Source organism: Oncorhynchus clarkii, chromosome 5 (genome assembly GCF_045791955.1).
Source record: "Oncorhynchus clarkii lewisi isolate Uvic-CL-2024 chromosome 5, UVic_Ocla_1.0, whole genome shotgun sequence".
In the NCBI taxonomy this organism is placed as follows: domain Eukaryota; kingdom Metazoa; phylum Chordata; class Actinopteri; order Salmoniformes; family Salmonidae; genus Oncorhynchus; species Oncorhynchus clarkii.
The window spans coordinates 42290411-42558000 of record NC_092151.1 but is presented as its reverse complement, the minus strand read 5'-3'; the positions used below and the strand labels follow the sequence as shown (position 1 = coordinate 42558000).

The following is a 267590-nucleotide window of genomic DNA, read 5'->3' as shown; positions in this document are numbered from 1 at the left end:
TTAATATGATTTTTGAATGACCACCTCATCTCTGTACCCCACACATACAACTATTTACTAGTTCCCTCATTCGAGCAGTGAATTTCAAACACAGATTCACCACAAAGACCAGGGAGGTTTTCAGATGCCTCGCAAAGAAGGGCACCTACTGGTGGATGGGTAGAAAGGAAAAAAAGGCAGACGTTGAATATCCCTTTGAGCATGGTAAAGTTATTAATTACACTTTGGATGGTGTATCAATAAACCCAGTAACTAGAAAGAGACAGTCCTTCCTAACTCAGTTGCCGTAGAGGAAGGAAACTGTTCAGGGATTTCACCATGAGGCCAACGGTGTTACGGCTCTCGTTTGTGGTAGGAAGAGGGGACCAAGACGCAGCGTGGAAAGTATTCATGATTTTAATATTCAAAAAGCACTCAAACAAAATAACAAATGTGAAAACGAAAGCGAACAGTTCTGTCAGGCAAAAAACATTAATCAGAAAACAAGATCCCACAAAACCTAAAAGGAAAATTACAACTTAGATATGATCCCCAATCAGAGACAACGATAGACAACTGCCTCTGATTGGGAAACACACATGGCCAAAACCAAAGAAATAGAAAACATAGACTTTCCCATCCGAGTCACACCCTGACCTAACCAAACATAGAAAATAATAAGGAACTCTAAGGTTGGGGCGTGATAAACGGTGACTTTAAAACAGTTACAGAGTTTAATGGCTGTGATGGGAGAAAACTGAGGATGGATCAACAACATTGTAGTTACTCCACAATACTAATCTAATTGACAAAGTGAAAAGACGGAAGCATGCACAGAATATAAATATTGCAAAACATGCATCCTGTTTACAATAATGCACTTAAAAAAAAAAAAAAATGATGTCCTGAATACAAAGCATTATGTTTGGGGCAAATCCAACACAACACATCACTGAGTACCACTCTTCATATTTTCAAACATGGTGGTGGCTGCATCATGTTATGGGTATGCTTGTCATCGGCAAGGACTAGGTTTTTTTATTTTTATTAAAATAAACGAAATAAGGCTAAGCACAGACACAATCCTTGAGGAAAAGACTGGGAGACAAATTTACCTTTCAGTAGGACAATAATTTATAACACAAGGCCAAATATACACTGGAGTTGCTTACCAACACGACATTGAATGTTCCTGACAGTGCTGGAAATTGTACTAATTTGTCATACTTGAGTAAAAGTAAAAATGCCTTAATAAATAATGACTCAAGTAAAAGTGAAAGTCACCAAGTAAAATATTATGAGTAACCGTTTAAAAGTATGGTTTTAAATATACTTAAGTGTCAAAAGTAAAAGTGTAAAAATGTCAAATTCCTTATATTAAGCAAACCAGATGGATAGCCAGGGGCACACTTCAACACCCCCGACAAATGAAGCATGTGTGTTTAGTGAGTCCGCCAGATCAAAGGCAGTAGGAATGACCAGGGATGTTCTCTTGATAATTGAGTTATTTGACCATTTTCCTGTCCTGCTAAGCATTCCAAATGTAATGAGAACATATTGGGTGTCAGGGTATATGTATGGAGTAAAAAGTAAGTTGTCAAATATATAAATAGTAAAGTACAGATACCCCCCAAAACACTACTTAAGTAGGACTTTAAAGAAGTTTTACTTAAATATTTTACACCACTGGTTCCCGAGTAGCCTATTTACAGTTTGACTTAAATTGGCTTAAAAATCTATGGCAAGACTTGAAATTGGCTGTCTAGACAATGATCAACAACCAACTTGACAGAGCTTGAAGAATAAAAGATAAAAAAATGTGCAATATTGTAAAATCTAGGTGTGCAAAGCTCTTAGAAACTCACCCAGAAATACTCACAGCTCTGCCAAAGGTGATTCTAACATGTACTGTATTGACTCAGGGGTGTGAATACTTATGTAGCCTAAATGAGATGTTTCTTTATTTAATTTTCAATACATTTGAAAACATTTCTAAATTTGAAACATGTTTTAATTTTGTCATTATGGGGTATTGTGTGTAGATGGGTGAGAAATATAATCTCTAAGAGAAAAACTGTGTGTCTGATACACACAAGAGGGTTGCTATCAAGCAAATGAGCGAATTCACTTCCCTTTTTAGCAAATTCAAGAGGAAACACCCATAACCTGAATGAACAATTGCTTGCACTTTGCTAGTGAAAACAAAATGTAGGAACAGCATACCCAGAATCTAATCTAATCATCTCAACCTTTTTAATTTCCACATGTAGGAAGCTTTTGTGTTTTGTGATTTACAATAATCTACATTGGTAGTAGGTGAGTCAGAGACAATAGGCCTATCATTGTCATGCATCTAATTGGCCTATTGCTCAACGGAAGGAGACAGCCTGCCCCAGCCTACTTACTTAATTGGCAATCAAGTTCAAAAAAGTAAGTTGAATCAGCAGGTCGAACTCGGATACAGAGAGTGGGATGGATAAACAAAAGGCAGGACCAAGTGATGCACAAAAACAGGCTTCAGAATGCAGAGGAACATTTTACAGTGTCTGTGTTCAATGCTACTTTGATATTGCAACCACACATCTCAAACGCCGGTTCACCAGTATGAATGAAATCACAACCCTCTTTCTTTGATTGAGCCGTCAAGAACTGTTGTCCGCTAAAGATTATAATCTGTTTGCATCTGCCAGTTTATTGGCTGCCCAATATCCAGCCGACTTGTACCCAGAGCTTCCTATACAGTTAATATCTTTCCGTAACGTGTTGAGGCTGGAAATTAAGGAGAATATGAGATGAAGCACCAATCCCTTCTGCCAAGTTTCCCTGACGTTGCTACTGCAATCCAACTATTTTTAACAATCCCTGCAACTGTCACTTCTGCAGAGAGATCGTTCTCTAAACTAAAACTCATAATGAACAACCTCAGAAGCACAACGTCTCAGGAAAGACTGTCTGCGTTGTCAATACTCAGTACAGAAAACAATTGGGCCCGCAACCTGGACCTACAAGCTGTGGTGAAAAAATTTGCACACAAAACTGCAAGGCGATGCATTCTGATACTGTAGCAATAGGCCTCTAAATTGATTTTTTTTTTGTTGAGAATCACAGACCCAAAGAGATACTTTTTTCTAAAATAAGGAAATGGTGAAAAAAACAACAACTTATAAATACTCTTAAGGATCCGCCACCTTTTTTCAATTTTCACCTAAAATGACATACCCAAATCAAACTGCCTGTAGCTCAGGCCCTGAAGCAAGGATATGCATATTCTTGGTACCATTTGAAAGGAAACACTTTGAAGTTTGTGGAAATGTGAAAGGGATGTAGGAGAATATACCACAATAGATCTGGTAAAAGATAATACAAAGACAAAACCAATCGTTCTTTTGTATTTCTTTTGTACCATCATCTTTGAAATGCAATAGAAAATCCATAATGTATTATTCCAGCCCATGTGAAATTTAGATGTTGGCCCCTAGATGGCAGCAGAGTGTGTACAAAATTTTAGACTGATCCAATGAACCATTGCATTTTTGTTCAACATTTTGTATCAAGACTGCCCAAATGTGCCCAATTTGTTTATTATTATCTTTCATGTTCAAAAATCTGCATTCTCCTCAAACAATTGCATGGAATTCTTTCACTGTAATAGCTACTGTAAATTGGACAGTGCAGTTAGATTAACAAGACTTTAAGCTTTCTGCCAATATCAGATATGTCTATGTCCTGGGAATTGTTTTTGTTACTTAAAACCTCATGCTAATCACATTAGCCTACGTTAGCTTGACGGTCCCGTGGACGGGACACCGATCCCCCCAAAAATAAACAATAATAATAAAAAATTGGATTTAATTATACTGAACAAAAATATAAATGGTATAAAATGGTATAAAAATATAAAATATAAATCCAACAATTTCATTGATTTTACTGAATAACAGTTCATGTGAGGAAATCAGTTAATTGAAATAAATTCATTAGGCCCTAACCTATGGATTTCACATGACTGGGAATACAGATCTGTTGGTCACAGATACCTTAAAAAAATGGGCCTCAGGATCTCATCACAGTATTTTTGTGCATTCAAATTGCCATGGATAAAATGCAATTGTGTTCGTTGTCCGTAGCTTATGTCTGCCCATACCATGAGAGTAAATACAGACTGATGTATTGATAAAAGTCCTCTTGTCTTAGAGAGATTATCAAAACGTCACTCTAGGGTAAGCCTACATGAAACACAGCCCTTATTTGAGCTGTTTCTAAAATCCCATATGGGAAAATTAATGGTGGAAAAAAAGATTGGAACCATTTCCCTGTTCGACCTCTAGGTTTTATGGGTATTATGACTCATACTGTGGTGCTCTGTTTGTGTAGGCTATTAGCTAATTTTTCCAGTTGTCTTGAACTCACTGAAGTCTGAGATTTCCCAGTTCCGAGTTCCAGTTGTTTTGAATGCAACAGAAGTCATGATGGATTGACAGTATAGACAATGTATTCAACCTTTTCTGGCCCATGGTGTTGCGTGTGAATGTTTATCCTTTTAAGCTTGGACAAGAGGCCCTTAAATCCAGACTTGGACCACACACCCTCTCCATTGAATATCAGGCAGGGCAAGCAAAATAGTGGTTACTTTGTAATGCTTGCAGTTAGTCACTGATTCCTTCCAAACCACTCATTGTTGTCAATTTCCAACTTGTTGTGTAATGTTTATGTCCATTGGCCAATGAGCACCAATACATTTTATCTATCATTTGTCTTCATATGACAATGATTGAAAAGGATTTGCCAGTAGTTTGTCGGCGTGATTGGTAATGATGACTGCTTGTCTAGCTTGCTAGCTAAGATTTTGAAAGTACGATGTTGACATGATCAGTCCAATCAAAGCTACGGTAGACACAACGTGATTTGACATAATTTTATCTGTGACCAATGCCCTTGAGCCTTATTGGATGGGCACTTCTAATGTAAATCTATGGCAGCACCCAAGGAGGCTTGACTGCCAGAGTTATTTAACAGTACATTTAGTGAATGAGCAAGCTAGGGACGTTGATATGTCATAATATTAGGAAAGTGTTTATTTCCAGTTAGTGTATTTGATGGGTTACGGTTTTGTAGCTAGCTTGGCTGGCTAGCCACATTGGTAACTACTGGCTGGCTAGCTAGCTATGACCAAAGAGATGACAGAACATTTTTCTGACTGGAGCACATATCTTCTGACAGTGACACAGGGACCCCTTGTTGACTGAAGCGGAACTTCAGTAAAACATTATTTTTGACCCTTTTTAAAATTAGCAATAGTGGTAGAACTGACCAAATGAAATTAATCATAGAGAAATTAATCATATAACCTATTACATTCTACAGGTCAACATGCTTGCTCCTGTCAGTTATTTCATTATAAGTTATGCAAGTGTTTGTAAAAAAAAACAACATATTATTAAAATGGTAAAATGATTGTCTCTCACAATGAAATCAGGGAGGGGACTGTTGATCGGTCTTCGTCTCCCTGGCCGTCCTTCCTTCTTTCTGTTAGTCACGTGCAACATCTCAGGAAGCACTGGCCTGATTTTGATGAATGATGCGTCTTGCCATAGAGATCCGACATTTACAAGATTACATTGACTGGCCCAAGGCGCGAGCTATAGTAATTAACTGAAATTTGTGAGTCACACCAGAGAAGAAGAGGCCAAGAGAGAGGGATAACTAAAATCTGTCTTCTCCAGCAGGTGGCAATTTTTCTTTGGCACGTGAAAGAGATACCCAGGCTTACTGCCTTCCATTTTTTTAGACATTTATTTTCATTGTTAGAGCAGCCACTTGAATAATCTGTGTTGCGTAATCGATAACTGAAATGTGTTAGTCACACACACAATAACTCAGTTAGCCCAAGGGATGGGGGATGGGGACGGGGGGCATGTTAACTATGCCTTATTTTATTGAGCTTTTATATTTACTTGGGGCCCGATTCCGACACCAGTTAAGCGTGCATAAATGGAACTTAATTCCCTCTTTATGCACTTTTCTCTTGAACCTTGAACTGAAGCATGAGAATAGCAGGTAATTGGGGTATAGCCTACTATTGTACACTATTCTTCCTCTTCTAATTGTATGTACACTAATCTCCCAACATTACCAAGGGTTGAAGAACTGAATGTGGCAATTTTCTGAATTAATCAAACCACCTTTTTATTTTTTTTCGAGAATAAAGGCTCTCCAAACCAGTTTTTTATGATTCATAATTACTTTCCTAAACCTAAATAATTTACAAGATCAGAGTATTTACCAATTGGTGCAGAAACGGAGGCAAATATGTATGTATTTAGATGGATTTCTTTCATTGTTCCCTAATATCCTGAACCCATTCTCTCATGTCTGTCCACAAAATTATAACTAAAGTGGACACCATATTCAAAGGGATGGCTTAAATGTACTGAAAACCATATTGAATGAAAACTCCAAGTGAAAATATTTAGGCCAGTAAGTGGGAGGGTTTTCAGGGGTCGAATTACATTCATTCAGCATGCACAACGGAACCATGCCTGCAAAGCCTGTTATAGGCACCTTCATAAGGTAAGTCTGAATACCAACTACTGGGAAGTGCGCAGTAAAGGCGTGCGTAAGAAAGGCATCATTTCCTAAGTCGGAATTGGGCCCTTAGCTACTTACTTTTTCTGTTGTTGCATTGTCAAGAGGTTAAGTTATCTGTCCTCAAATGTTATGTATTCTCAAAATCTCACATTAGCCGGTAGAACTGAAGACATTTTAAAAAATCATAAAGGTCTTATTCCATTCTACAGGTAGATTTTTTTTAAATCGCATGTTTCTTTATAGCCTCGGGGCTTTGTAGCGTTTTATTTGTCATGTTTGGAGTTGTGTTGCTCTGTTATGTTGAATTTTTCTTCACTGTTGCGTTGCCCTGGTCGTGTCAGTACACAGTAATTGTAATTGCCACTAAAAACTTTTCATTTATAAAACAGACTATGTGGCATTGATATGAGTCAGAAACACACTGTCAAAATTGACTACAAAGTGTAAATAGGACAATTTTCGTCATAAAGTCAGTCTTGTCCAAAACTTTTTGGTGAGTTTTGTGAGACTTATGGTCATGACTGCATCACAATGTAAATGAAGGTTGGATTTGTTTCAATCCTGCCCACAGCTGGCAGCACACAAGTAATCATCAATTAAGAATAGGGCAGTGGTGGTCATTAAATTATTGTCATGCAAAAGACTGCCGGTCTCATGGTAATTTACCTTTAGTTAACATTAACACTTGTGCTCTGTTCCTTGCCTCAGGCTGCACAGCTGTTCTCTCATAATTTTTTACCCATCAAACTATTCTCAATTTCATCTTGTCTTAACTAGTATGTCAAATAAATTTAGATTTAGAATGGCCCATTATCAAATGAGCAGGAACAGAGGCAGGGGAAAAAATACATGTCACCTGTATGCACTCGAATAGGGAATGAATGGGGAATGGGGAATGAATGGGGAATAAATGAGGATAAGGGAATGAATGGGGAATGAGGAATGAATGGGGAATAGGGAAGGAATGGGGAATAAATGAGGAATAGGGAATGAATGGGGAATGGGGAATGAATAAATGAGGAATAGGGAATGAATGGGGAATGGGGAATGGGGAATGAATGAGGAATAGGGAATGAATGGGGAATGGGGAATGAATGGGGAATAAATGAGGAATAGGGAATGAATGGGGAATAGGGAATGAATGGGGAATAGGGAAGGAATGGGGAATGGGGAATGAATGAGGAATAGGGAATAGGGAATGAATGGGGAATGAATGAGGAATAGGGAATGGAGACCGCTTGCTTTCCACCAGCCCGTTTTTCAATGATGCCAGGTAGGCTACTTCGATTTTATAGCGGAGCATGTGCTTAATATGAGCAGCTGATAAATAAATATGAGAGCACTTATTTCACTCCAAGCATCAACCACTGTTTGAGGAGCACATAATAATACAGTCCACACTCAAAGACAATTACTCAAAATGGTTTAATTTTGGAGTATAGGCTAGACCAATTATGTGCCAAAGACATCTAAAATCAGTTTTGTTTGATGTTTTTCTGCCATGCTTAATATGCGGTAGGCTATGTATTGTATAATGGCACAATCGTAATTTGAATGAATGATTTTTTTTACAGGCTTGGGTTCATATGCCTATGCATATTTGTAAGCTCCAAATGAATCATCACGTTAAAAAGCTGTACAAGGCCATTAGGACCAAAGCATGCCCAGCGTGCATAACAGGAGATGACCATGATTAAACTGTCCCATGAAATTTACTGCAGTCTCATGATGTCACGTCCTGACCTTAGTTCCTTTTTTATGTCTCTATTTTAGTTTGGTCAGGGCGTGAGTTGGGGTGGGCATTCTATGTTTTTGTTCTATGTTTTGTATTTCTGCTTTTGGCCTGGTATGGTTCCCAATCAGAGGCAGCTGTCAATCGTTGTCTCTGAGAACCATACTTAGGTAGCCTGTGTTCCCATTATGATTTGTGGGTAGTTGTTTTCTGTCTCTATGTCTGCACCAGACAGAACTGTTTCGTTTTCGTTCGTTCTCTTGTTATTTTGTTTTCATGTTCAGTTTAAATAAATATTAACATGGACACGTACCACGCTGCATATTGGTCCGATCCTTCCTACTCCTCCTCAGAAGAGTAGGAAAACCGTTACAGAACTACCCACCACCAACTGACCAAGCAGCATGGTAACCAGGAGCAGAGGGTTCTGGACTCCTGGACTTGGGAAGAGATATTGGACAGCAAGGGACCCTGGGCACAGGCTGGGGAATATCGCCGCCCCAAAGAAGAACTGGAGGCAGCGAAAGCTGAGCGGCGGCGATATGAGGTAAGGCGCGCAGCGCAACAGGCACGAGAGGCAACCCCAAAAATGTTTTTTGGGGGGCACACGGGGAGATTGGAAAAGTCAGGTAGGAGACCTGAGCCAACTCCCCGTGCTTATCGTGGCGAGAGAGTGACCGGGCAGGCACCGTGTTATGCGGTGAAGCGCACGGTGTCCCCAGTGCGCATGCATAGCCCGGTGCGCTACATCGCAGCCCCCCGCAAGTGCCATGTGAGAGTGGGCATCCAGCCAGGGCGTGTTGTGCCGGCCCAGCGTGTTTGGTCTCCGGTACGTCGTTTTGGCCCAGAGTATCCTGTGCCGGCTCTGCGTGCTGTGTCTCCGGGGCGCTGGGAGGGTGCAGTTCGCCCTATGCCTGCGCTCCGCCCGTGCCAGGCGAATGTGGGCATTGAGCCTGGAGGAGTGGTGCCAAGGCTGCGCACCAGAGCTCCAGTGCTCCCCCACAGCCCGGTTCAACCTGTGCCTCTTCCACGCACCAGGCCTCCTGTAGGTCTCCCCAGCCTGGTGGGTCCTGTGGCAGCCCCACGCACCAGGCTGTCTCTCCGTCTCCTCCCTCCAGGTTCTCCCGTCTGTCCGGAGCTGCCAGAGCCGCCCTCCTGTCCGGAGCTGCCAGAGCCGACCGTCAGTCAGGAGCTGCCAGAGCCGCCCGTCAGTCAGGAGCTGCCAGAGCGGCCCGTCAGTCAGGAGCTGCCAGAGCCGCCCTCCTGTCAGGAGCTGCCAGAGCTGCCCGTCAGTCAGGAGTTGCTAGAGCCGCCCGTCAGTCAGGAGCTGCCAGAGCCGCCCGTCACTCCGACGCTGCCAGTCGCCCTTCTCTCCAGCGCTGCCAGAGTCGCCCTTCACTCCGGCTCTTCCAGAGTCGCCCTTCACTCCGGCGCTGCCAGAGTCGCCCTTCACTCCGGCGCTGCCAGAGACTCCCGCCTGTCCGGCGCTGCCGGAGTCTCCCGTCTATTCGGGGCCCGCTGCAAGGGTTCCCAGTTCGAGGTCAGCGGCGAGGGTCGCCGCTCCAAAGGCGCCACTTCAGTGGGCCAAGACTATGGTGGAGTGGGGTCCACGTCCCGCGCCAGAGCCGCCACCGCAGACAGGTGCCCACCCAGACCCTCCCCTATGGGTTTAGGTTTTGCGGCCGGAGTCCACACCTTTAGGGGAGGGTACTGTCACGTCCTGACCTTAGTTCCTTTTTTATGTCTCTATTTTAGTTTGGTCAGGGGGTGAGTTGGTGTGGGCATTCTATGTTTTTGTTCTATGTTTTGTATTTCTGCTTTTGGCCTGGTATGGTTCCCAATCAGAGGCAGCTGTCAATCGTTGTCTCTGAGAACCATACTTAGGTAGCCTGTGTTCCCACTATGATTTGTGGGTAGTTGTTTTCTGTCTCTATGTCTGCACCAGACAGAACTGTTTCGTTTTCGTTCGTCCTCTTGTTATTTTGTTTTTGTGTTCAGTTTAAATAAATATTAACATGGACACGTACCACGCTGCATATTGGTCCGATCCTTCCTACTCCTCCTCAGAAGCGGAGGAAAACCGTTACACATCACTGCCTGTGTGGCGGTAATGCGGTAAATTTGGGTTGGCTTTGGATATCGCTATGGGGCTAGTTTGGGACCATCAGTAAATTACACAATGTGCATCGAATAATATGTTAAAATCCCAATAGTCCCAAATTTCAATGACTTAAAAATCTCAAACCAACTATAAATTGTAGAAATTCATGTACAAATATTGAAAGCATTTAATGAGAAATCTAAAAGGTGTGCAACATGAAGAAATTGTCTCATTTACATTTTATGTAATTTATTGATGTTCCCTAATTAGGCCCAGAGAGAGGCTATCCAAAGTCAACGTCAGGTCGCACACCACCCACCTAAAGCTAAATGTCGAACATTTTTTATTAACTCTTCCCACCTAAAAACACACACACGAGACATCTAACCACACCCCGAAACCAACTCACGTTTGAATTCAGTCATGGCCGCAAGCATTTCTTAATTAACCAAATCTAAAATGAGGCCAAATCAGGAAGTGCAGTCCCCCTTTACAACTAACTAATGACATGTTGACCCGCTACCTTGCTACCTTTCAGATGAGCCAAGGAGGAAGACAGATAAGAACAGCAGCAGCCAGGGGCAAATGGTAGGGAAGAGGATGATCACCCAGACACAGGCCCAAAACAAGTTAAGCTACCCAAGTATCCCCTTGACCGTTTTGGATTGCAAAACTAGAGACACACCAGACACAGAGGCAGCAACAGCAGGGTAAATGATGGAGAGAGACACCAGACAAGACACAGAGACAGCAACAGAAGAGTAGGATCTGATGGAGAGAGACATACCAGACAAGACACAGAGACAGCAACAGAAGAATAGGTGATGGAGAGACACACCAGACAAGACACAGAGACAGCAACAGAAGAATAGGGGATGGAGTGAAACACACCAGACAAGACACAGCAACTGTAACGGTTTTCCTCCTCTTCTGACGAGGAGTATGAAGGATCGGACCAATGCGCAGCGTGGTAAGTGTTCATGTTATATTTATTAAACTGAATACAAAAATAACAAAGGAGAAACCACGACAAAAACTAAACAGTCCTATTCGGTGACAAAACAGGAAACAACTACCCACAACCCATAGTGGGAAAACAGGTTCTCAATCAGAAACAACGATAAACAGCTGCCTCTGATTGGGAACCATACCAGGCCAAACACAGAAATACAAAAACATAGAACAACACATAGAATGCCCACCCCAACTCACGCCCTGACCACACTAAAATAGAGACATAAAAAATGAACTAAGGTCAGGACGTGACAGCCACAGAATAATCTAATATGATGGAGAGAGACACCAGAAGAACAGAACAGGTCATAAAAGAAGAGTATAGACAAATGCGACAGTAAAAAAAACAAGAATCAGAGACAGCAACAGATAAGACAGACAGCAACAGACGAGACACAGTGAAAGTGACTGAAGAGGGCAGATGGAGAGTGAACAGAGGTGGCTTGAGTACACAGTAGACTGTATCAATTCAAGCTTCTCCATAGATTCTAATTAGTTGTATTTATTGCACAAATTATAACAGTAGAAATATAGACAGTAAAAGAGTAAAACATGGTTTACAAAGAATTTGCAGGTGAGGTGAAAAAGCCTATTCATATTAAAACATTTGTTTATTTTTTACACTTTTTACAAGCAGGACAGGATGTGAGAGAGTAAACAACAGAGACATCAACAGACGAGGGCAGACAAGAGAGACAGAAATAGACAACACAGAGAAAGCAATGGACAGAGACAGAGGACAGGTGAGCACACAGCAGACTGTATCGTTGATATGTCCCTGGTTGAAACAAGAACAAACAAAAGGGGGGATGAGAGACACATATTTAGGCTCATTTCAAGTGATATGACAATGGTTATGTCATCAAGTAGTAGTGATATATTGATTACAATGACCACCTTATCAAACTGTTTTTGGATGTGTTTGTAATGGCATGACTGGTATCAGTAGAATTGACAATGTCTTGTCTAAAGAGAAATTACTCACTGGGAAAAGCAGGCTTTGCTATGCTATTTAGATTGCATTGTTCTTACCCAATACCCAATAATCTGTTCCCCCTCCCCATCTACAGACCCTGATAACTTTGACATTTTTAAGAAAGACCTTGAAACCTTTTTAGCCGTACTTTTACTTAGGTTGCTTTTAGTCATACTTTAACGTGTACTCTAATAATCGGGAAGCAAGTACAGGGAGTGAATTTAATAAATTAACAAACATGGAACAACACAAGTAGCGTACAGACATGAAACATACAAACAAAAACAAAAACACCTGGGGAAAGAACCAAAGGGAGTGACAGATATAGGGGAGGTAACGAGGAAGGTGATGGAGTCCAGGTGAGTCTCATGAGGTGATGGTGGCAGGTGTGCGTAATAATGAGTAAATTGGCTACAACGAGCGCCAGAGAGGGGGAGCGGGAATAGACATGCTATCTATTTTAGTCTCTCACATCCACTGTTATTTTATTATTGTTTTACTATTTTAATTTGTCTCATGTACGTTTTATTCATGTATTTATTTTTCTCACCTTTTATCATTTTATTTGTGAAGCCCTTTCAAATGCATCCCCTGTAAGAAATGTGCTCTATAAATAAAGTTGGGTTTTGATTTGAAACAGACATGCATTGCAATGCTGTAAAATCCTTGAGATAAGATAATATGACAGATCTTATCGCAAGGTAGGGTAAGTAAGTAACTCATAAACCTAATTTGCATGGCAAGATCAACAACAACACGTTGATAACAGGGCCCCTATTTGAATACTGTCATCATTGCACATTTGTGATACATGCTGATGACTACTGGAGGCATTGTCCAGACAGGCCTACTTTCTGCTGGGTCAGTGCTATCTGGTATCCTTGGGACGTCCCTACCCTAACCCTAACCCTAGCCTTAACCATACCCCTTACCTTAACCATTTTACATTTCAACTATGGGCTAGGGACGTCCCAAGTTGTCCAGGATAGAGTGGACCCTTTCTGCTGGTCTGGCTTTTCAAAAGCATTGTGACTCCTCTTTGCTTGTCACGGGATATTGTTTCTGCTATTTCAGCTTCAAACACATAGAGATCCTATTAAATTACTATTCCGATTCCTAATTCTATGTTCAAACATGTCAATCAGATATCTAATAATCATACTACAGAGAACACAAGAGAGCACACGCTGTCCCGAAAGCTGTCTTTCTGCTCTTTTACCGTGTCATGGTTCCACTTCACTGATTATTAAGGTTTTGTTCTTTTACTTTCCCAGACTCAGGGCTGTACAGCCCCGTCACCGAGGCCTCAGGATGATGCCTTTTGGCTTGGGTCAGATGGAGCTTGTAGCATTTAGTGTGAGGTGGGTGTTATATTGTGTAATCTAGAATCATGTGTCAAGCCTTGTCATGGCAAGCGACTTCCACTTCTGGTTTTAGTCAAATTTATTTGTTTTTCTATTTTTGCCATTGGTCATCTTAGCTGAAAATATGGTTATAACGTGCAACGTAGAGAAATTATGCACAATTCTAAACAGATTAACATGATTGACAATGACATATTGTACATAGCTTTGGCATGTTGGTTACCAGAGTACTCTACTAAATATTTTTTCTTTGGCACCCATGTCAAATGAGTATTGGATAACACTTTTAAGGGGTCCTTATTACAGTGTAACTACATTGTAATTACACTGTACCAAGCATTGTAGTTAACTGTAACAACTCATAGTTACAATGTAATAGCAACATGTACCTGGTAGTAATTGCGGTATCTAATTACAGAAGTGTAGCAACAAATGCTTGTTATAAATGGGCAGGTTTCCACTAAATTCACCAACTTAGTGCTTCGCTTCTTCTCAGCTGCATTCGATGTTGTGGCTAGCACTTGCCCCCAAAATAAAGCGTACCATCTTGGTAAACTTGGTTGAGCTGACAAAAAAAAAACAGATCTAAAACGAGTGTCATCTCTGACGAGGAATAAGACAGTATTTTCAAAGCGTAGTACATATCATGTAAAGTACAATGACATTTCGGGTTGTTTGCCAGGATTTAGCTAGTTAAAATGACGTGCAACACTTAGTAATTACATTGTACAAATATTACACGTACTCTGTAGTGTACTAGTGAGTTTATTCTCCCACTTCTAGAATTTCTAGAAGCTTTAAATTGAGAGTCAGGTTGTCAGGATGGGTAATGTACTATGTAAGTAGCAAGTGCTCCTCAAGATACACTTAATGATAACTAGCTAAATCCTGTGTAACACTTAGTAATTACAATGTACTCATGCACATCTGTACATCTGTGATGTACTAGTGTGTTTATTTCTCACTTGGATGGCGCTTTCAGAAGCTAACGATTAGATCATCACGATGTGTAACATACTTCGTAGGTACACTATAATTACAAGTAAGTATCCTTCAATATACATTTCATTTTACCTAGTTAAATCCCGTGTAACACATATGCTGATCTACACAGGCATCCCAATTCTGATCTTTTTTTCACTAATTGGTCTTTTGACCTATCAGATCAGCCCTCAAAAATATCTGATGTGATTGATCAAGAGACCAAATAGGGGAAAAAATATCAGAATTGGGATGCCTGTGTAAATGCAGCCTTTGCAATTTTATTAAACTTATACAGATAATACATGTACTCTGTGGTGTGCAAGTGTGTTTATTCTCTCATTTGGATCTCGCTTCCAGAAGCTTTAAATTGAGGGCTAGGTTGTCAGGATGCATAATGCACTGTAAAAAGAACACATTCATCAAATCAAATCAAACTTTGTCACCTGCGCCTAATACAACATGTGTAGACCTTACTGTGAAATGCTTACTTACAAGCCCTTAACCAACAGTGCAGTTCAAAAAAGAATTAAGAAAATATTTTAAATAACAATAACGAGGCTATATACAGTGGGTACCGGTACAGAGTCAATGTGTGGGGGGGTACAGGCTAATCGAGGTAATTTGTACATGTAGGTAGGGGTGAATTGACTATGCATAGATAATATACAGCGAGTAGTAGCAGTGTAAAAAAAACGGGGGGTGTCAACGTAAATAATCCGGTGGCCATTTGATTAATTGTTGAGCAGTCTTATGGCTTGGGGGTGGAAACCGTTAAGGAGCCTTTTGGTCCTAGACTTGGTGCTCCGGTACTGCTTGCCATGCGGTAGCAGAGAAAACAGTCTATGACTTGGGTGACTGGAGTCTTTGACAATTTTTGGGGCTTTCCTCTGACACCTCCTAGTATATAGGTCCTGGATGGCAAGAATCTTGGCCCCAGTGATGTACTTGGCCATACGCATTACCCTCTGTAGCGCCTTACGGTCAGATGCTGAGCAGTTACCATACCAGGCAGTGATGCAACCGGTCAGGATGCTCTCGATGGTGCAGCTGCAGAACTTTTTGAGGATCTGGGGACTCATGCCAAGTGAGTCTCCTGAGTGGTAAAAGGTGTTGGCGTGTCCTTTTCACAACTGTCTTGGTGATGTGGACACCAAGGAATTTGAAACTCTCGAACTCGCTCCACTACAGCCCTGTCGATGGTAATGGTTGCCTGTTCAGCCTGCCTTTGCCTGTAGTTCACAATCAGCTCTTTGTATTGCTCACATTAAGGGAGAGGTTGTTGTCCTGGCTCCACATTGCCAGGTCTCTGACCTCCTCTCTATAGGTTGTCTCATCGTTGTTGGTGTTCAGGCCTACCACTGTTGTCAGCAAACTAAATGGTGTTGGAGTCGTGTTTGGCCATGCAGTCGTGGGTGAACAGGGAATACAGGAGGGGACAAAGCACACAATCCAGAGGGGCCTCTGTGTTGCGGATCAGCGTAGCAGACGTGTTGTTGCCTACCCTTACCAACTGGGGGTGGCCCGTCAGGAAGTCTAGGATCCAGTTGCAGAGGCAGGTGTTTAGTCCCAGGGTCCATAGCTTGGTGATGAGCTTTGTGGGCACTATTTTGTTGAACGCTGAGCTGTAGTCAATGAACAGCATTCTCATAGAGGTTTTCCTTTTGTCCAGGTGGGAAAGGGCAGTGTGGAGTGCGATTGAGATTGTGTCATCTGTGGATCTGTTGGGCCGGTATGCAAATTGGGTCTAGGGTATCCAGGACGATGCTGTTGATGTGAGCCATGACCAGCCTTTCAAAGCACTTCATGGCTACCGATGTGAGTGCTACGGTGCGGTAATCATTTAGGCAGGTTAGCTTCGCGTCCTTGGGCACAGGGACTATGGTGGTCTGCTTGAAACATACAGGTATTTCAGACTTGGTCAGGGAGAGGTTGAAAATGTCAGTGAATGTGAAAAAGGTGGCGCTACAAAGTATTAACTTAAGGGGGCTGAATAATTTTGCACGCCCAATTTTTCAGTTTTTGATTTGTTAAAAAAGTTTGAAATATCCAATAAATGTCGTTCCACTTCATGATTGTGTCCCACTTGTTGATTCTTCACAAAAAAATACAGTTTTATATCTTTATGTTTGAAGCCTGAAATGTGGCAAAAGGTCGCAAAGTTCAAGGGGGCCGAATACTTTCGCAAGGCACTGTATATATGTTTTTCTTCGCATATCTTTTAAAAATATTTTCCTAAACCTCAACTTCTAAATACTCTCCTGCAACCCACCTCACCCAATGTGGCGTGGATCTGTTTTTTTTTCCTAAAGTATTTCTATTTACTTCGGATCTGGAATCCCTCAACTGAAGCTAGCCAGCTAACTAGCCAACAGCTATCAGTCAGCAAACCACTGCTAGCGGTCATCAGCTAACCTTTAGCTCGGAAAGCTCTTGCCAGTTCGTACAACGTGACTCAAACCAGAGCATAACGGACCTATTTTTCTCTCCAAATCCCCGGATTCCTATCACAAACTCTGAACCTTTTCATCTGGATCTTCGCAACTAGCTAACCGCAATCCCTGGTGACTACTCCTGGCTAGCGTTTCCATCCCGGAGCAAGCAGCCTGCTAGCTTTCTAGAACTACTTGGAACCCTACTAATCCTCGACTGGTCTATCGACATCACTGCACGAGGAGGCAAAAACAGACTTTCCTCCATCACGACGTCCCCCAACGGCCCTTCTGCTAACTTGATAGCCCGGGTCTGCTAACTGCTAGCTTGCTAGCTCTGGTCTGCAAACTGATAGCTTGCTAGCTCCGGTCTGCTAACTGCTTTCTTGCTAACCCTGGTCTGCTAACTGATAGCTTGTTATCTCCGGCCTACTAACTGCTACCTTGTTAGCCTCGGCCTGCTAACTGTCTGAATCGCCGTGTCACCAGCCAGCCCAACCACTCACTGGACCCATATGATCACTTGGCTACGCATGCCTCTCTCTAATATCAATATGCCTCGTCCTGTCCTGGTTAGTGATTACTGTCTTATTTCAATGTAGAGCCTCTAGCCCTGCTCAATATGCCTTAACCAACCATGTTGTTCCACCTCCTACATATGCGATGACATCACCAGGTTTAAACGTCTCTAGAGACTATATCTCTCTCATCATTACTCAATGCCTAGGTTTACCTCCAATGTACTCACATCCTACCTTACCTTTGTCTGTACACTATGCCTTGAATCTATGCTATCATGCTCAGAAACCTGCTCCTTTTACACTCTGTTCCGAACGTGCTAGACAGCCAGTTCGTATAGCCTTTAGCCGTACCCTTATCCTACTTCTCCTCTGTTCCTCTGGTGATGTAGAGGTTAATCCAGGTCCTGCAGTGCCTAGCTCCACTCCCACTCCCCAGGTGCTCTCATTTGTTAACTTCTGTAACCGTAAAAGCCTTGGTTTTCATGCATGTTAACATTAGAAGCCTACTCCCTAAATTTGTTTTACTCACTGCTTTAGCACACTCTGCAAACCCGGATGTCTTAGCCGTGTCTGAATCCTGGCTTAGGAAAACCACCAAACCCCTGAAATCTCCATCCCTAACTACACAATTTTCCACCAAGATAGAACTGCCAAAGGGGGCAGTGTTGCAATCTACTGCAAAGATAGCTTACAGAGTTCTGTCTTACTATACAGGTCTGTACTTAAACAATTCGAGCTTTTACTTCTAAAAATGCACCTTTCCAGAAACAAGTCTCTCACCGTTGCCGCTTGCTATAGACCACCCTCTGCCCCCAGCTGTGCCCTCGACACCATATGTGAATTGATTGCCCGCATCTATCTTCTGAGCTCGTCCTACTAGGTGACCTAAACTGGGACATGCTTAACACCCCGGCTATCCTACAATCTAAGCTTGATGCCCTCAATCTCACATAAATGATCAATGAACCAGGTACAACCCCAAATCCGTAAACACAGGCACCCTCATAGATATCATTCTAACTAACTAATAGACCTGTTTTCAATCAAGATCTTAGCATTCACTGCCTGCATCCGTAATGAGTCTGCGATCAAACGACCACCCCTCATCACTGTCAAACGCTCCCTAAAACACTTCTGCGAGCAGGCCTTTCTAATCGACCTGGCCAGGGTATCCTGGAATGACATTGACCTCATCTCGTCAGTAGACGATGCCTGGTTATTCTTTAAAAAGTGCCTTCCTCACCATCTTAAACAGGCATGCTCCATTCAAAAAAATGTAGAACCAGGAATAGATATGGTCCTTGGTTCACTCCTGACCTGTCTGCCCTTGACCAGCACAAAAACATCCTGTGGCATTCTGCATTAGCATCGAATAGCCCCAGTGATATGCACATTTTCAGGGAAGTTAGGAACAAATATACACAGGCAGTTAGGAAAGCTAAGGCTAGATTTTTCAAACAGAAATTTGCATCCTGTAGTACAAACTCAAAAACGTTCTGGGACACTGTAAAGTCCATGGAGAATAAGAGCACCTCCTCCCAGCTGCCTACTGCTCTGAGGCCATTGTTACCACCGATAAATCCACTATAATTGAGAATTTCAATAAGCATTTCTCTACGGCTGGCCATGCTTTCCACCTGGCTACCCCTACCCCGGTCAACTGCCTGGTACCCGCCACAGCAACCCGCCCAAGCCCCCACAATTTCTCCTTCACCCAAATCCAGACAGTTGATGTTCTGAAAGAGCTGCAAAATCTGGACCCCTACAAATCAGCCGGGCTAGACAATCTGGACCCTCTCTTTCCAAAATTATCTGCCAAAATTGTTGCAACCCCTATTACTAGCCTGTTCAACCTCTCTTTCAAATCATCTGAGATTCCCAAAGATTGGAAAGCTGCCATGGTCATTCCCCTCTTCAAAGGGGGTGAACACTCTAGACCCAAATTGCTACAGACCTATATCTATCCTACCCTGTCTTTCTGAGGTCTTCGAAAGCGAAGTTAACAAACAGATTACTGACCATTTCGAATCCCACTGTACCTTCTCCGCTATGCAATCTGGTTTCTGAGCTGGTCAAGGGTGCACCTCAGCCACGCTCAAGGTCCTAAACGATATCATAACCGCCATCAATAAGAGACAGTACTGTGCAGCCCTATTCATCGACCTGGCCAAGGCTTTCGACTCTGTCAATCACCACATTCTTATTGGCAGACTCGACAGCCTTGATTTCTCAAATGACTGCCTCGTCTGGTTTACTAACTACTTCTCTGATAGAGTTCAGTGTGTCAAATCGGAGAGTCTGTTGTCCGGACCTCTGGCAGTCTCTATGGGGTGCCACAGGGTTCAATTCTCGGGCCGACTCTCTTCTCTGTATACATCAATGATGTCGCTCTTGCTGCTGGTGATTCTCTGATCCACCTCTACGCAGACGACACCATTCTGTATACTTCAGGCCCCTCTTTGGACACTGTGTTAACTAACCTCCAGATGAGCTTCAATGCCATACAACTCTCCTTCCATGGCCTCCAACTGCTCTTAAATGCAAGTAAAACTAAATGCATGCCATTCAATCGATCACTGCCCGCACCTGCCCGCCCATCTAGCATCACTACTCTGGACGGCTCTGATTTAGAATAGGTGGACAACTACAAATATCTAGGTTTCTGGTTAGACAGTAAACTCTCCTTCCAGACTCACATTAAGCATCTCCAATCCAAAATTCAATCAAGAATCGGCTTCCTATATCTCAACAAAGAATCCTTCACTCATGCTGCCAAACATATCCTCGACTTCGACGATGTCATCTATAAAATAGCCTCCAACACTCTACTCAATAAATTGGATGCAGTCTATCACAGTGCCATCCATTTAGCCACCAATGCCCCATACACTACCCACCACTGTGACCTGTACGCTTTCGTTGTTTGGCCCTCGCTTCATACTCGTCACCAAAACCCACTGCCTACAAGTTATCTACAAGTCTCTGCTAGGTAAAGCCCCACCTTATCTCAGCTCACTGGTCACCATAGCAGCACCCACTTGTAGCACACACTTCAGCAGGTACATCTCACTGGTCACCCCCAAAGCCAATTCCTCCTTTGGTCGCCGTTCCTTCCAGTTCTCTGCTGCCAATGACTGGAACCAACTTCAAAAATCACTGAAGCTGGAGACTCATATCTCCCTCACTAGCTTAAAGCACCAGCTGTCACAGATCACTGCACCTGTACATAGCCCATCTGTAAACAGCCCATCTATCTACCTCATCCCCATACTGTATTTATTTATTTATCTTGCTCCGTTGCATCCCAGTATCTCTACTTGCACATTCATCTTCTGCACATCTACCATTCCAGTGTTTAATTGCTATATTGTAATTACTTCGCCACCATGGCCTATTTATTGCCTTAACTCCCTTATCTTACCTAATTTGCACTCACTGTATATAGACTTTTTGTGTTATTTTTTTTCTACTGTATTATTGACTATGTTTTGTTTATTCCATGTGTGTTGTTGTATGTGTCAAATTGCTATTCTTTATCTTGGCCAGGTCGCAGTTGCAAATGAGAACTTGTTCTCAACTAGCCTACATGGTTAAATAAAGGTGAAATAAAAGTAAATAAATAAAATGTAAAAATCTTGCTAGCTGTCACTCAAATTGCTAGGTGGCTGTCCCATGTGGGGGGAACATGCAGGGGAAATGGTGCAGCACTGCTTCCAGAAAAACAGTTGCTTTCAAACTAGGAGCTTTGTGGCTAATTGAGGTAAAACAGTAATTCTGATCATAGATTATGCATGTATGATCTACACATTGACACATCCAGCCCAAAGCAGGAGGCTTAATAGCAGTGTAGAACCTATATTTCTCAATGCCGGAAACACATACAGTATACTAGTAACTTAGAAAACATACCCAAATTACTAACTCTTAAATCAACTGTTATAATGCCGTTCTAAAACTTTGGAAACAGTTCCACAACGCCCCGCAGTCAGAGTCACACGATGAATGAAAAACTTTGTAAAAAGTGGGATACATTTGTAAGAATGAGGCGGGAAAATTGGGCATCTACTCGTCAATCTGCGGGGCACATTTCAACCCTGAAAACTTCCACGGCTATCAACAATGGAAAGAGGGCATCAGCAAGAAGTTGCTTCTAAAAGTGGATGCTCTCCCTACGATCAATGTGGCTTCTAAGCATCTCAAACAGCCAGCAGAGACCGTGAGAATGGAAGTGAACCGGTAAGTGAAAGCTATAGCGCATTTAGCTCACCTCTTCCATCTAAATAACACTAATAAACGTTTCTCATGGTTTGACACACTGTATTGAGCTAGGCCACTGAAGGAGTAACACCTCCCCCTGCTGGTGAGTTAGAAACACGACATGGACAACAAGCGGAGGGTTTTATTCAAAACATCCTTCAGGTCAACCAGTGCAAATGACACAACAACCCTCCATTAGGAGTTGGAGGCTTATATTTGGTCTATGAGGGGGTTGGTCCCTCAGTTTAGTGATCCAAATGAATCTTGGTTCACTGTAAGACACGTGGGATGCATCATAATAATTTAAACAGGCTTCCTCCCCTCTCTCACCCACCTCCGACCTTGTCAGATGAAAGTAGGAGAGGAAAAGAGAAGCGAAAGCCACTTCAGACTACTGAGATGAACCCTAGGATCTGACTGACTGACTTCCCCTATACTCTTTCCCCCTCCAGTGTCTTTGGTCCCAGACCTGTTTGGTCAGATGGTCAGATTTGTGGAGATAAAATACTACTCTGCTTGTTCACAAGGATCAGCTGGAGGAAAGCGCTGCACTGATTATCTAATCAACAAATCACCTCAACTTCTAAACAACTGGGTATGATATATTCCGTTAAATAAATACAGTACCAGTCAAAGGTTGACCCACCCTACTCATTCTAGGGTTTAACTTTATTTTTACTATTTTCTACATTGTAGAATAGTGAAGTCATCAAAACTATGAAATAACAAACAAGAAAGTACTAAACTAATCAAAATATATTTTATATAGTATGATGACAACTTTGCACACTCTTGGCATTCTCTCAACCAGCATCATGAGATAGTCACCTGGAATGCATTTCAATTAACAGGTCTGCCTTGTAAAAAGTTAATTTTTGGAATTTATTTCCTTCTTAATGCATTTGAGCCAATCGGTTGTGTTGTGACAAGGTATACAGAAGGTAGCCCTATTTGATAAAAGACCTAGTCCATATTATGGCAAAAACATCTCAAATAAGCAAAGAGAAACAACAGTCCAGCATTACTTTAAGACATGAAGGTCAGTCAATCAGGAAAATTTCAAGAACTTTTAAAGTTTCTTCAAGTGCAGTCGCAAAAAGTCATCAAGCACTATGATGAAACTGGCTCTCATGAGGACCGCCACAGGAAAGGAAGACCCAGAGTTACCTCTGCTGCTGAGAGAATGCCAAGAGTGTGCAAAGCTGTCATCAAGGCAAAGGGTGGCTACTTTGAAGAATCAAAAAAATATTTTGATTGGTTTCTCTTTTTTGGTTACTACATGATTCCATATTTGTTATTTCATAGTTTTGACATCTTCACTATTATTCTACAATGTAGAAAATAGAAGAAAAACATCTAGATAAACACTTGAATGAGTAGGTGTCCAAACGTTTGACTTGTACAGTATATCCACAGCTCCATCCATATGATGCAAAGATTACTAGCTTATGGTCAGGGTCAAAGGTCGACCCTCGTGGACAAGCAGGTCATGATGGATCCAGAGAAGGTTCCAGCGCTGTCTCACATGCGTGTCTTCTTGTAGATGGCGATGTACTCCTGGACGTCTTCAGGGGAGCCCAGGACCACAGGAACCCGCTGGTGGATGTTCTCTGGCTGGATGTCCAGCACGTTCATCTCCCCCGTGGTGGCCATGCCTCCAGCCTGCTCGATGATAAATGACATGGGGTTGCACTCGTACAGCAGCCTCAGCTACATAGGGTGGGGTGGAAGAGAGACAGGTGGTTAGTCACGTCAATGTACTCAGAAAAGGCCTCGTTCATCCTACACTTGAATAAACTTGTCTCATTGATCGTTACATTGCCCATCTCTCTTGGACACAGTCAGCCCTCTTTTGGTCACTTGTATGTAAACAAATTATAATAATAAAAAAAGTTTAGTATATATTTTTTTAGAGTAGATATTTATTTATATGAACTGGAGCGCTCTGCCTGATTCACCTTGCCCTTGGGGCTCTTGACATTGGCAGGGTATAAGAAGATGCCTCCGTACACCAGAGTCCTGTGCACATCAGCCACCATGGAGCCAACATAACGCCCACCATAGGGGGCACTGCCATCCTGGAAACAAAAAGCAATATAAAGTTAGAGATCATTAAATAACTGAAGTAAACACTTCAGTTTTAGTCACAGATATTCTGTCATTTTATATTTTCTTTATTTAGCCAACGCTCTTTTTTTTAGTGCGACTTACAACAGGGGCATTTAAAAAGTAGGTAAGACATATCAGGCATATTTCAGTCATTTTATTGGTCACTTAATAGTTCCCAAAGAGTTAATGGTTCAGAATTACAGTGTAAAACTTATGCCCTCTGCCCTTTCAGGTTTATAGTTAATGAATTACCTCTGGGTATTTCTTTTTCTTCAGGTACTCTGTGACGTCTGGGTAGAAGTGCTGAGCATAGCCTTCGTTTAGACTGTAGATCTTTCCTCTCTTCTTGATCTTCACGTCCTTGTCTGTTAGGATGAACTCCCCGATGGACTAAACAGACGGAGCAAGGACTGAGCAGCAATGACTGAGCAACTTCAGGGACATGTGTTTTCATGTTCTTTTAGTGCTGTTTTACTGTAGTGTGTTGCTATTTTAAAATGCACTTTTAAACATTAAAGTTGACCCAAAATCCAGAAACTCCCAAGTGATTCCATACATTGAAACTCGTTCAGTGAAGTCGTCTCAGTTCAGCATTCCTGGGACAGAGAGGGGGAGAGGGCAAACTCCATTGAACTAGTTTCAATGTATGGAATCATTTGGGAGTTTCTGGATTTTGGGTAAACTTGTCCTTTAATTTGGATTTGGAACTTACAGGGTCCAGCATGAAGCAGTTGACCCCTTGTCCTGTAGAGAGTACCATCATGGTGGCACTGCCGTAGAGGGCGTAACCGGCGGCAACAATGTGACGTCCAGACTGCAGTGCGTCCTTCTCATTGGGCTCATCGTCTGTCGTCTGGGAGACAAACATGAGGATAGTTATTACCAAAAATAACAGAAGAACAGTGAAACAGCCTAACTACAGTAGAAATTGGCACTATGGTGTGACTGAGACAAACAACGTGTCTGAGAATGAAACAGAATGTCTGGGAATGTTAGAAAATGTCTGAGGCTAAAACAGAATGTATGTTTGGGCCATAGAGGAATCATAGAAAAACCACCAGAAACAAAACAAACACCAACCTTTCTGTAGATGGCAAAAATTGTTCCAATTGATACAAGACAGTCAATGTTTGATGAGCCATCAAGTGGGTCGAAGCACACAATATATTTTCCCTGCGAGAGAAATAAAAAGGACATTGTCACATTGACGTCACAAGAAGATCCCAACTTCAATCTGGGCCACACACACACACACACATGCACTCCCCCGTCCCTCCACACGCACCTGTTTCTCTGGTTCCACGATGAGGGCCCTCTCGTCCTCCTCTGACACCAGGACACAGGAGGTGAAGGAGGACTTAATCATGTTGATGACCAGGTCGTTGGACAGAACATCTAGCTTCTTTACCTGGTCACCTGTCACGTTGGTGCTCCCAGCAATGCCATAGCTGGAGGGAGGAACAGAGGGAGAGATGGACAGGTGAGGGAGAGAAGGAGAGAGGGGGTGAGGGCATTGAGAGAGGAACAGGGGGCAGACGTGTGAGAGCAGTAACATCACTAGGCCCATCTCTGTCATACAGTTGAGGGGAGGAAGGGAGGGGCAAGGACAGGGCGTAGTGTATTTATATAATCAAATCACATTGCCCCCAAATACAACAGGTGTAGTAGACCTTACCGTAAAATGCTTACTTACAAGATCTTAACCAACAATGCAGTTCAAGAAATAGAGTTAAGAGATTTACCAAATAAAGTTACAAAAAATAATTTAAAAAAGTAACAATTAAATAACAATAAAGAGGTTATATAGAAGGGGGTACTGGTACCGAGGCAGGTTAGTCGAGGTAACTTGTAGGTGTAACTTAGGTAAACTCTTTTCGGTCATAAGAGATGGCAGCAACAACATTATGTACAAAATAAGTTACAAACAATGAGGGACAAAACCCACAAAATAGCACAGTTGGTTAGAAACCCATAAAAACGTCTGCCATCCCCTCCAGGTGGCATTGAAGTGGCCACTGCTTTGTGTCAGTGTGGAATGCAGTCTCTATATGGTCTCTACTTCCTCCTAATGAAGACAATAGGCATGTCTCACGATGAAAATCATGCATGAATTGTGAGTAGCCTACCTTATTCCAATAGCCTTGGCTTGCATGAAAATAACAACATTTCGTGTGGACATTGACCTGAGTCGAGGTTGACAACGGTATTAGGGCCAACAGATTAGATGGACAATGTAAATATTTTATTTTAGTCTCTCTGGCCCGGTGCATGGTCTGTTGTAGTAACTCACAAATACAGCAAAATCACTGTTGATCAGTTATGAAATACTTCAAATTAAATTTTATTCGTCACAGTGTGTGGACTAACAGTGAAATGCTTACTTATCGTCCTCCGCTCAGTTGATAAATGTGGCATTTAGACTATGAACGAACACAACCACTGACACTATCACTTGTTGCATGCAGCAACACTTACAGGTTGGCAATCCCAGCTTTCCTGACGGCGGTGGAGATGGCTTTGACAGCTGTGCAGATGGAGTTGAGGAGGGTTGTCAGTTCTCCCGTTCCCTTCGCCTTCCTTCCCTCCTCCAGCACGAATCTCGTGAGGGTAACGACATTAGTGTCGAATGAGCCCCGGTCAGACATGGCGATTTAGAAGGCTGTAGAGGCTCTTGAGAGGGGACCAGGACAGGTGAGTTCCTCAATGTATCACCCTAAAGTTAAAATATAACTAAAGAGCCGCGAGTGCGGGAGAGACTGGGGTGTGCAGTTGTTTGAACCAATCACAGTTGGCCGTTCAAAGGGAGGGACGAAGTTGAGAACACATGTTGCTGAGCAGGTTAGTGAGGGCAAAGTTCACAGATAATAAACAGGTTCTCACAAATGCTCCAGTGATGTTGGCCCGGTTCCAACCAGTTACTTTACCCCCCTCACTCTTACCCGTTTCTGTGATTTCACAGATCTGAAAGGACTGGTAAATGGTGCTGGCTGAAATAGAACCAGGCCCTAAACTAGTTTTGAAAAGCACTGTCCCCAAAACATCTGCTCTCCACATGATATGTAGGACATCTATTGGGTGCCTTATCAATAAATAGATTACACGGAGAATGCCGATAGTGTGCAGTTAGATCACTATTCATTTTGAATGAGAGAACTACATTTAGTGCAAACCATGAAATGTAATAATGTGTGAACATGTACTAGTCTGTAGGCCATTGAAGTAACACAAATAATTGTGACATTTGGAGTGAAACAAGGATGATGAGTTATGAGAGAAACGATTCTGCAGCTGGTTTTAGATATTTAGAATCTCTGGTGGTCTCTTATATGTCCTTTAGTGTCGGGAAATCAGTCTGACAAGGAATGAAAGATACCAGAGAGAAACCAGTTGCTAAATCATGTAGCCAAAAAATGGAAAGGTGATAGCATCTCCCATAAAGACCACTACAACATGTTTTTTCAATGCATGGTAGGCTACACTTATTTTTAAAAATAAATCAATTTGTGAAATCTGTTGTGGGGAAATTACATAGCGGTCAGCACATTGGTTTAACAGCCTAGATTATCATGAATACTAATAAATGCATGTTCTTTTAACTCTTTTATGAGCTTCTGACTATCAGCCCTTTAAGGTAAGCATGATTTATGTACATGTTCCTGAGAATAGCTGAGTCTAAAGTGCAGTTCATAGTTCAATCCATTGGGTTCTGTTTGTTGCTCTACTTTAAAGATGGCTTTCTGTGTGTCTGAAATGACACCCTAATCCCTACATAGTGCATTACTTTTGACCAGATCCCTATGGGCCTGGTCAAAAGTAGTGGACTATATAGGAAATAGGATGCCATTTTATGCAAACATTGTGTGCAAAAACAATGACAAAAGCTAATGACGAACACAGTTAGGTAAGATGAGTTCATTGGGCCGGGTTTACATGATTTTGTTACGCAACTTTGGACAAAATGTCTGACGGGGGTTTCACAACAAGATGCTGATTTAAACTTTGAACTTTGAAATGGAGCCACAGGTGACCACTGAGAGCCAATGGTTTGCAAGAATCAAAAGCCAGATTCTAGGGGCATATCTGAACTGTTTTCAAACTTGCTTTGGGTTGCTTCTTCAGTTTGTTGATATGATAGAGCCTTCAGAATAATTGAAAGAGTGGCAAGTAGCCTAGTGGGTAAGCATGTTGGGCCACTAACCAAAAGGTTGCTGGTTCAATTCCCCAAGCTGACTAGGTGAAAAATCTGTTCATGTGCCCTTGAGCAAAGCACTTAACCCTAGTTGCTCTGGATAAGAGTGTCTACTAAAATGTAAGAAATATATATTCTTATGTGGTTTTGAGTCTTATCTAAAAGGCTTATAAGGCTACAGCAAGAGTAAGATTGTAAGAGCAGCAGTGATGGAATGAGAAAAAATGTAAATTATATAAAGTTAATCTATTATTCTCACTTTACTGAATAGTTAGAGTAGTTTTTTAAGGTCAGAATGTTGGGCTCCTACTTGTTATGTTGGGCACCTACTGACCGAACAATATGTTATGATTTTTTCCCCCCTCAATGACGTATTGCTAAATAAAAAGGTTTCCGGAAATACAGGCAGGGATTAGTGTGTTGTGTGAAGAATCCAATACTTTAAAATGTATGCGGTACAAATCACATTATTGTGGGAGTACCTTCTCTAAGTGTATGAATTAGGCTATTTGAGAATGTTTGAATCCTAAGCAACCTGCATACACATTGTTTGAAGTACAATACATTGGAAATAGTATAATAGTGCTGGAAAACCTTGGAAGAGCATAGGTGGAGTAGGCATTGTGGTGCTCATGTGAATTTCCTTTTTCGGCTTAAGACCAATACCTACAGTTGAAGTCGGAAGTTTACATACACCTCAGCCAAGTACATTTAAACTCAGTTGTTCACAATTCCTGACATTTAATCCTAGTAAAAAAACCTTTCTTAGTTAGGTCAGTTAGGATCACCACTTTATTTTAAGAATGTGAAATTTCAGAATAATAGTAGAGAGAATTATTTATTTCAGGTTTAATTTCTTTCATCACTTTCCCAGTAGGTCAGAAGTTTACATACTCAATTAGTATTTGGTAACGTTGCCTTTAAATCGTTTAACTTGTGTCAAGCATTTTGTGTAGCCTTCCACAATCTTCCCACAATAAGTTGGGTGAATTTTGGCCCATTCCTCCTGACAGAGCTGGTGTAACTGAGTCAGGTTTGTAGGCCTCCTTGCTCGCACACGCTTTTTCAGTTCTGTCCACACATTTTCTATGGGATTGAGGTCAGGGCTTTGTGATGGCCACTCCGATACCTTGAATTTGTTGTCCTTAAGCCATTTTGCCTCAACTTTGGAAGTATGCTTCGGGTAATTGTCCATTTGGAAGAACTGTTTGCGACCAAGCTTTAACTTCTTGACTGATGTCTTGAGATGTTGCTTCAATATTTCCACATAACTTTCCTACCTCATGATGCCATCTATTTTGTGAAGTGCACCACTCCCTCCTGCAGCAAAACACCCCCACAACATGATGCTGCCACCCCTGTGCTTCGCGGTTGGGATGGTGTTCTTCGGCTTCCAAGCCTCCCCCTTTTTCCTCCAAACATGATGATGGTCATTATGGCCAAACAGTTCCATTTTATTTCATCATACCAGAGGACATTTCTCCAAAAAGTATGATATTTGTCCCCATGTGCAGTTCCAAACCGTAGTCTGGCTTGTTTTATGGCGGATTTAGAGCAGTGGCTTCTTCCTTGCTGAGCGGCCTTTCAGGTTATGTCAATTATAGGACTAATTTTACTGTGGCTATAGATACTTTTGTACCTGTTTCCTCCAGCATCTTCACAAGGTCCTTTGCTGTTGTTCTGGGATTGATTTGCACTTTTCGCACCAAAGTACGTTCATCTCTAGGAGACAGAACACGTCTCCTTCCTGAGCGGTATGACGGCTGCGTGGTCCCATGGTGTTTAAGAACAAATTCTTATTTACAATGACGGCCTACCCCGGCCAAACCTGGACGATGCTGGGCAGATTGCACAGCCCTATGGGACTCCCAATCACGGCTGGATGTGATACAGCCTGGAATTGAACCTGGGACTGTAGTGACCCCTCTTGCACTGAGATGCAGTGCCTTAGACCGCTGCGCCACTCGGGAGCCCCCGAGTGGCACAGTGGGAGGGTTGTCGGCGGTTTAATTACATTTATTCAGCGCACGCAAAGGAACCATGCCTGCAAAACCTGTTACGCACCTGTGTAAGCTAAGTCTGAATACGAACTACTGAGAAGTGTGTAGGAAAGGTGTCAATTTCCTAAGTCTGAATTGGGCCCAAAGTGTTTAACCAAATTACAGTGAGTGTCACACCCTGATCTGTTTCACCTGTCATTGTGCTTGTCTCCACCCCCCTCCAGGTCGACCAATTTATGATTTTTCAATACCGGTTATTAGAGGACCAAAAAAAGCCGATGCCGATTAATCTGTCGATTTTAACATTTTATTTGTAATAATGACAATTACAACAATACTGAATGAACACTTATTTTAACTTAATATAATACATAAATAAAATCAATTTAGCCTCAAATAAATACTGAAACATGTTCAATTTGGTTTAAATAACGCAAAAACAAAGTGTTGGATAAGAAAGCTGGAAAAAAAGCTGGTGGTTCCTTTTAACATGAGTCTTCAATATTCCCAGGTAAGAAGTTTTAGGTTGTAGTTATTATAGGAATTATGGGACTATTTCTCTATATACCATTTGTATTTCATTAACCTTTGACCTTTGGATGTTCTTATAGGCACTTTAATATTGCCAGTGTCACAGTATAGCTTCCGTCCCTCTCCTCGCTCCTACCTGGGCTCGAACAAGGAACACATTGACAACAGCCACCCTCGAAGCAGCGTTACCCATGCAGAGCAAGGGAAACAACCACTCCAAGTCTCAGAGCGAGTGACGTTTGAAACGCTATTAGCGCGCACCCCGCTAACTAGCTAGCCATTTCACATCGGTTACACCAGCCTAATCTCTGGAGTTGATAGACATGAAGTCATAAACAGCTCAATGCTTGAAGCATTGCGAAGACCTGCTGTCAAACGCACCAAAGTGCTGTTTGAATGAATGCTTACGAGCTTGCTGGTGCCTACCACCGCTCAGTCAGACTGCTCTATCAGATCATAGACTTAATTATAACATAATAAAATACAGAAATACAAGCCGTAGGTCATTATTATGGTCGAATCTGGAAACTATCATCTCGAAAACAAGACGTTTATTCTTTCAGTGAAATACGGAACCGTTCTGTATTTTATCTAACGGGTGGCATCCATCCATAAGTCTAAATATTCCTGTTACGTTGCACAACCTTCAATGTTAGGTCATAATTACGTAAAATTCTGGCAAATTAGGCGGCCCAAACTGTTGCTTATACACTGACTCTGCGTGCAATGAACGCAAGAGAAGTGACACAATTTCACCTGGTTAATATTGCCTGCTAACCTGGATTTCTTTTAGCTAAATATGCAGGTTTTAAAAATATATAATTGTGTGTATTGATTTTAAGAAAGGCATTGATGTTTATGGTTAAGTACACATTGGAGCAATGACAGTCCTTTTTCGCGAATACGCACAGCATCGATTATATGCAACGCAGGACACGCTAGATAACTAGTATGTGTAGTTAACTAGTGTTTATGATTGATTGATTGTTTTTTATAAGATAAGTTTAATGCTAGCTAGCAACTTACTTACTGCATTCGCGTAACAGGCAGGCTCCTCGTGGAGTGCAATGTAATCGCGTTGGACTAGTTAACTGTAAGGTTGCAAGATTGAATCCCCGAGCTGACAAGGTAAAAATCTGTCATTCTGCCCCTGAACGAGGCAGTTAACCCATCGTTTCTAGGCCGTCATTGAAAATAAGAATGTGTTCTTAACTGACGTGCCCAGTTAAATAAAGATTAAATAAAAGTGTAATAAAAAAAAAAATTCAATAAAAAAATCAGCCAAATCGGTGTCAAAAAAACCTTGAAATCGGCCCTAATTAATCGGCCATTCCGATTAATCGGTCAACCTCTAATTTATACCTGTGTTTTCTGTCTGTCTGTTGCCAGTTCATCTTGTTTGTTCAAGCCTACGAGCATTTTGTCTCAGCTCCTGTTGTTCCCTAGTGGCTCTTTTTGTCGTCCTCCTGGTTTTTGACCCGCCCGCCTGACCACTGCCTGTCTCTGACCCTGGCTTCCGTCCTGAACTTTGGCCTCTGCTCTGGATAATCAACCCCTACCTGCCTTGACCTGTCGTTTGCCTTGCCCCTGTGGTTACGATCAACATTGCTACTTCACACAGTCTGCACTTGGGTCTTACCTTGATTCCTGATAGTGAAGAAGTATAGGCCTACACCACCATCTTTGGTTAAGGCAAGGGGGTTTTGCTGACCATGTGACCTGTGGGGCTGATTTTATAAATGTGGTGAATTGACTTCTTTTGGTAGTGATGATTTTTTCTTTTAGGTAATACAAAAATAAATCTTAAGGCACTCGCACATCTGAGCTATCTTTGTTTCAGGTGCAGTTGAATAAAATGAGAAAAGAAACCCGCACACTGCTCTTGCTAGTATCACTGCCCTTTATTAAGCTTTAGGTATCGGCCTCAAGGCCTTCGTCAGAGCTTTTGGGAGCATTTACAATTTGCACCCCTATTTAGACATTGCTCCACCCACATCTGTTCAATGCATCGAATGGGGTTGGAGTCGTGGCATTAATTCATGTTCACATTTACAAAATAAAATGCATGGGTATTTCTTCATTAAGACCTTTTTTGGGAATAATGTCTGGACGGTGAAAATCCCAAAACATTTTCTTTTACTCAGAGTATTATTTCACCTCCCCTGTCTGATATCTTAACTTTCTCTATGCCACACAATCTAAAAAAGGTAGAAATGTCATGTTTTAGGTCATTAAAATGTGCTGCGACTGGATAATCCCTGTCGTTTCACCTGATTGAACCTTTCTGTTCACTCATTCTCTGTTTGAGAGAACGAGAGGTTTTGACTACGTAACACAGCCCACATGAACATTTAATCATGTGGAACCATTTTCCTTTTCACCCTCCAGACATGACTCCCAAAAGGTCTTAATGACGAAATGCCCATGCATGTTATGTTGTAAATGTGAATATTGAATTAACGCCAACACTTCACATTACAATGACGATTTTTTTTCTTGCACTATACCCAATGATTGACGAAAACTTACTTGATAGAAAGGCACGTTGTTATATTTGGTAACACTTGCTTACTTTCCCTCGACTCCAAACCCCATTCGATGCATTGAACGGATGTGGGTGGAGAAATGTCTACATAGGGGAGCAAATTGTGAACACTCCCAAAAGCTCTGACGAAGGCCTTGAGGCCGATACCTAAAGCTTAATATAAAAGCAGTGATACTAGCAAGAGCAGTGTGCAGGTTTCTTCTTTCTTCTCAGGTACTGTAATTTATTAAACAAAAACCTTGACTTACTCATTGGCATGACTTACCACGAAAATCGTAATAGTATTATGTTTTTACTGATTAACCCTCAAGCTACCAACATATTTTACATACATCAATTACCAGAAACTATGGGGGAAAAACAACAATTATAGCAAAAAATCGTCTTATTTCTTTATCAAAACATCATTATACTTGTAGTTACAGTTATCTGAAACAATTTTTTTTCTCCAAAACAGTTATTTTAGCAAACATACTGCAGCTTTTTTCCAAAGTACAATCCACGTTAGTACTAAAAAGCTAAATTACCATCATTTGATTCAAGTATCATTTCATTTTCAGAATTCTGATGTAAATACAGAGCATTCGGAAAATACTCAGACCCACTCATTTTTTTCACATTTTGTTACGTTACAGCCTTATTCTAAAATGACTTACATACATTTTTTTCCCTCATCAATCCACACACAATATCACATAATGACAAAGTGAAAACAGGTCTTTTGAAAAAACATCTCAAGGGTGATCAATGGATACAAGATGCGCCTGAGCTCAATTTTGAGTCTCATAGTAAAGGGTTTGAATGTAAATATGATATTTCAGTTTTTTATTTTGAATACATTTGCAAAATGTCAAAAAATCTGTTTTTGCTCCATCATTATGGGGTATTGTGTGAAAATTGATAATAATATATTTTTTTAATCCATTTTAGAGTAAGGTTGTTTAACGTGGAAAAGTGACAGGGTCTGAATATTTTCCGAAAGCACTATACACATTTTGTCATATTTATGGGGTAAAGATGAATGCCAAGTGATCCTGAGAGACATAAACCAAAATATGGATTAATTTCCTTTATTTACTTATCCCAGAGACAGCGTTATCATTGCTACTAGTGAAACAATTGGAGTATAGGGCCTATGGCAGGCTGCTTCAAAAATCATGCCCTTATCCTCTAAATCACTTCAAACCAATGGTATAGCACCCAAAATACAGTATCATAACAAATTGCACATATAATGCATTGGAGGATATTATAGGAATTCTGGTATTCATATACAATTTTCAGTATAATAACTATTTAATTGGAGAATACACACGATACAGCACAATGTGTACATTTAGAGGGTAGCTGTTACTGTATTACAGTTGTATTACAGTTCTACAAAGTATTCATACAACTGACATACTTTTATGAGCTGTTTTTACAGAAACAAAGCATATATCTAGGGTAATACCCCCTGTATATAGCCTTGCTATTGTTATTTTACTGCTCTTTAATCAAAATGACCCCAGTCGGTAGCTTGAGGGTTAAGCCCTCTAGTTAAAAAAAAAGATATATATATAAGCAGACTTTATGTATGCCCGTGTCACATGGTCACCCCTAATAATAATAGGTTAACAGGTCAAGTCTTGTTTCCTCACTTCTGTAAATTTACAATTTGACCACATGAACTGTGAGATTGGCTGATTAAATTCTTGAGAAACAAATGGAATCTGTTCTTACAATAAGGCAAGACAAAAAATGATGCAATGTCTCTTAATTTTTTTTAATGTGGAATTCTCTTGTCGATAACCTTATAATTTAGAAAATAATCAACATGAATTTCAAACATATAAACACCTATGTCTAAGATTGAAACCAGACAAAGGAGTAGATTTGATTTGAGAATCATTTAAATATATAAAGCATCGCTTTCCATTGGTCTCCAGAGAGTTGCGTCAAGGAGCCGTGATAAGCAATGATAACCAAACTCTTGGTTAAGACTAGGCCTCGGGTGAGGGTTGAGGGTCAGAGTTACAAGACAGTTAGCCTGGTCCCAGATCTGTTTGTGTTGTCTTTCCAAAATTGCAAGATAGCACAAACAGATCTGGGACCAGGGTACAAGAAAATGGACTATGCCCAGGCATGGCCAAGTCACCATGGTCTGACTCCTCTCTTGTGTTCCCGTTCATGTCCATGTCGTGTGAATACATTGTGCAGAGTGTGGGGCTGGTATATCACGCTGGGAATAAATGCTGCTCTGACAGAGAAGGAAGCTTATATCAATGGCTGATGATTGTGTATGTGGATGATAACGCAAAATGAGCTCAAAGAATAAAGAAAATCTAGAGTTTGAATTGTAATATGCACGAAATGTAATGATAAATATCATTTTATTTTACTCTAGTAGTCCTCATTCAGAGCACCGAGGACACTGATTTTAATACTCAGGAAGACAAGTTGATTAAAAAAAAAAATGAGGGGAGGTGGCATAGACATAAACAGAAAACATACAGTACATACAGTATTGCCACTGTGTACAAACACGTGGAGAAACGGTCTTTCTTTCAGACTCTGTAGGATTAGAGACTGTCGTTGACGCCGTGCTGCGTGCTGAACTGGAAGTCCTCAGGGATGGTGTCTTTAGAGGTTAGAGGTCAGAGGTTAAGGGTCAGGGTCAATTTCTACTGAGGGTCAGTTAAATCAAGGATGGCAATGTGACAAATTTGAGATAAAAACAAACAGCTTGAATATTGTCATAAATGTACAAATAAACTCAGTAAAGAAAAAAGAGCATCTCAAATGGCCAGTTTCAACTAGCCTCTTACTTACCATTGCAGCGGTACTTTAGGTTGGACCAGATGATGTTTTCCTGAGAGAAACAGAAAACGCCCAGTCTCCCTCCTCTCATGGTGGTGTCAATGGTCACACCAGAGTCAGCCACCAGTTCTGTACCTTCATAGAAACGGGCCCTGTCCAAAAACCCAACAGACAGTCATTCTTGTTAGAAAACTAGAGTATTAGATGGAGAGATCACATCTGACTCACTCACTCACTCACTCACTCACTCACTCACTCACTCTCACTCTCAGAAGCCATCCTGTGTGCATCATATCAGCTGTCTCACCTGATGTATCCAACCTGGGGCCGGTGCTGCAGGTACCAGCGGTAGGAAACCTTGTCCTTCCAGCCCACGTTCCTGGGGTCCTTCCACAACAGACGCACCTGGTCGTTGGTGTCCCCTGTGTGCCAAAGGGAGTTCCTCAGGTGCTCACCTGGACCCGACTTAGACTTCACAGCCTGGGAGATAGCGAGGGAGAAGTAAATACAAAAATAAAAATACAGATTTCATTGTACGATTCAATGCACATACAGTGCCTTGCGAAAGTATTCGGCCCCCTTGAACTTTGCGACCTTTTGCCACATTTCAGGCTTCAAACATAAAGATATAAAACTGTATTTTTTTGTGAAGAATCAACAACAAGTGGGACACAATCATGAAGTGGAACGACATTTATTGGATATTTCACACTTTTTTAACAAATCAAAAACTGAAAAATTGGGCGTGCAAAATCATTCAGCCCCTTTACTTTCAGTGAAGTAAACTCTCTCCAGAAGTTCAGTGAGGATCTCTGAATGATCCAATGTTGACCTAAATGACTAATGATGATAAATACAATCCACCTGTGTGTAATCAAGTCTCCGTATAAATGCACCTGCACTGTGATAGTCTCAGAGGTCCGTCAAAAGCGCAGAGAGCATCATGAAGAACAAGGAACACACCAGGCAGGTCCGAGATACTGTTGTGAAGAAGTTTAAAGCCGGATTTGGGTACAAAAAGATTTCCCAAGCTTTAAACATCCCAAGGAGCACTGTGCAAGCGATAATATTGAAATGGAAGGAGTATCAGACCACTGCAAATCTACCAAGACCTGGCCGTCCCTCTAAACTTTCAGCTCATACAAGGAGAAGACTGATCAGAGATGCAGCCAAGAGGCCCATGATCACTCTGGATGAACTGCAGAGATCTACAGCTGAGGTGGGAGACTCTGTCCATAGGACAACAATCAGTCGTATATTGCGCAAATCTGGCCTTTATGGAAGAGTGGCAAGAAGAAAGCCATTTCTTAAAGATATCCATAAAAAGTGTTGTTTAAAGTTTGCCACAAGCCACCTGGGAGACACAAACATGTGGAAGAAGGTGCTCTGGTCAGATGAAACCAAAATTGAACTTTTTGGCAACAATGCAAACGTTATGTTTGGCGTAAAAGCAACACAGCCCATCACCCTGAACACACCATCCCCACTGTCAAACATGGTGGTGGCAGCATCATGGTTTGGGCCTGCTTTTCTTCAGCAGGGACAGGGAAGATGGTTAAAATTGATGGGAAGATGGATGGAGCCAAATACAGGACCATTCTGGAAGAAAACCTGATGGTGTCTGCAAAAGACCTGAGACTGGGACAGAGATTTGTCTTCCAACAAGACAATGATCCAAAACATAAAGCAAAATCTACAATGGAATGGTTCAAAAATAAACATATCCAGGTGTTAGAATGGCCAAGTCAAAGTCCAGACCTGAATCCAATCGAGAATCTGTGGAAAGAACTGAAAACTGCTGTTCACAAATGCTCTCCATCCAATCTCACTGAGCTCGAGCTGTTTTGCAAGGAGGAATGGGAAAAAATTTCAGTCTCTCGATGTGCAAAACTGATAGAGACATACCCCAAGCGACTTACAGCTGTAATCGCAGCAAAAGGTGGCGCTACAAAGTATTAACTTAAGGGGGCTGAATAATTTTGCACGCCCAATTTTTCAGTTTTTGATTTGTTAAAAAAGTTTGAAATATCCAATAAATGTCGTTCCACTTCATGATTGTGTCCCACTTGTTGTTGATTCTTCACAAAAAAATACAGTTTTATATCTTTATGTTTGAAGCCTGAAATGTGGCAAAAGGTCGCAAAGTTCAAGGGGGCCGAATACTTTCGCAAGGCACTGTACACACACACACACACACACACACCTTGAGCTGGATGCCAGGCTCGGCCACTGCTCTGAAGGGTGTGGCCTGCCAGTAGGTCTGCTCAGTCTGTTTCCACATGACCACGTAGAAGGAGGAGGAGTCCTGGTAGCCAAAGATGAAGCCTGCGTAGTCATCGTCCGTCACTGTGTTTACATGGAACGTCCCCTCAAAGTCCACCCCACTGAACGCAGTGTAACCTAGGGAACAAAACAAAGAGGTTACGACGAAATAGAATACGAGTTGATACAATACGATATATATGATACTTGATAATGATTTGGAAGTCTTTCTTACCCACAGCCAGTCCAGGGTCACTGTTCATGGTCTGCACAATCTCCATTCCCTGTTTGAGAGATAAAATGTCAGTCCTGTTGTCAAATTCAAAGCATTTGAAAATATTTAGCTTATTATTTCCTGTAGTCCTGTAAATGGCCATCACACCTGATTGAGGACAACCCAGTTGGGGTCAATCTGGGCGTCGCCCTCGGGGTCCAGCACCACCGTCTGATAGGCTCTGAAGTCTGTCAGAGTGACCTCAGCGTTCTCTGGACAGTTGTCTATTCTGTCAATCACCTTGTCCTGGTCAAAGTCTGACTCACACACATCCCCAACACCGTCATCTGGGAGGAGAGAATACACAAAAGCTTAGAAATGATGGCCAATAAGGTTCTAAGCATAGGCAATACACTAGTAAAGCAGAGAGTTTAAGGTTTGTTGGTTGATTGGTTGAAGATCAATGGTGACTGAGTATACGTTGTTTGAAGGACAGTATTAGATCAGTGAAGCTACAGTTCTTTTGCAGGTGTCAAAGCTGAATGTGATGGAAAACCTTGTCAGTCCATAGGCACTTCACTTCCTCAAGTTTTACCTTCAGTTACAAAATGTGTATACTCATATTGTGTGTGTAGTCAAGTCTCCTATTGTTGTCACACCATTTACAGCACATTTGGCAGGACACAAACTTACACTGAAAAGGGTTGGTCGAAGCCCAAACAGACTGAAACACTAGGCTATAGCTTTTAGGTGATAACTCAATAATTCAGATTCGGATTTAGTAAAGTGTTATTTCCCATTGCTGGGCAATTTGGTCACAAATTGTAAATGTAAATTTAAAAAGTGTGAAAGACAGATTACTACTGACTGTTCTCATCCAGCTGGTCGGGGTTGGGCACCAGTCTGCAGTTGTCGGGTCCTGGTGGCAGGAAGTCAGGGATGCTGTCGTTGTCATCGTCATCGTCACACTCATCCCCCAGGCCGTCTTTGTCTGTGTCCAGCTGGGAGCTGTTGATCACGTTGGGACAGTTGTCCTTGGTGTCCTGGTGACCGTCACCATCACTACAGACCAGGCAGGTAACACATAAGGAGAAGGGACAGAAAAGATAGGTCTTCTCACAAATTTTGTAAACCATTTTTGGGCATCCCTGTTAGTGAACATTTCTCCTTTGCCAAGATAATCAATACACCTGACAGGTGTGGCATATCAAGAAGCTGATTAAACAACATGATCACTACACAGGTGCACCTTGTGCTGGGGACAATAAAAGGCCACTCTAAAATGTGCAGTTTTGTCACACAACACAGTATTTTTGTTCAGTATATATACTGTAGTTGAATATTCATAAAAATAAAGGGATGAATTGACTACTGGAATCATGCATTGACTAAATCAATTAAATCATGAAGTGGATATTTTAAGAGAATACTTTTTCTAATGTCAGATACTTTAAAATATGTTTTCTTTTACCTGTCTTGGTTTGTGTCACAAGAATCCCCAACCAGGTCATCATCGATGTCGGACTGAAATCAGAGCACAGATTTGTTAAAACACTTTTTGACCTCACACAGGAGACGACATCTCAGTCGCTCCATATTCCAGTATATATCTGTAAACTGAACAGGTCTCAGAACCTTCAATGGAGGCCTGTGGAGGCAGTCTGACCTGGTTAGGATTAGGAATATCGGGGCAGCTGTCACAGGCGTCTCCCACTCCATCTCCATCCCGGTCCAACTGGTCCCGGTTCACCACCATCTGGCAGTTATCCAGGAAGTTCTTCAAGCCTGGAGACCAATTAAATTACAGAGTTTGAGATTGTAAAGTTATCTGACCAATAGTATCCCACCACTCTGCAGACGTGTTAGGGAAATACATGACAGTGCTTAAGTAAAGTAGTCTCTTTCAGGATTACTGCTTTGTGATGTAGGCACACCAGGGATAGCTGTTCTAGATATTTGAAGAACATCTGCGAAAGTGTCAAAAAAAGTGTAAGTATGGCCCATGAGAAAAATCATAAAGCGTGATTTATGTGATTTGAAGGCTTACTCACTGATGTTGAATCAATGCATTATTATTTAAAAGCAAACTGCACGGGGTTGATGCTCTTTACGTTGATATTCTGTTTCTAATAGTTCACTAGTTGTGCCACAGGCAGGCGCTGTTGCATTTGTCATCTGAGTAAAGTGTTTGTGCAGAAGGCCCTAGGTGTGTCATTTCTCATTTATCTCAGGGAAGCAACAGTACTGTGATCATTGCATAAAGGTCAAGTGGTCTGTAGACAGAGTCTGTAAAAAGAAACCCAGACAGTCATGTACTGTATCAAAGCGTGAGGAGGACAAAGGCATACTGTGTGTTTGTGTGTGTTTAGTAATGGGATCAGGGTAGGGTTGGTGTTTTGGTGTTTTCTAGTCAAACGGCTGTTGTATCAGACTACTGTGACGCTAGTTAGGTGGTAGGGATGTGTCGCTGTACGCACCGTCTCCATCCATGTCATCATCGCAGGCGTCTCCTTTCCTGTCACCGTCAGTGTCCCTCTGATCGGGGTTCTCCACCGTACGACAGTTGTCACAAGCATCACCGTGGTTGTCCTTGTCACTATTCCTCTGGTCCACGTTAGGCTTCAGCCAACAGTTATCCTGCATGGGAGAGGGACACAGGGGGAGCAGAGAGTTTGAGGGAGGGAGCTGTACTGTGTGTGTGTGTGTGTGTGTGTGTGTGTGTGTGTGTGTGTGTGTGTGTGTGTGTGTGTGTGTGTGTGTGTGTGTCTACCTGTTCATTCAGAATACCGTCTCCATCAGCGTCAGCGTCACAAGCGTCCCCTTGTCCGTCCTCGTCAGCATCTTCTTGGCCAGAGTTGGGAACACGCATGCAGTTATCCTGACAACCAACAGATTGATTTCGACACCCTGTTAACCCTTTAACAGACACAACGTCAAAATAAGATGGGGGGAGGGGAAAGGGGAGAGAGGGGGAATGAGGGAGTGAGAAAGGGGGAGAGGGAGAGATGGTGATACAGGAAGAGCGAAAGAGAGAGAGAGAGAGTTAAAAGCGAGAGAGATGGGGAGGCACGGAAAGAGAGATCACATGTGATGTTTATTCCAGGATAGTTGTATTTGTTCAGTTGTCATGGTTACCTTTTTACAGACCATATCCTTGCACTTGAGTTTCTCATCAGGGTATCCATCAATGTCTGTGTCCTTCCCACATAGGTAGCCATTACCAGCCCAGCCAATCCCACACTGACAGGGAAAATAAGAGAAAACACTTGAGGCAGTGTGTGTGTGTGTGTGTGTGTGTGTGTGTGTGTGTGTGTGTGTGTGTGTGTGTGTGTGTGTGTGTGCGTAAGGCAGTCAGTAAAAGGTTGGCCTAGTTTTATAGAGTGACGAGTGTGTATGTGTGTGTGTGTGTTATTCTGCGTCTCTATGTGTGTGTGTGTGCATGCGTGTGTGAGTGAGAGCGAGTTCTGTCAACGGAGGCTAGTTTGTGATCTATAGGACCCCACCTGACAGGTGATGGAGCCGTCTCTTTCTTGGATACACTGGGCGTTGACATCACAGGGGTTGGTCCGACTGTTACCACAGCTCCTCTCTGGCTTACAGCCCTTCACCTGGCCCCCTATGTAGCCTGTTTTACAGCCCCCACAGACGTATGAACCCTACAGGGATAATACAGGGTAACAGGCAATGAACAATATATCATACATGTAGTACTTGTACTTGGGTCAGATATTTAGCTTGGAATCCTTTTAACACACGTGGTTCCCTTGTCCTATTGTTTAAAATGGAGCGATATTCTATTTGGATTCCAGATACTAGCCCGGTCCCCAGATCTGCTTGTGCTTCAAGTAGTTTCTGTTGTGTGATAGCGAAGGTCAGGAGTTGGCCGAAGCAAAAAGATGTGGCGACCACCGGGCTATCAGACAGACACTCAGTCCTTACCGCAGAGTTGTGACAGAGAGAGTCAGCAGTGCACCCTCCGTTGTTGGGTCCTTTGCACTCATCAATGTCGTCACAGACCTAAGAGATATCCAGTTAAAAAAAACGAAGTTGAGCATAAAAATACAAATTATGATATATAGCTTGAAAAGATGTTACAAGATGAGTTATCCTAGTAACAATGTCACCGGGTGGGGGGTCGATTTCATTTCAATTCATCTTCTTGAATTGACCAAGGTGAAATGGAGGACGGCAGCTTGCTGTCGAAACGTTGGTGAGTAAAGGATTTTATTAGAGCTACTAGAGTGTAGCTTTTCCTTTTCATTTTTTTCATTAGACCTTGACTCCATTTGGTGATGTAGACTGACCTGTTTGTTTGTCTGTGCGTAGACCACTCCCACCCCCTCCACAGCCAGACCAGTGTAGCCCAGAGGACATGTGTCACAGCGAAACCCTGGAGCTGTGTTCACACACTTTACCCCGGCGAAGCAAGGGTTAAACTGACACTAGAGAGAGAGAGAGAGAGAGAGAGAGAGAGAGAGAGAGAGAGAGAGAGAGAGAGAGAGAGAGAGAGAGAGAGAGAGAGAGAGAGAGAGAGAGAGAGAGAGAGAGAGAGAGAGAGAGAGAGAGAGAGAGAGAGAGAGAGTAGAAGACGCTTGGTTAGTATTTTAGAATGATTACAACCACATAAATACACACCGTTAACACACAGACACACGCACTCTACCTCATCCACATCATCACAGCTGAAGCCATCCCCTGTGTATCCATCAGGACAGGGTCCACACTCAACACCCTCCTCCGTCTCAATACACATGTCGTCACGGAAACAAACACCAGGGGCACACTTTGGCTCAATGACCTCGCTTCCACCCAGTCCTTCAAAGACACCCAGAGGAAATATATTTTTATGACACTAATTTTCACAATATCAGTGGCTTCTCATGTATTAGTTATGAATGTGTCATAAGCGAACATGCTTCAAGTAAAACTGGGGTCTAGGGATTTTCCTTGTTAGGTCTCATGGTCAGGAAAAAAATCTTGGCCCAATCCATAAACAACATATGACATGAATGCAGAACACATAATACAGAATAAATAATTTGTAATATAATGGTGGTATTGGATGTTCTCACCACAAGCCTGGCACTCAGAGATGGTGTTTCTGAGAAAAGATGTCTCTTTGACCTTTAGAAAGCAGCAGAAACATTTTTATTATATCTTGATTTACAGCCCCCACAGACGTATGAACCCTACATGGATAATACAGGGTAACAGGCAATGAACAGTTAAGAACAAATTCTTATTTTCAATGACGTCCTAGGAACATTGGGTTAACTGCCTTGTTCAGGGGTAGAACGACAGACTTGTACCTTGTCAGCTCGGGGATTCAATCTTGCAACCTTTCGGTTACTAGTCCAACGCTCTAACCACTAGGCTACCTGCCGCCCCAGGTAGCATGTTTGTAAATGGACTCAGTGGGTCAGGAGGTGCAGTTTAAGAGTTCCAAGAGGAGCTTGACCATTATAGTTACCTGCTGAATAAGGACATCTTTCAGCTCATTTATCACCTGGGTGAGCTCAAGCATTTGATTGGAGAGTTGCTTTGTGTTAACCCCTGCAAATCAAATCAAATGTATTTATATAGCCCTTCGTACATCAGCTGATATCTCAAAGTGCTGTACAGAAACCCAGCCTAAAACCCCAAACAGCAAGCAATGCAGGTGTAGAAGCATGATGGCTAGAAAAACTCCCTAGAAAGGGAGAATGGGGGAAGAACATGGGTCATACCAAAACACTTGAGTTGGGGTTCTTGTTTGAGCTACCCTCAACGTACAGTAACAGGGTGAATTAGACAGTATATCTATGTATGTAGTGCCAGTCAAAAGTTTGGACACCTACTCATTCAAGGGTTTTTCTTTATTTTGACTATTTTCTACATTGTAGAATAATAGTGAAGACAGCAAAACTATGAAATAACACACATGGAATCATGTAGTAACCAAAAATGTGTTAAACAAATCAAAATATATTTGAGATTCTTCAAAGTAGCCACCCTTTGCTTTGATGACCTCTTGGCATTCTCTCAACCAGCTTCACGAGGTAGTCACCTGGAATTCATTTCAATTAACAGGTCTGGTTGTTAAAAGTTATTTTGTGGAATTTCTTTCCTTCTTAATGCGTTTGAGCCAATCAGTTGGTATACAGAAGATAGTCCTATTTGGTAAAAGACCAAGTCCATATTATCGTAAGAACATCTCAAATATGCAAGGAGAAATGACAGTCCAACATAACTTTAACTTCTTATGGCTGGGGGCAGTATTGAGTATAATAATATATAGTATTGAGTATAATAATGAATAAGGTGCCCAGAGAAAACTGCCTGCTACTCAGGCCCAGTTGCTAATATGTGCATATTATTATTAGATTTGGATAGAAAACAGTTTCTAAAACTGTTTGAATGATGTCTGTGAGTATAACAGAACTCATATGGCAGGGAAAAACCTGAGAAAAAATCCAACCAGGAAGTGGGAAATCTGAGGTTTGTAGTTTTTCAACTCTTTGCCTATCGCATATACAGTGTCTATGGGGTCAAATTGCACTTCCTAAGGCTTCCACTAGATGTCAACAGTCTATATAACCTTGTTTGATGCTTCTACTGTGAAGGAGGGGGGAATGGCAGAGTGGCATGAGCTGGTCACGCGCGTTCACGTGAGAGTTAGCTCTCGTTACATTGCATTTCTGAAGACAAAGGAATTCTCCGGTTGGAACATTATTGAAGATTTATGTTATAAACATCCTAAAGATTGATTCTATACTTCATTTGACATGTTTCTATGGAACTTTTTGATTTTTCGTCTGGCCTGCACGTCATGAATTTGGATTACTGAGCTAAACGCGCAAACAAAAAGGATGTATTTGGACATAAATGGACTTTATGGACTTTATCGAACAAATCAAACATTATTGTGGAACTGGGATTCCTGGGAGCGCATTCTAATGAAGATCATCAAAGGTAAGTGAATATTTATAATGTTATTTCTGACTTCTGTTGACTCCACAACATGGCAGATATCTGTATGGCTTGATTTATTGTCTGAGCGCTGTACTCAGATTATTGCATGGTGTGCTTTTTCGGTAAAGTTATTTTGAAATCTGACACAGCGGCTGCATTAAGGAGAAGTGTATCTATAAATCCATGCATAATAGTTGTATCTTTTATCAATGTTTATTATGAGTATTTCTGTAAATTGATGTGGCTCTCTGCAAAATCACTGGATGTTTTGGAACTACTACTCCATAACGCGCCAATGTAAACTCATATTTTTGTATATGAACTTTATCGAACAAAACATACATGTATTGTGTAACATGAAGTGCTATTATTGTCATCTGATGAAGATCATCAAAGGTTAGTGATTCATTTTATCTCTATTTCTGCTTTTTGTGACTCCTCTCTTTGGCTGGAAAAATGGCTGTGTTTTTCCATGACTAGGTGCAGACCTAACATAATCGTTTGGTGTGCTTTCGTCGTAAAGCCTTTTTGAAATCGGACACTGTGATCGAATTAACAACAAGTTTATCTTTAAAATGGTGTAAAATACTTCTATGTTTGAGGAATTTTAATTATGAGATTTCTGTTGTTTTGAATTTGGCGGCCTGCACTTTAACTGGCTGTTGTTATATCGATCCTGTTAGCGGGATTCAAGGTCAAGAACTTTTAAAGTTTCAAGTACAGTTGCAAAAACCATCAAGCGCTATTATGAAACTGTCTCTCATGAGGACCGCCACAGGAAAGGAAGACCCAGAGTTACCTCTGCTGCAGAGGATAAGTTAATTAGAGTTAACGGCACCTCAGATTGCATCCCAAATAAATGCTTAACAGAGTTCAAGTAACAGACACATCTCAACATCAACTGTTCAGAGGACTTTGTGAATCAGGCCTTCATGGTTGAATTGCTGCAAAGAAACCACTACTAAAGGACACCAATAAGGAGAAGATACTTGCTTGGGCCAAGAAACACGAGCAATGGATATTAGACCGTTAGAAATCTGTCCTTTGGTCTGATGAATCCAAATTTGAGATTTTTGGTTACAACCGCTGTGTCTTTGTGAGACGCAGAGTAGGTGAATGGAGGATTTCCGTATGAGTGGTTCCCACCGTGAAGCATGGAGGAGGAGGTGTGAAGGTGTAGGGGTGCATTGCTGGTTACACTGTCAGTGATTTATTTAGAATTCCATGCACACTTAACCAGCATGGCTACCACAGCATTCTGCAGCAATACGCCATTAATTTGCGCTTAGTGGAACTATCATGACTCAAAACACAGCTCCAGGCTGTGTAAGGGCTATTTGACCAAGGAGAGTGATGGAGTGCTGCATCAGATGATCTGGCCTCCACAATAACCCAACCTCAACCCAATTGAGATGGTTTGGGATGAGTTGGACCACATAGTGAAGGAAAAGTAGTCAGCAAGTGCTCAGCATTCGTGGGAACTCCTTCAAGACTGTTGGAAAAGCATTCCTCATGAAGCTGGTTGAGAGAATTCCAAGATTGTGCAAAGCTGTCATCAATGCAAAGGGTGGCTACTTTGAAGAATCTCTAATAGAAAATATATTTTGATTTGTTTAACACTTTTTTGGTTACTACATGATTCCATATGTGTTATTTCATAGTTTTGATGTCTTCACTTTTATTCTTCAATGTAGAAAATAGTCAAAATAAAGAAATACCCTTGAATAAGTAGATGTTTCGAAAATATTTGACCGGTAGTGTACATATGAGCATTCTATCACCATTTAGCTACTTTCATGAAAAGTGATTGGGTGACGTACAAGAAAAGGCCTTTCCTCAAAAAAATGTGTCTGTCTAAACTAGACAGTAGAGACTAAATTAACAGTTTAGGGAAAACACAGGAAAATGAGCTGGTTTGTTTATTTGTCATAAACTCTTACCCAGAGTCTGCACCGAGTCTCCTTGTTGGTGGCAGTTTTGTAGAGAGGCTACGTTCTCGAACGTGTCTCCCACCACCAGTTTCAATTCCTCCAGCTCCTCCTGTTTGTGAAGAAGTCCAACAACAGGGATCCATCAGTTGGAGTCCGTGCTGATGGATGGGCTTGATAAGGACAGGTTGCCAGGTTTGTTTTCTGGTTGCCAGATTTGTTCCTGCTTTAGCCAACTCTAAATTGCTTGACAAATGCTACATTTTTGATAGACAAGGATTTGGCAACATCTTGCATCCAGGCTAGGGTTAGGGTCATTTGAATTTGGAAGGAAGATATATGAGTAAATAAATGACGTCCCTGAGTACAACGGCCACAAAGGTAATGGTTTGGGATGGGTAACAGAAACATCTATGGTTCTATGAGTAAACAAGACAACAGTAAACATGTTGTTCCCAAAGGGAAAATTATTGATCGCCCCCATTCGGCCAATCAGTGTAATTTAGTCAATTCCAGATCTCTATGGCAAGATACATCATTCACCCAAGTTTCCTCAAAATCGTGCCAATCAGTCTAATTATGTAAATGCTGGATCGCTATGGCAAAATGTTCGTCAAAATGGGTCAGTGGGGTCTGAGATATTGTGTGTGAACAGACAGAGACAGATCTATAGTCCCCCTCCCGATTTCATTGGTGGGGCACAATAATGATTGCATCGCATATGACGTGCTTAATTTGAATAACATCCAACCTGACAATGGTCCAACGTAGTGCACTATATAATGTTAATTGAGATGAGTACAATAGGTTGCCATTTGAGACAAATACCATAACATCACCTCTGCTTTGCCCTGCATGCTTTTCAGCTCCACCACGCCGTAGCCTGCAGGCAGGCCCTGAAACACGGAGGGGAGATCCCTGACCGTCTCCACCAGTCTGCAGTCCAGGTGCAGCTCCACCGCCCCTGGGCCCTGCTGCATCCCCTTCAGGTGGAAGAGGAGGCGGTGGCGCTGACCGTCCGCCAGTTGGATGTTGTTGAAGGTCACAGAGCTCATCCTCCGATCACTCCTCAGGTAACGCAGCACAGCTGGGAGTGAGGGAGTGAGGGAGTGAGGGGAGAGGGGGTGAGGTTAGAGAGGGAAAGGGACAAGAAGAAAAAGGCCATAGAGTGTAAAATTGCATGAGATGGAGAGTGAATCACAGCAAATGCGTCAATGAATTGAATACATGAATAATGCAGAAAAAGAAAGGCGAAAGTAATGATTTTTAAACACAAATGAAATGGAAAGAGAGAGAGAACTTTTCAATACCACATTTTACAGAAAAGTGCAGTATATCATGCATCCCTTGTCCTCTGAGCCGTTGTGCATCTAATTCTTTGAGGCTGCACTGATGGCCAAATTCGATATCTTTGAATTAATAATGCGTAAAATACAACAATAGCTGTTGTATAATAAAACAATAATATCTGTTGTGTAATAAAACATTATCTTCTATATCTTCAGTGTACAAGTAGATAAATCCCCTCAGTTGGGCATTAAGTCCCTAGCCTCTCCTTCCTAGCCATTACCTCTGTTGAGTTTCCCCAGCACGGTGAACTCAAAGTACTTGCTGTTGTCCCGGGGGTTGTACAGACCAAACACGGTGGTGCCAGTCTTGGGCTGCAGTTTAAAGGTGGTGAGGATGAACGCCTCATTCACCCCCTGCTCCACCAGGCCGCCCTGCAGTAGGTCTGGCAGACAGTCCGGGGAGTTTAGGAGATCATAGACTGCAGAGGTAAAAAATAAAGTAAAGTTACACACATGGTAGGAAATGATGAATATTCATTATTCAAATTATTCACACTGTCTGTGGCTCAGTAGAGCGAGAATAAACAAACCTAAATAGATGGATGGGATGGTTATTGAGCAAGGTGTTTTGGATGTACCGTGGGGAATGTCCACGTCAATACTTTATAGACTAGACTAGGCTGGAACATCACAGTGAGTTTGGGTAGCTGGTGGGAAATGTTAAATTGCCTTCTCAGCAGCAGAATCCATTTCTTCACTTTTTCCTGAATGCTGATGATTTCTGAGCTAGAGGTTTTGATGTGCTGTGAAGAAACTGGTGGTCAAGAGAGAGTACAGATGTAGGATAGTAATTTGATGCACACCAGGAAATGCAAATTTGTAGTGTATTCAATGTTTAAAAATGTAACTAAAGTATGTCATTTCCACTTGAAAATGTCATACTTCATTTGCCCTAACGAATAATTTATCAACCCCTACAAAAAAAATGTCCATTCATTATAATCCACATACAGGGCCGGATTAACATATCATTATAATATATTTATTTAAGAACTCAGTAGGGGTCTCAACTTCCTGTGGTTATGTCAGTCACTGACAGTCACTCAATTAGCCATGTCAGCTAACAATTTTTAGATTGGTAAATTAGTCAAACATGGCCAAATACCAAATGGGCACACAGGGCAAGTGCCCAGGGGCCCTAACCTCCAGGAGGCCTGAATCCCACTCAGATATCATTAACTTAGCATCATTACAAAATATGTAGAATTGTAGGTAACTTGCTTTAAAATTTCAACATTTTCTCTACGCCCCATGACAAAATGTGTAGAATTGCAGGAAATGTACTTTCTCCCTGCCATATACAGTGGGGCAAAAAAGTATTTAGTCAGCCACCAATTGTGCAAGTTCTCCCACTTAAGAAGATGAGAGAGGCCTGTAATTTTCATCATAGGTACACTTCAACTATGACAGACAAAATGAGAAATAAAATCCAGAAAATCACATTGTAGGATTTTTAATGAATTTATTTGCAAATTATGGTGGAAAATGAGTATTTGGTCCCCTACAAACAAGCAAGATTTCTGGCTCTCACAGACCTGTAACTTCTTCTTTAACAGGCTCCTCTGTCCTCCACTCGTTACCTGTATTAATGGCACCTGTTTGAACTTGTTGTCAGTATAAAAGACACCTGTCCACAACTTCAAACAGTCACACTCCAAACTCCACTATGGCCAAGACCAAAGAGCTGTCAAAGGACACCAGAAACAAAATTGTAGACCTGCACCAGGCTGGGAAGACTGAATCTGCAATAAGTAAGCAGCTTGTTTTGAAGAAATCAACTGCGGGAGCAAGTATTAGGAAATTGAAGATATACAAGACCACTGATAATCTCCCTCGATCTGGGGCTCCACGTAAGATCTCACCCTGTGGGGTCAAAATGAACGGTGAGCAAAAATCCCAGAACCACACATCAGACCTAGTGAATGACCTGCACAGAGCTGGGACCAAAGTAACAAAGCCTACCATCAGTAACACACTACGCCGCCAGGGACTCAAATCCTGCAGTGCCAGACGTGTCCCCCTGCTTAAGCTAGTACATGTCCAAGCCCGTCTGAAGTTTAGTAGAGAGCATTTGGATGATCCAGAAGAAGATTGGGAGAATGTCATATGGTCAGATGAAACCAAAATATAACTTTTTGGTAAAAACTCAACTTGTCGTGTTTGGAGGACAAAGGATGCTGAGTTGCATCCAAAGAACACCATACCTACTGTGAAGCATGGGGGTGGAAACATCATGCTTTGGGGCTGTTTTTCTGCAAAGGGACCAGGACGACTGATCTGTGTAAAGGAAAGAATGAATGGGGCCATGTATCGTGAGATTTTGAGTGAAAACCTCCTTCCATCAGCAAGGGCATTGAAGATGAAACGTGGCTGGGTCTTTCAGCATGACAATGATCCCAAACACACCGCCCGGGCAACGAAGGGGCTTCATAAGAAGCATTTCAAGGTCCTGGAGTGGCCTAGCCAGTCTCCAGATCTCAACCACATAGAAAATCTTTGGAGGGAGTTGAAAGTCCGTGTTGCCCAGCAACAGTCCCAAAACATCACTGCTCTAGAGGAGATCTGCATGGAGGAATGGGCCAAAATACCAGCAACAGTGTGTGAAAACCTTGTGAAGACTTACAGAAAACGTTTGACCTCTGTCATTGCCAACAAATGGTATATAACAAAATATTGAGATAATCTTTTTTTTAATTGACCAAATACTTATTTTCCACCATAATTTGCAAATAAATTCATAAAAAATCCTACAATGTGATTTTCTGGATTTAGTTGAAGTGTACCTATGATAAATTACAGGCCTCTCATCTTTTTAAGTGGGAGAACTTGCACAATTGGTGGCTGACTAAATACTTTTTTGCCCCACTGTAAGTGTTTTTCCTCTCTGCCATCAGTTACCCAATCAAGACAGGGCCCCGCAGTTACCTACGTGGGCCCCATACCTCCTCTCCTCCACCCATCTGATTATTAGTAGAGTCCTCCTGTGGTTGTCGGTTGCAGTAAAAAATAAAATATATAGTTGAAGTCAGAAGTTTACATACACTTAGATTGGAGGCATTAAAACTCGTTTAACCACTCCACAAATGTCTTGTTAACAAACTATAGATTTGGCAAGTCAGTTGGGACATCTACTTTGTGCATGACACAAGTAATTCTTCCAACAATTGTTTACAGACAGATTATTTCACTATCATAATTCCAGTTTGTCAAAAGTTTACATACACTAAGTTGACTGTGTATTTAAACACCTTGGAAAATTCCAGAAAATGATGGCTTTAGAACACATATGTCAGAGTCAAGGCCCGCGGGCCACATCCGGCCCGCAAGAAGGTTTTTTACGGCCCCTGGGATGATCTTGATTTATTATTAGAACCGGCCCGCAGCAAGCCGGCAGCCCGCAGATCTTTTACACGCACCAATACTACATTTCCCACAATGCAAAGGTGACGCACCGAGCAGTAGGCTGCTTCATTTCAATATTTATTGGCACAGCAGTCGTCAGCATCACAGTAAAATTAACTTTCAGATACCCATCAAAAATGGCAAAACGGAAGGTGGATACTGAGAACCGGGGGTTTCAAACAAGGTGGGAGTCGGAGTATATGTTCACGAAGGTAGCTGGAAAACCTGTGTGTCTTCTGTGTGGAGAAAGTGTGGCGGTACTGAAAGAGTATAATCTGAGACGACATTATGAAACGAAACACGCGGACACACACGCGGACGCAACTGTCAAGGCCAGTTTTATTTTGGCAGAAGAGATCGCTAAATCAGCCCGGCCATTTACGGAGGGGGATTTCATCAAAAACTGCATGATTAAAGTTTGTGACGAAGTTTGCCCAGAAAAAAGGCAACTCTTTTTAAATGTGAGTCTGAGCAGAAACACCATTGCCGAGAGAGTAGACCAGTTGTCCATCAATCTAAAAGAGCAGCTTGTGAAAAAGGGAAAAGATTTTATTGCATATTCCTTGGCTGTGGATGAGAGCACCGACATTTCTGACATTGCCCAGTTGTCAATTTTCATCCGCGGAGTGGACTCCAACCTAAGCGTGACAGAGGAGTTTTTGGCTTTACGTCCTATGCATGGCACAACTACGGGGCATGATTTGTATGAAGAGGTGTCAAGATGTGTAAATGAGATGGAGCTGCCTTGGGAAAAACTCGTGGGTTTGACAACCGACGGAGCACCTGCGATGTGTGGACACAGGAGCGGACTGGTGGCGAAGATACGGGAAAAGATGCAAGAGGAAAACGCGACAGGTGAGCTGACAGCTTATCATTGTATCATACACCAGGAAGCGTTGTGCGGTAAAGCCTTGAAAATGGAGCATGTAATGAGCATCATCACGCGCACAGTTAACTTTATCAGAGCCAAAGGTTTGAATCACCGCCAGTTCAAGGCATTTCTGACGGAGTTAGAAACGGAGCATGGTGATTTGCCTTATCACACAGAGGTGCGATGGCTAAGCCAGGGAAAGGTGCTTCAAAGATGTAGCTTCGTGAGGAGATTTGTCCTTGGACAGCAAAGGGAAAGACACAACACAACTCCGAGACGAAATGTTTCTGCTTTTCTGTGTGACATTACGAGTCATCTGAATGCAATAAACTTGCAGCTGCAGGGTCGGGATCGTGTCATCTCTGATATGTACAGTACAGTGAAGGCATTTAAAACCAAACTGACTCTGTGGGAGACGCAGATGCGGAAAGAAAATTTGAGCCACTTTCCCAGCTGCCAGACCATCTCTCTAAGTGCGTTCCCGAGCACACAGTTGGCTGATGGTATGCTTGCCGCTGACTTTCGACGCCGATTTGCTGACTTTGAAGCACAAAAAAGCAGGTTGGAACTGCTCGGTAACCCATTTGCTGTTGACGTGGAAAGCTCACCACCAAACCTCCAAATGGAGTTGATTGACCTCCAATGCAATGATGCACTGAGGGCAAAATATGCGGCAGTGGGTGCCGTTTTTCCTCCCCGGCACAATGCCCCAGCTGCGCATCCAGGCTGCTCAAACGTTGTCTATGTTTGGCAGCACATACCTGTGTGAACAACTGTTTTCTTTGATGAACCTGAACAAAACATCACACAGAAGTCGACTTACTGCTGAACACCTCCACTCAATTCTGAGGATTTCTTCAGCTCAGAGCCTTACCCCGAACATTGATGAACTTGTGGAAAAGATGGGACACCACCAAGTATCACCCTCAACCTCAAACAAGTGAACATTACTGTGCAATCACATATTTAGAGTTTTTACTCAGTTCAAGTTTAAAAGTTAAAATTTAATATTTGTTTTCACTGCATGTTACTTCTGATAGGCTATTTGACATCATTTTAGTCAATTGGAGGTGGACCTTTGCTTGACATCATGGAAAATCAAAAATAAATCAGCCAAGAGCTCAGAACAAAATGGTAGACCTCCACAATTCTGGTTCATATAAACACCATGGGACCAGGCAGCCGTCACACCGCTCAGGAAGGAGATGCGTTCTGTCTCCTAGAGATGAACGTACTGTGGTGCAAAACGTGCAAATCAATCCCAAAACAACAGCAAAGGACCATGTGAAGATGCTGGAGGAAACAGGTAGAAAAGTATCTATATCCACAGTAAAACGAGTCCTATATCGACATAACCTGAAAGGCCGCTCAGCAAGGAAGAAGCCACTGTTCCAAAACGATCATAAAAAAGCCAGACTACGGTTTGCAACTGCACATGGTGTTACAGGATTCTTCCATCGAAGGAGAGGCGGACCAAAATGCAGCGTGGTTATTATTCATGGTCTTTAATAAAGAAACTACACATGAACAAACTAACAAAACAAGAAACGCGAAAACCCAAAACAGCCCTATCTGGTGCACACAGAGACAGGAACAATCACCCACGAAACACTCAAAGAATATGGCTGCCTAAATATGGTTCCCAATCAGAGACAACGATAAACACCTGCCTCTGATTGAGAACCACTTCAGGCAACCATAGACTTTTCTAGATAACCCCACTATACCACAATCCCAATACCTACAAAAAAAACCAAGACAAAACACACCACATAATTAACCCATGTCACACCCTGGCCTGACCAAAATAATAAAGAAAGAAAACACAAAATACTAAGACCAGAGCATGACAGAACCCCCCCCCAAGGTGCGGACTCCCGGCCGCACACCTAAATCCATAGGGGAGGGTCCGGGTGGGCGTCTGTCCACGATGGCAGCTCCGGCGCGGGACGTGGACCCCACTCCAACAAAGTCTTAGTCCACTTGCATCGCGTCCTTTGATTGGCGACCCTCGCCGCCGACCTTTGCCTAGTAACCCTCACCAAGGGCCCCACTGGACTGAGGGGCAGCTCGGGACTGAGGGGTAGCTCGGGACTGAGGGGTAGCTCGGGACTGAGGGGTAGCTCGGGACTGAGGGGTAGCTCGGGACTGAGGGGTAGCTCGGGACTGAGAGGAAGCTCAGCACTGAGAGGTAGCTCAGCACTGAGAGGAAGCTCAGGACTGATAGGAAGCTCAGGCAGGTTAATGGCACTGGCAGATCCAGGCTGACTGGTGGTTCTGGCAGATCCTGGCTGACTGGCGGCTCTGGCAGATCCTGGCTGACTGACGGCTCTGGCAGATCCTGGCTGACTGACGGCTCTGGCTGCGCCATGCTGACTGGCGGCTCTGGCTGCTCCATGCTGACTGGCGGCTCTGGCTGCTCCATGCTGACTGGCGGCTCTGGCTGCTCCATGCTGACTGGCGGCTCTGGCGGCTCCATGCAGACTGCCAGCTCTGGCGGCTCCTTGCAGACTGGCTGCTCCTTGCAGACTGGCTACTCCTTGCAGACTGGCTGCTCTTTGCAGACTGGCTGCTCCTTGCAGACTGGCACTGGAGACACCGTGCGCACCACAGCATAACACGGTGCCTGCCCGGTCTCTCTAGCCCCCCGGTAAGCACAGGAAGTTGGCGCAGGTCTCCTACCTGACGTCACCATACTCCCTGTGTGCCTCCCCCCCAATCCATTTTTGGGGCTGACTCTCGGGCTTCCATCCGCGTCACCGTGCTGCCTCCTCATACCAGCGCCTCTCCGCTTTCGCCGCCTCCAGTTCTTCTTTGGGGCAGCGATATTCTCCAGGCTGAGCCCAGGGTCCTTTACCATCCAATATCTCCTCCCATGTCCAGAAATCTGGATTTCGTTGCTCCTGCTGCCGCTGCCTGTCACCACGCCGCTTGGTCCTGTTGTGGTGGGTGATTCTGTTAAGGTATTCTTCCGTCGAAGGAGAGGCGGACCAAAATGCAGCGTGGTTATTATTCATGGTTTTTAATAAAGAAACTACACATGAACAAACTAACAAAACAAGAAACGTGAAAACCCAAAACAGCCCTATCTGGTGCACACAGAGACAGGAACAATCACCCACGAAACACTCAAAGAATATGGCTGCCTAAATATGGTTCCCAATCAGAGACAACGATAAATACCTGCCTCTGATTGAGAACCACTTCAGGCAACCATAGACTTTTCTAGATAACCCCACTATACCACAATCCCAATACCTACAAAAAAACCAAGACAAAACACACCACATAATTAACCCATGTCACACCCTGGCCTGACCAAAATAATAAAGAAAACACAAAATACTAAGACCAGAGCATGACACATGGGGACAAAGATCATACTTTTTGGAGAAATGTCCTCTGGTATGATGAAACAAAAACAGAACTGTTTGGACATAATGACCATCATTATGTTTGGAGGAAAAAGGGGGAGGCTTGCAAGCCGAAGAACACCATCCCAACCGTGAAGCACGGGGGTGGCAGCATCATGTTGTCGGGGTGCATTGCTGCAGAAGGCACTGGTGCACTTCACAAAATAGATGGCATCATGAGGCAGGACAATTATAAGGATATATTGAAGGAACATCTCAAGACATCAGTCAGGAAGTTAAAGCTTGGTCGCAAATGGGTCTTCCAAATGGACATTGACTCCAAGCATACTTCCAAAGTTGTGCCAAATTGGCTTAAGGAAAACAAAGTCAAGGTATTGGAGTGGCCATCACAAAGCCCTGACCACAATCCTATAGAAAATGTGTGGGCAGAAATGAAAAAGCGTGTGCGAGCAAGGAGGCCTACAAACCTGACTCAGTTACACCAGCTCTGTCAGGAGGAATGGGCCCAAATTCACCCAAATCAATGGGAAGCTTGTGGAAGGCTACCCAAGACGTTTGACCCAAGTTAAACAATTTAAAGGTAATGCTACCAAATACTAATTGATTGTATGTGAAATTCTGACCCACTGGGAATGTGGTGAAAGAAATAAAAGCTGAAATAAATAATTCTCTCTACTACTCTTCTGACATTTCACATTCTTAAAATAAAGTGGTGATTCTAACTGACCTAAAACAGGGAATTTTAACTAGGATTAAATGTCAGGAATTGTGAAAAACTGAGTTCAAATGTAGTTGGCTAAGGTTTATGTAAACTTCCGACTTCAACTGTATAATACATATACAGTTGATATATACTGTATATATAATATACTGTATACTTGATATATTTCCTTTGTTTATTTTGCTTCTTGGGCCACCCAGGGGCTTCATTTTCCTGCTGTAGCAAACTGTCTCAAATTCAGATCCTACATCTGTAGGCTAGTTGATGAGTCAGATGTGGCAGAAAATGATGCTGATGATTGCTGAGAACAAGGGCAGACTGGGACCAGGAATCAACCCTGGCATTTTCAACACACCGGCCAAGTTTTTTACTTGAGGCCTCCACACCTGCCCATTTTTCCCATCTGCACCCCATTTTTTTGCCAGATGATAATCATTTTGCACAAAAATCCAAGTTAAAAATGAACCTGACGATTTGACATTTGCCTGAAATGCGAAATGGCCAGTCCGCCCCTGGCTGAGAAGATACTGGTGGTCAAGAGAGAGTAGGTTGGTTGATGAGTTTTGGGTAAAACATTTGTACTTTTATCAGAATGTATGGTATTTTGGTTATTCTTTAGCTAGTGGTTTTTATGTACAGAAGGGATACTTTACATAGACTAGAATTGGCTGGAAGATCAAGCCCAGGCTAAGTTAGATAAATATGGGTAAACTGCACTGTACTCAATGCACATGGAGTGGAATGTAGAAGTCAGTGAAGAGGTAAGCCCACGATTACAATTCTAGTTGAATAAAGTCACCCTGGGTCACAGCAGGCCTCAGGAGCATGTGCCTTGAATCCCTCCCCACCAGTCTGAGACCCTACATGAATACACAAGTACCCTAGCAGCTGTCTTTAAGGCACACTATCGTGAGGGCAACAAATTGCTCCCAAATGTTTCCAGAAAATTGCCCTCATATCCCCCCCCCCCTATTCTCAGCCAAGATTGCAGAGTGTGATCCTCAGACAAGATATTGTGTGTGTGTATTCAGCTTCAGACATCTTTGTTATTTTCTCTTGTCCACAGTCTTTACTCCGGTTCCAACTGCCTGGTCTCAGTCTGTTCCAGTTCATCGGGGAGCAGCACGGGGCTTTTAAAGGCGTGTGGTTAAACGTAACTCGAGCCACGATAACAGGCTTCCTTTTCATGCCGTTTCCTGCGCTCAATTTCACCTTTATAAGCACAGACAGACCTGGTTTGTGAAAGGCTTCAGCTTCGCTATTGTCCCCCTCGCCTGTGGAGGGAGGTTAAGCAAACATCGTGACTTGGCCTCAACGTGACTTGGCCTGCAAACTGGGACTGGGGGTGCACCAACAAAACAATTTGAACAAACCCACTCTTATTCTATTCTCATCCATCTGTTTAGACGCACTATGCACACACACTTGCTCCCATCTGTGTTTTAGACTCAGGGCCATGTGTGGGTCAGGATCTCCATGAGAAAGGATCAGCTTTCATCCACACAGCCACCACTTGTCCTCTCAAGATCCATCAAGCTACACAAAACCATGTCCTTCAAATCCACCTAAATCCACATCTTAACCATAAAATAAACCGCCGACAGCCCACACATAAAGTATCACTACCACAGTTTGTCACACGTCTAGGAGCAACAACGTCTCAGCCTCTAAGTGGTAGGCCACACAAGCTCACAGAACGTGACCGCCGAATGCTGATGCATGTAGTGCAGAAAAATCATCTGTCCTCGGTTGCAACACTCACTACCGAGTTTCAAACTGGCTCTGGAAGCAACATCAGCACAATAACTTCGTTAGGAGCTTCATTAAATGGGTTTCCATGGCCGAACACACAAGCCTAAGTTCACCATGCGCAATGCCATGCCATCGACTCTGGAGCAGTGGAAACGCGTTCTCTGGAGTGTTGAATCACGCTTCACCATCTTGTATTCCGACGGACTAATCTGGGTGTGGCAGATGCCAGTAGAACGCTACCTCCCCGAATGCATAGTGCTAACTGTAAAGTTTGGTGGGAGAGGAATAATGTCTGGGACTGTTTTTCATGGTTCGGGCTAGGCCTCTTAGTTCCAGTGAAGGGAAATCTTAACGCTACAGCATACAATGACATTCTAGATGATTATGTGCTTCCAACTTTGTGGCAATAGTGTGGGGAAGGCCTAGCACAAAACAAGGTCCATACAGAAATGGTTTGTTGAGATCAGTGTGGAAGAACTTGACTGGCCTGCACAGAGCCCTGACCTCAACCCCATTGAACACCTTTGGGATTAATTGGAACGCCGATTGCGAGTCAGGCCTAATCGCCCAACATCAGTGCTCGACCTCACTAATGCTCTTGTGGCTGAATGGAAGAAAGTCCCGCAGCAATGTTCCAACGACTAGTGGAAAGCCTTCCCAGAATAGTGGAGGTTGTTATAGCAGCAAAGGGGGTACAAACTCCATATTAATGCCCATGATTTTGGAATGAGATGTCCGACAAGCATTTGTCCACATATTTTTGGTCATGTAGTGTACATATTTGTATATTTAGTCTTAGAGAAAATGTGCATATTTTCTAAATGTCTCTATTGATCAAAACATCTGCCCCCATCGCTGTGAACGTCTCACATAGCTGTAGCTTCCTGAACTTGTTGGGAACTCGCCTTCCATCTCATATTAATATTGTCCATCTATGACAAACAGAAAGTGGGTTATGTTTAAAATCTATGAGTTAGTTAGTTTACATTACTGCCCTATAAATCAATCACTGAATGTGCTACAGCAACAACAAAAAACTCTCTCCTGTTTTATTACGATGTAAGAATTCTAGGCATATGTTAGTGTCTGTGTCTGTGACGTAGGGTTCAGCCAGGAGTTGATGGACAGTCGGAAGAGCGAATGAAATGGTAGGAGGGACATCCCAGCTTCAGTTGGTGTCAGATTTCCCATCCTGCTTCGCACAGGCAGAAGAGACATACTCCTGTGTCAGTGAGAATCAGGGCTATCACGCAATGCAAGCCATGTAGGTCTATGTTGGCCACATATCAATATATAAGCAAAAATGTTGGTCGGAATGGGTACCAGAACTACCAAAACAGGGGACTTGACATCTAAGAGGATATTATTAAGTGAAATCCCATGCAGTTATTACCAATAATTGCTATTTGTATAAATGACCAATGACTAAAAGTTTCACTACATATCAACTGAGACAACTGTGCTGTAAAAGTATTTTAAAAGAATATCTCTCAAAGTTGTCAACAGTTCTCAAAACCCTTTGTGTGTGTTTTTGGGTGTGTGTGTGTGTGTGTGTGTGTGTGCGCGCGTGTGTGCGTGCATGCTCAGACTCCAGTATTGCATACAGACCATTAGTGATTACTCCCATGTGTGTGATTAAGTTGGGACTTTGTTTAAATCAGAGCCAGACTGCAGACCCCCCCCCCCCCCCCCCCCCCCCCCCCCCCCCCCACACACACACACACACACACACACACACACAGTCACACCTCAGTCATCAGTACACAGCACCCTTCTGACCGATGTATTTTCAATCTTCTCACCAGAAATGCTATAGAGGAATATTGATCACAACAGAGTATCAAATGCCATGTGTAGCCCTTTGTGTAATTGGATGGTGAAGGAATGAACGTTCTATTCTCAATCACAGTGTCTGTTTGATCAATCATTACCTCAGAGCTTCATGGTCCTCTATTGGAATCCTGTGGGGTAGAGTGCTGAGAGCTTTATTACACTGATAGAGTCATTTGAAGATGACATCACAGTCTCTCTGTATGTCAAATTAAACTGTCTGTCTCTGACTACCATCAAATTGTCAAATCAAAACTTTTAGCTGTAGTATCCTGTAATTGCCTCTTCAATTACCTTTTTAATCCAACAGCACCCTTCCCAAAGACAAAAATGAAATATCACTATTGCCTTTCTTTGCACTAACACTCACCCTTGTCTTGCTTTACTTTGCTGATAGCTACTTTATTGAGGAAAAATGTACTTGCTATGACTGTGATATGCGATTGTCTCACCTAGCTATCTTAAGATGGAAGCACTAACTGTAAGTCGTTCTGGAGAAGAGCGTCTGCTAAATGACTGCAATGTAAATATAAAAGCAATAACTTCAAAGTACTTTGTTGTGCAATTGCATTGTTTCAATAGACTTTACTGGCCACATCAAGATCACATTGGCATCACATTCAGTAATAATAAAGAAACACATCTCAGCTACACTCACCTGATCCCTGGGCTCCGTCTGAGCACAGGTTTAAGATCAGCTGCGAAGCCACGATCAGCATCGTCCACAGCCCCATTCTTTTCCTCTCACTGTTCTCAGACCTGTTTCTCTGGAATGACTGATCCCTATCGGACAGAGTGGTGCTCCTCCTGTGCTGTTGACTGGTATGTGTGTGTGTTTGTAGAGACAGAGGTGAGGCTAGGCTGTCATAGTGAGGCAGGGAACAGCTGCTGTGTGTGTGGCAGCCTGGGGAGGACGGGAGGCTGACTAAGGGGAGGAACAGGGCTGGAGATGATTTAAGCTTTCCTTAGACGGCCACATGCAGAGAAGGAGTGACCAAGACACCCTCCACCGTATTGGCTGCCGTGGGTGGATGTGGTGTGTGTGTGTGTGTGTGTGAGTTAGGATAAGGTGTGTGTGGGATGTGTTGGTGGTGTGTGTTTTGTGTGTGTGATTGTGTGCACGTGCACATGTATGCATGAAGGGCTTCCTCCATGGTTCAGGAACTCCTTGGGCCCGTGAACATGCCTTACTCATAGCAAGCCAGGCAAAAAAAATGCTTGACTTTTTTGATCTATGCCACTTTTCAGATCAACAGTCTGACTCCTGAGAGTCAAAAGGCATTTCTTTTGCCACACACCACCTCTTCCCAAACACTGTTAGGTATTCCTTAAGGTTTTCAGTGGTTCAGATGCAACACATTTCCCCTGCATCCTGTTTTCCCCTTCATCCCCAAGCTTTGGACAGGAAATGAGCGATCTGGAAAATCAAATTCAAACCACTTAATTCGTTTTTCAGGACAACGGATGCCCCACCACTTGGTTGCGCTATAAAGCTGAGGGATGGGGCTGGAGAAATGCAATGAGCTATATTGATGCAAGGACTAAGGACTAAGTTTTAGAAGCATATTTGGAAGCTAAACATTGTTATTTTACAAAGACATTGTTACAAACAATGGAGTAAAACAACCATATATTGTGGGATGTGATAGGAAAAGGCGGTTTTACTGAGCTCATTAAGCATTAAAAAGTGTTTTATTTAAGAATCAATGTATACATTCATTGAAATGACCATTGAATCGATGCCCAGATCCCAGACTGTAATTAATAAGCCCAGCACAGTCACCGGGGTCAACACAGCGTTAGACAAGCCAGAACACACGGCCGGAGATCGCCAACATGTCTGGCACCAAACTACTCGTCACATTTGGCAGAGATGAACAAACAGGAGGCTTAATAATGTTTGTTTTTCGTTCTTTTATTCGTTTTTGTGCCCTTTAAGAGCATGGAGGCTTGCTCCATTTGGAGATCTCAAGGCATTTGTGGTTTCAAAATATTTAGCTATTCCAGACTACCTCAGTGAGCAGCTAGCTACTGGCATAGAAGATGGATGACATTCTCTGCCCTGTACAGCACCTTCGGGCTTAACTCAAGTAAGTTCATTTCTATTCTCACCAGGACTGCCCTAGAAGATCATTCTAGAAACATGAGGGGGGAAAGGGGGGGGGGGAGTATTAAAATGTATGCACTCACTCTTGTAAGTCCGTCTGGATAAGAGCATCTGATAAATGACTAAAATGTAAAGTCTCTGGAAGTCTCACTGTATCCATCGCATCTTACCAAATTGGCTCATATGTTTGCAGACAAATACAGTCCCACAGGCGGTGTGGGTGATTATTAAGCCTATGGCTTTACCGTTGAGTCTAATGACAAAGAGATGCCCAATGTGGAGGCTGTAATTTGGGGTTTGGAGTTCCCTTCCTGCCACTGGAACAGCCTGAGCTCTGATAAATGACTTGGTCTAATTAGAAGTTGACTAAACCCTCCCCACTGCTACTAAGTAGAGTTGTGCAACTTCATTCACTTGAGCACATCCCCATCACACCACAGCACAGGGTAATAACAGTACGTGTGTGTGTGTGTGTGTGTGTGTGTGTGTGTGTGTGTGTGTGTGTGTGTGTGTGTGTGTGTGTGTGTGTGTGTGTGTGTGTGTGTGTGTGTGTGTGTGTGTGTGTGTGTGTGTGTGTGTATGCAGGCATGTGTATGTGCTCACATGGGTGTGTGTATAGGCTACCTCTTGATAAAAAGGGGTATAGGGATAAGAAAACCTGAGCTGCACAATTACACATTTGTCTCCAGTCCAAGAAAAGCAGCCAGAGTCTGTTTTGGGGGCTGGGGGTTGGGGCTAATACAAACCCAGTTACAGGGTTCAGTCTGAGCTCACCGACCACAGTATGACGTGACTCAGTCGAGGGTCTCAAGCAAACTGATGTGGGTTGTCCAAGTATTAATGATATGCTAAGCCAATCACAGCGTTTTTCACTGATCCAGAACCTCACTTCTGTGGAAGGTCTTTGTGATAACTCAACCAATCAAAGGAGAGTTTGGTCTGTGGGTGTCCTACAGTATCTCTGTTAACTACTTGGACTGAGTTCACACCAGAAAACACCAAAATACCGAAAAGACATCCAAACAGTGATGTATTGGGGTTGAGTCGCAGAGCATCATGGTCCTCCTATGTGTTGGAGATGATCACATTCATATAAATAGTTTAACTTAATTCCTGTCTCCCGTCTCATCATTATTTAATTTTTACAATGACGTGGTCATGAAGCCCACAAGTCATAACAAAAGAGACCACTCAGAACACCTGTGGTGTCTGGGTACAGACACTAGGACTCCCTCTCTCAACACTTTTTGTTGATGTAGTTCTAGCTAGATCCTGTTTGTCCATTTAAGGAGCAGATTTGCACTGCAGCCATCTTGTGTAGACTTCAGTTAGACTGAATCAATGAAGAATGCACTCCTAACCAAAACATCTAGCTGCCTGGTACAACTCAGCAGCAATACAACCAAAGACTTCTTATAGATACACTACCGTTCAAAAGTTTGGGGTCACTTCCAAATGTCCTTGTTTAAAAAAAAATAAAAAATAATTGTCCATTAAAATTACATCAAATTGATCAGAAATACAGTGTAGACATTGTTAATGTTGTAAATTACTATTGTAGCTGGAAATGGCAGATTTTTTATGGGATATCTACATAGGTGTACAGAGGCCCATTATCAGCAACCATCACTCCTGTATTCCAATGGTAAGTCTACACTGTATTTAGGGCGGCGACATTAGCATCTCATCATATACAGATCTCTGTTTGCAGTCACATTCCGCTTTTGACAAGATATATATCAAAAGGATGTGGTACTGGTAATGTTAAACACTTCTCCAATTGTTGTTGACATCTGTTAATTAAACTGCACAGCGCGACGTAGGCCAATGTAATATCTTCAACCAATCACATTTGTCAAATACTTTCAGTCTAAATTCCAGCTACATTTGGAGAGAACATTTAACTACTACAAAAAGCAGGCTTCTGATGAAGATCTACAAAAATTAAGTAGATAGCCGTATTAGACTGAAAATATATAAGGTGATTCGACTGAAAAGATATAAGGTGATTTCGTCAAACTTGTGAGGCTCGCAATGCTCGTTCAACATATTTGTTTCTACTTCACTCAATCCCGTTTTAGAAGTCTCCCGTCCTAACTGTTTTAGAAATGTGTCATAGATTTTTTTTATTTGATTATTTAACCCTTAAGTTAAGTTGACTGAGAACACATTCTCATTTACAGCAACAACCTGGGGAATAAGTTATAGGGGAGAGGAGGGGGATGAATGAGACAATTGAAAGCTGGAGATGATTAGCTGGCCATTATGGTATGAGGGCCAGATGGGGAATTTAGCAAGGACACTGGGGTTAACACCCATGCTCTTAAAATAAGTGCCATGGGATCTTTAGTGACCTTTAGTCAGGACACCCGTTTAACGTTCCATACGAAAGACGGCACCTTACACAGGGCAATGCCCCCAACCACTGCCCTGGGGCATTGAAATCGTTTTTTAGACCAGAGGAAAGAGTGCCTCCTACTGGCCCTCCAACACCACTTCCAGCAGCATCTGGTCTCCCATCCAAGAACCGACCAGGACCAACCCTGCATAGCTTCAGAGGCAAGCCAGCAGTGGGATGCAGGGTGGCTAAGTATTTACAGATTTTCATAAAACAGCCACATATTTGGTCTCTCATTTTCACATGACCAAATTTTGCACGAGGCAAAAGAGTAGTAGCCTAAAGGCACACTTCAGTTAGCTCGTTTGGTGCAGCGGGAAGGGGGGTTTTGTGAGGGGGAGGGAGGGGGTGCTGCCCAAAAAATATTACTCATGTAGGCTACACTGTCCTGTGAATGTTCACGCAAAATCGTCCCTTTGTTCCACATTTAGGTATTTTAGATGTGGTCACTTTGACTTTCCGGCTGTTCTGCTCTCCTCTCCACCTCATTCACTGCTGCCGCATCCTGCTTAACCTGCATGCTTTTTTCCCTCCATATTTGCTCTGTGCTATGCTGCAGACTCTGACCAATCACAGCAGGCACCACATCACTCCAGGGTCTTCTTGCAATGCATGGTACTGCCTAACGCATAATATTGTATTGTTGATTTGTGTCAGTAAATCTATTATTTTATTAAATACTGCATAGCGCAAGTGAAGTGTGGAAACTCATATCAGACTAAAATGTGTTTTTTTTTTACCATCAAAAGGTTAGGGTTGTACCAAAATATCCAGGGCTATAGCCCCGGAAGCCCAGGCCTAATGCCGCCACTGGGTAACGCCAGGGGTGGAATTGGGGGGAAAAGTACTTCTGGGAACTCCTAGATTGTAGTGAAGTCCTAGAAGTCAGCTAGGAGCTCTCTTTGGGGACAACAGCATGTGTGTCCCACACTTCCACCCTAATTCCAACCCAACACACAATGAAAGCACTACTACACACACTATGAAACACTGTCCTGAATCCTGATTCAGAAATCAAACAGAATATGGTCTACTCAGGCAGACAACCAACATCCTAACTGATGTCAGCATTCAGCACACTGGTGGATGCCCTGACAACACAACACAACATTGTGCTTCTCAGACTCACATCAATAACAGCCTTTCCCCACACCTTTTTCTAGCTTTCTTTTGATCACAGCAGCGTCTGCGCCCAGTCAGATGAACATAAGGATGAAAGAGATTCCTTCGTGTTGCTACTGGTTTGTTTTGGTGTGTTTCCCCCACGACAGATTGTAGACCAACTAACCAGCGTAATAAAGGTGTGTGTGTGTGTGTGTCTGCATCTGTGTGTGTTTCAGGGCCAGATTGTGGAACCGACTAACCAACATCATAATAGTTTCCATGTGCCGTCTCCTTTCTCCTCCTAATTCCGCTCTCTTTCCAGAAGTAGCCAGTCATATGCCCTGTGGAACAAGTCCCCCAGTGTGCTACTCACTGTTAGTGATGCACGGGTTGACTCATAAGCCGCAGTCCCTGTGGTTATATCCATGGGGCGGGCGGATGTGTGGTGGGCAGGTTAAATAAAGAGAAACAGTACCTTTAAAAAAAATCCACAAATGTATTGTTCTTGTGCAATTTATATTTATAGGCAACATTGAGCTTTTTCTTTCATTATTGTTAGGCTATCTGGCGTTAGTGAGTAAGACTAAGCTTTAGAGTCTATCTGTTCGGACGCCAAATGAGCTACACATCAATTGCTCTCGGGAATGGGCAGAAAAAGTTAGCATCCATCCACGGTGTCAAAAAGAAGATTGTCGGAGTTTAATTCAATAAGAGAAAAGCTGTGGAATAGAGAGTTGAAAATAAAGAGAAAGGAGGGTCAGAGAAGTAATGTTTGGGATTTGTAGAAGTGGTAAAAGAGGATGACAGCAGTGCTGGCTGTGTTATGCTGCTGCCACCTCTAACAGTCTCACGTCAGAAACAGACATTCATCCGTGTGTTTATCAAACGCCAAACGTCGAAGTGTTTAAAGTTAAGTTTAGGCATTAACTCTGAATTTTTAAGGTTAGGGTTAAATGCAGGCGTTAACTCCAAATTCTTAAGGTTAGGCATTAACTCCTCATGGTTAAGGTAAGGGTTTGGGATAGGCTTAAAACTCAAATATGAAAAACAACTTTCTATTGCTGGATTTGAACTTGCAACCAGAGGCAGATGCTTACACCCATCCGCCATTCCCATCCACGACACTTGCAAAACCAAAACCTACTTGAAGTTAACAGCGCTAACTCTTGCCCCTAGTGGCCGGTTTCCATGCCAAGTCAAATACTGACTTGTATCATGGGTGACATGGCTGGTGTTATGTTTGATGATTGTGAAGCGCTATACAAATTCGACAGTCACAAGATGGGGACTTCAAATAGGCCTGTGGTACGTCAAGCATTTCTTGCAGTAAAATTATACACCAAATGTAGGCTACATTTTGAAATACGATTTCTTTCCTTAAGCATCTTGAAAGAATGTGAATGGGCAGTTAGATACCTGAAAGATAGATACCTATAAAGATAGAGGTGATAATTTGATCAGCATAATAAAAGCTGATAGTATTTCAACCACATAAAATATGCATCCAAGCCGAACATAAATCTTATCAGGAACATGTTGGGTCGTTTTTCACAGGTTTCTATTTCCTTATCAAACTGAAGTCATCTGGATATTTTGCACAACAATCATTCCATTTTTTATCATTATTGTTTTTTTGCATTTCCTCCCTGATCCGTATGATTATTTTCTACGCAAAAGAAGGAGCGATGACAGAGAGAACTTTACCGCTGTCATCTAGATTCTGGTGAGCAAGGGTTAATCTAGTCTTCTAGGGTTTATCTAGTCTTCTAGGGTTTATCTAGTCTTCTAGGGTTAATCTAGTCTTCTAGGGTTTATCTAGCCTTCGGAAGTATTCAGACACCTTGATTTTTTTCACATATTGTCATGTTACAGCTTTATTCTAAAATTGATTTAATAGGTTTTTTCCCTCATCTATCTACACAAAAAAAACATAATGACCAAGCAAAAACAGGTTTTAGACATTTTAGCTCTTGAAAAAAACCCGGAAATATCACATTTACATATGTATTCAGATCCTTTACTCACTACGTTGTTGAAGCACCTTTGGCAGCGATTACAGCTTAGAGTGTTCTTGGATATGATGCTACAAGTTTGGCACACCTGTATCTGGGGAGTTTTTCCCATTCTTTTCAGAACATCATTTCAATCTTTGTCAGGTTGGATGGGGAGCGTTGCTGCACAGCTATTTTCAGGTCTCTCCAGAGATGTTAGATCGGGTTCAAGTCCGGGCTCTGGCTGGGCCACTCAAGGACATTCAGAGACTTGTCCCGAAGCCACTTCTGCGTTGTCTTGGCTGTGTGTTTAGGGTCATTGTTCTGTTGGAAGGTGAACATTCGCCCCAGTCTGAGGTCCTGAGTGCTCTGGAGCAGGTTTTCATCAAGGATCTCTCTGTACATTGCTCTGTTCATCTTTCCTTTGATCCTGACTAGTCTCCCAGTCTCTCCCACTGAAAAACACCCCCTCAGCATGATGCTGCTACCACCATGCTTCACCGTAGGGATGGTTCCAGGCTTCCTCCAAACGTGACGCTTGGCATTCAGGCCAAAGAGTTCAATCTTGGTTTTGTCAGACCAGAGAATCTTGTTTCTCATGGTCTGAGAGTGTTTATGTGCCTTTTGGCAAACTCCAAGCGAGTATGTCATGTGCTGAGGAGTGGCTTCCATATGGCCACTCTACCATAAAGGCCTGTGCTGAGGAGTGGCTTCCATCTGGCCACTCTACCATAAAGGCCTGATTTAATTTTTTAGGATTTATTTTAGTCCTCATTTGCACTAATCTTCCAAGAGTCCTAAAACATGAAAATACAATTTATAATACGATCTCATTTTCACATATAACACACTATTACAAACAGACATAATACACTAAGATTTTGACCAGATAAATACTCTAACATTCTAAATAGAGCGATTGATTCTTAATCTACCATAGTCCAGCACAACTTAGCTAAAGGAAAAAAGGAAGAGAAGAGAGGAAAGGAATGTACTGTATGAACTAAGTCTAAATTTATGTTATGAGTTGCAACAAGGCACAACTTTATGTTAAAATGTAGCTAAGGGTTTGCCAAAAATGTACTATTAACATTTGAAAATAAATGAAACATTCAAAGCAATTAAAATGCATTGATCATTTTGTATTTGTATTTATTATGGATCCCCATTTGCCAATGCAGCAGCTACTCTTCCTGGGTTCCAGCAAAATTATGGCAGTTCTACATTTTTTAAAACATTACAATACATTCACAACCGATTTCACAGCATATTAAGTGTGTGCCCTCAGGCTCCTCCTCTACTACCACATATCTACAACACAAAATCCATGTGTACGTGTGTGTATAATGCGTATGTTATTGTGTGTTTCTATGCATGTGTCTGTGCCTATGTTTGTGTTGTTCCATAAGGTGTAATTTGTATCTGTTTTTTAAACCAAATTGTACTTCTTGCATGAGAAACTTGATGTGGAGTTCCATGTAGTCATGACTCTATATAGTACTGTGCGCCTCCCATAGTCCGTTCTGGACTTGGGGACTGTGAAGAGACCTCATGGTGGCATGTGTTGTGGGGTATGCATGGGTGTCCGAGCTGTGTGCCAGTAGTTCAAACAGACAGCTTGGTGTATTCAACATGTCTAATTCTTTCACCCACTCAATCCCTCATGCACACCTCTGTTACTTGTTACTCGTCCATGGGACCAGCTGATATTCATTCACTCACTCACCCACTCCCTATTTCGCTCACTCACCAGTGGTGGAAAGAGTACTGAAGTAAAAGTGTTGTTACTTAAGTTACATTTTACTCAAGTAGAAGTAAAATGACTGACAGAAAAATACTCTGAAAAGCTACTCAATTACAGTAACGAGAGTAGTTGTAATGAGTTACTTTACACCTCTGTCTGTTAGTGGAACAGGAACAGTTTCTGGCTAGTGTTTGGACTGACTGGGATAAGTCCATCTGGTAAGAGCATTATCTGGGTCCTCCTTCCACTAGTCTTGGACAATCTCTACTGAGCATTTCAGTGGGCCACTGAAAGGCCATGTTGTTTTTTAACTGATACGTTTCCCCTCACATATAGTTGTTCTGAGAATACCTTGGTAGGTACCCCTCTATCATCAATCATGTGTAATAATTATCGTATGCGTCCAGGAAAAGCCTAAAGTATGGTTGTCAACAGCGGAGAACATTTTGAGTGATTTCACAGACAACTTTATTGGGTTACAGATCAACATGTACTGAGGTGAAGAGGATGGTCCAAATCAAGGTGTCATTAAAAAAAATGTGCCCCCCTCCCCAAAGTAAAACATAGTTTCACATGACCTCCCCTTGTACTGTAAAATAAATTGAACACCCTCCCCCCTCCATAGAAATAACTCAAAATAATGTTTACAACCACAAATAACAATAACTGTAGAGACCCTGTGTTTATAAACGTGGATATCGACTTTGTCACTTCAGCATGCTTTTGTTGCACAGTCGATGCCACACAGGGCTACGGGCCAGAAGGTTGAGGGTTTGCCGACCACCACAGATGAGCTCCCTCTCCCTGCCTGTTTCATTGCACTACAATCAGAACCAGCTGCAGACAATGATCAGCTAGGGGGAAATCAGATTTTCAACATTTTGATGCCATATTTAAAATTATATAAAATATGCAACAGATTTTCCACCAACAGGTTTCTGTGCCAATGCACCATACAGCACAACAAATAAACAGAGCATACCGACTTCGGGCACTTCAATATCATGGTAAGGGTTTTAAACACCACAATTAATAGATGTCAATCTTGACAAACAGAAAATACATCCCTCCCTACCTTGTAGGCTTGCCCAGTATCAAAGGCTTTGGCTTGACAACCTCCGATTGTCATTCAACTTTTGGGGCTTTTTGTAGCAGATGTCTCTTTCCATTCATCAATTATCCGCTGCACAGTTTGGATTGATTGATTTTATTTGTCAGTCAAAAAATACATATAAACGCAATGATGTTTTAAAGTGAACGGGATTGCACAATAATGTCAGGGACTTGTTTCCATTGTGGTCCCTATTTTTTTACATAAATACATATACAATTTCAAAGATACAAATACATTACAGAGATAGAGACGGAAAAATGCTCAAACGCCTGATTTCCTGTACCTTTGCCACTGTTGCTGTAATAAACATTGTTACTTCGACACGGTCTGCATCTGGGTCTTACCTTGATACCTGATAATTAGGGGGGTGTTTAAGTACAATTCTTACAAGCTTGTTTGGCTGGTAGCTTATTCTTTAGATATTTGAGGCTGCTGGTGAGCCATGATGTGCAGGAAGAATCAAAGTCACACTGTACTAGTGCACTTGCCAGAGTCTTTATGGTGTCTATAGCTAGGTTTCCATCCAATTGGCGACAGATTTTAATTTGAATAGTCAAAAAGTTTCATAAAAACAATATGCCATTTCAGAATTTCTTTACACTTTTTTGGTTACTACATGATTCCATATGTGTTATTTCATAGTTTTGATGTTGTCACTATTATTCTTCAATCAGCACTGAGGTGTAAAGTGAGAGGTGTCGAGGCCTTTGGGCCCAACAAGTGGCAGGAGACTTTGAAGCCCCGTTTGAAGCCACCTCCCACAGTTCAAAGACCATCCACTGGCATTTTCTACAAGAATTCTGCCTCCAGAAATAAAAGCTTCTCCCAAGTGGGTGTGACACCTACACCCGTTGCCTGCTGCACTGCTGCTTGGATTCCACCTGGCGATCTGTTCACCGTCTGCACTGGCCTGTCTCTCCCTGTTTGGTACAGGTACCCCCACCACACTCCCATTTTGGGTTTTTGTTTTGGTTGGTGACGTCGGGTCCGGGTGCCATCGCCGATGGAATCAGGGATTCCTCAGCTAGCTCGTCGTACTTCCATGCCGTAGCTGGCTTGAGAGGTCTTCTTGCCTGTTGTAGGCGCCCACCCCGCGTCATGCTTCAACCGGTTCGCCAGGCTCCCACGCCTCAGTGGGATCGTCAGGCTTTCACGCCTCAGCCGGATCGCCAGACTCCCACGCCCAGGCCAGCTCACTAGGCTCCCACACCTCTACTGGCTCGTCGGGCTTCTACGCCTCAGCCAGCTTGTCCAGCGCTCATGCCTCGGCCGGCCTGTCAGGATCGCCTGGGTAGGACGCCGGCTGGCGCCCCTAGAGAGAGGGGGGGGGGGGGGGGTACTGTCACGCCTGCTCTCAATCTTCCTCTCTGACGCCAGTTTTGCCCTTCATTACACACAACTTTCACCATCATTATGTGCAGCTGCACAATATTGGATTCACCTAGGCTCCCTAACTTTGTTGATTACCCCAGCTTTATCTGTCTGCTCCCCAGTTTGTTCCCTGTGTCAGCATTGATGTCGTTATTTTTCCCCTGTCCATACGCTGTTCCTGTTTCATGTCCGTTGTTCCTTAAATGTTCTCTTAAATGTTCTGCTTCTCGTCTCCAGCATCGATCCTCACAAATATTGAAGTTAACCTTTCTGATTATAACCTTTTTCGGGAAGACAGATCTTCCAAAGGTGGGGGAGTGGCAATCTTTACCAAGGATCACCTTCAGTACTCGGTTGTCTCCACCAAGTCTGTCCCCAAACAATTTGATTTGCTGGTTTTACGCATTAAACGTTCAAATAGCCCTTTGATGACTGTTGCTGGGTGCTATCGTCCTACATCAGCACCGGCCTGTACTCTACCTGCCCTCTCCCTTACACTAAGTCTGAATTTGTCTTGCTAGGTGACCTAAACTGGGACATTCTTAAACCAGCTGACCAAGTCATAAAGCAATGGACTCCCTAAATCTTCCTCAGATTATTACCAATCCCACAATGTATGACTCCAAACACCCAGAAAAGGCTACTCTCCTCAATGTTATCCTCACAAATAATCCTTATAGGTATCAATCTGGTGTTTTCTGTACTGACCTTAGTGATCACTGAATCGTGAATTTTGAACATGATGGAGCTCTACTGTCATTCAATCAATTCCAAAAAAAGATTTGGATTAGCCAAGGCCGATTTCTTTAAAACTTCTTCGGGATTGGTGTTCCTACCACGGGACGGTTGAGCTAACGTAGGCTAATGCAATTAGCATGAGGTTGTAAGTAACAAGAACATTTCCCAGGACATAGACTTATCTGATATTGGCAGAGAGCTTACATTCTTGTTAATCTAACTGCACTGTCCAATATACAGTAGCTATTACAGTGAAATAATACCATACTATTGCTTGAGGAGAGGGCACAATTTTGAACATGAAAAGTTATTATGAAACAAATTAGGCACATTTGGGCAGTCTTGATTTTTAAAAAAGTTACATAAATGCAATGGTTCATTGGATCAGTCTAAAATGTTGCACCTGGGCTGGAATAATATGCACCTGGGCTGGAATAATATATTATGGCCTTTCTCTTGCATTTCAAAGATGATGGTACAAAAAAATACAAAAGAATGGTTGGTATAATCTTTTACCAGATGTATTGTGTTATATTATCCTACATTCCTTTCACATTTCCACAAACTTCCAAGTGGTTCCTTTCAAATGGTACCAAGAATATGCATATCCTTGCTTCAGGGCCTGAGCTACAGGCAGTTAGATTTGGGTTTGTCATTTCAGGCAAAATCTGAAAAAAGGGGGCGGATCCTTAAGAGTTAAGTTCTTACAACACAGAATTCTTATTCAATCGCTTCAACAGAATCTGGATGAACCTAAGGCATCTAGCATAGAAAAAATACTGAAGCTGCTACGACAAGGAAGTTGATTGCCAAGTTATATTGACGCTTGATTGAAACTCTACCTGATGGTTTGGAACCTATAAGGAATAAATGGGAAACAGATCTAAAGGAAGAAATTGAGGAGAACCATCGGTCACATATATCAAATCAAATCACATCTAATTGTATTGGTCACATACACATATTTAGTAGATGTTATTGCGGGTGTAGCAAAATGCTTGTGTTCTTAGCTCCAACAGTGGAGTAGTATCTAACAATTAACAACAATACACACATATCTTAAAGTAAAATAATGGAATTAAGAAATATATGAATGTTTTATCGAGCAATATCGGAGTGGCATTGACTAAAATATAGTAGAATATAATACAGTATATACAGTTGAAATCGGAAGTTTACATACACTTAGGTTGGAGTCATTAAAACTCGTTTTTCAACCACTCCACAAATCTCTTGTTAACAAACTATAGTTTTGCAAGTCTGATAGGACATCTACTTTGTGCATGACACAAGTCATTTTTCCAACAATTGCTACAGACAGATTATTTCACTTATAATTCACTGTATCACAATTCCAGTGGGTCAGAAGTTTACATACACTAAGTTGACTGTGCATTTAAACAGCTTGGAAAATTCCAGAAAATGATGTCATGGCTTTAGAAGCTTCTGATAGGCTAATTGACATAATTTGAGTCAATTGGAGGTGTACCTGTGGATGTATTTCAAGGCCTACCTTCAAACTCAGTGCCTCTTTGCTTGACATCATGGAAAAATCTAAAGAAATCAGCCAAGACCTCAGAAAAAAACATTGTAGACCTTCACAAGTCTGGTTCATCCTTGGGAGCAATTTCCAAATGCCTGAAGGTACCACGTTCATCTGTACAAACAATAGTATGCACGTATAAACATCATGCGACTACGCAGCCGTCATACCGCTCAGGAACGAGATGCGTTCTATCTCCTAGAGATGAAGGTCCTTTGGTACGAACGGTGCAAATCAATCCCAGAACAACAGCAAAGGACCTTGTGATGCTGGAGGAAACAGGTACAAAAGTATCTATATCCACAGTAAAACAAGTCCTATATCGACATAACCTGAAAGTCATCTCAGCAAGGAAGAAGCCACTGCTCCAAAACCGCCATAAAAAATCCAGACTACGGTTTGCAACTGCACATGGGGACAAAGATGGTACTTTTTGGAGAAATGTCCTCTGGTCTGATGAAACAAAAATAGAACTGTTTGGCCATAATGACCATCAGAAGGTACTGGTGCCCTTCACAAAATAGATGGCAGCATGAGGTAGGAAAATTATGTGGATATATTGAAGCAACATCTCAAGACATCAGTCAGGAAGTTAAGCTTGGTCGCAAATGGGTCTTCCAAATAGGCAATGACCCCAAGCATACTTCCTAAGTTGTGGCAAAATGGCTTAAGGACAACGAAGTCAAGTTATTGGAGTGACCATCACAAAGCCCTGACTTCAATCCTATAGAAGATTTGTGGGCAGAACTGGAAAAGCGTGTGCAAGCAAGGAGGTCTACAACCGGACTCAGTTACACCAGCTCTGTCAGGAGGAATAGGCCAAAATTCACCCAATTTATTGTGGGAAGCTTGTGGAAGGCTAACCAAAATGTTAGACCCAAATTAAACAATTTGGGCAACACTACCAAATACTAATTGAGTGTTTGTAAACTTCTGATCCACTGGGAAATTGATTAAATAAATAAAATATAAATATATATCAGGCTTCAAACATAAAGATATAAAACTGTATTTTTTTGTGAAGAATCAACAACAAGTGGAACACAATCATGAAGTGGAACGACATTTATTGGATATTTCAAACTTTTTTAACAAATCTGGCCTTTATGGAAGAGTGGCAAGAAGAAAGCCATTTCTTAAAGATATCCATAAAAAGTGTTGTTTAAAGTTTGCCACAAGCCACCTGGGAGACACACCAAACATGTGGAAGAAGGTGCTCTGGTCAGATGAAACCAAAATTGAACCTTTTGGCAACAATGCAAAACGTTATGTTTGGCGTAAAAGCAACACCCTGAACACACCATCCCCACTGTCAAACATGGTGGTGGCAGCATCATGGTTTGGGCCTGCTTTTCTTCAGCAGGGACAGGGAAGATGGTTAAAATTGATGGGAAGATGGATGGAGCCAAATACAGGACCATTCTGGAAGAAAACCTGATGGAGTCTGCAAAAGACCTGAGACTGGGACGGAGATTTGTCTTCCAACAAGACAATGATCCAAAACATAAAGCAAAATCTACAATGGAATGGTTCAAAAATAAACATATCCAGGTGTTAGAATGGCCAAGTCAAAGTCCAGACCTGAATCCAATTGAGAATCTGTGGAAAGATCTGATCCTCCTGAGGTTGAAGAGGCACTGTTGCGACTTCTTCACCACACTGTCTGTGAGGGTTGACCCCTTCAGTTAGTCAGTGTTGTGTACGCCAAGAAAATGTACGTTTTCCACTGCGGTCCCATCAATGTGGATACGGGCATGCTCCCTCTGCTGTTTTGTGAAGTCCACAATCATCTCCTTTCTCTTGCTCACGTTGAGGGAGGGGATACTATCCTGGCACCACACAGTCAGGTCTCTGACCTCCTCCCTATAGGCTGTCTCATCGTTGTCGGTGATCAGGCTTACCAAACATTGTGTTGTCAGCGAACTTAATGATGGTGTTGCAGATGCGCTTGGCCCGTTGTCATGGGTAAACAGGGAGTACAGGAGGGGACAAAGCATGCACCCCTGAGGGGCCCCTATGTTGAGGATCAGCGTGGCATATGTGTTTTTGCCTACCCTTACCCCCTGGGGCGGCTCATCAGGAAGTCCAGGATCCAGTTGCAAAGGGAGGTGTTTAGTCCCAGGGTCTTTAGCTTAGTGGTGAGCTTTGTGGGCAATATGGTGTTGAACACTGAGCTCTAGTCAATGAACAGCATTATCACATAGGTGTTCCTTCTGTCCAGGTGGGAAAGGGCAGTTGGAGTGCAATTGAGATTACATCATCTGTGGATCTGTTGGGGTGGTATGTGAATTGGAGTGGCTCTAGAGTTTCCGGGATAAGGGTGTTGATGTGAGCCATGACCAGCCTATCAAAGCACTTCAGGGCTATCGACGTGAGTGCTACGGCGCGGTAGTCATTTAGGCAGTTTACCTTCACTTTCTTGGGCACAGGGACTATGGGGGTCTGCTTGAAACATGTAGGTACTACAGAATCGGTCAGGGAGAGATTGAAAATGTCAGTGAAGACACTTGCAAGTTGGTTCACGCATGCTCTGAGTACACGTCCTGGTCATCTGTCTGGCCCTGTGGCCTTATATTTAAAGTTCTTGCTCATATCGGCTATGGAGTGCGTGATCATACAGTCGTCCGGAACAGCTGGTTCTCTCATGCATGCTTCAGTGTTGCTTGCCCCGAAGCGAACATAAAAGTCATTTAGCCCATCTGGTAGGATCGTGTCACTGGGCAGCTCGCGGGTGGGTTTCCCTTTGTAGTCTGTAATAGTTTGTAATCCCTGCCACATCCGACGAGCGTCAGAGTCGGTAGAGTAGGATTTAATCTTAGTCCTGTATTGACACTTTGCCTGTTTGATGGTTTGTCTGAGGGCATAGCGGGATTTCTTATAAGTGTCCCACCCCTTGAAAGCTCTAGCCTTTAGCTTGGTGCGTATGTTGCCTGCTTCTGGTTGGGATATGTACATACTGTCACTGTGGGGACGACATCATCGATGCACTTATTGATGAAGCCGGTCAATGGCATTCTGATTCTGTTCATAGAAGCAAATAATTTTGATGTGAAGTTGGAACGTGTATTTAACAACTAATATTTTTAGATCTCAGTCTCTATTTTACGAAATTTACTCCGGATTGAGAAGGTCTTTGTTTTTTTCTACACCTTTCTGGAGTTGGAACCTTTCTGGAGACAGACGCCAAGTCAGGAGCGTCTGTCTGCGCGCAAGGCTAGGAGCTGTGTCAAATAACTTGATTTATTTTTTAATTTTTTAATTTTTTTTTTTGAATTTTACCCCTTTTTCTCCCCAATTTCGTAGTATCCAATTGTTGTAGTAGCTACTATCTTGTCTCATCGCTACAACTCCCGTACGGGCTCGGGAGAGACGAAGGTTGAAAGTCATGCGTCCTCCGATACACAACCAACCAAGCCGCTGCTTCTTTAACACAGCGCACATCCAACCCGGAAGCCAGCCGCACCAATGCGCCGGAGGAAACACCGTGCACCTGGCCACCTTGGCTAGCGTACACTGCGCCCAGCCCGCCACAGGAGTCGCTGGTGCGCGATGAGACAAGGACACCCCTACCGACCAAGCCCTCCCTAACCCGGGCGACGCTAGGCCAATTGTGCGTCGCCCCACGGACCTCCCGGTCGCGGCCGGTTACGACAGAGCCTGGGCGCGAACCCAGGACTCTGATGGCACAGCTGGCGCTGCAGTACAGCGCCCTTAACCACTGCGCCACCCGGGAGGCCCAGAAATAACTTGATTTCTATTGATGGGTACACGGTTTTTAGAGCTGATCGGATGAGTAAAGGAGGAGGGGTTGCAATTTATGTTAAATCCGAGTTTAACACCTATAAAATTCTCTCGATTACCAAAGCCAAACATTTTGAATTGCTTGCTGTTAAAGTGAACTTATATAAGGACTCCCACATCACTGTAGTCGGTTGCTATAGACCACCCTCGGCTTCGGGAGGCGCACTAAACTCTCTTTCTGATGTCCTGCACAAGTTAAATGACTCTGAATTCGTTATTTTAGGAGATTTGAACTGGGACATGCTTACATTTGTATCGGACTCTTTTAAAAAATTGTGGGACTCTCTGAATCTCGCTCAATTAATTAATGCGCTGATAAGACCGAATCCCAGAGCACCTACCAAATCAACTCTATTGGACATTATTCTAACAAATATCCCTCACAAATACACATTGACTGGGATATTCTGTAATGATGTCAGTGATCACTGTCCAATTGCTTGTGTTAGAAATACAAAAATGACCAAAGCCAAACCCTGTTATATATTTTTTTATTTTTTTGACAGTTTGATGAGCAAGCATTCTTACATGATCTGTACCATCATATTGACATAGTAAGTCTGATTCCTGATGTTGACACTGCCTGGGACTATTTTTACATGAAATTTGTGTCCATTTGTGATAACAACGCCCCTGTGAAGAAATTTAGAATCAGTGGAAGAGTCAATCCCTGGTTTTCAGACCATTTGGCAGAGTTAATTAGAAAGATAAATATATCTTGGGCTCAAGCTAGACATACAAATGCTCCTGTTGACTGGGCTTCTTTCAAAGCGCTAAGAAACAAATACACAGGTTTGATCAGAAAGTCCAAATCAGATTACTATTTAAATGCAGTCACAGAGACCCTAAACAACCGTACCAAGTTCTGGAAGCTAATCAAATCAGTGTCAGGTTCTAATGTATCCTCTGGCCTTCCTGACCATTTAATGATGGATTCAAATGAAGTGAAAGATAAAGCTGATATTGTAGGGTTTTTTAACAAGCACTTCATATCTGCTGGTTCAGTTTTTAATAATGGTGGGGCCCAGACCTCTAATGTAAGCTCTGCTACAGTCAACTATAATATAGGCCCTTATGTGAACCATTTTAACGTTGAGCCTGTTTCTTATACTGATGTATATAAATCACTAAAGGCAGTAGACACTAAAAGGTCAGCAGGTCCAGACAACCTGGATCTTAGAGATAGCAGCTGGTATTATTACTGAACCTGAACCCTTCCATACCCAGCATTTGGAAATCAGCTTTTTCTTTTTACCTTTATTTAACTAGGCAAGTCTTATGTCCTCCCACTGCTAAAGGGTGGAAATCCCTCAGATGCTAATAACTATCGTCCTATCTCCAAAATCCCTATCCTGGTTAAAGTCTATGAATCACTAGTCAACTCACAATTTAAAAACTTCTTAATTAAAAAGAACATACTGAGCAGGGTTCAGTCTGGCTTTAGATCAATAATGCACTTATAAAAAGCAACATTGTGCTGCTCTGTTTGTGGATTTATTAAAGGCCTTTGATTCAGTTGACCATGAATTGTTTCTAGCTAGACTCAGAAACATTGGTCTCAGTGAAGGGGCAGTAAATTGGTTTAGGAATTATCTTTCTGACAGAACACAATGTGCATATACTGACAATCACAAGTCTAGCTTTCTTGAAATTAATATAGGTGTGCCCCAGGGTTCCGTTTTAGCTCCAGTGTTGTTCTCAATTTGTATTAATGATTTGGGAAATGGGATGCAATCGGCAAAGATACTATATGCAGATGATACAGTCATATATTCATGTGCTAATTCTCTGGTTCAGGCTGTTGAAGAGCTCCAGACTGCTTTTCAGTCACTGCAGGCCTCCTTTAATGGTCTCAAACTGGTCTTGAATGTACAAAAAAACTAAATTCATGACCTTTACCAGAGCTAGAACTCTGCCAGAGAAGGTTAGCATTGTCACATCTGGTGTCTTATCTATTGAAAAAGTGTAATCCTAAAAATACCTAGGTATTTGGTTGGATGACAAGTTGTCCTTTAAAGTTCATGTGGATAATCTTGTAACAAAGCATAAACTGAAATTGGGTTTTTATTTTCGTAATAAGACTTTCTTCCTGCTTATGACTAGAAAGAATCTTGTTCAGGCCACTTTTCTCTCTGTAATTGATTATGGTGACTCGTATGTGCATGCAGCCTCCTCTGTCTTACAGAGATTGGACTCTGTTTATCATGCATCCTTGTGTTTTATTACAAATGCCAAGTCACTCACCCACCATTGCACCTTGTACCAAATGGTAGGTTGGACCTCACTTTATATGCGCAGAAAGATATGTTTGTTTGTGTTCATCTACAAAGCCCTTTTGGGTAAACTCCCTCTTTACCTCTGTAGTCTGGTCTCCTTCACCACCAGCAATTACTATACCCGGTCTGCTAGGTGGTTGCTACTTAAAGTCCCCAGGACATTCACAGTATTAGGCAAGACTGCATTTTCTTCTTGGGCACCAGAGGCATGGAATAGTCTACAATCTATGCTTCATCTAGATATGCTAGTGCCACTGAATGAATTTAAAATATTGATGGGAGACTGTTACAGAGGAGTGTAAATGTATTATTTTAGGCTGGATCATGTTGTATTGTATTTTTGTATGTTTGATTATAAAATATATTGATTGTTGCTGCCTTCTCGGCCAGGTCTCCCTTGAAAAAAAGACTGGGTCTCAATGGGCTTTTCCTGGTTATATAAAGGTTCAATAAAAATAAAATAAATATTCCAGTCTGTGTTAGAAAAACAATCCTGTAGCATTGCATCCGTGTCATCTGACCACTTCCGTATTGGGCGAGTCACTAGTACTTCTTGCTCTAGCAAGAATCAGGAGGATAGAATTATGATCAGATTTTCCAAATGAAAAGCAAGGGTGGGCTTTGTAGGGCGTCTCTGTGTGTGGAGTTCTTTTGCCTGCATTAAAGTCCCTTGCCACTAGGAGCACCGCTTCTGGATGAGCATTTTATTGTTTGCTTATGGCCTTATACAGCTCGTTGAGTGCGGTCTTAATGCCAGCGTCAGTTTGTGGTGGTAAATAGATGACTACGAAAAATATAGATCAAAGCTCTCTTGGTAGATAGTGTGGTCTACAGCTTATCATGAGGTACTCTACCTCAGGCGAGCTATACCTCGAGACTACCTTCATATTAGATATTGCGCACCAGCTGTTATTGACAAATAGACACCCCCACCCCTTGTTTTACCGGACGTAGCTGCCTATGCATGGAAAACCCAGCCAACTGTATATTATCCATATCGTCATTCACCCATGACTTGGTGAAACATAAGATATTACAGTTTTTAGGTAGGATAGTCTCGAGTGGAGTTCATCCAGTTTATTTTCCATTGATTGCATGTTTGCTAATAGAACAGATGGTCGAGACGGGTTACCCATGAGTTCTCACCAGGGGAAACCCCTGTATTTCCTTATTTTCTTCATGCAAATGATGGGGATTTGGGCCTTGTCTGGGAGCAACATTATACCCTTTGCGTCCGACTCATTAAATACTTTTTTTTATCCAGTTCGAGGTGAGTTCTGATCCAGTTAAAGGTGAGTTCTGTGCTGATATTCAGAAGCTCTTTTCGGTCATAAGAGACGGTAGCATCAACATTATGTACAAAATAAGTTACAAACCATGCAAAAAAACGCATAAAATAGCGCAATTCGTTAGGAATCTTAAAACATCATGTTAGGCGTCTGAGAAACAGACGCAAAACACCAGTCTCAATATCAACATTGAAGAGGCGACTCCAGGATGCTGGCCTTTTAGGCATAATTGCAAAGAAAAAGCCATATCTTAGACTGGCCAATAAAAATGAAAGATTAAGATGGGCAAAAGAACACAGACACTGGACAGAGGAAGAAAAAAGTGTCATGGACAGACTAATCTAAGTTTGTGTTCGGATCACAAAGAAGAACATTGGTGAGATGCAAAAAAAATGAAAAGATTCTGGAGGAGTGCTTGACGCCATCTGTCAAGCATGGTGGAGGCAATGTGATTGTCTGGGGGTGTTTTGGTGGTGGTAAAGTGGGAGTTAAGTACAGGGTAAAAGGGGTCTTTAAGAAGGAAGGCTATCACTCCATGCCATACCCTGTGGACAGCGCTTAATTGGAGCCAATTTCCACCTACAACAGGACAGTGACCCAAAGCACAACTCCAAACTATGCAAGAACTATTTAGGGAAGAAGCAGTCAGCTGGTATTCTGTCTACCGTCAATGCCAGGGCAGACTGCAGAGGTCTTGAAAAAGAAGGGTCAACACTGCAAATATTGACTCTTTGCATCAACTTCATGTAATTGTCAATAAAAGCCTTTGACACTTATGAAATGCTTGTAATTATACTTCAGTATTCCATAGTAACATCTGACAAAAATATCTAAAGACACTGAGGCAGAAAACTTTGTGGAAATTAATATTTGTGTCATTCTCAAAACTTTTGGCCACGACTGTATAATGGAGTGGCCAGCACAGTCACCAGATCTCAACCCTATTGAGCTGTTGTGGGTGCAGCTTGACCGTAAGAAGCACTCATCAAGCCAATCCAACTTGTGCGATGTGCTTCAGGAAGCATGGGGGGAAATTTCTTCAGATTACCTCAACAAATTGACAACTAGAATGCCAAAGGTCTGCAAGGCTGTAATTGCTGCAAATGTAGGATTCTTTGACGAAAGCAAAGTTTGAAGGACACAATTATTATTTCTATATATTTCCTATTAATTTTGCAACTCATTTCATGTATGTTTTCATGGAAAACAAGGACATTTCTAAATGACCCCAAACTTTTGAACGATGCTGTATTTGCTAACTATATTTCAAAGACTTGATATTGACATTTGAACACTTTTTGTCAAACTACTTCGTTCCACTGCCTGTATATTGATTAATCGGTGACTGGAAAAGTTGGCAAGAAAAATGCCCTATTTTGAAATGTAGAAAAAATGACATAAAAATTTAATAAATTAATATAATGCAATTCTGAAGAATAGAGTAATGACTTACATTGCTAAATTATATTACACAGCTTTTCAATACATACCATAATAACTGAATATAGAGAGAAGCATGCTAACCTATAGGCCAGGGGTGTTAAACTCATTCCATGGTGGGCCTAGTGTCTGCTGGTTTTTGGTTTCTCCTTTCAATTACGACCAGGTGAGGGAATTCCTTCCTAATCAGTGACCTTAATTCCTCAATCAAGTACAAGGAAGGAGCGAAAACCTGCAGACACTGCCCTCTGTGGTTGTGTTTGACGCGTGCTCTAAAAGTCTCCCAGACATTTATAAAAAATAATGTGTTAATCTCCCTATTCCCAGGTGAGTCTGCTGTGCCATGTAATTCTAGAGCAGCACCTCAAAAAACCTGCCACTGTTGTCAGATGTCAGCAGACAGTTCCCAGAGGAAGGATGCAACTCTCAAGGCTATAAATAGTAACATTTGGGGGATGACCACCAAATGCAATAACGTTTTGTATAAACTACTTGTTAAGTTACAAAATAACTCTTTCTTAGTCTGTTGTTCTTCTAACTTTTTCTTCTCAAATAAACCCAACATGCAACAATTTCAAAGAGTTACAGATCATATAAGGAAATCAATTTAAATTAATTAATTAGGTCCTAATCTATGGATTTCACATGACTGAGAATACAGATATGCATCTGTTGGTCACAGATAAGGTAGGAGCATGGATCAGAAAACCAGTCAATATCTGGTGTGACCACCATTTGCCTCATGCAGAGCAACACATTTTGCATAGAGTTGATCAGGCTATTGATTGTGGCCTGTGGAATGTTGTCCCACTCGTCTTCAATGCCTGTGCGAAGTTGCTGGATATTGGCGGGAACTGGAACACGCTGTCGTACATGTCGATCCAGGGCATCCCAAACATTTTCAATGGGTAACATGTCTGGTGAGTATGCAGGCCATGCAAGAACTGGGACATTTTCAGCTTCCATGAATTGTGTACAGATCCTTGCAACATGGGGCCGTGCATTATCATGCTGAAACATGAGGTGATGGCGGCAGATGAATGATACGACAGTGGGCCTCAGAATCTCGTCATGGTATCTCTGTGCATTCACATTGCCATCGATAAAATGCAGTTGTGTTAATTATCCGTAGCTTATGCCTGCCCATACCATAACCCCACCGCCACCACGGGACACTCTGTTCACAACGTTGATATCAGCAAACCGCTTGCCCACACGACTGCATACACACCGTTTGCCAACTGCTCCGTACAGTTGAAACCAGGATTAATCATTCATCCATGAAGAGCAGACATCTCCAGCCTGCCAGTGGCCATTGAAGGTGAACATTGCCCACTGAAGTCAGTTATGACGCGGAACTGCCATTAGGTCAAGACCCTGGTGAGGACGACGATCACGCAGATGAGCATGCCTGAGACAGTTTTTGACAGTTTGTGTGGAAATTCTTCGGTTGTGCAAACCCACTGCTTCATCATCTGTCCAGGTGGCTGGTCTCAGATGATCCCGCAGGTGAAGAAGATGGATGTGGAGGTCCTGGGCTGGCATGTTTACACGTGGTCTGCGGTTGTGAGGCCGGCTGGACGTACTGGAAAACACTCTAAAACTATGTTGGAGGCGGCTTATTGTAGAGAAATTAACATTAAATTCTCTGGCAACAGCTCTGGTGGACATTCCTGCAGTCAGCATGCTCCCTCAAAACATGAGACATCTGTGTCTTTGTGTTGTGTGACAAAATTGAACATTGTTCCATTTTAGTGCATTTAACTATATGTCTCAAATTAAAGTGAGTTGATACAATTCCAAGTCTGGAAGATTAAAACCACCCCCAGACATAGGAAAATGTACAATTTTCCTTTTTGTTCTATTAGTTTATTTGCCCATATAAAGTCTGTTATGACCAAATATATTTGTTGTTTGTTGTCACTTATTAGTATCAGTATTTCATATTTTTTCTGGTACACTTAAAGCATTGCTGTAGATCATGAGTCTTTTTCCTATTGCCCTTATTTCATTTTTTTCAATTGACATTTTGTCCTGAGATTTTAGAGTATTTTACAGTGCCTTCAGAAAGTATTCATACCCCTTGACTTATTCCACATTTTGTTACGTTACAGCCTGAATTCAATTCACATAATGCCCCTTAATGACAAAGTGAAAACATGTTTTTAGACATTTTTGCTAATTTAGTGACAATGTGATACAGAAATATATAAGTATTCACAAACCCTGAGTCAATACTTTGTATAAGCACCATGGATAGTGATTACAGCTGTGAGTATTTCTGGGTAAGTCTCTAAGAGCTTTCCACACCTGGATTGTGCAACATTTACCAATTATTCTTTTATAAATTCTTCAAGGTCTGTCACATTGGTTGTTGATCATTGCTCAACAACCATGTTCAGGTCTTGCCATAGATTTTCAAGTAGATTTAACTGTAACAGCCACTCAGAAACATACACTGTCTTCTTGGTAAGTAACTCCAGTGTAGATTTGGCCTTGTGTTTTAGGTTATTGTCCTGCTGGAAGGTGAATTCATCTCCCAGTGTCTGGAAAGTGTCTGGAAAGCAGAATGAACCAAGTTTTCCTCTAGGATTGTCCTGTGTTTAGCTCTATTCCGTTTATCCTGAAAAAGTGGTAATGTGTTGTATTGGATTTCCCCAAATATAACACTTTGTATTGAGGGCAAAAAGTGTATTGCTTAGCCTTATTGTTTGCAGTATTATTTTATGTTAATCCATCCTCAGTTTTCTCCTATGACAGCCATTAAACTCTGTAACTGTTTTAAAGTCACCATCATGGTGAAAAATCGCTGAGCGGTTTCCTTCCTCCCTGGTAACTGAATTAGGAAGGACGCCTGTATCTTTGTAGTGCCCTTGGAAAACCTCGCTGGTCTTTGTTGTTGAATCTGTGTTTGAAATTCACTGCTCGACTGAGGGAACTTACAGATAATTGTTTGTGTGGGGTTGAAACCATGTTAAAATCATGTTAAACACTATTATTGCACACAGAGTTAGTCCATGCAACTTCTTATGTGACTTGTTAAGCACATTTTTGCTCCTGAACTCATTTAGACTTGCCATAACAAAGGGGTTGAATACTTATTGACTCAAGACATTTCAGCTTTTCATTTAAAATTGTAAATATTTCTTCAAACACAATTCCACTTTTGACATGGCGTATTGTGTGTAGGCCAGTGACGCAGCATCTCAATGTCATACATTTTAAATTCAGGCTGTGACAGAACATGTGGAAAAATTCAAGGGGTGTAAATAAAATAAAATACCATTTATTTATAAAGCCCTTTTTACATCCGTATATGTCACAAAGTGATATATACTGAAACATAGCCTAAAACTCCAAACAGCAAGCAATGCAGATGTAGAAGCACTGTGGAAAAGAAGAACTCCGTAGAAAGACAGGAACCTAGGAAGAAACCTAGAGAGGAACCAGGCTCTGATGGGTAGCCAGTCCTCTTCTGGCTGTGCCAAGTAGAGATTATAAGAGTACATGGCCATTAAGGTCAGATTGTTGTTCAAGATGTTCAAACGTTCATAGATGACCAGCAGGGTCAAATAATAATCGCAGTGATTGTATAGGGTGCAACAGGAGTAAATATCAGTTGGCGTTTCATAGCCGAGCATACGTTCTGAAGGCTATGTATAATATATTATCATGTGTATACAACAACTAAACAAACTTGAACCTAGAAGGGAAGGGGAAGGGCAGCCAGAAATAGAGGGGAAAAATGGCCAGCTTTGTGGTTTGATTGTAGATGAACACAACATTTTAAATACATACGGCCTTAAAACCTCTTAAATACAACATGTAATCTAAAAAATCTCACCTTTGTGGAAAAAGTAGTTATAAATTGCTGTGGTGTAGTCACTTTGAGGATACAAGCTCATGTACAGTACAAATATGATACAAATATGAAAATATTAAATATTTTATGACGTACAGTGCCTTGCGAAAGTATTCGGCCCCCTTGAACTTTGCGACCTTTTGCCACATTTCAGGCTTCAAACATAAAGATATAAAACTGTATTTTTTTGTGAAGAATCAACAACAAGTGGGACACAATCATGAAGTGGAATGACATTTATTGGATATTTCAAACTTTTTTAACAAATCAAAAGCTGAAAAATTGGGTGTGCAAAATTATTCAGCCCCCTTAAGTTAATACTTTGTAGCGCCACCTTTTGCTGCGATTACAGCTGTAAGTCGCTTGGGGTATGTCTCTATCAGTTTTGCACATCGAGAGACTGACATTTTTTCCCATTCCTCCTTGCAAAACAGCTCGAGCTCAGTGAGGTTGGATGGAGAGCATTTGTGAACAGCAGTTTTCAGTTCTTTCCACAGATTCTCGATTGGATTCAGGTCTGGACTTTGACTTGGCCATTCTAACACCTGGATATGTTTATTTTTGAACCATTCCATTGTAGATTTTGCTTTATGTTTTGGATCATTGTCTTGTTGGAAGACAAATCGCCGTCCCAGTCTCAGGTCTTTTGCAGACTCCATCAGGTTTTCTTCCAGAATGGTCCTGTATTTGGCTCCATCCATCTTCCCATCAATTTGAACCATCTTCCTTGTCCCTGCTGAAGAAAAGCAGGCCCAAACCATGATGCTGCTCATCATCAGTGTGATGAGCTGTGTTGCTTTTACGCCAAACATAACGTTTTGCATTGTTGCCAAAAAGTTCAATTTTGGTTTCATCTGACCAGAGCACCTTCTTCCACATGTTTGGTGTGTCTCCCAGGTGGCTTGTGGCAAACTTTAAACAACACTTTTTATGGATATCTTTAAGAAATGTCTTTCTTCTTGCCACTCTTCCATAAAGGCCAGATTTGTGCAATATACGACTGATTGTTGTCCTATGGACAGAGTCTCCCACCTCAGCTGTAGATCTCTGCAGTTCATCCAGAGTGATCATGGGCCTCTTGGCTGCATCTCTGATCAGTCTTCTCCTTGTATGAGCTGAAAGTTTAGAGGGACGGCCAGGTCTTGGTAGATTTGCAGTGGTCTGATACTCCTTCCATTTCAATATTATCGCTTGCACAGTGCTCCTTGGGATGTTTAAAGCTTGGGAAATCTTTTTGTATCCAAATCCGGCTTTAAACTTCTTCACAACAGTATCTCGGACCTGCCTGGTGTGTTCCTTGTTCTTCATGATGCTCTCTGCGCTTTTAACGGACCTCTGAGACTATCACAGTGCAGGTGCATTTATACGGAGACTTGATTACACACAGGTGGATTGTATTTATCATCATTAGTCATTTAGGTCAACATTGGATCATTCAGAGATCCTCACTGAACTTCTGGAGAGAGTTTGCTGCACTGAAAGTAAAGGGGCTGAATAATTTTGCACGCCCAATTTTTCAGTTTTTGATTTGTTAAAAAAGTTTGAAATATCCAATAAATGTCGTTCCACTTCATGATTGTGTCCCACTTGTTGTTGATTTGATTCTTCACAAAAAAATACAGTTTTATATCTTTATGTTTGAAGCCTGAAATGTGGCAAAAGGTCGCAAAGTTCAAGGGGGCCGAATACTTTCGCAAGGCACTGTATTTCCTATTCAACAAAACTGCACGAAAAAAGCTTGAAGTGACCTATTTGCTTCCTAAATATAGTATAATCAAATTATAAAACCACTAACTATAAGATTTCACCATCCTTTTAACTGTAAAATACATATTTGTATGTTTAGTCATAGAGAAAATGTGTGTATATTTTCTAAATCTCTCTCTTGATCAAAAAATCTGCCCCCACCGCTGTGAACGTCACACGGTGCTCTAGCTTGGCTCCCTGATTAGAAACTTGCCTTTCATCACATCTTCTCCATCTATGACAAACAGGAAGTGTTTATTGTTTAAAATCTATTAATGATTTTTTATTTTTTGCTATAAATCCATCTCTGTGAAGTAGGGTTTCAGCCAGGAGATGACGGACAGTCAGAAGAGCGAACGAAATGGTAGGAGGGACATCCCAGCTTCAAGTGGTTTCAGATATGAACCTAGATCAAAGCATGATGACCGAAGTATGAAGAATGACTGTTGCTTCTACAGTACATTGCTAAAGTTTGATCAGAAAGTTACTGGTGCACTCCCTTGTGTCAAACACTTGGATTCAGGAGGTAGGATTATTACGGGGATAGGATGACATCCCCTTCTCATTTTAATACACCAATGGTAAACATGATATTCTCTTACCTAATTTAAATAAGTACCGCCTTGTAACAAACATCGGAGAAGGTGTGTTTGCAAAGCAGCTTGGTTTATAAGTAAAAATCATTTTATTTGTCACATGCGCCATATACAATAGGTGTAGACTTTACAGTGAAATGTTTACTTACAAGCCCTTAACCAATTATGCAGTTTTAAGAAAAATACAAAAAAAATGAAATAAAAGTTTTTTAAAATATTTTTTTAATTTAACCTTTATTTAACTAGGCAAGTCAGTTAAGAACAAATTCTTATTTACAATGATGGCTTACCAAAAGGCAAAAGGCCTCCTGCAGGGACGGGGGTATTAAAAATAAAATAAATAAATAAAATATAATTATAGGACAAAACACACATCATGACAAGAGAGACAACACAACGCTACATAAAGAGAGACCTAAGACAACAACACAGCAAGACAGCATCACATAACAACACAGCATAGTAGCAACACAACATGACAACATGGTAGCAACACAACATGGTAGCAGCACAAAACATGGTACAAACATTATTGGGCACAGACAACAGCACAAAGGGCAAGAAGGTAGAGACAACAATATATCACGCAAAGCAGTCACAACTGTCAGTTAGAGTGTTCATGATTGAGTCTTTGAATGAAGAGATTGAGATAAAACTGTCCAGTTTGAGTGTTGTTGCAGCTCGTTCCAGTCGCTAGCTGCAGAGAACTAAAAAGAGGAGCGACCCAGGGATGTGTGTGCTTTGGGGACCTTTTAACAGAATGTGACTGGCAGAACGGGTGTTGTATGTGGAGGATGAGGGCTGCAGTGAGGCCTAAGAGGGTTTTATAAATAAGCATCAACCAGTTGGTTTGCGACGGGTATACAGAGAGGACCAGTTTACATAGGAGTATAGAGTGCAGTGATGTGTCCTATAAGGGGCATTGATGGTAAATCTGATGGCCGAATGGTAAAGAACATCTAGCCGCTCACGAGCACACTTACCTGCCGATCTATAAATTATGTCTCTGCAATCTAGCATGGGTAGGATGGTCATCTGAATCAGGGTTAGTTTGGCAGCTGGGGTGAAAGAGGAGTGATTTACAATAGAGAAAACCAAGTCTAGATTTAACTTTAGCCTGCAGCTTTGATATGTGCTGAGAGAAGGACAGTGTACCATCTAGCCATACTCCCAAGTTCTTACCAAACCACATTACCTTTGTTTTTGAGGTGTTCAGAGAAAGCTTGTTGGACACTAAGAAAGCTTTGTTGTAGAGCATTTAACACAAAATCCGGGGAGGGGCCAGCTGAGTATATGACTGTATCATCTGCATATAAATGGATGAGAGAGCTTCCTACTGCCTGAGCTATGTTGTTGATGTAAATTGAGAAGAGCGTGGGGCCTAGGATCGAGCCTTTGGGTACTCACTTAGTGACAGGCAGTGGTTGAGACAGTATATGCTCTGACTTTATACGTTGCACTCTTTGAGAGAGGTAGTTAGCAAACCAGGCTAAAGGCCCCTCGGAGACACCAATATTTCTTAGCCCACAAGAATGGAATGGTCTACCATATCAAAAGCTTTGGCCAAGTCCATAAAAATAGCAGCGCAATATTGCTTAGAATGAAGGGCAATGGTGGCATCATTGAGGACCATTAAGGTTGCAGTGACACATCCATAACCTGAGCGGAAACCAGATAGCATACCAGAGAGAATACAATAGACATCAAGAATACGTTTTTCCAAAACTTTTGATAAACAAGGCAAAAAAATAAATAGACATATTAGGATAACAGTGAGGATCAGCTTGATCTCCCCTTTAAATAAAGGACGAACCATGGCTGCTTTTCAAGCAATGGGAACCTCCTCAGAAAGGAGAGACATGTTAAAAAGGTTGGAGATAGGCATGGCGATGATAGGGGCAGCAACATTAAAGAAGAAAGGGTCTAAACCATCTGACCCAGATGTTTTTTGGGGGTCAAGTTTCAGGAGCTCCTTTAGTATCTCTGACTCAGTGACTGCCTGCAGGGAGAAACTTTGTACCGGAGCAGGGGAAAAAGAGGGAGAAGAATCGGGTATAGTCACATGAGGAAATGTTGGACAGGCAAGGAGGCATGGCTGAGTCAAATAGGAATCCTGACTTAATGAAGTGGTGATTAAAGAGCTCAGCCATGTGCCTCTCCAGGTCTTTAACCGTTTTCCAGAACTTCTTGGGGTTAGAGCCATAGAGAGAAAACTGCTCCTTAAAGTAACTAACTTTGGCCTTCCGGATAGCCCGAGTGCACTTACTGTATTTCTAAATTGCCTGAACAAGAGCCAGTCTGCCTGAGTATGCGTGTGCCGAGCCTTTCGCCCAATGCAATTCTTGAGGTGCAGTAACTCTGCGAGATCACGGTCGAACCAGGGGCTGAACCTGTTTTTAATTCTCATTTTCTTTATGGGGATGTTTTTTTAAACAGCGTTCCTCACTGAGTTCACTGATTTCCTATCCGACCTTGCAGTCATGGCACATCATTTTCAAATTTTTGGTGACTTTAATATTCACATGGAAAAGTCCACAGACCCACTCCAAAAGGCTTTCGGAGCCATCATTGACTCAGTGGGTTTTGTCCAACATGTCTCCGGACCTACTACAGTCACACTCTAGACCTAGTTTTGTCCCGTGGAATAAATGTTGTTGATCTTAATGTTTTTCCTAATAATCCTGGACTATTCGACCACCATTTTATTATGTTTGCAATCGCAACAAACAATCTTCTCAGACCCCAACCAAGGATCATAAATTCTTGGACAACCCAAAGATTCCTAGATGCACTTCCAGACTCCTTCCACCTACCCAAGAACGTCAGAGTACAAAAATCAGTTAACCACCTAACTGAGGAACTCAATTTAACCTTGTGTAATACCCTAAATGCAGTCGAAAACATTTGTCATAAGAAACTAGCTCCCTGGTATACAGAAAATACCCGAGCTCTGAAGCAACTTTCCAGAAAATTGGAACGGAAATGGCGCTGCACCAAACTGGAAGTCTTCTGACTAGCTTGGAAAGACAGTGCCGTGCAGTATCGAAGAGCCGTCACTGCTGCTCGTTTATCACATTTTTCCAACTTAATTGAGGAAATTAAGAACAATCCAAAATGTATTATTGACACTGTCGCAAAGCTAACTAAAAGGCAGTATTCCCCAAGAGAGGATGGCTTTCACTTCAGCAGTGATAAATTCATGAACTGCTTTGACGAAAAGATCATTATCATTAGAAAGCTAAATACGGAATCCTCTATAAATCTGCGTATTCCTGCAAAGCTCAGTTGTCCCGAGCCTGCACAATTCTGCTAGGACCTAGGATCAAGGGAGACACTCAAGTTTTTTAAAACTCTCTCTTGACACATTGATGAAAATAATCATGGCCTCTAAACCGTCAAGCTACATAATGGACCCTATCCCAACTAAACTACTGAAAGAGCTGCTTCCTGTGCTTGACCCTCCTATGTTGAACATACTAAACGGCTCACAATCCACCGGATGTGTACCAAACTCACTAAAAGTGGCAGTAATAAAGCCTCTCTTGAAAAGGTCAAACCTTGTCCCAGAAAATGCATCTGTCCTCGTGCTCCTAGACCTTAGTGCTGCTTTAGTTACCATTGATTACCACATTTTTTGTAGAGATTGGAAACCCAAATTGGTCTACACGGACAAGTTCTGGCCTGGATTAGATCTTATCTGTCGGAAAGATATCAGTTTGTCTCTGTAGATGGTTTGTCCTCTGACAAATCAACTGTACATTTCGGTGTTCCTCAAGGCTCCGTTTTAGGACCACTATTGTTTTCACAATATATGTTAGCTCTTGGTGTTGTCATTCGGAGAAAATAATGTTAACTTTCACTGCTATGCATACGACACACAGCTGTACATTTCGATGAAACATGGTGAAGCCCCAAAATTGCCCTCCCTGGAGGCCTGTGTTTCAGACATAATGAAGTGGATGGCGGCAAATGTTCTACTTTTAAACTCAGACAAAACAGAGATGCTAGTTCTAGGTCCCGAGAAACAAAGAGATCTTCTGTTGAATCTGACAATTAATCTTAATGGTTGTACAGTCATCTCAAATAAAACTGTGAAGGACCTCGGCGTTACTCTGGACCCTGATCTCTCTTTTGACAAACATATCAAGACAGTTTCAAGGACAGATTTTTTTCCATCTACGTAACATTGCAACAATCAGAAACTTTCTGTCCAAAAATGATGCAGAAAAATGTATCCATGCTTTTGTCACTTCTAGGTTAGACTACTTCAATGCTCTACTTTCCGGCTACCAGGATAAAGCACTAAATAAACTTCAGTTAGTGCTAAACACGGCTGCTAGTATATTGACTAGAACCCAAAGAATTTTATCATATTGCTCCATTGCTAGCCTCTACACTGGCTTCCTGTTAAGGCAAGTGGACTGATTTCAAGGTTTTACTGCTAACCTACAAAGCATTACATGGGCTTGCTTCTAGGTATCTTTCCGATTTGGTCCTGCCGTACATATAGAGCTCCATTTTTATGGAATGGTCTGCCTATCCATGTGAGGAAAGTAGACTCAGTCTTGACCTTTAAGTCTTTGTTGAAGACTCATCTCTTCGGTGGGTCCTATGATTGAGTGTAGTCTGGCCCAGCAGTGTGAAGGTGAAAGGCACTGGAGCAACGAACTGCCCTTACTGTCTCTGCCTGGCCAGTTCCCCTCTCTCCACTGGGATTCTCTGCCTCAAACCATATTACAGGGGCTGAGTCACTTGCTTACTGGTGCTCTTCCATGCTGTCCCTAGGAGGGGTGTGTCACTTGAGTGGGTTGAGTCACTGACGTGATCTTCCTGTCCGGGTTGGCGCTCCCCCTTGGGCTTGTGCCGTGGGGGAGATCTTTGTGGGCTATACTCAGGCTTGTCTCAGGATGGCAAGTTGGTGGTTGAAGATATCCCTCTAGTGGTGTGGGGCCTGTGCTTTGGCAAAGTGAGTGGGGTTATATACTGCATGTTTGGCCCTGTCCGGGGGTATCGTCGGCCGGGGCCACAGTGTCTCCCGACCCCTCCTGTCTCAGTCTCCAGTATTTATGCTGCAGTAGTTTATGTGTCAGTGGGCTAGGGTTAGTCTGACATATCTGGAGTATTTCTCCTGTCTTATCCGGTGTCCTGTATGAATTTAAGTATGCTCTCTCTAATTCTATCTCTCTTTTTCTTTTTCTTTCTTTCTTTCTTTCTTTCTTTCTTTCTTTCTTTCTTTCTTTCTTTCTTTCTTTCTCTCTCTCTGAGGACCTGAGCCCTAGGACCATGCCTCAAGACTACCTGGCCTGATGATTCCTTGCTGTCCCCAGTCCACCTGGTTGTGTTGCTGCTCCAGTTTCAACTGTTCTGCCTGCGGCTATGGATCCCTGACCTGTCCCAGACCTGCTGTTTTCAACTCTCTAGAGACAGCAGGAGCGGTAGAGATACTCTGAATGATCGACTATGAAAAGCCAACTGACATTTCCTCCTCAGGTGCTGACCTGTTGCACCCTCTACAACCGCTGTGATTATTATTATTTGACCCTGCTGGTCATCTATGAACATTTGAACATCTTGGCAATGTTCTGTTATAATCTCCACCCAGTACAGCCAGAAGACGACTGGCCACCCCTCATAGCCTGGTTCTTCTCTAGGTTTCTTCCTAGGTTCCGACCTTTCTATGGAGTTTTTCCTAGCCACCGTGCTTCTACACCTGCATTGCTTGCTGTTTGGGGTTTTAGGCTGGGTTTCTGTACAGCACTTTGTGACACATACTGATGTAAGAAGGACTTTATAAATACATTTAATTGATTGATTGATTGATTGAAGCTCTCAACCTGCTCTAATACAGCCCCGTCGATGAGAATGGGGGCGTGCTTGGTCCTCCTTTTCCTGTAGTCCACAGTCATCTCCTTTGTCTTGATCACGATGTGGGAAAGGTTGTTGTCCTCTCACCACATGGTCAGGTCTCTGACCTCCTCCCTATAGGCTGTCTCGTCTTTGTCGTTGATTAGGCCTACCCCTGTTGTGTCATCTGCAAACGTAATTATCGTGTTGGAGTAGTGCCTGGCCTTGCAGTCATGAGTGAACAAGGAGCACAGGAGGGGACTGAACACGCACCGCTGAGGGGCCCCCGTATTGAGGATCAGCATGGCAGATGTCTACACTTACCACCTGGGGGCGGCCCGTCAGGAAGTCCAGGATTCCGTTGCAGAGGGAAGTGTTTAGTCCCAGGGTCCTTAGTTTAGTGATGAGCTTTGAGGACACTATGATGTTGAATGCTGAGCTCTAGTCAATAAATGGCTTTCTCACATGGGTCTTCCTTTTGTCCAGGTGTGAAAGGGCAGTGTGGAGTGCAAGAGAGATTGCATCATCTGTGGATCTGTTATTTGGGTTATGCAAATTGGAGTGGGTTTAGGGTTTCTGGGATAATGGTGTTGATGTGAGCCATGGCCAGCCTTTCAAAGAACTTCATGGCTACAGATGTGAGTGCTACGGGTCGGTAGTCATTTAGGCAGGTTACCTTAGTGTTCTTGGGCACAGGGACTATGGTGGACTGCTTGAAACACGTTGGTATTGCAGACATTGAGAGGTTGAAAATGTCAGTGAAGACACTTGCCAGTTGGTCAGCACATGCTCGGTGTACACATCCTGGTAATCCGTCTGGCCCTGTGGCCTTGTGAATGTTGACCTGTTTAAAGGTCTTACTCACATTGGATGCGGAGAGCGTGATCGCACAGTTGTCCGGAACAGCTGACGCTCACATGCATGTTTCAGTGTTAATTGACTCGAAGCAAGCATAGAAGTAATTTAGCTCATCTGGTAAGCTTGTGTTAATGGGCAGCTCTTGGCTGTACTTCCCTTTGTAGTCAGTAATAGTTTATAAGCCCTGCCACATCCGACGAGCATCGGAGCCGATGTAATACGATTCAATCTTAGTTCTGTATTGATGCTTTGCCTGTTTGATGTTTCGTCGGAGGGCATATGTCACACCCTGACCATAGTTTGCTTTGTATGTTTCTATGTTTTGGTTGGTCAGGGTGTGAGCTGGGTGGGCATTCTATGTTACATGTCTAGTTTGTCTAGTTCTATGTTTGGCCTGATATGGTTCTCAATCAGCATAGTAGGATTTCTTATAAGCTTCCGGGTTAGAGTCCCGCTCCTTGAAAGCATCAGCTCTACCCTTTAGTTCAGTGTGAATGTTGCCTGTAATCCATGGCTTCTGGTTGAGGTATGTATGTACGGTCGCTGTGGGGGCGACATCACCGATGCCCTTAATGATGAAGTCAGTGACTGATGTGGTTGTCACCCCCTGACCTGAGTATTCTGTGTATTCAGTATTATGTGTTTTTGTACTGTCTAGGGGTTTTATAGGTTTATGGGGTTGTTTACCATCTAGGTGTTTATGTATATCTATGGTTGCCTAGATTGGTTCTCAATTAGAGGCAGCTGTTTATCGTTGTCTCTGATTGGGAACCATACTTAGGTAGCCATTTCCTTTGGGTATTTCGTGGGTTATTGTCTATGTTATGTTGCATGTTAGCACAGTGTTTCTATAGCAGTCACATTCGTCTTGTTAGTTTGTTTGTTTTGTTTAGTGTACTTCGTGTTTTTCGTCACTCATTAGAGTATGCATTCACACCACGCTGCGCTTTGGTCTACTCCATACGACGATCGTGACAGTGGTGTACTCCTCAATGCCATCGGAAGAATCACGGAATATATTCCAGTCTATGCTAGCAAAACAGTCCTGTAGCTTAGCATCTGCTTCATCAGACCATTTTTTTTAAACCGTCACTGGTGCTTCCCGCTTTAATTTGAGCTTGTAAGCAGGAATCGGGAGGATAGAATTATGGTCAGATTTGCCAAATGAAGAGCGAGGGAAGGCTTTGTACTCGTTTCTGTGTGTGGAGTAAAGTTTTTTCCCCTCTGGTTGCACATTTAACATGCTGGTAGAAATTTGGTAAAATGGATTTAAGTTTCACTGCATTAAAGTCCCCGGCCACTAGGACCGCTGCCTCTGTATGAGCGTTTTCCTGTTTGCTTATGGCCGTATTCAGCGTATTGAGTGCGGTCTTAGTGCCAGCATCGGTTTGTGGTGGGAAATAGACAGCTACGAAGAATATAGATGAAAACTCTCTAGGTAGTTAGTGTGGTCTACAGCTTATCATAAGATACTCAACCTCAGCTGAGAAAAACCTAGAGACTTCCTTAGATATTGTGCACCAGCTATTTGCCAATATACATTGAGCACCACCCCTTCCTTGTCTTACCAGAGGCTGTTCTATTCTGCCGTTACAGTGTATAACTTATGTTATTCATGTTGTCGTTCAGCCACGACTTGGTGAAACATGAGATATTACAGTTTTAATGTCCGGTTGGTAGGATATACGTGCTTGGAGTTCGTCCACTGTATTATCGAGCGGTTGTACATTGGCCAATAGTACCGATGGCAAAGGCAGATTAGCCACTCGTCGCCGGATCCTCACAAGGCACCCCGATCCCCTTCCGTGAAACCTCTGTCGGGGATGAGGGCCTGTTCAGGTGTCTGGAGTAAATCCCTCTCGTCCGACTCATTAAAGAAAAATTATTCGTCCAGTTCAAGGTGAGCAATCGCTGTTCTGATGTCCAGAAGCTCTTTTTCGGTCATAAGAGACAGTAGCAGCAACATTATGTACAAAATAAGTTACAAACAATGCGAAAAAAACAAACAAAATAGCATGGTTGGTTTAGAGCCCATAAAACGGCAGCCACCCCCTCTGGTGCCATCTTCTAGCTAGCTAGTCTACTTGGGCCAAAATTTGACTGTAGGCTGTCAGCAAATACAATTAAAAGTTTACCCTATTTATCTAAGGCAGATACTTATACTATGTGTTTCCCTTTTGGATTGTGTCTGGTGTTAGCTAGCTACTGGCTAGCCAGGTCTTCAGCCAGCATGGAACAAAACGGGGGAGGGTTGTTCAAACCTTTAATGTATTTTTTCAAGTAAACACGTCCGTCAGTACTGCTGTGAAGCGTATCACAAGAGACATGCCAAACGGAAGCTGTATAAAAACAATTAATCATTGATGCAATTTCAATGTTGCTTTGTGTATCACCAAATTTGCTTGAGATTATTTTACTGCAACACTACTCATTGTGTCCAAGTTTCTCGACATAGGCATTTCAAAGAGCTGTCAGTCAAGGCGAGTTCATGAATACAAACTCACCGCCCACTCACCCTGTCATTTCAAACTTCCTGGTAGTTAGCCATGAGAGAGAAATTACTTTTTCTTCAATTTTGAGAATGTTCATTTCAAAACAAATAGTATGGCTGATATTTTAAGGCTATTTTACATGGGAACCAGAATATCTGTTCGGGACCTTGCAGTTATGTATCCTCAAATGTTATGTCATCTAAAGAAATCTCACATTAGCTGGTAGAACTGACGAAATGAATGAATCATGAAGGTCTTATAGCTTATTTCATTCTACAGGCCCTTTTATCAAATGTCTCTTTATATGCATATATCCTAGGGGCTATGTAGCTTCTTATCTGTCAAGTTTGGAGTTCGTTAAAGTTGAGTAGCTTTGGTCGTGTTAGTATACAGTAACGTTAAACAGCAACTGCCCTTATAAACCAACTTCTCATTTCGAAAACAGACTATGTGGCATCGATATTGTCACGCCTTCTTCCGAAGTCGGTTCCTCTCCTTGTTCGGGTGGTGTTCGACGTCACCGGTCTTCTCGTCACCGCCGATCCATTTTTCCATTTGTTTCGTCTTGTTTTCCCACACACCTGGTTTTCATTCCCTCATTACGTGTTGTGTATTTAACCCTCTGTTTCCCCCCATGTCTTTGTGTGGTATTGTTTGTTGTAAGTGCTTGTGCACATGTTGACTGGTGCGCGTCAGGTTTTGTACCCAAGTTGTTATTTTCTTGATGCCGTTGGTTTTGGAATTAAACTGCTCCGGCTATTACCTAGTTCTGCTCTCCTGTGTCTGACTTCCCTGCCACCAGTTACGCACCCCTTACAGATATGAGTCAGAAACATTTATTCTACTTTCAAAATTTACTACAAAGTGTAAATAGGATAATTTTGGTCATAAATTCAGTTTCATCCCAAATTAAGTTTTGTGAGACTTGTGGTCATGACTGCATCACAACTTAAATGAAGGTTGGGTTAGTTTCAATCCTGCACACAGCTGGCAGCACACAAGTAATCATCAATTTGGAGTGCAGCTGCATGCGACCCGATCGCAATGCCTGTGGTAAATTTGAGGTGACTTTGGATATTCCTATGTTGCTAGTTAGAGACCATCAGTAAATTGCATAATGTGCATAGGACATTATGTTAAATCCTATAGCTCCAAATTTCAATGACTTTTCATATTCAAGCATTTAATGACAACTATAAGGTGTGAAAATATTGTCTCAGTTACATTGTGTAATTTATTGACGGTCCTTAACTAGCCCCGGAGATAGGCTATCCAAAGTCAGGTCGCACACCAGCCGGCTGAAGCTAATTGGCAAAATAATTTGTCTAACTCTTCCCACCTGCGAAAACACATGAGACATCCACATCAAACCACACCCCGAAACCAACTCCCTTTTGAAATCAATCATGGCCACTAGCATTTCTTAAGGAACCAAATCTAAAATGAGGCCAAATTAGGAAGTGCAGTCACCCTTTACAACTAACAAATGACATATTGCACCTCTAACTTGATACTTTTCAGATGAGCTAAAAAGGAAGACAGATGAGAACAGCAGGACATTGGAGCTCTTAGAACAGCAGCAGCCAGGGGCAAATGGTAGGGAAGAGGATGATTTAGGTGACCCAGACACAGGCCCGAAACAAGTTAAGCTACCCAGGTATCCCCTTGACCGTTTTGGATTGCAAAACTAGAGACACACCAGACACAGAGACAGCAACAGCAGGGTAAATGATGGAGAGAGACACCAGACAAGACACAGAGACAGCAACAGAAGGGTAAATGATGGAGAGAGACACCAGACAAGACACAGAGACAGCAACAGAAGGGTAAATGATGGAGAGAGACACCAGACAAGACACAGAGACAGCAACAGCAGGGTAAATGATAGAGAGAGACACCAGACAAGACACAGAGACAGCAACAGGAACATAGGTGATGGAGAGAGACACCAAAATAACAGAACAGGCCATAACAGAAGAAGATTGACAAAGGAGACAGCAACAAACAAGAACCTGAGACTGCAACAAACAAGACACAGACAACAACACAGGAGAAATTGACAGAAGAGGCCAGATGGAGAGAGAAAAGAGGTGGGTTGAGCACACAGTAGACTGTATCGATAGCACTGTAAATATGGTTTCTACTAACTCCTTGTGGATTTGAGTACCTCCATAAGAACCACATTCTCCTTCAATAATAATGAATGCTGACATGAGTTTTGACTTTTGAACCCTACACAAACCATTACTACATTTATGTTCATTACATTCATAATAGTTGTTCTTATATCATTAACACTTAGATCTAATTATAAGCAAGTGAACGCAAACGAGCTGTGGCGAGTTAGGCCTATACGTTCAGCACTTGAGAATGGACAGGGACAGAAATTCAGCAAAATGTTGAGGCCTTATATTTACTCTTCTTTAAGGAGAGAGAGTGAGAGCGAGAGCGAGGGAGGGAGGTGTTTGTTCACTGTGGGATCAGTTTGGCTCATTGGACAGGTCAGAGTCTATGTTTGAAGTTGTTGAGTGTTTTTTTGGCAATACCCCATAGATGTATGTGTTTAAGAGTAGAGAGTGTTCCAGATTAGAGAGACCCACAGCAGCAACTGTAATACCGAGTACTGGCAGTGTCTTCTGTGGCAAGTGGGAAGGTGCAATATACCTGAAAAATATATCATCTATGAATGTTCTAATATTTCAATGTTCATCTCAAATTGCACCAAATTAATTATTTTAAAAAATGTCGGGGGGCCTTACTGGCTTTGGGCTAAGCTCCGGCTTTCTTAAAATCCCAGAAACACCATTACCCGAATGTGAAGTTGATAGGTAGTGTGGGACTGCAGTTGCGTATCAGCGTGTGTGGTGGTGTGTTGAGGTATATTGTTCCTTAAGGTAAATACATCAGGGAGAGGAAGACTTAAGGAACACACGTGGGGAAGTGCACTTCCTTTAGAAGGGGTTGGTGTAATCTTGTGACCTTGTTTGAATGTCAAGTCATTGACGACATGCCAATTGAAATGCATTCTTTCGTTCGGACCAGGCCTTTTGAAACTGGAACCTATATTTCCTGCTTGGCGGTACTGGAGCAGAAAGATAATGCCTTTTACCGTTTCTCTCTGAAGTGCAGTTGCAGGAAATGAACAAATTTCTTCCAGCCAACTGTAGGTATTCTGGGTCCATATTCACTAAATCTTTGAGTAGGAGTACTGATTTAGGATCAGTTTGGCCTTTTAGAGCATAATGAATATGTTTATATTGACAGTGGGGAACCTGTTCCTAGATCAGCACTCCTACTCTGAGAGGCTTTTTTAATATTGGCCCTGGTCTCTGTGAAGCTTCTCCTCTCCTCACAGAAAGCTCATCCAGAGACTGAAATATGACAGATTCCTTCACACTCACCATACACCAATGTTTGTTATTAGGCTCCGATTATGTCTAGAGGCATTAGGTGTGAAGTAGAGGTTTCATACTTTATTTTTAAGACTAGATTGTTTGATTTGAAATGTATGCAAACTACAGTGCCTTGCAAAAGTATTCGGCCCCCTTGAACTTTGCGACCTTTTGCCACATTTCAGGCTTCAAACATAAAGATATAAAACTGTATTTTTTTGTGAAGAATCAACAACAAGTGGGACACAATCATGAAGTAGAACGACATTTATTGGATATTTCAAACTTTTTTAACAAATCAAAAACTGAAAAATTGGGCGTGCAAAATTATTCAGCCCCTTTACTTTCAGTGCAGCAAACTCTCTCCAGAAGTTCAGTGAGGATCTCTGAATGATCCAATGTTGACCTAAATGACTAATGATGATAAATACAATCCACCTGTGTGTAATCAAGTCTCCGTATAAATGCACCTGCACTGTGATAGTCTCAGAGGTCCGTTAAAAGCGCAGAGAGCATCATGAAGAACAAGGAACACACCAGGCAGGTCCGAGATACTGTTGTGAAGAAGTTTAAAGCCGGATTTGGATACAAAAAGATTTCCCAAGCTTTAAACATCCCAAGGAGCACTGTGCAAGCGATAATATTGAAATGGAAGGAGTATCAGACCACTGCAAATCTACCAAGACCTGGCCGTCCCTCTAAACTTTCAGCTCATACAAGGAGAAGACTGATCAGAGATGCAGCCAAGAGGCCCATGATCACTCTGGATGAACTGCAGAGATCTACAGCTGAGGTGGGAGACTCTGTCCATAGGACAACAATCAGTCGTATATTGCACAAATCTGGCCTTTATGGAAGAGTGGCAAGAAGAAAGACATTTCTTAAAGATATCCATAAAAAGTGTTGTTTAAAGTTTGCCACAAGCCACCTGGGAGACACACCAAACATGTGGAAGAAGGTGCTCTGGTCAGATGAAACCAAAATTGAACTTTTTGGCAACAATGCAAAACGTTATGTTTGGCGTAAAAGCAACACAGCTCATCACCCTGAACACACCATTCCCACTGTCAAACATGGTGGTGGCAGCATCATGGTTTGGGCCTGCTTTTCTTCAGCAGGGACAGGGAAGATGGTTAAAATTGATGGGAAGATGGATGGAGCCAAATACAGGACCATTCTGGAAGAAAACCTGATGGAGTCTGCAAAAGACCTGAGACTGGGACGGAGATTTGTCTTCCAACAAGACAATGATCCAAAACATAAAGCAAAATCTACAATGGTTCAAAAATAAACATATCCAGGTGTTAGAATGGCCAAGTCAAAGTCCAGACCTGAATCCAATCGAGAATCTGTGGAAAGAACTGAAAACTACTGTTCACAAATGCTCTCCATCCAACCTTACTGAGCTCGAGCTGTTTTGCAAGGAGGAATGGGAAGAAATTTCAGTCTCTCGATGTGCAAAACTGATAGAGACATACCCCAAGCGACTTACAGCTGTAATCGCAGCAAAAGGTGGCACTACAAAGTATTAACTTAAGGGGGCTGAATAATTTTGCACGCCCAATTTTTCAGTTTTTGATTTGTTAAAAAAGTTTGAAATATCCAATAAATGTCGTTCCACTTCATGATTGTGTCCCACTTGTTGCTGATTCTTCACAAAAAAATAAAGTTTTATATCTTTATGTTTGAAGCCTGAAATGTGGCAAAAGGTCGCAAAGTTCAAGGGGGCCGAATACTTTCGCAAGGCACTGTAGGAACAAACTCTCGTAGGAGGGCCACACACTGCCCCCTGCTACAGAGAATGCTACAGTCTTTACTGAAATGGGCTGTGTATTTGTGGTGGGATGGGGAAGGGTGGGGGTTAGGGAGGGTGGTGGGGTGGGTAAGGGTTTACGGTAGATTGGGTCTCTCTGCACACCCTGTGAGAGCCAGGTATCTGCTGTGTGAACTGGTTTAGGGTGAGAGGGGGACAGGGTGGATCACTGTAGAAGAATCTGCTTAGATCTACCCTTCAAAACCACCTGTCCTCTAAAACCGTAATTAGAACATGACCTAACCCAGATTGACCAATTGCAATCAACATAGTGGGATTGTAAACAATATACAGCATTCCTGAGAAAGGTTTATTTTCTCCATACAGCGCTTGTTCTTTAATGCAGGTTGTGTAAAAACGGTGCAGTACAGAACAGAAGGTGTGTGTGTGTGTGTGTGTGTGTGTGTGTGTGTGTGTGTGTGTGTGTGTGCTTGAGAATGGAAACCAGGTGCTTTTGTGCTCTTCCAACAACACTATTTGTACAGTATATGGGTCGTTCCACAAAAAGAGTGACTTTGCATCCCCGATATTTTAAACTCAGAAAAAAAAGAACCGGTCTTTTTCTGGACTCTGTCTTTCAAAGGTCATTCGTAAAAATAATAATAATAACTTCACAGATCTTCCTTGTAAAGGGTTTAAACACTGTTTCCCAGTGTTTCCCAGATTACAGACGGTAGGCAATTAAGGTCACAGTTATGAAAACTTAGGACACTAAAGAGGCCTTTCTACTGACTCTGAAAAACACCAAAAGAAAGATGCCTAGGGTCCCTGCTCATCTTCGTGAACGTGCCTTAAGCATTCTGCAAGGAGGCATGATGACTGCAGATGTGGCCAAGGCAAAAAATTGCAACGTCCGTACTGTGAGATGTCTAAGACAGTGTACAGGGAGACAGGACGGACAGAGGTTCGTCCTCGCAGTGGCAGATCACATGTGACAACACCTGCACAGGATCGTTACATCCGAACATCACACCTGCGGGACAGGTACAGGATGGCAACAACAACTGCCCGACTTACACCAGGAACACACAATCCCTCAATCAGTGCTCAGACTGTCTGCAATAGGCTGAGAGAGGCTGGACTGAGGGCTTGTAGGCCTGTTGTGTGGCAGGTCCACACCAGACATCACTGGCAACAATGTCGCCTATGGGCACAAACCCACCGTTGCTGGACCAGACAGGACTGGCAAAAAGTGCTCTTCATTGACGCGTCGCGGTTTTGTCTCACCGGGGTTGTTGGTCGGATTCGCTTTTAACATCGAAGGAACGAGCATTACACCGAGGCCTGTACTCTGGAGCGGGGTCGATTTGGAGGTGGAGGGTCCGTCATGGTCTGGGGTGGTGTGTCACAGCATCATCGGACTGAGCTTGTTGTCAATGCAGGCAATCTCAACGATGTGCGTTACAGGGAAGACATCCTCCTCCCTCATATGGCACCCTTCCTGCAGGCTCATCCTGACATGACCCTCCAGCATGACAATGCCACCAGCCATTCTGCTTGACAGGAATGTCAGTGTTCTGCCATGGCCAGCAAAGAGCCTTGATCTCAATCCCATTGAGCACGTCTGGGACTTGTTGGATCAGAGGGTGAGGGCTAGGGCCATTCCCCCCAGAAATGAACGGGAAATTGCAAATGCCTTAGTGGAAGAGAGGGGTAACATCTCACAGCAAGAACTGCCAAATCTGGTGCAGTCCATGAGGAAGAGATGCACTGCAGTACTTAATGCAGCTGGTGGCCACACCAGATACTGACTGTTACTTTTGATTTTGACCCCCTCCCCCCACCCCCCTTTGTTCAGGGGCACATTACTCCAATTCTGTTAGTCACATGTCTGTGGAACTTGTTCAGTTTATGTCTCAGTTGTTAAAATCTTTTATGTTCATTCAAATATTTACACATGTTAAGTTTGCTGAAAATAAACGCAGTTGACAGTGAGAGGGTGTTTCTTTTTTTGCTGAGTTTAGGTAGATATTGTGCACCAATATTGAATTTTAAGACTATTTTATTAAATTATGCCCTTTTAATATAGATCACATGGAGAATTCAATAAATCAGATTTTTTTTATGAATAAAGAAAAATTCTGAATTTTGTCATGTCACTCCGTGCACCCTCTGTGACTTCTAGGAAAATTTGAACACACTTAACCCTATCCTTTCTCCACGTTTTCACCATCATTGTAAAGCCCTAGTTATTTTGTTGCTTTGACAGTCTATTGACTCACCGGTGTGTCAGTCTAAGTGACATAATAAAAAAATCCCCTTCCAAATCTATCAATTTAAGCTAGAGATATCTGTTGGATGCGTCTCAATCCACCGCACCCGCCTATGTTGCACTTCCGCATCTGCGGTAAAAGGTGGCAGAGCTAGAGTGGCATTTGTCAGACCACGAGTCGTGCCGAAAATCAGTCTTCTCGCGAAAATGTCTGTCGCGTCCCGAAAACGACGACGTCCACCGGTGTCACGGGATTTGTCTGAAGGTAACCGGTTTTAATAAATGTATGGAAGGATGAAGGTAGTTTTGTGCCTACCCAGGAAAAGGGTTTAAATATGTGAGAGAAAAAAATAACGACAAATATTTCCTGAGCTTTCTTGAATCCCCTAGATATAAGACAGACACTTCAAAACGTTGTTTCTTGAAATCAAATGGCGAATTGATCCATAGTATGACCATCTTAAAACAATTCTGTGATGTTAGCTTAGAACCCAACGGCTTAGACTTAAGAGAGGTTAACCACTTGAACGCGTGCTCTTTATGACAGAATGTAAAAAATGAGGTAAAATCAACCTTGTCGTTTAAAAAAAACACTTCTCGAAAGGCACCAACTTGGTGGAGCGACCCATTTAGGGTTGCGCAGTCAGCTCGGTGTGTTTGGGCTAGCAGTGTGAGCCCAGCAGGAGCTTTCACATCAAACATCCTGCTAGTGGATGAAAAAGCCATTTACTTGGGCCAGGGCTCCTAACAAATGGGGGCAATTTACCCAGTGCAGTAAAATAGCACTCCTTCTCCCTTTGCCGAACCCAGCCCTGTTACTTTATATATGATGTTCAACAGGGATTGGAGGACATGCGTTGCACATGGTTGGTGTTTGTTTCTTGGGAAAGCTGACGAAGGCCTCGAGGCCGATACGTAAAGCTTAATAAAGCGCAGTGATACTAGCAAGAGCAGTGTGCGGATTTCCCTTTTTTTTGTTGTCAAAGCTGCAAGTGTTAAAGGACTGATTACATGTCAGTGCACGCTTGTAAAAAAAAAAATTAAAGGGTTAAGGTCTAAAGTGATGTCAGGGGGGTTGGAAAAAAACAGACGGGTGTTGATGATGTCACTACGTTCCTGTAAAACCTTCAGCCCGATGCGTGCGCGTGCCATGGGATGGTAGCTAACTGTGGCTGGATCTATCTCAGCACACACAAGTAATACTGTTAGCAAGGTGAACTTATTAGGTAAACACTTTGATATGCAATGATTCATCTCCCATGTAAAAGCTCTTAGAATGGCCAGCAGATGTTGTAGTTTACGGTCCAGATAAATGACTCACATTACTGAAACAGCCTGTTAGTCCTTCTTTCCACTCTTGTATGGCTAAATGAGAATCTATTTCAGTTAAACAATGGCATCACACAAACAAACCAGACAAATTGTTGAATAAGGTTCGGGGCTAACTTATACAAATGTCTTAGTTTTGATATATCTCTTATTATGTCATAGCTCTCTAGCACTTATACCGTTTATAAAATAAATAATACGATCTAAAACACACTTTTACCATTTATAAAATAAATAATACGCTCTAAAATACAACGAATGTCTAAACACAATAAAAGTGGATGGAAAAGGAAAAATGGAGTAAGATAGACAAATGGATCACGGACACGGGTGACAAATGAAGTTTAATGGGGTTATAGTCATTCAAAGAGTTCAGAGTTCAAACAGTCAGATGGTTATATAGGACAAAGTGCAAAACCAGAGCGCCACTTTTGTGGTCGTAAACCACAAAGAACATTAAACAAACCATTCCTCAACCTAATACAAATCACCTGGGCTCATCACAGTTCTGGCATGTCTGACACATAATATTGGTGACCAGAGTCATATAGGCATATACTGCCTGTATATGGCTCTGTTGATGACCTCTTTCTTTCACCAGGATTAGATTCTGGTTTTTATTTGGGAAAGCATTGGGCTATATACCCCATTTCTTCAACAATCTGCTAACACCTTCAATGGGGATTTATCTGGGTGTTATTCTCTTTCTTCCTCTCTCTTTTCTCTCTCGATCTTATCACTCGTTTCTCTCTGTTAGTTAATTGAGATCAGTGTTACTCTGCTGGGAGAGTAAAAGTGACCTCAGTCTGAGTCATTGACACAATGTCCGTAGAGTATCAACTGTCCTGCCCTGACACACACACACACAGAGAGAGAGAGAGACAAACACACAAACAGACACGCTCTGGCCCTGGGACAAACACAGATTCAGAGATGCTGGGTGACTGACGGACAGACACACAAAGTTCTGGTGGATGGTGGACAAACAGACAGACAGACATACAGAGAGACATTGGTAAAGAAAGTTGCCGCATGACAGGGAGAAAGGGCAACAAGTGTACTGTGGCGAGGGCTGAGATCCTATTGGTCTGCCGTCAGCGAATGGGAGCGCTGCCCGGAAGCACGTCACAGAGTGCTAGTTGTGGAGGCAGCCAATCGCTTCCCTATGTAGATCCTGCGAGAGAAATATACTGCTAATAATGAAGGATGCACATTTACCTCCTTGTTGTATAAAAACAGATTGCTGCTATTAGGAAAGAGATCTATAATAAAAAAAAGCATCAGGTGCTGGTGGTCATATAGTACATTATCATTACTAAGACAACCTGTATCTCATTATCTCTTAGTGTCGGTAGCATTTATGTCCTGTATTTATCTATTATAGTGCGTGTATATGCTTTCGACTGTGTGTGTGTGTGTGAGTGTGAGTGTGAGTGAGTGAGTGAGTGAGTGTGAATGTGTGTGTGTCTCTTACCCTACTCCCAGTGTGAGCAGGTGCGAGGCAAGCAGCGAGGGGATGAGAATCATGAGGACGTCAGAGGAGAACAGGCCTCTTTTCATCACCTCACTCTTCCTTACGCTCAGAGAGCCCGACTGCTGCTTCGGGTGCTGGAACACAAACTCCCTGAGTGCAAGAGAGGCATAAGGCAGAATCGAGAGAGAGGGAGGAAAAAAGCGAGGGAGATGGAGGGAGAAAGGGAGACAAGGAAGATGAAGAAAGAAAGAGATGGAGAAAGGGGAACATAGAGAGAAAGAGAAGGAGGGAAGAAAACACACTTTGTTCCTCAAGATAAAAGGAGATTTCTCAGGAGAAATTCTAGTTCTCATATTTTGTCAGTTAGAATATTTCAAGAAAAGACTGTGAGCTGTTCAGTAGCGCCATAACATGAGAAGAAACATACATTCATGTACATTAATGTAAAAATGAAATGAAACTATGTGCAAGACTAGCATCTGTCATGTTTAGGTGTAACAGCGAGAGATATCTGTCATGTTTCAATGTTACTGTACAAGATTTCATTCATTATGTATAAAAATTAATGACTACATTCCCTATAGCACATCCACAGGCTCCTCACGGGTCAGTACTTGTCATAGGCAGCCAAGTACGTGTGTAAATTAATGTTTATTTTATTTAACCTTTATTTAACTAGGCAAGTCAGTTAAGAACAAATTCTTAATTACAATGACGGCCTAAAAATGAAACTAGGGGTGAAATGATTCACTGAGACATGGTCAATGTAAGGTAAATGGAATTAGAACAAATTAGAATGAGAATCAATTCGTAGTCGTTCCAATTCTATGTGTAGGGTCTTACTTTGGTGGAAGGTTCTCGGGCCGACTGGACCAGTCCCATACCCACTCGGAAAGGAGCCTCTCCCCTTCTTCTTCGGACTGAGATGGAGAGGAGGAAGAGAGAGGTAGAGAAGAGAGGGAAAGTTAAATGTCAATTATCAATTACATTTGCCATCATGTTTTGACTAAGAATGGCGCTGCAATGTATAGCAGCCGTTTTACCGGGCTCCTGACAAATTCTGATATTTTCATTTTTTTTGTGCTAATATTAACTTTTTTTGTAAATAATGTTTCCGCCATCATTTCCTATGACCCGAAAATAGCTTCTAGACATCAGAACAGCTATCACTAACATTGATTTGGATGAAGATTTCCACTTCAATGAGGCGGAGGCGCAGGCGCAGGACATACTGCTGACCCCAGACCAGGCACTAATCCCCAAAACTCGAAAAAGTGAAAGGTGGCGTAAAAGAGGCCGACGTGCGGGCACCCTGACGAAACTACGTCGACGAGTACATAAACCCTCCTTGTATTGGAGAACGTACAATCACTGGGGAACAAACTGGACGAGCTCCGTTCAAGACTATCTTCAATACGGAAGTGGTCAGATGAAGCTAAGATACAGGACTGTTTCGCTAGCACAGGCTAGGATATGTTCCGGGATTCCTCCAATGGCATTGATGAGTATACCACGTCAGTCACCAGCATCATTAATAAGTAAATCGATGACGTCGTCCCCACAGTGACTGTATGTACATATCCCAACCAGAAGCCATTGATTACAGGCAACATCCGCACTGAGCTAAAGGCTAGAGCTGCTGTTCTCAAGAAGTGGGACACTAATCCGGATGCTTATAAGAAATCCCACTACGCGCTCCGATGAAACATCAAACAGGCATTCACGTCAATACAGGACTAAGATCAAATCCTACCACACCGGCTCTGACGCTCATCGGATGTGGCGGGGCTTGCTAACTATCACGGAAATCCAGCCACGAGCTACCCAGTGACGCAAGCCTTCCAGATGAGCTAAATGCCTTCTATGCTCGCTTCGAGGCAAGCAACACTGAGCCATGCATGAGAGCGCCAGCTGTTCTGCATGTGTGATCATGCTCTCCGTAGCCAATGTGCGTAAGACCTGCAAACAGGTTGACATTCACAGGGCTGCAGGGCCAGACGGATTACCAGGACGCATACTCAGAGCATGCGCTGACCAGCTGGCAAGTGTCTTCACTGACATTTTCAACCTCTCCCTGACAAAGTCTTTAATACCTACATGTTTCAAGTAGACCACCATCGTCCGTGTGCCCAAGAACCAGAAGGTAACCTGTCTAAATGACTATCGCCCCGTAGCACTCACATCTGTAGCGATGAAATGCTTTGAAAGGCTGGTCATGGCTCACATCAACAACATCGTCCCAGACACCCTGGACCAACTCCAATTCGCATATCACCCCAACAGATCCACAAATGACTCCAACTTTATTGTAGTCCACACAGCCCTTTCCCACCTAGACAAAAGGAACACCTATGTGAGAATGCTGTTCATTGACGACAGCTCAGCGTTCAACAAGCTCATCACTAAGCTAAGGACCCTGGGCCTGAAGACCTCCCTCTGCAACTGGATCCTGGACTTCCTGATGGGCCGCCAACAGGTGGTGAGGGAAGGCAACAACATATCCGCCACGCTGACCCTCAATATGGGGCCTTTAAGGGTTGCGTGCTTAGTCCCCTCCTGTACTCCCTGTTCACCCACAACTGCATGGCCACGCACGACTCCAACACCATCATTAAGTTTGCCGATGACACAATGGTGGTAGGCCTAGAGGTCAGAGAGGCATTGAGTTGCAAAGAACAACAACCTCTCCCTCAAAGTCAGCAAGACAAAGGACCTACAGGAAATGGAGGGCTGAGCATGCCCCCATTCACATCAACGTGGCTGTAGTGGGGCGGATGGAGAGCTTTGAGTGTCCACATCAATAAGGATCTATCATGGTCCACACACACCAACAGGGTGAAAAGATTTGGCTTGGGCCCTCAGATAGTAAAAACCATTGAGAGCACCATTGAGAGCATCTTGACTGGCTGCATCACTGCAACCGCTTGGCATCCGACACAATGCGCTACAGAGGGTAGTGCATACAGCCCAGTACATCAATGGGGCCAGGCTCCTTGCCATCCATGACCTCTATACCAGGCGGTGTCAGAAGAAGGCCGTTAAAATTGTCAAAGACTCCAGCCACCCAAGTCATAGACTGTTCTCTCTGCTACTACACAGCAAGTGGTACCAATGCACCAAGTCTGGAGCCAACAGGACCCTGAACAGCTTATTTCTCTGTTGGGAAGGGCCCATAAGTAATAATTTCACTGTTAGTCTACACCTATTGTTTGCAAAGCATGTGACGAATAATTGGTGTATTTATTTGATTTGATAACACTGACTTGTGTGGTGTTAGAGCTATCTAATAGCAAAGGATTGCTACTGCTACATTTGAGTGTTATGTGCCTGCATGCATGTGTTTCGTACCTGTATGGTAACACAGTCTGTACTGCTGCTGCCTTCACTGTGGGGAGGGGAAGCAGTGGTCTGCGGAGGAGTCACCACCAGGGGAGGACTGAACAAAGAAAGCAGGTCAATGGGACTTCTCAGTAACAACAGACATCCATGTATGTACACACACACACACACACACACACACACACACACACACACACACACACACACACACACACACACACACACAGAGGGGGAGAGAGATTTGTGTTGGTGTAGGGTACTGACCTGTCTTTACTCCTTTCACACTCAAGCTGTGCCTCCAGCAGGATCCTCTCTAGCTCCCCCTGCAGGGCCCAGGAAGTTGTGTCCTGTTGTTGCCCTGTCAGACTATCCCTGCTGCTCACTGCTGATATTAGCTCCTCCAGCTCCACCCACGAGCCTGTGTGTGTGTGTGGGGGGTGGGGGGGTGGGGGGGGGGGGGGGGGGCAAGAGAGAGAGACAAGAAGGTACAGCACATCAGAAATCAGCTCAATGTAATTGAAGAATCCATAGAATCTAAACAAACCATTTCTGGGAAAATTGGAACACACTAAACAAACAACAACACAAAGTGTTATCTATCCAAAATGGAGATGTATGGATAAACCACTTCTCCAATCTTTTTGGCTCTATAACAAAGAACAAACAGCAAAAACATATACTTGATCAATTGCAAATCTTAGAATCAGCTTATATCCAGAACCCACTGTATTCTCCAATTACATTGAATGAGCTACAGGTCAAAATGCAAACCCTCAAACCCAAAAGCCCTGTGGTGTTCATGGTATCCTAAATGAAATGATAAAATATTTAGACCACAAATTGGCTATACTTAAACTATTTAACATCATCCTCAGCTCTGGCATCTTCCCCAATATTTGGAATCAAGGACTGATCACACCCCGATCCACAAAAGTGGAGACAAATTTGACCCCAATAACTACCATGGGATATGCATCTACAGCAACCTTGGGAGAATCCTCTACATTATCACTAACAGCAGACTCATACATTTCCTCAGTGAAAACAATATACTGAGCAAATGTCAAATTGTCTTTTTACCAAATGACCGTACAACAGATCATGTATTCACCCTACACACTCTAATTGACAAACAAAATAAACAAAGGCAAAGTCGTCTCATGCTTTGTTGATTTCAGAAAAGATTTTGAGTCAGTTTGGCATTAGGGTCTGCTATACAAATTGATGGAAAGTGGTGTTGGGGGGGAAAACATATGACATTATAAAATCCATGTACACAAACAACAAGTGAGCAGTTAAAATTGCCAAAAAACAACCACATTTCTTTCCACAGGGTTGTGGGTTGAGACAGGGATGCATCTTGAGCCCCACCCTCTTCAACATATATACAGTGGGGCAAAAAAGTATTTAGTCAGCCACCAATTGTGCAAGTTCTCCCACTTAAAAAGATGAGAGGCCTGTAATTTTCATCATAGGTACACTTCAACTATGACAGACAAAATGAGGAAAGAAAATCCAGAAAATCGCATTGTAGGATTTTTTATTAATTTATTTGCAAATTGTGGTGGAAAATAAGTATTTGGTCAATAACAAAAGTTTATCTCATTACTTTGTTATATACCCTTTGTTGGCAATGACAGAGGTCAAACGTTTTCTGTAAGTCTTCACAAGGTTTTCACACACTGTTGCTGGTATTTTGGCCCATTCCTCCATGCAGATCTCCTCTAGAGCAGTGATGTTTTGGGGCTGTTGCAGGGCAACATGGACTTTCAACTCCCTCCAAAGATTTTCTATGGGGTTGAGATCTGGAGACTGGCTAGGCCACTCCAGGACCTTGAAATGCTTCTTATGAAGCCCCTTCGTTGCCCGGGCGGTGTGTTTGGGATCATTGTCATGCTGAAAGACCCAGCCACGTTTCATCTTCAATGCCCTTGCTGATGGAAGGAGGTTTTCACTCAAAATCTCACGGTACATGGCCCCATTCATTCTTTCCTTTACAGTAGGTATGGTGTTCTTTGGATGCAACTCAGCATTCTTTGTCTTCCAAACACGACGAGTTGAGTTTTTACCAAAAAGTTATATTTTGGTTTCATCTGACCATATGACATTCTCCCAATCTTCTTCTGGATCATCCAAATGCTCTCTAGCAAACTTCAGACGGGCTTGGACATGTACTGGCTTAAGCAGGGGGACACGTCTGGCACTGCAGGATTTGAGTCCCTGGCGGCGTAGTGTGTTACTGATGGGAGACTTTGTTACTTTGGTCCCAGCTCTCTGCAGGTCATTCACTAGGTCCACCCGTGTGGTTCTGGGATTTTTGCTCACTGTTCTTGTGATCATTTTGACCCCACGGGGTGAGATCTTGCGTGAAGCCCCAGATCGAGGGAGATTATCAGTGGTCTTGTATGTCTTCCATTTCCTAATAATTGCTCCCACAGTTGATTTCTTCGAACCAAGCTGCTTACCTATTGCAGATTCAGTCTTCCCAGCCTGGTGCAGGTCTACAATTCTGTTTCTGGTGTCCTTTGACAGCTCTTTGGTCTTGGCCATAGTGGAGTTTGGAGTGTGACTGTTTGAGGTTGTGGACAGGTGTCTTTTATACTGATAACAAGTTCAAACAGGTGCCATTAATACAGGTAACGAGTGGAGGACAGAGGAGCCTGTTAAAGAAGAAGTTACAGGTCTGTGAGAGCCAGAAATCTTGCTTGTGTAGGTGACCAAATACGTATTTTCCACCATAATTTGCAAATAAATTCATAAAAATTCCTACAATGTGATTTTCTGGATTTTTTGTCTCATTTTGTCTGTCATAGGTGAAGTGTACCTATGATGAAAATTACAGGCCTCTCTCATCTTTTTAAGTGGGAGAACTTGCACAATTGGTGGCTGACTAAATACTTTTTTGCCCCACTGTATCAACGAATTGTTGAGGGCACTAGAACAGTCTGAAGCACCCGGCCTCACTCTACTAGAATCTGAAGTCAAAAGTCTACAGTTGGCTGATGATCTAGTGCTTCTGTCCCCAGCCAAGATGGGCCTACAGCAGCATCTAGATCTTCTGCACAGATCCTGTCAGCCCTGGGCCCTGACAGTCAATCTCAGTAAGACAACAATTCTGCAAAAACATAATGCAAATAATGCATGCAGAGCAGAATTAGGCCCATACCCGATTATTATCAAAATCCAGAAAAGAGCCGTTAAATTCTACAACCACCTAGAAGGAAGCGATTCCCAAACCTTCCATTACAAAGCAATCAAATCAAGAGAGATGAAACTGGAGAAGATTCCCCTAAGCAAGCAGGTCCTGGGGCTCTGTTCACAAACACATACAGACCCCACAGAGCCCCGGGACAGCAACACAATAAGACCCAGCCAAATCATGAGAAAACAAAAGATGATTACTTGACACATTGGAAAGAATTAACAAAAAAACTGAGCAAATTAGACTGCTATTTAGCCCTAAACAGAGAGTACACTATCGCAGAATACATGACCACTGTGACTGACCCAAACTTAAGGAAAGCTTTAACTATGTACAGAGCATAGCCTTGCTGTTGAGAAAGGCCACCATAGGCAGACCTGGCTCTGTGCACACTGCCAACAAAATGAGGTGGAAACTGAGCTGCACTTCCTAACCTCCTGCCAAATGTATGACTATATTAGAGACACATATTTCCCTCAGATTACACAGATACACAAAGAATTTGAAAACAAACCAAATTGTGATAAACTCCCATATCTATTGGGTGAAATACCAGTGTTCCATCACAGCAGCAAGATTTGTGACCGGTTGCCACAAGAAAAGGGCAACAAGCGAAGAACAAATACAATTGTAAATGCAACCCATATTTATGTTTATTTATTTTTCCTTTTGTACTTGAACTATTACATTGTTAAAGCACATTGTTAACACTGTACATAGCCGTAATGACATTTGAATTGTCTCTATTCCCCTGAAACTGTTGTGAGTGTAATGTATTACTGTTCATTTTGCAACCTCTCAGTAATGTTGCAACTGAGAGAAGAGCTAATCCTGGATCATTCCATAGTTTACATTTCAGTTAATCTCATTCAATCATATTGAATCTCCCAGAATAACTTTACTGAAGCCTAATTCTGGAAGGCTAAACCAGGAGGAAGGCTAAACCAACACAGCCTATCAGCCTATCAGCCTTGCAGGTGGAATGACACAGCAGGAACAGACAAAAAAATATACAGACAGATTCTAAAGAGATTGTAATTGTCTGTTGTTGCTCAATCATTACAGTAGATGGCCTAATGTTAGGACATGCAATGCAGAGGGGCTACCCCAAAGCAGGATTGACGAGTTAGCCAGCTAACTTGCCTAAATATTCAGAATTATTTTTTGGGGGGGAGATAAGCTTGAAATGGGCCTGGTCTAATTGACAACAACACATACAGTGCCTTGCGAAAGTATTCGGCCCCCTTGAACTTTGCGACCTTTTGCCACATTTCAGGCTTCAAACATAAAGATATAAAACTGTATTTTTTTGTGAAGAAGCAACAACAAGTGGGACACAATCATGAAGTGGAACGACATTTATTGGATATTTCAAACTTTTTTAACAAATCAAAAACTGAAAAATTGGGCGTGCAAAATTATTCAGCCCCCTTAAGTTAATACTTTGTAGCGCCACCTTTTGCTGCGATTACAGCTGTAAGTCACTTGGGGTATGTCTCTATCAGTTTTGCACATCGAAAGACTGACATTTTTTCCCATTCCTCCTTGCAAAACAGCTCGAGCTCAGTGAGGTTGGATGGAGAGCATTTGTGAACAGCAGTTTTCAGTTCTTTCCACAGATTCTCGATTGGATTCAGGTCTGGACTTTGACTTGGCCATTCTAACACCTGGATATGTTTATTTTTGAACCATTCCATTGTAGATTTTGCTTTATGTTTTGGATCATTGTCTTGTTGGAAGACAAATCTCCGTCCCAGTCTCAGGTCTTTTGCAGACTCCATCAGGTTTTCTTCCAGAATGGTCCTGTATTTGGCTCCATCCATCTTCCCATCAATTTTAACCATCTTCCCTGTCCCTGCTGAAGAAAAGCAGGCCCAAACCATGATGCTGCCACCACCATGTTTGACAGTGGGGATGGTGTGTTCAGCTGTGTTGCTTTTACGCCAAACATAACGTTTTGCATTGTTGCCAAAAAGTTCCATTTTGGTTTCATCTGACTAGAGCACCTTCTTCCACATGTTTGGTGTGGCTTGTGGCAAACTTTAAACAACACTTTTTATGGATATCTTTAAGAAATGTCTTTCTTCTTGCCACTCTTCCATAAAGGCCAGATTTGTCCTATGGACAGAGTCTCCCACCTCAGCTGTAGATCTCTGCAGTTCATCCAGAGTGATCATGGGCCTCTTGGCTGCATCTCTGATCAGTCTTCTCCTTGTATGAGCTGAAAGTTTAGAGGAACGGCCAGGTCTTGGTAGATTTGAAGTGGTCTGATACTCCTTCCATTTCAATATTATCGCTTGCACAGTGCTCCTTGGGATGTTTAAAGCTTGGGAAATCTTTTGGTATCCAAATCCGGCTTTAAACTTCTTCACAACAGTATCTCGAACCTGCCTGGTGTGTTCCTTGTTCTTCATGATGCTCTCTGCGCTTTTGACGGACCTCTGAGACTATCACAGTGCAGGTGCATTTATACGGAGACTTGATTACACACAGGTGGATTGTATTTATCATCATTAGTCATTTACGTCAACATTGGATCATTCAGAGATCCTCACTGAACTTCTGGAGAGAGTTTGCTGCACTGAAAGTAAAAGGGCTGAATAATTTTGCACGGCCAATTTTTCAGTTTTTGATTTGTTAAAAAAGTTTGAAATATCCAATAAATGTCGTTCCACTTCATGATTGTGTCCCACTTGTTGTTGATTCTTCACAAAAAAATACAGTTTTATATCTTTATGTTTGAAGCCTGAAATGTGGCAAAAGGTCGCAAAGTTCAAGGGGGCCGAATACTTTCGCAAGGCACTGTATATACGTTTAGCTTTGTTAGTGAACCAGAAAATCAACAGTTATTTCTCATGGTTTATCAAACATTGCTGGCTAACTCATTGATCCTTCTTTTTAGTAAAAACCCTTAGGTCTGTGTTGCTGTTGTTGTTGGACATGACATAGGTATTCGGTCCCCTTTAAAGTTGCAATCCAGGATCTTAAGCACAACAAATTGGTAACATATAGTACACATGGGATTCACCATACGAATTGCAAAAAAATATATATATGTAGGACGTAACATATCATACGCAATTTGATGACTTAGTACACAACAAACGGGAACCACTTTTGGCTTGTGAGCATCACCTTCAAAACTAATGGCTGAAATTATTCAAGAGTACATTTTTAAGCAGACAGGACATCCCATTCCTGACATAGTATTAGACAAGACCCAATGACTTACTGACATAAGGGCATTTGTAACAACGAATGTTGTATTTCCCCTGGTCCTTAGTTTAGCTTGAGTGTAACACACACACAACAAACAGGGACAACCACACACACAACACACACACTAACACAAAAACAAACAGGGACAATACAACCACACACACACACACACACTAACACAAAAACAAACAGGGACAACCACTGACACAGCCTGACAGAATGATTATGTAAGATCTTATTTCTGTATGAGATTAGCCACCCTTTACTCTCCTGTCTCATTCTCGTCTATTTCCTTATCTCTCATTCTATCTCTTTCTCTCTGCGGAATGCAAACATCATCACCTGCTCTCCTCATCCACACATCCTCCCATCCTCTATTTTTGTCTCTTCCCATTTATTATTTGCTTTAGGGTAAGTGAGAGATCATATAGACAGCAACAGTGGAGAGGGGGGTGGAGATGGGGAAAGGGGAAGGGAGGGCAGAGGGCAAACTGTGCCATTGCCCTAGTTTTCCTCCCAGAATGAGAGAGAGAGTCATGACATAACCACTGGCTGCCAGCCTGCTCGTGCTCTCTCTCTCTCTCTCTCTCTCTGTGGCCTTGACCAGGCTGCACTGCAGCAGCACCCAATGTCTGTCAATAGCCCAGTATCCTTCCATAGAAGTACTGTAGTGCATATCAGGTGTATGTTATGTGTGTTAATATAGGCCTAGTTCTTGAAAAACAAAGCAAAGATGTGTCGTTGTGCCAAAGCTTTGTGTATGTCCTAGCTGTGATATTATGAAAGCTATACAACATCCCCCATGTGCTGTAGAGGCTATAAGCAAACTGTACAGTGAGCTATAAGCTTCAGGTAAATCTCCTGGGCTTAATTGGTTTAGTGATATACAAACTGGTGAGTCATAAAATCTGTTTACAGGATGACCATGTCAGTGGCAACAACAATGATAACTTAAAAATGGCATACTTACATTTCTCTCCCTAACATGCCCATTTTCTCACATAATTTTCTCACAAGTCCACGTTAACCATGCATTAGGTCGTGGACAATGACTATAAATAAACGTTGTCCATTAATAAATTAAAATGTGATAAACAAAATTATTCTGGTGAAAGAGGTCACTGTTCATGCATCATTAATTGATTGTTACTAAAAATAAGCATTGTAGGCCTAATGAGGACGAACATAATAATTTATACATCAATAATGTTATTTTCCTGATGGACCCCTCTTGGAATTATTTATTTAAATGTTAGCCTAGAAAAACAGTTGAACATAGTTTATCCCAAGGGTATACACAGAGAAATAGTCATCATAGGGCAGTTACAAGGCTTTTTTATAAACATTTCATAGTTACTACAGCACAAATCAATCACAATTGACCCGACTTTGCATTGACCCAATAACGATCCATCGCCCCAAAACCCTTACCGTACAACGCGTCCTCTGGAGTCGACGAGCCTGACATGGTTAGTGGCTAAAGGGTGGAGAGAGATTTTGAAACGGTCAAAAACGCACAGTGTGGGGAAAACGGTGTGTTATAAACTGCCTACAGTATGTCGCTTTCTCGTGTATTGTTGTTGCCTTAGCGCGTAGACCGTGACGTACTGCACGCAGTTATCCCTCCCTCCCCATGTGCAGGGCAGGTCGAGGTAAACAAAACCGACTGAAGCTCAACAGCAATTTAATTAAGAGCCACACAGCAATGTAAACTAGCTGACGACATTTGTGTGGTGGATTAGAATACAATAGATACTCCCATTAACATTTGACATGAATTTCAATGGCCTACACATTGGAAAAGTGTCGTTCTTTGCAATGTTTTGAAATGTTTACTCCACACACTGATATGTGTACCCCGCTTGAACCATTTGCCGTCTTTAATTCGTTGCGTCAAATGAAGGGGCTTGTGAGTTGTTGTGACAGCTTGTGGTGGATGGACAGTGACTCATCTATTTCGTTCCATTGAGAGGAAGCCCGGCAACTAGTGACATCAGCACTCCGCGGGCTCAGGCTCATTCTGCCTATGAAGTAAGTGCATGTTGTTGTGTCCGCAGAGATAGCACAGCACAAGGGCGTGGGTGCCATGACGCACAGTAGCTCCTCTGAATCCATGTTTTTGCACTTTCTTTCTCATCATTGTCCTCTTCAAAGAAACGCACGCACGCTGCAGTGGGATGGAGGGATGAACATCAATAGATGAAAGACATCTCTTATAAGAAGAGTAGATATGTAGATATGTTGATGATTATGTAGGCTATTATGAACCTCTTCAATTGATGTTGTTGATGTTGCTTTGTGTCCGTTATACAACTGGTTGTCCTGCTCCTTATAGGCAACACTGCCACCTGGTTGTCACAGCTCCTAAAGATGACTACAGTATCTTTACTGCAGTTTTCACAACTCGCCAGGCCTATAGAATACTGTACTCGTGTTTTAAAAAAATTGTGCAGTCAGACACTTTTTACTACCGCATTAGCATTACATTTTTATGAACAATGCAATTTGTATTGATTCAAATACAGCAGTCATTGTCACAGAAGGCCGTAAATGAAGAATCAGTCCTTCTCCCGTTATGGTGTTTTGCTTTCCGTCTCTGGCCAACCCTTCGGGCCCTTAAAACCCTGGCGCCAACGATCCACAAGTTACCCCGTGCCAAAACTAGGCCTATGATACTGGCTTTCACAAACTATTCTGATACTGGCTTTCACAAACTATTCCCCCCCCCTATTGGTTTAGCTTTGTTTCTCATCTCATCTATCCTCCCGTTCTGCCCTGAGAAAGTCATTATGAGATACAATCGTACAGAAACCCAGAAGTTACCCATTCATCAATGGAATTTAAGATCTCTGTGACAATGTTCCGTCTTAGACCACGTCTCTGTGTCATAGAAGATGAGATGCATTCTGGGATGCCCTGCTCTTAAGAGTCCAGCAAATGACCGTCTGTGGTGCTAATCCATCATGTTTTACGTTCGCAGATAGCGAAATAATACAACCTTTTCAGGTAATGGCTACGGTTAGATCCTCCCATTAGACAATGTTCCCGATTCTACCAGACTGCATTAGGAGATGATTGATGACTTGATCTGAGTCGGCACTAAAGGCTTCTGCTTAAAAGTCGCTTTTGCAGCCGGCCAGACGTGACTGGCTTGATTAATGAACGTCAGAACTAGTTGTGTTCCTCCGTTGGCTCCCGTGGACCCAGTGAAAACAGGATCTGATTGGCTGCCCCGCCGAGCCCGTTTGGATTAGCGTGATAAATAATAATTACACTTCCCGGTCTCGCCCCTAGAGGACGGATGCCTATTGACTTATAGAGGGATCACGAATCAACACTTCTCCATGGTTCTGTATAAGCAAACAACTGAGGCCTATTGCACTTTTAAGCGCTTGGTTCACACTTCTAGTTGAATGAATTGAGGGACATGACTGCTGCCACGGCCTTTTGTAAAACTTAATATCTGTCTCAAATCCGCCGAGGATGAGTACTTAATATTAATTAAGTATTAGTGGCTGTCATCCTCTCTCAACTGCCACCATTGAAACGTATGCACGTATTTACCATAGCCCAAAATATTATTCATAGTCCCTGGTGGATCTTTAATCAATGAGCCTGTTTTTCCTCTGCCGTTTCAAATGTACATTTAAGGCTGAATGTAAAGCAACTGGGCAATAACAGGAGGTACAGAGAGAGAGAGAGAGAAAGAGACGAGAAGACAAGATAAGTAATCAGGGTTGATAAAATGGGATGAGATCTGTCAACCCTCCTTCACCCCCCCCCAAGGCATTTACCTTATCTCTCCATCCCCTCTCCCAGCCAGCCTAGGTGGTTGACACTAGCCTGAGGTGATAAGTACTGCAGGAATGATGATACAGTCGCAACAATACAAGAAGAAAATTGCCTGAATCAATTGGTTCTAGTCAAGGGACTATATAATATACTCTCTTTCATGTAAAACAGAGAGAGAGAGAGAGAGAGAGAGAGAGAGCAACAACCTGAGCGTGACTGAATAAAACAACATATTAGATGTATCCACTGGGGCGTGACATCACAGGGCACTGCTTAATTTGCACATAAACCCACACATGCAAGGAATGTGCAAATGTGTGTGGCAGTGTAGTCACACACGTACACATAGAGTACACACACACACACACACACACACACACAAAGAAATACACACATAGGCATACACACACACACACAGAAAGACCTCGGCATAAATTGCAGCCAGGGCCAAATTTATCTATGAATCATCACTGGGATAAAACTGCTTATACGGTAGTTTAACATCAAGGTGATTTGAAACATATTTATACTGTAGATACTGTATCCATACAGAACAGTTGTTTAACCTTATATTTTAACCGTGTGTATGGCTATGAATAGAATTCTAGGGGATCTGTTTTTAGGGGAATATTTCTATGGTGCTTTACCCATATGCACTCTCTCCATTGTTCCCCTCATCAGAATTCCTCTGGTTGTGCTTCTTCTGTTCATATTACGAGCAACATACGTCTGCAGAATTCGACCTGTCTGTTCTTATCCCTCTCATCCTCTCTCTTTTCTTCTCTGCTTCCCCCTCTGCCCTTCTCTCAGCCCTTTACAGCTGACCTTGGTGTCCGGTCATACCTCCTTCCTTTTCCAACCTCACACACTAGGGTCTCCCCCCCCCCCCCCTTCTCTCTCTCTCACTCACACTCTCCCTCTATCCCCATCCCCTAGTGACTCCCCGTTCCCTCTCTGCCCATTGGTCCCGCCCCCTAGATCACTTCACTCCTTCGCTCGGCTCTCTCCCACTTTCCCTCGTTCCCTCTCTCTGCAGCTGTACATACTCTGCTTTTTAATTAGACAGACACACACAAGCCCCACCTTCTCCTGCCTCCTACTCTCTCTCTCTCTCTCTCTTTCGTTCTCCCTCCCTCTGCTGACAAGTGTACAAGACTTGTGCGGCGTCACTGGGAGGGAAAGAGAGGTCAGAGAGGGAGAGCGAAAGAGAGAGGGAGACAGAAAGAGAGGGAGCGAACTGAACGGAGCATTTAAGAGGATAACTGCCTGTTTGTTCACTGTGTCTCTACTCCTGCTCTCCCTCCCATTCTGTCTCACACACGTGCCTGCACACACACTCTCAGACACACACACACACACACACACACACACACACACACACACACACACACACACACACACACACACACACACACACGCACTGACATTCACCTGCAAAGCCACAGTGCTCAGGCTGGGAGATGAAGAGGCTCACAGTTGAGGAGATGAATTTGGGGAGAAGAGAGTGAAACAGAGGGCACAGCAGAGGGAGAGAGAGAGGGGGGGGGACAGATGGAGTACTCACTGATTATACTAGGGAACGGAGGATCGGAGCACACAAAGCAGCAGTGACAGAGAGGAGTGAAAGAAAGAAAAAAAAACTGGAGCGATGTGAAAATGAAAGAATACCAAAGAACAACAAACAGCGAGGAGGAAAGAGAAGAAGAAGCATGTGAGTGAAACAGTAAAGTGAGAGAAGAGAAGAAGGGGTGGTGTGTGTGACTCCTCTGTTCAGTGTCCTGAAGGATATACCGAGCATCACTTTACTTCTACCCAAACAGCCCACGACAGAGGGAGAGGAGAACTAGTCCCAGGAGAGGAGGGAAAAGAAAAACAGATAATCGGAGGGCAAGTGTAAAATACTGATATAAGGAATACATGCTCTTGGTTGGTGCAGTGGATTAACTGGTGAGTTATTGGTTTCTACTTGTTTATCCTTCTCTTCCTTTCTACTCTGGTGTGTAACCTTGTCACAACCACGGTTAGAATTGACTGGGGGAGAAACCTGTGCTGTGTGTGTGTGTGTGTGTGTGTGTGTGTGTGTGTGTGTGTGTGTGTGTGTGTGTGTGTGTGTGTGTGCGTGTGTGTGTAGGTGCTCACGCGTGTGTGTCTGGTTGTGTGCACAATGCTTGCGTGTGCGTGTATGTTTGAGCGTGTGCTTGCATGTGTGTGCTTATGCTTGTGTGTGTGTGTGTGTGTTTGAGTTCATATGCATGTGTGAGTGTGTGCGTGCGTGTTGGAATGTGCTTTACAGCAGGTGTGGGAGTTGTGTGTGAGAATGTGCATCTTTATGAGCACCTTTAAAGGCCAAGGGGCTTAGATTGGGTCGTCAGAGATGCCGGTTTGCACATTGAAGCAGAATGCTATCAGTGCATATTCTCCACGAGTAAGAGTGGGGGGGGGTGTGTGTATGTCACATAAGGTTGGTGGCACCTTAATTGGGGAGAACGGGATTGTGGTAATGGCTGGAGTGTATGGATGAGATGAGAGCACGAGTGTACACTGTGATGCATGCCTTGGTGTGTGTACTGTATGTGACTTTTTTTATTTTAAATGTTACAGCGTGTGTTCTCATTGCGCCCATATGGTAAATGGAGTTCATAGGTTACACAGACGTTTTTTTCTTCTTCATGTTAACAGTATCACACTCGCTCAGGCGTGAACACGCTCGTTCGCGCACGCACACACCCAGATACACACACGTCCCTACACTCTTACACCCTTGCTTCCTCTTTGTAGAAACACTGTGCTGTTAGCGCTGTCTGTCATTCTGCTCCCTATCTTTCCCCTCTCACTCTCATCTCATCACTGTGCATTTCTAGGGGCCACTTTAGGCTCCGTGCCAGAAATGTGACCTTGCCGTTTCCGTCATTTCACCATCTCTCTCTATCTCTACCTCCCTGTTTCTTCGTTTAGATATCTCACTTCTTCCACTTCCCCTATCCCTTCTCTCTCTCTCCATTTCTCCATCACTTTCATACTCAGACTTTCTTTCTCCCCGGTTATACACCCCCCCCCCCCCCTTAGTTTTTAGGATGTGGTGTGTTCTAAATCAACTTACTTGGTAAAATAAGGGTTAGATTAAAGTGATGGTCTGGTGTCCAGGTGTCTTAAATGTGATCAGGATGAGCTTTCCTATTACTGAAATGCAGTGATGTGCTCTTGGTCTTGGGACATTGGGCCAGACAGGGACATTGCAGCACAACAGCTTGCCAGCCCACAGAAGGACCCCCTAGGGAGTGTATGTACATAGTGTGCCATGGCCTAGACAGTGTATCCCCATCACCTGTTCCCAATGCTATTCAGGCCTTTGAAACTACGCCACCGCAACCACCTGGCATGGGTCACAAAATCTTTCATTTTCCCTCTTGGGAGACTTATCAGTAGAAAACTAGACTGATCCCGTGGGTGACATTTGGCACGAGGCCAAAATGACGTTATATTCTGGTTGTACATTTTTTTGTTTTGTTGAGAAGACGTGAAATAACGAGATTACAACTAAACCGTCTCTGTTGCTCCCAGATTAAAAAAAACATATTATTTTCAAGATAGCACCAAGATTACAGATTACAACCAGATAAAGACGTCTTTTTCAGGTTGCTAAAAATACAATTAACAAAATCAAATTTTCCAACTAGTATACAACCCGACCACAACGTAAAAGTAATAATAATTGCAACTAGTTTGCCGGCTATTAATATGTGGATCCCCTTGAATTAGCTTCCTGAAGATGGTAATGTGGTATCACTGGCACTTCCCACTGACCTACGAGAGCAAGCCACTGTCTTACATCCTTCTCTGGTAGTGGAGTTGGGTCAAGATAGCACGGACGGAACAATCATTTAGGACACTCATTGGAAAAATTGTGAGTAATCCGGCTAGCGGCTCAATTTGTTGAAAATTGAGATAGCCTGGAGTTACGAATAACCTTGCCTTAAACCTGAAAACTCATTCAGCCTCACGGAGGTAATACCCAGGCCTTTTCTCCGGAATCCAACATAGTTTTGTGGTGCACTGAAGACCTCGGTTTAATATGCTAGCGGTAACATTAGCTAGCTAGCTGCAGGATTAGCTGTAACCTAGCTAGCTACGAAGTAATATAAGCACAAATGCACTAACGAGCAAACCAGCTGATTCAATTGGCTGGTCATTAATGTACAGCGATTGTCTTTATTATTTGGTCTAATAATTATAAAATACATATTTTATTTATATGCTCTAGATCCTCAAAGTTCTTTCCAGGCAATTGCAAAAAGAAAAAAACATGAAAATAAAAATAATACAAAAACACCATTATGATCCAAAAGAATGAAATTCTCAGCAATCTTTCACAACATCTAACATACCATGTTTTAGGCTCAAAGTATACATCCTTAACCTGTTATGTTGCTGTAGCCGATGGCTGTCCAGCTGTAGATTCCTATTGTAATGTGACCTGGCACCTGTGAAAACATATTGTTCTGTCAATGGCTTTGTGAGCTATGTGCGTATAGGGACATGTCACGTCAGCTTACTTATTAGAAGGTTGGGCTCAGCTCTAGCCTGGAGTCTTCTTTAGTCTTGTTCACTGTACCAAAGCTTATATGTTACACACAGTCCCAGCTACATCTACCGAAGGATTTACGGACTGTATTTCATCTATTCTCGATGGGCTGATGTGTGTGTGTTTGTACACGTGTGTTTCCTGGGTCATTATAAAACTTAATGAAATATTTTCCCACGAGAAACTTCTGTAGCGAGAACCTTAATCTACTTCATAAATTACAGTCATGAACAGACATAATGCAATGTGCACCTACCTAGAGGCTGCTCCTAGGAGGTGTGTACTGAATTGGACTCTCTCCCTTTCTCTCTCTCACACAACATTAAACACACCCGCTATTACCTCTGTTCTGCCTGCCCACAGAAATATAACCACAGGATAAACTATTGCTTTGTGCCTTGCTGTATATATTGCTCAGACAGCTCACCGGTCTATAAATCCAATCCCCTTGGCCGTGCAGGTATCTCTTCACTCTCTCCCCTTGCTCCCAGGACCAATAACTGGTCATATACCTTTTCTTAGTTCCTCTCCTGGTCCTTTAATGCCCTGATACGCTGATGTTCCTGATCTACCACTTCACTGAACCCTAACCATGACATTTTCTCTCCTCCCTTGCGAGGGGGTTCTTCCCTACCTCCTGCCTCCTCTTTCTCTCCCTCTCTCTAAATATATCCCTCCATGTCTACCTACCTACCTACCTCCACCCAACCCTCTCCCCCTTCCCCTGTCGGTGGCTGTGCGTGTACACAGTCATGTCGGATAAAGTTAGCCATGCCCAGACAATCCAATCTGACACGCCTTTACGTAACAATCCAATCTGCAGCACTCTGCCTGCCTCCCCCTCAACAAACACACACACAGAGTGCAAAACTCCAAGGTGCTTTATTGGCATAAGTTGTAACAGCACGATAAATCAAATATGCCATATATAACACAAGGCTTAGCCTCCAGCTCCAATTTGTCTCCTGTATATATGTAACATTGGTCTCTCAATGTCAACATGGCTTAGTAAGCACAGAGATCAAACATGACGTTATTCCATTGCACACCTTCACTTCTCCTGCCTGCTGATTTATCTGTTGTCTGCCAATAAAGCTTAGCATGGAAACGTCACATGAGGAAAGGCTGGGCCTCAGCCACAAGAGTGTGCCGAGCATTAAGAGGCACTGGATTCATTAAACTGTCGGCGTAAATCTTGATCTCAGGGCAGTTTGCAGACTGAGTGGGAGGAGAGAAAGGGAGAGAGGGAGAGAGAGGGGGTGGATAGACAGAGGGTGCAGAGGAGGGAGAGAGATATAGAGGGGGAGAGAGAAAGAAAGGGAGAGGGTGAGGATGAGAGAGAAAGAGAGAGAGAGAGAGAGAGAGAGAGAGAGAAAGAGGATAATGAGAGAGAGAGAGAGAAAGGAGGATAATGAGAGAGAAAGAGGATGGGAGAAAGAGAGGGTTGGAGACGGGATGGGAGTTTAAAATGTTTTTTTTTTAAAGGGAAAAAAGGAAGGAGTCGTAGATGAAAGAAAGATAGGGAGGGGTGGAATTGGGTTGACATGGAGGAGAATGAGTGGAGGGTAATGGTTCTGCAACGAGTGGAACTTGGGAAATCTGTCAGGGTGAAGGGTGAATGGGAAACACTCTTCATGGACAGAGGGGAGATTGAGGAAAGAGCGAGAGAGAGAAATTTAGTTTGGAAGTGGAGAAGGAGGAAACGGGGAGGATGACCGTCAAGGTTAAGAAATAGTGTCGATCAAATCCTGGCCATAAAGAGGAAGAAAATACAGCTCTATTATAGACACCACTGAACTACAGTATTTCCTGATCCTGTATCATTCATAAAGGCCCGTCCACATCTAGCACTATAATATATGTCATTTAGCAGACGCTTCTATCCAAACCGACTTATGCATTTATTTCATTTTAATTTTAACTTGTGGGTGGTCCCGGGAATCAAACCCACTATCCTGGTTTTGCAAGTGCCATGCTTGACTATCTGAGCTACAGCACAATAACTATTACAACAAACATCATTCTAATTCAAATGAATGACTGTCTGTCCTCCCACTACATGGTTTCAATGCTGCAATGATCGTTAATCATTTGCATTGAACAAAAAATAGAAATCAAATATTTCAAATATTTTTCTGCGTTTCTGTTCATGTGAGGAAATCAGTTATTTTAAATAAATTCATTAGGCCCTAATCTATGGATCTCACATGACTGGTAATACAGATATGCATCTGTTGGTCACAGATACCTTAAAAATAAGGTTGGGGCGTGGTTCAGAAAACCTGTCAGTATCTGGTGTGACCATCATTTGCCTCATGCAGTGTGACACTCCTTCGGATAGAGTTGATCAGGCTGTTGATTGCAATAGGCATGCTGACAGCAGGAGTGACCACCAGAGCTGTTGCCAAAGCATTTAATTGAACAACGTTGACATCAGCAAACCGCTCGCCCACACGACGCCATACACGCTGTCTGCCATCTGCCCGGTACAGTTGAAACCCGGGATTCATCCATGAAGAGCACACTTCTCCAGCGTGCCAGTGGCCATCAAAAGTTGAACTGAAGTCAGGTCAAGACCCTGGTGAGGATGACGAACACGCAGATGAGCTACCCTGAGGCGGTTTCTGACAGTTTGCGCTGGAATTCTTCAGTTATGCAAAAACACACCTTTTCAAAAGCTGTCCGGGTGGCTGGTCTCAGACGATCCCGCAGGTGAAGAAGCCAGATGTGGAGGTCCTGGTCTGCGGTTGTGAGGCCGGTTGGACGATCTGCCAAATTCTCTAAAATGACGTTGGAGGCAGCTTATGGTAGAGAAATGAAATGGTATTTTCTGGCAACAGTTCTGGTGGACATTCCTGCAGTCAGCATGCCAATTGCACGCTCCCTCAAAATTTGAGACATATGTGGCATTGTGTTGTGTGACAAAACTGCACATTTTAGAGTGGTGTTTTATTATCCCAACCATAAGGTGCACCTGTGTAATAATCATGCGGTTTAATCAGCTTACGCCACACCGGTTATGTGGATGGATTATCTTGGCAAAGGAGAAATTCTCACTAACAGGTATGTCAACAAAATGTGTGCACAGCATTTGAGAGAAATAAAACTTTTGTGCGTTTGCAAAATTTCGGGTATCTTTTTATTTCAGCTCATGAAACACGGGGCCCAACACTTTCCACGTTACGTTTATATTCTGGTTCCGTGTATAACGTTTCATTCACATCTAGCACGATAACCATAACAACAAAATCATTCTAATTCCAGTGAATGACTGTGGCCCCACTACATTGTGTTTCAAAGCAGCAATGAAGAGGTATCATCATTAGCAAGTCTGATACACGCTCCTCAGTGAGTCACATTTAAGCAGGTCGTCGGTGCACAGATCCACACCGCAGCGGTAACATGGATGTAAAATAAGGATGAAATCCTGTGGTTTCCACATCCACTAACTGATTCACATCTGTGCAGGAGCCCACGGTTCCTTCCCCAGCCCCTCCCCGGGCCCATTGAGCATGACTGCAATTATAATTCATCCTAATAATCGTGTTTTTAAAAGGTTGACGGCGGTGACAAAGATGTTCCTCTTTTATAAAAAGAAACAAGATCTGGGAAAAAAAAGGGAACGTAAATAACAGCGATGGCCCCTGGGGTCCCTATTCCCTAAATAACCTCTGAGCTGTGAGGCAACACTAATTGTCTCTGGCTCCACAGAGACTGTCAGACCACAGGCCTGCCTCTTGTCACAAAGCATCTTGTTACGGCAGGACACTTGTCAATCACTGAAAGTATATGTCTGTCTGTATGTCTATTATTTTTGCTCTTCTCTCTATCTGTGTTGTTCTGTTTCTCTCTCTCTCACACAAGCAAACACACTCTCTCCCTCTCTCTGTCAATGCTCCCTCATTCTGTCTTTCTCTCCTTTACTTATCTTATCTTAAAAGACACTTAATCTCCCCTTCACTCACACTTTGTGCATTTCTCTGTTGACCCTGCTCTTATGAATGTTTAACAACTGGCTAGGTTATTATGAACTTCATTCTTATGAGGTCCATTTCATTATCTTCCACGGGAAATGTGATGACAACAATATGAAGACTAATTCTCTCTCTCTCTCTCTCTCTCTGGTCACCTCAGGAACCCAGGCTATTCTGTTATCCTGCACAAAGAGTGGAAGATGAGTCACTGAGAAGAGGTACTGGAAGAGAGAGAGAGAGAGAGGGGAGAGAATGTGAGAGAGGAAGATTGACCATTATGGGGAGTCGCACAGTGCTGTCCCACATCTTACCAATCCATTCTTCCTCCAGCCCCCTGGGACAATGCTAAGCGGACAGGAAGGGCCAGCCTGTATATTCGGGGGATGGGAAGGATGGATAAGGTGTATTCAGAGGAGCTGTGCCTATTCGCCGGTAGATACAGTGTCCCTGTCACGATTCCATCTCCTGGGATGTTATTAGAGGTATGTTGGCGCTGAGTGCATCCAGGAGTCATGCAACATAACTGTGTGCCCTGCTCTCACGCTCACTTCTCCCTTCTGGGTCTTCTGACTTATTTAATGTGAAATAACATGTCCTCTTTTAGATGTAGATTTTGTACGAGGCATACTTTAAGTTGGCACTTGCTCCCATGTTTAATGTGCTGACGTTATTATACTTTTATTGCGGCTCTATGGAACTGCTCTTTATACGGAAATCAGGAAGCTGAGTGGACGAAAATTATAAGTAAATTAAGTTCTGTGGACTATGAAACTCCGGTTCACCCTGAAGACTTACTTTATGATGTTAAAGCTCAGAATACAGTTCTCTCTATCCATAGTCTGAGCAAAGCACAGACCTTCTGGCTTTGGTTACATTTCTCAGGAAGTCAGATAGCTAGAGAAACACACACACACACACACACACACACACACACACACCTGAGAAAGGACCAGTCCTATGGAGTGCTGCAGAAGGGGGATGGCAGGACGGACGGCACTGCAGTGTGACAGTTATCTCAAATCACCTCTATGATCACTCAAACCAACAAGCTACAGCTGTCGCCCCAGATCTGCTTGGTGATGGAACTCCAGCTCAACAAATGCGACATTACATGTATCCCATTGTCATAGAGAAGAAACAAATTGTCAACAGACAAATTGCATTGAGATAGAATAGAATTACTCCCTACTCTCTGACAGAGGACTTTATCACGTCAAACGGCCTGCAGGGACTGTGGATGTCGGGGGGGAAAACAAGACGCCACAGGAGACATGGTGAGCAAAGAGCCGAATCACTTGCTCATTGGCCAATACACCAACAGCAAGACCGCCGACAAACCGCCTGGCGCCATGACCGTGCGCTCCGTGCTGCTCAACCGCGACTCGCCGGACATCGAAAGCCGCCTCAAGCGCCGCCGCAACCGCACCCACCAGGTGCGCTTCAAAGACCTGGAGGAGGGCATTGTTGGCGGGACCACTGGCGCTGGAACCAAAGGCCCAGAGAGGACTGCCGCTGAGCGTGACAGCCCCCACCCCCTGCGGAAGAACACCCCCATGAGTCCCATGGCCCCCCAGGGATGGCTAACAGAGAGGTCAATGGGGGACGAGGTTTCCTCCAACCAGGCCTCGGTGGTTGGGGCTGTCCGAGGAGATATGGCAGACACTATTGAGGTAGTGGCAGCATTTTTGGCACGTGCGCCCCCTCACCCGCTTACTCCGGGGCCCACGCGCCGCTGCTGGGTACCACCATCACCCCCACGGCCTTGCTCCCTCACACTACCTCTCTCCCGGAGGCAGTGCGCCAGCATGGCCATCCAGACCCCCTCCTGCCTCAAGAAGCCCAAGCCACGGGCGCCCTCGGCTGTCAGCACGCGCAACCGAAATGTGGGGGACTCGGTGGGGGTGAATGGGGATGACGAACAGGAGGATAAAAAGGATGAGTACTACACTACCCACAACCACATTTCAGAACCTGCATCTATAGATGGAAACAGCCTTGGGTCTAAGGCTAAACAGGGATTGGTGGACCAACCCCACTGCCTCAGGACTAGCGAGGCTAACACTGAGGCTAACGCCAGCTCCCCTGCTGTTGGGAATCACGTGGACTCTTCCAGGCAGGACTCTTCTTCTTCCCCTCCCCCAGTTTGGCTTCGGCACACTGCAGAGCCTTGCTACTGCGGTTCTGTGACCTGTTGGAGGGAGGGATCTAAACGCCAGGGGAGTGCAACTCTGTCCCAAGTAAGGAGGAGATGGCGCATGAACCGTGGTATCAGTGACCCGGGAAGGGAGGTGTCCTACTGTACCACTCCCACACAGACAGACAGTCCCTGTGTCTCCCCTCCTAACTCCCCACCTACCTCAACTGTGCAGCCCTGCACCTCCCCACCTCCCTCGACTGTGCAGCCCTGCATCTCCCCACCTCCCTTGACTGTGCAGCCCTGCACCTCCCCACCTCCCTCGACTGTGCAGCCCTGCACCTCCCCACCTCCCTCGACTGTGCAGCCCTGCACCTCCCCATCTCCCTCAACTGTGCAGCCCTGCACCACCCAAACACTAACTGACCGTCTCTGCGCCACCCCGCCTCCTCTCACCGTGCAGCACTGCGCCTCCCCGCCTCCTCCCACCGTGCAGCACTGCCATTCCCCACCTCCCTCGACTGTGGAACCCTCCACCCCCAAAACTCAGACTGTGCCTCTCTATGCTTCCGTACCTAAAACTGTGCCAACCTCCACCCATCCATATTGTGAAACACCACCACTGGTGGCTCTGCCTTGCGCCTCCCCACCCCGGTCTATCTGTAAATATCCCCCGAAAAAATCAGCGCTTCCTCCAACTGTTCTTCCATCTAAAGCTCAAACCACTCCACCTCTCGCTACACAAACTGAAATGGTCCCACCCAAACTAACATGCACCGCCAGAACTACAACCACAGCCTCAAATCCAAATTGTCCCACCGCACCACCATCTCCAACGATAGCCCCCTATACAGCCCCTAATGGCCATGACCCAAAACCAACTCCTGTTCTAGCCCCCTCCACTGCCCCAACTTGCCCCACCCCAACACCAACTCCAAATATAGCACCCTGCACCATCCTAACACAAACTGCCCTATCCTGCTCTTCCTTAAATCAACTCATATCTCCACCTCCAACTGTGACATCATGCCACCCCCCAGCCCAAACTGCCCCTGCCTACATCTCCTTAATTCAGACCATACCACCTGGGAACCCCCCATGTCAGACCGTACCACCCTGCTCCTCCCAACCTCCAGTAGTACCTTCCTACTCCGCCCACATTCAAATAAAATACTGCTCCACTCCCTCTCCCATTGTAAAAAGCTGCAGCTCCCCGCCTCCAATGGTAAAACCCTACCATACACTTCCAACGGCGCCATCTTGTGCAACTCCAACGAAAACTGTGCCCCTCTACGCTTCCACGTTTCGCCCTGCGCCCCCCTACACCCCCCCGCCTCAGGCCCAACACTGCAGCACTCAGGACAAGAGGGTGATAGAGTGGGAGTGTAGGGGGGAGAGGAGGATACTTCCACCACCACCCCCGCCCCCTCCCCCGTACACCCCACGCAAAGAGGGGGTGAGTTGCACCCCAGGCTCGGCCTGCCAGGCCCCCCTGCTCAGGCGGGCGAGTGAGAAGGAGAGATCAGGAAGATCAGGGTCACCCCTGCCCTGTCCTCGAGCCAGCTCTCTGAAACAGAGAGCTCAAACACCCTTGGCGGTCCCTCTGAAAGGGAACCAGGCGGACCAGGGCTCCTCGCCCACCAAGGCCATCTCCAGACCCACCTGCCTGGGTCAGGCTCAGGCTCAGCTAGGGGCTCAGCTTGGGGCCCTCCATAAAATTCTCTGCTCTGGGACCAACACCCCCAACAGCCAGCAAGCTCTCCCCCCTGGCCAGTGCCTGTCCGGGGCCCGTGGCTGCTCTGGCTCTGGAGGGGGCCCCACGGTTGGGCCCCTGACCTCCACCCAGGCTGACACCCTGAGCCAGGTGCAGGAAATCCTGGGGGGGCTGGTGTCGGGGGCCAGGAGTAAACTGGATCCGACCTGGGTAGCAGAGAAACTGATGGGCCCCAACGGGCCCCTGCACGACATCCGGAGCCTGCAGACCCAGCTGCACAGCATGGAGGGGGTCCTGGAGACTAGCCAGAACACCATCAAGGTCCTGCTGGACGTCATACAGGACCTGGAGAAGAAGGAGGCAGAGAGAGATGGGTGAGTGAGTCCCACTGAGCCATTCAATTACAGTCAGCTACAATAATACATTGTTGTGCCAACGCAGATTCGGCATTCAGCTCTGAATATTTCCTGAAAATATAAATTAAAGGGCGATGACCATGAAAAACTCAGGACCATATTCATAATGCCTGCTTGGCATTATTTAAAAAATGTATATATATAAATAAAAAATAAGACAATATTGTAATTATATAAGCCTACTTGAATTTTGAGAATACATTTTTAAATAAATTGGTTACTTTGAAAAAATAGGAGGGAAAAAATGAGACAAATAAGGGATTGGTTAGTGGAATTATTTTAATTTTATTTACACTGAACAAACATTTGAACGTAACATGCAACAATTTTAAAATTGTACTGAGTTACAGTTCATATGAGGAAATCATTTGAAATAAATTAATTAGGCCCTAATCTAAGGATTTCACATGACTGGGAATACAGATATGCATCTATTGGTCACAGATACCTTAAAAAAATGGGCTTCACAATGGGCCTCAGGATCTCGTCACAGAATTTCTGTGCATACAAATTGCCTTCGATAAAATGCAATTGTGTTTGTTGTCCGCAGCTGTTTACAACATTGGCACTCTGTTTACAACATTGACATCAGCAAACCACTCGCCCACATGACGCCATACACGTGGTCTGCGGTTGAGGCCAGTTGGACGTACTGCCAGTGTAACAGTATAACTTTAAACCGTCCCCTCGCCCATACCCGGGTGCGAATCAGGGACCCTCTGCACACATCAACAACAGTCACCCACGAAGCATCGTTACCCATCGCTCCACAAAAGCCGCTCCACAAAAGCCGCGGCCCTTGAAGAGCAAGGGGAACTACTACTTCAAGGTCTCAGAGCAAGTGACGTCAACGATTGAAACGCTATTTAGCGTACACCGCTAACTAAGCCAGCCGTTTCACATCCGATTCTCGGAAATGATTCCAGATTCTCTAAAATGATGTTTGTGGCGGCTTATGGTAGAGAAATGAACATTAAATTGTCTGGCAACAGCTCTGGTGGACATTCCTGCAGTCAGCATGCCAACTGCACACTCCCTCAAAACTTGAGACATCTGTGGCATTGTGTGACAAAACTGCACATTTTAGAGTTGCCTTTTATTGTCCCCGGCACAAGGTGCACCTGTGTAATAATCATGCTGTTTAATCAGCTTATTGATATTCCACACCTGTCAGGTGGATGGATTATCTTGGCAAATTTGTGCACAACATTTGAGAGAATTAAGCTTTTTGTGCGTATGGAACAATTCTGGGACCTTTTATTTCATCTCATGAAACATGGCACCAACACTTTACATGTTGCGTAAAGATTTTTGTTCAGTGTATTTCACTTATTTTACCAGGTAAGTTGAGTGAAAACACATTCTCATTTACAGCAACAACCTGGGGAATAATTACAGGGGATGAATGAGCCTATTGGAAACTGGGGATGATTAGGTGGCCATGATTGTATGCGGGCCAGATCATGAATTTAGCCAGGACACCAGGGCTAACACCCCTACTCTTGCGATAAGTGACCACAGAGAGTCAGGACACCCGTTTAAACGTCCCATCTAAAAGACATCACCCTACACAGGGCAATGTCCCCAATCACTGCATCCTGGGAGATTGGGAGATTTTTTTTTAGACCAGAGGAAAGAGTGCCGTCTACTGCCCCTCCAACATCACTTGCAGCAGCATCTGGTCTCCCATTCAGGGACTAACCAGGACCAACCCTACTTAGCTTCAGAGGCAAGCCAGCAGTGGGACGCAGGCTGGTAGGCTGCTGGCATTAGAAAACAGTTAGAAAGTTGGAATAAGAATAAAGGAATGCCTTGGAGCACAGGAACACGAAGGCCTGGAAAGTAAATGTCACACATAAGTTGTCATAGCTCTGCTTCAAGAGGTAATTGTTTGTGCAAAGAATTTGTCCATTGCGAAAATGAATCGGCCCCAGCCAATACAATGTGATCATATTGACACGATAACATGTTCTTTCTCATTCTGGAATCGTATTGAGGGTTATTGTTGGTAGATATCACTCCTTGGCCGATATCACTCTTCGTATTACAGATGGACATTTGTTTTGTTTGAGCATTCCTGTTCTACCGCCCATCTATTTGTAGGCCAGTCCAGCCTTGTGATGCTGTAAATGCTTTGGCAACCTGACTGTGCAGTGCAGACATAAAGAAATGTACATTTGGTGAAAATGAGGAGGAGAGGAGAAGGGGGGGAGGATGAGGAGGATATGACAGATGAAAGAAAGATGGGAAGGGAGAGAGAAAGAGATTAAATCTGTGATTAAATACAACACGTCAACAACAAGTCAAAACTCTTTCCATATTCCGACCCAAATTTCCGAAACGTCAAAACGATAAATAAATACGTAGCATTTTTTTTTTTTTGTGGGATGAGTTACACCTAATTTCTCCACAATTTCCTCAATTTGGCGAGTAGCAATAACGATCAGTGCTGATGATGAGGTAATGCGAGTGCGGGCGTTGGTTTTAGCTGCGGCGCAGGCTCTCAGTGTAAACCCTTTATGATTCCCATCAGCACTTTAATTAATCTACTTCCCACGTTTCTAAGCTGCTTACGGATTCCTCCACCATCGTTATCATACCAACATGTTAGATCAGAGGAGGTTAGGAAAACTCCAGGAGAGGAGAAGACATGCATGTGGTCTATGGAGAGAAAGTCTGTAATCATGAACGGTGTAATCACCAATGTAATGTGGTTGCTAATATGAACGCTTGGGTGGGATGACATATGTATGACTGTACTCAGAGCCATATTTATATACCGGGAAACATTGCATTATATAACAAGTGGTCGAAAATACGTCATATTTTCTCTGTTACAACCAGGTAAAGATGTATTTTTCCTAACAAGATCAAACGTTGGGGGAAGGAAGTCATATTTTGATTGTCATCCTTGTCATGTAACCAGGTTACGATCAGGTAAAGACGTATTTTCCTGGTTGCTAAAAAGACGTTAACAAATCTTCTTTATTATACAAACAGTATACAACCAGACCATGACGTCAAACGAACGTAGTAAAAGACAGTGTTGTAGTACTCGAATCCAGGACCAAGTTCATGACTTTTGACTCAACTTGGACTCGACCGTTGGTGACTTGGACTCGGACTCGCTTTCTCGACCATTGGTGACTCGGACTGGATAGTCTCCTACGATAAGCAGAGTATTAGCAGCACTGGGTGCGCAGAGCAGCGAGAAGTTCTGTTCTCTAGCAGTGGGAAGGATGCACACCAGACACACGCAGCCTACATCAGCTGCTAAGCTGCGGGGGAGCAAGCGATTATTGTGAGCAGACAGGCAGCCAAGCTCCTCTCCGGCTCCGCCTCCGATCGTAGCAGGCTACAAATCGTGCAAGCTACTCTCGTGCTTCCCCGCAACCACCAGTCACCAGCCTACTATTTAGTTTTGCCTGGTTAAGAAACACAAACTGCTTCACAAAATTGAAAACAATATTAGTATTGAGTTTAATAGTAAAACTACAGTCTAGCTTATGTGTCTCTCTCTTTCTCTGTGCTTGAGTATAGAAAAGTAGCCTGTCTTTGAATATGTCTCGCTCTACCCTCAGACTTTCCCCCTGCATCCCATAGCCAGGTTCAAGTCCTCTTTAGTTTTCACTCTGCAATAAAAAACCTACACAAATATCAGTCTGCAATTACAAAAATGTAGCTGAGAGCCTGACTTACCATTCATTTATGAAGTAAATAAGTAGTGAAACACAGGTAATTGAGTAGAACTTGTGAGGTAGTGATGAATAGTAAATTAGTTTTTTTTATTTTTATGAGGGAGTGGCAATATACTGCCATCTGGTGGCGACTAGAAAAAAATGACATAAGACCGACTCGTGACTTGACCATTTGTGACTCGGACCTGGACTCGGACTTTAGCCATAGGGACTCGTGACTCGACTTGAGCACAGGAGACTTGGGACTCGACTCAGACTCAATGTTTAGTGACTCGATTACAACACTGTTAAAAGACGTCATCCTGTCGTCACAGCAACCAGTTTTGCCCCTGGGTGTATATCACAGGATTGACCTATCTTTCAAATCAAAGATGTTTCTAAAGGTCTTTAAAGCCTATATAATCATGTATTCATCTCTCATAAATTCTCTTGTTCTGAGATGGGTCTACATGTAAGGAATTCAGACTTGACTTTTACCTCATAAACAGAATTTTTCCCCTAAAGATAAGGTCATGCTTTACGTAGACGTCGGGGAGTCGGTTGGGGTAAAATCATTCAAAAGATATGATCAGGAGTGGATTTCTGGATGAGGAGTTAGCAGGAGGAGAATCATGGGACTGAGGCAACACTTCATCATGATAAAAATAGAGCTAGCTACTTCTCAGATGAAGTGATGAAACCTAGCCAGGGATGATAAGACTGAGATCCTGCTTATTTCCAGTCCCTTTAGCTCTCTCTCTCTCACACACACACACACACACACACACACACACACACGCACATCCCCTCTCCTGACGCTGTGACTCAAGCCAAGGTGGCAGCTGTAATGGTCCCCTGGTGATGATGTCATCTGTGTTTTCCCCTCCAGGAGACACTCCTACCGGACGGGTCAGGACATAGAGAACTGTGGCACGTGCAGAGACTGTGCCTGCATCATATACAGGTAAGGCAGGGGGTGAAAGTGTATGCATGTGTGTGTGTGCATATGAGTGCCTATGTATTGCTGTAAAAGCAGATTGTGGGCATCCTATTCTACAGTAACATGCGGTTGGTTCACTGTCACTTCAAATCTCGTCCATATTTGCGATTCAGTCAGTTTTATGGCTCGGCAGGATTACGACATCCATGAGGCAGTCTCTGTGCAGAGCAAGATTATCGAGCAACGGGCCGCAACATTTAGGATATAGGCTATTCATCCGACGCTTTCAAGTCTTAGGTGTGAATAATGCTGCAGCAGGTTTGTTCACTGAGCCCAGTGAGGGGGATTGGTGAAGGCAGGCATTCCACACTCACACACATTCACTGACACATGAAGAAAAATGCAGAAGACTCTTAAAGAGAGAGGCGCGCGCACACACACACATACGCGAAAAGTCACAAATACTACTTAATCACCCCGTGGCTGTTGGAAATGTGAATTGAAATCAGTCAATTAACAAACAGGATTTCACAGTTTACAGTAAGATGAATAACAGGCGGGTGAGCACTGGAGGATTACTATGAAATGGAAACCCATGTCTCTTAGTTGTAAATGTCAAAATCATGAGAACAAGGGGGAGTACGAAAGACAGGAGAGCAGTGGAGGGAGAGAGGAGAGAAGGAGGAAAAGAAAAGAGAGAGAGACAGAGAAAATGCTGGAAGTTGGCCTGTCAGGTCCCTACTGAAATCTAAGCAAAGCGGAGTGAGAGAGGAAAAGAGAGGGAGGGAGGGAGGGAGGGAGGGAGGGAGGGAGGGAGGGAGGGAGGGGGGAGAGACAGAGGGGGAGAGACAGAGGGGGAGAGACAGAGTGGGAGAGACAGAGTGGGAGAGACAGAGTGGGAGAGACAGAGTGGGAGAGACAGAGAGGGAGAGACAGAGAGGGAGAGACAGAGAGGGAGAGACAGAGAGAGAGAGAGAAAAAGAGAGAGAAAAGGCAAGAGACGCACACAAAAGAGGAAGCCCTGAGACTGGCAGTATAGTGAGATGAGATTAAGTGAGCGAGAAAAGTCTGCCTCTGAGAGAGAGAGTGTAAAAAGAGAGAGTGTAGAGAGAAAGAGTTAGAATATGAGATAAGTCATGGAGAGTTTCGACAGGCATATTATCCTCACCATGTGATCTAGGTAACCCAGGCGGGTCTGGTGTCTCTCTATACTACTTACCGTTACACACAATACTATTGTTTTCTGGTCAAAGGAACACTTGTCACCATATTGTCCTGTCAAGGCCTCTGCTGAGCTCGACGAGGATTTCACAGGCTTTAGTAAGCAGGCAATTCCTTTGCTTTGAAGCTTAGTTGAGCATGGTCTGGCAGTGGATGGAAAGAGGTGTCAAAAAAAAGAGGTGAGAAAGGAGGTAGAGATAAAAGACACGAAAGACTCACAGGTTCTTGTTCTTCTTATTCTGATTGAATATCAATATATATTTTTTGCCCTTTCATCTCAGTGTTTCAGTTAAGTTAGATCCGTGGAAATAGGTTGGTGTGTGTTTGATATTTATTGATTTTGAATGAAAACCTGCTCCATAGCGCTCAGGACCTCAGACTGGGGCAAAGGTTCACCTTACAACAGGTCAACAACAGCACACAGGTCAGCACAAAGCCAAGACAACGCAGGATTGGCTTCAGGACAAGTCTCTGAATGTCCTTGAGTGGCCCAGCCAGAGCCCGGACTTGAACCTGATTGAACACCTCTGGAGAGACCTGAAAATACTTAAAGATTGCTGTACACCAGTGGAAGTCCTCCAACTTGAAGGAGCTGGAACAGTTTTGCCTTGAAGAATGAGCAAAAATCACACTGGCTAGATGTGCCAAGCTTATAGAGACATACCCCAAGAGACTTGCAGTTGTAATTGCTGCAAACGGTGGCTCTACAAAGTATTGACTTGGGGGGGGGGATAGTTATGCACGCTCAAGTTTTCTGTTTTTTGGTCTTATTTCTTGTTTGCTTCACAATAACAATATTTTGCATCTTCAAAGTGGTAAGCATGTTGTGTAAATCAAATGATACCACCCCCCAAAAAAATATTTTTTAATTGCCAGTTGTAAGGCAACAAAATAGGAAAAATGCCAAGGGGGTTGAATATTTCGCAAGCTACTGGAGCTGACAACGTCTTCACTTTAGCTAATTTTCTTCATTATTACAGGATAATAAACTCACAATAAGATCATTATTTACAAGTTAATGACGAGCCAATTACAGAAAATAGCTTACGTTTGCGAGTGTGACAAAATAAACCAGGGCATTCTACCAGAGAACTTTAGAACATGGATACTGTCTCGTTGGCTTAATATTATATCAGAATTTGACTTTGGTGCAGGTCATGTTCTTCACATTACCGCCTCTGGTAAACACACACTATATCAAATAAAATGTATGTTTATTTGTCACATGCACAGGATACAGAAGGTACAGTGAAATGGTTACTTGCATAGTGGAGTCTTTTGTTTTGACATGTAGCTCGGTAAACAATGAACCATAATCCCAACTCATAACGTTACTATCCATCATGAATCTGCTGGTAGTTAACCAACTAGGTTCAATTTTAGTTAACTAGCTAACATTAGGCTATAACTAGCAATGCAAATGGCTCTGAGATACAAATAATATTACTACTTAGATTGTACACGTAATGTTAGCTAGCGAGCCAGACAGCTAACGGTAGCTATCTAGCTAACACTATGCTTTAACTTAAAATTAAAACAACTTTCTGACAAACTTAGAAACGTATAATATCTGAAAATGGAGCGAGCTAGACTATCGTATACATGGATGGACACTTCTTCCTCTGTCACGGAATTCCATGGTTGCCCTTGAAGATGTAATCCGGAGACAGGTGTTTTATACAACAGCCTTCCGTGTGTTCTCTTAAAACAACGACGCCGTAAAAGGGGGCAGACGAAGCGGTCTTCTGGTCAGGTTCTGGAGACGGGCACATCGCGCACCGCTCCCGAACATACTACTCGCCAATGTCCAGTCTCTTGACAACAAGGTAGAGGAAATCCGAGCAAGGGTAGCATTCCAGAGAGACATAAGAGACTGAAACATTCTTTGCTTTATGGAAACATGGCTCACTCGTGACACGTTATCGGAGTCGGTACAGCCAGCTGGTTTCTTCAGGCATCGCGACGACAGAAACAAGCATCTTTCTGGTAAGAAGAAGGGCGGGTGGGTATGCTTTATGATTAACAAGACGTGGTGTGATCATAACAACATACAGAACTCAAGTCCTTCTGTTCACCTGACTTAGAATTCCTCACAATCAAATGCCGACCACATTATCTACCAAGAGAATTCTCTTCGATTATTATCACAGCCGCATATATTCCCCCCCCAAGCAGACACATTGATGGCCCTGAACGAACTTCATTTGACTCTATGTAAACCGGAAACCACATATCCCGAGGCTGCATTCATTGTAGCTGGGGATTTTAACAAGGCTAATCTGAAAACAAGACTCCCTAAATTCTATCAGCATATCGATTGTGCAACCAGGGCTGGTAAAACCCTGGATCATTGTTATTCTAACTTCCGCGACGCATATAAGCTGACCACGACTCCATTTTGTTGCTTCCAGCCTATAGACAGAAACTAAAACAGGAAGCTCCCATGCTCAGGTCTGTTCAACGCTGGTCCGACTAATCTGATTCCACGCTTCAAGATTGCTTCGATCACGTGGACTGGGATATGTTCCGCATTGCGTCAAACAACAACATTGATGAATACGCTGATTCGGTGAGCGAGTTTATTAGCAAGTGCGTCGGTGATGTTGTACCCACAGTGTTTATTAAAACATTCCCCAACCAGAAACCGTGGATTGATGGCAGCATTCGTGCGAAACTGAAGCGCGAACCACTGCTTTTAATCAGGGCAAGGTGACCGGAAACATGTCCGAATACTATTCCCTCCGCCAGGCAATCAAACATGCTAATCGTCAGTATAGAGACGAAGTAGAGCCGCAATTCAACGGCTAAGACACGAGAGGTATGTGGCAGGGTCAACAGTCAATCACGGATTACAAAAAGAAAACCAACCCCGTCGCTGACCAGGATGTCTTGCTCCCAGACAGACTAAACAACTTCTTTGCTCGCTTTGAGGACAATACAGCCGATGTGAGTAAAACATTTAAACCCTCGCAAGGCTGCAGGCCCAGACGGCATCCCCAGCCGCGTCCTCAGAGCGTGCGCAGACCAGCTGGCTGGTGTGTTTACGGACATATTCAATCAATCCCTATCCCAGTCTGCTGTTCCCACATGCTTCAAGAGGGCCACCATTGTTCCTGTTCCCAAGAAAGCTAAGGTAACTGAGCTAAACGGCTACCGCCCCGTAGCACTCACTTTTGTCATCATGAAGTGCTTTGAGAGACTAGTCAAGGACCATATCACCTCCACCCTACCTGACACCCTAGACCCACTCCAATTTGTTTACCGCCCCAATAGGTCCATCTGGACAAGAGGAATATCTATGTGAGAATGCTGAACCCTCCAAACTCGTCATCAAGCTCGAGACCCTGGGTCTCAACCCTGCCCTGTGCAACTGGGTACTGGACATCCTGACGGGCCGCCCCCAGGTGGTTAGGGTAGGTAACAACATTTCCACCCTGCTGATCCTCAACACTGGGGCCCCACAAGGGTGTGTTCTGAGCCCTCTCCTGAACTCCCTGTACACCCACGACTGCGTGGCCATGCACGCCTCCAACTCAATCATCAAGTTTGCAGACGACACAACAGTGGTAGGCTTGATTACCAACAACGACGAGACGGCCTACAGGGAGGTGAGGGCCCTATTTCCCCGTGTCAGGGAAATAACCTCACACTCAAAGTCAACAAAACAAAGGAGATGATCGTGGACTTCAGGAAACAGCAGAGGGAGCACCCACCTATCCACATCGACGGGACAGTAGTGGAGAGTTCCTCGGCGTACACATCACGGACAAACTGAATTGGTCCACCCACACAAACAGCGTGGTGAAGAAGGCGCAGCAGCGCCTCTTCAACCTCAGGAGGATGAAGAAATTTGGCTTGTCACCAAAAGCAATCACAAACTTTTACAGATGCACAATCGAGAGTATCCTGTCGGGCTGTATCACCGCCTGGTACGGCACCTGCTCCGCCCACAATCGTAAGGCTCTCCAGAGGATAGTGAGGTCTGCACAACGCATCACCGGGGGCAAACTACCTGCCCTCCAGGACACCTACACCACCCGATGTCACAGGAAGGCCATAAAGATCATCAAGGACAACAACCACCCGAGCCACTGCCTGTTCACCCCGCTATCATCCAGAAGATGAGGTCAGTACAGGTGCATCAAAGCAGGGACCGAGAGACTGAAAAACAGCTTCTATCTCAAGGCCATCAGACTGTTAAACAGCCACCACTAACATTGAGTGGCTGCTGCCAACAAACTGACTCAACTCCAGCCACTTTAACAATGAAAAAATGTATGTAAAAAATGTATCACTAGCCACTTTAAACAATGCCACTTCAAATAATGTTTACATACCCTACATTACTCATCTCATATGTATATACTGTACTCTATACCATCTACTGCATCTTGCCATCTTGATGTAATACATGTATTTAAACAATGCCAGTTTTATATGTTTACATACCCTACATTACTCATCTCATATGTATATACTGTACTCGATACCATCTACTGCATCTTGCCTACGCCGTTCTGTACCATCACTCATTCATATATTTTTATGTACATATTCGTATTCATTCCGTTACATTGTGTGTATAAGGTAGTGTTGTGGAATTGTTAGGTTAGATTACTCGTTGGTTTTAACTGTATTGTCGGAACTAGAAGCACAAGAATTTCGCTACACTCACATTAACATCTGCTAACCATGGGTATGTGACAAATAACATTTGTTTTGATTTGACCTACACATACTGACCAGCTCATGTTATAGACAGAAGTGTGCTACATGGCAGACCCATCCAAACTCATTTCTCGGCATGCCCAGCCCTTCCATTATCTCAGCCAATCATGGCTAGCGGGAAAGTCCCTGTCTTTTTCCGTGGCTAAACCAACTAAATTTAACAATTTAATTTGTATTTACAGATGGAATACAAGTTTGTTATTAAGGCACATGCAAGTTCACATGTTCCAGAATGCATTTCTGCCAAAAACAACACCTCTACTGTAAAGTAGTGATGCGTGACATATGCCTAGTTTCCTGAAACTCGTCACCTATATGCAGGTGAACACTGCACACTCCAACCCATCAGGAAAAGTGTTGTCATAAAAAAAGATGCCAGACTGACGACATTGTTACTAGTTTTGGCCACTGGGAATGACTCTTCAGTGTGAGACATGTTGGTCAATGAGCTTAATAGACAGACATAAACCTTTGTTCTATAGTTTCTTCAGAATATTTCCTTTAAAAGAAGCCTTTACTTAAAAATGCTATTTGAAAACTTTAAGCAATGCAAATGTAGACACAATTGCACCAAAAATGTAACATATTTACAAATTGCATTGCGGCTCGACAAGTAAATGCTACATTTGTTTCCAGTGTATTTCCTCTAAAGTTGGTATCTGTAAAAGTACAGGAATGCTTGTATCTGATATTATTTATCCAGCACCCGTGGCGCATTAACTGCATATTAATATGTGAATATCATTGTGAGGCGTGCAGGAGTGTTAATTAGTGAGTAGAGTTTGGAATCTAAAAGTCCTCCCTATTATGCATTTTGCTAATGGCATATTTATGGAACAAAGCTTGAGTTATAGCAGCGAACTCTTGTGCTTCGATCCCTACAGGGTTTACGGGGACATCAGCCTAATCACATCGCTGACCAAACCTCTGTCTCCACCTCACAAGATATTGTTTATTGATGCACCTTTCTTGTGGAAGCCGATGGGGCCCTAGACTAGGATTCATTTGTTTAATGTTGAGAAAAAATGAAGCCACTCTTTGGAGTGAGTTTTGATTTCCTGTGAGTAGCTCCTAAGAGTCTTAGCTATGGTTTGCGAGGACAATCCTTCATATCGTACTCAGTGAACTGCAGATAAGCGCTATAGAATGGCTGCTGAGGTTTTTTTTCCCCCATCTTGCTTTGCTGGCTGTTATCAGCTCATACACTGTGTGATAGCAATGGCTTTCATTCAGGTTCGTAGATCGTCCTCTGTCTGAGACTCCTTTAGTCCCGTGTGAACCTTTGACCTCGAATACGTTTCCAAAGTTTTGAAGCGTGTCGACGCACCCTTGAAGTGTAGAGTGTCTTGCGACTGCGGAAGAGAATAGCAGTCTCGGCTGGGTCTGTGGGGCGACGGGGGGACGGGGGTAGAATCACTGGAGTGAGGGTGGACTCGTAATGATCCATCTCATTGGTTTGAGATAAACATCCCCTGACAGAGCCTACCAACTCATCGCTCTCCTACACTGCACACACACACACACATCATGACTCAACACACATCATGACTCAGCGCTTTCCGCAGCAGAACTCCACTGATACAACCCTGGGTGACATTACTCGGCTCTCCGACACTGTACTGTCCTGTCCTCTGACTGATAATGCACCAGAGGAGAGGAGAGCTGGGTGGGGCAGAGAGGAGTAGCGAGACTGCATGTTGGTGGAAGAAGAGGTGGACTCTCCTTGCATCTCAATGTCTCTTTCACTCTCTCTCTCTCTCTCTCACTCCCCTCGCTCTCTTTCTCTGCATCTCTTTTCTCAACTCCTGACTGCCGTGTGCCGCAGTGAAATATTCATCTGCATTAAATATTCATCAACACGTTAAAAGATTTTAAAAAGTAATAATAGAGGTAAAAACCTCTCTCCTCAGGACCCGTCTGGTCGGTGTGTGAAGGATCGGAGCCAGAGGGCTGGACTGAGCTGTCCTTGTGACTGAGCGCTCTACGCTCTCTGCATGTTTAAAAACCTGAGAGGAATGACAGGAATTGATAGACTTTTACTGAATTAAATGAATTTTTAAAAGGACACGACTCACTCAAAGCATCAAGGTCTCGGTTCCTTGCCAGTTCCTGTGCTGTAATTAAAATGCAGTGTGTGAGTGTGTGTGTGCGTGCATGTGAGAGCACTGCTAAGTGTAGAATCTAGTAGAAACAAAGCACCGCATCTCCTTCTGTCACTCAAGAGTGCCTTTAGGGACATCAGCTGTGGTGCAAGGGACCTCTTTCCCTCATCTTATGACCTCCATAATGTGCTTCTGGCTGGCTGCAGAGCACCAGAGACCCAGAGTGCTACTATGGTTCCCGTGTTTTGGGTTCACGTCTCTTTGTTGGCATCTCCCTCACTTCCTCTGTGCGGATCCTGAGTCGGAGCAGGGCCTGGCAACCACATGAAATGTTTCTCTGTCAAGGCGGATTGCACATAGGATGTGACAGCTGGGTATTGTAGCGGATTGATCCTGAGAAATATGGTCTTTCATAGACATCAGGGATGGCCACCTCCTTCATTAGGTTGGCTGTGTCACTTTCGCCTCCCGCTTCTCTGCTCCGTGGAATATACATTTCACAACTAAAGAGGGATGAGGGATGATGGGGGGGAAAGCTCGGTGCATACTCAGAGGGAGGGGAAGGGGAAGAGAGGGGGAAGAAGAGGAGAGGAAGCGAGAGTAAAGGAGAGGAGTGGAGTAGAGAAGAGATGAGGGGAAGGGAGGATAGCTGAAGGGAGACTACAGGAGGTGAGAGGAATGGGTACCGTGTGGATGGGTTACTTATCGGTTTGTTTTCCACCTTGATATCGGAATGAATTAGAATCAAATATTTCCCTAGACCCTGACAAATCAAAAACCTGCTTTACAATACAGCAGCCTAAAACACTATATTCTTCATCCTCTAGTCTCATAGGTTATGAATTTAACCAACCTCACAGACACTTACTGACCAAGATGAACTTTATGTGTGACTACATGTCTGGGAGGAAGGCTTCTCACCCGGTGCCAACCCTAAAGTCATTCATTAAACATTGACAACAATGACGGTGCCTGAAATGATGGTAAACGGTAGTGAAAGTCGTGGCAGAACAGGAAATCGCATTAGGCTTCAACAAATGAGAGAGAGAATGTTTGTGTCTGCGCGCACGCGCATGCGTGCGAGAAAGGGAGAGCTAGAGGAAGAAAGTCAAGACCAGAAAGGCAGAGAGTAAAGCTCTGATTGATAGACTGGTGGTGGGCATTCTGCAGAACTAGATGTGTAGACATCAGGTTTTTCTAAAAAAGGGATTTGTCAGATTCTTCACACTGACCTTTCGCTAACTACCCTGTCAGGGATTTCCGACCCAGCGTGTCTGAGTTAGCAGCCTGTGGATGAAGCTGCTAATGGAGTAGATGGTGTGCGTATGTATGCGTGCATGTGTGTGCGCAACCATGTGTGTGTGTGTGTGTGTGTGTGTGTGTGCAAAGGGCAGAGTCGGCTGTGCGCTGTGCTCCTAATGTAATCCATCTTTCCTTCGGAGGCATCCAGGCCATGAAGCAACAGGCAGCTCACAGGGAAGAGGTGAGAAAACACTGTAGGTTCACTTCCCATTCAGATGAATAACACAGGGATATAATGCTCAGCCAGCATGAAACTGGCTGTTCACACACCGAGATACGCAACGCATTATAATTGAATTACAGCATCTACAGACACCTTCAATTGAACTTAATGGCATACAATAACACACACTGTGACATATTATAATGGCACATGTTGTTATTGTATTAAACCAAGGATCCATAATCACATTAATATAATGGTGTATTTCATTGTAAAATTGCATTGTTGTACAGTATGTGTATGTATGTGAGTGCATGCGTTTATTTTTGAAAGTGGTTATGCTCCTTTGTGTGTGTGTGTTATTTGTGTGGGTGTGGGTATGTGAGTGTAGGTGGTGAAAGTCTGTTCACTGAGGATGAGAGATAGAGGGAGTGAGATATAGAGCCCTTTCCAGCTAGCACATTTGGTTCCTTGGAAGTTGTGGGAATGTACATTTTTGGTTTCCCCATTGGTTCTGGGAACAAAGCCATGATAAAACAGAATTTTTAAAAAACATTCTGGGAACATGTTTCAATAAGACTTTTAATAACACCACTAGCTTAGCTGAGGTTAACTGTTTTTGAACTCCAAGCACAGATAGGACACCTGGAAATTAATTTGCTTAGGCATTAATCATGCATTAATTCTGGCATGGCGTCAGTGAAATTCAAATCTATAACTTCTGTTCTCTATCCATGAAATTAGTCCACTGTGCCACCAGGTTGGTGTGTCTATGTCTAAGTTCTTACAGTATGTCTGATATTTGTCTCAAATATTGTTCCCCCTGTTGCTGTCTTGGGTTGGACCAGGTTTCTCTTGAAAAATAGCTTTGATCCAAACCTGGATAAATAAAGGTTAAATATTTTTTTAGTTACTTATACAAAGCTGTTCATTTTTGTCTATTCAAACAGACCCCATTTCAAAGGAAACAAGCTCTCATTAAGATCAGGTGTGGCCAATGAGTGGGCGTGGCCAAAACCCTTAAACACACTACAAGATAGAAGATAGAGATAGTTTTGTTGATGCTGAAAACGGAAATGATATGTTTTTAAATAACATTCTTAGAACGTTCTTTGAATGTTACTAATGTTTTCTTGTGGTTTTTATGGACAGTTTTCTTAATGTTCTGAGAACATGACTTTAAAAAGAACCATTAGGAAACCTGTAGGAAATGTTATGCTGAAGTACTGAAATTCCCACCTAAGAAACACATGGTTCTGAGAATGTTATATGCTAGCTGGGTATCCTTGCACCATTCACAGAACATTGTGGGAAGGTTGTATGCAAAATAACCATAGGACAACGCTCTCACCAAGCTCTAAGAAACCTATGGTTCTCAGAACATTGTGTGGTAGCTGAGTTGTTTATGTTGTGTTTGGCAATAATCACAGACACTGCTCATGCCAATAGTGAGGTATGGTTCTCAGAACGTTGTGTGCTAGCTGGGTTGTTTATGCTGTCTTCGGCAATAATCACCGATACTGCTCATGCCAATAGTGAGGTATGGTTCTCAGAACGTTGTGTGCTAACTGGGTTGTTTATGCTGTCTTTGGCAATAATCACAGATACTGCTCATGCCAATAGTGAGGTATTGTTCCTAGAACGTTGTGTGCTAGCTGGGTTGTTTATGCTGTCTTTGGCAATAATCACAGATACTGCTCATGTCAATAGTGAGGTATGGTTCTCAGAACGCTGTGTGCTAGCTGGGTTGTTTATGCTGTCTTTGGCAATAATCACAGATACTGCTCATGCCAATAGTGAGGTATGGTTCTCAGAACGCTGTGTGCTAGCTGGGTTGTTTATGCTGTCTTTGGCAATAATCACAGATACTGCTCATGCCAATAGTGAGGCCAGATGGTATCCATCCTTGTCATGCATGCCATCATGTCTTTGAAACAGTGAAGCGAGGGGAAAATCAAGAGTGGCGTCCAGAACAGGGATAAACTGCATAATGTGGCTGTGTCATATAAATACTAAATCACACTCATATTACACCCACAGCTAATTTAGCCTAGCTAAACCTCTTACATTAGCACAATCCCCAATCTGCTGCCTCTATAGGAAATAACTAATATCTTAATATAAGAGGATGAATAGGCTATGTGGATGCAATATGAGAAGCATGGGTCTACTAGTCGAATAAAGTCAAACAAATCATGTAAGCTCAATACAGATTTATTCCCTTCTAATTTACATACATGTCTGGAAATGTTACCAAGACTTTCGGTGAACAATTCAATAACTAAAAATAGATTGTGTGCTTGCTTCAGCCGTCTAAAAGTATTTTTTTGGTGGTGAGAGTCTGGGAGAGGTATTAGATGCTGAAAAGAATCTGAAGTCTAAATATAGTAAGAATAGGTCTGATTGCTTTCGGTAAATTATTCAAGTGTGATTTCATTTCACTCTTCCTTTTACAAATCAATATTGCCCCTTTTGGACTGTAGCCTACCTAGTTCTCAACATTCATTCCTCCCTTCCATCCCTTCGACAAAGCACCATTTTAAAAACACTGTGGTCACATTGATGTGCCCCTCAGCCGTCGGTGACTGCTGTCCGCTGTCAGTCGCCCGAGGATGTCAAATGTTGAGGAGCATTAAGTGTGTTCCTGCTCATTCCTCTCAACCTGTTCCCCATTTTCTGCATCTCTGCACACCGCTCAACTCCTCCCCCCCCCCCCCCCCCCCTTCCTCAACCCTATGTCTGCCTCTTCCCTTGGGATCATCTTAACCTTCACACTCCGAAAATGTAAAAAGGCTATAAAAAAAAAAAACGAACAAAAAAAAGGAAGCTCCACATGGTAGCTAAGAGTGTGTTCATGTGTGAGTGAATAGGAGAGACAGAAGGAGAGATCCTAAGTGATATTTACCTCTCTTACCCATTCCTCCATACCACCAGTGAAGTGTCTGTCACACCTCTCCCCCTGAAATATCCTCTGTATCCATCCACCCATTCATCCATCCATCAGCCTCTTCCGCTCCAGAAGCTATCAGTCAATAGCTCAGCAGCGCAGCAGTTAGTCTCAGACATACACAAGGACATCTTGCATCTATTCCACCGCATGTGTGTGCTTTAGTATGTTAGGAGAATCCCATGATGCTGCTGACTTAAAGCTGTATACTGAAAGTGCAGCCCCCCCCCCCCCCCCTTGTCTTAGTCTTACTTACTAAATGTGCAGTTTGAAAGGTCATATCTAATGCCACTGTTGTCCAGCAGCACTTGATAGCATACTGTTGGAGAGTCTAAACAAAAAGGATAACAACCCACAAAAATTGCAACCCTGCGGATGCGGTCTCCTTTAGTAAAAAAAAAAGAAAAACAAAACAAGACAGACAGAAAGAGAGAGCGCGGGATGGAGGAGGAGAAGGAGATAGGCCAGGAGAGTTGGAGAGGGGGTGGGGGGGGGAACAGAGGGACAGAGGGAGGTACAGAGGGAGGGACAGAGGGAGAGACAGAGGGAGAGTTGAAGGCCCTGAACCACTAGCACAATGGTTTTCTGAATAGATTGACTGTTCAGTTTAGTTTCTCACTAAAATAAAATTACATTTTCTTTTAGCATATTAAGTTTGGGTTCCTTGGAGAGAACTACAAAGATACACATTTACCAGCAACAATATACTGTAAGAAATTATCTTCTCACTTGTATGGCAAATGCCGTAATAAGACAATAAGAGATGGCCATCCCTTGCTGTACTGTAACTGCTAGCTACTCCTAAATATGAATATAATATCAAATGTATGCCTTGAGACATGGGGAATCTCCCACCTGAGTCAAACAATTGCCTACGCGATGCCCCCTTTCACCAAGCACAGCTGGTGAGTATAACACTTTATGGCCTCTGTAATTTTACCATCTTTAATTTCATCTCCAATATATACAGTACATTCAGAAAGTGTTTCACACCCCTTGACTTGTTCCATATTGTGTTGTGTTACAGCCAGAACTTCAAATTGATTCGATTTAGTTTTTTTTTTTAAATTTAACACTGACCTACATACAATGTCAAAGTGGATTTATGTTTTTTCAAAATGTTTACAAATTCATCAAAAATGAAAAGCTGAAATGTCTTGTGTCAATAAGTATTCAACCTCTTTGTTATGGCAAGCCTAAATAAGTTCAGGACAAAATAAAATGCTTAACAAGAAAAGTCACATAAAAAGTTTCATGGACTTACTCTGTGTGCAATAATAGTGTTCAAATATTTTTTTTTTATGACTGCCTCATCTCTGTACCCCACACATACAATTATCAGTAAGCTCCCCGAGTCGAGCAGTGAATTTCAAACACAGATTCAACCACAAAGACCAGGGAGGTTTTCCAATGTCTCGCAAAGAATTCAGTTTCCGGAGAGGAAGGACACCGCTCAGGGATTTTTCACCATGAGGCAGATGGGGACATTAAAACAGTTACAGAGTTTAATGGCTGTGACAGGAGAAAACAGAGTTTGGATCAACAACATTGTAGTTACACCACATAACTTACCTAATTGACAGTAAAAAGAAGGAAGCCTGTACGGAATACAAATATTCCAAAACATACATCCTGTTTGCAACAAGGCACTAAAATAATACTGCAAAAAATGTGGCAAAGCAATTCCCTATTTGTCCTGATTATAAAGTGTGATGTTTGGGGCAAATCCAATACATTACTGAGTACCACTATCCATATTGTCAAGCAGTGGTGGTTGCATCATGTTATGGGTATTGTAACGGCTTTCTTCGGTTGAAAGAGAGTCGGACCAAAATGCGGCATGGCTATTGAGATTCATGTTTAATAAAACAACGTAAACACTAATCAATACAAAAACAATAAACGTAACGTGAAAACCGAAACAGCCTAAACTGGTGCAAACTAACACAAGACAGCTACAAGGACACTAAGGACAATCACCCACGAAACACTCAAAGAATATGGCTGCCTAAATATGGTTCCCAATCAGAGACAACGATAAACACCTGCCTCTGATTGAGAACCACTTCAGACAGCCATAGACTTAACTAGAACACCCCACTAAGCTACAATCCCAATACCAACACACCACATACAAAAACCCATGCCACACCCTGGCCTGACCAAATAAATGAAGATAAACACAAAATACTTTGACCAGGGCGTGACAGGTATGCTTGTAATCGTTAAGGACTAGAGAGTTTTTCAGGATAAAAAAAATTTACAGAATGGAGCACAGGCAAAATCCTAGAGGAAAACCTGGTTCAGTCTGGTGGAAAACCAGAGACTTGGAGATAGTTCACCTAAAACACAAGGCCAAATCTACAGTGGGGTTGCTTCCAAGAAAACAGTGAATATTAGTTAGTTTTTACTTAAATCTGCTTGAAAATCTATGGCAAGACCTGAAAATGGTTGTCTAGCAATGATCAACAAACAATTTGACAAAGCTTGAAGAATTTTGAAAAGAGTAATGGGCAAATGTTGCACAATCCAAGACTTACCCAGGAAAACTCACAGCTGTAATCGCTGCCAAAGGTTCTTCTACAAAGTATTGACTCAGGCGTGTGAACACTTATGTAAATTAGATTTTTCTGTATTTATTTTTCAATAAATGTGCAAATATTTCAAAAAACATGTTTTCACTTTGTCATTATGAGGCATTGTGTTTTTTGAATTTGGAATAAGTCAAGGGGTATGAATACTTTCTGAAGGCACTGTAAAATACAGGTAAACACCGAAATAAACATAGTTATCTGTGATTATAAAGGGGAAATGCTGATGCCATTTTGCTATCCAATCCACCAGAGCCCATTTTCATAGGACAAAATCATGTTTCATCCCAGACGATCTGACATTCACCTTGGTTGTCCCTTAATATAGTTGTGTTCTTGTGTTTACAGTATACCGTAAGACCTTGGGGTTAGGACAACTAGTGCGTTTGTGACCAGAAAGTTGCTGATCCAAGTCCCTGGTGGGAAAAGCTGTTGTGGTGCCCTTGAGCAAGGTCACTACTCATCACCTTAGTTGTTTTGTTTCAAAATACAGTACTACCCAGCTGTGGAAACAAGCAAAAGCGAGGTCAGGCCACTTAGTAGGAATGGAATGGTTTGCTGCTAAAACCTTTTCGTTATTGAGGAACATTCCCATTTGGGGGGGGGGGTCTCTTTGAGCCCATCTCTAGTCCCTATAGTCTCTCCGGCTGTATTCACCTCAAATCCCCCTTCAAGAGAATCAAGAAAAATTCAGAAAACCGTCAAATATTGTCTTACACTATATGATAACATCTTATAGTATATTCAAAAACTTTTTTACATAACGATATCTTCAGAAATTCTCAAAAAGATCAAATTAAAGATTAAATGCATACACTGTATAGATGCATATCAGTGATACAATCCCATGTAAAGAATCACATACCAATAATTTTCTCTAAGATCTCACTATCAGAATCTAGACTCACTCTGCAGTGAAGTATAATTTGCAACACAACCATTATTACTGAATTGTATGTACCCACACAGCTTTTCCGTAACCCTCAAGCTACCAACATATTATACATACAGAGATTACCAACTGGGGTCATTTTGACCCCAAGAAGAAACTATTGGAAAAAGCAACAATCATAGCAAAATATCATCTTATTTCTTATCGAAACATCATTATATATGTAATGAATGTTATCTGATATAAAAATGACCAAAATAGACTTTTATTTTTGCTTAACGAAAATATGCACTTTTCCTTCATATCATGTGCAGCATTCTTCCAAAGTACAATCCACATTAGTACTAAGACACTTATTTACCATCATTTTATTAGTATCATTTAGTTTTCAGAATTTTGAAGTAAATATTAATTGTCATATTTATGTGGTTAAAAACAACTGCCATTTAAAGGGGCAGTATACAAACTTTTGAAATATACTAAATTGTATTGAAAAAAAGTGATTCAATTCACCTAAAAAGTGATCCTGGAAGACATTGACCAAAAAAATATGTCTTCGTTTTCTTTATTAACCCCACAGCCAGCATTAGTTAGTGAAATAATGGGAGTCGTATAGGGGCTATGGGAGCATGCTTCAAAAAGCATGCCAAAATCTTCTATGTCACTTCAAAACTAAATGGTATAGCTCCCAAAATATCACAACAAGTTGCACATGTAGAATATTAGAGGATATTATAGGAATTCTGGTATTTGTTTAACATTTCCAGTAGAATAACAATTTTTAGAACAATTTGTATCTTCATCGGGTAGCTAGTTTCTGTATTACAGTTCTACCAAGTATTCATACCAAGTATTCATACTACTGACATACCTTTATGAGCTGTTTTGACTGAAACTATGTGTGTATCTTAGGTCATTTAGATTTTTTTACATGGTCATAGCTATTTATGAGCAGTTATAATGGCGCCGGAGGGAATTGCGGTTCCTGACCAATTGTGCAATTTTGTGTCTTTTTTGGCGCTGATCGTAACTTTTTTGTACATTATGTTTCTGCCATCGTTTCCTACGACCGAAAAGGGCTTCTACACATCAGAACAATTAAGTCACTAACCTCCATTAGGACGAGAACTTCTACTTCAATGAGTCGGAGGCGAAAGACATTTTGATTATTGCGGACCATGCCCAAATCCCCAATACTCGAAGAAGGAGGAGATGGTGCTATAGAGGCTGGCTTGCTGGATACCTGACAAGACTACGTCGGAGAGTGTATAAATTGCCTCTAACCTCCCTTCTATGCAATCACTGGAGAATAAACTGGATGAGCTTCCGTTCGAGACTATCCTATCAATGTGATCTGAAGAACTGTAATATCCTACGTTTCTCAAAGTCGTGGCTGAATAAGGTAAATATAAATCTAGCAGTTTTTTCTATACATTGGCAGCACAGAATGGTTGCGTCGGGGAAGCTCAAAGGAGGGGGTGTGTCTCTTTGTTAACAACAACTGGTGCGCAATCTCTACTATTAAGGAAGTCTCAAGGTTCTACTGGCCTGATGACAAACTCTAGATCACACTATTTGCCAAGAGAGTTTTCATCTATATTTTTTGTAGTTGTCTATTTACCACCACAAACCAATGCTGGCACTAAGACCACACTGAACGAGCTGTATAGGGCCATAAGCAAACAAGAAAATGCTCTCCCAGAGGCGGCGCTCCTAGTGGCCGGCGACTTTAATGCAGGAAAACTGAAATCTTTTTTACTTAATTTCTACTCTGTCACCTTTACTCCACACACAGAGATGCATACAAAGCTCTCCCCATGCCCTCCATTTTGTAAATCTGATCATAACATGCTGACCAGACCCCACATGCGCATGCGTCTGCGTGCACCATGGCGCGCATGTCGATTTTGTCCCCCCACACTAGACGCGATCAGGATACGCAGGTTGATATATCAAAACAAACTCAGAACCAATTATATTAATTTGGGGACTGGTCAAAAAGCATTAAACATTTATGGTAATTTAGCTAACTAGCTTGCTGTTGCTAACTAATTTGTCCTGGGATATAAACATTGGGTTGTTATTTTACCTGAAATGCACAAGGTCCTCTACTCTGACAATTAATACACAGATAAAACGGTAAACCAAATTAGTTTCTCGTCATCTCTCCTCCTTCTTTAACCTGTTAAGCCTATAGGGGCGCTATTTCATTATTGGATAAAAAAACGTGCCCGTTTTAAGCGCAATATTTTGTCACGAAAAGATGCTCGACTATGCATAGAATTGACAGCTTTGGAAAGAACACAGTCTAACGTTTCCAAAACTGCAAAGATTTTATCTGTGAGTGCCACAGAACTCATTCTACAGGCAAAACCAAGATGAAACGTCTAACAGGAAATGAGCAGAATCTCTGAAGCTCTGTTTTCAAATGTCTCCTTATATGGCTGTGAAAGCAGCAGGAACAACCATGTGCTTTCTGTGGTTTCTTCAAGATGTCTGCAGCATTGGGACGTATTTGTAGGCATATCATTGGAAGATTGGCCATAAGAGACTACATTTTCCAGGGGTCCGCCCGGTGGCCTTTGTCTAAATTTGTGCGTAATCTCCAGTTGCGGTCATTTTGTCCTGGGATTCAGAACGAAACGCACACTTCCACGAAGGATATATCATCGAAGAGATATGTGAAAAACACCTTGAGGATTGGTTCTAAACAACGTTTGCCATGTTTCAGTCGATATTATGGAGTTAATTTGGAAAAAAGTTTGGCGTAATTGATGACTGGATTTTCGTTTTTTTTTGGTAGCCAAATGTGACGCACCAAACGGAGCGATTTCTCCCCACAAACAAATAATCTTTCAGGAAAAACTGAACATTTGCTATCTAACAGAGTCTCCTCATTGAAAACATCTGAAGTTCTTCAAAGGTAGATGATTATTTGAATGCTTTTCTGGTTTTTGTGAAAGTGTTGCCTGCTAAATGCTAACGATAATGCTAACGCTAAATGCTACGCTAGCTAGCTACTGTTACACAAATGATTGTGTTCCTATGGTTGAGAAGCATATTTTGAAAATCTGAGATGACAGTGTTGTTAACAAAAGGCTAAGCTTGAGAGCTAGCATATTTATTTCATTTCATTTGCGATTTTCATGAATAGTTAACGTTGCGTTATGCTAATGAGCTTGCCGGGATAAATACACTCCTGGATACAGGTTTTTTTGGTAGCCAAACGTGACGCACCAAACGGAGCGATTTCTCCTAAACAAATAATCTTTCAGGAAAAACTGAACATTTGCTATCTAACAGAGTCTTTTCATTGAAAACATCTGAAGTTCTTCAAAGGTAGATGATTATTTGAATGCTTTTCTGGTTTTTGTGAAAGTGTTGCCTGCTAAATGCTAACGATAATGCTAACGCTAAATGCTACGCTAGCTAGCTACTGTTACACAAATTATTGTGTTCCTATGGTTGAGAAGCATATTTTGAAAATCTGAGATGACAGTGTTGTTAACAAAAGGCTAAGCTTGAGAGCTAGCATATTTATTTCATTTCATTTGCGATTTTCATGAATAGTTAACGTTGCGTTATGCTAATGAGCTTGCCGGGATAAATACACTCCTGGATACAGGTTTTTTTGGTAGCCAAACGTGACGCACCAAACGGAGCGATTTCTCCTAAACAAATAATCTTTCAGGAAAAACTGAACATTTGCTATCTAACAGAGTCTCCTCATTGAAAACATCTGAAGTTCTTCAAAGGTAAATGATTTTATTTGAATGCTTTTCTGGTTTTTGTGAAAGTGTTGCATGCTAAATGCTAACGATAATGCTAACGCTAAATGCTACGCTAGCTAGCTACTGTTACACAAATGATTGTTTTCCTATGGTTGAGAAGCATATTTTGAAAATCTGAGATGACAGTGTTGTTAACAAAAGGCTAAGCTTGAGAGCTAGCATATTTATTTCATTTCATTTGCGATTTTCATGAATAGTTAATGTTGCGTAATGGTAATGAGCTTGAGTCTGTATTCACGATACCGGATCCGGGATGGGTAGATCAGAGAGGTTAAGGCTTCTTTTTCTTCTTTGGACTTGATATGGCGGTTGGCAACCAACTTTATGGTGCATTACTACAAGCGAGTGTGGACCTCACTTCATCTTTCAATCAACCAAGTGAATATATGCTCCTAAAAACCAATGAGGAGATGGCACGTGAGTATATGCTCAAAAAAAACAATGAGGAGATTTGAGAGGCAGGACTTGCAGCGCGTTGAGCGTCACATATAGAACCAAGTTCTATTTTAGCGCCCGTCTACGCAGATGCTCGCTGACGCACACGAGCAGTGTGGGTTCAATGTTTGACTAACATGAATGTGTACATTTATTTTGTAACGCTTGCACAAGCGACGCGAGCAGTGTGGTCAGCATGTAACTCTATCCTCCTAATTCCTGCTTACAAGCAAATACTCAAATAGGAAGTACGCGCTCAATATGGAAATGGTCCGATGAAGCGGATGCTAAGCTACAGGACTGTTTTGCTAGCACAGACTGGAATATGTTCTGGGGTTTACCACATCAGTCACCAGCTTCATTAATAAGTGCATTGACGACATTGTCTCCACGGTGACCGTACGTACATATCCCAACCAGAAGCCATGGATTTCGGGCAACATCCGCACTGAGCTAAAGGCTAGAGCTACAACTTAACCTTTCTGATCTCCCCATCCCGGATCCGGGATCGTGAATACAGACTCAAGCTCATTACCATAACGCAACGTTAACTATTCATGAAAATCGCAAATGAAATAAATATGCTAGCTCTCAAGCTTAGCCTTTTGTTAACAACACTGTCATCTCAGATTTTCAAAATATGCTTCTCAACCATTGCAATACAAGCATTTGTGTAACAGTATTGATGGCTAACGTAGCATTTAGCATTAGCATTCAGCTGGCAACATTTACACAAAAAAACAGAAAAGCATTCAAATAAAATCATTTACCTTTGAAGAACTTCAGATGTTTTCAATGAGGAGACTCTCAGATAGCAAACGTTCAGTTTTTCCTGAAAGATTATTTGTTTAGGACAAATCGCTCCGTTTTCTGCGTCACGTTTAGCTATGAAAAAACCCCTGTATCCAGGATTGTGTAAATCTATCAGCAAGCTCATTAGCATAACACAACGTTAACTATTTATGAAAATCGCAAATGAAATGAAATAAATATGCCATCTCTCAAGCTTAGCCTTTTGTAAACAACATTGTCATCTCAGATTTTCAAAATATGCTTCTCAACCATAGGAAAACAATCATTTGTGTAAAAGTAGCTAGCTAGCGTTAGCATTTCGCGTTAGCATTTAGCGTTAGCATTAGCGTTAGCATCCAGCACGCAACATTAACAAAAACATAAAAGCCTTCAAATAAAATCATTTACCTTTGAAGAACTTCTGATGTTTTCAATGAGGATACTCTCAGTTAGATAGCAGATGCTCAGTTTTTCCAAAAAGATTCCTTGTGTATTAGAAATAGCTCCGTTTTATACATCACATTTGGCTACCAAAAAAAATCCGAAAATTCAGTCCTCAAAACGCGAACTTTTTTCCAAATTAACTCCATAATATCGACTGAAAACATGGCAAACGTTGTTTAGAATCAATCATCAAGGTGTTTTTCACATATCTCTTCATTGATACATCGTTCTTGGACACATGCTTTCTCCCCTGAATCAAATGGTAAAGTAGAAGCAGCTGGCAATTGCGCACCGAATTCGACGCAGGACACCAGGCGGACACTTGGAAAATGTAGTCTCTTATGGTCAATCTTCCAATGATATGCCTACAAATACGTCACAATGCTGCTAAGACCTTGGGCGAACGACAGAAAGTGTAGGCTCATTCGTTGCGCAATCACAGCCATATAAGGAGAGAATGGAAAACAGAGCTTCAGAAATTCTGCTAATTCCTGGGTGATGCATCATCTTGGTTTCGCCTGTAGAATGAGTTCTGGGGCACTTACAGACAAAATCTTTGCAGATTCTGAAACTTCAGAGTGTTTTCTTTCCAAAACTGTCAAGAATTTGCATAGTCGAGCATCTTTTCGTGACAAAATATCGCGCTTAAAACGGGAACGTTTTTTATCCAAAAATGAAATAGCGCCCCTAGAGCTCTAACAGGTTAATGAGCGGGACACTAATCCAGACGCTTATACGAAATACTGCTACGCCCGCTTATGAACCATCAAACAGGTAAAGTGTCAATACAGGACCAAGGTCGAATCCTACTACACCGGCTCTGATGCTCGTCGGATGTGACAGGGCTTGCAAACTTGAAAAGAAAAGGAGAGCCGCACACTCCAGGAGCTCAGATGCAATAATTTTATAACCAACGTTTCAACATCCAAGCTTTCGTCTTCAGGGTATATTGACAAGCACTGTGGGTCACTAGTTTATATGGTTTGAAAGGACACACAAAGATGTCTGTAATCAGGGCTGGCTGTGACTTGGTTGATTTACAGAAATAAATAGAACATATAAAAAGCGTGAATGGATAACATACGATCATAGACACAATTTGGCTATACAGGCCTAGAAACATTATTTACAATGGATAGCAAAAACACAACAATCACAAGAATGGCTTCAGATCAAACTTTAAGTTTAGACCGAAGGGAGCAAGGGTCTTTAAATAAGAAATCCAGGCGGCCTCTCATTTTAACAATAAATTGTCACGGTCACCCTCTCCTCACGCTTAGTTTTGCCCACATAATTTTTACCAAGGAAGGGTTATCAGATAAATAACTGACTTAGTGGAGCATGTGATAACACCTTTGATTTGGATCTGTTTCCTTGTTTGGGGGTGTTTTGAATGATCTACATTTGTAAGTGCCAGGGCATTTAGCGTAGCCATTACACTTGTAGTCTCCATCTAGTGGAGACACAAGAAGAGGTTGTGCGGGAGTATTTTGGGTTGGTAAATCAGAGTTTACCAAGGGCTTGCAAACTACCATGGATTACAAAGGGAAACCCGGCCGCGAGCTGTCCAGTGATGCAAGCCCAGACAAGCTAAATACCTTCTATGCGTGCTTCGAGACTAGCAACACTGAACTATGCATGAGGGCACCAGCTGTTCCGGACGACTGTGTGATCACGCTCTCCGTAGCCAATAAAACCTTTAAACAGGTTAGCATTCACAAGGCCGCAGGGCCAGATGGATTACTAGGATGTGTACTCAGCGCATGCGCTGACCAGCTGGCAAGTGTCTTCACTGACATTCTCAACCTCTCCCTGACCCAGTCTGTAATACCTACATGTTTTAAGCAGACCACCATATTCCCTGTTCCCAAGGTAACCTGCCGAAATGATTGTCGCCCTGCAGCACTCACAGCCGTAATTATGACTTGCTTTGAAAGGCTGGTCATAACACACAACACCATCATCGCAGACACCCTGGACCCACTACAATTCCGATTCCGCCCCAACAGATCCACAGATGACGCAATTTCAATTGCACTTCACACTGCCCTCTCCCACTTAGACAAGAGGGGAAATAACTATGTGAGAATGCTGTTCATAAATGTCAGTTCAGCGTTCAACACCAGAGTCCCCTCCAAGCTTATCACCAAGCTTGGGTATTCCCTCTGCAACTGGATCCTGGACTTCCTGGCGGGCCACCCCAGGTGGTGACGGTAGACAACAACATCTCCTCCACACTGACCCTCAACACGGGGGCCCCTAAGGGGTGCGTGCTTAGTCCCCTCCTGTACTCCCTGTTCACCATAACTGTGTGGCCACGCACGACTACAACACCATCATCAAGTTTGCTGCTGACATGATGGTGGTAGGCCTGATCACTGAAGCGATGAGACAGCCTATAGGGAGGAGGTCAGAGACTTGGCAGTGTGGTGCAAGGTCAACAATCTCTCCCTCAATGTCAGTAAGACCAAAGAGCTGATTGTGGACTACAGGAGAATGAGGAAAGAACACGCCTCCATCCACATCGACGGAGCTGTAGTGGAGCGGGTCGAGAGCTTCAAGTTCCTTGGCATCCACATCACTAAGGACTTAACATGGTCCATAGACACAGTGGTGAAGAGGGCACAACAGTGCCTGAAAAGATTTGCATGGGCTCTCAGATCAAAAAGTTCTACAGCTGCGCCATCGAGAGCATCTTGACTGGCTGCTTCAGCACTTTGTATGGCAAATGCACCACCTTCAACCGCAAAGCGCTACAGAGGGTGGTGCGGACGGCCCAGTACATCACTGCCATCCAGGACCTCTATATCAGGTGTTGCAAACGTTACCAGAGCATCAGTTCTTGGACTAACAGGGGTGAGGAGGGGGTGTGAGGGGATTGCTGTGGATTTATTTAAGATACTCTTTGAAGAGGTAGGGTTTCAGATGTTTTCAGACAATGGGCAGGGACTCTGCTGTCCTAGCTTCAGGGGAAGCTGATTCCACCATTGGGGTGCCAGGACAGAGAAGAGCTTAGACTGGGCAGAGCTGGACCTGACCTCCTGTCGACATCCAAGCTGAGATAACTGCCAGGCAGGAGAAAAGTAGTTGAGCGTCATCCGCATTGCAATGATAAGTGAGACCGTGTGAGGATGTGATAGACCATTGTAGTTCTAGTGAGGAGCAATGCATTTTGAAGACATCATGAATTAATCAAACAGGCCTGGTTGCCGGTCACACAGAGACAGAACCGACAGGGACACATGTATAACATAATGCGACCAGCAAAACAAATCACACTGTTTACACAACCTATGGTAGCCTGACACCACTATCACACCATGGGAAAGGGGGTGCCAAGTCAGTTGCACAATTGAATTAATTCAACCAAACTGTATCTTCCGCATTTAACCCAACCCCTCTGAATCAGAGAGGTGAGGGGGGCTTGCTCCTGTTTCTAGTTTTCCCAGTTTTGACCATTCTGCCTGCCCTGACCCTGCCTGCCGTTCTGTGTCACACCACACTGGATTTTTGACCTCTGCCTGCCCTGACCCTGAGACTGCCTGCCATTATGTACCTCGAATTTGGGTCTTGTCTAAAACATGACACAACTATTTCATTTCCAAAATGAAATGAACATACCAGCAATTACTTCCGATTGCAAATATATTTTATCACGTTCATCACACTAACCAGTGATCTAAAGTTTAAATTCAACAACGTTACACAGTCATTATTTTCAAAGACCATTGTAAGTATTTCGCCTCTATGGGCTATTTATTGCCTACCTCCCTACTCTTCTACATTTGCACACACTGTACATAGATTTTTCTTTATTTTTTTCTAATGTATTATTGACCGTATGTTTGTTTATGTGTAACTCTGTGTTGTTGTTTTTGTCGCACTGCTTTGCTTTATCTTGACCAGGTCACAGTTGTAAATTAGAATTTGTTCTCAACTGGCCTACCTGGTTAAATAAAGGTGAAAAAGAAAGAAAGAAAGAAAGAATTAGCTTTTGCAAGCAAGCTGCAACAAAAAAAACAGTGCCACTCACCAAACGGCGATAATTTGTTTGAAAGAAGTTTGAAAGTTAATCTTAAAAAGGGTGATATTAAAAAATGATAAACAACATCCACGTTGAAATTAATAACAGCTGCGGAAGCCACCGTCACCATTGTCACACTACTACAACACAAGCTAGCTACCATAACAAGCGTTAGCGTGGGAAAAGTACTGCTTGCACCACTGATTATTTGCTCTCGTGCTCTCACACGTGACTTATTTTGAATGGTTCCATCCATTGCAAGTCAAAATGTGATTGGTTCATTCCACTGTCACTGCACAATTCTGATTTAATATAATTAAATGGTAAAGACCTTCTTTCCAGCTTCTGGAGGGCTAGCCAATGGCTGAGCTAGCTAGGTTTTTCTATCCAGAGACCACAAGAGAAGAAGAAAAAAATGATTAGACATTAACCCTTCTCTTTCCAACACAAACTGAAGAGATTAAATCAAAATATCATTCAAATGATTGTAAAGATGAAATAGAAATGTGAACTAAATGTTATTTAGAAAATATATATTTTTATATACAGTTGAAGTTTACATACACTTAGGTTGGAGGTATTAAAACTATTTTTTCAGCCACTCCACAAATTTTGTTAACAAACTATAGTTATGGAAAGTTTGTGCATGATACAAGTAATTTTTCCAACAATTGTTTACAGACAGATTATTTCACTTATAATTCACTGTATCACAATTCCAGTGGGTCAGAAGATAACATACACTAAGTTAAAATTCCCAAAAATAATGTAATGGCTTTAGAAGCTTCTGATTGGCTAATTGACATCATTTGTGTCAATTGGAGGTGTACCTGTGGATGTATTTCAAGGCCTACCGTCAAACTCAGTGCCTCTTTACTTGACATCATGGGAAAATCAAAAGAAATCAGCCAAGACCTCCACAAGTCTGGTTCATCCTTGGGAGCAATTTCCAAACCCCTGAAGATACCACGTTCATCTGTACAAACAATATTACGCAAGTATAAACACCATGGGACCACGCAGCCATTATACCGCTCAGGAAGGAGAAGCGTTCTGTCTCCTAGAGATGAACGTACTTTGTTGCAAAAAGTGCAAATCAATCCCAGAACAACAGCAAAGGACCTTGTGAAGATGCTGGAGGAAACAGGTACAAAAGTATCTATATCCACAGTAAAACAAGTCCTATATCGACAACCTGAAAGGCCGCTCAGCAAGGTAGAAGCCACTGCTCCAAAACCGCCGGTTTGCAACTGTACAAGGGGACAAAGATCGTACTTTTTGGAGAAATGTCCCATACTTTCAAGAATCTACAATCTAAAATATATTTTGATTTGTTTTACTATTTTTTGGTTACTACATTATTCCTTATGTGTAATTTCATATTTTTGATGAAGAAAAACCCTTGAATGAGTAGGTGTGTCCAATCCTTTGACTGGTACTGTATGTTTAATTTATAAATAAAAAAATGGATATAGCAACGACAGATTGTCCCTTTAAGTCTATAAAAAGTGTGCGAGTTTGAGCATCTGTCCATTAGGCCTATGGATTTTTTTTTTTTTTTAATCGGCATGATTTAGGTTGAGCAATAAAATCCTCACTTTTATTCCATAGGCTTTTATCTGCACTATGCAACTGTTGCAAGAGCACATTTTTCACTGGCTGTCCACTGGTTTCAAAAACAATGATCGATAGGCAGTTTAAACTTCTTGAATGCAACCATTATTGGGTTCAAATACACATTTAGACTTGTGAACAGCCATCCACAACAAACGCAACCCTTAAGGCGCAAATAGCTAAATGAGAGAGCAGCTGTATGATTCACATCAATGCGCTATGTAGATATCAATAATACGTGATATCCGTATCGCAGTAGACTACACCACTGTCATCCTTACCTCCAAGCGTTTATTTAAATTGGATAATCTTTGGATGCCGACAGCAGTCGCACAATTGGAAGACATCGCTTGGACTGTAGCCTACAAAAGCCTATTCCTGCTCTTTTCCCGCGATCCATCAAACACATTTGGTGTGTGTCATCATATTGGTCTCTGACTTCTGGTCAGACACGCTCAGGTCGAACAAACTTAAACTTGCGCCTTGTTTCAATGCTGATTTGAATGTAATTGAGAAAACAAAGTGTCAAAGATTTTATTTTGCAAACCTTCTTTCAGAATTTAAAAGTAATTCTCGAATGAGAAGTTTTTCAAAAGTATCGGTGATCTGATTACAATATTTTTGCTGGTAACGTAACAGATAAAAGTGGCCGTTTTTATAATAATAATTTACATGTAACAGATTGCATGTAAACGGATTACATGTCATCCTTTACACCCCAAACCTGCCCACTGGGAACTGGTACTCCCTGTATATAGCTCAGTGGCGGTCGGTGCCATTTAAAATGTGGGATGCCGTTTTTTTTATTTTATGAGCATGGCCTTATTGCTATTACAGCATATTGGATGACTGTCATTCACATTGCATTCACTCAGCTCAATGTAACATCGATAGGTTTAGGATACTACATGAAACTCTAATTTTCCCTGTACCCATCATGAGGTTGCTACAACCTAATCTATGAATGAAAGTTTACAACGTAGGTGCATAGGTCAAAATAAACATTTGAGTAATCAAGGTGACAGACAGTGACACATTCAATACCGCCTTGCACACTCTTGCCTGCATCTACCCGATCTAGGGTGTAATCTTTAGTCCAACAGTTGCAAACAAGAGTTTCTATTGGACAAATTCAGGTATGTTTATCCCTGTTTTGTTCCGTTTGCTTCCGTTTAAGAAACATTTTTCAACAGGGCTTCCACCATTTTAATGTAGTCAACTGGATGGGACTTCCAAATTCATTGGCTGATCCCTCCTGGTGACCCGGTTAGAGTCATGTCCCACTGGGTCATCAGGAGGGATCAGCCAATCGTGAAGAAGAAAACGGATTACTTCTTATTGGTCTTATTGGAGATAGCCTCAATGGTTCTGCCCATGCTATCACAGGCACTTTAATGGCACAGGTACAAAGATGAGTCCTCTATCTATCTCTATGGGAAAAGGCTGTCATATCCAGGATGGAATGTCATGCACTCCAATCCTCCTGCCACCTGACTGCACGTGTCCATAACCTGTAATACATTACATAAATGGAAGGGACTTCCTCACCCACTGGAGACAGAGCCTCACCCAAAGAGCTGTGCATGTCAGTGTGGTTAGACAGACAAATCCTTAGATTTGTCCAAATGGACAAATATAATGCCATTCTAGTTCTGGTTAGACACCTGAAGTTGTACTCTACAAACTTCTACACACAACGTATTATTATTTATTAGCTACGTCTAGGCTGTATAAGCACATCAATATGATATTTACAGCATAACATTTGTGTCATTGTAATCTCAACACACTCATTGATTGTCGTTGTTAAATGTATCTACACTCAAGCTAGGCGATATTTGTGCAATGTCCACATGTAGCCTACACCTGTTGTAGAGATATTAGTAGTTCTGGGATTTGTCCCCCGGGAAAGATCTAACAGCAGACATAAGGAGAGATGAGACAAAACTAGCCAGTTATAGAATATTGTGTTGTAGCACAGCTGAGCTGAGTCAAGACCGGCATTCAAGACCACTCTTGTTTGCCTTCAGTCATGGCCACTGAGCATTGATGAAAAACAAGACCAAATCAGGAAGTGCAGTCGCCCTTTAATATTATGACCAGAGAAACCTGGATTTGCCTTAGAAATACTTTTCAGAGAATATGTGTTGATTCGGAGTGTATTGCAGGTCAATCAATTATTTATTACAATTGGCAGACTTTATATACCATCAGTAGATTTTTATGTGCACAGAAATAAGGTAATTTAGTTTTTTTTTTACAAAGTCATAAGATACTGTACGTGGTATAGCAAAGTACAATCTTAGGTGAGTACATGGGGCGCTATATACAGTGGCTTGCGAAAGTATTCACCCCCTTGGCATTTTTTTCTATTTTGTTACCTTACAACCTGGAATTAAAATTGATTTGTTGTATCATTTGATTTACACAACATGCCTACCACTTTGGAGATGCAAAATATGTTTTATTGTGAAACAAACAAGAAATTAGACCAAAAAAATGAAAACTTTAATAGCTATTCACCCCCCCCAATTACAGCTGCACGTCTCTTGGGATCTGTCTCTATAAGCTTGGCACATCTAGCCAGTGGGATTTTTGCCCATTCTTCAAGGCAAAACTGCTCCAGCTCCTTCAAGTTGGATGGGTTCTGCTGGTGTACAGCAGTCTTTAAGTCATACCAGAATCTCAATTGGATTGAGGTCTGGGCTTAAACTAGACCATTCCAAGACATTTCAATGTTTCCCTTTAAACACCTCGAGTATTGCTTTAACAGTATGCTTAGGGTCATTGTCCTGCTGGAAGGTGAACCTCCTTCCCAGTCTCAAATCTCTTGAAGACTGAAACAGGTTTCCCTCAAGAATTTCCCTGTATGTAGCCATATCCATCATTCCTTCAATTCTGACCAGTTTCCCAGTCCCTGCTGATGAAAAACATCCCCACAGCATGATGCTGCCACCACCATGCTTCACTGTGGGGATGATCTTCTCAGGGTGATGAGAGGTGTTGGGTTTGCGCCAGACATAACATTTCCCTTGATGGCCAAAAAGCTAAATTTTAGTCTCATCTGACCAGAGTACCTTCTTCCATATGTTTGAGGAGTCTCCCACATGCCTTTTGGCAAACACCAAACGTGTTAGCTAATTTTTTTCTTAAGCAATGTATTTTTTCGGACAAACTCTTACATAAAGCCCAGTTCTGTGGAGTGTACGGCTTAAAGTGGTCCTATGGACCTTCAGGGTCATCTTTGGTCTCTTTTTTGCCTCTCTGATTGATGCCCTCCTTGCCTGGTCCGTGGGTTTTGGTGGGTGACACCCTCTTTGCAGGTTTGTTTTTGTGCCATATTCTTTCCATTTTTTAATAATGGATTTAATGGTGCACTGTGGGATGTTCAAAGTTTCAGATTTTTTTTAATAATCCAACCCTGATGTGTACTTCTCCACAACTTTGTCCCTGACCTGTTTGGAGATCTCCTTGGTCTTCATGGTGCTGCTTGCTTGGTGGTGCCCCTTGCTTAGTTGTGTTGCAGACTCTGGGGCCTTTCAGAACAGGTGTATGTATACTGAGATCATGTGATAGATCATGTGACACTTAAATAAAGTCCACCTGTGTGCAATGTAACTAATTATGTGACTATTATGATTATGGTTGCACCAGATCTTATGTAGGGGCTTCATAGCAAAGGGGGTGAATACATATGCAAATAGAGTGAATACATATGCAAAGGGGGTGAATACATATGCAAAGGGAGTGAATACATATGCAAAGGGAGTGAATACATATGCAAAGGGGGTGAATACATATGCAAAGGAGGTGAATACATATGCAAAGGGAGTGAATACATATGCAAAGGGGGTGAATACATATGCAAAGGGAGTGAATACATATGCAAAGGGAGTGAATACATATGCAAAGGGGGTGAATACATATGCAAAGGGAGGTGAATACATATGCAAAGGGGGTGAATACATATGCAAAGGGGGTACATATGCAAAGGTAATACATATGCAAAGGGGGTGAATACATATGCAAAGGGAGTGAATACATATGCAAAGGGGGTGAATACATATGCAAAGGGGGTGAATACATATGCAAAGGGGGTGAATACATATGCAAAGGAGGTGAATACATATGCAAAGGGGGTGAATACATTTGCATGCACCATTTTTCCTTTTTACATTTTTTTGAATTTTTTGAAACAAGTACTTTTTTTTCATTTCACCTCACCAGTTTGGACTATTTTGTGTATGCCCATTACATGAAATCCAAATAAAAACCCATTTAAATTACAGGTTGTAATGCAATAGGCAAAATGCCAAGGGGGATGAATACTTTTGCAAGGCACTGTATCTCTGCAGATGAGCTGTCTATCTGATCACAATCACTGATACTGGTCCCCCTCCACCTTCTGGCTGTATATGGATAACTTGTAATTATGTTTCCATAAAAAAACATAAATTACTATCATATTTTTTGGAATCTATCAAGTTACTATAGGCCGAAATAGGTGTTTTTTCTGCGGTCAAAATGACCCAAAAGGACTCACTAAACTAAGTCCACACAAAACAATAATTTAGATTTGTTAAGAACAAGTTGATTGACAGTCATGAAAAAAAATTAAGAATTGAATAAACCACATTTGGGCTAAGATCAAAATTATGCCTCTTGTCTCATATTGACCCCAGTCTGTAGCTTGAGGGTTAAAACATATTTTAGGAGAGCACATCAGTAGCACAGCAAAGGGGTAGGAGTGTGTGTGTGTGTGTGCTTGCATGCACGGTGTGTGTGTGTGTGTGTGTGTGTGTGTGTGTGTGTGTGTGTTGTGTTGTGTTTGGTGCCACAGCACAGTAGTCACTAAGTAGGCTTCTTGATGCTCGATGCTAGCTGAGATAATTAAGGTTGAGGGCGGACAGCTCCCTCCAGTGCCTGTCGAGCATTGATCACGCTGGGGCCACAGACTGGGGCTTTTCATTTACACAGCAGGAACATAGGACATCTCACTGGGGAACTCTGGTGGGGTGCTGTCTTGGGATAGTGGTGGCGCGTACAGAGGGGCATGTTTGTGTGTGTGTGTGTGTGTGTGTGTGTGTGTGTGTTGGGATGGGGCAGGCTACTCAGCTAGTGTTTGAGGCTGTCTCGCCACTATTTAAGCGCTGCTGGAGTTGGTCTGTGTTTTTATCTGAAGCTTTTAGCAGTCAGTCACACAGCAGTCCCCTATGCTTCCATGGATAGACTCTTTACATTCTAGAGCGAAAAGAGGTTTGGTTTTGAAGTGACTTTTCCCCACCTTCTGTACAGTAGTATACCTTCTTCTACAGTATTACACAGTGGGGATGGATGAAATCCTCTTTGAGATACTCTGTCTGTACTGTTGCCTGCCTTTTGTCCATTACTCTACCTGCCTGTGTCTGTCTGAGTGCCTAAATTCCTGAGTGTTCTTGTGCGTTTGAATAACTGAAGTGGCTGGTGAGCGAGCGACTATATGTGTGTGTGTGTGTGTGTGTGTGTGTGTGTGTGTGGAGGCTAAGCCGGTTGTCTAGTATGAATTGAGAAGAATATGAAGCTCCTGATACATCTCATTGTTCTGCTGTTGAAGCTCAGGGTCCTGCTGTTGTGTCTCGCCCTCTGCATCTCTCAATCCCACTCATTCGCTCTCTCTCTCTCTCTCTCTCTCCTCCCACTGAAAGAGGGAGGAGTGATGCTGTGATGAGAAACTCCACCTAACTAGGACTCTCACTGCATAATCAGAAAGAACAGCAAGCAGCAAAGTAAAAAAATATTAAATATACTTGCAGGGGGAGGCACAATTCAGTTCACTGAACGTGTAGCTGCAGGTAAATATGATCCTTATAGGCTTTTCTTTATCTATGATGTGTTTATTTATTAATACCTCACCTGAATAGCTTATAGACTGTGGAGGGGGTGCATCAGCGTTTAAACCTGACTCTACTCCTACATACTAGGCCCTAAAGCTATACAGTCACCACCGAATCAGCATCTTAGCTGCCTTTTATTTTTCTTCCATTTTCTCTTGATTTTTCTACCCCTCTTTTGGTTTATTCACACTATGGAGCCAAGCTGAACCAAGCCGAGCCAGGCTGTACTGTGCTGACTTACTTACTCATCCACCATAGTTGTTGGAACCAAGCAGGAAAGGACAATGGATGTGTTCGTATATTGCCTCCAGAGTGCGCTCTGGACTGTTCATAGATTCAGAGCATTGTCAGATTGTCTGTTCATAAATTCAGAGCTTTTCACTCTCAGAGCGGTCAGACCACACACTGGACGCTCTGGGTGAAGAGTAGGGTTGATCCTAGCATTCTGATCTCACAATGGCAGTCAAGCACCGACGCTAACTGGCTAAAGCTGGCTAGCTTGGTAGCTACATCCAGACATACAGTAAATGAGAGAAGACTTTACTCTGAACATTTGACTTACCTTAGCAGAGCTGGTTCGACTGTTTTCATGTTATCTAGAGGGCCAGTGACTTTAACTGTTTTACTGGCAAGAATTGAATTGAGTTTTTTTATGTTTACTGAAACCTGTCATAACAACCAGGTGTAGGTTGTTTGTACATGCATCAATTATTCTGAGCTCTGGGACTCTCAAACCAGAGCTCAGTAATATCGGAGTAGATTGCAAGAGTGAATTTATGAACACACCCAATGTGAAAAGAAAATATCCAAGCCAGTATGGTACAGTTCAGGTTGACATGATAGTGAGAGGCGGGTATTTGTGACTTAATCATTCTGTCTCTTCCCTGCAGTGTGGAGCATGACTTCCGGCTGCAGGAGGGGGCAGTAACCCGCACGTGGCGGGTAGGAGACCCTCCAGAGGGCTCCCCCCTAGCTGCTGTGACCCCCCAGCCCACCACGCCACACCGCCAGGACTCACCCCTGCCGGTGACACCGGCACGCCCCCCTCACAGCGGCAAGAAGAGCCGGAAGAAGTGCTTTTGGTTCTTGTGAATTTTAAAAAGGGGAAGAGTAGGGAAGGACACCATGAATTAGGACACTCCTTCTAAAGACTGCAGAGGACTGAGTGGTAGTGTGTGGAGTGTGGGGCCCAGATATGGAAGGAGAGAGAAAGATAAAAACGGACGCTCAAAACAAGTGTTAGAAGATGCAGCAAACAAGAGGGAAAATGAAAAAAAAATGAAAAAAAGTGAGGTATAAAAGAGATATTAAAGAGGTATGACGGCAGTTAAAGGACCTGGAAGACCCCTAGTGTGGTGATGAATGGAATCTGTTTGGATCCTGACGTGTTTGAACTGTATAGAGTGGAGAGTGGAACATGCATGTGTTGTCGTAAGCGCCGAAATGCCTCTTCAGCACCTGAGATCAGTTGTTCGTGCGGGGAGGGATGCACTGTAAAATGTGCTGAAGTCTTCTGAAAAACTTGACCTACCTGGTAGAGGCAATTATAGAAATGAAAGTGTAGAAGATGAAAAGGAAAAAGATAAGGAGAAAATAAAGGATAGGGAAGTGACTAAGTATAAAAGGCTAGGGAGTCAAAACGAGAGGAAAAGAAAGAGTGTACAGAGAGAAGAGAGGAAGGATCCATCCTCATCACTAATGGACAAATGAGGGTCAGAACACCAGCTTTTATATCCAGAGATGTTTCAGCCAATCAATTATTATGATGACCCTTATTTAAAACTTTTAATAGAATTGATCATTCAAAAACTACACACACAAGGTCAGGCTGAGAAATGCACCACAAGAAAAAGTGAGGGTAAAAAAAAAGATTAAAGTGTACATAAAACAGAGTGATCTACTGCTTGAATTGCTATATTTCAGATACGGATTACTGGTCTATAAACTATTTTACCACAATTTGTTTGCTTTATGTCCTTTATGCTCTCATTGACTTTTAACAGGATGAACACAAGTATATAGCACCTATAGCACTAGTACTTACTTTATTGCAAGTCGCAATGGAAAAGTATGCGCTGGGTGGCATATATTATGAGTGAATAATCACTTGAACTTTAGTAAGACTGTGGTTGTGACACAATGGTGTTTCAACGAACAACTGTTCTGCATGCCAATACATCTATTGGGATGAAACGCCTGTTGACCTCAAGCGATGCAGGACCCGAAACATTATGCAACCCAACACAAGAAGATGCAGAAGCAGTGCATCATGGTCCCCCAGATGGCTTTGCAGACCCACTTGTCCTGTACGCTCCGGGGCTCGTATCACAAAATTAAGCCACAGCTGCTTGACGACTGCAAACGACCAAAAACACAGAAGATTCCTCGTTAGTGATGATCTTCTCATCGTGACATATACAATAAATATATATATTGTATATACAGTGGGGCAAAAAAGTATTTAGTCAGCCACCAATTGTGCAAGTTATCCCACTTAAAAAGATGAGAGAGGCCTGTAATTTTCATCATAGGTACACTTCAACTATGACAGACAAAATGATAAAAGAAAATCCAGAAAATCACATTGTAGGATTTTTTATGAATTTATTTGCAAATTAGGGTGGAAAATAAGTATTTGGTCAGTAACAAAAGTTTATCTCAATACTTTGTTATATACCCTTTGTTGGCAATGACAGAGGTCAAATGTTTTCTGTAAGTCTTCACAAGGTTTTCACACACTGTTGCTGGTATTTTGGCCCATTCCTCCATGCAGATCTCCTCTAGAGCAGTGATGTTTTGGGGCTGTTGCTGGGCAACACGGACTTTCAACTCCCTCCAAAGATTTTCTATGGGGTTGAGATCTGGAGACTGGCTAGGCCACTCCAGGACCTTGAAATGCTTCTTACGAAGCCACTCCTTCGTTGCCCGGGCGGTGTGTTTGGGATCATTGTCATACTGAAAGACCCAGCCACATTTCATCTTCAATGCCCTTGCTGATGGAAGGAGGTTTTCACTCAAAATCTCACGATACATGGCCCCATTCATTCTTTCCTTTACACGGATCAGTCGTCCTGGTCCCTTTGCAGAAAAACAGCCCCAAAGCATGATGTTTCCACCCCCATGCTTCACAGTAGGTATGGTGTTCTTTGGATGCAACTCATCATTCTTTGTCCTCCAAAAACAACAAGTTGAGTTTTTACCAAAAAGTTATATTTTGGTTTCATCTGACCTTATGACATTATCCCAATCTTCTTCTGGATCATCCAAATGCTCTCTAGCAAACTTCAGACGGGCCTGGACATGTACTAGCTTAAGCAGGGGGACACGTCTGGCACTGCAGGATTTGAGTCCCTGGCGGCGTAGTGTGTTACTGATGGTAGGCTTTGTTACTTTGGTCCCAGCTCAAGGCAGGTCATTCACTAGGTCCACCCATGTGGTTCTGGGATTTTTGCTTGTGATAATTTTGACCCCACGGGGTGAGATCTTGCGTGGAGCCCCAGATCGAGGGAGATTATCAGTGGTCTTGTATGTCTTCCATTTCCTAATAATTGCTCCCACAGTTGATTTCTTCAAACCAAGCTGCTTACCTATTGCAGATTCAGTCTTCCCAGCCTGGTGCAGGTCTACAATTTTGTTTCTGGTGTCCCTTGACAGCTCTTTGGTCTTGGCCATAGTGGAGTTTGGAGTGTGACTGTTTGAGGTTGTGGACAGGTGTCTTTTATACTGATAACAAGTTCAAACAGGTGCCATTAATACAGGTAACGAGTGGAGGACAGAGGAGCCTCTTAAAGAAGAAGTTTACAGGTCTGTGAGAGCCAGAAATCTTGCTTGTTTGTAGGTGACCAAATACTTATTTTCCACCATAATTTGCAAATAAATTCATTAAAAATCCTACAATGTGATTTTCTGGATTTTCTTTTCTCATTTTGTCTGTCATAGTTGAAGTGTACCTATGATGAAAATTACAGGCCTCTCCCATCTTTTTAAGTGGGAGAACTTGAACAATTGGTGTCTGACTAAATACTTTTTTTACCCCACTGTATATATACTGCTCAAAAAAATAAAGGAACACTAAAATAACACATCCTAGATCTGAATGTATGAAATATTCTTATTTAAAACTTTTTTCATTACATAGTTGAATGTGCTGACAACAAAATCACACAAAAATGATCAATGGAAATCAAATGTATCAACCCATGGAGGTCTGGATTTGGAGTCACACTCCAAATTAAAGTGGAAAACCACACTACAGGCTGATCCAACTTTGATGTAATGTCCTTAAAACAAGTCAAAATGAGGCTCAGTAGTGTGTGTGGCCTCCCTACAACGCCTGGGCATGCTCCTGATGATGTGGCGGATGGTCTCCTGAGGGATCTCCTCCCAGACCTGGACTAAAGCATCCGCCAACTCCTGGACAGTCTGTGGTGCAACATGGCGTTGGTGGATGGAGCGAGACATGATGTCCCAGATGTGCTCAATTGGATTCAGGTCTGAGGAACGGGCGGGCCAGTCCATAGCATCAATACCTTCCTCTTGCAGGAACTGCTGACACAATCCAGCCACATGAGGTCTAGCATTGTCTTGCATTAGGAGGAACCCAGGGCCTACCGCACCAGCATATGGTCTCACAAGGGGTCTGAGGATCTCATCTCGGTACCTAATGGCAGTCAGGCTACCTCTGGCAAGCACATGGAGGGCTGTGCGGCCCCCCAAAGAAATGCCATCCCACACCATGACTGACCCACCGCCAAACCGGTCATGCTGGAGGATGTTGCAGGCAGCAGAACGCTCTCCATGGTGTCTCCAGACTCTGTCACGTCTGTCACGTGCTCAGTGTGAACCTGCTTTCATCTGTGAAGAGCACAGGGCGCCAGTGGCGAATTTGCCAATCTTGGTGTTCTCTGGCAAATGCCAAACGTCCTGCACGGTGTTGGGCTGTAAGCACAACCCCCACCTGTGGACGTCGGGCCCTCATACCACCCTCATGGAGTCTGTTTCTGACCATTTGAGCAGACACATGCACATTTGTGGCCTGCTGGGGGTCATTTTGCAGGGCTCTGGCAGTGCTGCTCCTTGCACAAAGGCGGAGGTAGCGGTCCTGCGGCTGGGTTGTTGCCCTCCTACGGCATCCTCCACGTCTCCTGATGTACTGGCCTGTCTCCTGGTAGCGCCTCCATGCTCTGGACACTATGCTGACAGACACAGCAAACCTTCTTGCCACAGCTCGCATTGATGTGCCATCCTGGATGAGCTGCACTACCTGAGCCACTTGTGTGGGTTGTAGACTCCGTCTCATGCTACCACTAGAGTGAAAGCACCGCCAGCATTCAAAAGTGACCAAAACATCAGCCAGGAAGCATAGGAACTGAGAAGTGGTCCGTGGTCCCCACCTGCAGAACCACTCCTTTATTGGGGGTGTCTTGCTAATTGCCTATAATTTCCACCTGTTGTCTATTCCATTTGCACAACAGCATGTGACATTTATTGTCAATCAGTGTTGCTTCGTAAGTGGACAGTTTGATTTCACAGAAGTGTGATTGACTTGGAGTTACATTGTGTTGTTTAAGTGTTCCCTTTATTTTTTTGAGCAGTGCATATTGTGTCAAAAGTCTGCACAAACGTTTGACAACAACAGTCACTTTGTTTTCTTCAAAATCGTATGCAATTGATTGGGAAAGGGGGATACATAGTCAGTTGTCCAACTGAATGCCTTCAACTGAAATGTGTCTTCCGCATTTAACCCAACCCCTCTGAATCAAAGAGGTGGGGGGGGGCTGCCTTAATCAACATCCACATCTTCGGCACCCAGGAAACAGTGGTTTAACTGCTTTGCTCAGAGGCAGAATGACAGATTTGTACCTTGTCAGCTCAGGGATTTGATCCAGCAACCTTTCAATTACTGGCCCAATGCTCTAACCACTCGGCTACCTAGCCTTATTTTTTCTTGCAGTTTCCCAATACAGACAAGACAGGAAGGAGAACGGAGTGTTTCGTTTGGGAACAGATGCAGTGTGGCAGATGTTGCAGAGACAGAATTGATTTTTCAAGGATTCACAGACACAACCAAACAGCCTAACTGTTTCAGGCTGCCACTCTGAACAGGTTTCAAGCAACATGCCCTCGTGTGTTGATAGATAGGACACTTGGTTGAACATTTGGAGAGAAAGCACTGCCAAGTTCTTGCTGGCGAGCACCTGGACATGGATCCTCACACACACACAGAGTGTCAAAGTCTCTCTCTCTCGCACGCACACACACACACACACACACACACATATTCTGGGACATTGCATCACACAGCCTAATTCAGTTCAGTAGAGGCCCGAGGCTCACCAACTGAACCCTGTATCCTGTTGTGCTCCAATGAGGTATATAAGTGGAAGTGCTTTTGCTGTGCAAGTATCACAGTCCTAAAAAAAAATATGAACACACAAACACGCACAATCCCCCTCCCACACACACACACAACCCCTCCAACATACACACCCCAAATGTATAGTGCTTCTCCCAGATGATATTACATGATCCCACCCAGAGCAACACAGTTGTTTCTCACCCACACATCCAGAGGCCTTTCCCCATCTCCCTTCCTTGGCTCTGTGTGAGGAGTGTAGAGTTGTCAGTCATTAATCCTGTACAGCAGTGAGCTGTAATCCTGATGACAGAGCAGGGATTACAGAACAGAGAAGAAGATCCGAGGTCCGCCTGGGAGGAAGGAACAAAAGGGAAAGAGAGGAAGACTGGCTCGGAATACATACAAATACAGAGCCAGGTTGGACTGGGAAACGGTAAAGGTAACACATTTTGTCAGTGCTGCAGAACAGATAAGGGTGATTCACAAAAGCAGCTCCCCTCTCACATCAATTCGGCTCTGCTTTGTCGGTGTGAGTCTAAAGACAGATGTCAGAGTGTAGCGTTACAGTGGCTGAGAAGCAGGAGTGATGGGTTCAAATGGATGAACACGATGTCTGTTTCGAGACACTTCAAAGCGATGCCAGGGTCAAAGTTGGCCCACGCAACGCAATCCAATGCAATGCAGCTAATAGGCTTCACTGACAAATTCTTACCCGAGGCATCAACAAAAGTGCATGAAATCCATGTCTGCCCTTGTACGTGCTGAAGATGGATGCTATTATGAGTCATTAGCCAAAGCTGTTAAATAATAGAGAATTGATGTCTCACTTTCTTATCAGATGACATCAAATATGGTCCTTCCACTGTACAGCCAATGTGATCCACTTAGACAGCTATACAATGTATTGTTTGCCAAAAGTCTACAAAATGATGAGGAGCAAGCTAGATGTCTTTTATTATTTCCTCACTAGTGCTTTGATTAAATACATCACTAACCTGTAATTCTGCACAAAGATTTTTCTCATTAAGCTGAAAGATGAGGACCCTATATTGCCAACAATGGAGAGGGAAAACATTATATATTGAATAGTTTGCAGAAGAAAATTGAATTTCATGCAAGATTTGAGCACACACACACACACAAACACAAACACAGTGGAAATGGAAAATAAACTTTTCTTGCCTGCAGGGAGTTAAACATTGCCTCTGCACATCTCGTAGCTCGGCTGGCACAAAGTCATATTGAGGGATTTCAAAGGCAGAACCGCCGCACTTATCGGAGTGCCATCTACATGTGTAGTGCTGCTGCAGTGGCTATGTCACAGGGGAACAGTGAATAATGAATTAAGGACCTGCCAAGTTTGAGTCAATTCAGGCGCAGATTGGTTTAATAAAATATGAGCTAAATTCTCCCCCGCCACCCCCGACATCACCACAGTGAAGAAAGACCAGGGCATTAATCACTATATGTAAATAAAGCCCAGTTAAAGAGGCGCGGGGGGGGGTATACAGAGTGATTTTTGGGGTTGAGATATTTATTGTGCTGTGAAGTGTAATGAATAACTGTCCTAATCATAGGCCTAGACCTGCAGCCATTTGTCACAGTAGCTAGTTAGTTTAATTAGAGGGTTGTGGAGGTAAAGCAACCTGGCCTATGGCCTGTTTATTAGACTGCATAAAGGGGAAGGGAAAGGGGATGTGTTCAAAATGAGGGCTAACCCAATTTCTTTCAGTAAGAGCTGTTATTGCTGGTAAAACAGCAGACCCGAAAACGCAATCTCAGACAGAGAAAGTCCCGTGGAACGCGTTCAAGCAATTGAACAATTCTAAGGTTTGAATAATAAGCAACAAATGCTGAAAACAAAACTAAAGACTTTCAGACTGTCAGAACTTCAAGATGTTTGTTTGCATTTGCATTGAACAACTACCCCCTTGGGACCTGTACTCTAGAGGTGCATTAGAGTTAGTATTAAAGAAAAACATTTTAACACCAAATAAATAGGTAGGAGGGCTGATGCCTGAGCTACCCTCGGGGTAGTCTAGGTGCTCAAGAATCCAGTTTGACAATTATTTCCAGGGGAATTTGCAGTTTGTTTGAGCCTAATTTTTCGAAACATCAAAGTCAGTCTCTCCAAGGACATGTTAGATAACTTCAAAGTCCTGTGACTGCTTGCCGAGAGGTGCTTTTTCTTTGTTTTCTTCAGCTTTCATCCAGTTTGTTTTCTTTCCAAAGTGAAATACTAGATAATAAAAACCATGTGCATCACCGACCCTTTTATTAAAATGTGCAATTCAAAAGGAATACATTTAACTGAATAAAGGGAATTATATTACAACTATTACAACACGCTGCCTACATGATGTAGAAGTATAATGAATGATTCATATCACTAATAAATAATTAGACAAACTTGCAATGGCTCGATGATGAAAGAATATACACTGAACAAAAATATAAACGCAACATGCAACAATTTCAAAGAGTTTACTGAGTTAAGTAATTTAAGGAAAATCTGTCAATTGAAATAAATTCATTAGGCCCTTGCGCATGCACGCTGACTTCGGTCGCCAGCTGGACGGTGTTTCCTCTGACACGTAGGGGCGGATGGCTTCCGTGTTAAGCGAGCAGTGTGTCAAGAAGCAGTGTGGCTTGGCAGAGTCGTGTTTCGGAGGACACATAGCTCTCGCCCTTCGCCTCTCCCGAGTCCCCGTATGGGAGTTGCAGCGATGGGACAAGACTGTAACTACCAATTGGATATCATGAAATTGAGAAAAAGGGGTAAAAAATAATATATATTATTTTAAGTATCAGAAAACCGGGGATCAGAAAACCAGTCAGTATCTGGTGTGACCACCATTTGATCAGGCTATTGATTGTGGCCTGTGGAATGTTGTCCCACTCCTCTTCAATGGCTGTGCAAAGTTGCTGGATATTGGTGGGAACTGGAACACTCTGTCGTACATGTCGATCCAGACCATCCCAAACATCCTCAATGGGTGACATGTCTGGTGAGTATGCAGGCCATGGAAGAACTGGGACATTTTTAGCTTCCAGGAATTGTATACAGATCCTTGCGACATGGGACCGTGCATTATCATGCTGAAACATGAGGTAATCGCGGCTGATGAATGGCACGACAATGGGCCTCAGGATCTCTGTCCATACAAATTGCCACTGATAAAATGAAATTGTGTTTGTTGTCCATAGCTTATGCCTGCCCATACCATAACCCCACCGCCACCATCGGGCACTCTGTTCACAATGTTGACAACAGCAAACCGCTCGCCAACACAACGGCAGACACACTGTCTACCATCTGCCCAGTACAGTTGAAACTGGGATTAATCCGTGAAGAACACACTTCTCCAGCGTGCCAGTGGCCATCAAAGGTGAGCGTTTGCCCACTGAAGTTGGTTACGATGCTGAACTGTAGTCAGATCAAGACCCTGGTGAGGACAACAAGCATGCAGATAAGCTTCCCTGAGACGGTTTCCAGGCTGCATCACATCCGGCTGTGATTGGGAGTCCCATAGAGCGGTGCACAATTGGCCCAGTGTTGTCCGGGTTTGGCCAGGGAATGCTGTTATTGTAAATAAGAATTTGTTCTTAACTGACTTGCCAAGTTAAATAAAGGTAAAAAAAAAAAAATGTAACTGTTTGTGCAGAAATTATTCAGTTATGCAAACCCACAGTTTCATCATCTGTCCAGGTGGCTGGTCTCAGATGATCGCGCAGGTGAAGAAAACCCGATGTGGGCTGGCGTGGTTGCACGTGGTCTACGGTTATGAGGCCGGTTGGATATAATGCCAAATTTTCTCAAACGAGGCGGCTTATGGTAGAGAAATTAACATTAAATTATCTGGCAACAGCTCTGGTGGAAATTCAGTCAGGCATGCTAATTGCACTCTCCCTCTGTGGCATTGTGTAACAAAACTGCACACCTTGCAGTGATCTTTCATTGTCCCCAGCACAAGGTGAACCTGTGTAATGAATGTGCTGTTTATCCAGCTTCTTGATATGCCACACCTGTCAGGTGGATGGATTATCTCGGCAAAGGAGAAATGCTCACTAACAGGGATGTAAACAAATTTGTTCACAAAATTTGAGAGAAATAAGCTTTTAATATATATGGAACATTTCTGGGATCTTTTATTTAAGCTCATGAAACAAGGGACCAACACTTTACATGTTGCGTTTATATTTTTGTTCCGTATATATTCGATCAGAAAAACATTTCAAACATTATCACATTTTAGGAATGGATTGAGACTTCATTGTACTAGTGAATCTAATGTTCATTCAAAGGGTGTCAGGTCAATACCTCAAAAGTGTACGCCAAAGGTCCATATGCCACTGATGTGTAGATCCCAGTAAATGCTTTGCAATACATCTGCAGGCCTCTGTCTTGAAGTGATCCTAAATGAATAGGAGGGATTGTCAATCTAATTAGGAACTCCGAGTCTGACATAATTACATTGTTTAAAAAAAAAACTCCCAAGGACAGTGGTGTCAACTCCTCACTAAGAAGGCTACTCATCTGCCACACAAAATAGCCTAGGCCTAATCATACAAGTTAACACTTCTCGGGGAGTAATTGAAATGAAAGTATACAGTCTCAGTCAGTACATCCTTCATAGACTAGGCCGTTACTAATGATGCATCAAGCATTTGTAAATGATATCATTTTTGTCAATCAAATCACTTTGTAAACATTGTGCAATATAGGCCTACAGTTTGACCAATAATAGGCCTTTTTGATTTGTGTCACCAACGAGTGACTGAAAGGAGATACTACGGGGTCATTGAAGATGGCAATCTGATATCTAGGCTAGTCTGCATTGTAAATGAAGTTGGTCCTCACTGTTAGATTTCAACAGGGAAATTACATTTCTACAGGACACGTTTTGAACGCAGTCCTTCACCGATAATATTCTCTTTTTTTACGAACATAGGTCTATCATAGTAAATGACAACTTCCTCGCTATGTGAAGGCGCTTCAGACGGTGAAAGGAGTCCGAGAGAACTTTTGAGCGAGATGACACGGAATTTACCTCTTTCAACCGGAATGGTGGCTATTTTCGCGTTTGTTTGGATGGGGAGTCTCATGCCACTCTGTCAAACAATAATATACACAAATGACTGGGCGATCAGGATAGATGGGGCACCCGCCTCTGCAGACAGTATAGCGGAGAAATATGGATTTCACAATTTGGGCCAGGTAAATTCTCAAAGTTGCATATGATCATTGTACTTTTCTACTGTAGCCTAATGTTTCCTTTGCAGAGACAAAGTTAGCATTCATGATTCGACTGCAATGCAAATGGGGAAAAACGTTACACCGGTCTATAGCCAAAGCCAAAGAGAAGTTTAGTGGGCCAACGGACTAAACTCCTGGTGACAGAATTAAGTTCACCGTTTAGTTTAGTCCGCTATTCTTCGGCCTAAACATGATATCTAACTTTACTTATGCACCATCATTACCTTTGTCAAATTGGTCCATCGACCCAGCATTTTGATACATAGCCTAAGTCTATTTTTATTAGCTGTTTCCTTTAAAGTACGCCTATTTTGGATGAAAGACGTTTTCTATCCCATGTGAATGACAAGCTTTTTTGCATGAAATGCTGGATTGGATCTGAATCATTCACGGTTGTTTGGCTGGGGCAGACATCAGATTCGTTTCTGAGACTTCAAACAGTCATGTGGCCCTCATATCAAATTAGCCAAGTCATTGACCTTGTAGTGAGCACCCACATCAGACGATCTTCCTTATCAGAAGATGCAGGCCAAAAGCCCTATTTTCATATGACCCAGGCCTACATCTTTTCAGAGCGGAAAGGAAGACTCAGGCTACAATTTGCCACCCTGGTTCAAGGAGAGATTGAGTTCAGTCACCTCACAACTCAGTAGTTCGATGTATGATATGGGACCAAGGAGTCATCATTTGAATGGGACCAAGGAGTCATCATTTCTACTCATGGATTACAACAGCAGTATGGTCCTAGATAGAATAGCCAAAGCACTACTCTTACTGTTTTGTCCTTCCCTCTATTAGCACCCTGATGGAAACATGGTCTGTTTTGTGTAGGCTAGCCTAAATTCCATTCTGTTCAGGTCCAGGCACACATACGTAATGGTGGTATTATGATCAACCTGGGTGTCAGAAAGGAGTGTACCCACAGGGTATAGCCCAACCCATGGCTCAGTACCTGAGGTTCAGGTTGCCCTGGCCTGAAAGTCTAGTAGGGGTGTAAAGTAACCTTCTCAATGACTGATGTCAATGACAGCTTCATTATTTATCAGCCATTTAGACATGGGGACACAGTTGAAAAAGCGGCAGATCTCGTTAGGATACATACACACGATTATACACGGCAGGTAGCCTAGTGTTTAGAGCATTGGGCCAGTAACCAAAAGGTTGCTGGATTGAATCCCTGAGCTGACAAGGTAAAAAAAATCTGTTGTTCTGCCCCTGAACACGGCAGTTAACCCACTGTTCCCCGGTAGGCCGTCATTGTAAACAAGAATTTGTTATTAACTGGCTTGCTCAGTTAAATTTTTAAAAATGGTTTCCTACTTTGCCCAGATTGGAGACTTGAACAACTTTTATAGTTTCCACCACAGTGGGACGGTGGAACGGTCCACGTTGTCCAACAAAGACGTTACCGACCTCGTCGCCAAGGAGACCAAGGTACAGTAACTAGATCCCATTGGAGGTGTTATTGATACCCTCCTATATAATTTATTAGCTGCATGACATGCTGCACGCACACACACACATGAACGAGCACACACACACAAGCAAGCAGTCACGCACACACAAAATACATACTCAATTGATGTAAAAACAAAAATCGGTATGAATATCATTTGACCTTTCACCTGTACGGGATTCAGCAGACTCGTGAAACACCACCTTGTACTGTCTATAGTGTGCATTCCATACTACTGTGAGTAGCCTACACCAGGAGTCCTATAACCTCTATTCCTCTGCAGGTGGAGTGGGTGCAGCAACAGGTGGTCCATTGGAGGACCAAGAGGAACTCCAGAGCCAGTCACATCTACTCCATTGACGTTCGGACTAAACACATTCACCCAGGCCCCATCCAACCTAACCAGACCCAGACACTGGTTTTCAATGACCCCCAGTGGTGCAGCTTGTGGTACATTGTGAGTATCTCTCAGCTGAGAGGGCACAGCTGCACCGCAGATATACAGTAATGGCCGCGTTCCAACACTTTTAAAATGCATCCTTTCTCTTACCTAATCTGACATGACATGACATGATTGATGAGAGCAATGTAAGCGAAACAGGTCAGTAATTACCTCAAGGAAGGAAGGAAGGAAGGATGAGTTTAAAAGGTATATTTAAACAGGGTCAAACATACATTTACAAACATGCTACAGGTGTCTGTGCATTACCCACATTTGCGCCATTGTTTTGTATTGTGCTTTGCGAGGACACCTTTTAGTTATAACTATTATTAAAGTAACAGCTAATGATCCAAATAAACAAGTAAACATGACATGTGCTGATTCCCCCCCTCCCCCATCAACAGCACTGCAGTGAGGGCTCCCAGGGCTGTCCTTCCTACATGAACATCGAGGGGGCCTGGAGGAGAGGACACACAGGGAAGGGAGTGGTGGTGTCCATCCTGGATGACGGCATCGAGAGAGAGCATCCTGATCTCAGGCCAAATTTTGTAAGTGCCTCGGGAACCGTCTCTTCTGAAGACTTCACAAGGACATTTATTAAAAGCAATTTGGCATATGTCCCGAATGTAAAAGTCCAGAGCTGAGACAATATGCAGTCAAAGCTCTTGGCCCGGAGCTTTTAAAGGTCAACGCAGAGTATTAAAATACAGGCTAAACGTCTTGTCCGCTTTAGTGTTCAGACACGCCTAGTTGATTTGTGAGTCAATAGGCTCTGACTGGTGGAGTATAGGCTAGACCAGACCAGGCTAGACCAGACCAGGCTAGACCAGACCAGGCTAGACCAGACCAGGCTAGACCAGACCAGGCTAGACCAGACCAGACCAGGCTAGACCAGACCAGGCTAGACCAGACCAGACCAGGCTAGACCAGGCTAGACCAGACCAGGCTAGACCAGACTAGACCAGACCAGGCTAGACCAGACCAGGCTAGACCAGACCAGGCTAGACCAGACCAGACCCGGCTAGACCAGACCAGGCTAGACCAGACCAGACTAGACCAGACCAGGCTAGACCAGACCAGGCTAGACCAGACCAGACTAGACCAGGCTAGACCAGACCAGGCTAGACCAGACCAGGCTAGACCAGACCAGGCTAGACCAGACCAGACCAGGCTAGACCAGACCAGGCTAGACCAGGCTAGACCAGACCAGACTAGACCAGACCAGACCAGGCTAGACCAGACCAGACTAGACCAGACCAGGCTAGACCAGACCAGGCTAGACCAGACCAGGCTAGACCAGACCAGGCTAGACCAGACTAGACCAGACCAGACCAGACCAGACCAGACCAGACCAGGCTAGACCAGACTAGACCAGACCAGGCTAGACCAGACCAGGCTGGACCAGACCAGACTAGACCAGACTAGACTGGAAGACACTAAAGGCCAATTAGCCACTGACTTTTGTTTTTTTCTGTGTCACTGTATCTTAGGACCCCTTTGCCAGCTATGATTTCAATGGGAATGATGATGACCCCACGCCCAGATACGACTCCAGCAATGACAACAGGTTATTCTTATTTTCAATATGCATATTGCTCATAGCTGGGGCCGTGAGTTTTTTCGTGGTAAGTTGATGTGGTCAGGAAAAACTCCAGGCCCTACTTATTGCAGCTTTTTGCAGAATCTTAGCCCATTTTATGAAGCAACTTACATTTTCCCCCACAATTACACTCATATATTATGTTCATATTATATGAATATGCATATTCACTTGTTTGAATGTGTCTATTCTTTGCCAGTTTGATGTTGTACATATAGCCTGTCTCCTCATACATATGCAACTAAGCTAATGTTGTATACATTCCCTTTTTTTTTCCGGGTAAGCCATGGGACAAAATGTGCTGGGATGATTGCCGCGGCAGCAAATAACTCTCAGTGCACTGTTGGAATCTCCTTCAATGCTCGGATAGGTGGTGAGTTTTGAGTTCTTTATTAGTCACGTTTATAAAAACATGAGATGCAGGGGACTCCCGAGCATTCTAAGGCACTGCATCGCAGTGCTAGAGGCGATACTACAGACCCGGGTTCGATCACGGGCGGTATCACAATCGGCCGTGATCGGGAGTCTCATAGGGCGGCACACAATTGGCCCAGCGTCATCCGTGTTAGGGGAGGGTTTGGCCCGGGGGGGCTATACTTGGCTCATTGCACTCTAGAGACTCCTTGTGGCAGGCCGGCTGCCTGCATGCTGACTTCGGTCATCAGTTGAATAGTGTTTCCTCCGACACATTGGTGCGCCTGGCTTCCAGGTTAAGCGGGCAGGTGTTAAGAAGCGCAGTTAGGCCGAGCATGTTTTGGAGGACCCATGACTCGACCTTCGCCTCCCGAGCCGGTTGGGGAGTTGTAGAGATGAGACAAGATCGAAATTGGGGAGAAAAAGGTATTTAAAAAAAATTTGTCTCCTTGGTGGTCAGCACATTAAATATGGACAAATACTGTATATTCAGTTCAAGTTCAGTTTTACAAATATTAAATAGAAGGTACATTGTAAATTGAAGATGCATACATACTGTATGGTGCTGAAGGTCTCCTCTAAGTCAGGCGGTCCCATAGAAATATAATCAAATCAAATCACATTTATTTATATAGCTCTTCGTACATCAGCTGATATCTCAAAGTGCTGTTCAGAAACCGAGCCTAAAACCCCAAACAGCAAGCAATGCAGGTGTAGAAGCACGGTGGCTAGGAAAAAGGAGAGGACAATAATCTCATTCTAGTCGGTCTATTCCTATGGGTGATCCATCCTATGTAGTGAATACTAAGGTTATGAAGGTCCATCCCACTCCCGTATCTGCAGGCATTCGTATGCTGGACGGAGATGTGACGGACATAGTAGAGGCCCAATCCCTGAGCTTCAGGCAGCAGCACATTGATATTTACTCTGCCAGCTGGGGGCCGGAGGATGATGGGAGGACTGTGGAAGGACCTGGCCCTCTGGCTCGCCTCGCATTAGACAACGGCATACGCACTGTGAGTGTGTGTGTGTCTGTCTAACTTCTCTGCATCAGTACAGTCAAAAATGTATTCTCCACTATGTGTGTGTGCATGTGCACATGTGTGTATACTTGTTTTTCTACCTTGAAAATAGGATTTTCAATGGTCAAACAATTTTGCTCCACAAAAAGTCTTGAAATTTCAAGAAAATAAAGCTGTCTGTCTGTCTGTCTGTCTGTCTGTCTGTCTGTCTGTCTTTGGCCTCAGGCTGTATGTTTACTTCTTGTGCTGATCTTTATCTTCATATCAATATGTAAATGACATACAAATATGAATCATTAGTGGCTCTTCACGCTTGGCATTAATCACAGGGTAGAAGGGTGCCCTTATATCTAGAATCAGTTTGCACCCCCCCCCCTCCTAATCTAAACCAAAGTTGAGGAGAATACGCAAGAACAACCTTAGATCAGTGTCTGGAATCCAAATCCTATAAAACCTTGATGAAGAACCCCCCCCCCCCCCCCCCCCCCCCCCCCCAGGGAAGGAAGGGGCGTGGCTCCATCTTCGTGTGGGCGTCGGGTAACGGTGGGCGGAGCAGGGATCACTGCTCCTGTGACGGCTACACCAACAGCATCTACACCATCTCCATCAGCAGCACCACCCATAGCGGGGCCAGACCCGACTACCTGGAGCCATGCCCCTCGACACTGGCCTCCACCTACAGCTCCTTCTCCACCGACAGACAGGGAGCCAAGATGGTGAGTCAAGCTGTATATCGGCCCCAACCCGGCTATACGTGATGAGTACATTTAGATTTGACTTCATTGTTTGATTTGATACAATAGCTGCATATGACAGTGATTTAAACCCGTGTCAAAGGTGCAGCCACTTCAGCTCTTTTCAACTGCAGCGCTTGTTTGTGAAATGAAAGGATGGGGTGAATGTATCCATTCGTTTTTAAACATTTTGCTTCTTGACAGAATGTGTTTGTCGTTGTCACAGGGGAAATTAAATGACCTGAAAGTTACAAAGTGTATCTTTAAAGCCCCGTATGATGTTTATAAGACATAATAGCACATCTACTGTACCATTTTGTAGTCACACAACAATACTTTCATTCTGGCAGGTAACATTGGACCTGAAACAAGGCTGTAGCAAGGAGCATTCTGGGACCTCAGTCTCCGCTCCAATGGCAGCAGGGGTCATCGCACTCGCCCTGGAGGCCAAGTAACCTACTTTCCTAGAGATATCATCACCGATATCTAAATCTAATGATAATATTATAGGTAACAAGGAGGTTTTCTTGACCACGTGACCTGACCAGGAACAACTCTGGGCCCTAGTTAAAGGCTAAAACTTGGACTGCAAATTCTTCCTTGTCAGGTCACGTGGTCAAGAAAAACTCATGGCCCTAGTTATAAGCTATTGATAATTATTTTGTAGTATTACTAAGATAATATGCTATATACAGTGTTGTTAACTTGTGTCTGCGGGACCCTGATCCAGCCCACTGCTGACTTGGAGGGACGTGCAGCACATTATTGTCAGAACGTCACAGGCCAGTCACCTGACCTCCCCTGACTGGCACACCAACGGAGCTGGATACCAGGGTATCTGATTTGATTGAATTTGTTCCCCATATCTTGTCCACAAATGAGTTTGTGTTTCCTTAACGCTTGGCTACAGAAAACTAAAAGGGCTTTCCTTCATTTATAATAATTTCCATTGACATCCAAAACACATACAAGGGAAAAATGATTTATGTACCACTACACATCAAACGACAAACAACCACATTTAAGACATTCCTATCTAGATTGACCGACTAATTGCTTCATGGATGGCTTACTTAAGTCATTGATCCATTCATTTATTTGTTTGTTTGTTAGTGTATTTGTTATTCCTTCTGTCAATTCATTCAATTCATTCAATTATTAATTGGCAGTGAGCCACCTGTACGGCTTTGGGCTGTTGGATGCAGAGAGCATGGTGAAGGAGGCTGAGCGATGGAGACTGGTCCCCTCCCAGCATGTGTGTAAGGAGGCTCCTACCCAAGAGAGCAGGTACTTGACTGACTGCTTCCCACCATGGACACAGTCCTCTATTCCCTTTGAAGCATATCCATCTCCACAGAGAATCCATCGGCATGGGAATTCCCTCACAATCTCTCTGTGTTTCGCTCATACTTTCTCTCTCTTTCTCTGTATCTCTGTCCTTCTCTCTCACTCTCTCTCCCACATTCTCTTTCACCCCTCTCCCTCTCTTCCGCTCCCCTGTCCCCTCCTCTCTCTCTCTCTCTCTCTCTCTCTCTCTCTGTGTGTCACATTACAGAACCATTCCTCCAGGCCTTGTGCTGAGGTCTGTGTATGAGTCCACCGGCTGCTCCCATCATCCCCTGCAGCACATTGTTTATCTGGAACATGTAGTCATCCGTGTCACCATCACCCACAGTCACAGAGGGGACCTCTCCGTCACGCTCACGTCACCCGCTGGGACCAAGTCACAGCTACTGGCAAACAGGTAAGTCCCTTTTCACACTTCTGAGCCAAGACAAGATTAACTGTATTGCGCTGGCCTGGTTACACATCCACCATAGTTCCTGGAGCTGTGGAAAGGACAATGTGAAAAGGAACAAAGTACGGTTCAGGTTGGCATGATAGTGTGAAAAGGGTGTTGTGCTGTAGTACTCAATACAAGTGGGATTGGTCGCTTCACCCACTCTTAACACATTCAAAATATTTCTTGATGATAGAAACTGGCTGATGTGCCGAGTGACTTAAAGTGATAGTTCACCTCAAAGTTTTCTCACCAAAAAAGTGGTCTAATGTGGAGTCCATATCCCATCTGCATCCCTCAATGCTAAAGGAATCGGAAACATAGGATCTACACAACAGAGGGCATGGGACGTGGACTATCGTGGACATTGGAGGACATTTTGGGTCTGAAAACGTATCGATAAACTTTGGTTATGGAGAGAATCCAGAAATGACAGTGTAACATGGCTCTATCCTGTTGTATTTTGGTCCTGGTCAACATTTGCATTATATCACACTGTGGTCGTGTTGTGGTCCTGCTCATAGTGGTCAATGTCTTTCAGAGGTCATTCGTAAAAATCCAAATAACTTCACAGGTCTTTATTGTAAAGGGTTTAAACACGGTTTCCCAATGAATCATTCATGAACATGCACCCGTGGAACGGTCGTTAAGACACTAACAGCTTACAGATGGTAGGCAATTAAGGTCGTAGTTATGAAAACTTAAGACACTAAAGAGGCCTTTCTACTGACTCTGAAAAACACCAACAGAAAGATGCCCAGGGTCCCTGCTCATCTGCGTGAACGTGCCTTAGGCATGCTGCAAGGAGGCATGAGGACTGCAGATATGGCCAGGGCAATAAATTGCTATGTCCGTACTGTGAGGCGCCTAAGACAGCACTACAGGGAGACAGGACAGACAGCTGATCGTCCTCGCAGTGGCAGACCACATGTAACAACATCTGCACAGGATCAGTACATCTGAACATCACACCTGTGGGACAGGTACAGGATGACAACAACAACTGCACGAGTTACACCAGGAACGCACAATCTCTCCATCAGTGCTCAGACTGTCCGCAATAGGCTGAGAGAGGCTGGACTGAGGGCTTGTAGGCCTGTTGTAAGGCATCTCCTCACCAGACATCACCGGCAACAACGTTGACTATGGGCCCAAACCCACTGTCGCTGGACCAGACAGGACTGGCAAAAAGTGCTCTTCTCTGATGAGTCACGGTTTTGTCTCACCAGGAGTGGTGGTCGGATTCACGTTTATCGTTGAAGGAATGAGCATTTTACCGAGGCCTGTACTCTGGGGCGGGATCAATTTGGAGGTGGAGGGTCCGTCATGGTCTGGGGCGGTGTGTCACAGCCTCATTGGACTGAGCCTGTTGTCATTGCAGGCAATCTCAATGCTGTGCGTTACAGGGAAGACATCCTCCTCCCTCATTTGGTACCTTTCCTGCAGGCTCATCCTGACATGACCCTCCAGCATGACAATGCCACCAGCCATACTGCTCGTTCTGTGCGGGATTTCCTGCAAGACAGGAATGTCAGTGTTCTGCCATGGCCAGCGAAGAGCCCGGATCTCAATTCGCAGGTGCCTTGGTGGAAGAGTAGTGCAGTCCATGAGGAGGAGATGCACTGCAGATATTGACTGTTACTTTTGATTTTGACACCCCCCCCCCCCCTTTGGTCTGGGACACATTATTCAATTTCCACATGTCTGTGGATCTTGGTTCATTTTATCTCTGTTGTTGAATCTTGTTATGGACACACAAATATTTACACATGTTAAGTTTGCTGAAAATAAACGCAGTTGACAGTGAGCGGACGTTTGTTTTTTTGCTGAGTTTATCATACCGTGGTTGTATTTTGGTCCAGGCCTCTTGACCACTCCCCCGAGGGCTTCCAGAGCTGGGAGTTCATGACCACTCACTGCTGGGGGGAGAAGGCATCCGGAGAGTGGAGTCTGGAAGTCCTGGATACTCCATCTCAACAAAGGGACAACAGTGAAACAGGTTTGCCATGCTATACTTTTACCATCATTCAATACCACAAGAATTACACCAGATATCAAATACTGTTACACATGAGTGGAGTCCTGATTTTTTTTTTTCCTGATCACGTGACCTGACTAGGAAAGACTTGGGGACCTAGTTTTCTTCCTCTCTCTCCATTGATTTACAGGGGAATTGAGAGAGTGGTCTCTAGTGCTTTATGGCACCTCAGAGCAACCATACTCCATGCGGCGTGAGCAAGCCCGCTCGGCAGAGCTGCCAACTGACGGTGATGACCTCACTGAGGAATACAACGGTGAGTCACTTTACCCGTTGTCACAGAGCAGCTTTGGAACAAGACGACACACAATTATCACACCCTTTTATAGCTTAGACACCGGAATCTAACTACTAATTGTGGCCTATATCGAGCTCCATTTGTTTAACTAGTAGCCTACGTCAAAGCTAAGTCTTCAGGCTTCACCAAGTCTTAAAGTTTCCACCACCTTTTGTGTTTGAAAGAGATGCTTTCCCTATTCTGACTATCTTGCTTTGTCAAATGAATTATTCCAGGCGATGAAAATGCATGATGAGAAATGTAAGTTTTGTTTCGTTCCTTCCAGGCCGATGTGACCCCGAGTGCAGTGAGGATGGCTGTGAGGGACCAGGCCCCCAGCAGTGTGTCACATGTCTACACCTCTTCCTCAAGTTCAAGAACAACAGCAGGTCAATACTATTCACTCTAAATGTATAGGTTGGAGTCAGTGACGTTGTACTAGGTCTTCCACTCGTGCTTTAAATCATGGGCTGCCGCAATAGTCCGGAGGCCCATTATTACATATTTACGAACCTCACTTAATTGGCTGTTATCGAGTCACAGATGTTTCTCACAGTAGCCCTCCGGCTTTCCAGCTTTGAACTCTGTAGGACACACAGTTAACACATGCATTTAGTATGTGTCCCATGTGGAGACAATCCTAGTGTTGCACTAAACAATCAACAAGTCATGTGCTTTCTCTCTTACAGGACGTGTGTGTCTGTGTGCCCAGTGGGATTCTGGGGCGACCGGCGTCGCTGTAAGAAGTGTTTCTCCTCCTGTGAAATCTGCACGGGCAGCCGCAGTGACCAGTGTACTACATGTCGCGCAGGACACTACCTGACCGAGGGAACCAATAGTTGCACGGCAAGCTGTGGTGACAATTATTACTTGGACCATGGTATGTCCCTGTGTGTGTTCCAAATGACACCCTAATGCCCAAGTAGTGCGCTACTTATGGCTAGACTCTCATAGAATATTGGTCCAAAGTAGTGCACTGTCTAGGGAATAGGATGCGATTTGCCCCCTAAGTTGTGAGGCATTCATCATCATTCTACGACAAACACACATTGATCTATATCGAATTTCATTTTAAAAACTTGAACACAATTTGAAGATGCGAAACAAAACCACTTTGTGTTCATCACAGAGGGACACACTTTATTGTAGATGTCAGGTGATAATGACGAGAGACGAATCGTTAGACTTGCTAGCCAACTCTGCAGTACGTTCACAGGGGGAAGGAGAAAACAATGAATTAGAGCAGTGCACCGGGAAATTTGTCGGATTTTCCCATAGCTGCAGGGGTGCTGAGGGTGCTGCAGAATCCTCTGCTATATCAAAATCAAATATATATATATATTTTTTTTAAATGTAAAAATCCATAAAATGTGTGAACTAGGCCTTTATTATTCCACCCACCTCACATGACAAGAAGCTGCCCCCATCCCTCCCGCTGTTTGGGCAAAGCGTTTGCAAATGTTTTGTTGTTTGAGTGAGGGAAATTCTGTACATTTTAAGAGGACTTTATGTATTTTGAAAGATAAGACGTTGAGGATTATAATAAATACTGCTTTGATGTCATAGAAGCAAGCTAAACACCCATGAATCAAAATGTGCACTTCACATTTCCATATCATATCGTTGTTATACCCTGGGTTGTTCTGAACCGAAGGAGACTATTTTTGTCTGTTGTTATGAAAATTTGCTGCGTCACGCAACTGAATGCACTCCTTTCTATGCACACCAAAATGATGATCTGTTTCCCTGAATTGCATTTTGAAAGCCTAACACTGTAATATCGTACTCTCTAACTTAGCTAGTAGTCATGTTGGCAATAGAACACGCCTTCAAATGATGCCCACCTGAGCCAGATTGGGATTTATAATGGACCGTTTTTGGATTCTGTGATGGCTGTGATGGAGGATTGTGCTCCAACCAAATCGACTACACGTGTGCTTGCTCTAGTTCCTCAACGGCACAGCTAGGAGAGCTCCAAAAACACCTTATAGTTGAAGACTCTTCTTTGTGCACACTTTGGAGATGTGTGTGGCCACCTGGAGGCAACCAGTTTGACCTCTCACTTTAAACCCTTCTCGTTTATTTGTTTTATGTTGCAATTCCCCAAATGCTCCAGTAATATTCTTATCGTGTTACTGAAGGTATGCAGAATATTTTCAGATTTAATCAACAAATGCGGCAAAGTCCCGTCAATGTAAACTAGAAATAAAATCAACAGTATTTCAGACTTGTCAGGTGATCTGTTGTGTCCTCACCTTTTGGTCTAATAATGTTCCCATCATCTCCAAACGGTTCCCTTTTCAATTGCCAAGATTGTTATGCACATGCTTTTCATATTTCTTATGTAAGAAACATTTCAATTTAGCCCCATCCATATAGGCCAATTCCCCCAAGTGTAAAGGGTTTTAAGGATATTATGCTGTATTGTTGTAAAAACCAAGCCGATGTCTCTACTGAATATGTGCTTAATGAACAATGCTTTTACTTCAACTGGAGTGGAATTATATTTGGCAGGTATGAATGCTTGCATTGTTGTTTTCCCCACAGATGCAAATATGTGCAGGAAGTGCAGTGAAAACTGCTTGAGATGCACCTCGGCGAACATCTGCACAGAATGCAAATCAGGCACAAGGTGAACCAATCCCTCTGATGACGCCCGAATTACCAACTCATGCATTTCTTCTCTGTACACAGTGATTCTCCATCTCCGCCACAGAGAATACTAATTTGCACACGCACACACATTCTAAATCTATTGCAACAAAGCAAACTCCTATTATAATATTTTTTGTATTTTGCAGTGTTGAGAGTTATCAGATGAAACTTCTCAATGAGTGCGTGCGCTCTGGGTCGGAACACAGAGCCCAGATAATGATGAGTCTCTCTCTATCTCACTATCGATCTATCCCCCCCCCCCCCCCCCCCCTCCCCTCTCCAGTCTGTTGGGGAACCGCTGCCAGAGGAGCTGTGGACCAGGAAGTTACCACAACGAACAGGAGAGCACCTGCGAGCCCTGCCACGAGGCCTGTGCCACCTGTGCAGGTAAAGGGAGGGGTGACTTGGGTCAAACCAAACAGGACCCTAAGCCATATATACACTGCTCAAAAAAATAAAGGGAATACTTAAACAACACAATGTAACTCCAAGTCAATCACACTTCTGTGAAATCAAACTGTCCACTTAGGAAGCAACACTGATTGACAATACATTTCACATGCTGTTGTGCAAATGGAATAGACAACAGGTGGAAATTATAGGCAATTAGCAAGACACCCCCAATAAAGGAGTGGTTCTGCAGGTGGTGACTACAGACCACTTCTCAGTTCCTATGCTTCCTGGCTGATGTTTTGGTCACTTTTGAATGCTGGCGGTGCTTTCACTCTAGTGGTAGCATGAGACGGAGTCTACAACCCACACAAGTGGCTCAGGTAGTGCAGCTCATCCAGGATGGCACATCAATGCGAGCTGTGGCAAGAAGGTTTGCTGTGTCTGTCAGCGTAGTGTCCAGAGCATGGAGGCGCTACAAGGAGACAGGCCAGTACATCAGGAGAGGTGGAGGAGGCCGTAGGAGGGCAACAACCCAGCAGCAGGACCGCTACCTCCGCCTTTGTGCAAGGAGGAGCAGGAGGAGCACTGCCAGAGCCCTGCAAAATGACCTCCAGCAGGCCACAAATGTGCATGTGTCTGCTCAAACGGTCAGAAACAGACTCCATGAGGGTGGTATGAGGGCCCGACGTCCACAGGTGGGGGTTGTGCTCACAGCCCAACACCGTGCAGGACGTTTGGCATTTGCCAGAGAACACCAAGATTGGCAAATTCGCCACTGGCGCCCTGTGCTCTTCACAGATGAAAGCAGGTTCACACTGAGCACATGTGACAGACGTGACAGTCTGGAGACGCCGTGGAGAACGTTCTGCTGCCTGCAACATCCTCCAGCATGACCGGTTTGGCGGTGGGTCAGTCATGGTGTGGGGTGGCATTTCTTTGGGGGGCCGCACAGCCCTCCATGTGCTCGCCAGAGGTAGCCTGACTGCCATTAGGTACCGAGTTGAGATCCTCAGACCCCTTGTGAGATCATATGCTGGTGCGGTTGGCCCTGGGTTCCTCCTAATGCAAGACAATGCTAGACCTCATGTGGCTGGATTGTGTCAGTAGTTCCTGCAAGAGGAAGGTATTGATGCTATGGACTGGCCCGCCCGTTCCTCAGACCTGAATCCAATTGAGCACATCTGGGACATCATGTCTCGCTCCATCCACCAACAGACTGTCCAGGAGTTGGCAGATGCTTTAGTCCAGGTCTGGGAGGAGATCCCTCAGGAGACCATCCGCCACCTCATCAGGAGCATGCCCAGGCGTTGTAGGGAGGTCATACAGGCACGTGGAGGCCACACACACTACTGAGCCTAATTTGGACTTGTTTTAAGGACATTACATCAAAGTTGGATCAGCCTGTAGTGTGGTTTTCCACTTTAATTTGGAGTGTGACTCCAAATCCAGACCTCCATGGGTTGATAATTTTGATTTCCATTGATAATTTTTGTGTGATGTTTTTGTCAGCACATTCAACTATGTAAAGTATTTAATAAAAATATTTCATTAATTCAGATCTAGGATGTGTTATTTTAGTGTTCCCTTTATTTTTTTGAGCCGTGTATATGTACAAATTTATACCCCCCCCCCCCCCCCAAAAAAAAGTAAAACATATACAGTACTAATCATTTAGCTAGTCATCAGCGTCACCGTCTGAAGCGATGTGTCATGAGAGGGACAATATATGTGTTCAGAGTGCAGATGTTGTCTCCGGGTGCTTAGATGGGTTACAGTGTGCGTCTGTTTGTATGTGTGCACATGTGTGTTATCACAGGTGCGGGCATTGAGGCGTGTAACCAGTGTGCTGATGGGTACCTGATGGAGGAGTGGAGGTGTGTTTCCTCCTGTAGTGTTGGCTTCTATGCCACGGAGAGCAGCCCACAGAAAACTAGTGATGGACCCAGGATATGCAGGAGGTGAGTGAGCTCTGTGTCTTGGTGTAGGTGGATTGTTCATTATTATTATGGCTGGCCTCATTCCAACATGTGTATAATAATAATTTGCTGGGTTGCTTATTTGTCCTATTTTACACATGCGTGTGTTAATACACACGTGTGAATTGTCAGTGCGTTTTTTTTTGCATATTCCAACTCCCTCTGAGAGGCGGGGTCACAGCCAGGGTCTGCCATTTTACAAGGTGACCCCAGAGCAATTTAAGGTTGTGCCTTCCTCATGTGCACATTGACCGATTTTTCACCTTGGCGATTCGAACTAGTGACCTGTGTGTGTGTGTGTGTGTGTGTGTGTGTGTGTGTGTGTGTGTGTGTGTGTGTGTGTGTGTGTGTGTGTGTGTGTGTGTGTGTGTGTGTGTGTGTGTGTGTGTGTGTGTGTGTGTGTCTGCCTGCCTATTTCTGTGCACATGTGTCTGTTTATGTAATCTCAGCCAGTCTGCTGGTACCTCATCAGGTGTGATTCCAGCTGTCTCACCTGTGTGGGAGCGGGGAAGGGGAACTGCAGCAGCTGTGCTGGTGGATACAGTCTTATGGACAAAGTGTGTATGGTCAGCACTGTCTGTGGTGATGGTCAGTCAATCAATCAATCACTCTCCTTAAACTCACTCGTACAACCCAGTGTCTATTCCAGGGGGGAAAGTAAGGCGGTACGGTCCGGTACGGCATCCTAGCAAAACAAATAGTGGCGGTACACCATACCTTAAAACGTGAGCCTATCACAATTATTAAAACAAAATTTCAAGTAAACTGTAGGCTATTACACCACATCTTATCATTACTGCATGTCAGAGGCAGGAAAAATGAGCGAATGGACATGAAAACGTGTGGCTCCATGAGAACACAGACATTTTGCCAAGGCAGAGATGAGTTGCCCACACCGAGACTCGCACGGACAGCAGTGGATGCATAAATTCTGGCCTAATGACATTCGCCAAATGTCATTACACTTTGTGGTGTTTTGTGTAACAGATGTCTCTTTCCATTCACCACTGTTTGGAGGCTGGGAATACACTACATGACCAAAAGTATGTGGACACGTGCTCGACGAACATCTCATTCCAAAATTATGGGCATTAACATGGAGTTGGTCCCCCCTTTGCTGTTATACAGTAACAGCATCCACTCTTCTGGGAAGGCTTCCAACTAGATGTTGGAACATTGCTGCAGGGACTTGCTTCCATTCAGCCACAAGAGCATTAGTGAGGTCGGGCGCTGATGTTGGGCAATTAGGCCTGGCTCGCAGTCAGGCGTTCCAATTCATCACCAAAGGGGTTCGATGGGGTTGTGTAAGCCAGTCAAGTTCACAGAATCATCTAGAATGTCATTGTATGCTATAGCGTTAAGATTTCCTTCCACTGGAACTAAGTGGCCTAGCGTTCTCCTGGCGTCCGCCAAACCCTGATTCAGGCGTTGGACTGCCAGATGGTGAAGCGTGATTCATCACTCCACAGAATGTATTCACTGCTCCAGAGTCCTATGGTGACGAGCTTTACCCCACTCCAGCCGACGCTTGGCATTGCGCATGGTGATCTTAGGCTTGTGTGCAGCTGCTCAGCCATGGAAACCCATTTCATGAAGCTCCCGGCGAACGGTTCTTGTGCTGATGTTGCTTCCAGAGGCAGTTCGGAACTTGGTAGTGAGCGTTGCAACCGAGGACAGACGATGTTTACACTCTACGCACTTCAGCACTCCGCAGTCTTGTTCTGTGAGCTTGTGTGGCCTACCACTTCGCGGGTGAGCCATTGTTGCTCCTAGACGTTTCCACTTCACAATAACAGCACTTACAGCGACGAATGAATTCTACTTTCACCCCTGGTCTATTCAGATAGTGTATCGTATAGCTACTGTGTTAGGGTAGGTCACACGTTATATTATTATTACAATGTAACTATACATATAACTAATTAAACGTAATCTGATCAGTTTCCTTTCATTACAAATCAAATATAATTGTATATGCCTCATCTGCAGTTGCTAGGTACAGCTGAATACTTATGTTCTGTATTAAAATATTACAGGGTAATTACATTGAATTAGTGCAAAGTAAATGTAAAATGTTGTCTTTGTGTTTTGCATGCAGGAGAGTACCAGGATAGCCATGGGAAGTGCCATGCATGTGACGCCACGTGTCTGAAGTGTACAGGCCCAAAGTCCGAGGAATGTATCAGCTGTGGCCCCTCTAGGTAAGTCTATGGTGAGGACTGTATCAACTATGGCCCCTCTAGGTAAGTCTATGGGGAGGACTATATCAGCTGTGAGCCTTCTAGGTAAGTCTATGGTGTCTATGTAAGGCCATGGCGAGGACTGGATCAACTATGGCCCCTCTAGGTAAGTCTATGGGGAGGACTATATCAGCTGTGAGCCTTCTAGGTAAGTCTATGGTGTCTATGTAAGGCCATGGCGAGGACTGGATCAACTATGGCCCCTCTAGGTAAGTCTGGTGAGGACTATAACAGCTGTGACCCCTCTAGGTAAAGAGATTTCCATACAAGAAGAGATGGGGCGGAGCAGATTTCCCAAAAATGGAGCAGATTCTTATTTTCTCCGCCTTGGCTGAGTGGCTTTCACATGCATGAGCACCGTCGAACGCTCCGCCTGGATAGAAGTCCGCCCCCGTCTAGCTGCATTGAAAATGAATGGCATCTCCTCTACCGCTTCATGTCTTTAGAGGGAAACTTTGGGATTTTGGCAATGACTCACTTTATATACATCCCCAGAGTTACAGTAGATTTAACTTGTGGATGCCATTTTTATGTCACTGTGTCCAGTATGAAGGAAGTTAGAGGTATCATGCTAGCAGATACCCATAGACTTCCAGTCATTGCCATTGCGCTAACGCTAGTTAGCAATGGCTCACAAAACTACCTCTTGACTTCCTTCATGCTGGACACAGACATAAAAATGGTATCGACTCACCTAGAGGGGCAATAGTTGAGACAGTCCTCACCATAGTCTTACCTAGAGGCCTATAGTTGATACAGTCCTGACATTAGACTTACCTAGAGGGGCCATAGTTGATACAGTCCTTACCATCGACTCACCTAGAAGGTTCACAGCTGATAGTCTTCACCATAGAATAACCAAGAGGGGCCATAGTTGATAAAGGGCTTCGTTGCCAAATCCCAAAGTATCCCTTTAACCTATTGTTAGGATTGTATCATCTGTGGTATCATCTGTGGCCCCTCTAGATGTGTCTATAGTCTGAGAAATATATAGATTTACTGGAGCAGATGTCATAACAAAGAGGTTGATTCAGGTGACCTTCTGTACAGTTCAGCCTTGGATATAAAATGCTCTCTTCCTGTGTCATCCTGTCTGCGACACTTATTTTTACATATAAAAGGTGCATTCTGGTAACTGTACATTCCCTTTTGGTAACACAAGGCAATTCAAAAACAGAATTAGCCTAGAGGCAACAAAAAAAAGAGCCAGCACTTTATACAGGCAATGAAAGTTCCAGATTGCACCTGTTTTTAAATCGATAGTGCGAGAATCTGGCCATTAAGCAGTTTTTCTACTTATTCAGAGTCAGATGGACTCGAAGATACCATTTTTATGTCTCTGCGTGCAGTTTGAAGCAAGTTGGAGGTAGTTTCGCGAGCCAATGCTTACTGGCGTCAGCGCAATGACTGGAAGTGTACAAGTACCGCTAGCATGCTCCACCGGAAGCACATGTAGTTTAATAGTTAGGTGCTGTTGTCTCATTGTCTCAGGTCTCTGGATCAGGGTTGCTGTGTGGCTCAGTGTGCCCGGGGGAAGTACCAGTCAGGTGGCCAGTGCCACCTGTGTGACCACACCTGTGCCATGTGCCTGGATGGAGGGCCTGCCAACTGCACCAGCTGTGACACCGGTGAGGGGAAGGGACACCTGTCATTCTAACTGACACAGTCCAGTGGACAGGTGCTCTGGCTCTGGGACAACAAACACATTGCACTTTATACCACAAAAAAAAACTATATTTTACGATAATAGACTAATAGTGTGTTGTGTGTGTGTGTGTAACGATTGTGCGTCTGTCTGACTGCCTGCCATCCATCCATATGCGTTTCCCTCAGATAAATTCAACATGGACCGCTACTTGTACAAGGGGGGTTGTGTCGACGCTTGTCCGGAAGGACATTACCATACCCAGGAGAAGAGCTGCGAGGCCTGCCCCGACAACTGCAACCTCTGCTCCTCCGCCACACACTGCCTGCGCTGTAACTCCTCCTACTACACCACTGATGGAGTCTGCACCCGCCTGGAGTGTGGAGAAGGTGACAGATATAGCCAGAATGTTGTGTTCTTATGTAATATCTGCCGCTACAGGTATGAACATGAAGAAGAAAAGTCTTTGAAGTATTTCTGTCTCCATAGAGAATTGTAATTCCCCCCCCCCCATCTCTCTCTCTGACTCACTCTCTCTCGCTCTCTTTGTCTGGCTCCCCTCTATCTGTCTGTCTTTCTGTCTCTGCCCCTCTCTCCCTCTACAGGTGAGGTGGAGGATCCAGAGTATGATGACTGTATGGCCTGTGAGGAAGGCTGTAAGAAGTGTGTACTGTGTAAGTTAGTCTACCCATGTGAACCCTATCTAACAGTTTGAACACGGCTGGCAAGGGCCACGGGGAGAGGAATAGGATGAGAAGATGTCTGAGTGTAGTTTTTCTCTATTCCTCAGATAACCCCAGGCATTGCCTATCCTGCACTGACGGCTTTTACAAGTAAGTAGAGCAAGGAATAAAAATCTTGTTTTAATCTTAACGAACCCCCCCCCCCCCCCTTTTAATTTATGGAATATCACCTCAATTGTCAGTATCCCCGTGTGTGATATGTAAATGAATGGGTGACAGGGGAAGAAGACGACACAAACCAACTTCTTGCATTGAGTTTAGATTCCAAGATGGCTGCTACAAGAACTGCCCAGCGAAGACGTTCAGCGTAGAGGAGGAGATGACCTGTGTGCCGTGTGATGAAAAGTGTGTCAGCTGTGACGAACATGAGTGCTACTGGTGTGAAACCGACCTCTTCTTATCAGGTAAGGGTTTGGTCGGTGTAACTGTGTGTGTGTGTGTGTGTGTGTGTGTGTGTGTTGGGGGTTTGTGTGTGTGCTTGTTTGTGTGTGTGTGTGTGCGTGCTTGCGTGTGTGTGTTCTTGACATGTTTTAAAGTGTGCTCTGTTCCAACCAGAGGGGAAGTGTGTGTGTGTGTGTGTGTTGGGGGTTTGTGTGTGTGCTTGTTTGTGTGTGTGCGTGCGTGCTTGCGTGTGTGTGTTCTTATGTTTTAAAGAGTGCTCTGTTCCACCCAGAGGGGAACTGTGTGTGTGTTGGGGGTTTGTGTGTGTGCGCGTGCGTGCTTTCGTGTGTGTGTGTTCTTGTTATGTTTTAAAGTGTGCTCTGTTCCACCCAGAGGGGAAGTGTGTGCCGGAGTGTCCGGACGGTTTCTACGGAGACGAAGACACCCAGGAGTGTGAAGAGTGTCACTCTGACTGTGTGACATGCAGCGGTCCCGACAGTGACGACTGTGTGTCGTGTGAGGAGGGGAAGAGCCGGGAAGAGGGGGAGTGTGTCTCTAAACAGGATTCCTGCCCTGTTAAGACCTTCCTCACTGGTGAGATTTAAAGGATCAATTTACCGAAAAATAGATGGATGTTACCACACTGTTAGGGCGTACTTTAGAAATGTATTTCATTACACAAGTTATTGTTAGACGATTGCTAATGACCTTGGCACTTCACTTTACCCTGTGAGGGAGTTTGTTACATTAACATTGCACCTTGCTGCAGGAAAGCCATTTCGAAAATGTAACTTTTTAATCCCAACAACTTTAGTTGTAGGCTATGATTATTATGTGAATAAATCCCCTGGTACTGTATGATATTGACTTGTTTGGTGTTTTCTCGTGTTCTTCCCTGCAGGTGAAGGAGAGTGTGAGGCCTGCCATGCCTCCTGTGACTCGTGTTCAGGAGAGGAGAAGAGCCAGTGTAAAACCTGTGCGAAAGGTCTGCCTGACGATATTTCTGCCTGTCAATTTGTCAGAATGTGTGTAGTGTGTGCTCGTCTGTTTCCAGTGAGGTCGCCTTAAACCCTGCGACTGGTTCAGTTCTGGTCCTGATTGCAGACCGTGACAGTGTGCGTGCTCGCGTGTGCGTCTGTGTGTATTCTGACCGTATCCTTCCTGTGCTCTTCCCAGGGCGGTTCCTGTCAGCAGAGCAGGTGTGTGTGTTGAAGTGCCCAGCGAGCTCGTTCGCCGGCCGGCTGAGCGGTGTGTGTGAGCCGTGTCCTCGGGGGTGTGTGCAGTGTGTGGACGAGCATCGCTGCACCCGCTGTCAGGTGGTACGCAAGGCCCCGCTCTACCTGCAAGACGGACAGTGTGTTCGTCAATGCCAGAGGTCAGAGTTCATATGAGTATGGTAAAGGTGATAGCTCGGGATTTAGGCAAAGAGGCCCTTGATCTACTTAGTCAGATGAACTCATGGATAGCATTTTTATGTAGTCTGTGGCTGCTAGTACGGAGCTTTTGCCCTCGTTCCCGCCCTTCCGGGAAACTGGGTCACGTTTCTGTGCCTGCGTTATTTTACGCACACTATGTAACTACTTCTCACACTCGACCCCTCCCTTCATGTTTCTCTCTTTACTCTTCTGAACCGTGATTATGTAGTCTATGTCTCTGCCTCGTATTTCTGAACAGCGGAAACAAAAACCCTGCGGCGAGATGAACAAACGTTCCCAAACATACATATTATGAAGGCTATACAACCTCATCCTGTCCGCTGTGACGAGTATTGCAGTTGCACAAGCAGCATACAGTCCATACACGTTGCATTGGTGCAAAACCAATCAGTGTTTTGTGTGAGGGTGTAGGGTCATCTTTATAGTTGCTGCCATATCGTAGCCACCAGACAGAGTTCCTGAAAAAAGAGCACTACTACTTAGACTGCCTGTCTGCCTCCTGCTTAGCCAATGTGTGCAATGATGATGAAAAATGAACATTTATATCGCTGCTTAGAATTCGTGTCTGTGTCTTGCTGGTGTTTGATATGCTGTCTAGACAGCGGCATGCAACTTCCTGCTTGAGTTTTGTGTTTGGGGCAAAAAAAAACTATCTGTGTCTTAACCATGCAGAGGCCCAACTAACTGCTATTTTGCTTCTCAATGATCATGCAAGTACTGCACGACTTGGATACCTAGCTGTTCAACTAGGCAGCCGTTCCAGGCAGCCGAGCGTGTATACGGACCGGTAACCAGAGTCTGACAATGGGCGAGTTCATTTTGCGTCGCCCGGTGCACTATAACGCCCCTCTTGAAGAAAGAACATGAAAACCGTAGGGATGGTGCCAGGTTTCCTCCTGACCTGACCAAAGAGTTCAATCTTGGTTCTCATGGTCTGAGAGTCCTTTAGGTGCCTTTTTGCAAACTCCAAGCGGGCTGAGGAGTGGCTTCCGTCTAGCCACTCTACCATAAATGCCTGATTGGTGGAGTGCTGCAGAGATGGTTGTCCTTCTCCACAGAGGAACTCTGGCGCTCTGTCAGTGACCATCAGGTTCTTGGTCACTTCCCTGACCAAGACCCTTCTCCCCCGATTGCTCAGTTTGTCCGAGCGTCCAGCTGTAGGTAGAGTCTTGGTGGTTCCAAACTTCTCCCATTTAAGAATGATGGAGGCCACTGTTTACTTGGGGACCTTCAATGCTGCAGAAATGTTTTGGTACCCTTCCCCAGATCTGTACCTCGACACAATCCTGTCTCGGAGCTCTACAGACAATTTCTTCAACCCCTATAGACAGATGTGTGCCAATCAATTGAATTTACCACAGGTTTACTCCAACCAAGTTGTAGAAACATTTCAAGGATGATCAATGGAAACAGGATACACCTGAGCTCAATTTCGAGTCTGAATATTATTATTATTTTTTTTTTTCATTTGACAAACATTTCTAAAAACCTGTTTTCACGTTATCGTTATGGGGTATTATGTGTAGATTGATTTTAGAATAAGTAATGTAAAAAATGTTTTCCCATCTTTAATCCTGCTCCTAGAAACTCCCAGAGGTTTCTGTTCCAACCCAGGGCTCATACACCATTTTGGATCATGATTCATTGCTCCTCTCCCCACACATCATTGCTGTGGAAAATGATGATATATTGTATGACATGGTGATGTATTCACCTCTTTATCTAAATGGCGTATATACCTTTCATTTTACAGAACTGGAGTGCCTGCTGAACTCTACTGTACCCACTCAAACCCTCTCAGTTGTCATGACAGCTTTCCCAGAGATGCTCTTCTCCATCACAATGTTGTGGATTGACTCCAATTGCTCACTCCCCCTTGTGGATTTAGAAGCTTTGGATTGGTCTAGGCAATTTAGACCATACTTCTACCACCAGTCCACGAGAGGGAGTGAACGAGTGCACACTTTGGGGAGAAGGGTAGAGAATGATCCCGTAAACCCCAGTGTGCAACTTAACGTCCTCTCTGCTGTGCTCTCCCACTGTGTACTTTTAGTGGGTATGCAGCGGGCCAGGTGTGTCGCGGCTGTGCGACAGGCTGTGCCTCCTGTGAGAAAAATGCCACCCACTGTCTGAGCTGTGTGGAGCCCTTCCTTCTGTACCAACACCAGTGTGTGGAGGCCTGCCCCCCTGCACACACGCTCAGAGATGGGGAGTGTCAGCACTGTCCCACAGCCTGCCAGGAGTGTAGCCCCAACAGCGAGTGCACAGGTGAGACACACCCAGACGAGAGTAGTGATGGCATATTTGTCATTTATTAAGGATCCCAATTACAGGTCTACTCTTTCTGGTGTCCAGCAACATTAAGGCAGTTATGTACCATTTCAATATGACATGACATTGCATTTCGTGACACTTTTCACAACATACAAAGTGTGTTCCCTCAGGCCACTACTCTACTATCACATATCTACAGTCTATGTGTACGTGGGTGTAGAGGGCATCTTATCATGTGTATGTGTCTCTTCAGTCTCCACCGTTCCATAAGGTGTATATTTCTATCTGTTTAAAAAAAATCTGATTCTACTGCTTGTGGGATAGAGTTCCATGTAGCCATGGCACTATGTAGTAATGTGTGCCTCCCATAATCTGTTCTGGACTTGGGGATTGTGAAGAGACCTCTGGTGGCATGTCTTTGTGGGGTACTCATGGGGTGTCTGAGCTGTGTGCTAGTAGTTTAGACGGACAACTCGGTGCATTCAGCATGTCAACACTTCTTACAAGAAAACAAGTAGTGATGAAGTCAATCTCTCCTCCACTTACATGCATATTTACATGCATGTTGTTAATATTAGCTCTCTGTGTACATTTAAGGGGCAGTCCTGCTGCCCTGTTCTGAGCCAATTTCTCGAGGTCCCTCTTTGTGGCACCTGACCACACGACTGAACAGCACACCAGGTGTGACAAAATTAGAGCCCGTAGGACCTGCCTTGTTGATAGTGTTTAAAAAGGCAGAGCAGCGCTTTATTATGGACAGACTTGACCGTTGGACAGACTTGACAGTTTACAATCCTAGGGTTTCTCCAAGCACTTTAGTCACCTCAATTTGCTAAATTTCCACGTTATTTATTACAAGATTTAGTTGAGGTTTAGGGTTTAGTGAATGATTTGTCTCAAATGCAATGCTTTTAGTTTTTTAAATATTTATTCATTGCCACCCATTCTGAAACTAACTGCAGCTCTTTGATAAGGGTTGCAGTGATTTCACTCACTGCAGTAGCTGATGTGTATAGTGTTGTCGTCCGCATACGTAGACACACTGGCTTTACTCAAGGCCATTGGCATGTCATTAGTAAAGATTGAAAAAAGTAAGGGGCCTAGACAGCTGCCCTGGGGAATTCCTGATTCTACCTGGATTATGTTGGAGAGGCTTCCATTCAAGAACACCCTCTGTGTTCTGTTAGACCGGTAACTCTTTATCCACAATATAGCAGGGGGTGTAAAGCCGTAACAAATACGTTTTTCCATCAGCAGACTATGATCGATAATGTCAAAAGCCGCACTGAAGTGTAACGAAACGGTTCCTACAATCTTTTTATCTTCAATTTCTCTCAGCCAATCATCAGTAATTTGTGTAAATGCCGTGCTTCTAAATGTCTTTCCCTATAAGCATGCTGACATTTTTTTTCACCTCTTACACACTCACTTTGCAGAATTTTAAATGCTTGTCTTTCATAATTTGATCAGTTATAGTGGCAGCGTTTGTTGCTGGCATGCCATGCCTAAATTTGCTAATCTTGCCAATAAAAAATTTAAAAATTTAAGTAAATGCCTATCAGTGGGTTTTGTGATGAATGAATGATGAAATGGAGTTGACTTTGCCTTTTTGCCCCAAATTTAATTTAAGGTGCTCCAAAGCTTTTTACTATCATTCTTTATATCATGTATCTTTGTTTCATAGTATAGTTTCTTCTTTTTATTCAGTTTAGTCACAGGACTTCTCAATTTGCAGTACGTTTGCCAATCAGTTGTGCAGCCAGACTTATTTGCCATTCCTTTTGCTTCATCCCTCTCAACCATAACATTTTTCAATTCCTCATCAATCCAAGGGGATTTAAAGGTTTTTAGCCATTTTCTTCATGGGTGCATGCTTATTAGTAACTTCAATAAGCAATTTCATAAATGTGTCAAGTGCAAGTCTGGTTGCTCCGGATTACACACCATCAACAACATAGGTATCACTACAAAACATCTTCTATGACCTCTTATACACTATATCCAGCTTTTGGAACTTTGGTTTTCCTAGATATGGCTACTATATTGTGATCACTGCATCCAATGGATTTGGATACTGCTTTAAAGCACATTTCTACAGCATTAGTAAAGATGTGATCAATATATGTTGATGATTTCATTCCTGTGCTGTTTGTAACTACCCTGGTAGGTTGACTGATAACCTGGACCAGGTTGCAGACACCAGTTACAGTTTGAAGCAGCTTGATGAAAGCCAGTCAATATTTAAATCACCCAGAAAATATACCTCTCTGTTGATGTCACATACGTTATCCAGATAAAGGGCAAAGAGAGAGAAATAAATATAAAAAATCAATAGGTAGCCAGACAGGGAACAAGAAATTCCCTATCTTAATCCATCAGTCTCCTTTCTCTCTCTCCCTCATGTCTCTCTCTCTCTCCCTCTCTCCATTCCTCCCTCCCTCGCCTCCCTCCCAGGCTGTGAGGAGTACCACTTCCTCTACGAGGGCCGCTGTGTGACGGACTGTCCCGAGAGGTTCTTCCAGGACTCTGAGCAGGGCGTGTGTGTCCGCTGTCACCCTGACTGTGCCCAGTGTGACGGTCCGGATGGGGACGACTGTGACTCTTGTGCAGACCCAGAGGCCACCCTGCACAACGGAGCCTGTCTGCCAAACTGCCCCTCCCACACCTACAGGGACAGCAGGACTGGACAGTGCAAAGGTGGGGAGGCTTGGATCTTGACGCAGTGGTTCCCAAGCATTTTAGGACTGCGATCCCCTGAAACCCTTTGAAAGTTTCATGTGACCCACCAAATAAAGAAAGCCAACCATAAGGGGAAAAGTATGCACTTCTCCAGTGTACTATAGGTCATCTAGACTCTTGACTAGGTCATCTAGATTCCATGCAACCCAGTGCTGTGACGTATCTGGTTTCTGTGTGTTATCTCGTTTCTCTGTGTCAACTTTTTCCAGACTGTGATGGCTCCTGTCTTACGTGCTCGGGGCCCCACGCTGGCTCCTGCTCCAGCTGCAGAGAGGGTCAGAGACTGGACGCCCACGGGCAGTGTGACCCCCTGGTTAACAGGTGCACCACCCGCCACTACACTGGAGAATGCCACCCATGCCACAAGTACTGCCAGCAGTGCAACGGGCCGGGCAAGAGCCACTGTCTGAGCTGCAACCAGAACCATTTTATACTGAGTGAGTGGAGTCATTCTCATTCCTCAACCCTTGATCATACAGTCTTACGCTAGCTGTGGATAAGACCATGCTAAGTGCAATGCTAAGAATAGAAGAGAAGAGGAAAAAACAGTCACTGAAAGTAGTTTTTGGTTTAGAACAGGGGTGACAAACTCATTTTGCCGTGGTGGCCTTATTCGGTTTTCATTGGGGTCCGGAGGGCGACAGTGATAATGTGTTATATTTCCTTGCCGTCAAAATTGGCAAGAAAATAGTCTTCTATCCATCGTTCTTTGAATTTTTAATGCTCCCCCGACTGTCTAGTAATTATTAGCATGCTGGACAGTCAAGAAACTGTTTGAATATAGGTCCATTATCATTTCTACACAGTTTCGATTTGATTTTAGTCTTTTTAAAGTATATTGAGTTAGTCCCCCCCCCCCCTATTTTTTTGCTCAAACCCCTGCCGGCCAGATTAGACCCTGTGTTTGACACCTCTGGTTTAGATGTTTAATTAATGAGTAGCAGTTGCAAATTTAACAAACAGACACTTTTCCATGCCAGCCGTCGTGATCGGAAATTGTTAATTTTGCCAGAGCCACCATTTCATGTTGAAGTGTGTGTGTGTGTGTGTGTGTGTGTGTGTGTGTGTGTGTGTGTGTGTGTGTGTGTGTGTGTGTGTGTGTGTGTGTGTATAGACGGTACCTGTATGGACTTCTGTCCTACTGGGTTCTACCAAGATGAGTCAAGCCAGAGATGTGAAGGATGCCACCCAGCCTGTCTCACCTGCATGGGCAGACACAGCCACGAGTGTCTCAGTTGCAAGGACCACCTATTCAGAGAGGGCAAGGAGTGTGTGGACACCTGCCAACCAAGGTTTAATTATAGTGTTGTTATTTAGTTGTCACTTTTGACTTTGGAAGATAATGTTATGATATGGTTGCTTAGTTATTTGATCCATTTTTATTTGATCCCAAAACAACTTATATTATTTATGACAGTTCTATAATTTATGAACAGTTAACATTAACTCCAGTATATGTGGCTCATGTACAGCAACTCACAAACACAACATTTTAGTGTTGTATCACCATGCTCCGTCGGACCAATGGAGTCTGGGCAGACCATCCATCATATTGTGTTGTTTCACTCGCACTCGTGTCTTCTGTGCTGTGTAATATATTGAGACCTCAGACAACAGGTACAGTCCATTGAATAACAATGGAGCTCACGACTGAGATTGAAATGGCCTTTCATATGGCCTGATAAATGCTAAGTAGACCAGATAGTATTTGAGCAGGAGTGATTGAGACGGTTACATGTAATGTGCTGTTCAATTGATGCCCAGTTTAAATATCTCAAAGAGGCTACAAAAGGCACACAAATGGTAAAAACTCATATTTATTGCTGTGACGTTTCCCAAACACACACCTACAAGCATTGGGACACACCACTGACAGTGCATTCCCAAAGTGTTCAGACCCCTTGACTTTTTCCACATTTTGTTACGTTACAGCCTTATTCTAAAATGTATTAAAAAATTGTTTTCACTCATCAATTTACACACAATACCTCATAATGACAAAGCATAAACAGGTTTTTAGAAAATATAAAACTGAAATATGACAATTACATAAGTATTCAGACCCTTCACTCAGTACTTTGTTGAAGCACCTTTGGCAGCGATTACAGCCTCGAGTCTTCTTGGGTGTGACGCTACAATCTGCATTTGGGGAGTTTCTCCCATTCTTCTCTGCAGATCGTCTCAAGCTCTGTCGGGTTGGATGGGGAGTTTCGCTGCACAGCTATTTTCAGGTCTCTCCAGAAATGTTAGATCGGTTTCAAGTTTGGGCTCTGTCTGGGCCACTCAAGGACATTCAAAGACTTGTCCCGAAGCCACTCCTGTGTTGTCTTGGCTGTGTGCTTACGGTCGTGGTCTTTGCCCCCAGTCTGAGGTCCTGAGCACTCTGGAGCAGATTTTTATCAAGGATCTCTCTGTACTTTGTTCCGTTCATCTTTCCCTCGATCCTGACTAGTCTCCCAGTCCCTGCTGCTGAAAAACATCCCCACAGCATGATGCTGCCACCACCATGCTTCACCGTAGGGATGATGCCAGGTTTTCTCCAGACGTGATGCTTGGCATTCAGGCCAAAGAGTTCAATCTTGGTTTCATCAGACCAGAGAATCTTGTTTCTCAAGGTCTGAGTCATTTAGGTGCCTTTTGGCAAAGTCCAAACGGGCTGTCATTGCTTTTTTACTGAGGAGTGGCTTCCGTCTGGTCACTCTACCATCAAGGCTTGATTGGTGGAGAGCTGCAGAGATGTTTGTCCTGGAAGGTTCTCCCATCTCCACAGAGGAACTCTGGAGCTCTGTCAGAGTGACCATCGGGTTCTTGGTCACCTCCCTGACCAAGGCCCTTCTCCCTCGATTACTCAGTGTGGCCGAGCGGCCAGCTCTAGGAAGAGTTTTGGTGGTTCCAAACTTCTTCCATTTATGAATGATGGAGGCCACTGTGTTATTCAGGACCTTCAATGCTGCAGAAATGTTTTGGTACCCTTCCTTAGATCTATGCCTCGACACAATCCTGTTTCTCATGGCTTAGGTTTTTGCTCTGATATGAACTGTCAACTGTCGGACCTTATATAGACAGATGTGTGCCAATCAATTGAATTTACCACAGGTGGACTCCAATCAAGTTGTAGAAAGATCTCAAGGATGATCAATGGAAACAGGATGCTCCTGAGCTCAAATAAAGTATTTGTTTTTAATTTTAATACATTTGGAAAAAATCTAAACTTGTTTTCGCTTTGTTATTATGGTATAATGTGTGTAGATTGATGAGGGGAAACATTTATTTAATACATTTTAGAATAAGGCTGTAACGTAACAAAATGTGGACAAAGGGGTCTGAATACTTTCCTTATGTCAGTTAAGATGGTGTCCTATGGAGACATAACATGCACAGTTTGAGCTACTCCAGGAAGTAACCTTGCAGGCTAGCTCAGTGCTGCCACTTCTCATTGAGTAACTCCAATTGAAGTCGGACCAGTGTACTGCAGGCTGCCATTAGCAACTATATTAGCCTGTAACTTCTACTGTGTGGGATTTTAAAATAATCGGTTCAAGGACATACATCTGGCGTATTAGAAGCAAATATTGGTATCATGATTGTCTTAAAAAAACACATCTCCCACACAGACACCTAGAAACAGTGACACACATCCACATATATACACACACACACACACCAATAAATAGACAGTCACACACACACGCACACACACAAACCCCTTCTAAACATCCACACATCCCTACACACCGTCAATGATGGGTGTCCCTGTCTGACTTGCACTGTCTCGCAGTCACTATGGAAACATGACCTCGAGGACGTGTGAGAGGTGTGACCCGAGCTGCGGTGAGTGCTCCGGGGGCAGGGCTGATGGCTGTCTGAACTGTGCAGATGGACTGCTCTACCTGAGGAAACAGGGACACTGTCACTCCAGCTGTCCCCAGGGCCACTATCAGGACAGCCAGCACCACACCTGTGAGCCCTGTCACTCGAGCTGCAGAACCTGCTCAGGTAGGGAGGACGAGAGACCTGTGTGTGTATGTGTCTGTCTTAGTCTCTTTTTTTCACAGTTGGATCATAAGATACTTTAAAACCCAGTCAATACTTGTTACCATAATCATGAAGGGGCTGTTTCCCGGACCTGGACCCAGATTAAGCCTATTCCAGGACTGAAAGGTACTTTCTATGGAGATTTTTCATTGAGTATGCAGTCCAGAATTAGCCTTAATCTGGTCTGGGAAAAGTACATTGATCTGTTTTTGGCATTCACAAGTGATTGAATATCGACCTATTCCTAAAACAGAGAACGACGAGAGAGATCTCCCAGTTAGCACATCTGATTCCTTAGAAGTTGTGGGAACGTATGTTTTTCGTTTCCCATTGGCTCTGGGAACAAAGCCATAAGTTTCCTGACCGGTAAAACAAAACGTTCTGAGAACGGAAGTGAACATTTTTCCCTGTTTTGGGAACGTAGATTTTTAGGTTGCAGGGGGGTTCTGAGAATGTTTCACTATCGTTCCCAAAACCTTTCCTGAGACGTTTTTTTTATGTTCTGAGAATGGAAATTATAGGTGATTTTAAGGTCATTAAATTACGTTCTGAGAACGTTTCAATAACACTGTTAGCTTAGTTTGGGTTAATTGTTTTAACCTCCAAGCACAGATGGGACACATGAAAATGTGTTTGCTTAGGCATTAATCATGCAAACACATTTATTTTTTCACTGTGGCACAGTGTCAGTGAAATTCAAACTTTTGATTTTCTGTTCTGTATCCATGGAATTAGTCAGTAGTAGTTTTTTTTTTTACTCATTCAAAGCTGTTAATTTTAGCCTATTCAAATTGACCCCATTTTCAAAGGAAACAAGCGCTCATTAAGAATTTGGTTGATGCTGAGAACGAATATTATTTTAAATATCATTCTTAGTGTTGTTTGAATCTTACTAATGTTTTTTGTGTTTTTTTGAATGGAAAGTTTTCTTAATGTTCTGGGAACATGACTTTAACTAGAACCACGAGGAAACCTGCAGAAAACATTATGCTAAAGTACTGAAATTCCCAACAAGCTCTCACAGTCTCCGAGTTCACATTCTTCACATTTTGAAGTTGTTCCAAACTTCAAATTTGTAAGTGTTTTTAAGGTTACGTTTAGACATTAACTCTGAATGGTTAAGGTAAGGGTTAAGGTTTGGGATAGGCTAAAACCAAAAATTAAAACAACTTTGTATCACTGGATTCAAACATGCAATCTTTGGCACCAGAGACAGATGCTTAGGCATTAACTCCAAATGTTTTAAGGTTAGGGTTAAGTTTAGGCATTTACGACAAAATCTTAAGGTTAGGCATTCATTCTGAATGGTTAAGGTTTGGGATAGGCTTAAAACACATCTCAAAAACAACTTTCTATCGCAAGATTTGAATGTGCAACCTTTGGAACCAAAGGCAGATGCTTACGCCCATCTGCCATCCCCGCCCATAATGCCCTAGCAAAACCATAATCTACTTGAAAGTAACAGAGTTCACTAATGCCCCTAGTGGCCGGTTTCCACGTCATTCCCCGACATCTTCAGAGATGGATGGACGTTGAATACTGATTTGTGTGGCGGCCTGACTGGAAATTCCCGCAGAAGAAAGTTGTTTCTTAATAATCTCTGAATGTTCTGAGAACATGGCTTTAAATAGAACCATGAGGAAACCTGTAGAAAACGTTATCCAGAAAGATTGAAATCCCTCAGGAGAATAAACATTCTCTGAACTATTTGACAACATTCCCTAGTGTCAAACCATTGGGAGAATGTTCTTAGAACATGACCAACATTGAAATGAAACGTAACCGCGTTTGAACTTTTAAGAAAAATCTGTTCAAGTAATGAAATACCAAGAACATTTTTGTTTTTGTCATGTTTTTGTCAAACGTGTTGAGAAGCCAAGCATCTATCCTGCATCATTCCCAGAAAGTTGTATGCAAAATAACCATAGGACAACCACACTCTCACCAAGCTCTCAGAAACATATGGTTCTCAGAACGTTATCTGTTAGCTGAGTTGTGTCTTTAAATTGACTAACTAAATCCAACAGGAAAAAAAAACAATGCACTGGAATGTCATGCCATCTACGCTACAGTCCAAGTGCCCAACAATGTAATTGTCCCATATTTCCAGGAAAAGGATCTCAGGCGTGTGACTTGTGTCACATGGGCTACACGCTGTCAGACGGAATGTGTGAGTCCCACTGCAACATGGGTCAATACCCCGTGCTACAGGTAACCACGAATACCCATTACTCACCACTCACCATCTCTGTACTGTATAATGTGCTTCATGTTAGTCACACATGTCAGGCTTGACACACTCCCTGATGTCAATGAGTCACAAATAAAGTTGCATACGTCCTGATGTCAATACAGAAATGAATGCAGTGTTAAATGACTAATTTAACTTAAATGTGTTTGATCGATAGTTGTTAGTGTTGTTTGGCTGGAGAATGGTACCTCGTTACCGGGTAGAAATGTGCCCCTAGTTAAAAGGCAGGTTTGTGGTTCTCAAGGACCGGTGCTCTGCATCCTTGACTTAAACTTACCTTGTCCTTTCACATCTGCACATGTGCATTATAGCATGTAGCGGGGCTAGGAGTTAGAGGTGGGGCTTGTGTGCTGATTCCTCACATCTTCTCTCCTTGACTCCTTCTCAAAACACATTGGAGAAGGTCCAAGGGGAGAAATATTCAGAGGAGGAGGCAGGGAAGAGGACACAGGGATAGAGAATTGAGACTCACCCCCTGTTTCTTTGTCGAGTTATCAAGGAAAATAGTTTTGAGATTCACCCTGTTTGTGTGACAGCCTGTCCACTTGTGGTCTTCTGGCCAGGATTGTGAGGACTGTGACGGTTCCTGTCTGGACTGTCGCGGACCTGGTCCATACAACTGCACCATTTGTCCTGCCCATGCCATCCTCACAACCGGGGGACGCTGTCTGCTCTGCTGTCAGAACGACATGCTAGTAGAGGGAGATTCCGAAGCGCAGCAGCAGCAAGAATGCTGCAACTGCACTGAGACAAGAGGTGGGCTCAGGGCTCTGTTCCAATATACAGACCAGCATACCCCTTAGAATGAAGCAGACTAGAGTTCAAATACTATAACATTCAAAGTACTTTAGCTGTGCTTGATTGAACTTACCTGGTGCTGTCGAACAGATAGAAAAGTGCAAACCTCACCCATCTGGCAATCCAGCCATGGTTAAAGCAAACACTAAAAGGATTTGAACGATTTTATTTAAACCCAGGTCTGGAATGAGTTTATAGTAACAGGTATCATGTTCATGTAATCAACCACCCGATCACATGTCTGTTGTCTTTCTCTCCGGTCTACAGGGGAGTGCGTCCTCAGCACTAACCTGGCCTTCCGCAATGACGAAGAGGAGTCAGCCGGGAACATGGCGCTCTTCATCATCACCTCCATCCTACTGCTGCTGGGCCTGGGTACCATAGTCTTCCTCATCCGACGCTCCCGCTCCAAGAGCCCCTCCCTCCCCGACCCCATCACGGCTCCCCGTGGCTACGAGAAGCTGGGTGGCGGGCATCATAATACCACATCCGCCGGGCACGCCAGTTCCAGCGGGCATTTCCGCGAGGCCCAGTTGGTGGATCTCACTGAGCGCTACGGGAATAAGGATGAGGAAGATGAGGACGAAGATGAGGACATAGTGTACATGGGTCAGGATGGAACGGTCTACAGGAAGTTCAGGTACGGACAGCCAGGGAATGATAATGACGACGAGCTGGAGTACGATGATGAGAGCTATACATTTCGCTGATGAGTGATTTTTACACTTTTTCTACAGTTCTACCTCTTTCTTCCTTTTTCTCTCTACCTCTTTATTTTCTCTCTCTCTCTGACTAGATCTTTCCCTCCGGGCTTGCATCCATTTTATTTGTCCTCCTTTGAAATTCAGTTAAAACAAGAATGAATAGCTATTTCATACTGAGGGGTGTTTAAAACAAATGCTGTTCATTCACAAAACTGTATGTTCTAGTCAAAGACCAGTTATTTTTAACATTTATGGGAAATGTATATTTTATTTTGTTGTGTCTTTTGGTTTATTTTGTGTGTGGCTTCAACCATGAAGCCTGTAAAACAATATCCTATTTGTCGTAAAAATTGGTTTCAAAATGGTGTTACTCCTCTTTGTAATTGTGGTGGTTTTGAAGTTTAATTCGGGCTCTATTCAGTCTGGAATCGATGAAGCGTTACAGATTGCACAAAATAAATGTTAAGGTAATTTCCGATTGAGCCGACATATGCAGCGTTTACCCTGAATGCAGTCTCCGCTAACTCGGGAACATTGCCTTTAAATTTAAACCCAGCTGTAACGCTGATGGAGTGGAGTCCTAACACTTTCAGAGCTATGGTTTTGCCACTTGTCTTTTGTATAATTACTTTGCCGCCGTTGGCTTTTGATTAGCAAATATTGTGTTGTTATTCAAATAAAGTTGAATTGAATTTGAAGAAATGATTTGCGATAACACTAATAGAGACACAAATGTGTCGCATTGATACGGCACCAAAAGAAAGAAAACGGGACAACCTGTACTTATTCAATAAGAAATGCTCATTTTCATTGCACGCCCTAATGAATACGATCCTGGTGTTGTGGTAGAAAGGTCAATGGCATAGATGGATAGATGGAACGTGAGGGAAAAGCACAGGAGCAATGCTCGGAGTAAAAGTTGTATTTATTGATATAGTGTTCCATCATATAACACATTTTACACACAATGTAGAAGAGCCCTGGATCAAAGAGCCACCGAGCATCTGAGGAAGCATGCATTGAAACACGCACACACACTGACACACACAGTACGCGATATTGTGCTTTACACAGAGACCCCCGCTTCTCTCTCTCTGTCCTCCTCTTGAGGTCATATCCTGTTTGGTGCAGAAACAAGAGCCCTAGATGGTGAACATGTAGGATGTCTGACGGAAACACACTGACAGGACACACGCACACACACACACACATCACGCTCGACTCTCACAGGACCAGTCATCTGAAAAGACATGCTCTCACAATGTAATGATAGCTTGTTTTCACACATTCACTTAGTTACACACAAATATAATTCATTATATTTCTATGGTTACTCTTGTTACTCTGTTCGTCAGATTGATTCAAAGTGAAAACATCTAGGGATTTATCTGTCCAACACTCTCATCAAGATCCAAATGATTTTCAGATGTAAAAAAAGATTGATGAGACGCGTTACTTGGTCGTTTCCTAAGGGGACTGGATTTTTAGCATGTCATAGATATGTGAGATTGATTTTGACGTACCGTCATTGATGTGACAGAATGACTCGTCTAAATCCAAGATGGACAATATTAGTGCTTCACCGCTTCTCATGCATTATTACCAAAGTACAACATTAAAACTTTGAATGGACGTGTGTACTGCACTGTGAGTGACCACATCATATTTATGTCCTTCACAAACTACCGTACTTCTACACCTGCATTGCTTGCTGTTTGGGGTTTTAGGCTGGGTTTCTGTACAGCACTTTGAGATTTCAGCTGATGTACGAAGGGCTATATAAATAAATTTGATTTGATTTGATCATGGTAATGTGGATTTACTGTCAAGTATCCCAGTAGTCTCATCGTGGGGATTATTAATACTGGTCCTGGGCAACCTGCATGAGTGCACATTTTTGATCCAACCCAGCACTAACACACCTGATTTATTCAACTCATCATCAAGACCATGGTGTGCTACCAGGTACGTTAGTGCTGGGAAGAAACAAAACAGTGCAACCTGTGGGTCCCAAAGACCAGCATTAAGAAACCCCACATGCTCATCTCTGGTCTGTCAGAGGTGTTGTAGATGGATTTTTACAGTGGTCTTCATAGGATCTACGTCTGAGTGCTAACAGGGAATATGGCGTGTCTGCATAGTCGACTCCACGTCGCACAAACACACAGGGATATACCTTACAGTACATCTGTTTTTACTGCATCCAGCATACAAGACAATCATGAGTTTTCAAACAACGTGACATTCCATTTCGAGACGAGCATTCATTTCCACCGTTGTTGAATGCCACTTTGTCTAGGAGTTGTTCGCGTTGGTTTTATCGGCTCTGCAGAGGAAGAGACGCCAAGGAAACAAGAGGCATTAATGTTAGAGTATGCATCCCACGTGGGACCCTATTCCCCTCTATAGTGCCCTACTTTTGATCAGGTCCTGGTAGTGTGCTATATATTGAATAGGGTGCCGTATGGGATGCACTGTTGGAATGTTTATATGAAGGACAGACAAGCCAGACAAGGCCATCTCTCTTCAGACTGCACTTAAACAAGTAGCTTTAGTGGTCTTACTTACTCACTCAGGTCTCCCCGGCGTCGGCTCGGGTCCCTGGAGGAAACTGCTCACTCTGCAGAAGAAAGGAAGAGAAAGAATAAACGTCAGACGGGAATCTACGGTGCAGTGGTAAATATGTCGTGGGCCACATATTGAATCGATGGTATGTATGTGTCTTTTGTCAGGAAGGCAGAGCCAAATATGGTCATGTTCTCAGACTTGTCTCATTTACCATCCGCGATATATCACCATTATTAATCATATGATCGTAATCTATGGTTTGTTGATGTGGATGACAAATGCACTGCGAGGTGCATTTATCACATTCTCATATAATTGCATTATGAAAGTGGTCAGAGCAAAACCCACAGCAGTGGAGTAGGCTCTCATCCAACATAAAAGCATTTCTGATCTTAAACAGGATCATTTGATAAATGGGAGTCTGGCTAAGAGAGAACAGAAGTGGGGATACATAGTTTCTGTTTCTGCAGCCATATAGTAATGAGGGACAAAATCTATGCTTACGTTGAGCTCACCGCCGCTTCCTTCAGCTCCTCGTCAAGACTGGGGATGAGAGTTGACAACAGAAGATAAATTGAGAGTCAGTTCCAGGTCACAGGAGAGGAGGGGAAATGGAATGATATGGAAGAGGGGAGAGGAAGGGAATGGAAGGCGAGGAGGGGAGAGGAGGATGAAAGGGAGTGGGGGGGGGGGGGGGGGTTGGTGTGGACTGGGCTCACCTAATGATGCACTCTGGGATGAGGACGTGTTCCATGGGGATGAGTTCCTGCAGCTCAGCCAGGCTGTTCACATACTTGATCTTATTGCTGAACTTGGTGCTGTGACAAAACAAGGTATACATTGCTGTGAAATAACTATTTCCCCCCTTTCTAATTTTCTCTACTTTGCATATTTTTGATACTGAATGTTATCAGGTCGTCAACCAAAACCTATTATTCTGTTGAAGGGAACCTGAGTAAACAAATAACACAATAATTACATGCTTACTTCATTTATTTCATAAACAAAGTTATTGAACACCCAATGCCCCTGTGTGAAAAAAGTAATTGCCCCCTTACACTGACTGGGTGTGCCACCTTTAGCTGCAATGACTCCAACCACACGCTTCCTGTAGCTGTTGATCAGTCTCTCAGGTCGCTGTGGAGGACTTATGGCCCGCTCTTCCAGGCAGAACTGCTTTAACTCAGCAACGTTTGTGGATTTTCAAGCACGAACTGCTCGTTTCAAGTCCTGCCACAACATCTCAATTGGGATTAGGTCTGGACATTGACAAGGCCATTCCAACAAATAAAAAAAGCAGTTTCGTGTAGACATAATTGTGTGTTTTGTGTCATTGTCATTCAGCTTCAGCTCACAGACGGATGGCCTGACATTCTCCTGTAGAATTCTCTGATCTATTATGCTTTTTCTGTAAAGTGTTTTTGAAATCTGACACAGCGGTTGCATTAAGTCTATCTTTAAATCTGTGAATAACACTTGTATCTTTTATCAATATTTATTATGAGTATTTCTGCAAAATCACCGGATGTTTTGGAATCAAAACATTACTGCACGTACATACATGTATTGTGTAACATGGTGTCCTATGAGTGTCATCTGATGAAGATCATCAAAGGTTAGTGATTCATTGTATCTATATTTCAGCTTTTTGTGACTCCTATCTTTGACTGGACTTGTTAATGTGTGAAAGTTACATATTTCAAAAAAATACTTTAGAATTTCACGCTCTGCCTTTTCAGCGGAATGTTGTCGAGGGGTTCCGCTAGCGGAACGCCTGCACTAGAAAGGTTAAGGCAAGTCGTCCAGGCCCTGAGACGGCAAAGCAACCCCAAACCATCACACTACCACCACCATGCTTGAACATTGGTATAAGGTTCTTACTGTGGAATGCAGTCTAATCTGAAGCTGAAGTCATACAGCAAGACAATGATTCAAAACACAATCAGGTCGACATTAACTCTTTTTTTTTAAAGCAACAAATTTGAAGTTTTGGAATGGCCTCGTCAAAGTCCACACCTAATCCCAATTGAGATGTTGAGGCAGGACTTGAAACGAGCAGTTCATGCTTGAAAACCCCAAAATGTTACTGAGTCAAAGCGGTTCTGCATGCAAGAGTGGGCAAAGAAAATTATCCACAGCGATGTGAGAGACTGATCAACAATAAATTACAGTCATGCATGCTACATTTCAATCCCTGTGTAATGAAATATGCTCCGAGATTTCTTTACTTAGAACAGAGTCATTCATGTGTGTGTTTACCTGATGAAGGGCCGAGTGAGGGCTAGTATGGTCCGTATAAACCAGGACGGGTGGACGATGATGAAGGATTTCAAATTCTTCCTGAGCCTGAAACCAAACATTCATCAACATTCTTATATTGAGTACATTTGTGAGATGTGGCATGCTACGATGTTATTACAGTTGACCACATGGGAAATAAGTACACGTAAATCCTTTCACATATTACCCTGTGGGCCTGACTATCCTCCCCCCCCCCCCCGCCCTTACACTTTTTCCATACAACAAACAAAAAATCCATCAACTCATACATAAATCAACCATATGTCAAATGACCTCCTGTCAATCATCTGGTAACACTTCTTGAGCCAGCCCAGTCCAGGCATCCTCCTGTGGGGCGTGGCTCCGTTCAAGTAGATGATCATATAGTCTTCCGCCACCATCAGCTCCAACGTGCTGATCACATATCTGAAGGCAGGATATAGAGTAGGGGAGGTACACGTCAATCATGAACCGAGTGTATGTTTAGAACGCGTACAGGTTAAAAGGTAAAGAGACAAGCATCATGGTGAATGATTGCGCTACATGGGTTAGATTAGTACCTTATCACCGTTTAACCCTGTGAGACCCAGGCATAGATCCAAATGAAGAACAACATATTACCCTTCAGAAATACTTGTAATAGGCCTCTGATTATGAAAATGATATATTTATTTGATTTTCTGGAAACATTGCAAAAATGCAACATTGGGCTTCAATGTTAGGGAAAATGTGTGTTGGATGAAAAGCATTTACACTGTCTAATGGCATAAAAAAATAAAAACATGTATTGAACAACTCGACCGATTTTATATTGTTGTCAAGAACATATTTTTTGAAAGGATCAACTATGTTGAGGGTTTTCTATGTATGGAGAAGATCTAACTTACTTTTAGTAATATTTGGTTGTCCTTTCTGGCTTCATTTCGAGAGGCAACCTCCTATCTTACTACTTTACCATAAAATAGATTGGTCATCAATGGCAGTATTCTGATCTCATAAACCACACACAATATATATATTTTTTAAAGTATTTATTTTAATGTGTAGAGGGGAGATCAAAGTTAGTCTTGAAGTATTTGGTTGTCCATATTTGCAGAATTTGGAAGGAAAACAATCTCTCTAACTTGTCTATCAATATATGAATGTGGCCCAATGTCTGTTTGGCAACCCTTTAAGCCCAATGTTGTGTTTCTGCAACACTTACAAAACCACCTCTAGCTCATAATCTTTGTTTCTTTTTTCTATATAATCATTACATCTTAGAGAAATCAAGGGGGAAAAGTTATGTACTTGCATGGATGACTTACACCATATGCTTTTGTAGGGGACCAGTGTGGTCTCAGGTGAGTGGACAGTTTTCTAATGTTTCAGAATCTACTGATCAAATCTAATGTTATTTGTCACATGCAACGGGTGTAGACTTAATCGTGAAATGCTTACTTACAAGCACTTCCCAACGATGCAGAGTTAATAATAAATCTGACCCTTTTTTGTTTCTGCCTAAAATTACATATCCAAATCTAACTGCCCGTAGCTCAGGCCCTGAAGCGAGGATATGCATATTCTTAATACCATTTGAAAGGAAACACTTTGAAGTTTGTGGAAATGTGAAATGAATGTAGGAGAATATAACACATTCAGATCTGGTAAAAGAAAATACAAAGAAAACAAACTGAAACTTTGCAGTGTATGTGCAAAGTTTCAGACTGATCCAATGAACCATTGCATTTATGTTCAAAATGTTGTATCAAGACTGCCCAAATGTGCCTAATTGGTTTATTAATAACTTTTCAAGTTCATAACTGTGCACTCTCCTCAAGCAATAGTATGGTATTATTTCACTGTAATAGCTACTGTAAATTGGACAGTGCAGTTAGATTAACAAGAATTTAAGCTTTTTGCCAATATCAGATATGTCTATGTCCTGGGAAATTGTCTTGTTACTTACAACCTCATGCTATCGCATTAGCTTACGTTAACTCAACCGTCCCGTGGGGGACCCATCGATCCTGAAGAAGTTTTTTAAAAGTTATAATAAAAAGAAAAATAGTACCATGAGGAATAAAATGCACAAGAATCAAGCTATATACAGGGAGTACAATTACCAGATCAATATGTAGAGGTATGAGGTATTTGTGGTAGATATGTACATACAGGCAAGGTAAAGTGACTAGGCATTAGGATAGATAATAATAAGAGTAAAATAAATAACAGAGTATCAGCAACAGCATGTGTGCTTGTGTGCGTATGCATATATAGTGAATGTGTGTGGGCTTTGTGTGAGAGTGTCAGTATAGTGTGAGTGTGTATTTAAGAAATAAAGCATGGGGGGTGTGGTATATGGCCAATATACCACGCCTAAGGGCTGTTCTTATGTACGAAGCAACACGGAGTGCTAGGACACAATCCTTAGCCGTGATATATTGGCCATATATCACAAACCCCCAAGGTTCCTTATTTCTATTATAAATTAGTTACCAACATAATTAAAAACAGTAAAAAAAAAAATGTTTTGTCATACCCATGCTATATGGTCTGATATACCATGGCTGTCAGCCAATCAGCATTCAGGGCTCGAACCACCCAGTTTATAAGTAGTGTTTATACAGTCTTTGTGAGTGTGCATAGAGTCAGTGCAGATAGTCTGGGTAACCATTAATGAACTAATTAGCAGTCTTATGGCCAGGTGAAGCTGGTTGAGAGAATGCCAATTGTGCAAAGCGGTCATCAAGGCAAAGGTTGGCTACTTTAAAGAATCTCAAATATAAAATATATTTGGATTTGTTTAACACTTCATGTTTCCATATGTGTTATTTCATAGTTTTGATGTCTTCACTATTATTATATACAATGTAGAAAATAGTAAAAAATAAAGAAAAGCACTTGAATGAGTAGGTGTGTCCAAACTTTTGACTGGTACTGTGCATCTGGGTCTAAGAAGATGCACTATGTAGTGTCTGACATGATTTTTGTTGTTGTTCAGGAACGGTACAGGATGCAATTTAGGAAAAGTTGTATTTATACAACGATGGGTCTCACAGGGTTAAGGAATTTTTTTTTGGGGGGGGGGGGAATACAGACAGACTTAAGAACTATACATGCAATATATCCTTTAAGAACTTTTCAATGAAAGGTGTATTTGTCAGGGGTAAGTTGTAGGGTTCAGACCAGGAAATAGATTCAAGTCAGGAGCTCTGAGGATGAGGAGGATTCTAGGTGTAACTCACAGGAAGAGATGCTCCATGATTTCATGGTAGTCCTCACTGTCGCTGTCAGGGAGGAAACACGCCGCAAACACTATGATGGCGTTCACTCCATTTCCATAGTACCCTGATGAAGGAAACCCAAAACTTGTAAAGAAATATTCACATATGACCCACACCACAACAGTTTATAAGAGCGCCCTGTCGAGAGGCTTGGTGCTGGGGTGTGGTGTTTGGCTGTTTCCTTTTTCTGTTTGTTTGTTTTTCTCTGTCGTCTGCCATCAGTATATATCACTGTGTGTCTGATTAGCCCTTTTAATGTATTATCCTGCAATTAAGCCCTATTACGTTCTATGAGATTAAAATATATTTTGTATGGAAGACCCCATCAAGAGAAAGGAGGCAAGAGAAGGTCTATAAAATCAAATAAAGTTATAAAACGGAGAACAACGACCAGAACTGTCCTGTACCTCCATGGGAGATAACTCTCTGGTAGGGCTCAATGATCTTCATGTTAATGCGGTGTTCCTGCTCTCCGATGACCACTGCCCTACACAGCTTCCCATCCTGACGCTCTTCCTCCGTGCTACATGTGGGAATCGGCTCGCACGGCTCCTTCTCCCCTGTTGGGGGTTCTGGTTTGGGGCAAAAGGCAGAAACACAGCTATTACAAAAACCAGATGCACTATAAATCGATTTCTAATCTACACAGCAGAATTATGATTACAGAGAAATTAAGTATACGGAATAACATTTTCATTGAAGTTCCAGCTTCCAAGGGGCGTAATATCTTATTTAGTGTATTAGTCTGTGTTTGAAATAGCCCTACATAAGTGCACTATAGAGGTCCATTTGGGGCGTACTCCTAGACCAGGGGTACTCAAGTACTATTTGAGAACGTCCGGTGACACAAATGTCCTATTTGGCAAAGGTCTGGATGGATTTGGTCATTTATCAACATAACAAACCTCCACCTCGCAACCAATGCGACCCCTCTTGTTGGGGGAGAGAAAATGTTGCAATTTTAAAGCTAATTTCCTGTAATTCTACACATTTTGCATGTGTGCATTTTGTGTGTTAATGTGATACTAGGGTCGAAGCCCAACCGAGTAAAACAATTAAAAAGTGGGTGTCGGGACCCGCGGTCCGTATTGACCCCATTCTGGGTTCAGATCCGGACCGCGGTCTGCCAGTTGAGTATGGAGGTCCTAGACTGACTAACCCTCCCAGTCCAGCTCATTGTCGGTGTAGTCCAGATAGTCTGCGTCATCGGGCGTGTCCAGGTCGTCCACGTTAATGTCAAGGTCGTCGGGCGTCTCTAGGGCTTCGTCCTCGCTCTGGTCCAATGAGAGGCTGATACATGGGGCGGAGAGCTTCTTCCTCTGGGACGGGCCACCTGGAGCACCCTGCAGGGGCAGCGAATTGGGAGGGGCTAGAGGGAGGGAAGGGGAGGAGTCAGTGGAAATGTTAGAAGGCTATATATATATATATATATATATATATATATATATATACAGTGCCTTGCGAAAGTATTCGGCCCCCTTGAACTTTGCGACCTTTTGCCACATTTCAGGCTTCAAACATAAAAATATAAAACTGTATTTTTTTGTGAAGAATCAACAACAAGTGGGACACAATCATGAAGTGGAACGACATTTATTGGATATTTCAAACTTTTTTAACAAATCAAAAACTGAAAAATTGGGCGTGCAAAATTATTCAGCCCCCTTAAGTTAATACTTTGTAGCGCCACCTTTTGCTGCGATTACAGCTGTAAGTCGCTTGGGGTATGTCTCTATCAGTTTTGCACATTGAGAGACTGAAATGTTTTCCCATTCCTCCTTGCAAAACAGCTCGAGCTCAGTGAGGTTGGATGGAGAGCATTTGTGAACAGCAGTTTTCAGTTCTTTCCACAGATTCTCGATTGGATTCAGGTCTGGACTTTGACTTGGCCATTCTAACACATGGATATGTTTATTTTTGAACCATTCCATTGTAGATTTTGCTTTATGTTTTGGATCATTGTCTTGTTGGAAGACAAATCTCCGTCCCAGTCTCAGGTCTTTCGCAGACTCCATCAGGTTTTCTTCCAGAATGGTCCTGTATTTGGCTCCATCCATCTTCCCATCAATTTTAACCATCTTCCCTGTCCCTGCTGAAGAAAAGCAGGCCCAAACCATGATGCTGCCACCACCATGTTTGACAGTGGGGATGGTGTGTTAAGCTGTGTTGCTTTTACGCCAAACATAACATTTTGCATTGTTGTCAAAAAGTTACATTTTGGTTTCATCTGACCAGAGCACCTTCTTCCACATGTTTGGTGTGTCTCCCAGGTGGCTTGTGGCAAACTTTAAACAACACTTTTTATGGATATCTTTAAGAAATGGCTTTCTTCTTGCCACTTTTCCATAAAGGCCAGATTTGTGCAATACACGACTGATTGTTGTCCTATGGACAGAGTCTCCCACCTCAGCTGTAGATCTCTGCAGTTCATCCAGAGTGATCATGGGCCTCTTGGCTGCATCTCTGATCAGTCTTCTCCTTGTATGAGCTGAAAGTTTAGAGGAACGGCCAGGTCTTGGTAGATTTGCAGTGGTCTGATACTCCTTCCATTTCAATATTATCGCTTGCACAGTGCTCCTTGGGATGTTTAAAGCTTGGGAAATCTTTTTGTATCCAAATCCGGCTTTAAACTTCTTCACAACAGTATCTTGGACCTGCCTGGTGTGTTCCTTGTTCTTCATGATGCTCTCTGCGCTTTTAACGGACCTCTGAGACTAACACAGTGCAGGTGCATTTATACAGAGACTTGATTACACACAGGTGGATTGTATTTATCATCATTAGTCATTTAGGTCAACATTGGATCATTCAGAGATCCCCACTGAACTTCTGGAGAGAGTTTGCTGCACTGAAAGTAAAGGGGCTGAATAATTTTGCACGCCCAATTTTTCAGTTTTTGATTTGTTAAAAAAGTTTGAAATATCCAATAAATGTCCTTCCACTTCATGATTGTGTCCCACTTGTTGTTGATTCTTCACAAAAAAATACAGTTTTATATCTTTATGTTTGAAGCCTGAAATGTGGCAAAAGGTCGCAAAGTTCAAGGGGGCCGAATACTTTCGCAAGGCACTGTATATGATGCCTGCTAACATTTGCTGACTCTCCATACTCTCCATGGAGTGTAGGGTTATGGCATTTTGGCTAGTTGTCCTCTTAAAAGCTACCAACCTGTGCTAAAGATGAAAAACAGTTGGACCTTAACATGATATAGCTGTAAGTAGCTTATGTGTACGTATTATGAATGAGTTAATGCCTGTGTGAGTAACTAACCTCATCATGGTGCTTCATGTGAATGTGAGAGTGTGTCTAATTAACTGACAGCTTAGTTCTGCAGGCAGCCGCAGAGTAATGACGGCATAACAACCCCTCATCCCATACGGAGTTGCCTGTGGTTTGAGGCTCACCTGGTCTGCCCTCGGCCCCCTCAGAGGTCGCCTTACTGTGAGACGCCAGGTCCATCCCTTCATCACCCAGGGGGACATTAAGACAACACATAGCAGACCAGTGACACACTGAATACAGACCCAATAAACACAGGAGAGGCAAGTGTGTGCGTGCGTGCGTGCGTGTGTGTGTGCATGCGGTTCGCACCACAAGGAACGAATAGAATTTGAACTTTGCCAGGTTACACAGACACAATCCCCCCTACTGTGGTCCTTCAACCTCTACATTGCTGTGGAGAATCATCATACACAACAGTCCTTAATCTAGGACTCAATACAGCGTACCAGTGAGAGCCTGACTGTGCTTTGTGTTAGTCTGTTCATACACACACACACACACAAACACACACAGAAATGAGTGAACTCAGTTGGCAGTATTGTACAGTACACAGTCACATGCAAGCCATTTCCTACAGGCACACTGTCAGGACTGTGTCTCTATCATTGCTGCCGGGATGATTTCAATGACCACAGCAGAGGGGGAGAGAGGGAGAGGGAGGAGTGTTGAGGATAAAGGTCATCAGATCTCTCCGCTGTGAATAATCCATCTATTCTAGCAGGAGGCAGAGAGATGGATGGGGAGGGAAGAGGGTAAGGCTGTTACAGCATCAGCAGCCCCTTCTCTCTCTCTCTCCTCCGTCTCTCATCTGCTGACTCAAATGTCCACACGCTTACTCGAGCACAGATTGGGCACAGATGTAAGTAAACCAACCGACACGTGCACTCACGCACATTAAAATGATCCTGGTTTATTTTTCAGATGGGAGAAGACAAATCTGATTGCATTAGCAAATACGACAAAAAGAAAAACGCTGATCAGAATAGCTGATTTCTGAACAGCAATGATGAATTACATAAGCTTCTGCTGATGCTGAATCACACACACAGACACACACGCGTGCATGCATACGATAGGTATAACAAGATCGGCATCAGCTGCTTTACTCCAGGGAGGATGCTGAGCCACCTCATACATAGTGCAGTGCAGGATCACAGTGCTGATGACAGCAGCCCCTCCCTCTCCATTATCTCTTCCTGTCTCTAGAAAATAAATACGTCTCTCTTCTCCTTTTTCATTATTTTTCATCACATTAAATCCATCTACTCACCACTACTGGGGCACAGGAATCTCTGTCCTTCTCTGTCTTAGAGCATGGATGTATTTCAGCTGTATCTCACACTTTTTCTCTCTTCCTCCCAGGCTCTTGGTAGAGATGCTCAGCTTAGAAAAAGCTAACAGCTTCCACCATTTTGTGGTCACATGACCCAGGCTAGCTCCAAATAAGGCCAATCACCTGCTTCTACAGCTCTGTGCAGCAGCTGGCTCTGGCAGTGCAGCTGTGAGTGTGAGTGTTATTATTTGAGGCCAACTGAGAGGAGATGTGTAAAATTTGGACAGCTGAAAGAGGTTTTATTATCCCTCAGGGCTAAAAGAGAAACAATGAGTTGAAAGGAAGCTAATGAATACAGTAGAATTACAATGAATTCCTTGCCAGTACTATTTACAAGACATTCAATATACAGTGCATTAGAAAAGTATCCAGACCCCTGGAATTTTACATCCTTATTCTAAAATTGATTAAATTGTTTTTTTTCCCCTCATCAATCGACACACTATACTCCATAATGATAAAGCAAAAATAGTTTTTTAGAAATGTTAGCAAATGTATAAAACATTTTAAAAAAGGAATTTCACATTTACATACGCTACCGTATCAAAAGTTTGGGGTCACTTAGAAATGTCCTTGTTTTTGAAAGAAAAGCACATTTTTTGTCTATTAAAATAACATCAAATTGATCAGAAATACAGTGTAGACATTGTTAATGTTGTAAATAACTATTGTAGTTGGAAATGACACATTTTTAATGGAATATCTCCATAGGCGTTCAGAGGCCCATTATCAGCAACCATCATTGTGTTAACTAATCCAAGTTTATAATTTTAAACGGCTAATTGATCATTAGAAAACCCTTTTGCAATTATGTTAGCACAGCTGAAAACTGTTGTTCTGATTTAAAGAAGCAATAAAACAGGCATTATTTAGACTAGTTGAGTATCTGGAGCATCTGCATTTGTGGGTTCGATTACAGGCTCAAAATGGCCAGAAACAAAGACTTTCTTCTGAAATTCATCAGTCTATTCTTGTTCTGAGAAATGAAGGCTATTCCAAGTGAGAAATTGGCAAGAAACTGAAGATCTCGTACAAAGCTGTGTACTACTCCCTTCACAGAACAGCGCAAACTGTCTCTAAGCAGAATAGAAAGTGGAGTAGGAGGCCCCGGTGCACAACTGAGCAAGTGGACAAGTACATTAGTGTCTAGTTTGAGAAACAGATGCCTCACAAGTCCTCAACTGGAAGCTTCATTAAATAGTACCCACAAAACACCAGTCTCAACGTCAACAGTGAAGAGGCAACTCCAGGATGCTGCCGACTCCAGGATGCTGATACAACAACTGAGACATAAACTGAAAAAGTTCCAGAGATATGTGACTAACAGATATGGAATAATGTGTCCCTGAAAAAAGGGGGGGGGGTGGGGGGGGTCAAAATCAAAAGTAACAGTCAGTATCTGGTGTGGCCACCAGCTGCATTAAGTACTGCATTGAATCTCCCCCTCATGGACTGCACCAGATTTGCCTGTTCTTGCTGTGAGATGTCACCCCACTCTTTCACCAAGGCACCTGCAAGTTTCAGGACATTTCTGAGGGGAATGGCCCTAGCCCTCACCCTCCAATCCAACAGGTCTCAGGCGTGCTCAATGCGATTGATATCCGGGCTCTTCTCTAGCTATGGCAGAACATTGACATTCCTGTCTTGCAGGAAATCACGCACAGAACGAGCAGTTTGGCTTGTGGCATTGTCATGTTGGAGGGTCGCTGGAGGGTCATGTTAGGATGAGCCTGCAGGAAGGGTACCACATGAGGGAGGAGGATGTCTTCCCTGTAACGCACAGCGTTGAGATTGCCTGCAATGACAACAAGCTTCCGATGATGCTGTGACACACCGCCCCAGACCATGACGGACCATCCACTTCCAAATCGATCCCGCTCCAGAGTACAGGCCTCGGTGTAATGCTCATTCCTTCGACGATAAACGCAAATCTGACCATCCCCCCTGGTGAGACAAAACTGCGACTCGTCAGTGAAGAGCACTTTTTGCCAGTCCTGTCTGGTCCAGCGACGATGGGTTTGTGCCCATAGGCAATGTTGTTGCTGGCGATGTCTGGTGAGGAGATGACTTTACAACAGGCCTACAAGCCCTCAGTCCAGCCTCTCTTAGCCTATTGTGGATAGTCTGAGCACTGATGGAGGGATTGTGAGTTCCTGGTGTAACTCGGGCAGTTGTTGTTGCCATCCTGTACCTGTCCCGCAGGTGTGATGTTCGGATGTACCGATCCTGTGCAGGTGTTGGTACACGTGGTCTGCCACTGTGAGGACGAACCTCTGTCCGTCTTGTCTTCCTTTAGCGCTGTCTAAGGCATCTCGCAGTACGGACATTTCAATTTATTGCCCTGGCCACATCTGCAGTCCTCATGCCTCCTTGCAGCATTCCTAAGGCACGTTCACGCAGATGAGCAGGGACCCTGGGCATCTTTCTTCTGGTGTTCTTCAGTCAGTAGAAAGGCCTCTTTAGTGTCCTAAGTTTTCATAACTGTGACCTTAATTGCCTACCATCTGTTAGGGTCTTAACAACCATTCCACAGGTGCATGTTCATTAATTGTTTATTGTTCATTGAACAAGCATGGGAAAAGGTGTTTAACCCCTTTACAATGAAAATCTGTGAAGTTATTTGGATTTTTACAAAACACCTTTGAAAGACCGGGTCCTGAGAAGGGATGTTTCTTTTTTTGCTGAGTTTATTTCAGAGGCATAATCAATCAATGTACAAAAACGTAGTTGTTGACATAAGCAATAAAAAAATCAGCCTTCAATATAGCATGCTGAGAAATATGAATATGATATTGATGGGCGTGGTTTTGGTTTAATACAACGTTAATTTAACACCTGAATCAACACTAGAAATGTAACACTGAAAAATCAACACTAGGTAACACTATCTAATATTCTGTGCATTAAATAGTCACACACACTGGTTAGTAAACCATAAACCTTCCTTCTACATGGTTGGAACACCTTTCTCTGTGTAGATCCTCTTTGGACGGGTGCATGTTTGTTTGCTTAGTCACTCACCTCTGTTATTGGTCTTAGTCTCACCAGTTAAACGGGAAGAGGGTGAGAAAGGAGCTTTACCTGTTTGGCACAAAGTCCGTTGCCACAACGTCCTGCCACCGCCACACCTGTGTGTGTGTGTGTGTGTGTACGCAAGTGGGTGTGTGCAAAAGAGGGAGTGTCAGACAAAGAACTGGGAGTACTGTATACAGTAATTAATTAACACACAATCTGGGTTATTCACAAAGCAAATAATGAGGTGACTGGCAATATTCAATATTATAACCCTTCCATTATATACAGTTGAAGTCGGAAGTTTACATGCACCTTAGCCAAATACATTAAACTCAGTTTTTCACAATTCTTGACATCTTAGGTCAGTTAGGATCACCACTTTATTCTAAGATTGTGAAATGTCAGAATAATAGTAGTGAGAATTATTTATTTCAGCTTTTATTTCTTTCATCACATTCCCAGTGTGTCAGAAGTTTACATACACTCAATAAGCATTTGGTAGCATTGCCTTTAAATTGCTTAACTTGGGTCAAACGCTTCAGGTAGCCTTCCACAAGCTTCCCACAATAAGTCGGGTGAATTTTGGCCCACTCCTCCTGACAGAGCTGGTGTAATGGCCACTCCAATACCTTGACTTTGTTGTCCGTAACCATTTTGCCACAACTTTGAAAGTATGCTTGGGGTCATTGTCCATTTGGAAGACCCATTTGCGACCAAGCATTAACTTCCTGACTGATGTCTTGAGATGTTGCTTCAATATATCCACATAATTTTCCTGCCTCATTATGCCATCTATTTTGAAAAGTGCACCAGTCCCTCCTGCAGCAAAGCACCCCCACAACATTATGCTGCCACCCTCGTGCTTCACGGTTGGGATGGTGTTCTTCGGCTTGCAAGCCTTCCCATTTTTCCTCCAAACATAACAATGGTCATTATGGCCAAACAGTTCTATTTTTGTTTCATCAGACCAGAGGACATTTCTCCAAAAAGTACCATCTTTGCAAACCGTGGTCTGGCTTTTTTATGGCGGTTTTGGAGCAGCGGCTTCTTCCTTGCTGAGCGGCATTTCAGGTTATGTTGATATAGGACTCGTTTTACTGTGGAAATACACTTTTGTACCTGTTTCCTCCAGCATCTTCACAAGGTCCTTTGCTGTTGTTCTGGGATTGATTTGCACTTTTCGCACCGAAGGACCTTCATCTCTAGGAGACAGAACGCCCCTACTTCCTGAGAGGTATGACGGCTGAGTGGTCCCATGGTGTTTATACTAGCGTACTATTGTTTGTACAGATGAACGTGGTACCTTCAGGCGTTTGGAAATTGCTCCCAAGGATGAACCAGACTTGTGGAGGTCTCAAAAATGTGTCATGCACAAAGTAGATGTCCTAACCGACTTGCCAAAATTATAGTGTGTTAACAAGAAATTTATGGAGTGGTTGAAAAACGAGTTTTAATGACTCCAACCTAAATGTATGTAAACTTCCGACTTCAACTGTATTATATTACATAGGCTATCATAAACTATTACTGTATTAAACCATGCATTATTTCTCTATTTCTATCTCTGTCCTGTCTGAAATGAGTATGACAGAACTCTCCAAAAGGTAGATTTGAATGATTTATTGCTAACACACACATTAACAATCTACAACAAACTAGTGACCGCTCCAGAATCCTTTGAATGACTAGAGTTAATCATTAATTTAAAGTTTTAAAAAGACCTAAAAATAAGGAAAGTGTAAATCATGAAACAAATATATGAAACACACACATGACATTACAACACAAATATAAACCAAGGAACTCTTAATGGCAGGAACCCCATGCAGAGATTCAGGGTCCACAACATTCCTCAGGGTATTTCTCTCATCAGTAGTTATGTCATACAGATGGGATAGTCTACTGATACCATCCATCTTGTAACATGGAAGATGTTCAGGAGTTGTTACGATTCTAACGTTTTGAAATTATTATATTAAAACAATTCTGATGTGCTTCTGTTGGTGCTATGACTGTGATCCCTGGCTTTGTTATCGTAAAAAAAGCGTATAATTCAAGACCACAGTTACTTAAATGTCTGTACCAAAACTGTAAATCGGAAGTGAAATTGCACCATATACAGATCTGAAATCACACAAGTCCTAAACCCCTAACCCAGGTTGTACTTAGTCATGTTTTCTCTGAAGATGGTGTCTTTGACTGCTTTGAAGACAACTCTGATGTTTTCTGTGTCCGTTGCACAGGTGAAGTGGTTGTACAGGGATTTGTGACGCCCCATATGTTGCTCTTTGTACATATTCAGGATGAACTTCTTAGCAGACTCTGCATCTTTCCGGGGACCTTTTTAAAGAAGAAATGTATGAAAAAAATAACGTAAGTAAAATACACTAGGGGCTCTATTTTCATCTGGCATTAAGATGCCGCTAGTGTTCAAACACACGTTCGTTGGCAATTTCAACCTGTTTCTGGCTGGCTGGCTTGGTTAAAGACAGTGCTCTGCTATTTTCAAACTGTTGCGCAACGATTGATAATTGACCTGTCTTATATCAGCTCGCTTGCACTCAGATGGGAGGGGTGGAAATATTTCAGATGTGTCCGTAAAAACATGATCCGAAGTGCTAATTTCAGGCAGCGCAAGTAGGGATATTTAAGCCAACCAACTGTTGGAAACAATTGTTTGACCAAATACAATACTATTTCTCTGTAAACAAATTAACAACAGACTTTCAGCATGCTTATAGAGAAGGGCATTCAACATGTACTGCACTAACACAAATGACTGATGATTGGTTGAAAAAAATTGATAATAAGAAGATTGTGGGAGCTGTACTGTTAGATTTCAGTGCAGCCTTTTATATTATTGACCATAACCTGTTGTTGAAAAAACGTATCGCTATGGCTTTTCAACCTCTGCCATATAATGTGTATTCAGAGCTATCTATCTAATAGAACTCAAAGGTTTTTCTTTAATGGAAGCTTCTCTAATGTCAAACATGTAAAGTGTGGTGTACCACAGGGCAGCTCTCTAGGCCCTCTACTCTGTTCTATGTTTTACCAATGACCTGCTACTGGCATTAAACAAAGCATGTGTAGCCATGTATGGTGATGATTCAACCATATACGCATCAGCAACCACCGCTAATGAAGTCACTGAAACCCTTAACAAAGAGTTGCAGTCTGTTTTGGAATAGATGGCCAGTAATAAACTGGTCTTGAACATCTCCAAAACTAAGAGCATTGTATTTGGTACAAATCATTCCTTAAGTGCTAGACCTCAGCTGAATCTGGTAATGAATGGTGTGGCTGTTGAACAAGTTGAGGAGACTAAATTACTTGGCATTACCTTAGATTGTTAACTGTCATGGTCAAAACATATAGATTCAATGGTTGTAAAGATGGGGAGAGGTCTAGCCGTAATAAAGAGATGCTCTGCTTTTTTGACACCACATTCCAAAAAGCAAGTTCTGCAGGCTCTAGTTTTGTCTAATCTTGATTATTGTCCAGTCGTGTGGTCCAGTGCTGCAAGGAAAGACCTAGTTAAGCTGCAGCTGGCCCAGAACAGAGCGACACGTTTTGCTCTTAATTGTAATCAGAGCGCTGATATAAATACTATGCCTGCCAGTCTCTCTTGGCTAAGAGTTGAGGAGAGACTGACTGCATCACTTCTTCTTTTTATAAGAAACATCAATGTGTTGAAAATCCCAAATTGTTTCCATAGTCAACTTACACACAGCTTTGACACACATACGTATCCCACCAGACATGCCACCAGGGGTCTTTTCACAGTCCCCAAATCCAGAACAAATTCATGAAAGTGTACAGTATTATATAGAGCCATTATTGCATGGAACTTACTTCCATATCATATTGCTCAAATCAACAGAAAACCTGGTTTCAAAAAACAGATAAAGCAACACCTCGCGGCACAACGCCTCTCCTTTATTTGACCGAGATAGTTTGTGTGTATGCATTGATATGTAGGCTACATGTGCCTTTTTTAATTTATGTAGTTCTGTCCTTGTTCTTGACTATTGATGTTCTGTATTATGTCATGTTTCATGTGGACCCCAGGAAGAGTAGCTGTTGCGGTTGCTTTTGCTAATAAAATACCAAATAGCAAATCTCCAAATCTTTATTAAAATATCAAGTTCGAGAGGAGCAAAACAGTGAGCTGACATTTTGGACTTGTGTAAAACTCCCTCCATGATGTAGGATACATGTGTCCATGCCCATCATGAAATGAGAGATAAGAACCTTGGTGAATACCAGTGAATTTTCTTCTAACTATTGCTTATTTTCCAATGCATATGTTCAAGGCTACTTTAACCCTAGCCCTACTATAATGAAGGCTGGTTCGACGGCATTGTGCTGTGTCTTTTTTATCCTTGCGATGTACTTTTGTTGTTGTTTAAGTAAAATGACTGCCATAAAGATTTACAGATGGGAGAGATATGCGCAAACATGACAGATATTGCAAACCTGCTCCATATTTGGAAGCCCTTAGGTCACCTGACTTTTGGCAGGGATTTGACAATGAGAAAAAGACAAGTTCTCACGCGTTGAAAGTGAATTCTAGTGGTAGAAAAAAAGTTTGTACTTGTAGAAAGCGATTTCTATAAATCGCTGGCAGCCTCTCCTTCAGCCATGTTGATGCCTGCCTTTCAATGCTGCAGAAATGATAGCATGTTAACCATGTGTAACCATAGTATGTCTAACGTAAATAATCAAAATCCTAGCCCTAGATTACTCTATATTGCGGTGTACACCCGTTCATCGCCCAAATAGTTGAATTAGCTGGCCAGTGTGATAGCACCACTAAATGTGAAGGATATATGACATACATTGTAAGTGATTATAATCCATCTGCTGTCTCATGTTGCACAGACGATTAAGGAGACAAGTATTCCTGAGGCCTCTAACCGTTTCCCCAGGAGAGGCATCGCTTTCTACACGTGATAACCTTTTTTCTACGACTACAAATCGCTTTCTACGCGTGAGAACTTTTTGTATTTCTCTTGTCATCAAATCCCTGCGAAAAGTCAGGTGACCTAAGCGCTTCCAAATATGGAGTTGCAGGTTTGCAATAGCTGTCATGTTTGCGCATATCTCTCCTATGTGCAAATCTTTATGGTAGTCATTTTACTTAAGGCCCTTGGAAATGGCCTGCCTATCTGCTGTTATAAAAAAAATCTAATGCAATATATCGATTTACAAATACAAATCAAAAGGTGTTTGTTTGTGGATAGTGATTTACATTTGTGGATAGTGATTTACATTTGTGGAAAGTGATTTACATTTGTGGATTGGTACTTAATTGTACAGATCATGATACACGAATACAAAATGCATGCTGTGTGTTCACAATACATTTAGCATGATATTGATCCCACACATACAGTGGGGCAAAAAAGTATTTAGTCAGCCACCAATTGTGCAAGTTCTCCCACTTAAAAAGATGAGAGAGGCCTGTAATTTTCATCATAGGTACACTTCAACTATGTCAGACAAAATGAGAAAAAAAATCCAGAAAATCACATTGTAGGATTTTTAATGGAATTTATTTGCAAATTATGGTGGAAAATAAGTATTTGGTCAATAACAAAAGTTTATCTCAATACTTTGTTATATACCCTTTGTTGGCAATGACAGAGGTCAAATGTCTTCACAAGGTTTTGACACACTGTTGCTGGTATTTTGGCCTATTCCTCCATGCATATCTCCTCTAGAGCAGTGATGTTTTGGGGCTGTTGCTGGGCAACACGGACTTTCAACTCCCTCCAAAGATTTTCTATGGGGTTGAGATCTGGAGACTGGCTAGGCCACTCCAGGACCTTGAAATGCTTCTTACGAAGCCATTCCTTTGTTGCCCGGGCGGTGTGTTTGGGATCATTGTCATGCTGAAAGACCCAGCCACGTTTCATCTTAAATGCCCTTGCTGATGGAAGAAGGTTTTCACTCAAAAATCTCACGATACATGGTCCCATTCATTCTTTCCTTTACACGGATCAGTCGTCCTGGTCCCTTTGCAGACAAACAGCCCCAAAGCATGATGTTTCCACCCCCATGCTTCACAGTAGGTATGGTGTTATTTGGATCCAACTCAGCATTCTTTGTCCTCCAAACACGAGACAAGACAAGTTGAGTTTTTACCAAAAAGTTATATTTTGGTTTCATCTGGCCATATGACATTCTCCCAATCTTCTTCTGGATCATCCAAATGCTCTCTAACAAACTTCAGACGGGCCTGGACATGTACTGGCTTAAGCAGGGGGACACAGGTGTTTTTTATACTGATAACAAGTTCAAACAGGCGCCATTAATACAGGTAACGAGTGGAGGACAGAGGAGCCTCTTAAAGAAGAAGTTACAGGTCTGTGAGAGCCAGAAATCTTGCTTGTTTGTAGGTGACCAAATACTTATTTTTCCACCATAATTTGCAAATAAATTCATAAAAAATCCTACAATGTGATTTTCTGGATTTTTTCCCCCCATTTTGTCTGTCATAGTTGAAGTGTACCTATGATGAAAATTACAGGCCTCTCTCATCTTTTTAAGTGAGAGAACTTGCACAATTGGTGTCTGACTAAATACTTTTTTGCCCCACTGTATAAAGTACAAAGAAGAAGAAGAAGCCTAAAGGAGGAGAGATTACTAGAAACGATGCTTATGCTTTTCGACCTGTCCCCAAATGAATATAGTTGGTTCAGAGTTTGTTTTGATATTTCAACCTGCGTGTCCTGATGGCGTCTGGTGTGGGTGGACAAAATCAACACGCGCATGAGCGGTGTGGTCAGCATCTTAGGTTTGTTAAACTAGAGACATAGGAATCATTTCATGCAGCCTATAATCCAGTTAGATTTGGGGTCAATTCCAGTTCCTGTTGCTTGATTTGAATATGGATTTTGTTTTTATAGGAATGAACTCCAATTCACTGGAATTTAGATGGAATTAACCACAACTATGAATGCGACAGATAGATGATATTCACACACATATCAAGGCATGACTAACAATAGTACTTAGGGAAGTCGTCTATAAGGTTGGAGTAGCCTATAGTTTATACACACATACATGTATAACTAACCAGTGTACTAACTTGTCTAGTGTACTAACCTGTGAATGCTGGGAAGTAGTCTGCCAGGTTGGAGTGGTAGATCTTTTCCTCTAGAAGATCAGCTTTGTTTAGGAAGAGGATGATGGAGGATTCCTGGAACCAGGGGTATGTGATGATGGTTGTAAACAGGGCTTTGCTCTCCTCTAGTCGATTCTGGAAGGAAAATAAATCCACACTCCATCACATATAAAGAGCAAAACTTTGACACTCGCCTACTGTTGTGTGAAGATACAGCTACTTTTCTGTTTGTTAGTGGTAGAATAGTGAGACTTAAGAGGCCCCTTCGAGTCAAAGTGTTTATCCTCACCACGTTGGCACTCTCATAGAGGACCTGGTCGTATTCACTGAGGGCCACCAGGAAGATGATGGAGGTGACCCTCTCAAAACAGTGGATCCACTTCCTCCTCTCTGACCTTTGACCTCCCACATCCACCAGCCTGATCAAGACAACATGGGGAAAATGTCAAATGACACTCTATTCCCCCTATAAGGCACAACTTGTAGGGTGTCATTTGAAATGCTGACATGGGAATACTTGCATTCCTCATTTCCTCCACCCTTCCTCGAAGTAATCACTGACTAAAGTAATCTAACATGACTAAATAAGTAGAAGCTAGGGTTCTACAGGACATAGACAACTACAGGACATAGCTTTCACAGATCCAAATTTACAAGGCTCTGACACCATTACTCCAATGGACATTTACCTGAAGATGACAGTCTTGAGGTCAAAGGGGTACTCTATGATGCCTGTGGTGGGGACCCTGACCCTCAGGATGTCCTGCAGGGTGGGGAGGTATGAGGGGGCAGTGATTCTGTCCAGATCACTCAGGTAACTGACATGAAAATAACAATAAAATGAATTGGCAATGGCACATACTTTGCTAAACACCCTAGCTAGATAAATATATATATACACACACACTACCGTTCAAAAGTTTGGGGTCACTTAGAAATGTCCTTGTTTTCCATGAAAACATACATGAAATGAGTTACAAAATGAATAGGAAATATAGTCAAGATGTTGACAATGTTATAAATAATTATTTTTAATTGAAATAATTGTGTCCTTCAAGCTTTGCTTTCGTCAAATAATCCTCAATTTGCAACAATTACAGCCTTGCAGACCTTTGGCATTCTAGTTGTCAATTTGTTGAGGTAATCTCAAGAGATTTCACCCCATGATTCCTTAAGCTCATCGCACAAGTTGGATTGGCTTGATGGGCGCTTCATACGGTCAAGCTGCTCCCACAACAGCTCAATAGGGTTGAGATCCGGTGATTGTGCTGGCCACTCCATTATAGACAGAATCTCCATTATAGACAGAATACCAGCTGACTGCTTCTTCCCTAAATAGTTGTCCTTTTGTAGGAGGAAATTGGGTCCAATGAAGCGTCGTCCACAGGGTATGGTGTTGCAAAATTGAGTGATAGCCTTCCTTCTTCAAGATCCCTTTTACCCTGTACAAATCTCTCACTTTACGACCACCAAAGACCATCAGACCATCCCAGACCCAGACCATCGCATTGCCTCCACCATGCTTGACAGATGGTGTCAAGCACTCCTCCAGCATCTTTTCATTTTTTCTGCATCTCACAAATGTTCTTCTTTGTGATCCAACACCGCAAACTTAGATTTGTCTGTCCATTTCACTTTTTTTCCAATCTTCCTCTGTCCAGTGTCTGTGTTCTTTTGACCATCTTAATATGTTATTTTTATTGGCCAGGAAAACAAGGACATTTCTAAGTGACCCCAAACGTTTGAACAGTAGTCTATCTATCTCTATCTATCTAGCTATCTATCTATCTATATATGCTTGGTCTAAGAAAATCGATAAACATGACAAATCTCACTATTTGGCAAAATCAGGAAGCTGGGACTTGTTAGGTGTACATTTATGTCTACCTTAGCTTAGTCTGAGTAAGTCGGTGAAGACTATAGGCAAATCTCACTATTTGGTAGAGTCAGAGAGCTGGTACTCTCGCTTGCGCTCATAGCACTTCTGAATTCCCTGGTCGCTCCACAGTCTCCTGATGGCATCCACCTGCCATGGCTCCAGTATGGTCACTAGATCTGCCTTCACCATGCTCAGTCTGTCTGCATGGCTCTAGAACACACACACACAGACAGCTTCAGACATGGCAATAAAAACCCATTCACCGAGTAGATGTTCCAGGAAATGGATATTGTGAACCAACAAGCCAATTTATAATACAAGCTGCCATTGAATCTGTTGACAAGCTGCTTACAATGTTCTGGTGATCTTTAAAATCAATCTGTAGGGTCTTCATGGCTTGGATCATGTTCTGAACAGCATTGACGATGTTCTGGTAGACCAGCCTGGTGAAGCCTCGCTTGTCTGCATCCGAGTAGCCCGTCCCATGGATGATCCTCATCTGTTTGATGAAGGTGCTCTTTCCACTCTCACCAGTCCCTGGAAAAGGAGAGACATTCGTCTGTGTATGTGTGTGTTTGTGTACGTACAATATATGTGTGTGTGTGTGTGTGTGTGTGTGTGTGTGTGTGTGTGTGTGCAACATGTGGGTGTATGTTACATAAAAACACCACTTCATCCACATGTATTTCTTTGCTTTGCCTTGTTGGCCATTAACATGATCTTTTGAGCAGGAAATCATCGGTTAGACCTTTCTTAGGGGGCCTCCCGGGTGGCGCAGTGGTCTAAGGCACTGCGCCACCAGTGACCTTGGTTTCGAGCCCAGGCTCTGTCGCAGCCGGCTGCAACCAGGAGGTCCATGGGGCGACGCACAATTGGCCTAGCGTCGTCAGGGAGGGCTTGGCCGGTAGGGATATCCTTGTCACATCGCGCACTAGCGACTCCTGTGGCAGGCCGGGCGCAGTGCACGCTGACCAGGTCGCTAGGTGTACGGTGTTTCCCCCGACACATTGGTGCAGCTGGCTTCCGGGTTGGATGCGCGCTGTGTTAAGAAGCAGTGTGGCTTGTGTTTCGGAGGACGCATGGCTCTCAACCTTCATCTCTCCTGAGCCCGTACGGGAGTTGTAGCGATGAGATAAGACAGTAACTACTATTAATTGGATACCATGAAATTGGAGAGAAAAATGGGGTAAAAAAAGAGAGAATGTAATGCTTAACGCGTCCTAAAATAGCCTAAGAACAATCCATTTTTTGATATTAAGTAGTAAATTGACTATTACAATCATTTTTTACATTTCTAAATTGAAGTTAACGACACCGGGCCAGTTATGCGCCACCCTGTGGGACTCCCAATCACAGTTGGGATGTGATGCAACCTGGATTCAAACCAGGTACTGCAGTGACACCTCTTGCATTGAGATTCAGTGTCTTAAACCACTGCGCCACTCTGGATTCCGGAGGGTGTGGTTAGTCATTATTTAACTGTGAGAAATTCGGACAGTATAATCACTCTCGTTGACCAACTAGCCTCACGACTGTTGCATTCAACTGCAAACCGGGACCAACTACTGCCACACGTCAACATACCACACATATCCATATCTGCTGATCAGGGAGTGAAAATGTGCTAGATGTTCTTTCCCAGTGAGGATAGAAGCGAGATGCAGGTGACTCAGCTAATAGATACGTGTAATGATAGGATGGGAGACTTTTAATAGGTGCTTCTTGGTCATAGGTACTCTCCAAGTAGCTTGTTCGATGAATGATAAGGACCACTCACCAATCAGTAGACGACACATTCACACACATTTTGCACAGTACATTGAAACTACATCATTCTGAGATACACAGTAATATCAATAAAATGTAGCCCACTGTTATTCTGCCTGACTGTAATTACTCTGCCAATAATACTTATGGTATTCCTGATCTTTTTCCCGGGCTGAAAATCACCAAGGCAAACGGTGTAGCCTTGTTCTGAGTGTCAGCTCAATCGCTCACTGGTTCAACAGGTTTCCGTCAAATATGTGGAGAATGGGGTTTAGAGTGACTCATACCTATTTAGCTGTCTAGGGGTTCTACAGAAAACAACTATGATGGAAACAGAGAGACATAAAACGTGTCCTGTCAGGGTAGCAGTAGCTATAACATAGAGGTGATACACTGACTAGATATTGAACTCATTTCTAAAGAATGAAATGTATCATTTCTAAAGAAGGTCATTTAGAGGCTACGTTGTTTCTTTCAAATATAGAGTAGGCTACCTTACAGTAGGCCTATATTTAAGCAATAAGGTGGCCAATATACCACGGCTAAGGCCTGTTCTTATGCACGATGCAACGCGGAGTGCCTGGATACAGCCCTTAGCCGTGGTATATTGGCCATATACCAAAAAACCCTGAGGTGCCTTATTGCTATTATAAACTGGTTACCAACGTAATTAGAGCAGTAAAGAAAAATGTTTTGTCATACCGTTGGTATATGGTCTGATATACAACAGTTGTCAGTCAATCAGCATTCAGGGCTCAAACCACCCAGGTTATTATTTTGGGCTCCCGACTGGCGCAGCAGTCTAATGCACTGCATCTCAGTGCTAGAGGCGTCACTACAGACCCTGGTTTGATCCCGAGCTGTATCCCAAGCTGTGATCGGGTGTCCCATAGGGCGGCGCACAATTGGCTCAGCGTTATCCAGGTTAGGGCGGCAGGTAGCCTAGTGGTTAGAGTGTTGGGCCAGTAACCGAAAGGTTGCTAGATCAAATCCCTGAGCTGACAAGGTAAAAATCTGTCATTCTGCGCCTGAACAAGGCAGTTAACCCACTGTTCCTAGGCTGTCATTGTACATAAGAATTTGTTCTTATCTGACTTTCCTAGTTAAATTAATATAAACATTAATATGGTGGATTACCAAACTATGAAATTGTTTTGTTTATCCATGATTTCAAGTTAGCTATTATTGACCGATTAAATGGTATGTAGGACCCAAAATGTTGTTGCCATCATTGTAAGCCTGCCATACACACAATGTACGATACATTTAAACATAAGAATGAGTGTGAGTTTTTGTCACAACCCGGCTCGTGCGAAGTGACAAAAAAGCTCTTATAGGACCAGGGCATAAATAATAATATAATAATAATCAATAATTTTGCTCTTTATTTAGCTATCTTACAAATAAAACTTTATTTGTTCATCGAAAATAGTGAATAACTCATCACAGGTTAATGAGAAGTGTGTGCTTGAAAGGATGCACATAACTCTGCAATGTTGGGTTGTATTGGAGAGAGCCTCAGTCTTAAATAATTTTCCACACAGTCTGTGCCTGTATTTAGTTTTCATGCTAGTGAGGGCCGAGAATCCACTCTCACATAGGTACGTGGTTGCAAAGGGCATCAGTGTCTTAACAGCACGATTTGCCAAGGCAGGATACTCTGAGCGCAGCCCAATCCAGAAATCTGGCAGTGGCTTCTGATTAAATTCAATTTTCACAGAAACACTTTTTGCAATTTCGATGAGGCTCACTTGTTCAGATATTGGTAGAGGACTGGAGGCAGGGGATGAAAGGGATAATGAATCCAGTTGTTTGTCTCATCTGTTTCGGGAAAGTACCTGCTTAATTGCGCACCAAACTCACTCAGGTGCTTCGCTATATCACATTTGACATTGTCGGTAAGCTTGAGTTAATTTGCACACACACACAAAATCATACGATGATGGAAAGACCTGTGTGTTGTCCTTGGTAATGCAGACAGAGAAGAGCTACAACTTCTTAATCATAGCCTCTATTTTGTCCCGCACATTGAATATAGTTACGGAGTTACGAAGTCCCTGTAATCCTAGATTCAGATAATTCAGGCGAGAAAAAACATCACCCAGATTGGCTCGTCATCATGCAAGTTGTCAGACAAGTGAAAATTATGGTCAGTAAAGAAAACTTTAAGATCATCTCTCAATTCAAAAAAATGTGATAATACTTTGCCCCTTGATAACCAGCGCACTTCTGTATGTTGTAAAAGCGTTACATGGTTGCTGCCCATATCATTGCATAGTGCAGAAAATACACGAGAGTTCAGTGGCCTTGCTTTAACAAAGTTAACCATTTTCAATGTAGTGTCCAAAACGTCTTTCAAGCTGTCAGGCATTCCCTTGGCAGCAAGAGCCTCTCGGTGGATGCTGCAGTGTACCCAAGTGGCGTCGGGAGCAACTGCTTGCACGCCCGTTACCACTTCAATGTCTTCCTGTCATGGCTTTTGCTCCATCAGTACAGATACCAACACATCTTGCCCACCAAAGTCCATTTGATGTCACAAAGCTATCCAGTACTTTAAATATATCCTCTCCTATTGTCCTGGTTTGCAGAAGAGGATGTCTTCCTTAATTAACCCCCAATAAACGTGACGGACGTACACCAGGAGCTGAGCCAGGCCCGCCACGTCTGTTGACTCATCCAGCTGTAACGCATAGAATTCACTGGCTTGTATGTGAAGCAGTAATTGTTTCAAAACATCTCCTGCCATGTCACTGATGTGTCATGAAACAGTGTTGTTTGATGAAGTCATTGTCTGTATAGTTTATTTGGCCATTTCCTCCAGTATTGTCCCAGCCATTTCCGCGGCAGCAGGAAGAATTAAATCCTCCACAATAGTATGGCGCTTGCCTGTCCTAGCCACTCGGTAGCTCACCATATAAGACACTTCTAGCCATGTCTTATTAATGGTATCTGTTGCTACTCGAAAGTCATCTAATTCTTGCTCGCCTGTGGCTTATTTTTCAAATTGCCATGTTTTGTTTCTAATGTCGGAGCAAGAGTGAAGGTTTCATTGAGTTGTGAGATAGTACTTATGCACATACAACACACTGTGGCTGAAGAAAGGGCACTGCTCCCAATATAAGTGAACCACAAATCAATGTAGTTCTCATCATATTTGTGCCTCTTCGATGGTCCAAGTCCATATGTCTGTTGTCCGGTGCTTTCCAGGGTAAGGGGGCAGTAGCTCTTTGGCTGCATCAGATTCCTAAAGTGTCCATGCTATCTGGGCTAACAACAAATGTAGAATTACTGATGCTAGCATTGGATGTGCTCGTGGAAGCAGAACAACTTGTGTAGTCGAAAGGGGCAAGTGTAGTACTGCTGGTAGTAGCAGTACTACCAGTAGAGCTGGTATGTGTCTCTATGGACGCAGGCCTCACTTTTTTTAACCGTTTATCAATTTTCGAACAATCTGAAAGAGCGGGAGTGGAATTCCCGCGAGAGAGTAACAGTTGATGTGATTGGATGTTAATTATTTGACTTGGCAACCTGTATTTATATTGTTATTTCGCTGTTTAATTTGTATTTATTTTTGGCAGTGAAGCGAGGCTACTCAGGCGAGAAAAAAAACTCGCCCGAGTGTATAGCCCCGTTGGAAAATATAAATGGACTGTTTGAAAATGTGAAGGAAAAAAAGAAAGATACTTTTGGGGGGTTTAAAAAAAATGTGAATCACATTTTTATTTCATCACATTTTTATTTGGCGTACCCCCGACGGCATTGCGTACCCCAGTTTGGGAATACCTGATCTATAGCCAGGTTTACACTAACGCGCATCGCACAGAGGAGGATGGTAGGCTATACCACTGGAGGAAAGACACATTTTCATTAGCAAGATCCAAATAATTGTTGGAAACGCTATCTATGCTATTAATATAACATTTATTTGATGTCATAACTCGGTCAACATGAATTAGCCTAGTTGAATAGGCACACCAAGCGCAAAAAGTTGTAGGTCCCGCTGAATGACCAATTACCCATGATAGCATACGCCATGACTCACCTAAAAGCAACAACTTTTTCTCCCGGTGAAATTCATTCTTTTCCCGGCGAAGCTGTCTCTCAATCTCCTGGTGTATCCTTAGTCTCTCCGAGTCTTCAGCTGACATACAGCATTCGTCCATCTTGGTGCTGTGTTGTAGCTGTCCGTATTTCAGGTGAGGTAGATGGATAAATGATGTATATTCCAACCGACCTCCCTGAGAGAGAACGTCCTCTCTCTCGTAACAGGTGGCCTTTCAAAATTCAGAAGTCATTCTACCTGTATGAAGAGCTGAGCGGTCTGACCAGGTCGCATTCCTACCGTGCAGGTAAAGCCAGTGAGTTAAGGTGAGGTAAATTACCGAAGCTACATTCTCTATTAGGCCTATACTGTCTGGGTTAGTAAACGAAACCTGGAGTAGTGTGTAAATTAAACCCGCCCACAAAAAGTTATGTTGTATTTCTTTATAATTTGACCACTCTGTCACATGTATTCTGTGCCAAGTAGGGAAGGTTTCTCACCAGTGCCACACAGGCTGGGTTGATCTGTTGCTATTTGAAACACATTGGCTTTATAGGTGTGTGTGTGTGCCTGCCAGTTGAACAATGAAACAAGGACATCATAAAAGGAGTAGCCTAGCCCTATGAAGTCTACAGGAAAGTGTTACTATGATAGCAGCCACCCTAGTCTCCTTGGTGCGAATAATATGTAACTGACACACATACATCCTATAGGCCTACACTCATGTCCCTGTCAATGTGAACCACATTGTATCCACAACAGAAAATATGCTCTCTAAATCAGTAGCAGTACATTTCTCCCTGCAGCCATGCTGTCTTTGACCAGATGGATATCACTGAAAGGATTAGAGAGCATTAACTCTCACAGATGAGCTGGGAGAGAAGGCAGGCAGACATTAAAACCCATGACAAACAATGAGTGGCAGTGTAATCCTCCAACACCATCTATGGCATTCCCTCTATGCCATAGATTCTGTGGCAATCATCACACAAATATACACCGTAGTGCAAAAAAAAACACAGAGAAATATGTTGCGTAAATTGGAATGATTTATTCCATCACAATTTCAAAACATGTACATTGCTCCAAAAATAATTTGACAAAAAAGCTAAATATATATGCTTTATTTTCAACAGACTTTAAAAATGGCACGTAACGACAGATTGATTGACACAAATGAAATAGTGCAGAGAACCTTCTGATTAGTATTTATTTGTACTCTCATATTATATATATGATTCAAGAAATGAACGCATGTGTTCAAAGCAGGTCATTGGACCCAACGTTCTCATTCAGCAGGTAAGAATTACAACACTTTTCATTTGACAGGACCTTGAAACAAGAGAACACACAGGAAGTCACTGTACCAGTTTGTATTTATAAAGTGCAATATATATATATATATATATATCGAGAGAGAGCGAGAGAGAGACACACAATATGGGGAATCATTTTCAGCCCTTTTCACAAAGGATCTTGAAACCAGAGAGTGACTCAATAATGCTAATCAAAGTTGTCCCTGAACTGAAACTGTGCCAAAGCAATACAGTACATCTCCACTGAGAATACAAAGGACCGTCAAAAAGCAATGTTACGGATCAACGATAGACCTTGTCTAAGTGGATAACATTCCCTTATTGGATGAGGAACAGTATAATGATGCTCTGTTTAGCGGGGGCAAATATAGTTATGTTATAACACTGGTAGTTGACGTGTACAGTATTACAACTGCAAAGTGTTGATAGTCAAACACATTTCAGCTAGAAATGTGGTGGTACAGCTTCAGATTTTACACTTCAGTACAGGCTATTCAGTCAATAGAGGTAATACTATTTTGGCAACACATAAGCCCCACTTACAATGTATACACCAATAGAAAAACAACCAAATGTGTCAATTGTGCAAATAATACCTGTATGCTAGGTTACACGTCCTATGTGATGATTATGATTGTTTATTCTATCCTCTGACCCAGAGAATGACTACTCATTTAAATACGTAAACAATGTATAGACTGCGACTGTGACCCGCTGGAGGATATAAGGTGAAGAGCTGCATAGCAGTTATCTAAATGTCAACCAGACATTCTCTGACAAGAGAGCCATGGGTCAACAGTCCTCAGAGAGACAGGTGGCACATCAAAGCACTTTAACTCTCATCTGAAGTGTGTTTACACTGTTATAAATGTGTTTTGAATGGTTTACAAAGAGTTCCTAATAACTCTCAATGTACACCAGAATCATCTTTCCTCAAAAAGGCACCGTATTATTCATCATCATGACACACCTCGTGAACAAAATCAAAGATGCCCGTTTAAAACAAAATGCAGGGGTGAGCAGTTGATCCATTGGAAATAATCCAGCCATTTATGGAAAATGCTCTGTAGAAGCAGTCTTCAACTCCCATTGTGGGTAGTAGGGTTTCAGCGTAGTGGAAGACAACCAGTCATACTGAAGAAGTTTGTACTATGGCTCCGGGCCCTGGTCTCTGGCTGCAGCTGTTGGAGCAGATTGCATTACAAGTCTGTAACTGCTATCGGCTGGAGTCTTTAAACCAGGTTGTACTCCTTGAGATTCAGCTGCAGGATGAAGTCCTTGACAGCGGCAAAGACGAATCGAATGTTCTCCGTGTCGGTGGCACAGGTGAAGTGGGAATAGATGATTTTATCACTATCTGGATTCAGGTCCACAAACATCTTCAAGATGAATTCTCTTCCTGCCTGTGGGTCCCGCTGGGGTCCTGAGAGGAGGAGATACGATTAGTTATGATGCATGAAATTATGACAGATGCTTTTTTTTTTTTTTTTTTTACTATTATATCGGTCTAAAGCGATACATATTAAATATTGTTTCATTTCCGGTTAATGGAACAAGGTATTGGCCCAACAGGACTGAAGAGGATGGTCTTTGAAAGTGTACGGCCCACCGATTGCCTTAACTGGAACAGTGTGTGTGCTTTTTGAGGTTTAAACATGATTGTTTGTGAATGTCCTTCTGTGGCCACAGGGGACAAAGAGTTTGCAAATTGCACCTTCAAGGATCGATTATAGGCCATAAGGGGCAAGGTCATGTAAATGATGTTAGACGGCTACATCGTTAATACAATACTTTATGGTGAGTATGCTATTAATAGGGTTTATTTAGAGTGTTTTTATCTATACACTATATCAGTAATACAATCACTGAATGCTAATCAATTTTGCATTGGTAGCTTATGATCACATTTAGCTGGTCCATGGAAATTAAGCTCTTGTCATTAGGTCCATGAAAAGAAGGACTTCTTACCATCATATTCAGGGAAGTAATCCACCAGATGTGAGAACAAGATTTTCTCCTGCAATAAGTCAATCTTATTTAAGAATAGTATGATTGAGGAATCTTTAAACCATGGGTAGGTTATTATTGTCCTGAACAATGCTTTGCTTTCCTCCATTCGATTCTGTGTAAAGAAAATGAACACACACACAATGTTAAAGAGACTACTGGTATTTGAACTAATTTTTTTTCTTATTCCATCAAGGTGATGTTGGACCCACTGATCTACACAGTCAGTGTGGACAATTACTTTGCAGTGATTGTGCATGATGCAAATACTGTGCAACAGCCAGGCTTCGAGTGTGTTCCAATATTTGTTACAGTGACTGAAGGGCTCCCCCTGCAGGTGAACACTGAGCGCAAACCCTGAGTTGGTCAAAGTCCAGTTCAAGTAGCAGGTGTGTTACCAAAAAAGAGAACACGTAGGCTGGTCCCAGATCTGTATGTGCATTTAGCCAACTCCTACAACTATCGGAGTTGTCGTGCAACAACAGTCAGAGGGGTTGGCTAAAGTAGAGATCTGGGTGCAGGCAAGGTCCAACTCCAACCCTATGAATGAGTATGAATGGAGATCAGCTGGGGGGGGGGGGGGGGTTGGGGAAATCTGGGTCATCTTCACATAACAGGTTTGTGGCTTATTAAACATTAGCGCTGGAACAATGTGTCTCTGTGTTAGGACTGACTGGTTGATTGTCTTTCTTGGTTGATCCTCTCCTCCACTAGAACAGAGCCAGTCATAGAGAGATAGCAAGAGGCAGAGAGTTTGTCCAACTTTCTAGTAAGATGTCATGCTTCTGCCTCTTAGCAGTCCATCTACCCCATTCACGAGTTCAAGCATTACAGTTGGTTAGCACAGTTTAAAATGGTCAATATTTAGCTGACTATCATTGGTCTGCATTATTCGGGAGGCTCCAACATGGCTGTTGTGGACTGATACAATGTCCTCTAAGAACATCATAATGCTTTGGACTGTTAAAACCGCAATGGCCAAACTCACCTCGTTGTCAGACTCTACCAGGACCTGGTCATATTCACTGAGAGCCACCAGGAACATGATGGAGGTGACATTCTCAAAGCAGTGGATCCATTTCCGCCTCTCGGACCTCTGGCCACCCACATCCACCATCCTGAGAACAGCAGCACAGCACGATGAGGTTTAGGGGAAAACGGTCAACAAGCAGGTATAGAGAATACAGAGTAAACTATTTTTCTAATGGGTTATGATGAGTTACTAAAATGCCATTACTACAGTGCCTTGCGAAAGTATTTGGCCCCCTTGAACTTTGCGACCTTTTGCCACATTTCAGGCTTCAAAAATAAAGATATAAAACTGTCTTTTTTTTATGAAGAATCAACAACAAGTGGGACACAATCATGAAGTGGAACGACATTTATTGAATATTTCAAACTTTTTTAACAAATCAAAAACTGAAAAATTGGGCGTGCAAAATTATTCAGCCCCCTTAAGTTAATACTTTGTAGCGCCACCTTTTGCTGCGATTACAGCTGTAAGTCGCTTGGGGTATGTCTCTATCAGTTTTGCACATCGAGAGACTGACATTTTTTCTCATTCCTCCTTGCAAAACAGCTTGAGCTCAGTGAGGTTGGATGGAGAGCATTTGTGAACAGCAGTTTTTAGTTCTTTCCACAGATTCTCGATTGGATTCAGGTCTGGACTTTGACTTGGTCATTCTAACACCTGGATATGTTTATTTTTGAACCATTCCATTGTAGATTTTGCTTTATGTTTTGGATCATTGTCTTGTTGGAAGACAAATCTCCCTCCCAGTCTCAGGTCTTTTGCAGACTCCATCAGGTTTTCTTCCAGAATGGTCCTGTATTTTACTCCATCCATCTTCCCATCAATTTTAACCATCATCCCTGTCCCTGCTGAAGAAAAGCAGGCCCAAACCATGATGCTGCCACCACCATGTTTGACAGTGGGGATGGTGTGTTCAGCTGTGTTGCTTTTACGCCAAACATAACGTTTTGCATTGTTGCCAAAAAGTTCAATTTTGGTTTCATCTGACCAGAGCACCTTCTTCCACATGTTTGGTGTGTCTCCCAGGTGGCTTGTGGCAAACTTTAAACAACACTTTTTATGGATATCTTTAAGAAATGGCTTTCTTCTTGCCACTCTTCCATAAAGGCCAGATTTGTGCAATACACAACTGATTGTTGTCCTATGGACAGAGTCTCCCACCTCAGCTGTAGATCTCTGCAGTTCATCCAGAGTGATCATGGGCCTCTTGGCTGCATCTCTGATCAGTCTTCTCCTTGTATGAGCTGAAAGTTTAGAGGGACGGCCAGGTCTTGGTAGATTTGCAGTGGTCTGATACTCCTTCCATTTCAATATTATCGCTTGCACAGTGCTCCTTGGCATGTTTAAAGCTTGGGAAATCTTGTTGTATCCAAATCCGGCTTTAAACTTCTTCACAACAGTATCTCGGACCTGCCTGGTGTGTTCCTTGTTCTTCATGATGCTCTTTGCGCTTTTAACGGACCTCTGAGACTATCACAGTGCAGGTGCATTTATACGGAGACTTGATTACACACAGGTGGATTGTATTTATCATCATTAGTCATTTAGGTCAACATTGGATCATTCAGAGATCCTCACTGAACTTCTGGAGATAGTTTGCTGCACTGAAAGTAAAGGGGCTGAATAATTTTGCACGCCCAATTTTTCAGTTTTTGATTTGTTAAAAAAGTTTGAAATAGCCAATAAATGTCGTTCCACTTCATGATTGTGTCCCACTTGTTGTTGATTCTTCACAAAAAAATACAGTTTTATATCTTTATGTTTGAAGCCTGAAATGTGGCAAAAGTTTGCAAAGTTCAAGGGGGCCGAAAACTTTCGCAAGGCACTGTATGTACTGAACTGTAAAGCATGGAACAATGTCAATTTTTATTTGAGTACATCAAAATGATGCCTCTGATAACAGTTTAATCTTCTAGGATAATCTTGATTACTCGTGTTCACCAGACAGGGAGACGGTAGTAGGCTATGTGGATGTTTACCTGAAGACCACACTCTGGAGGTCAAAGGGGTACTCGATGATGCCTGTGGTGGGGACCCGGACCCTGAGCACATCCTGCTGGGTCGGCACATAAGATGACTCAGCTATACGGTCCAGTGAATTCAGGTAGCTGAAAGGGCATGAGAGGAATGGGGTTAGTATCATTATTATTCTGTTTACAGTTCTGTTACTCATTATATCACTTCTCAGAAAAAGAGGTCATAAGATATATAATCTTTCACCCAAGCATCACAATAGGAAGCAATCTGGTCATTGGACCTCTTCATTGCTTACCTAAATCTGCACAGCCTGTTAAGTATGAGAATGATATGTTTCTTAACATAACTGGTATTGGACACAGGGGAAACTATTTGGCAAGAGTTAGGGAGTAGTTATTTACTGGTCTCTGTGTCTATTCACTGTTTGGCAGTCTAGACTAGAGGCGGGTAATGGTGACTGCTTTACTCACTATTTGGCAGAGTCTGAGAGCTGGTATTCCCTCTTCCGATCATAGCATTCCTGGATCCCTGGGTCATTCCATAGACTCTTAATGGCGTCAATGTACGGATTTGTAAACGTGATCTTCTCCACGTCCACTTCAATGACAATATTTGCATGGCCCTGAAAAAGGTGAGAGAAAGACAAAGAGAAGGGGAAAGAGATCATTACTTGAGAGACGTAGAGAGGCATTTGTCTGGGTGATCACATTCTTGTAAATGGCAGGCAAGGGATTGTGTTAGCTTGGCCCCAAACCTATCTAGAATTGAAATGGGTATTAGTGTGAGGCAGGCAGCACATAGCACTGAATTTGTATGATTATTATATGGAGGTTTTGCAGGATATAAAGGTCAGCAAAGTATATTTGTCTCTCTCGTGGAGATTCCCTACTTTATGTGTGGGCCAACAGTCAATCACGTGTACCTTTTACAAGACCTTGTCTGTCATCCTGCTCAGTAACTAATGACATCACCAGCTAGGCAGAAAGTAAACAAAGTTACATATATCATAATGGCGTCACCTAACCCCTTACTACAAGCCTCACAGAGCCTCTAGAAACTAATAAAAGGTCTGTACAAACATGGGCCTGGCCATTACAGCTAGGGTCGGGAGTTTTTTCTGACAATGTGACCTGCCAGAAAGCCCCTAGACAAGGGGTCTTCAACCTTTTCTTGCCCAGGCACTCCCACCCAGCCAAACCGGCGGCCCAGGGACCCCGATCATACGTTAGAAATATGTTTCATGTTTTATAATAAGGTGAATGATAATGGCAAGGAGAATTAATCAACATTTTTAAATGAATAGACATGGTAGATAGTTAGTTATTCATTATTTTGCAGTGATTGGTGCTCACAGGTACTTTTTAACAGACTATGTCAGGTACTCCAGTGAGTGTAAATAGCTCCAATGAATGTAATTCGCTCAATATTAGGAATTGAGAACTAAAGTTATAATTAGAAATAAGATAGTCTCCTATTTTATACTGTAGGTATGTAATTCAAAATGTGTTTAGTATGTGATTGTTAGCGATATTCATAAAAACTTTGGGGGGAATATACTTTTTTATGTTTTTATTTTTGGGACCTCATGCAGTACCGTCGCAGACACCTAGTGGTCTGCAGACCCGAGGTTGAATATCCCTGCTCTAGACTAGAGGCTATGACTAATGCTCATAGTTTTTCCAGGTGAGATTACAAGGTGTCAAGGTCTAGAAAAACACAGGTCCATAAAATGTATTATGGTGCAAAAACTCCTCACCAACAGACTTGTGGGCGACCAACACCAAATGTTGACAATAAACGGGAAAAGTCGGTATAGAATAAACAACAAAAGGGTTACCTGGTTGCCTTCACACTTGTAGAGGATCTGCAGGGTCTCCATAGCATGGATCATAGTCTGCATGGCAGTGAAGATGTTCTGGTACACCAGCTTGGTGAAGCCTCGCTTGTCGTCCTCGGAGTAGCCCGTCCCATGGATGATCCTCATCTGCTTGATGAAGGTGCTCTTCCCACTCTCACCAGTCCCTGGGGAGAAAAAAAGCTCGGAGATGAACTCAGTTTCACTTTTAAATCCCTACTTTTAAACACCATTAATGTGTGCAGTGGCTCTCTTCTCACTAACCCACACAGTAGCTGGAGGTTGCTGATGAAAGTGAGGCACATTTTAAGCTTATAATAGTGTCATCTTTATATTGTTAATTTCATGAATAAGTTAAATTCAGATTAAAGCAATTGCAATCTGTCACCTGCTACGGAAGAGAGGGACTGTGTTGGCCATTAAATGTTGATACAAAAGTGTCGGAGGGTTTGGCTACTGTGTGTGCATTGTATGTACAGTATGCCACTGGAATAGATTTCTGATCTACTAATTTAAATGGGTGGTGATCCATGACAAGATTCGATGATTTCTAAGAAATGTGTCCCCTCTGCAATTTAACAACCTAGTGTTTATTGTAGCAATTGTAAACACTTCCTTAGTTGCCTAACAAACTATATTGGCCCATTTGCTGTCAGCATTCTTTCATTAAGTTATCATTTATTTTACTCCCAGCAAGCTGAGCTGGTTGTGTGAACATATTCAAGTTATATAAACATCAAAGAGTACTAAAGACAATTCACAACAATAAACATTGTTTTCTTGGCAATATCTAATTTTAATATGAATAAAAATGGCCAAACAGAGCCAACCGTGTAACAATGATAGTCATACAATGTATCATTATTTTAAACATTGTTTCAATGTCATATCAGTGCTTTGAGTGGGATTCAGAACTTAGTTTACCGAGAAGCAACAGCTTGAACTCGCGGTTCGAGTCTTTCTTGTCCCGGCGAAGCTGCCTTTCGATCTCGTCGTTGATCCGCCGAGCCTCCTTTCCCTCTTCGCTGAGGCAACAGGCCCCTATGGAGTTCAAAGTCATGACTCCCTTGAAAACACTTTGGCTACTTTTGGTCGAAGAGGTAAACCTATATTCCCAAAGTGAAAGAAAACAATTATAATTTTTAAAGATATTTATATTTCTAAAAATACTTCCCTCAGCTCAGCCTGAATGTTCAGTACAGTGCCGTACAGACTAGGCAGTAAAAGCCAAGCGCAATAATAACGCAAATGCAATTCCCAGATAAAAATAAAAAATAAACTTTGGCAGAAATAGACCACGTTGTTTTCTTTTTATATAAACTGCGGTCCTCCAAAGAAATGCTGTAGCAGCCAAATTGGGTAGCAGTCAATCTGTGGGAGAATGAATAATTAAATACCAGCACATCTTTACCTCCAAATGTTGAACTCCGGGCGTGGTGGGTGACTATGGCGGACTTTTACTCCATATCGCCACAAATGTATAAAAAACTAAATTCCATTATTGCACGGGAATATCAACACAAATTATCCCATGCCACAATATGGTGCGTTTGAATTTGTCTTCTTGAAAATAGTCTGTTTAACTTTGCTCAATTTTTTCTATTCTCACCTTTGCTTGTCCAATCTTATAATTTCATGATGTACAGAATACAGGCTACTCTGTAACCTATGTGAACCGAGCAGCAAAAAGGCAAGAGCGTTCCAAATAAAAGTGCTCCACACAGAAAAGTACATGTAAAACATTTTTCTTCATCCACCCTCTTCATTCTTCTTCAACTTCATCACTCATCCTAGTCTTTATTTGCATTTTCCCACATCATGCTAATCTACATCGTAATCATCTTCATCAAATTTAAAAAGTGTTGGCCCATGAGAGTGAAGGAGGGTCGGACAGTCTCTCGTAGTAGAGGACTCTTATTTTGACACAATTCTAGCCATTCTTGCTGCAGCTGCCGTGTTGTGCTGGCGTAACGCAACTACACTCAAGACCCGATCCATGTGACGTTAGGAGAGGGTGTGTTTAGATGGGAAAGGCTCATGAGGGCATGTCGCGCCAGCGCGTTACTATAACCAGGTTTCCATCCAACAATGTGAGTGTAAAGTATGTCTGAAAACATTTCACGATAGGCCAGATAACAGCACATTTTTTGGTAAACTTTCCAAATGTCGACAACACACACCAGACGGTCGATAAAATGAATGATGCGAGAAATGGCGATGGTAAACGCCTTGGCTTTATACGGAAATATTGAAATACGAATCATATCGACGTAAACTTAGTTATACGATATGTTGTGTGGTCCTCCCACTACGACTCTGAAAAAAAATGCAGTTTAGGCTACATATTAAGTTACAGATATGTTATTAACTTCACATGGTGGTGAAAGTGCACGCGGTGATCGATGCTACTTTCCAATAAATATCGAGCGTATTATTCTGGAGATTTGATCGAGGCTTGGCTGCCTTTTGAATATATAGAATATTCTCATGTAGGCTATCCTACCCGCACCGTATTTGCTAGCTGTTGATTAAAGCGCATGTGGCAAGACCAAAGTGCGCATTCGCAATAGGCCTACAACGCAAACCATCAGTAGAGGTAAACACTATAGAAACCCATTTAACTTGTATTCTGTACATAAGGAAAAAGTTATGTAAACTACGTCATCACGCACAGCCTTTTAATCCGCAACAGGTCAATATCATTGAAATGTCTCAGGTGGGGAAAATGTACAATTGTTTTTATGCGGATTTTAGAATATTGACATGAAAATCTGTCGCCAATTGGATGGAAACCTAGCTGGCAAATAAAAACGGTGGGCAGTCCACAACCTACATATATTGGATTTAAGAATAGGCCTATGGGCTAATTTGACCAATCTTAAAAATATCATTAGGCTCCATGTTATTGCCTACTGTATGTTGACCATAAAGAATTTAAATTTGATGTCACATTGTTGCACATTAATCTTATGCTGCATTGAAGTGTTAGTCGGAATTAGGAAATGTCAGACTTGCTAACTGGTTGTAGTTATACACGTGCAGGGTTCAGAGAATCAGCAAGTCGGAAATGTCCAAGTTTCGACTAGCAAGTAAACAGTTCATTTGTAATTATGATGCGTTAGCCCTACATGTCATAATTGTTTATGCCTGCCCCCCACCACACGTTCAGTAAAAGGTGGCACAGATTTTATTACTCAGACTTCCAGCAGATACTACAGACAGGGGTAGAGCGAACATGCCACTCATATGGACAGAAAGGCTACATTTCCCTTGCAAACTGACTGGCGTCTACAAAGATCCCATCTAAAATGTAACAAATGCTTACAAACTGACTCGAAAGCAAGTCTAAATCCCTATGAGTGGCTTGTTAAACATCTGAAATCAGGTAGAAAACTTACACTGAAATTAAATCAACAGTACTTTTCCTTTTGGCCCCATCAGATAACCAACAAAATAAAACAAATCTTAGCACTTATTCATCCTATGAAATGATTACTGTATATTTCAGTTTTTATACAGCACCTAGTCTTTCAGTTAAAAAAAAATAAGCAAAAAGAACCTACATTTATTTTTTTTAATCATAAAATGTTCCTTACAAAACAAGATTACATTCTGCATGCTGTACTGACTGGGGTGAGGAGTGGCTCAGGGGAGGCGGAGAGAGAACACATGAGTTTACTCCAAGTACAGAACAGCACAAGAATCCAGAAAAAAAACAAGCAGCGCAAAAAATAACAGGGATTCATTCGACAGCTTTGAGAGAATTTCCAAACTTCTTCTAATTAAAAGATGGTATGTTAAATGACCGGGGGAGAGCACATCTACCCAAAGCAGGGGAATGTTGGCTCTGAGGGAGAGAATGCGCATGGCAGTTTGGCTTCACTCCACTTTCCTGTTTAGAAGAACCGACCAGAGTACTGCTTCACACTGCAACACAAAACAGTGGAAAAGTGAATAAAGGAACCCCAGGAATAATTTCTAAAACTCCATTATGTTCAATTTCATTTCCATTAGTCATTAACAACTATTTTTTTTCTTCCTTGATTACCACTGATAGGTGACGGGTTGAATAGGTTTCCACCATACTGCTTTCACCGGAGAAGAGGAAAGGGTGCTAGCACGTGCCTGTTCTGCAGTAGATACTGGGCGTTCTGGATCTGGTCCTGTGTTCCATTGATGGTGATGATGCGGTCCTCTGAGCCCTCTAGTGGCTCGTCTATCTTGATGGACGCTCCCGACTCGTGACGGATCTGCTTGATCCGCTGGCCGCCCTTCCCGATGATGGAGCCGGCCAGCTACGACAAGTGAGGAGCCAGGGTTACTTTTCCCCAACAATGTGATTGGCACAATGACAACCAGGTATAGGGGAAATTTCAACAATGTATGAATAGAGGCTTATGTGAGGAGTTTCTGATCAATTGGAAATAATCTCAAATCTTTTTTTTCTCCTGTACATATTTTATGGAAGTGTGTGTGTGGTGGTAAGATTATGCTTGGGACTGCTATTTGATCCTTTACTCACATCTTTGGGGATGGTCACTTGTGTTGTGATGACAGGACCCCCGATGTCACTGTATGACCCTCGGCCACCTGGAGAGACCAAGAGATATCATTTAGAATGTATCCACTGTTGTGGGGAAAGTCTTCCCTTTATAAAAACGACAACAAAATACAGAAGCAACAAAATGAGACATGATACAAATGTGATCCTTTTTCACTCACCAGACTGAAAGGGCTCCCACGAGGAATTGTTGTCTTTGAAAAGATGGAGGAAAAGAATAACAATACGTCACATTGTGGCTGACAGACTACAATAGATCAACAGGGTGACAAAGGACAGGGGGAGAGCTGGTGGTGCTTACTGGACAGAAAGGTCTTTACCCCGACCTAAGAGACATTCAAATAGGGTAGAGACTACCATGACCAAAAGTAAATGTGGAAGAGAGGAGACTCACCACCATATCCACCACTCTGTATTCAGCAGGACATGGGGAAGAGAGAAAGACAAAATGAGAAGCTTATTACAACACTGAAACCTACATCAAGTCAATACTGGTTTACATTTAAGATTGAGCTCCATAATTTGCGCATATGAATCTTAGCTGCCCTATTCATTTTCGACTATGTACATTATTGGTACGACCCTACCAACCCTGCCCGGAAATCGCTTTGGTTTCACCTCAAGTTCATTTGTTAGTTTAGCAGCTCCAGACTATGTACTCAGCTGCTCCTTGGTAACCAAGGAGACAACTGTTGCCAGGCAACAAGAGGCCTAACCAGTGCTCTCGCTCGTTGAAGAGCAGCGCCACAGTGTCCAAACCACAGTGCTTTCACTAGAACAAGAAAACAATACCAATCCATTTCCATAAGTAGAGTAGCTACAACAATCCAAACTGTGTCGACTTGCCTACTATTATAACACCAGGCAATTGACAGACTAACTCGCTCTACCATGCGTAAACCCTTATCCAAACACATAAATGCTGAGGTCACTCACCATGCTGTTGTAGCGGTCTCCTGGTCTTCCTCTCCTGTCGCTGCTTCGATAAGATGGGAGGTTGTCAGGGTTAACATGGCATGAGATGGAGAGGGTTCAGTTTACCACCTTTAGTGGACAGACAGTGTCCCCCAAACCAACGGGCTGACAAGTCTATACAACACAAGTGTGACAAGTCCTTCTTGGCTTGTCGTTTAGCCACCCGAGAGTGTGAAGAGCCACAACAACTTGTTTTGGAATCAGTATTCATTGGTGGACACCGATGCAGATGTGGTGTTCATATAGTCATCCACTTATAGGAAAAGAGGTCATGTTGACAGAATAGCTACTGTGCCATGGTTAAAATCATATTGACGCCCATTAAATCAACAGAAGAGTAAACCCAACATTTTCAACTCCACAGCCGAGAGCTCCATTCTCCTAAAAACTATGCTGATTTGGAGAAGTGGAAAAGTTTCACCCTAACCACTCTGCAGTTGCTGCCTTTTACACAAATGACTTACTTTGGTCTGTCGTCCATGTTGCCGTGATAACTCTGGTGGGAGAACCGGTCCCCTCTGCAAACAAACAACACGGGCAACATGACTCAGTGGAACTGAGAACTTAAAGATTACTTTAAGGACTAGTCTAATAGTATGACTTAGGTCCATATGATCGCGTTAACATAGGAGAACTCCCTGAGATTATGTATATGACTAACAGTAGTGGGGAAGCTGTGACACTTACACACAGGGAAAGTACACGGTTAGATTTTTTTTACTGAGTAACTGAATGTGATAAAAAAGAGGTAGCCATAAACAAACAAGTCAATGAAAGAACAAAAAGGAAGCTAAGCTCCTTACCCTCCTCTTGGGGGTGGTGGTGGGGGGAGGGGCAGGTTTCGAGCCCGGCTCCCTCCACGCCCTCCTCTACCTGGCAGGGGAGGTGGCGGTCCCCGACGAGGGCTCATGTCGTCATAGTCCCGTCTGGAGGGGGGCATAGGTCGGCCCCCGCGGCCGGGGGGCATGCGTTCAAAGCCCCCCCTGCCCCGCATGGGGAAGCCCCCCATGGGTCGCCGGCCCCGCTCTTCGTAAATCATGGTGAAGCCGCCATAGTCATACGTCTCGTCGTAGAAGTTGGGGTCATAGGGCTGGGCGCGCCCTTTGATAGGAGCCTACAGAAAGATGGATAATACTATTGAGATGCTATATGTATGTAGCCCTGTGAAGAAATGTAGCTCTGAAATGACTACAATGTCCACAACTGTTGTAAATGGAATGGAAAGTGTCTGCTGTTAAAAATCGGTACAATTCTAGTATAAGTGACTGACTTTCAGTGAGTTTCCATGTTTAGACACTGGTGATGGGTGAGTGTGTTGTGGTCACTGGCTCAGAACTGAACTCTCACCCACCTCAGATACCAAGTCCAGGATAACTTTGATGCATTCAACAACACGGTCTGGCTTCCCTCCAACCAGAACCACACGGTCAGTGGACTGAGGACAGCACTCCTGGAACAGCTTGATGGTGGTCTGGGTGTTCTGGTGGAGACAGAGGAAGCTCAGCATGAAATACACCCACACAATGCCAAATGTTCAAAATGGGTTTGACCCTTCTTCAGCTTTGAGCATGAAATAATATACATCTTCCAATACACTCCCCATAGCCATCTAAGGACAAGTTGGCAACAACGATTAAGGACTGATCAAGCACATGCACTCTACATTTCAGCTTATCTTTAACCATGACTATGGACTGAGTCAAGTCAGCATTTTGAAACCAGTGGTGTACACATGACAGACAACAGGATCCCATCTTACCTCTCTTAACTCCTTTATCTTGGCACCTTTCACCCCGATGATTCCCCCGGCCAAACTCTGATGGATCAGCAAACGCAGCTCGCAGTCAAAATCAATCCCGTTATAATGCTGGTACTAGGAAAAAACAGGTACAGATCAGTCAGGTCAAATACGGCCTTTAACTCTCGACTGAGGATCCGGAAAAATACAAACCTACACATGTACTGTATGTCTTTGGAGGCCGCGAGGGACTCACCTCTTCCAGAGTAGGGATGATCTTCAGCAGAATCTCTCCGATAGTGTCAATATCTGCACTCACACTCAGGATCCTGTTAGGGAATGGCATGTGGCCACAGGTAATGAGGCAAAACAGAAAGAAAAGAAAAAACAGAAGTAAAAGAAAACTTACTTCAAGACTAACACTCACGTGAAGGTCACACAAAGAGTTAAAAAAACTAAAAGCAAAGGAAGAAGAGGACTGCTGTATACTGTACATCTTTTGGCTTTCCCTGAAATACGAGCAACTTGACATGCACTCGCTTCTCATTCAACAAAGAAAGACAGGAAGATTGGAATGGGGCAGGTTTGGCTGGGCGTTAGATTACAACGTGAGGCACAAGGCTGGCCACAGTCAGGGGGGGAGAGAGAAGCCTTCTTTTAACCATCATGTGCAGCAATTTAAAAAAGATAGAATAAACTCGCCATCACAATCGTGCCAACGGCACAACTTCTCATAGTGACAGGGGGTCGGGGGTAGAACAGAAACAAATAAAGAAAGCAGGGGGTGGGGGGGATGCGAGTGGTAACCACTAGGTGGCGGACAGGAGCGGGGGGGGGGGATGAGAGGTTTGGCAGGCAGCCTGGACCGATGGGGGGGCCTGAGAGAAACCAAACAGGGAGATGCAGCACAAGGGGGGAAAAAAAAGAGACGACAGTGATGAGTGACAGAGTGGGCGGAGCTTGAGCGCTCAGATCATGAACAGTGATGTTGAGAACAGTGGGGTGGGGGAGGGGCGCAGGGGGTAGGGGGGAGCAAGGTGGGCCAGAAGGACAGAGCGAGAAATATCATTGGCTTTCCTTTCCACAGTTCAAGACGAATAATATCACAGCAAGGAAACATCCAACAGTTCAACAAGAACTACTGAAAGTGGAGGATTATTATTTTGAAATCTCCCTCTGTACGGGACAAGTGACTTCATTTGTAGTGACAAAAAAAGGTCCAAATTAAATGGAAATACCTAAATGTGGGGGGAGAAGACAGAAAAATTCAATGGAACAATACACGTCTCCTGATAAAGGGGAAGGGGAGGGGTTCTATATGTAAAAAAATGTTAAAATGAAACAGAAGGCAGGTTATCAAAGACATGTTTCTCTGTTCTAATCAGGCAGTGAGGCAATAACTGGTGGGACATACCGCTCTGGGCCACTGCTGTCAGGGACTGATACACTGGCATTGTACTGCATTGGCCGTGGAGGTTGGCATTGGGCAAGGGCATTCAATCACATGATGTCAAGTAAGGTGCCCGTTTAAGGAGGGGCACGTTTGTGGGCGGGCGGCGGGGCGGGGCGGGGCCAACCGGGGTGTCAGGTGGGCGGGCGTTCAGGGGCGGAGGTTGGGCCAACGTCAAGGTGGGCAACGCAGGAGGGGCATGTCGATCCAGTACATGGGCAACGGAGGAAGGTGGCCAAAAATAAAAAAGTAAAGGAGAGGGAAGAGGGGGAGAAGGAATACATTTTAATTGAATACACGCTATACTCCATCACTATACTGCTTTAAAAAAATTAAAAAAGAACAACGGCGACTAGACTGAGCCAGCTCTAACAAACACACGGTTAGCTAAATGGGCTGCATGGCTATAGAGGTTGTAACAGACTATAGGTCCGCTCAGGCTTTGAGACACCAGTTGAAGGGACATCGCCACAGTCCGGTATAGTTTCAAGGCTGTAAGGGGCATTAGAAATCACATTCAGAGTTCAGTAGGGAGGATCGTTTCCTTTTATCTGAACCATGAGAATGCCCCAACGACCCTCGACCCCAAATCTGATCCAATCGAGCCAAACCATGTCTGTCCACATGAGCCAACCTATAGATGTGCCATTTGGGAAAGCGAGAATCTGACTACTGTATAAAATAAAGCTGCAGTTGTACCTCCAAGTTTCAGACATGCACCATTTGACCAATCAAGTCAAACAATGACAGTCAGTCTATAGATGGGAGATTACTTTTATCAGAGGAAAACCATTTAATTACAGGGATCACATTTGTTTAATAGGGCTCGTTAGGGTTGTCATTAGAAATGGGGTTGCTGGATACCATAATGTCTATGAAAATGTTAGATATACAACGTCAATTATTAGTGATGGGAGAAAAGAAAAAAAGTTACATATCTCAATATTTTTGGACAATATGATATCTATACATATACAGTGCACCCAGAAAGTATTCAAAACCCTTGACTCTTTCCACATTGATATATTTTAGAATAAGACAGTAACGTAACAATCAACACACAATACCCATAATGACAAAGCGAAAACAGGCTTAGACATTTTTGCAAATGTATCAAATATAAAAAACATAAATCTTATTTACATAAGTATTCAGACCCTTTGCTATGAAACTCAGAATTGAGCTCAGGTGCATTCTGTTTCCATTGATCATCCTTGAGATGTTTCTACAACTTGATTGGAGTCCACCTGTG

At 43.0% G+C, this 267590-nt stretch overlaps 9 protein-coding genes across 16 annotated transcripts in view; 2 read left to right on the top strand and 7 right to left on the bottom strand.

Moving 5' to 3' along the window:
* Window positions 1-22582: 22582 nt before the first annotated feature.
* LOC139408876 (fructose-1,6-bisphosphatase 1-like) lies at window positions 22583-26832 on the bottom strand. Its single transcript, XM_071153288.1, has 7 exons — window positions 26530-26832; window positions 25340-25502; window positions 25135-25227; window positions 24767-24907; window positions 24307-24444; window positions 23904-24023; window positions 22583-23655 (listed from the first exon to the last, which is right to left on the bottom strand). The coding sequence occupies exons 1-7, from the start codon at window positions 26697-26699 to the stop codon at window positions 23467-23469; spliced, it is 1014 nt and encodes a 337-aa protein (XP_071009389.1). The 5' UTR covers window positions 26700-26832; the 3' UTR covers window positions 22583-23466.
* An 8233-nt stretch (window positions 26833-35065) lies between these two features.
* Window positions 35066-61681, bottom strand: LOC139408875 (thrombospondin-4-B-like). The gene is made up of 22 exons (XM_071153287.1): window positions 61431-61681; window positions 49044-49241; window positions 48313-48560; window positions 47486-47585; window positions 44065-44147; window positions 43667-43718; window positions 43258-43409; window positions 42899-43036; window positions 42534-42611; window positions 42098-42250; window positions 41730-41834; window positions 41365-41472; window positions 41072-41231; window positions 40261-40379; window positions 40066-40118; window positions 39463-39656; window positions 38763-38941; window positions 38616-38664; window positions 38322-38518; window positions 36426-36598; window positions 36131-36270; window positions 35066-35939 (listed from the first exon to the last, which is right to left on the bottom strand). Exons 1-22 carry the CDS (start codon window positions 61504-61506, stop codon window positions 35881-35883), a joined length of 2814 nt encoding a protein of 937 aa, XP_071009388.1. The 5' UTR covers window positions 61507-61681; the 3' UTR covers window positions 35066-35880.
* A 46476-nt stretch (window positions 61682-108157) lies between these two features.
* LOC139408874 (BCL2/adenovirus E1B 19 kDa protein-interacting protein 3) lies at window positions 108158-120704 on the bottom strand. Its single transcript, XM_071153286.1, has 6 exons — window positions 120498-120704; window positions 112910-113063; window positions 112655-112742; window positions 110150-110226; window positions 109307-109456; window positions 108158-109006 (listed from the first exon to the last, which is right to left on the bottom strand). Exons 1-6 carry the CDS (start codon window positions 120532-120534, stop codon window positions 108958-108960), a joined length of 555 nt encoding a protein of 184 aa, XP_071009387.1. The 5' UTR covers window positions 120535-120704; the 3' UTR covers window positions 108158-108957.
* A 3594-nt stretch (window positions 120705-124298) lies between these two features.
* Window positions 124299-175131, top strand: LOC139409692 (proline-rich protein 36). The gene is made up of 5 exons (XM_071155098.1): window positions 124299-124569; window positions 124679-124805; window positions 131575-135636; window positions 140245-140319; window positions 174105-175131. The coding sequence occupies exons 3-5, from the start codon at window positions 132686-132688 to the stop codon at window positions 174304-174306; spliced, it is 3228 nt and encodes a 1075-aa protein (XP_071011199.1). The 5' UTR covers window positions 124299-124569; window positions 124679-124805; window positions 131575-132685; the 3' UTR covers window positions 174307-175131.
* A 9476-nt stretch (window positions 175132-184607) lies between these two features.
* Window positions 184608-218884, top strand: LOC139410043 (proprotein convertase subtilisin/kexin type 5a). The gene is made up of 37 exons (XM_071155477.1): window positions 184608-184790; window positions 186159-186263; window positions 186569-186742; window positions 187132-187275; window positions 188218-188294; window positions 188612-188700; window positions 189585-189757; window positions 190261-190479; window positions 190848-190948; window positions 191228-191331; window positions 191667-191784; window positions 192053-192241; window positions 194140-194276; window positions 194446-194571; window positions 194879-194981; window positions 195282-195472; window positions 197140-197224; window positions 197531-197634; window positions 199457-199598; window positions 200089-200204; window positions 201715-201817; window positions 203348-203484; window positions 203690-203890; window positions 204107-204175; window positions 204292-204334; window positions 204506-204648; window positions 205019-205219; window positions 205527-205610; window positions 205802-206000; window positions 208115-208329; window positions 210790-211032; window positions 211284-211511; window positions 212189-212366; window positions 214853-215070; window positions 217220-217320; window positions 217924-218116; window positions 218426-218884. Exons 1-37 carry the CDS (start codon window positions 184608-184610, stop codon window positions 218866-218868), a joined length of 5679 nt encoding a protein of 1892 aa, XP_071011578.1. The 3' UTR covers window positions 218869-218884.
* A 756-nt stretch (window positions 218885-219640) lies between these two features.
* LOC139410044 (protein prune homolog 2-like) lies at window positions 219641-231627 on the bottom strand. The gene is made up of 11 exons (XM_071155478.1): window positions 231529-231627; window positions 230381-230437; window positions 228136-228345; window positions 227384-227548; window positions 226938-227040; window positions 224005-224136; window positions 223690-223776; window positions 222150-222248; window positions 221935-221973; window positions 221431-221482; window positions 219641-221188 (listed from the first exon to the last, which is right to left on the bottom strand). The coding sequence occupies exons 2-10, from the start codon at window positions 230433-230435 to the stop codon at window positions 221431-221433; spliced, it is 942 nt and encodes a 313-aa protein (XP_071011579.1). The 5' UTR covers window positions 230436-230437; window positions 231529-231627; the 3' UTR covers window positions 219641-221188.
* A 4584-nt stretch (window positions 231628-236211) lies between these two features.
* On the bottom strand, window positions 236212-249827 carry LOC139410042 (guanine nucleotide-binding protein subunit alpha-14-like). Its single transcript, XM_071155476.1, has 7 exons — window positions 249427-249827; window positions 243970-244154; window positions 243673-243827; window positions 242428-242556; window positions 242028-242157; window positions 241720-241873; window positions 236212-236946 (listed from the first exon to the last, which is right to left on the bottom strand). The coding sequence occupies exons 1-7, from the start codon at window positions 249545-249547 to the stop codon at window positions 236756-236758; spliced, it is 1065 nt and encodes a 354-aa protein (XP_071011577.1). The 5' UTR covers window positions 249548-249827; the 3' UTR covers window positions 236212-236755.
* A 630-nt stretch (window positions 249828-250457) lies between these two features.
* LOC139408873 (guanine nucleotide-binding protein G(q) subunit alpha-like) lies at window positions 250458-259263 on the bottom strand. Of its 2 annotated transcripts, none has more exons than XM_071153283.1 (8): window positions 259026-259263; window positions 258539-258720; window positions 257597-257781; window positions 256230-256381; window positions 255762-255890; window positions 253738-253867; window positions 252711-252864; window positions 250458-252165 (listed from the first exon to the last, which is right to left on the bottom strand). In XM_071153283.1, the coding sequence occupies exons 2-8, from the start codon at window positions 258672-258674 to the stop codon at window positions 251975-251977; spliced, it is 1077 nt and encodes a 358-aa protein (XP_071009384.1). In that variant the 5' UTR covers window positions 258675-258720; window positions 259026-259263; the 3' UTR covers window positions 250458-251974. The 2 variants fall into 2 exon arrangements, with proteins under 2 accessions (XP_071009384.1, XP_071009385.1); XM_071153284.1 differs by having other exon boundaries at window positions 252711-252759; window positions 259026-259162.
* A 2037-nt stretch (window positions 259264-261300) lies between these two features.
* LOC139408871 (heterogeneous nuclear ribonucleoprotein K, like) overlaps window positions 261301-267590 on the bottom strand; it is a 10218-nt gene continuing 3928 nt past the window's right edge. Inside the window, exons 5-16 of one of the 7 annotated variants that reach the window (XM_071153277.1) lie at window positions 266303-266346; window positions 265145-265217; window positions 264910-265023; window positions 264502-264630; window positions 263954-264264; window positions 263615-263668; window positions 263112-263154; window positions 262570-262585; window positions 262337-262369; window positions 262137-262204; window positions 261740-261909; window positions 261301-261541 (exon numbers count right to left, since the gene is read on the bottom strand). In XM_071153277.1, coding sequence (XP_071009378.1) covers window positions 261511-261541; window positions 261740-261909; window positions 262137-262204; window positions 262337-262369; window positions 262570-262585; window positions 263112-263154; window positions 263615-263668; window positions 263954-264264; window positions 264502-264630; window positions 264910-265023; window positions 265145-265217; window positions 266303-266346 — 1086 coding nt within the window. In that variant the 3' untranslated portion in view covers window positions 261301-261510. Of the gene's footprint in view, window positions 261542-261662; window positions 261910-262136; window positions 262205-262336; window positions 262370-262569; window positions 262586-263111; window positions 263155-263614; window positions 263669-263953; window positions 264265-264501; window positions 264631-264909; window positions 265024-265144; window positions 265218-266302; window positions 266347-267590 lie in introns of all 7 variants that reach the window. The other 6 variants (XM_071153282.1, XM_071153276.1, XM_071153279.1 and 3 more) reach the window with 6 other exon arrangements.

Bases quoted from the DNA above. Each gene is read 5' to 3' on its own strand.
- LOC139408874 (XM_071153286.1), bottom strand. From the start codon at position 120,534: ATGTCAGGCTCGTCGACTCCAGAGGACGCGTTGTACG. The intron at 112,743-112,909 runs GTCAGTACCCTA...TTCTTTGTTCAG, and splicing joins TGTGAAAGGAGTAAAGACAG to TCCTCCCCTGGTGGTGACTC. The intron at 110,227-112,654 runs GTACGAAACACA...TCTCCATCTCAG, and splicing joins CAGACTGTGTTACCATACAG to TCCGAAGAAGAAGGGGAGAG.
- LOC139408873 (XM_071153283.1), bottom strand. From the start codon at position 258,674: ATGACTTTGAACTCCATAGGGGCCTGTTGCCTCAGCGAAGAGGGAAAG. The intron at 257,782-258,538 runs GTAAACTAAGTT...TTTTCTCCCCAG, and splicing joins GTTCAAGCTGTTGCTTCTCG to GGACTGGTGAGAGTGGGAAG. The intron at 252,865-253,737 runs GTGAGTTTGGCC...TTCTTTACACAG, and splicing joins TGGTAGAGTCTGACAACGAG to AATCGAATGGAGGAAAGCAA.
- LOC139410043 (XM_071155477.1), top strand. From the start codon at position 184,608: ATGACACGGAATTTACCTCTTTCAACCGGAATGGTGGCTATTTTCGCG. The intron at 191,785-192,052 runs GTACTTGACTGA...GTCACATTACAG, and splicing joins GCTCCTACCCAAGAGAGCAG to AACCATTCCTCCAGGCCTTG. The intron at 194,277-194,445 runs GTTTGCCATGCT...ATTGATTTACAG, and splicing joins AAGGGACAACAGTGAAACAG to GGGAATTGAGAGAGTGGTCT.
- LOC139410042 (XM_071155476.1), bottom strand. From the start codon at position 249,547: ATGGACGAATGCTGTATGTCAGCTGAAGACTCGGAGAGACTAAGGATA. The intron at 241,874-242,027 runs GTGAGGATAAAC...TTTTCCTTCCAG, and splicing joins TCTATGAGAGTGCCAACGTG to AATCGACTAGAGGAGAGCAA. The intron at 236,947-241,719 runs GTTAGTACACTA...TTCTTTAAAAAG, and splicing joins CTACTTCCCAGCATTCACAG to GTCCCCGGAAAGATGCAGAG.
- LOC139409692 (XM_071155098.1), top strand. From the start codon at position 132,686: ATGGTGAGCAAAGAGCCGAATCACTTGCTCATTGGCCAATACACCAAC. The intron at 135,637-140,244 runs GTGAGTGAGTCC...TTTCCCCTCCAG, and splicing joins AAGGAGGCAGAGAGAGATGG to GAGACACTCCTACCGGACGG. The intron at 140,320-174,104 runs GTAAGGCAGGGG...TCTTCCCTGCAG, and splicing joins TGTGCCTGCATCATATACAG to TGTGGAGCATGACTTCCGGC.
- LOC139408875 (XM_071153287.1), bottom strand. From the start codon at position 61,506: ATGGGGCTGTGGACGATGCTGATCGTGGCTTCGCAGCTGATCTTAAAC. The intron at 38,665-38,762 runs GTGTGATGGCCA...TCTCTCAAACAG, and splicing joins ACTGGGTTGTCCTCAATCAG to GGAATGGAGATTGTGCAGAC. The intron at 36,599-38,321 runs GTGTGTGTGTGT...GCTATCTCCCAG, and splicing joins AGCCTGGCATCCAGCTCAAG to GCTGTGAAGTCTAAGTCGGG.
- LOC139408876 (XM_071153288.1), bottom strand. From the start codon at position 26,699: ATGTCTGACCGGGGCTCATTCGACACTAATGTCGTTACCCTCACGAGA. The intron at 25,503-26,529 runs GTAAGTGTTGCT...TCCTCCCTCCAG, and splicing joins AAAGCTGGGATTGCCAACCT to CTATGGCATTGCTGGGAGCA. The intron at 24,445-24,766 runs GTAAGTTCCAAA...CCGTCTGTTTAG, and splicing joins ACTGCTTCATGCTGGACCCT to TCCATCGGGGAGTTCATCCT.
- LOC139410044 (XM_071155478.1), bottom strand. From the start codon at position 230,435: ATGGACCTGGCGTCTCACAGTAAGGCGACCTCTGAGGGGGCCGAGGGC. The intron at 222,249-223,689 runs GTAAACACACAC...GTTTTGTCACAG, and splicing joins CTCACTCGGCCCTTCATCAG to CACCAAGTTCAGCAATAAGA. The intron at 221,974-222,149 runs GTGAGCCCAGTC...TCTCATCCCCAG, and splicing joins ATCCCAGAGTGCATCATTAG to TCTTGACGAGGAGCTGAAGG.